The sequence below is a fragment of the Pezoporus flaviventris genome, unplaced genomic scaffold, assembly GCF_033815535.1.
Source record: "Pezoporus flaviventris isolate CSIRO_AGI_PZ_B2104156 unplaced genomic scaffold, CSIRO_AGI_Pfla_v1 ptg000031l, whole genome shotgun sequence".
Classification (NCBI taxonomy): domain Eukaryota; kingdom Metazoa; phylum Chordata; class Aves; order Psittaciformes; family Psittacidae; genus Pezoporus; species Pezoporus flaviventris.
This window is the reverse complement of record NW_026892579.1, coordinates 24,803,965-25,092,322: the sequence shown is the minus strand read 5'-3', so window position 1 is coordinate 25,092,322 and position 288,358 is coordinate 24,803,965. Positions and strand designations below refer to the sequence as shown.

Below are 288,358 nucleotides of genomic sequence, written 5' to 3'. Positions count from 1 at the left end.
TTAATTTGAAAAGGTTGTGCCCTGATTATTCTTTCCAAGATGAGGTGTAAAGACCTGATCTGCAGGGTGGATAACATGTTCTGGATTCCAGAGGCAGGGAGGAAACTTCCTGAAGCCTTGAGTGAGGTACTTGGGCTCTAGGTAAGGATTTTAAACATGCCCCTGTACCTACCATTACCTGTGGGTTCCCCATTTTTAAGGAGTAGGCTTCAAGGTATGCCTACCTATCTCTATGCACTGTGTAGGAAGTGTAGGTGACTAATTGTATGACCTGTATTACTTTCAAGGAGGAGAGCCCTAAAATGAAAATGTTGGGTATACCTGCATTTAAAATGTCTTGTTTAGTTTACTTCAAACTTCTCCTTAAAAACTTGTTGGGCATTTCAGTCCTTACATTATCCTGGCATTTACTTTGGGAATTGCCTAGGAGAGCTATCCTCTTCTACATTTCGTACAAACACATTAAAATGGTGTGAAATAAAGAAAACACACTCAGGTGGGCTTGGTGGAACACACGAGTCAGGTGAGAGAGCCTCTAGAGTTTCCTGGTGCTGCCTGTCGAGTTAATCCTAAAAAAACTTATTCAACCAGCTATTGCAAGTAGTAAAAAAGCCAAAGAAAATAATTAATTGACTGGCATCATCCATTACTGACCACATTTTCCCTTTTGCAACTGAGGTTAACCAATTGCAGCTTTAACAGGTTTTTTGATTTGTGGGTGTTCTCTTTAACCGGGTATATTGATCTGGATAGAAGCCAAAGGTAGAAATGTCTGTAAATTATCACATGTTCTTGAGCAGTAATAATTGAGGATTCTCTCTGACATTCAGAAGAAGAAAATACTACTTGGCTAGAAATCTGTATCTCATAGCAAAGAAGCCAAGAAAATACAGTAAATGCTCCAGGTGTAAGAAAATAAATATGTATATTCCATGCTGTATGCACTTTCAAATGCTATAGTTTGGCATGTTGTTGCAAGTAGTAAAAAGGAGGTAGAATTAGGCTTTCTTCACTAAATTATAGCAGCATTTATGAATATTTATATAATTTCTCAAAACTAAAAGTTAGGGTTATTTAGATGCTTACGTACTGAGTGAAAAAAACATGTTGATAACTGAAGGATGTCCAGCATCCTGAAATGGTATTTCAAAGAACACACAATACTATATGATTCAGCTGAGATTTCCATTTATCTGGGTACACTTCCGGAGGTGAAGTGAAACTACTGTTTTAAATGCTGGACAGTGAGCTTGGACTGCAGTGCTCAGCCCAGAGCACTGAGTGCCAGTCACAGATGGGAGGACTGTGGTCTCCAGAGACAGAGCAGTGGCCTCCCTTGAAAGAATCTTCTCATCTCTGTACCAGCAAGAATGCAGAAAGTCATATCTTATTCTTTAAACACTCAAGGCTAGAATAAATTTTATACTTACCATTTAGGCTAAGTGCTTTTTAGAAACCACATAAAATGCAACTCCTTTTCCCAAAGGCTAAGATGAAAAAAAGAAGAAAAGGATTGATGGTTCTGAGTGTTTAATGGATTACAACTTAAGAAATCTGAATTGGAGAGGACAGTCACTTGACACTGTTTAGGGAGCATGGTCTTCAAAGGAGTCTGTCTGGAGTAGCAGGGGCAGGCAGCTCCCTGGAGGTCCTCTGGATCAGCAGAGCAGGGTCTGGCACTGCTGTGGCATCACCAGGGCAGGGACCAATGTCTCACAGGTTCTAACATGGGTCCTGGGGCACAGCAGGGTGGGAGTAGACCAGGCAGGGACAGTATGACCCCGATTAGAGCCCTCAGATTTTCACATTCTATATCCCCAGCCAACAGATCTCCCTTGAAAAGAACAGTACCAAAACCTGTCTGACAGTTGTATCTTGCAAAGGAATCTACTCTACCTACAGGGAACAGCATGTCTAGGAGGTACTTTAGCTGTGGCTATACTGACTCAGTATGTGATACATCATGAGAGTAGAGTCTGCAGACTTTTCTGTTTAAAGCCTGGAAAACGAGGAGATTTAAGGCAACATGCAGCTCAATAAGCAGCCATAAAGACCTCCAAAAGTGACTGGTGTTCTCAATGCAAAACATGCAGCTTCAACATCTGGGACAGGTGGTGATGAGAGGGGTAAATTTCAGTATCAAAAAGATTAGAAGATTGAAACAGTAGCATCACAAGAATGGTCAGATCAAAAGATGGTAGAGTTAAAAAAACAAACAAACAAAACTTTTTTTTCTAGACAGAAAAAAATAAATATTTCTGTCAGAGCACAAATACGAGAGAAGTAAGAGAAAGAGAAATTATTTATGATCCCCAGGACATGATTCAGGCCAGGGGAAAGAGCCCTGGGATATGGATATTTGCTCTGCGTGGGACACTTTGAGTTTAAGGAATTTGTGTGCTATCTAGACTATAATGGAGACTTCCCCTCTATATCTTTTACGATCACTGCCTTAGAATAGCATCTTGGGCAGTACACTGATGTCCATGAGTTGCCTACAAAACAAGGGACAAAAATGAAGTGCTGAGGGGTGCTAAGAAAGGTTGAAAGAATAGCTGGGGGTAGCGAGAGACCATGTGAAGGCAAAACATCCAGGAGCAGAAAGTATTAAAGTCAACGATTACGAGAGGAAGACAGTATAAAGCACTGCAAAAGCCCAGCCAGGAAGATATGTATTCAGACTTTGCACTGCTTCTGCTGCAGCTATCTGGTGAATAAATACCAGTTTCTGGCAAAACCAGTCCATTTTATAGACATTTATACAGATTTATACATTTTGAAGAATACAGCTGGACATTTCACTACTGCTCTCTTTTTCTCTTCCTTAGTTAGTCCCCGTGACATCCATAGAAATCAGTGGAAGTATTCCTGATTTTCAAAAATGGAGACAAGGCTGGGATCTGCCCAGGTACATATATTTCAGAATAGCTGATTAACACTAGCTATGAAAGCCTTCTGAATAAGTAATGGACTCTTTCAGTGTGCCTGCTTGGTCCTAGTACTGCTGCACAGCAGACATTATAAGAGCTGCTAGAGGAAAGACAGAAACAGTAGGCAATGAGGTTGAACATAAGCAGTGATACTAACAGGGCTTGGGAAGCACCTATTCAGTGAGCCTGTTAAGGCAAGCTCATGCCTACCCAATTTTTTTTCTCACTGAATACAGAGATATTTTAGAATTTATTATATTGTTCCCATGGAAACATTCCCTATGTCACACACGTTTTCCTTGCTACAGGTCACATCTCATTTCATCTCAGTCATTATTATTACTATTAATGTAGACAGCATCTGCTTCATAACTGCCTTGCAGCTCTATAGCTTACATACTTTAAGAACACTCTTTAAGATAAAGATTTAATTGTCCTAATTGTTAGGATTTAGTCTGTCATTTGCTTCCTGTATACTATATTGCAAAGAAAAGAGCTTCATGGTCTTTATTTGCCAAAAAAAAAGCAGGCAGTTTAAAGTAAAATGTTCTAAAATAGCATCTGATATGGTTTGCATAGGATATTCCTATTCAATGTCTATAAAGTATAATGTATAATATACAAACCTGAATCCCTAATACAGCTAGTGAAGGGTCATTAATGGTAGCTCCAATAGTTGGGCCTATTATACAGCAGTATCCACAGGACAATTTGCTGTTTAGTGTTGTAATTTGTATTTGGGAAAAAATAGCCAGTTGTGCTTTTCTTCATTTTGACTGGTGACATTCTAGCTGTAAACATTTTCAGTATATGCTGCGGTGCTTCCATTATCATCTTTTTTCCATATATTCCTTCCAGAAATTTTTACCTGTTGGACCCATGTCACTGTAGCCCAAGATAAAGCAAGTTTGGATCTTGACTGAGTAAAGAAACATACATATGTGTATGCATATATATGTATGTATGTATGTACATACACATGCTTTTAAATAACTGCAGTTCTGCAATTGCTTGGCTAGAAAATTGGCTTTTTTAGCAAAATAACCCACAAAAAGGATGATGAAAATCAGTTTCAATCTGGCCAAGTTACAGCTTGCTGAAAATTACAGTTTGTGCAAAAGCAATCTTTTTTTAGAATGAGCACTTAAAATAGGAAAAAATACTGCACGAGTGCACAGCTAATACAATCACATATTTTCTTCAATAACAGCTGTTTCGCAAACAGCTCACTGTAACACACTGCTTTTTGCTGCAGCTCTTTCCAGTTCTTTCTAATAAATAATATTGTGTTTCCAAATGCCATATGTACAACGTAATAGAAAGAGGAAAACACTATACATTTATATTTAAGATACAGAAAAAGCATATCAGTGTGTAGCTGTGCAGTCCTAAAGAGCTAAGGGAGATTTGGTCAGCACTGATGCCCAGTTTTCTCTTGTTTCTACAGGAGGATTTATTCTGGCTCCTTTATACTTTAAGAAGATAGAAAGCTCTGCCTACCCCTATTGTTAATGCACTATTTTTAAGTGTCTGTCTGCTTACAATTCCTTATCACCCACAACAGAGTGTGAGAAACCTCGAGGCAGGGAGGCTGAAGTTAGGCAGCCACTCCAGCAATGCTGCTTTCCCTTCAGTGGGCTGGAAAGGAGCAAATTAATTAGTGACTTGTGTTCTTGTTCTTTCACTGTATTGCAACAAGAGAAGTCCTGGCATGCTTCCCTTTTACATGTGCTTCTAAAATATTTTTTATCATGTACCCTTGCCTTCTTGCTGAAATATTGTAATGCCAGTATTTTCAGTCTCAGTGCAGAGAGACATTGCTGCACCTTTATCATTTTTCACATTCTTTTCTGAGCTTTTACAAGGCACAGTACTCAGAGATAGCTCGGTCTGCATAGTACAGCATATTCAGGTGAAGCTGCACCACTGATTTGACTAATAGCTGCCTTCTCTTCCCATTTGCATCTTTTTCCTCCTGCATCTTAACATGGCTTTGTTTTGCAGTGCCTAATTGATACAGCTTTTGCTACAATATTTTCTTTTATGCTGAGATGTTGGTCTCTTTTGTTAGGTTGATACAAAACAGTAGGCAAGCCTGTGACAATATCCAGCCACAGAAGAAGGCATCCATATTAACAAGCCCCCTTAATTATAGATGGCTTTATTGTCAATTGTATAATTTTAGTGTTCCCTGGATGTATTTTTGAAGCAATACAGAAGCCATCACAGTGGAAGAAAAATAGAGATTCATAGAACTCTACTTTGTTGGAATTCATGCTTTATCGAAATTATCAGTGTAGTAAGACCAGGACTGGAAACATCTCTCCTCCCAGGATTTCATATATCTCCTCCTCTGCAATAATGTCAGCATCTTCAATCAACTAGCTTATTCGGTGAAACAGCATTTTCACTGACAGAAGGGAAGGATGACTTCTCCCACACTGTTTCTGACATGGCCTCAAAAATAAAAAAATAAATTTAAATAAAACGTAGCTCAGATAAAAGCAGGTGATCACACTTAACCAATTCTGTAGCGTTTAATCTCCTGAAGTAATGACCAGACAAAACACAACACCTTTGGTTAGAGCTAAGTCTCTTTCTGACTGCAGTGGAATTAAGATTGTACCTTTTAAAATTTTTTTTTATCTCCTGAATTGTTTTATAGAAACACCCAAATATACTATTTCTGATTTCCTTCAGACATAGTCCTCACAAAACGTGTAACTGCCCTGTGTTAGGATGCACAACCCATCATGCAAGATAAAACAAAGACATATAACTACAAATTATTCTATTCCATAAATATATCTTTACCGTTGTACTATCTTGAAATATTCATCTGTATTGGGGCATAAGACAAACTCAGACACAGATTGAACAAGTTGGCTACAGTGTTAGTCCAATCGCCACAGATCTCACAGTATTGTGAAAGGGATTCGTTAAAACAGGAATATTATCCCCAGACTCCTGCTGTACTGCTGTATTTGTACTCTAAATGGAAACAAACCTATGCCCCTTCAAATGGGGTACACAAACCTATGCCCTCTTTGAGGTCTCTCCTAAATTTACAGTTTTGTGGCTATGGAGTGATTCAACCTACAACAGGCCATGCATGAGAACAGTGTCCAGGCAAGGAAAAGACAGTCAGGAATAAACCAGGATGATTTTAAAACAATTTAACATTATGAAAACAAAAAGGCTCCTGAGTCATTTAACTTCCATTAGCTCCAATTAATCACAATGAAATTTTCCTTATTCTCTAATGTGTTTAAAGGTCAGGTTTTATTTTAAAATTTGTTTTAAATGCCACTCCATTTTTCTTAGATGCCCAAAGTTTGCCAGCAATCTTTATTCACTACAGAGGCACTGTGGCTAAATCCATTGATAACACACCATACATCAGGTTTGGGTTGTAACATCCTCCGCTAAATTTCACAAAACCACTTTGCACACACTGCATAGCCCTGGGCCCTTATCATCTATGCATGACCATCTAAGCTAATTTTAACTTGCAGAGTTTCTTGAACACTCTGCAAACCTCTAGTTGCCATGGGAACCGCTGCACCTCAACACACATGTAGGAAACTTCACGGGGAAATAGTGCCTGTTTTCAGATTAAAGGCTAGTTGGAGTTTACAAATATTGGGGATCTCTAAATCATCAGTATTTATGGATTTCAGAAAAATTAGGTGGCTTCACCCACAACAGAATGTGTGAAATGGTAGTAAGTAAATGTCCCACAAAACAGAAGGGAAGTGTGTTTTGCTATGGTCAGCCCGGACAACGCAAAAACAACTTTGCAAAATTTTCATTTCAAAAAATGACCAGCCCTTGTGCAGAAGTCATCTTTTCTGCCCTTAGCATGCTAAGGGGAAGAATTTAAAAGAATAACGATGTATTTTCTTGTCCTTATAAAAAGTGATTTCTCTCAGGCAAACAGGCAGCTGGAATTTTGAAATGATATCTCAATAGTAAATGCCTCGATAAACTTTATAATATTAATCTGAACAAAAATAATGTTCTGAAATGAACAATGAACATAGAACCACATTAAAACATTAGTCAGTGGCCATAAATGCATGCTATTTTTGGCAATTTTTTTTAACAAGGGCATGCTAGCAATAAGCGAGAGAGACATACCACAGGGAAGAGAACAGAAGGAATATGAGCCAACTGAAAGGCTCTTCCAGATCTAGATTATCATGGGGCATCATTAGCACCCACTTTTAGTTCACGTTTACTCTTTCTGTATTAATGGTATCAAATGCTTTGGTCTGTTCTTTTTTTTTTTTTTTTCTTTTACCTTTGTATTGGAAAGTACAAAAAACATATCCTAAAACACTATAAGCAGGAAAAATCAGTTAACCCATGTGAAGGTCACAAAGGATATCCTATATGCTTCCACTCCACTGGTCATAGCTAATATTGTTTAAATTGTTTTGACTTTTACCACCTCTCTGGACTTTGACATTGTTGCATTGGGTTAAATCTAGATTATAACTGAGACATGCCTGACTTCTATTCCTGCCGCTGACACTTTCTGACCTTTTCAGATGGATCATTTAACCCCTCTCTCTTCAGTTTCCACATTTGTGTAATGGGGGGTCACATTATCTATTTGCAGTGGGTACTTTTGATTTAAATTAATGATATAGCAGTGCAAACAGATAAAACAATGTCTATACTAAGCATTTTGTTACGCATATAAATATTATGCCTAGATTGAAAAATGCAGAAAAGGAATGATATCAAATGAAGAAGCCACATATAATTTATAGTTTGCATGGTTCTGATCCCAATTTACATTACTGTGTAAGCCAACATATGAATTTTAATCAGAATGGTTATAAATTTTTTATATACAATAATGAAAGAAATATCTGTGGTGCAGAACTCATTAAGATCCATTAAGAAATAAAACAAGAGATAATCCTTTCTCAATTTCAGTAGATTAGCTCTTCCTGATAAAATACTTCTTTATTGATTTCTTGCCTATTAAACTCCCCAGGGTCTTTCCAGAAGGGATGCGTACCAGCTTCTAACTAACAGCATTACAACATCACAGCCACCTTCTCTACCAGTAATAAAATGTAACAAAACAAACCATCTGCAAGGGTACAACATGGAATATGAAACTGCTCAATTCACCTTTATGTTAATGGACAAAGGTAATGAAAAATGGAAAACTAATTCAAAGTTTTTATCAGTTTTCACATACATCCCACCTGATTTGAAAATGGGTTCACTGCTCTGAAAGCATTTGGTATCCTTCATATAGGATGTGTTTATACAGCTTTTTCAGTCCATTGGCTGATGATGTTATCAAATACAACAAAAACAGAGCACACCATCAATAGCATCATCAGACTCTTTCTTACAATTAAAGCTATTGTAATTCCACTCTGTACCCCAAACAGAGATGTAAGGAGAGTATTTTTGAGATGCTGAGTATCATATATGTGTTCACTTAGAAGTTAGACTTGGTTAGCCCTTATTCAGGTCAGATGCCCTCTTTACCATAATGCTACATATTCAAACAATCCAGCTGAAAAGACGCAATGTATAACAAATGTATAAACTTTATAAAGGGATTTTTCAAGCAATATCAAACCACAGCAGTATGACAATGTGTCAGGGAGGTGTATTTTATTTTGGTTTTACAGATAGAAAAACTTAGGGAAACTACTGTACTAAAGATCAGATGATGCCTCAACAATAAAACAAATACAGAAGCCCAGAGTCCCATTAACTTGAGTTAAGACAACAGTAAGATGAAAAATTCATAGCTATGGCCATGTAGGCTGTGAATAAGTTGACTTGTTGAATAATGTTATGAAGATGCACATTTCTACTTTCTTAAAACAAAGTGTTAAGGCTCCTGGCCTCTGTGCTGAAGATGTTAACTTCATGAACAGTTTGAAAGATTCCTAAAGTCAAAAAATTACACTGAAAAACATGTGAGGAGTCATCTTAGTAAGTCATGAACATAAAACTATTTTTAATGGATGGGACTATTGTTCTTGTACTTTTCTCATGTGTCTGTGCCTCAGAGAGGATCTGGAGTCATGTTGCAAAAGGAAGGTGACAGGTAAGGAAAAGAAAAATTCTTCAAATGTTTGATCCAGTAGGATGAGCTTGAAAGAGCAAGTGCATACAGTGCTCCTGTCGTGGTTTAAGCCCAGCTGGTAACTCAGAACCACGCAGCCGCTCGCTCACTCCCCACCCCCCTTCCTCCCCGTCATTCCCAGAGGGACAGGGAGGAGAATGGAAAGAATGTAATTCCCACTGGTTGAGATAAGAACAGCCCAGTAACTGAGGTATAACACAAATCACTGCTGCTACCACCAATAATAATAATGATAAGGGAAATAACAAGGGAAGGAGACAATGGGGATGGAGAGAAGGGAGATGTCAACTGAAATCATATTAGCATGTTGTATTGACTGTAGTTGCATTATTGGACACTTTTTTTTGCTGAACAGAGGCCAAAGTGAATCCATTTAGAGGGTATGATCTTTATCTTTTGAGAAGCAGCTATACTGCTGCCAATACCAATTTGAATGTTAGCACACGGTTTTGTGCCTAATGTCTTTAGCTATATACTTAGCTACTTCAGTTCAGATCCATAGACTCTTTTGAGCCCTCAAACATCTGAGCAACTCTCTGGTTCAGAAACAGTCATGCTCCAGGTAGTATTTAATAACTGCAACTACTGGATATGTGTCATGAGGTATCTGAACAACCTCAGCATTTCAGCCTGCAGTGCTTGTGAAGCTCGTCTCAAGCAAAGGCGGGGAAGTTAGGGTGACTGCACCAGGTACGAAGGAGGGTCAAGCTGTACAGTCAGATCGTGACATTCACACCAAATGCAGCAGCTTCCACCTTGTGTGTTAATTGGTGAATGTAGCTGCCTACAGTTTCCATTAGAAGTGTTCCTCCAAACTATTTCATTTCTTTCCTTCTTATTTCAGCTTCTGTAAATGTCAGCGATAAAGAATTACCCATAAATACCAATAAATTAAATAGAACAATAAGAATAGGTGAGAGCTTTCCTTATGTGAACAGATGATCTTCAGAGATTTCAGTGAAAGGAGATATAATACAAGAAATTCAAATCTGTCCCTTTGCTCCAGGGCTGAGCTCAGGTTTGCAGCACAGACGCTTTTTCTCTTCTGTCACTTACACACTGCCTCATGTGGAAAAGAACAGCCATACCCCTGTTGGGTTTCAAATTGCTCAATAGGTACAGATTTGCATAAAAGCAAGGGAAAAAAGCACAGTGACTAAGGGGTGCAGAACACACAGCATAGCTAGAGATGGGTATTTTAAGGGAAATCACAGTGCAAAAGCCAACTGCTGAATGGTGCAGATCATAGAATCATAGAATAGTTAGGGTTGCAAAGGACCTTAAGATCATCTAGTTCCAACCTCCCTGCCATGGGCAGGGACACCTCACACTAAACCATGCCACCCAAGGCTCTGTAACAACCTGGCCTTGGACGCTGCCAGGGATGGAGCATTCACAACTTCCCTGGGAAAACCATTCCGGTGCCTCACCACCCTCACAGTGAAGAACTTCTTCCTTATATCCAATCTAAACTTCCCCTGTTTAAGTTTTAACCCGATACCCCTTCTCCTGTCACTACAGTCCCTAATGAAGAGTCCCTCCCCAGCATCCCTAGAGGCCCCCTTCAGATACTGGAAGGCTGCTATGAGGTCTCCATGCAGCCTTCTCTTCTCCAGCCTGAACAGCCCCAACTTCCTCAGCCTGTCTTCATACGGGAGGTGCTCCAGTCACCTGATCATCCTCGTGGCCCTCCTCTGGACTTGTTCCAACAGTTCCATGTCCTTTTTATGTTGAGGACACCAGAACTGCACACAATACTCCAAGTGAGGTCTCACAAGAGCAGAGTAGAGGGGCAGGATCACCTCCTTCGACCTGCTGGTCACGCTCCTTTTGATGCAGCCCAGGATACGGTTGGCTTTCTGGGCTGCAAGCGCACACTGAAGCCAGCTCATGTTCAGTTTCTCATCGAAATGGCAAAGTCCAGGCCATTGTGGCAGCTGTCACACAATCGTCAGAAGTTTTGCTTTCTACTCCAGCCTCTCGGAATGTCACTGACCCTTTTAAAGACATGCTTGCATAGCCCAGCTGATAAGTGTCTTTAGAATCATGGAAACAAGTCATTGTTTACAGAATACAGTGTGTTTTGAAAGTCTGCACTTGGTTTTGTGGTTAGAAAGTAAGTCTTCATAGCTAAAGAAGAAGTGTTACAAAACAGCCCTATTAAGCAATCATGTCTTCAGATGACTGTACAGAGATACACAAATTCCTGTTTAGATTTAGTTAAGTAGATATGGTGAAAGAATATCATTAGCTTGAGTTTTCATGTTTTTCTTACTCTATTATGTCATAACCTCAGTCCACGGCGAAATGGGTCACTGCTTCTATCATGTCAAGAAAATATATCAAAGAAGTGGTTCATACAATGCTTACTGCTTGTTTCATGAAAAAATTTCATGCTCAGATTTGTGCTGGAGACAGAAATACCTGCTATTACTGACTGCTTGGCTGAAACAGCACACAGTCCTAACCTTCTGGTTTGGGATACTCTAGCATGCTGATGTTCCTCATACACACAACACCAGCATAGTTAGCTATCATCCTTTCCTTTGCACACGCAGCCTTTGGTGTGAAGGTCATGCTAGGATTAAGGGAGGTAAGTGGTGCACTAGAACTCTTAGGTGCTAGTTCCCAGGTTGTCTAGATCAAGGAGCTCATTTGGGAATGCCATTACTCTCTTCTATTGCTTATAGCAGAGTTTCCTCATGAATAATTAGGCTTTCCATGAGAAAATAAGGATCAGGTGAGATGAAGGAAGATGTGGTAAATGACAAGATCCCATTCTGACATGGAGGTGACCCATGAGCAATCGGGGAATGTGGCTGGAGTTACAAGCATGGAAATTTTCCCAAGGCCTCCAGGATAGTATAACCTTGACCTGTTGTTATGAGTTCAGTTCATCCCGGGTCTGGGGGAGGCTGAAATGATTTTGCTCTCAGTACAGTAAAAGTCCTTTAGATGAAATCCTGGCTTTAGTGAAACCTGTTAACTGCTCCAGTCCTCAACAGGACTAGAGTTTTAGCCTTTATTTTATGGGCTTTTCCCCCTAAGTACATATACATATGTATGAAAGAAAGAAATCAGAGATGTTGCTGTTATTGATTCACTGAACACATTTCATAGATTTGCTTCCTCTACTCAAATGAAGAACTGAGGTCAAATAGTCCTTTTCCTTTTTATTTAAACTGAACGTTGTGATTATCAAAGAAGGATCACAGTGTGGGGTTTTTCATAATAAACTGGTACCAAAATTTTTAAAAATATGTTTGACAATCAAAAGTTTTTATTTAGAGTTATTTACAGTTAGGGGTTTCTGGATGGCAATATTTATGCCTCAGCTGGGGAGAAGAATCATCACAGTAGCAAAGAGAGAATAAGGCATGAATACTACTACTGGATATGATGGCAGTATTAGCAATCTTTTCCTGTGAGTGGATGTATAACTGCTTGTTGAGAAGTTCCTCACCATCTGTATGTTGTGTATATTCACTAATTAGGAATGACTAGTACCAGACTTACAAGTACCCATCTGAGTGTTCAACCCCCTTTTTTTCCTACTTTTTTAGTATCCTTTTTACTTTACCTAAATATGAAGGTAAATATACTACTGTTTTCACAGATGTCAACAGTAAAAAATACTTGTTATTTCTCATTCTTTATGTTTACATTAAAAATACTGTCATCTGTCTTAGTAACAAAGCCTAAAGTCAGCATGTATCCTAAGGGAATAACCATAATTTTGAAAGACAAAGAATAAACTTATCATGTGAGAAAGTTGCAAATTAATATCCATTGTTCATACTGTTGATTAGAGACTATGTATGAATCACCAGATCTTGAATTCAGAAGAATAGATTTTATCATTTGTCTAAGATCATATGACACAAATGCACTAGAATTTAAAATAACTCTTATTTCCTAACCAGTACTCCTCTCTTTAACAGGAACAAGAAGAGATAGTAAACCTACTTCAAAATAGTTGATGGTGCTGAAGGCAACAGTTTATATCTGATAGTTTTACTTTTCCCTGGGTGAATACAACTGTGGGAGTGTAAACCCCTGTGTATAATTCTTATTCCTAAAGACTGCCCTTTTAATTAACCACTTAGTTCAGAAATTCTATAAAGCCCTGATTGTTAACTTTATTTTTTTAACTATAAACACAAGTCTATTATGAAAAGCATACTAGAGGCCTTTGAAAGTAATTTCTTTCTGTGTTTAAATAAATGCTGAAGTAATTTTAAATCCTTAAATCATAAATTATAAAAATAAATCAAGCAATGTGTCCCATTTTATCAGTCCTGATTGATTTCTTCCCACCACTTTATATCTAAGAAAATACTGATTTTTAAAAAAGTCAGTATGCATAATAAGGAAATAGGGTATTTATATTGTAGATTCCATATACTGTATTCCTCTGAAAGCAATGTGTATTTGCAGTGCTTGTTTTGCTATGCCAACATGTATATAACACTCTAATGGCAAGAAATATCAACACGATAATAGCTGCAAGTATGTATGTAGAATATATCTGTGTGTATTGCAAAAAATAGCAACAAAAAATCTGATACATCTATCACTTTTAAGATATTAAACAATATATTGGTGGCTATGCTTACTCCGCAGGCTATCTGAAGATCATATTTAATGCTTTTTGCTAGCTCAACTAGAGCTTGATATCTGTTTAATCCAGTTTGCCCTTCAGGCATTTCTAGAGATACTTACGGTCTCTGCACATATATAATGCTTTCAGTTTGAAAACAAAGGCATTATTACAGTGAATTTTCAAAACTGCTGAAGTCTTGGGCATCTGTGCAGCCTGCATTGCTTCGAGGAAAAGTCATACTATAATTGTTCTTTATTTTTGTTTTTATAAGTGTTGTGAACAGTTCAACAGTGTTTTGTGAACACTGAAATACACAAAAGGTACACATCTATAATATTGAAAACATAGAAGTATATGGAATACAGCCTAAAGACCATATGCTATTTTCTCTTTGTTTATATGGTGCAGAACTGTATTTAGGGTTTTCGTTAGCAGCACTGCAGTTAACTTACCAAGTCTTTAAATCAGTGTGACAAAATAACACCGACTTACCCTGCGCTGTAAATGCCCCCACTGGCCTCCTATTCTGTTAGTTTATTGGAGGCGTAAAGGAGCTGACCTTTTAAATTCACATTGTAAAAAAGAAGCTCTTCAGAGTATGTCAGATATCCTGACTTTCATAGTTTTCTAATAGTCAAACCTTAGGATGACCTATCGGTATTGCTGTTCTGTTGTATTATTTCTAAATCACCATAACCATAGTTCTGGTATAAAAACTAACTTTTGCGTTAAGTACAATATTTTTCTAAAGGCATGATGGACATAAATGAGGGGGTTTAGATCAAAGTCTCCTTTTTTTGCATGGTATAATGTTCATACATACAGGATCTGTCCTAAAAATTGCCAGGCAGTCTGCTCTTGCTGGATCCATTTTGAATCTTGCAGTTCAGTTGCACTGTAAAGTTTCCTTTGTCAGACTCTCATTTTACATACACAACTTATGGCACTGATGTTTTTGTCCTTTGCTTTAAGGTGGGCTGTCAGTTTGTGGTGTGATATATATAGCATAGTAGTCATCCATCAGAGCTGTGCTTCCCTTACCCCCTTACCTTTGGAAGAATGTTTCTCCCCATTTTTAAAACTGAGACTTGGTTTGCACTCCAGATCCACATAATATCTTTCAGAAATATTAAGGAAATTACATGACTCATCAGGGAAAACTCACGCAAACACTGCCATACATTACTCATTTCTGACAGACTTATCCTATTATCTGTCAGCTCATTGCACATCCTGAAAGTTCACTACAAAGGAGTAGCCACTGTTGACTGAGGACTTGAACTTTGGAGTCTATATAAAGCATGAAGGGATATATTTGCTTTCACACCAAGAAATTTGAATTCTTCTGCAAATCACACAGTAAACAGAGAAAAATGGAGAAATGACTGGTTTGTTCTGTGAAGCTGGTGTTTATCTTGATGGGGCATTTATATCAGACTGTTAAGTGGTTTGAAAGTTCCATTGTCATATTTGCTCATATTCCAAAATACGCTTTGGACAGATGATTCCTACATGCTTAATCCATTCTTCTCACCCAAAGAAAGGGCAGGATTACTTGCTTGAGCCAGAAAGGATATGCAGCACAAAGATACCGGAAAACAACTGATTTCAGAGCTGATGATCCTGTTAGTATTGCAATGAACTTAACGTCACTGTTTTTACCTAAGCTAAGAGGTAGAGACCGTTTTCTGGGAGAAAATCCACAGCCTATACTTACATTCCAAAAACAGAGACTTTATTCCAAGTTTGCTTTTTAAATATTGTCCTGGGTTACCAAAATAACTATATGATCACTAAGTTCATCTGTAACAACCAGGGATTGGTTAATCTGATTATAAACACCGAGGCAGTGGGTCTTGGAGCTAGATTTATTGAAATTGCTGTCTGAGTTATTACAGAATTCCTAGATGACATATTTGGCATGTCTTTTTCAGTGGTAAATTACCGTTTTGCTTTGCAGTGTATTGAAATTAATCTACTACATACAGAAGCCTGTCTTTTCATTTAGATAATTATTGACCTATTTTTTCTGTCTTTTTTTTTCAGTGAACCTGATGGCAAAAGGTGCATACTTTCTGTTGCTGCAGGAAGTAAGACAGGGTTATCTTTCTGCATAAGATGACTGACTGCATTTTAGGCAGAAATGAAGAGTTCAGACATAAGTGACAAAAATAATGAAACTCAAGAAAAGTCTTACATATGATTAAGAATTGAAAAGTTTAAGTTTGAAAAGAAATGGGTAAGAAGAAACATGAAGAAGGAGACTGTTAATGTTAGGATACTTTCAAGCTTGGGGGATTTGCCCACCTTCCTTACTCTTAATCATCTTCGTGGAAAACCAGAAATGGAATTAAAAACAGCCACTTGCCTAATTCTGCTGTGTCAATCCAATATATGCCTAAGCTCTCCTTAATTTAAAATTCATACACATGCTGCAGAGCCCACAGACCACTTCAAACCCGCCTGACAACTGATGACCAAAGCCTTTGGAAAGGCTCTCCTCACATACATCTCCTACAGCTGGACTTAGAGCTGATCAACTGAGAAAACAGGAGCAGAGAAAGGCAAAAGTGAGCCTCAGCTTGCCCAGTTTTTAAAGAGCACAAGAATCCTTCTTCCTGATGTGTGGGCATGGCCACTGCTCCCTCTGCCAGGAAGAATTCTCCTCTGCCTGTCTCTAAGTGCTGCAGAGTAGTATTACATGGCTAGTAGATACATGGGTAGGCATATTGACCCTTTTGACCCTTCTTCTTATGGGTGTTTCATAGCATATATGGCAAGGGATGACTGAAAATGCATGCAGCTGAGCTAAGGCTTTCTGCATCACGTGTCAAGAATATTGCTCCCCTTAAGAGATAATATGGACATAACCATTATCTGTTTTTTATTGTTACCATGATACTTTCATGCAGTCAGTTTTTGTTTTCTGAAAACTGGTGCACAAATCTTCTTTCACTTGGATTATACAAATGATACTTAAGAACATACTCCATATGAAAAGCTGAGACAATAACACACCAGAACACTGTTTCAATGTACCATAAAAGTAAGAAAATAAGCTTTGTTTTACCAGGAGAAAAGACTTTTCTGTCCTGAGCAGCATGTTCTTTTTAGAACTACTTAAATGTGGATGTTCCTGTTCAGTCATTTCATTGGTGCAAAGGAATCTTTTTATATAAGTATTTTACTTATCTCTTTAAAACACCATGCGCTGCGCAAAAGACTGTTTAAGAAAATGGAACATGGAAAAGCAAGTCTGCAAAGATATGTGTATGAAGGAGGAGACCATAACTCAGTATCCCTATACTGTCAGCATTTACAGTTTTTCCATGGTCTGCATACCTCCTCTGTCCCTATCAGGGACCATGCCTCATCACACCATGCATATGAGTATACGCATGAGTAGGTGTGCCTGCATAGATGTGCAGGAAGCAACAATTATGGGTAGGACAGCTGTGTTGATAGTAATGGCAGGTTTGTGTGGGTGAAGGTAGATATACTGTGTCTTACAAAACTAGGACAACAGCAAAACAATGGCTCATTAAAGCCATATGTAAGAAACAGACAATTCACCTAGTAAGTCACAAATGATTCATGTGCAAAAAAAGCCCTCATATCAAAATTCAGAATAATTACAGTTGAGTCATGCAGGCAATACCTACACCGTGTCATGCACACATAGCATAGGTATTGCCAAGACATGATACAGCAGCAATAACCTTGGGTGGGGAGAAGGGAGGTACCACTTCAAAATCTTGGGCAGGGCCCAGGGCCACATGATGAAATCAAAGTATCAGTGTTTATTTTAGAAGAAAATGTTTCTTGTTCTGTCTGGATATGAAGAGAAGCTTAAAAATGTAACAGGCTACCTGTTGCTTAGTGTACACTCTGAAATACTAGTTTCATTAGGAGTGAGCTGCCCTGCTCTGCCTCTCCCTGGAGCCTGTTGCCAACTAAAGGAGAAGCATGTGCTGGGGAACAAGGAGGAACAAAAGTGAGAAGCAGGTCAGACAGGTCAAAGCTCAGCCCTCCTTCACTCCAGAGGAGCCCTGTCCATCCTGGCTGTGATCGTCTTCATAGAAAAACCTATCCATTCACATTTTCTCTCTCCCCTTTGTATGGTGATTTCATGGAACTGTGAAAAGATGATTTATGCATGAAATACAAGAGAGCTATGAATCATAGTCAAGCTGTACAAGTTCATTCAATGAAGTGTTGCACACTAGACCAGGTATTTGAATGCCCTGTCTTGGCTGAAGATTCCTCTGCTGCTTTGCACAGTAAATAAATAAAGCACATAGTTAACTAAGCTACCTACTGGGAACATAACCATGCGTCTTTAGGACACTTGACCTGACACAGAGAGGGATCAAATAAAGTGCACTCTGGGGAGATGGAAGCCCTCAGAAGAGTTCAAAGTGTCAGTGTTCTGTCAGCACTGCCTAATGAATCAAGTATTTCCAAGCGTCTAGTCCCCGTGCAGTGAAGGTGCAATGCTGATGTAGTTGCAAGGGTGTGAAGTCTCATCCTCAAGCTGCAGAGCACTGCACTTCTTCCCTGGCCTGTTGCCACTCTTGTAATGTCCAAGTATGCCAGGACAGTCTGCCACTGCAGACTGGATTCTTGTGAGTCTCCAGCCTCTGTTCCTTTCTCTCACAGCAGTGTGCCAGTCCTTTTGGCTATTTAAACCCGTATCCATAAACAACCAGGTTTCTCCTGCGTGGAGTTATTGTGGCAGCTGCCCACTTTCTTATTTAAAATGTACAGAAGTTTATAGAAATGCATATGCCTTGACACAATCATTTAAATAAAAACCTCTTCATACTCACATGCATACTTCATATGTAGCACTTTGGAAATACAACAAGTTTAGTAAGATTTTTGTGAAGATCTTGTTTGTGAAAGTGATTAAATGTATCTTTGGGTAATAACTGTAGCAACTCTGACTGTGATCTTTGCTCAGGGAGTATTGATTTCAGATTTTTTAGATTCTGGAAAAGAAAAAAATGCAAAATAAAACAATGCACTGAGAAATGCTGATGATAAGCTTTTCCTTAGTTATCACAAAAAACTGTAAACACAAAAATAGCATTGCTAACAATATCGGTACTGTGTATCATTCTGCGCATGTTGTCTTTGTGGATGTATATGAATACAGGTGTAAAAATCATTGCTGGAAAAATTTCAGCTATATCATTTTGCAGTTGGACTAGAACTAAGTTCACATGCTGGGATGAATGTGAGGGAAACTATGCTAGTTTTGTAGCATAAATTACCTAAAAGTATAGAGTAACAAAAGCAATAGGCCAGATTGGAATAGCTGTTGCCTTTGGAGGCTATCTTGAGCTGAAGAGTGGTTAGATCACATTAGTCCGCTTGTTGGACATAGGAGCTACAGTGACTGCAATCAAGCAAAATAATCGCTGTTACTAATAATGGCTATTTTCTTATTAATTGAAGGAAAGGATAACGCAGGAGGAACAGTAGTGCAAAGAACAAACAGTTCCTTCGTTTCCATTCATCTCTGTAGAAAGGTTGTGCTGCTGCTGCTACTTTTGAGAGTGAGTCTGTTCTTGGCGGGGACAAGCAAATGTTAGTCTCACAGGGAGGGAGAGGGTATAAAAGCTGTAAAGCTGAGAGTGGGACAGAAATTCAGTTACTGGTTACTTTAAAGAGGATGTGTTACCTTAATAAAAAAAAAAGTCCCATATTAACAGATCACAAGTACCTGAAACTATGTCTAAAAGGACTGATACATTCTTCTGTGGATAAATAGATCCTGTTTGCTATATTACAGATAATCTGTGCAGCTTATTACCTGTATATAGTTTATTAACTGTGTAAGTCATCTATGATATTGATAAGTGAGAGAAATCATAAGGATCAACTTTTCAGTAAACATCCTTCATTTCAACTACATTCAAAGGAGCAAGTTTTTATATTTTCAAAGCTGGAGATCTGTTTCAAATAAATCCAAGTAACAATGATTATGCAAATCCTTCATCTCATGAAAGAAATGAGGGGGTTCTGACTTTTCAGTAGCTATTCAAGAATGCATTATCTTGTTTTCATAATCTTTTTTCTCTTGAAAGAGTGGGTGTCATGTGAGTCATTTATTTTTGAGTTTTATAAACCGAAGGCTTGTGTATGACAGCTGGCCAAATTAACTTCCCAATTAATATAAATATTCTAATATAAATAGCTACTTTTCTTAGTAACCAGTGTAGCACCTTGCTAATATGCATTCAGACAATAGGGGTACCAAAAATTTACACCTGTCCCCAGGCAGAGTTCCATACTCTCCAGCCAGTCATTGATGTAAATAGCTACACCCCCTCCCCGTCTGCCTGGCCTGTCTTTTCTAAAGAGTCTATAATATCTATTTAAAACATAAACATGTTAGAAAGCCAGCCTTCTTGAGATACAGAGCATATGCATGCCACAGCTTGAAAGGCCGAGATTTTCCATTCTTCCTCCAGTCAGAAGAAGACCTGATTTTATGGACTGCTTCTTGACCAAATAGCAGGTATCTTCAAAATCTGCTTTTTAAAGTATTTTTTTTACTTCCAACTGAAGACTTCCAGTAAGTCTGTCATATGAAACACAATGTCTAAGGCTTACCTAGAGTGTCTAACACGGATTAGAGAGAATGATATCGAAAGTGAAGCAAGCAAAACCGGTAAAATACAACACACGGTACCCCAGCCTCAGAAGTACTGAGTGGAAGGATCTCTTCCCACAGTCTGCTGTCTGTTCTCCAGCCAATGCAGCACAGTGTGTGGTTGGCCTTCCCCATATGGGTTAAATTCTGACTACTGTTCAACTTCTCTTTGAGGTCCACTTCTGCAAATGTGCTTTATACCCAGTCAGCGCCCAGGCTGCCTGCTTGTTTTCCCATCCCAGGGGCAAAACTATGCAGTTGTCATTGGTGAACTTCATGAAGTTTCTATTCATGAGGATTTATCCAGCCTATCAACATCCCTCTCAAAGACAACCCTGTCCTCCAGCACATTGATTTCTCCTCCCACCTTGATGTTATCTGCAAACTTGCTGAGGCTATGTTCCACCCTATCATTCATGTCATCGATGAACATGTTAAATAGTTTTGACCCCAGTATCAGTCCTTGGGGAACATCATTCATAACTAGACACCAAATGTAGTACAAATCCCTTGAACCCAGTTTTTCATGAATCTTGCAGTCTACCTATCTGGAACAAGCCTCCTCAATTCGGCTGGTAAGACGCCATAGAAAATGTGACAAAAATCTTGCTAGAGTCAAGGTCAATGATATCTGCTGCTCTCCTGTTGTCCACAAGGCCAGTCATTTCATCACAGAAGACAGTCATGCTCATCAGGCATAATTTGCTATTGGTAAATCCATGATGGCCATTCCAATTCCCATTGCTGGCCTTCATGCACTTGGAAATGGTTTTCAAGATAATTTTCTCCGTAACTCTCCAGAAACTGACTTAGGGACAGTTGGCCCTGTAGATAAATCTTTCATGTACTTTTGAAAATGTCTTTTGCTGGTCGCTGGTCACTGGGGATCTCCCCCGACCATCATGGAGTTTCAAAGGCGATAAAGCCTGGTTTCACAATATAGTTGGCCAGTTCCTTCAACATGCTGTCTGCGCCTATGGATAAGTTTATGTCCAATGTGTTTAAGTAGTCCAGAACTACATCCTCTTTTACTACAGGCAGTACTTCTCTCTCTCTCAGGCTCAGCCAGTCAGCACAGAGACCTGCAGATGCCTGAGGAAATAGCTACTCACTAAAGACTGAAGCAAAGAAGGTAATTCTTTGTGCTTGCCATGCTCTTTTTCAACTACCCCATTTAGCAGCTGGCTAAACGATGATTCACTGATTTTCATTTTGCTGACAAGGTATCTATAGAAGACCTTTTTACCTTTTCCATTTCTCACCAGCTTCAAATCCAGCTGAGATCTGGCTTTTCCCTGCATGCCTGGGCAATGCTTCTACACTCCTCCCGGGTAACCTGGCCCCATTTCCACCTTCTGTACACTTCCTCTTCATATTTAGGCTCAGTGATGTACTCACTTTCCAACCAAACTGGCTTCCAGTTGTGCCTTCTGGGTTGCCTGTTTAAACATATTTGGAATTTTCAGAAAAAAAAACTATAAACTTGTTATATACTCCAAGCATCTTGGTTATAAATTGAGTAGGTATCATCAATAACTGTTTTGAATAGCTCTGACGTGCATGAGTCAAGAATATATCTCCTTTGACATTTAATCAATAAAAAGTATTCTAAAAAAAAAAAAGAAAATATCCATCTAAAATTTCTCTTCTTCACAGATTTCTTACACTTATTTCCTACAACAAAGTCTCTAAGATTCTTTCCCGCTTCCCTTCTGTACAGATGTATGGATAAAGTAACATACCATCAGCCTGTTTATCTATTTACAGCCTGTACAAGTGAAAGAACTCAGTAAACCACCCAATAAGTACCACTCCTGTACAGTAGTCATCTTAACTATTTTAGAAATTCAAATGGCTTGTTTTATCATTATCAGTTATCTATTTGATTTTATTCTAATACATCTTTTATTCTGATACATCTTGTATTCTAATACACTTAGTATATTAGCATCTTAATATGTCTAATACATTCTAATAGTTCGTAGTACAGATACAAGAGTTGTGCTCATAAAATCTGATGAATTCGATGAATCACATATTGGTAGAATCATGCACATTTTTTAGTTTCATTACAACTGTTGTAAGTCATATACAAATTGCCTCCTCTCATTTACTGCTTCAAATGCTCTGTAAAATGAGAAAAATAAAAAAAGTTACAGGGAAAAAGGGGGAAATTGCAAAGAATTCACTTACAAGGATTAGAAAATCCCTAGAAATCAAATCATATAAATCATGAGATAATACATCATTACCTTCCAGCGCTGTTACCATCTGTGTTTATGGCATGAGGGTTATTTACCCTATGACCTGTAACACCATGTGTTCTGCCTTCCATTATCTCTTCACATCTCACAGACTGAGCAGGAGGAGGATGTGTCACTGTGCAAGCTACCCAGGTAGTACTTAGGTAAGGACAGCAACTGGGAAGATAATTGTTCATACGTGATGTGTGATGACTCAGTCCCTCCGGTTGGAAGTACTCCCCCTTTGAGATGAGAGAATGACAGAGGAATTGTCTCTCTCATCTGAGTGCCCATAGCACTGTAAATGCTAATGTAAACTATGATAAAGTAAACTGTTTAGTACAAGAATATTAGTAGATCCAGTCTTTCACCCCTGGATGTGCTTTGGTAAAGATCAAAGATGCATAAAATGCAGAGATAGAAATGGATTATCAGCAGACATATTAATGGCTGACTTGTTGAAATGAAAATTTTAAAAATGAACAAAGAAAATGTATTTGTTTGTGAGCTGCAGTGGATATCTGAGACCCACCAATAAGGACAAGTTTTTTCCTTTTAAGAGATTTTGCACTTTTAAGTGATTTATGAAGAAATTATTCCTGGAGTGTTGGTTATGGTTTTGTTATATGTCTGCATTTATGATTATAGCTGAATCACTCTGAAATGTATTCACATATTTTCCAGATCATACATCAGAAAATCATATCTATTAGGATAAACACTGATAGGAAAACAGACAGAGTTATTGAGGACACTGAAAGTGTAGGCTATGTTCACCCACATCTTTCTCTACTTGCTCATAGTGTTGCATCCCAGATCTCATCACCCGCTATGCACACAGCTGGGGTACATCAGCCCAAGATGTGGATTCTCCTGGAGGAATCAAGTACCTGAAGGTTCAATGATGCAATTATTTATTGGAAATCATGATCCTAGGCAGTGCCAAGGTGCATGTAATGTTTTTTTTGGGTAGATGTGCATTCATGTTATGAAGTCTCAGAGAGACTATGCACATATATGCCCTCGAGTATGCATATATTTATGCTATGGCAGGAAACTGGATTTCTTGAAATAGCATGAGGTAGAGCTAAGGCAGATTTTTAGGCAGCCTCCTCCTTGCAGGATTAATACCCTGTTTCTTCTTCCAAGTATTGAAGTAGGATAAATTTTTGACAGCAAAGAAAATTACTAAACTCTTGAGCCCCTTATCAGTGACTGCAAAGGGTTTGATCTGCTGAACTGGTGAAATTCATGGGACATTGGCACCTTGTCTGTGTCACCGGGGATGGCACATGGAGCCCAAATGCCTGGAGCCTCAACCCTCACCAGCACATGCTGTGCATTTGGTCCTGTTGCTACTCTACAGTGGGACAATCCTTGCTTCCCAAAACTGACATCTGATTTCCATCCTGTATTCAGTAGAACTCCGCACTGCTCAGAAAGCCCAACACTTCCGAGGAAGGCTGATCCTGCTGTGTCTGTGCATGACCAAGAGCATGCATGAACAGTAAAGCTGCTGATCCCAGAAAGTACCAGAATGATGATATGTGCACAGTTAGCTCATCCAGTTGAAAGTGTGAAAATGGTGAGAAGTATCTTGGCTGGGATGGTGCTGTGCCCTGTGGCAGTAGGGCCAGAGGCCAAGATTACCTTATAGATCACTTACAAAGTGGCTGAATGCCCCCAGGGACATACTCATGATACTCATCAGGCACTCATCAGGAAATAAATTTATAAAGAATTCCATAAAATTATACTCTTCAGGACACAAGGCAATTATTAAACAAAGGAAGAAAATAAGAATAATCCCTGGTTATTGTGTGTTAGTGTGCTGCATTAAGCTTTTAAAATTCTGCTGCAGTTTTAGTGCATGCCATTTGCTAACACTGTCTGAGGTATAGAGAAGGTAGGGACCAGAGTCAGAACCCTATGCTGGGTGCGAATAGCAGTGTTTTCTAGAATTCACGCTGCTTAAATAAGTTATGGACTCAAAATGTGCTCAAAGTCCATTGCAAGATTTTATTTGTTAGATGTCTTAAATCCCCAGTAGTGGCAGCTTCTCTGTGTTATCTGGATGGACACATTATTCTTAGAGGCCCATTTTCCCTACTCTAGTTTTCTTCTGCAGAAGAGTACTGCTTGAAGCTTCCAAACCAGTTTGTCGTCTCTCTCAATTCTGATACTTAGTTTTAAGGGTAAGTCCTGTGCAAATAAAAATATTTCATTGTAGCAATACAGAAGATAGAAAGTTACTGATAAGGTTCCATCATTTTTGAGAACTTGTCTTTGGTCTGTCCTACTGGACAAGTACCTCTTTAAAGTGTTACTATGCTTATGCTCACCTCTGACACTCCTTGTGCTTTCCTCATGCCTGCGCTGGTTGTTTCTATCTATGCCACTTTCAGAGATGACTGGGTTTTGACTTGACTGTTCAGATCTGATTAATAATGGTAACAGTATGTGGCAACTTCAGAAAGATATCTAAATGGTTCTTGGTGCCTGAGGAGAATAGCTTAGACAGCTCTGGGTTTCCCCAGGTATTCTATGTATTTCTTCCACTGGGCCATGAAAGTCTTCATGACAAATGCAGATATTCTTTTGATGGGTGTTACATGCAGTCTTAAAAAAGCTCAATACATGATTTCTAAGAAGAAAAACTGAACACATCATCTTTGGCGATCAGAATGCAGCTTTTAAGGTGATAAATTAAAAAAAAAATTAGAAAAATAAGGAAAAGGCACAAAAGCACAAGTGGTCTTGAAAACTGCGCCTGAACATTTTTATACATGCTTGTTATAAATGCCCCACAAGATTTCTGACAGTGAAGAAGATGAGAGAAAGAAGCCTCCTGGTTTTTGCATTTGCTTCATGCAGTTGACAGTATTTAACTGGCTGCTTTTCCCTAGTGAGGCCAGATCAAACAGGTACTTGCTTAATTTTACAGACATGAGTAACTAACTCCACTTGCTTCAGCACCACCAGGCATTGCAAAACCAGGGTTCACCCAGCTTGTGGACTATAATGTGGATTGCCTTTGCAGCAGGTCACACATAACACTACGAAGTCAGAGAACTGCTTAAAGCAGACAGCATGTATTTTTCACGGCAGTTTAAGTGACTATCAGCCACTGCTGCTCAAGGCTTTCCTCCCAGCCCATACACCCTCTGCTGCACTGCAAAGCACTCACTGGCCATGGGCAGTTTGGATAAAGAACCAGTTGACAACCTTTTCCGTTCTGATTTTAGTAAGAGCTGTCCCCTAATCATTTGTTCCCTGCAACAAGCCGCGTGGAAGAAGGAGGAGCCAGCACTGTGGATGGTGTGGGGTGAAGGACATTTATGGTTTTGGGAGAGGAGAGTAGGTATGTAACAGCACCACCTGAGGTCAGTTTAAATCACCGTAGCACCACACCTGGCAGGCAAAAACATTGCCTGAAATTACTTTCAACTATTATTAAACTTGATTAACTTTCATACTGATCATTTCTCTAAAATACAAGCTGGCTTCTTTCTTTTTCACTGTCTATAGAAATGACACTGAGATGGTAAGACAATGAAACCAAGCCTGCTGAGGGGAACATTAATGGGCTCATGAATACAAAAAAATAGCTCCTCTTTTAAAAGCTGCAGGCTGTTCTACTGGTAGTGCAGAAGGGGTTTGAGTTTTGGTTTGTTGTTTTTACAAAGCAGACTACAATATTAAAATAAGCAGATCCATCAGAGGACATGTGTCATAATGTATCTCTGGGGTTTAAAGCATGCAAACAAATAAAGCAGTTTCTTGACCTAACAGTGTTCTTTCAATTTTATACTAACTTTGATTTATGAGAACCAGCTGTTCTGGCTTCAAGGCACTGCTAGAAATTATTAAGCAATTTAGCAAAACTTGAAATGATTACATGAAGGGCACAAGGCAGTAAGGGATCAGGGTTTGGGGTATGAATTCCAGAGGAGTTTTAGATGCCTTAAATCAAAACTCAGTCAACAGTACCCTCTGAACCCCTGCTTTGCTTCAGTGTGTTTTCTGCCCAAAAGAATATTTATTCTGCTAGAATACATGGGTGCCTAAATTTCTGTCCTAAAGACATTCATACAATCCCCTGTGCTCCTACACACTTAAAACTTGGTAAGACTTACAGAACAGGCTGTCTGCTACCTGTCTTAATGCATGACCCATCTGAAAGTCACTCTAAAAGCAGTGTCAGTGCTTTTTTCTAACCCTTAATACCTTTGCTGCCTAGCCCAGATGGCCTCTTTCTCAGCTCACTGGGTTCTTTCAATCCTGCTTTTAGGATCTACATAACCACCTACATGCTGGAAGTGGGATTAATGCAGAATTTTGAGTCCTAAGGTAAAGGAGTAGGTAATCCCGGATCTTTCTTTGTCCAAAAGTCTTCGGGCATGTCTGTTTTCACCAAAACAGTTCCTGAGGCACCCAAAGTTGTTACTTTTTGTGGACTAAACTGGGCTTCTCATTACCTAAAACTGTTTGGATCTACCTGCTAGTAGTCTTTCCATGTAAGTCCCAGTCCAATGGGCAGGTACAGAAGATGATTGCTAGAATCACTTTGTCATGGTTTAAACCCTAGCCAGACAGCTTGTTCACTCAACCCCAGTGAGTGGTGCCGGGCTGGAAGCAATCGAGGCCCCCCCCCCACCCCCCCGGGGGCTCTCCCCTTGCCCACTCCCAGGGGAATGGGGAGGAGGATCGAAAGGGTGCAACTCCCACGGGTTGAGACAAGAACAGTCCAGCAACCAATGTACAACACAAATCACCACCGCTACCACCAACGGCAACAATGAGAAGAGAAAATAACAAGGGAAGAGAATACAATACCACCGGCCAAGAAAACGAGTTCCACCCGGAAGCCCCTGTCCTTCCGGGTAACTCCCAGTTACCCCCCACCCCGGGCATGACGTGCTGTGGTATGGAATACCTCCCCGGCTAGCCCGGGTCAGGCGCCCCGTCTCTGCTTCCTCACAGCTTCCCCTCCTCCCTGGCAGAGCATGAGCCTCACAAAGTCCTTGGTCAGGGTAAACATCACTTAGCAACAACTGAAAACATCGGTATCACCAGCACTGTTCCCAGGCTGGAAGTCAAAACACAGCACTGCACCAGCTACCAAGAAGGAGAAAAATTTACTGCTAAACCCAGGACAGTATCCACCCCTTACTCCATACCATTCATGTCATGCTCAGATCCCACATTTTCAATATACCATTGCTCTCCCACATATATACATCTACATACACACAGACCAAGAGAAAGAGATCATTTTCTTAGTGCATGGACCAATCCCTATAATGCTGCCGAGTCCATTTGGTCCATGATGTCAGGTTCCATCTCTTGTAACAATCTTTCAGGGCAGGAAAGGCTGTGTGCAGTATTGGATCGTTGCCTGCTGATGCTGGTCGTTCCTTTACTGCAGAACTCATCCGGTTCTATCAAAGTTCATTCTCTGTTGGGATGATGGCTGGAGGGAAGTCAGGGCCAGTCACTGGTGACCTGGAGACATTTAGTTGATGGGCTATAAAAGTATTACACAGCAGACAACAGCATACAATTAAGTTCATTGGCTGTTTTCCCCTAAAATCAAATCCCCTTGAGGTATACATCGGACTTCCCCATCTTCCCACATTACCCACCAAGTATATCCAGGTACCTGAGCAAAAGCAATCCCACAAGTGGGTTTGCCTTTACCTGAAGCAGGAATAACTCAGACTGTCTTCCCCAGCAAATTCTTCATATGCACCACGGGAACTTTGTCTCCCTCTACAATATGTAAAAGTTCTGACTGGGTTGGGCAAGCCCTGTTGGCAGATCCTCTGGTGTTGACCAACCAGGTGGCCTTTGGTAAGTGTGTATCCCAATGCTTGAAAGTTCCCCCACCCATCGCTCTCAGTGTAGTTTTTAACAGCCCATTGTACCGTTCGATTTTCCCAGAGGCTGGTGCATGGTAGGGGATGTGATATACCCACTCAATGCCATGCTCTTTGGCCCAAGTGTCTATAAGGTTATTCCGGAAATGAGTCCCATTGTCTGACTCAATTCTCTCTGGGGTGCCGTGTCGCCACAAAATCTGTTTCTCAAGGCCCAGGATAGTGTTCCGGGCAGTGGCATGGGGCACAGCGTATGTTTCCAGCCACCCGGTGGTTGCTTCCACCATGGTAAGCACATGGCGCTTGCCTTGGCGGGTTGGTGGCAGTGTGATATAGTCAATCTGCCAGGCCTCCCCATATTTATACTTCAACCATCGTCCTCCATACCAAAGAGGCTTTAACCGCTTGGCTTGTTTAATTGCAGCACATGTTTCACACTCATGAATAACCTGGGCAATAGTGTCCATTGTTAAGTCCACCCCTCGGTCACGGGCCCATCTATATGTTGCATCTCTGCCCTGATGGCCTGAAGTGTCATGGCCCCACCGGGCCAAAAATAGTTCACCTTTGTGTTGCCAATCTAAGTCCATCTGAGCCACTTCAATCTTAGCCGCTTTATCCACTTGTTGGTTGTTCTGGTGTTCCTCAGTGGCCCGACTCTTGGGTACATGGGCATCTACATGACGTACCTTCACCACCAGGTTCTGCACCCTGGCAGCAATATCTTTCCACAGTGCAGCAGCCCAGATGGGTTTACCTCTGCGTTGCCAGTTGCTCTGCTTCCATTGCTGCAACCACCCCCACAGGGCATTTGCCACCATCCATGAGTCAGTATAGAGATAAAGTACTGGCCACTTTTCTCGTTCAGCAATGTCCAGGGCCAGCTGGATGGCTTTCACCTCGGCAAATTGACTCGATTCACCCTCTCCTTCAGCAGTTTCTGCAACTTGTCGTCCAGGACTCCATACAGCTGCCTTCCATCTCCGATGCTTTCCCACAATACGGCAGGACCCATCAGTAAACAAGGCATACTGCTTTTCACTTTCTGACAGTTTATTATATGGTGGGGCCTCTTCAGCACGCACCACCTCCTCCTCTGGTGACATTCCGAAATCTTTGCCCTCTGGCCAGTCCACGATGACTTCTAGAATGCCTGGACGACTGGGATTTCCTATTCGAGTTCGTTGTGTAATTAGTGCAGCCCGTTTACTCCATGTAGCATCAGTTGCATGATGTGTAGAGGAGACCCTGCCTTTGAACATCCACCCCAGCACGGGCAACCGGGGTGCCAGGAGGAGCTGTGCCTCAGTGCCAATCACTTCCGAAGCAGCTCGAACCCCTTCATAGGCTGCCAGTATCTCTTTCTCAGTTGGGGTATAGCTGGCCTCAGATCCTTTATATTCCCGACTCCAAAAGCCGAGGGGTCGACCTCGAGTCTCCCCTGGAGCTTTCTGCCAGAGGCTCCAGGTAGGACCGTTCTCCCCAGCTGCAGTGTACAGCACATTTTTTACATCTGGTCCGGTCCGGACTGCTCCAAGGGCTACTGCATGAACTATCTCACGTTTAATTTGCTCAAAGGCTTGTTGCTGCTCAGGGCCCCATTTAAAATCATTCTTCTTCCGGGTCACATGATAGAGAGGGTTTACAATTGAACTGTAATTTGGGATGTGCATTCTCCAGAACCCCACAGCACCCAAGAAAGCTTGCGTTTCTTTCTTATTAGTTGGTGGAGACATTGATGTTATCTTGTTGATCACATCTGTGGGGATCTGTCTACGTCCATCTTGCCATTTTATTCCCAAAAATTGAATCTCCTGTGCAGGTCCCTTGACCTTACTCCGTTTTATGGCAAAACCGGCTTTCAGCAGGATTTGGATTATTTTCCTCCCTTTCTCAAAGACTTCTTCCGCTGTATCGCCCCACACAATAATGTCATCAATGTATTGCAGGTGTTCTGGAGCTTGCCCCTGTTACAGTGCAGTCTGGATCAGTCCATGGCAAACGGTAGGGCTGTGTTTCCACCCCTGGGGCAGTCGGTTCCAAGTGAACTGGACACCTCTCCAAGTAAAAGCAAACTGTGGCCTACACTCTGCTGCCAAAGGAATTGAGGAATTGAGAAAAATGCATTGGCAATATCAATTGTGGCAATACCACTTGGCTGCCTTTGACTCTAGTTCATACTGAAGTTCTAGCATGTCCGGTACGGCAGCACTCAATGGTGGTGTGACTTCATTCAGGCCACGACAGTCTACTGTTAGTCTCCATTCTCCATTAGACTTTCGCACTGGCCATATGGGGCTATTAAAGGGTGAGCGGGTCCTGCTGATCACTCCCTGACTCTCCAGTCTACGGATCAGCTGATGGATGGGAATTGGGGAATCTCAGTCGGTGTGATATTGCCACTGATGCACTGTTGTGGTCGCGATTGGCACTTGTTGTTCTTCGACTTTTAGCAACCCCACAACAGAAGGATCCTCTGAGAGACCAGGCAAGGTGAACAGCTGCTCAATTTCCTCGGTGTCCAAAGCAGCAATACCAAAAGTCCATCGGTACCCTTTTGGGTCTTTGAAGTACCCTCTCTTGAGGTAGTCTATGCCGAGGATGCATGGAGCCTCTGGACCAGTCACGATAGGGTGCTTTTGCCATTCCCTCCCAGTCAGGCTGATTTCAGCCTCCAGCACAGTCAACTCTTGGGATCCTCCTGTTACTCCAGAAATATGGATGGGTTCCACCCCTTGACAGCTTGATGGCATCAGGGTACATTGTGCACTGGTATCTACTAGAGCCTGATACTTCTGTGGGACTGATGTGCCAGGCCATCTGATCCACACAGTCCAGTAAATCCGATTGTCCCCTACCTCCACCTGGCTGGAGGCAGGGCCCCTCTAATGGTCATCGCAGCGTTGGACACTGAAGTCATGGTAAAAGGGATTACTCTTCGTTATCACAGGAGCTGGAGGAAAATCAGCTCTTCCATTCCATCTGGGAAACTGCTCACCAGAGACTGAAGCCGTAGCTCTCATGGGACGATCAGTCTTGGCCCTTGCTCCCCTCTTCAGTTCACTCACCCGTTCCTCCAAAGCTGAAGTAGGTTTTCCATCCCACTTTGTCATGTCTTCTCCATGATCCTGCAGGTAAAACCACAGGGTACCCCGCGGCGTATACCTCCTGTATCTCCTCTCTCGAACAATAGGACGCCTTTTGTTAATAGCTGAGACGTGTGTTGGTACACGTGAGGAGCTGGATAAATCAGATACATCGTCCCTCAATTTGTCGAGGTCCTGGGACAGTTTTTCCAAGCTGAGATGATGGAAGGGGTGAGATTGTCTTCGAACTCTCGGAGTTTATGAACCATTTCATCCACTGTTAGTGGTACTATGTCATTCCAGGTTATTGTTGCCAGTGAATGGGCATATGATGATGGTGCATTCCGTGTAAGTTTTCGCCACATGGGTCATGTACATTCAACTTCATCTGGATCTATGGGTGTATCCCCGTTATTCGGCTTGATGTGATAGAGCATCTCTACGATAGCTGATTCCCTCAGAGACTGGATGCCTTTGTCTATAGTAGTCCACTTGGACGAACGACTCATAACATCGTCCTTGTACGGAAACCTTTCTTTCACAGCTGCCAAGAGCTGCCTCCAAAGGCTGAGGGACTTTTTCTCTCTTGCAATTGCTTTGTCAATTCCCCCTTCTCTAGCAAGTGATCCCAGCTGCTTGGCTTCTGTACCTTCTAGTTCGTGACCATCGGCCCCTTTGTCTTCTTCTTCTTCTTCTTCTTCTTCTTCTTCTTCTTCTTCTTCTTCTTCTTCTTCTTCTTCTTCTTCTTCTTCTTCTTCTTCTTCTTCTTCTTCTTCTTCTTCTTCTTCTTCTTCTTCTTCTTCTTCTTCTTCTTCTTCTTCTTCTTCTTCTTCTGTAAAAAAGGCAAACAAAAAAGTGGGTTAAGATTATGATATCATCTTATTTTCTATCTTTCCTGAGTTAAAAATACTGGCATTATATTATAATTCTTCCAATGCATGGATTTTATTAGCATTTAATTAACACACACACACACACACAAGAATAATTTATGTGATTATTGTATGATATTCTAGACAACAACTGTTAAAGTATTGTTGAAAGCTATAAGAGGATTTTTTCATATAAATCTTCACATCAGAAGAAAAAGTGTTAGGTAAAAGGTTTTAGTTAACAATTCATTTGTCAAAAAATATTGTTTTGGACAAAAGGAAAGGAAAGAGTGTTTTCCAATGTAAAAAAGGAATAGTTTCAGAAACATGGAAACATTTTGTGTAAACATTTTAAAATTATTTTATATCTTCATTTCCAAAACCATTATTTCTTTGAGAATGTTTTCTGTATTCTTCTGTTTGCAAAGATGAATCATTGATTTGAAGAAAATATTTTTCATTCCATTTAGAAGTGGGCTACTAATTATAATTAATAATTTAAAACAATTATTATTTATTGCATACATAAAGCAAACTTTATTTATGCATTTAGTTCTGGCTTTTTCTAGTAGGTGAATATAGTGAGATATTTCTGTCCAAAGACCACATCTAATCAGAATGTAGAGTCAGAAGAAAGGCTTCCTGCATTCAGTGTACTGAAAATTTAACTCTATCACTGAAGTTCAGTTCCCAGTAAGTGAACAGGTGAATAAACTGGTTTCATATAAAACCAAACCATAATTAATAAAGCAGATTGGGCATCCAGAGAAACCCAGTTGTCCCATATAGGCTGCACCCAATGCCTTTAAAAAGAGTTTTCCCTGAATAAAAGGTGTAGGTCTTGCTTGAACAGATAGAAATCTTAAGTAAAAGACTGAAAAGGATTCACAGTGAAGGAAATTAGAAAGGGTCAGTTTTGTCTTGTTTTGAAGAAAAGTAGATTTATTGAGTTTGCATCATCTGACAGAAGAGATCTGCTTTCTTCTACAATGTTTCAGGCAGTGTACAGAAATGGTAGAGGATATTACACATTGTTCCCACTGCCTGTTTTGTAGGATATGAAGCTAGATCCTTACTCACGAGGACTTTCCCTAGGCTCAGGAGGAAAGTGAGATCTAAAGGTATGATGTCTAACACAGGCTTCAAACTGAACTCCTTACTTGCTGACTGGTTACCATCCAAACCCACCGCTTACACGGGTAATGAAAATGGCATCAAAATATACTCTTACCTATACATACATGTAGTGGTTTTCAAAGTGCAAATTTGCTACAGGGATTGGATTAATAAAATGAGGAAAACTTGCTGTCCTTTACTTACTGTCCTCACTACAGTAAACTCTTTCTCTAATATCCTGTCTTGGATACTAATGTTTTAGAAGAGTCAAAAATGACTAAATGAGAAATGTGAAATTTCTGTGATATGGAAAGGAAAAATAATGGTAAGAATTACTTAAATGTTTATTTATCAACAAAGTCTTCAACTGCTGAGATCATGTTCTCTACTTTCAATTCCATTATATAATCAAGTCAACAAATCTTAAAATACTTGCATGGTCAAGATTAGCAGATGGCCATCTTTCTTTGCTCAGAAAATGCCTTAAAAAGCTAGTCTCTGAATAGCATTTGGCAGGAAAAATATGCATATGGCAGAAATAACTTTAATATACATCCATTATTGATATTAAATTAAATGGGATAGATAATTACACAGCATAATCACTGATGATTAATTGCAAACAACAGTTTATACAGTAGGCTGCTAAGGTAGCTAGGCACTGAATAAAAAGATTAAACCACAAATTAGATATGCTGTTGGCTAAAAAAAAAAAAAAAGGAAAAAAATCCATAACTAGTCAATCATCTGCTCAGTAAAATACGTACCTCTTGCACTGTGCCCTCAAAGTCAGTAGTCTGTGGCTCTGATGGCATGTCAAGAAGAGTGATGTGCTTCAGCTGAAAAGAAGCCTATGTGGTGACAGCATTCAAGCTTAGGAACCATCAGAAGAGTATCTAAACGAATCTGAGTTGCCTTTTCCAGGGCAAATGTTATCAGCACTGAAATACAGCCAATCTGCTTTTTCACTCAGACAAACAGAAGATAATATGTATTCTGTACCTCATGGGCATGATAAAGCACTAGACGATTAAGGACATATCAGACAGCTGAAGTAGCTTAAGTACCCTTGTATCCTTCTCTGTTTGGACTACAAAAGTATGGCAGTGATTCCTAACACCATTCAAAATGGTCACATTGGCCATTAAGTTACATTTTGGGCTGTTGTACTATCAATAGCACTGTGTTTGCACTGCAGAGCAAACAGATCTCCATCCCTTACCTTGAACTACTGGCCTCCACACCAACATCACACACTTCTTTAGGGTCCTCAGTGCCCTCCTCCAGGCTGCTACTAGCAGTCTCAGAGCATGTGTGTCCCTCTGGCCCTTTAATGTGATGGAGTTCATTCCCAGAATTGCCGGATCTACACATAGATCAAACACAGAGTCAGCATCTAGTTGATGCTTCAGCTAAAATAATTCACTGTTCTGATGAGAGGCTCATAAACATGGATGGATGATAGTGAGAACACAGGGGTCACATATGCAAAAGATATTAGAAAGGAAAAAGATGGCTAGTAAAACTACAAGTTAAAAAGACATAGCCTAGTAAAAAGCAGCCATAATTTGTACATTATTGTTAGCAAATTTCCTATACTTCTGATTAACAGTATCATAAATGTATGATGCATATTAATCCTTTTATTTATCATCAGTCCTAAACATTATTGCAGTCTTAATTTCATGCCACATTCTCTACACCATTATTGAAATACATATTCATAGAGAACAAGGGAAAACATAGGCAGAGAAAAACAATGTCTTTTGCTAACCTTTTATTAAGGGAAGGATCAAAACATTATGCTGAACAATGCCATGTTTTATTTTTCTGTAAGGATATTCAGCTTTTCCTTTTACAAGAAAATGTTAACTATGCTCATCAAAAAGGGACCTAATATGTCTTCACAGCTTTATTTATACTATCACATGACTTATCTGTGGCACAGTAATTACTGTAGTATCTGAGCACAGCATAAACAATGGCAGCTTTACCCTAGTGCTATCAACAGCTCATTGATCAGTGATATGTACCTCAACCCAAGTCCATTTCAAATGTTTGCCCATAGCTTCCTGATCACCAGCTTCAATCAATAATTCTGTTGTAGCTACAGCAGTTACATATTGTAGTCCCCAAATATTTATCAACAGATGGTCCTATCCTGGTCCCATAAGAGTCATGAGTATGAGTTCAGTGTTCTTCTTTCAAATAAAACTCTTAAAAAGTCAGAGGTATGGATGAAGATAGTACACACAGGAACTACCAGAAGGAAAAAGATAGTTCAGATACAAAGAGCCACAATATTTAGCTGTCTACTGTCAATGTATTCTCCCTACAGAAAAATCAGGATTCAGTCATAGCAACATTCACAATCAAACCTTTCTAAATAGTAAGAAGGCAAAGACATGACCCTGCTGCAGGTTTAATAATTTTTTGGCTTTGTTTAATTGTAGTTTCTAGGACTACCTATTTTCAAATGATTGCTTTCCAAAACATTTTAAGTACTACTTAAATATTTCACTTTCTGAAATCATTTCTCATAGCCATTTTTTCAATTATTGTTTTCTATTCCCCATCAGTCTACTCAGATTTACAATGAAAGGTTTCCTTGAGAGACTTCACTTCAGAAACATCAGGAAGATTGATTGTAGACAGACTAATCAGGAAAGTAAGATTAAATCATCCCCACAAGGTTGGCAGGACTCTATTTCTGTACCCGCTTGGATTTTCAAAACCAGCTGGCTTATTAAACAATTTTACACTGAAATGCCAGATTAATGAGTTATAGATGTGATTTCAGTGGATTTCAGTTGGACAGGAGGACCTGGAGCTTATAGTAGGACTGCATAAAAGTAATATATGTACATAAATGACATATTTTTCTGGCATACTATTGTAGTATGCTAATTTCTTCAATTGCCAGATGATAGGAAAATAAAACTGGGGATAGGGAGAGGAGAAACAGAAATGGGTATTAAAATCCCTTGGACTATATTATCTTTCTGATCTTTTAAGACAACATATATCTGTGAAATCTGAATTTCATGAAAGTTACAGCAGCCTTGCAATTTAACTTAATCTTTCTGATTGGTGAGGACAAAGCAAGATACCAAACATATTTATTTCTCAAACAGTGGTTTATTGTTTGTGACTCCTCAGCATAAAGGAGAGATACAATTTATGCTTATGGATCTGAAACAAAAATCTGTAAGTTTGTCTTGACAATAAAAGATATTTGAGGGTACTCATATCTAGAATTATTTAAACTGTCTCTACGTATTACCTCTATGACATCTTTATATAATTTTGTATCTGAAATTTATAATACATACAAATTTCCATTAAAAGTTTTATTAATAAGGTAGGACAATCTTTGTGATAACCAGGTTCACTAAAGAGCATTAATGGTTTCCTGCAGAAAGATAGCAGTGATCAAATGTAATTTTAAAAATTATGGATTAAATCATTATGACTTAAGCTCAGCAGCACAGAATTTGATGTAAAAACTCTATTAAGGAAGCACATTGAATTAATTGTACTTTTTTACACTTTTAGTCAAAATGTCAAAGGTATGCTCTAAATTGTGTATCACCTGAGGGCTTGATTACTTGCTTGTTAGTAATTGTATCACTCATCTGGAAAGAAACTCTTCTGACGTTTAGTTTATTCTCTTTGCTTTCTGAAGTGAGACATGACTTAGCTAAGGCAAAGAGCAAGAAGTAGGAAGCATATGGAATTAATTATTTACTGTGTAAAACTACATTTATATTCAATTGTCTCAGACCGTATCAGCTAGAGTTTTTAAATGTTATGGCTGGGGATGATGCCCTTTTTGGAGTCATCTGCCCCAATGTATGAGATTGCTGTGCTCTGCCCAGTGCTCTGCCTGCCCTCTGTGCTTGCTCCCACACTTGCCAATCTGCCAAGACAGCTCCCCACATTTGGTTCAAAAGTTCCAGTTCAGCAAGAACTGTTTGAGTAGTTTAATCTAACACTTTAAGCCACCACATTGTTTGGAGTAATAAAAAGATGCAATGCTAATAATATGTTACTTACACTAATACATGTCACCACAAATTAAACGGATTGAGAAGTCCTCATGTGAGCTATTGCTGCTGAGCACAGCAACTTCTTCTGCACAGAGGTTTTGGAAAGGTTACGTACCCAGAGCTAGGCTTTCATGTCAGCTTCAGGGTTTGGTTGGATAGGTCATACTCTGGCTAAATCACGTCTTTCAGTGATGATGTTCCCATCTAGACATAAAATGCTTTGATCATACAAACCCTGACAACATTGTGCAAGAGTTCAGTCTGAGCTGGCTCCCAAAACGAAGAGCAAAGCACAAATCCTAACATGCTCTGGGTTCCTCTCTCCTGGATGCTTAACCATGCTGAGACCAAGCTAGTTTCTGCTGCTTTGACCTGCCTAGGCTTGTTCAGAAGTTGGAGGATGAATCCAGGGGAAACTTGGCTGAAGGTCTGCTGACAGCACAGATAAAATTTCATCAGCGGATTTGGTTATAACACATACTTTTTTTTTGCGATATCTTCATCATGATCATATAATTCCATTTGGTACTACAGAGTAGACTGTCAGTAGTTATCACTGGGCCTGGATAAACAATTTTCTAGAATAATTCCCGATCAGTCAGGTTACAAACAGACTGTGTTATATTAATTTCACTGTTTATTGGTTAATATTAGCAAATAGTGTCTATTTCCTGGGCAACTAGGGGGAAAAATGTGATTGAGAGACAGCATTTTTCCCGTCACTGTAAGTTGTTCCTGCATTTGTGGACATGATAGAGGGGAAACTTTGCTTGTGTCCTTAAAAATATTACTTCTAGTATTTAGGTAGCAAATTATAAGCATCAATAAATTGTCTGAACTAAGTAAACTGTCTTCTGACCCTTTTAGTCATGCCTCACTTCCCACAAGAGCCCACTCGATTAAAGATCTTCAAGTTTCATTGTGATGCATGCTGTCTAATTCCAAGGTGGAGAATGCCACATGCCTGCTTGCCAGTGCAGAGCTCCTCATTCCAGCACTGTGCCAAGAGATGCCGAACTAAAGAGCTGTTTTCCAGTAATGCTTGGACACATCATAACAAATTATTACAATTTAAATATTGCCTATTGTTACAACTATGGACGTACAGAGTGTCAAACAGACACGGATGTGCTGATTCTCCTGTTCCAAAGTGCTGATTCCACATTCATGCCTCCCAGGGGGAGGCTGGTGCTGCACTACCACAGCCCATTTGAGCACTGTCAGTAATTCAAATGCAGTTGGAGCCCAGATAAGATAAGAGGTAGAGTCATGTTTCCAGTTGCTGCTTTCCAAATCACAAAGCAGAATTGGTATTGAAAAGGGGGAAGGGGACAGGACAAAAATACTCAACAAAGCAATTAAAACAAAAAGAAAAAACTAAAACAGGTATGGCCACGTTCCGGAATTACTGCCTCTGTCTGAGCTCAAGTGCCAAATTTATTACTTGGACATGGTCTCCAAGGTGCTGTATGTCACCCAGCAATTTCTACACTGCTTCCTTCTGCCAGTGCTTATCTTCTCCCGAGACCATATGGATCAAGAGATCAGGCCCAAGGTTTTACTTAAAGAAATACAGGAGGTTGTATATTAGAACAGGCCAATGATACACATTGTTGAATATGGTGCTGGTTTCATGCCTGTATTCAGTGTTTCAAAGTTATCTTTAAAGAACTCGGACTATGCTTATCCAACTTAGCAATATTATGGCATGGTTAAAATTCGTTCCTGATACTGTGAAGTTTGGGGATTTGAAAATATATTCTAGTTGCTGAAAATCCATGCATTTTTAGTATTCATAAAATAGGGCTTTTTCCATGTTGACAGAGACCAACCTCCATAGCAGAAATAATTCAAAATACACTGTGATCATGATCCATAAGAAAACAAATACAATAATTAAAGTCATGAAAAGTGAGAAGAGAAATATAGTGGATATGGTAGTTTCTGTATGTTTTATATAACTGTTTAACATACCCTTCTGTAAGAAATAATACAAAACATTCAAAGTAACTTTATCATGTATTAAAAACAAATTATAGAAGTGGAAAATGCTATCTAATGAGATACGGCCACTGGATCTTAGGCAAGCTGAGAAAAATGCAGTGTATAATGGAAAAGCTTACTATTGCCAATTGTTTGTATTTATCGTTAAGGGTAGTCCAGCAGAGGTGACACTGCCTCAGCCCCACACCCCCAAGGGCTGAGCACATACACCAGGAGGCTCATGGCAGGGCACTAATGAGCCTGACTGTACCTGCCTGATCCCCCTGGCATGACCCACACCTGTCCATGGCCCAGGACCTTATAACAGCCTGGGGAGGTGCCCAATACATGGAGCTGGAGCTGTCCCGGTGCCCCAGGTGCCCTGCTGCTGGCCAGGGTGGTGGGATGGGCCCTGGCTGCCAGGTCCTGCCCTGATGGACCCTGGGGAGCCTCTGCTCCCAAGGGAGAGCCCTCATGGGGAGTCAGGGTGTGCGCTCCATTTTCATGACTAGCTTACACCTGCTGCAGTTCCTCTGTGCCTCACTTTGTTTGTGAAGATGAGCCTATAACCTGGTACTCACAGGCAGTGAACCCCACAAAGCAGGAGAGGCATTGGGGACTGCAGTGAGACATGACCTGCCACAAACACCTCTGTGAGCCTCAGTTTCATTCAGGCAGTGCTGCAACTCCACAAGTATAATGACAAAGCGATTATGGCTTATAAAATATCCTGTTAATTCCAGCTATTTATGGGTCATTCATCTTTCCATAGTACTATTTTGGGGAATATTTGGATTACATAATTTTAAGTATGGTGCTATCTTTCCTTATTCCACTATGCATTAAACTTTGAGCCTTCTACAGTTCAAAGATTTTTTTCAACAGATCACTGAAAACCTTGCTGCATGGTGCATGCACACTTGCAGATGATGATATGGCAGCAGAGGTGAAGAATTAACTGGTACATACTTGTGTGTGTATTTCAGTGACTTGGCTTAGCTAAGTGAAGTGCCAAGGCGCTATAGCTGGCACTGTAGTCAGTGCTCACTTACAGGGATGTTGTGGTACCTTTTCTGATCTTTTTGTCCCACCTTACCTGGTGGTTTTGCTTATGAAGTCATAACAATCTCATCTTCTACTTGCATTGCATTGTGCTTGTGGATTTTGCATTAGCCAGAAACAGTGATTCCTAAAGGTTCAAAACTCAGGCAAAGAGGTTAATGTGACGCACAATATTTAGAACCACAACATTTTTAAAAGCTCAGTATTGGTAATTTAAGGAACTTGTATGTCAGGACACAAACAAGGGGATTCTGCTTCACCTCCTATCCACTTCTGTATATAACAGCCAGTATAGAAGCCAAGATGTGTAGGATCCACTTGGCAAATTTTTCATAGGCATAGTTCCTTCCTACCTTCCTTTCTTCCTCAGAAGACACTCTTGTGCAGTATCTGAATGAGGTTCTGACAACTGGCCTCATCCTCAGAATTTAATTGAAAATGCACACCAAGAGTCATTTAATACTAATTGCAGATTATTTAATGTATGATGGCCTGATCCACTGCAGAAGGATCACATCATTAATGTAAGTGCAGTGATCAATATCAACGCTCTCTCTGCATTTGGCTGTAACAAGCAATTCAGCTAAGAGAGTGCATGTTCTCTAACCTGTGGTATCATCGTTCAGGGCCTTGCTCCGGGTTAACACTTGTGGAGTGCTCTCTGCCAGGGTATCATGAGCATTAAAACATGAAATGCTCTAAGACTTGAAACATTTCCTGGAACAACTCAAGCTGATGTGGTGGGGAAGGCACACTGAAGGTCTGCATTCTTCTCCCTTTCACTCCTTTCTTTTGGAAATATTACAGTGAAAATGGGATACTGCAGCAGTGGGGACCTCAAATTTCTGCACTGATGAAACTTTCAGGGGGTTTAACCATTGTGCCAACCACTGCTCAGAAATACGTTGCTTTCACTCTGTGGAGCCTGGCAAAACAGAATGAAATGAACTGAGTGTTGGCAATTCAGCTGCTGGCTCAGCAGTCACAGATGTTTTCAAGGCAGCTCGTGCTGTGCTGTCCACAAGCATAGTCAAACCCTGAAATATTCCCCAAACAGTTGTCTTTAATTGGGTTTAAATGGATGGGCTATGGACTGATTGCATATGTATCACCAGATATGAAACAAGAAAGCACATTAATAGAAAAAAACATTATTCTGAAACTTGGGGGATACTCTTCTGGGTGAATGGATTAACGGGATACAGGATGCTTTCGTTTTCCAGAGATCTGTTATATTACATGCATGCCAAGATTTTGCTCTCTCTTAGCAGCATCATACATGATGTGTCCATGCCAAACTTGGTTTTAAGTGACCCAAAGAACCATCTGCTGCCTTGATTGCAGATGCCTTGTCCTGACATGTGTCAGCAGGACAAGTGACAGCATAATGGTGCTTGGAGTACCGTGGCAGAATGTGATCCTGGCCGACTGAGAACAAAAGGGGCTGGTTGCTTTATTGTTTGGCTACTGGGCATGTTTTCCTCTTCACAGTACCTTCACAAACAAAGAAACAGCTTTGCAGCCACCAAATATTTAAGGCTGTCAAAGGTGCATTGTCTATCTCAGCAAAGACAATGAATGCCTGCATGTATTTAAATTCTCAGGCTTATCAGTAATGTGTTGAAACTCAGTCAGTGTGAGTACAGTTCACTGGTGTACTTGGTTTGTATTTAAACTCAGCATTTTTGCAGGTGCTCAATGTGAGTGAAATAGCTGTCCTACTGAGGTGAAAAATTATGGAAACATTACATATAACTTTGTCACATCCTGGTTTTCCATTATTTTGACCTCACTCCTTGAAGCATGTCACAAAGAGGACTTGATTCTGTTGCATGTGAACCCGATAGAGCAAAATAGAACTTGGAAAGTTATAATGTAATTCCCTACTCATAGTACAAAGCCATAACTGAGAAGTAATGTTTCTTATTTAAAAAGGAATCCATTGTGCTAGCTGAATCTGAGTAAGTTTCTGCACATAGTGAAACTTTGTAATAGAATTGGTTTTCCCATTAAAGCAACTGGAAAATTAATTATTCATTATCTGTGAATTATCTTTCAAGAAAATAAATTAGCATAATGGTAGGGCTTAGATGGCAGCAGGAAGAGCAGTAACGGTTTAAAACCCTTTTCAATATGCTACAACTTTGTAAATACTGTGCTGTTCAGATATGATCGTAGACAAAAGCTCTTACTTAAGAAAGGAAGCCACCCACTTGTGCAGGCAAAACCTTCCCATGCCTTGTCATATACCTAAATGCTGAGTTGCAGTGATAGTGAGACACTTTCTGTATCAAAGACACTCAGAAATGCATTGGAATTTTTGATGATCCTCTAGTTATATTTTATTAATCTCCAGGAAGAGGACGAGAAAGAGCAGCAGTTAGGGGATAATGTCTTAATACCACAAGTATGGAAACATCTCTAAGGACCGTTACAGTAAGTCATGCTTTGCTGGGGTATGCTTCATGAAGCTTTTTATTTTTTCATTAATGCTTTCCATTAAAAGATACTATTGCATTCAACCACTACCTGCTGCCAGTTTGCAGGAAGGCTTTTCCCATCACCGCTGTAAGCAGAATAATAGCATGAACAAGGAATAAAGGCTGCACAGACCTGGCCTGTAGTATGGGGAAAACATCCTCTGACTACTGCTGCAGCAGCAAGTGATTGTGCAACAAAACCCACCCACAAATTTCACATTCTTTTCTAGAAAATAAATATAGGTGACCCTATCATATCTCATGGTGATGATCACTTCTCCCTTCTCCCTCAAGCTCCCTTACATTCTTCCTTGTCTAAATTGAGTAAGAGGTCATTAGAACCAAGTGATCTGATCAGCCTTTCTGGAGGGCTGCATGGAAGGAGAGGTTGGGACATATATCTTTGCAGACATCCCAGTTTTAAGCATGTGCCCTTCACTAAATGAGGTGTATCAGGTTTCTAAAGGTGTACCTACTAGCAGCAGTCCTGGGGCTGAGACGTTCATGTTAACTCCCTGCAAACCCCAGCAACGTAGTGCTGTCAGTGCTAGCTCACACATCAATAAGTAGTATAGCTGTATCTGTATACTATAATTCTAGTATTTTGCATACTCTTTACCTAATTCTTGGACTCATGCCTAGTTGCCTTGACACCATTAGAATCCCCTGAGTGTGAAGACTTTGAAGAATTAAAACCATGTTTTATTTCTCCCTTTGGTCCAAACTTGTATCTTGGGGTAATTTTCCAGCTAATACCAGCATGGTATCAGTCCTGGGTTGCTATACCAGCACACAGGATGGATGGACAACAATTTGTTAAAAAAACACCATTTTGATCTGATTTTAGCAACAGTTAATTTGATTTAGCAGAGGCAAGATAAGCTTTTTCAGTGTATATACATGTGTACACAATGATAGGGAAGCTTTGCAAGCATTCAGAAAAAGATCTCTTACTTCAGATTATATTATGCAGAAGACTAACTGCATGATGTCTGCAAAGAAATTAACACACCTGGATGTGATGGGCTCTGTGTGTACTTTGAGTTACTATAATTTGCAGAAACCCTGTTGTTCATTTATCTCCTTCTATCTGTCTCTGAGAGGTTAATAGCAGCCTGCTTTGGATCTGGACCAGCAGTAAAGAAAGACACCTGCTGCTGGCCCTGTGGTTCTGCATGGGAAGAGCCAAGGTAATGCCCATTTCAGCTACACCTGCTTTGATAAAAAATATAAACAGACGCTTAGACCCAATGTCTGGGCATCCATAAACAGGCAGAAAACCAATTATTCTTACCTTCTTGTCCTGGCAACAGTAAAAGCCGTGATCTTGCCTGGAACTATTTTGCTTACCTGAAAAAAAAAATATTTTCCACAGTACCACTTAAATTATCCAGAAGATTTGGCAATTTAAATGAACTCATGGATGAATTTCATTTGCTTTGCAGCTTTTTCAGCTTTTGGGGCTCAAGTTTTCCAGACTATTTTTAGAAGTCGAGGAACAGAGACATTTGGTTTACTAAGAACTGACACTACCTAAGACTGTGTGTTTATATTCATATTTCTAGGAAAGGTGGCATTTAAAATCACAGATAATGTGAGACTTGTAATAAAATGAGAAAAAATTACATTTTGTAGCAGACATGGAAAAGGACAAGGACCTTTATTGCATTTTACTAGTTGGTTGCCAAATTAGTTTTGTGTCAGAACTGTCTGAAGCAATACAGTAGCATAAATTTGAACAATAACCTGCAAAACACTTCTTCTTCTGTATTTGTAAGCAGCAGTATTTGTATGGCTTTTGGTTGTGAGTAGAATTTGAGATGTTCTTGCTTATCCTGCTTTATGAGTCTAATAGCTTTCCACTTCAGCAGATACCTGAACCAGCTCATATGTGACATAGCTGAAGAGAAAAATGAATAGAAGTTCTAACAGAGACACAAGGTGATGCACTCCAACACAGCATCATTCATTTTCCCAAACCTTATACTCGCTTTTCTCCAGGGCAATTGAAACCTGTAACACTTTCAGAGTCACAATGGAGATGAGAAGACTTCAACAGTTAGAGAAATTTGAAGGTAGACAATCTGTAGCAATAATGAAAGTATTTTCCCTCAGATGCACTTCCTTTTCACCTTGTAATGACTTTTAAAGGTATCCAAAGGCCAGAGACCTTCAGAATAGTTCTCATCTAGTAAGCGTGAAGAAAACAATATTTTATAGCAAAAGCTCTTTATCTCCACTGAGTCTGCTGAATGCTGCTTATACTAGGAAAAAGAAAAAATATAAAAGGTGTCTCTTTTAACTTAGCTGTTTCAGGATGGCATTTCACCTCTGAATTTCCATTTTCATATCTTTCCAATTGTTTTGATCATTCGGATCTTAAAAAAACAACATCTCAGATGTTCTTATTTAAGCAATTGTTCCTCTCTCAGGACATCATTGATTAATCCAAAATATACGTACAGCTGTGGTAGATGTAAGTAAGCAACCTGACAGTCTTGAAATTGTGCAACATACTTAAATTCTGCATTTTTTTAACAGTTGAGGTTGTAAACGTGACAGCATCTTTGCACAAAAATCAATGAAAGACCATTGGGATGTCTGGGTGAATTTATCATTCTAAGTAAATATAAAATAAGACAAATGAAATAGAAAATATTTCACAGCTATTTGTATATAAAACCTCATATTAAAACAATTTTAAAATCAACAGTATCATAGATTTGAAATTATCTACAATTGTTCTACTCCATGTTTAGAAACTTCATTGTTGACTGAAATACCTTCAGGAAATCAGGTAATTACCAGAGGCATAGGCTTCACTCCACCTTCAAATCTCAATAAAGTCTTGGATTTTTGCTTTTCTTTTTGTGGCCGTAATTCCAATGGTGGGGATCTCTTGTACCAGCCCTACAACAAACCTGTACAGGAGTCATGTCCCTAAAGCCTGTGGCCTCAGGACATACATGACTGTTTAAGTCCTTGACTAACATGAACAACTGAGCAAAACATGATTGGATCCCAACAGGTTTTTCTTCTCTTTTCTTCATGCTTGTTACACCATACCCCTCTCTTCTGTTTTCAAGCTTATTATGAGAGCTGAGAGCTCATTTTAACCGTCAGTCACACGCTGTAGAATAAATCCATATGGATTTATTTTACTGCTGGGCTCCCCAGCTCTCAGAACCATACACTCACATTCTAAAAAGAATAACAGCAAATCTTATGCTACATAATCAGACAAAAGTTTGGGAAACATACTGTACAGAAAAGAAAATGATAAATAGCAACATGGAAAGTTGAGGAAAAGCATCTAGTTGAATATTTTAATCACTGGCTTTAGGTTTGGTCTTAACAATTTTCATTTCTATTTCAGAAGCAAACCCAAACAATACATTAATGAATATTAGAAATTATATCCAAATTAAGAAAAACAATCAGCACAAAGAAACTAGCTATATGGTAGAAATAAACAAACATGGAGTTCAGAAAAATGCAAGCAAATACAAGAGAGAAAATACATAAAGAAGGTCTACAAGAAATCTGGAGAGGAACTTTTTACATGGGCATGTAGTCACAGGACAAGGGGGGATGGCTTTAAACTGAACTAGGGGAGATTTAGATTAGATACTAGAAAAAAAATCTTTACATGGAGAGCAGTGAGGCACTGGAACAGGTTGCCTGGAGAAGCTGTGGCTGCTCCACCCCTCGCAGAGATCAAGATTGGATGCGTCTTTGAGCAACCTGGTGTAGTGGAAGGTGTCCCTGCCTGTAGCAGGGAGGTTGGAACTAGGTGATCTTTAAGGTCTCTTCCAACCCAAACCATTCTGTGATACTCCAAAATATCATGGATTTGGCAAGAGATATAAAGTTGTCCTTGAAGGTCTCATTTGATATTGTCAAAATGCAAATTAAAAAGTTTTGAGGCATTTGACTTGTATACACGGACCAACCCAACAGTACCTACAGTTTCTCTCTCCATCTGGCACCAGCAGGGCTGTATCTTGAACACTATGTTTTCTTCCATATAAATACCACAAAAAAATTGGAAAGAATTCAGAGACTGTCAGTTACCAAATGAAGTGATCTTATGAGAATGGCTGATAGTCCTAAACTTATGCAGCTCAACATACAAAGCAGTGATTTCTGGTGGGAACATCAGTATCAACAGTACTCAACACAGACTGTAACAAGAGAACTGTTAAGGGTTAGGGTTAGGGTGAAGTGAAAAGGGTTAGGGTTAAGTGAAAAGACTCAGTATTAAGGTGGGACCTGTTAGGCTACGAGATGTTCTTCCAACAGCGAGGTCAGTAGGCTCCAAGGCAAAAATCACTGACCTGACTGCAGGCAAGAGTGCTGCCTGCACCGTTGGGTGTTAGCAGGACCTGGTCCCAGAGGACACTGAGACGAGGGGAAAATTTCAGTGTGGGTGCAGCTGGGACAGAGACATGAGAGCCACGTCCCTCCCATGAAAGGACCAGGGAACGACCTGGAGAGAGTAGAGTCCCTCTACTCTGCTCTTGTGATACCTCACTTGGAGTATTGTGTACAGTTCTGATGTCCTCAACATAAAAAGGACATGGAACTGTTGGAACAAGTCCAGAGGAGGGCCACGAGGATGATCAGGGGACTGGAGCACCTCCCAGATGAAGATAGGCTGAGAAAGTTGGGGCTGTTCAGCCTGAAGAGAAGGCTGCGTGGAGACCTCATAGCAGCCTTCCAGTATCTGAAGGGGGCCTACAAGGGTGCTGGAGAGGGACTCTTTATTAGGGACTGTAGCGATAGAAGAAGGGGTAACAGGTTAAAACTTAAACAGGGGAAGTTTAGATTGGATATAAGGAAGAAGTTCTTTACTGTAAGGGTGGTGAGGCACCGGAATGGTTTTCCCAGGGAAGTTGTGCATGCTCCATCCCTGGCAGTGTTCAAGGCCAGGTTGTTACAGAGCCTTGGGTGGCATGGTTTAGTGTGAGGTGTCCCTGCCCATGGCAGGGGAGTTGGAACTAGATGATCTTAAGGTCCTTTCCAACCCTAACTATTCTATGATTCTGTGATTCTAAAACCATTTTCAGAGGCTCCATGGAAGAGCATACCCATACCCTGCAAAAGGGCACTTAGGTATCATCACTGTCTAAGAGAACTTCCTCTGAAAGTACTGCTATAGCACTATGGAAGGTGCAATTATATCCTATTGCTGCTTTCCTACAAAGGACAAGAAATAAAATGGTTAGATTGAGATACTTAGGTTTGGTACATCGTAACTTGCTAAAGAGGAAGTTAATGCAAATGTGTCTTCTGCAGTCTCTCTTGAACTAGTGTTTTTAAATCAAATCTTCAAGCAGATTACTTTTGTAAGTCCTAGCTAAGAGATTCAGAATTATTTTTTTACTCTATTGGCTTTGACTTGATGAACACTAATATACTGTGCCCTTGACTCTTGCAGTTCTGTTTTACTAACTTGTAAACAAAAGCAAAACTAAATGCAGTTCTCTCTGTAGAATCTTTCTTCCCCAGCATTTCTGACTGACTGTAGGCATTTTGTGCCAGTGTCCTATGAATTATATTTCTTCCATATCCTTGTTTCTCCTGTTTTTGAAGGATGTATTCATTAACATGCTGTATTTCAAATCTTTTTCTGCAAGCCTCAGGATGCTGTCTTCTCATGCTTTGTATCCTTCCCTTTTCCCTTTTTGAATGAACTTCCTTTGCATCATTTCCCCTCCCTCCCCAACTTCAACTTCTTATTGTTGATCTCCTTACATTAATTCTGTTCCCATCTTTATTTGCTCATTTCCAACACGTGTGTCCATTCATTTAGTACTGTCCCTAGCCACTCTGACACCTCCTGAAGGCTCCTTATTTAAAGTCAGTGCATCTAAACCTAAAATCCTGTAACTACCTCTGAAACAGCTGACTACAGCAGTGGTGTGAAAGGCTCCCTATATCACTGTTGGAAGGCAGTGTTTTGAAAAGGCAAGTTCCTTATTTCTGCATTAACCTAACAGCATGCAAGCTGAAGGTAGCTGCTGCAGCAAGATCCCCATTTTGAGCAGCCTCCGCTGACAAGTGGAGGTCAACCCTTTAAATCCTGTACCCATCTTTTTATATCTACAGATTGTTCTCTGTACATGATTCATGATTCTTCACCCCTTTTGCTTTGCAATCCCCAAATGATCAAAAAATTCCATTATTTGTCATATGAGGGAACAATCAGGGCTGTTAAAAGGAGCTTTTAACCAATCTTCTGTGAATCTCATAACTATATATATTGCACCCATTTATTATGTAATAAAGTTTAAAAGCTAACTTTAGATTGTACTGATCGAGTTCTTTAAATCAAAAAAAAACCACATTGCAATTGTAATACTTTCTATTTTAGCAGCATACTAGCTTAATTATGATTTTGTAATTATATCTTCCGATGAGAACTCTGCAGTCCCTTGCAGCACACAAAACCATCTTTTCATTCACTGTTTTCAACACAGTTATCAAAATGTTCTCAAGATGTAATTAGTTTCTATGTTTTCTTATGATTAAAGCCATTGCAGAGGATGTTTTTCACAAATCTGTTATCTGAAAATGAACATGCTCAGTGCTGTGTATCCTATATCTGGATATCCATTTGGGGCACACAGCCAAATCTGGCAGTTGTCTAGAATTTTATTCTCATTGAGCAATCAGTTGAACGTTCATTCAGCATTTTTCCATATTTTGACAGCAAAGAAGCATAACCAACAGCTGCTTCTCTGTCAGGAATCGTTCCTTGACTCACGCTAACTCCATTTTAAATCCTAGGCAGATGAACCATGATACAGTGTTGACTCAAAATCTGGCAATGTTTATCACCCTATTCTGTATCAATGTTTTTCTTTCCTGTTAATTTTTCTGAGATTCAACATTTCTCTTTATCCACCTCTGTAGATTTATCAGCAAAACTGTTTTCTCTGTTTATTTACTTCAGACTCTTCTTGAATGACCTCCTGATACACAATCACTCGTGCACACTGTTCCCAAGCTTCCTTGTCAGAAGATCCATTGTGTTTTCTTCTCTCAGGAACCAAGATTAAGCTTCACCCAATTTTCCAAGACTTACAAGGCTACACTCTCCCTCTTCTCTTACAGGGTGCTTGCTATACTATGCACTGGAGTGATGTAGAGAGATCCCCAGGTTATCAACTGCTCAGAGTTGCCCTGAAACTGGAAGCAGTGCAGTTGCTTTCGCATAGTATCACATCTGGGTTCAGTCCTGCTTCTCAGTTCATCTGCTGGTGGCTACACAGCTTTTGTTTCCTAGTCTGTACACGTTTGGTGCTATCTGGAGGATACAGACCAGTATTAGGGATGTATTGAGCCATACACACAGACCCATAAATCTGGGAACTATTGTTTTAAAAAAATCCTGCACTAGTGAAAATACTCAGCAATATGAGCTTAAGATTTAATTTAATTTCCCATAGGAAAGAGAGCTTCAGCAGAACTCAAATATAGCAGAAGTGGGCTTCTAGGGTCTCCTGTATCATACTTAAGCAATGAATAGGGATGCTGGGGAGGGACTCTTCATTAGGGACTGTAGTGATAGGACAAGGGGTAATGGGTTAAAACTTAAATAGGGGAAGTTTAGATTGGATATAAGGAGGAAATTCTGTCCTGTTAGGGTGGTGAGGCACTGGAATAGGTTGCCCAGAGAGGCTGTGAATGCTCCTTCCCTGGCAGTGTTCAAGACTGGGTTGGACGAGGCCTTGGGCGATATGGTTTAGTGTGAGGTGTCCCTGCCTATGGCAGGGGGCTTGGAACTTTGTGATCTTAAGGTCCTTTCCAATCCTAGCTATTCTATGATTCTATGAATTACGTCTCTACGGAGCTTGTTAGTGAGGGTAATCCATAATTTCCCAGTCAGGACCTCTGAACTGTAATGCTTACCAGTGCACCAGTCTTGAGTGGGGTATCCATTTTGTTTTATGTTTTTATATACAGCGCTCAAACTCAGAAACTTCGTTTCTGGAAATGAAGGCAGCTTTGTGCAGAGACTGCTCCAGAAGGTTGTCTTCACTCAGAATGGCTGTCTGACTATCCTTCTTTACATGAACAAACGGGGAGCACCAGAATGCCATGAGGGGTGAAGCGGACCCCATCCCGTAAGACAGTACTCACTGACACATGCAAGAGAAGGGCATGAGCAGTTGGGCTGATTGATGGCAGATCTTCACAAGTGGATTTTGGTGAGGGAGCAAATTAGATTTCTCTAATGGGAGCTCTGCCATTTATGGGAACAAGCTGCCAGTTTTCTGCTCATATCAGAGGAAAAGACTGTTGCCAAGAAATGCTTCCCCCATTTAATGGGAAAGAAGCCTGCAGGATACATTTTCCTAATAGAAGTCCAGGTAAGGCTTAGGAGAGATAAAATAACAAAAATAATGAGTCAGACCAGTATTTATCTGTGCAAATACATAAAGCCCATCCAAACTCTCAGCCTGGCCTTTGGACTACTCAGAAACCAGAATATCTTCAGGAAAATCTGGCTCTTGATCCACAGGCACTATCTGGTGTTGAGCATCCTTTAGTAGTACAAAACTATCACTACTACAAAGCTACTAACTTGAGTTAGTACAAAACTCCTGTATTTCTCAGACAAGTTTGAGGTTTGCCATGGTTAGGCCTGGTGGGGACTTCTGTGAGCCACACACAAACTGCTCCAGTATGTTTTTGGTATGTCAGAACTCACTCTGTGGGACCACAAAGCAGTTACTCAAGCCTATGGGACCACAGAGCAGTTACCCAAGCCTACCCTGAAATAACTCAGGCAAAAAAACGCAAATCAGCAGTCATGTGTTTTCTGGTTCAAGGATCAATACTGATGCTTTCAAAACTGCCTTTTTAACTGGAGGCACCTGTATGGCCCTGATAAATCAGATGCAGGTTTCATCTTAACCATTAACCTCCTGTGAACTGGGATTTCTTTCACAAAAATTAAATTCCCAGATAGCTATGAGTTCAGCCTGCAGTAAACTTCTGGCAGTGATCAGTACAATCTCAACCCGATGTCACAAAAACATACAGGTGCTAAGAGCTCTCATAATGTTTCACAAAGCCAGTCTTGGTACTTCATGGTGGTCAGCTTCTCATCCCTCTATCATTTATCCCAGCATCACTCAGGCTTCCTGCTGTCACACTTAATTATCTGTCTGCATTTTTGGATGCTAAATCACTCAGAGACAAAATTACAGAAAGAACCCTATCCGCAGACTAAGGGATCAAATTCAACATTGCTGGCCACCTGACTGGCCTGAAAGACTCCCTAAACTAAAGCAAGTCTACTGTTTTGTAACCACTCTTTCTGTGAAAACAGCTACAGGCTTATGCTCGGCTTTCAGATAGGAAGCCCACGTTGGAGTCTTAAAAACTATCTTTATCCAAGTTTTCTCCACATCCAAGATTTTTTTTTTTCAGATGAAGGCAAGCTGCTGGAAGTGAAAGAACAGCATTTTTTTTTTTTCTTTTTTCAGGCAGACCATAATTTTGTTTTCGGTAGTTCTCTGAGCCAACTAACTTTGATCTATGCATCACACTTGTTAATGACTGCAGTACCCAGCATGTCTCTCCTTCAAAGACCATCAACTTTATTAGTGCATCTTATAGCCGATTTACTTGTATTTTGCTATCATGTACTGCTAAAACGGTATTGCGGAAACGAGAACTTTTTCCCTGAAGGGCTGAAAAGCAGCTCATTATCCCCACTCCCGCAATCGGTCAGGTGGGCCCGACTTCTACTACACCCTTACCCTCTACACAGCAGCCCGGGGGCTCCATGTCAAGGCCAGGGTACAGGGTCCCGGAGGAGCGCGCTGGGTGCCCAGGAGGAGAGAGGCCTCCTCCGCCTTCCAGTACGCGCCATGAAGAGAGCTCTGGGGGAACGGAGCTACGGTGGAAGAGCAGCCAGGGGCCAGCCCTCTGTGAGTTACGACCCTCCCGGCCATGCCCGGCAGCCACTCCGAGAGCTGCCTGCTTTTCCCCTCCGGGGCGCCCCAGTCCAGCCCCGCGGAGCCGCAGGAGGAGCCCGAGCCGCGGCCCGGTGGGGCAGCAGGGGGAGCACGAGCACGAGGCCGAGCCGGAGGCAGCGGCGCAGCGAGCCGGGGCTCCGGCTGCCAGCACCGGCCGCGGGAGCCGCGCGGGCAACTACTCAGAGCCGCAGGCGGCGCGGAACGCCCGGCGCAGAAGCCGGGGATGCGGCTGCCGCGGGATTCGCCGCCGCTGCCGGCCTCTGCCTAACGTGGAGCGCAGCCCCCCGGCGGCAGCTGCGAAGCTGCAGCACCCGGCAGGCTCCAGCACCCGCCGCCCCTCAGCGCCGGGGAGCAGGAAGCTGCTCGCGGCCGGCGCCTAGCGGCCCCCCCCTCCCCACGCCACTCCCCGCCCAGTGCAGAGCGGGCGCCGGCGGCACGGCCTGCCGCGGGAGCAGCAGGCGCTGGCGTCGGATGCCTGCGCTACGCCATCCCGGTGCTGCCGCGGCCTGGACTCCGAAGGGACCGCGGGCGAGGAGGAGGCGGCGGGCGATCGGCGGCGGCCACTCTTTTGTGTCCCAGGTCGGTGCTGGGGGAGCGGCGAGAAGGCACGGGGGCCCTGAGGGCGAGGGGCAGGGCGGGATGGGACGCTCGGCGGGCGCGCGTCCTGGCCCTTCCCGTGGGGCTGCGTTGGGGGCCGGTGGGCGCCAAACGCACCCCTCCGTGCCCGGCCTGTGCCCGCCGCGGGCATGGCTGTCGGGAGACTTGTTTGTGTCAGGCTGACCCCGCTGCCTGCAGCAAAACTCCGAGAGCTTCTCCGCATCCCAGCCCGGCAAAGGGGGGAGCGGCGAGGCGGAGCGGGGGGCTGGCGGCCGTCCGGGGGCTATACCAGTTCAGCCGTGGGGCAGGGAATAACGCCGCCCCCCGCCTTGTCCCCTCTGGCCCCTCGCCTGCTGAGGCGTCCTCCCGAGCGGGGGGGCAGCATGTGGCCGCCGGGAGTGGCTTGTGTCGGGGGAAGTTTCAGCCCGGGCACCGTGTCGCCGTTGTTGATTGTTTATCGCTGTGAGGCGGAGCCGAAAATAGGTCAGAAATAACGTCCACCCAGTCCCCTCCGTGAAGTGCTGCTCGAGTACCGGCCGCGGTGCTGGGGGCACATGGAGGCGTTGCTGCTTTCTCCCTCCTTGCCTTCCTAAGAAATGCCGGATTCTGCCAGCGTTTGAAACAGTGTTTGCGTGGGTTTCCATTTATTTATATATTTTAATGTCGTTTCTTCGTGCGGTGTGGAAAGTTGCTGGCCGACCTTAGGAATAGCTGCCGGCTATTTCCTGGTGCTTGGAGGGCGGTACTGCCGCCTCTCCTCCCCCCCCCCACCGGCGGCCGCTGCTGCACGCCGTGGCTCTGCGGGCCCACTCCGAACCGAGCCGAGCCAAGGAAAATCCTGTTCCTCCCCTCGGAGCAGCGGCTGTGCGCTGCGGGGTGTGCGGCAGGACAATGTGTGTGTGAGGCTGGGCGCCGCAGCTACGCGGTGCGTGCTCTCAGCAGATGCTCGCGACGACTGTTACCGTCTGTAGGGGTGAAATACCCTCAGGACGCTAACGGCAGAATTTGCGTGATGTGTAAGCGCCCTCGTGGATAAGCTTTTCTTTCTGTTTGGTGTTGCTTTAAGCAAAATAGAACTTACTTGAAAACTTTATTTAATGATTATGTGCTGCAGACATGCCACTTCGAAGAGAAATTTCATAGCATAACGTTAAATTAGAATTGGGGGGAATTTACAGTCATGTTGATACTTTTAAGTAAAGAGGTCGTTGGTGCTGAAGTTTTTAAGCCAACTTCCCGTTTATGTTCTTGCAGTGGGTTCTTCTCATTGAAAGGTAAACAAACTTATTTTTGAAGTCTTCCATTTTGTCATGAAAGTGTCCATAAACGTCTATTTTCTTCTACTAGGGTTTCCTTTGTTTTACAAAGATTTCAGGCAGTTAGCTTACTGTTGTTTTATATATGGGAAAAGCCTGAGCTAAAACCCACGTATACTTTTTTTCTTGTTTGCTGGACTCAAAGCAAGCAGGGAATGCTACTGGGTGTGATCTTTATTACTTTGGAAGGGAATGTGTTACATTTTCATCCCTAAAATATCTCTTACTTAGCATTTTGATTTTGAAGAAAAAGCTGCTTGGCCCTTGCTAAAGGATAACTGTCTCTGGCCAAACCTAGTTCAGTAAAATCGTGTTTTGCTGGCAATTTATGTCTTTTTTCAGGATGTAAGAATGCTGGGTTTGTGGAGGAGCAAATCAGGTACTTCAGCATAGTTTTAATCATTTCAGTCAACAATTCATTGAGCATTAGAATTGAAAATAGTATTTTGTAGCAAATGAACAATAATCCAGGCTCTGGCTGTATCTTTGTGAATACTTTGCGTGAATGAAACACAGAATCATCTTGCTCTCTTTCTTCCATATGACTGTTAGTAGTCACAGTCTGAGTTACCTGGATTTGGTGTGTCAGAGCACAGCTGTAAATCTTAGTCAACGGTTTCCTTGGATGGACCAACTTGTTTTCCTTTCCCTGCCTTTTTCTCTTTTTTTTCTTTGTTTTTTTGTTTTTTTTTTTCCTTGTAAGCAATGTAAATCAATTCCTAATTTTTTCCAGTAATCAATAAAAATCAGATTTTTATGTCATTTGAGCTCATTCTTTGGAAGGCTTTAGATTTCCCTTATGTTAAATACAATCCTACAAACCTGGTAAGAATTGACTGATATAATATGTGAAAGTACTAGTTTTGTTCTTGAATTAACACTTATCAAGAAAATTGATCTGTTAACCTTCACTTCAGATTACAGTTGGTACAACTGGCCCAGTTAGCATTTGGCACGCACAGTAATCAATAATAGTAAAATGCACACAGTAGCTGAAATGTGTTTTCAAAACTTCTTTGGAAAATGTGTCAGACAACACATTTGTTGGTTCAGTTTAATTCCATTGCTATAGAACTTAGTTCAGCAAAACCTCAAAAATAACAGCACTGGTTCTGCTCAGGTTTCAGAAGAGCAGGTGTCTCTTCTGAAAGCCAGTGAATCCCCAGTAATGGATCTGAAACTGTTACCTGGCACTCTCCTTTTTTTTGGTTTTAATGTTTCCCTTGGAAGTACCAGAGTTCCAAAGCCCAGTTCTGGAGTTGGTTTTTGCATTTTTATCCCACACAGTGAACACAGTTCCCAAGCAGGGAGAAATGTGACAATTGAGATCCATTGCTCTCTCTAGCTCTCCCTGTTGATTTTGCTACTCAGCTCTCCACTGAGGAAGACTTTGACAAGTCCTGGTGGACTTCATTGTGATTAGAATGGGATATGTATGCCACAACAATCTGGCTGGCTGTGCAGCTATATAGGAAAGCAAGTTCTGGCAGAAGGATGAGGCAGATTACTGAGTGACAAGGTTTTGAGCTGCTGCAGGTAAAGATACAAGAGTCCTGCCTAAGCTCTGACTCTTGCAGTGTTATTTCTTTCAAGAGAACCTAGCTGTCTGTACCAGCCTAGGAGGCAGCACCTGAATGTTTCTTAATGCAGTGCTGAGTACTGGTGTCTGCGTCCCTTTCTGGGCCTGGGTGCTGTCCTGAACAAATGTGAAAGCTAAACTGGTTTCAAAAATGGACCTCAGTGTGAGAATTATAATAAATGGTTGACAATTCTTGTGCTGTTGACCTTGTTTCAGTGTCTGAAGTTATTGATGTGGACGAGTGCTTCTCACCCCTGCTTTCTTCTTCTTCAAAGCATAATGATGCTTTGTGTTTTCTGTCTTGAAATCCTTTCCTTCTTTCTCAGCCCCCATCCCTGCAGACTGTGGGATAGGCTTGGCAGAATATACCCTCTTGTTAACTAAGGTGGAAGGTTGCACCCTTTTCCTCCATATGGAAAAATACAGTCTCACTAGCACTTTAATTGTTTTCATGACAGGATAGATGAGTAGCATCTGTGCACTGACCAGCAATTCTTCCTGATGGGTATTTGTTTTGCCAGTCTGCTGTTGTATGTCAGGTCCCTCTGCCAAGCCCTGGGCTCAAGGAGCTTGTAGCCAAACTAAGTACCTGTGTGAAGTACCAGCACATTCAATTTCTCTTTTGGCTAAACTATGAGCTTAACTTAAAGAGTTTCTTGAATTACAAATTATTTAATCTTGCATTTATTTTCCCACATGGTGAAGCAGCTTCAAAAATGTGATTTTTAATTTTTTTTCTATTTTTTTTTTTAATTAGAAGTTAGTTTTATAGCAACCTTCAGATGCTTTGTATGTAGGATATAGGATCCTATATAGGAACTTTCAAGTCACAATCTTGCTGTTTTAGATCAGGAGTGAGACACGGCTTGACTGGTTAAATCCACGTAAAAGCCACTGTTTCCTGTCCCTGTGAGCTTGCTCGGACCAGACTGTGTTTCTGAATAAATGCTACTTCTGTGTTTTTCAGCCACAGCTAGGCAAACCACTAAAGTATGTCCTTACATTTTGCCAGCATTCATGCACCGTGTGTTTTCTGTCTGGCAAGACATGTGCCTTTTTGTTAAGCATCTGCTAATTTTGGCTTGCTCTAGTGTTTTACCAGGCACCTTTTGATCACTTTCATTCATAGTATACATCTCCTGAAGTCTTGTGTATGGAAAACTACATAGCTGTAGAAGTATGAACATAGAAGTTAAATATTTATGCATTCATTTCTAGTAAAAGCAGTTGGTATGTTGGTAATGCAGTGTCACTGATATTTGTAGAAGTCTGTTGTACAAATTGTTTTCCTCAAAGAACAATACATGGAACATTTGAAGTAACGAGTATACAACAGAGAGTATACAAGAAAAAAAAAATCTGAAAGGGGGGAAATAAGTTTGATGTAGTCTGGGGTCACTGGGAAGTCAGGTGAGCCAACTGTGTTTACTTCAAGCAGGAAATTGGTGACAGCCCTATTCTTGGAAAGAACAGACAGAGAAATAAGGAACAGAATGAAACCTCACAGTGCAACTTACAAGCGGAACAAAAGTTGCAAATGCTAAAGCAGACTGAAAGGAAATCAGTTCTGGTTTTTGTTAGATGGTTCCAGTGCTATCTTCTTTTTTTTTTTTTTTTTTTTTTTTTAAATGGATTTTTCTGTAGAGGTTTTGGAATTGGAAACATTTTCAGTACTAAGAATCTTGAACTTTGTGTTTTGCAAGCAGTTTTATTGGAAATAAGATAAAAAGTTCCCCTTACCAATATTTCTTACTAAAACCAAATTTTAGATTTCCCCATTTCTGAAGTGCATGGCTTGTATCAGGAAAATTGAAAAGTTACTTTTTACTACTTTTAATTTTCACATGAAAAATTATGAATTTGTTACGTGTAATACTGTATAATTATGTATATATATATATACGTGCTGAATAGTCTCCTGAATCTCATTTATAAAATAAATCACAAACCTGTGCATACCATACCGTCAAATTCTTATAATTAAGAACTCTGCAGCATTCATCTGTTGTGCAGGAAGCCTCTACACTTCACTTCTGACATACTGAAATAATAAACTGGCTTGTTTTTCACATCTAGCTCTGCTTAGTATAGTCACAAGCTTGTTCATGTGCTGTAACTTCGTGAATCTATCACTGTTAGTGATAAAGGTGTAGATCATTCATTACCTATTGGGTACAGGATGTCAAGCTATGATAAGCTTATCATACTTTCTAGCTATAAAATAAACTGACTTCTCTTTATGCTTTAGATGATTTTCTAAAGTTAATAAGTAAGGTTTCTCATTAAATTTTCATATAAAAATGGCTTGCAGTTTATCATTTATCTTTTTTCTATTCAAACTTGCAAGGAAATGTAATAGTATTTGCTCTTCTGCTGGTTTAGGAAGTATTCAGGAAACTGCACTTTCTTCCCAGGCTGTCAGTTCAGTTGTCACCTGACAATTTCTCTGCATAATGATTGTATATTTCCATGTAAAAAAAAAATCCATCTAGTGTTATTAATGTTGCTGTCTTTTAGTAGTAGAGGTATTTGCATATCTAGTGCTTTTTAATTACAGTATATATTGCTTGCCTGCCTATATATGTGGTCCATCTAGTTGTCTACAAATGTTATGTTTCTATAAATATATTTTTTAAAAAAGTTTTTCTGAGTTTTCTGGGCAAACTCCGAGGTTATACCAGCTATTGGATAATTCTAGGGCCAATGGTTTTGTCCACCTCTGACCTTAAACCTTTTATCTCAGTGAAATAATTCAGATCAAAATGTGCCAAGATACTGAGAGTATTTTAAGTGCCAAAACAGTAATGCATAGATAGTAGAAAACTATCTGTATTTTACTGCTTTACAGGTAAAACGGCATTGAGGAAAAAACCTTTTAACATTTAGGGTCAATACTATACCTCAAGAATTGGATTTCCAAGTTCACGTCCATTCTGTCAGGCTGGACTTCTCTTTCTAATGAAAGCCCTTGCTGCTATGGCAGAAGCTCTGAGCTACTGAGTTTCACCTGCTGTTAATTTTACTTAAGAGATGACCTTTTCTGTGGAAAGTACATTTGAATGGCTCTGAAATAAATCTGAATGCCAGCTAATGCTACAGATGTTTGGTCTGGATTTGGGTTGGTGACTACTGGCTCTAAAAGTTATGTACCTGCCTTTTAACTCATAAAAGGTGTAAAAGCTGAGAAGAGTTTAGGTGGAAGGATGAATTTTCATGACTAGCTAGTATGGTCAGCTGTCAGTTTGTCCTTCTAAGGTAGGGAACTAGGACCTGTTTGAAAACAAACCAGCTACACTATTGGCAGGGTACGGAAAAGCCTCTGATGACTTTGGTTCTTGGTTGTTGGGTCTTTTTCCACTGGATGTGTTATGTTGTATTTAATAGGTTTTTTTTTGCTTGTAGCAAGTTTGAAAGTAGCATATAAGGGATTTAATGGTAACCAAACGTTAGTACAAGAATTTCTGACTAAATATGACAAGGAAACGGTAGGAGAAAAGGAGTGAACAAAGCCTGTCCCATATAAAACATTGTCAAAAATTTTTATATATTATTGGTGACAGTTCAAGCTAATTCAGAAATCAGTTTACTGCTCTGTTTTGATGTAACCTTTCAAGTATTCCCATTGAAGCTACTGAAGGTGATCATTAGACTTCTGTTTTGAATGTGTAGTTTCAGAAACAGAGCTATGCCATTTTAGGTTTGTGTCAGTTACTCAGTGGTTTCTCATGCAGCAGCCTTGTTCTGCCAGTTAAATGCCACACAGAGTTTATCTGACAGAGGGGCACAAAGCCTTCAAGCCACAGAATAAACAAAAGCAAAACTTGAATTTGATAAGGCTATTATACCTGTCTAATGGCGTCTCTAAGCAACTTCTGTTTTGGCACCATAGTGAGAGGGAAAGCAGCACCAGCCCTGTGTCTCTCTTCCTCCACGACAGGGAGTGGAAGAGCCCTCCTTTAGGAAAAATAATTCCTGTCCCCCAACACCGATCTGTCGGTTGGTAACTGTGAGAAGAGCATGTTTCTGGGCCTGTTGGGGCAGAGAGCTGCTGGAAGCCACTTGGCTTTCCAGCCTCCCATGCCTCCTTCAGGAAAGAAACATCCCTGACCGGGTTGCCAGGGCGGGTTCCCAGGTGAGCGGTTGCATCCCTGGGAAGCTGAGCTGTAAGGAGGGGACAGGACAAGCCCTGCTGAACAGGGGAAAGGTTAGACTGGGCTGGCACTTGGGCTCTGGGACTATGCCCTTCCCTGAGGGGGAGGAGTACTGTCTCCTTCCCCTTTCAACTTGCAAAAGTAAATATAAGGAAGAAATGGAGGGTATTTTAACTGAGGAAAGTCTGTGAGAAGGGGAGTTTCTCTCACCCTGCCACTTAAACTGCTTTGCTGCACCGAAGCCATGGGCTAAGGAGATGGGCATGCTTGGGGGATGGCTGATCAGACGATCCACTGTGTTGTGCTGCTGCTCACCTTCCCTTCCCCATTGCTGTGTTGTGCTGCTGTTTGTGGAACTGTGCTCTGAAACAGGATAAGGAAGTGATCTGATCAAGCCCTGCAAAAATAGAGTATTCTAAAATGGTAACGAATTCATTTTAATATGCTGCCCCACGAGAACTGTGTTGGCAGTGTTGCAGGGGCGATGAGCTGGTGCTGTGAAGATGGGAATGAGCATCTGGGGAAGGAACTTCTGAAGCTGTTGATGGTGTGGAAGACTGTGTAGTTTCATGGCTAAAGCTGGCTGAAATTCTTGCTATGCCTTTGCTCACTTCTTCAGAGTTAGATATTAATATTGGCTTAGTCTTTCAGAGGTATCAGTGAAGCTGTTTGTGGAGGCTGTACTGCTTTAAATCAGTGAAATGTTGCGGTTTAAATTTAAAACAAACAAACCAACCCCAAAAGTTCACAGGGTAACCTCCAAAATACCCGTAAAGGTTTCTTGTGATGGTGGCAGGCTTTTTGCCTGCCCCAGCTGCCAGCACAGTTATAGAGATGACTGTTCGTGGGGTGGGTGGGAGCAAGTCTCCAAGGGTGGCAGAGGGAAATCCTTTGAAGACTTTGCTGCTAATAATATATAATGTGCTTACTGACATCCATTCTTCATATAGCATATATGCTGAGCTGTGCTCAGTTTGTTCAAGCTGCCATCACAGTTGTCAACTGCTACTGGTCAGCCTTCTTTACTTGACTCTTGTTTCTTCAGAAACTTCTTTTGCTGATCATTTGTCCATCAAAAAGCACAAAAGCACATAAAGTACTGTGTTTAGTCCCTTCTCTTCTAAAGCAATGAAGGAAAGCAGAGAGTGATTTAATTTTATTTTTGGGTTGGGGGTGTGTGTTCTTGGTTGGTTGGTTTTGTTGTAGTGTTTGTTTTTCCTAGTAGCTGTTGGGTCAGATCTGGTTTGCTCTGGGCTCCAAGGGTAGAAAAGAAGGTGAGGGACATCAAGGATAGAGCACTAAAATCTGGTGCTTGACTGGTTTTGGTAATAGCAAAGTAAACTTATAAAGCTAGAAATTTTTCAACTTGATGCTTTTAGATTTGGAGATGAGCAGGGAATAATTTGCTGGAGGTGCTGCCTGAGGTTGACAGAGAAAAGTGTAGCTCTTTCTCACCTGGTCAGTATGAAGATAAGCAAGCAGCAAGAGCTTCAAGTCTTGCACCAAACTGACATGTAGGTATTTGATACAATATGTTCTTGAAAAGCTTTAATGCGCATTCTGAAATACTTTCCTGTGTCCGTGTTAGGTCATTGCTTGCAATGGCAGTCTGCTTAAATGTCCTTCAGCTTTATGCTTGTATCATACAACCATAACTAAGTTGTGCTTTGTACTAGACTAATACAGATTTGACTTTAATGCATGCTTTGCGGACAAGAAGAGTTGCAGGGAGGGTCTTAGAAGACCTGTGGTCAGAAAATCATGAACAAAGGAAGAAAAAAATAATCTGTGACATTTCTCTGGGGAGTGGCAGTGGACAGAAATTATGAGAAAGTGAAATCAGTGTTCTATATTTTCATAGGTTTTAGATTTTTTCTTTTGCACTGAAAATCAAAGAATCAAACTTTTAACCTAAATTTATTTGCTATAATGCTTGTCTTGAATTGTTTTGTGAAAATGGTAGGAAACTGGAAGCCAAACCACAGGGAAAAGCATGAAATAAAGGATTATGTTTCTAAAGATGTTGTACTGTAAAGCCAACCCCAAATCAGCTGACTTTGTATTAGGTTTGTAACATTAGGTGTTGTAAAATAAAATAGGCTTTGATACAGGACTCCCATGGGTTTCTAAATTAACTTTAATCTGCATAGAAGTCCTAAGGGAGTCACTATTTTTCCATCTTGGCCCATCCAGCCTATCCCCACAGGTGATACTAGTGTAGGAACTACTAAAGAAGTGGTTTTGTGACTGCTGATGCTGCATCAGATTTACTATCAGGGTATCTCCTAATGTAACTTTGATGAGGTGGGCAAACTATCATGTTTCTTAATAAGAGTACACTATATATCATTTGTGCTGACTTAATGCCTACTGTAGGAGGAAAGACAGTAACTATTTGGCATAAAGACAAAATCAACCTGTCAAGTCTGAACTGTTTTTACTGTCTTGTCAAATCATAACCTCGGAGCAGGTATTGGAACTCAACTCTGTAAATTGTGCTGTTCTATTTACAGAGGACAATAATATAGAATTATTATATATTAAAAATAATCTGAGTGTACAGTTATATTTATTTTTTATTTCTGTTGAAATTAGACTATTTATTTTGCAGTAATTTCGCTTGAGGCGGGAGAGAAGTTGTAACAATTTTCTTTTGGACACTGTTCTGATTCACAGAATATGGCACTTTAATGACAGTCATTGCAGACGTTTTAATGCCAAGTTCATCCATCCATTTGAGAGTTATTTTTCATTTGATGTCATTGCTTGGGACATGGAATTCAAAGAGATACTGCATTCTTACTTTGTATAAGTAGAAAAATGAAGTATATTTAAGTATACTAAGAGTCTTAATATTTTATGAAGAACCTATTCAGTTGGGCAGAATTAAAATTATTTTAGTAAGCTTTCCTTTCCTACTTTACTAATTCTTACATAGCACACCTTTCATAAATTGCTGAGATTATGAGGTGAATGTATTACGCTATGCAATTTGTTCTTTAAGCCAACATACTGCACCTTGAAATTTATTTTCTTTTTAGTTTACTAAAGATCATTACATTTTTTAATGTAAATTCAGAAGACTTTTCAGAATAGATCATTAGGAAAAGATAGTTTGATTACATAAATTGAAAATTATAAGCAAAATGTAAGCAATTAGTTGATTTGCAGATGTATTTCTAGTTACATCACTTCTGCTTTAGTTACAGGTGTTTTATCTTTCATCACTGTTGTTAAGGTGGCTTGGTAGTGAATGGACAGCTTAACTGCTGATTTACACTGTCCACTCTCCTTGGTAGTAGTGCATTTGCTTTTCATCAAAGGGCTGCATTTTTGTGGTTTTCACTCAAAGGCAGTCACATTTGTGCCAGTTATTACATTACCTTCTAATCATAGCTTTTAAAATGTGGGTTTTCTTTTTAGGGGAAGGCTTTGTAGAAGGCAAATAAAGCATGCAGTTTGGTTTGGTCATTTTCTGTTTCCTCTTGCTTCGCAACTTGCTGTTGAAACCGTTGCCCAATTCAGGCTAATGTGGAAGAGGAGGTGGGATCTTGAAGATGATGGGGTTTTTGTCTAGTGTAAATTGGTGGCTGAAGAGAGAAAACACAGAACTTAGTGCCCATACTGGGGGTTAAAATACACAGGTCAGCTAATATGAGGTCTGTTTTGCAGCAGCTGGCCAGCTGCTGTGGATATAGCTTCATCATACCTGCAGGATGAGTGTTTTTTTTTTGCCTGGTCATGGGCCCATGAAAGGTAGGGGATTATTGTGGCCAAGGGTGAATGACACATGAGGAAGAAAGCAAGCTTTTAACTGTGCTGCTCACGGAACTTTTCATGTTAAACTTTTTAATGAAGAAACTTAGAAGTAACATGTCGTTTGTCAGACAGACAAAGACCAGTGCTAGGGTAGAAGGGAATAAGGCTAATAAATGTTCAAGATGAATTATTGAATGACATACAGGATCTATTAATAGGGGAGAAAAAAAGAAATAAATGCAACATATTAATGACACTCATGCTCAGTGGGAATAATCAAGTTATCAGCTTAAAGTAGTGAGTGTGTTGTTTTTACCAGCATACTGCATAGACGACCAGTTATTGGTGCTAAATTTAAAGCAAAAGTAGGAAAATTTGAGTTTTAATGCTTTATTAAGCTGGTTGTTTATCTAGCCCATTAAAATGTCATAGATGCCTTGCATTAGGTTAGTTAGAAATGGTGAATCGAATCTTGTAGTGGCTGTCTGGGAAGTAATACAAGGCTTAGAGAACCCGGCAAGAAGAAAATTATAATAGTTGAGTTTTGCCCTGAGCCCATGAAATTAGGTTCATTGTTTAACCATATTTAAGTAACTGTGGTTATTTACATGCATATAATTATTTATAACTGTGAAGGTTTAAAAAGAATGTAATTAATAATTCCAGATATAAAGTAGTCTGTTCTTTTGTCTTTTTCTGGGTTGTGGTCACGTTGCTTTTTAAAATTGGGATAATCAATTGAAGAAGGTATTCTGGGTATTCCAATTTAAGTTTGTTTGTTTGTTTCCTTGTTTTACAACACTGTTTTTGCAATCCAAAATTTAATTAGTATTTCTTTTCTACCCCTTAACCTTTTTAATTATGGAGAACCAGGGTTTATTTGTAATGCTGGAGAGCTCTACAACCAGAATGCTGTGATACCTGGTGCTGCACAGCTGTGAAAGGATTTCAAAGGAGAGCAAGACAGTTATGCTTGATGCAGTAGTCCAGGCTGTCTCTGCAGGGGATGCAGAGATAGAGGTGAAATGATCAAAATAACAGGCTCGTTCTTTGCCAGCACCATGCTGAACTAATGCATGCAGTGAATTATGCTTTTTCAGCCGCACAGTAACTTAAACAAAAGACGATACTAGCTTGGGTGAGTTTTAGCTATATGGATAGGTGGAATATATTTCTAATCACATGCAAAAAACTTGGCAGGTCTTGGGTATAGTCTTGCCAAAGTCTGTGAGAACCCAGAGAAAACTAAATGAAAAATACTGTCTAGGTTTACAGTCAGATAGTGCCATTGTGAGTGCTCAGAAAGTAGCTGTTAGCCTTGCAGGTCAGGTCAAGAACTCTGTTTTGGCCTGACACTGAGTTTCAACTGAAGGCTGTGTCCAAGAAACAGCTAAAATTGGAAGTGAAGACAGTTCTCAGGTGGAGGGACAAACCTATGAGTCATTGGCACAGAGGTGGATGGTGGCTGAATTTGTGTTGGTAGGTGCCGGGTCTCTGGGTGTAAAGAAGAGGACAGCAACCTACAAGAAAAAATGGTCTGAAGACTGTGTTAAATGAGCAGCTAGAAGAAGACTGAGGGAAAACAAACATTCTGTATTTTCATTTATAGGATTCTATATTTTTGCTTTTGACTTCTACTAAATATAAAATATTAAAACTAAGGCTGGAACAAGTTCAAATACTCAGAATTTTGCATGCTTTCTCTATTTTTCTTTTAAAAAGGTACTTAGTCTTTTTTAAAAGAGAACTGGTGTGACGCAGACTGTATTGCATTGTTAAACAAATGGAATCAATGTCGGTGCCATTTTGATACCGCATTATGGTATCAGGATATTACTAGGGCGTTATTGATAATTTGTGGTACCAAAGATGCAGTATCACACATCACATGCACTAGTGGCTTCTATTTTTAAAAATCCCAGATAATGTATTTTTTTATGCTCCACTTGCTCTGTCACCTTCTCTCTGAAGCTAAGGCAAAGCCAGTTCAGTTTCGTGGCTTGCCTGCACAAGCTGTGATAGATTTTGTGTTTGTAATTCTCTGAAACTTACAGAAAAGGATGCAAAATTTCTCTAAGAAGGGCTAACTAAGCATTCTCTTTTCTTTCTGTCCAACATCTGAGGGTCATCAGGGAAAAAAAAGGGAGACTTTGGTTGTTTTTCAGGGTATTTTTTAAATACCCTAATGGTTTAAGAATACTGGGGAGATAGACTGATTCTTAACAAATGGTTCTAAGGTAGTGGTTTAGCAGGAGTTTCAAGGAGAGTTTCAGAACGTTAGGTGGTGTTGGTCTACCTGTAATGTTTGCTCTGAGAAAGTGAGTTCTTGGTCTTAGAGCTCTCCCCCTTGTCTCTTGAATTTCATCGCCTGAGTAGAAAGGAAATTAGATTTTACCAGCAGAATTTCACCTGACCTACTGTAATTTGTCTCCTCCCTGGCAGCTATATAGACTGCGTGGGGGCATGAGTTGTGTTTAAATACTCAGGCCAGAATATCCTCCTACCTCCTCATCACTACGTTGCTGCTGGTGAGCTGAGAGGCACTCTGGAGGTCATAGAATCTACTAGGTTGGAAAAGACTTTTAAGATCGTCGGGTCCAACTGTAGCACCAGGACTGCCAAGACTGCCACTAAACCATGTCAGTAAGAGCCTCATCTACACAGTTTTTGAACATTTCCAGGAGTGGTGATTCCACCACTTTCCTGGGGAGCCTGTTCCAATGCCTGATCACCCTCTCTCTGAAGATTTTTTTCCTAATATCCAGTCTAAACCTCCCCTGGTGCAGTTTGAGGCCATTACCTCTTGTCCTATCACTTGTTACTTGAGAGAAGAGACCGACACCCACCTCACTACAACCTCCTTTCAGGTAGTTGTAGAGATCAGTAAGGTCCCCCATGAGCCTTCTCTTTCCCAGACTAAACACCTCGGTTCCCTCAGCCATTCTTCACAAGGCACATTCTCCAGACCCTTCACCAGCTTTGTTGCCCTTCTCTGGACCCTCTCCCTCAATGTCTCTCTTGTAGTGAGGGGCCCAAAATTGAACACTGGATTCGAAGCGTGGCCTCACCATTGCTGAGTACAGGGGGATGATCACTGCCCTGGTCCTGCTGGCCACACTATTGCTGATACAGGCCAGGATGCCATTGGCCTTCTTTGCTGCCTGGGCACAAGCTGGTCCATGTTCAGCAGCCATCAGTCAGCACCCCCAGGTCCTTTTCCTCTGAGCAGCTTTCCAGCCACTCTTCCCTAAGCCTGTAGCGTTGCATGTGTGTTGTGAGCCAAGTGCAGGACCCAGTGCTTTGCCTTGTTGAACCTCATACCGTTGACCACAGCTCATCAATCCAGCCTGGCCAGATTCCTCTGCAGAGCCTTCCTGTCCTTCAGCACTCCCAGACAACTTGTCAAATGCTTTACTTGAGTCCAAATACACAATGTCCACAGCCTTTCCCTCATCAACCAGGTGGGTCGCCATATCATAGAAGGAGGTCAAGTTGGTCAGGCAGGACCTGCCCTTCACAAATCTGTGCTGACTGGGCCTGATCCCCTGGTTTTCCTGCATGTGCTGTGTGATCACACTCAGGATGATCTGCTTCATGATCTTCCCTGGCACGGGGGTCAGGCTGACAGGCCTGTAGTTTCCAGGCTCCTCCTCCCTGCCCTTTCTGTAGAAAGGTGTCATATTGGCCAACCTCTAATCCTCTGGGACCTGCCCATTAGACCAGGACTGCTGATAGATGATGGAGAGTAGCTTGTTGAGCTCCTCTACCAGCTCCTTCAGTGCTCTTGGATGTAACCCATCCAGCCACATAGACTTGTATGGGTGGCTCAGGGTATGGGTGACTGGGGGAGTACGAGTCCTCTGGGAGCTGTATTTTAGAATTCCTTGGTGGAGATGAGGGTAGTTCGTCTGAGCATGGCAGTGTCAGCTTTGCCAGAGCATTGGCTGCACAAGAAGTTGTATTTTTTTTCACTTTATTTTGAAAAAATAGGTGTCAGACTGCTACATATGCAGAAAGCTGAGAACTACAGTGCAGGAACTGAGGGCAGATTGGAGAATGGTGGTAGGTGCTATACATGTATAGTAACTCCTTTATACCTGTATAGTTACTGGAGAGGACATGATAGGCCTGCTACCAGGATGCAGGAAAAGAGAATGAAGAGCATGAGTACTGAAAAGCTCTAGAGATACTGCTCTTAGTAAAATGTTCTGTTTGTTTGTTTTTTAGTTCAAGCAGTATGTTTTTGACAGCAGTAGCGAAGAACTGGAAGACGGGTTAATTAACATACTGAAATGGAGCATTTACCAGTGGAGGTAAGAGATTCTTTGAATGTACTGTGGGTTTGTTTCTTTGCATTGTCTGGCAGTTCCCAACAGGTCAATGGCACTGTTACACAAGTATTTCTCTGAGAACAAAGCTGGTTTAGGAGGTTTCTGTAAACTTACATCCGTCTTTTCATTGCACTTTTAGCTGCTCTGATGCAGCTGCTGTGAAGTATCACTAAAATTATCAAATAAAAAAAAACAGAATCAAGAAACATTTTTTCCTTCTGATAGTCTTTTAAAATCTGATATCCTCTGATCCATTTTGTATTGTTGTCTTAGAAGAGGTTAGTTTGGATAACTAAAGAAGTGGTGAGCTAGTGTAGGGACAACATGACCTGGCTTGGATATGTAAGAGGTTTTCCAAGTTAAGAAAATAAATAAACCCCCAGAAGTGTACAGGAAAGCAGAGTTTTTGGCCCTCAGTATAGAATCAGGTGGCTTTAACTGACATTTGAACTATTGGAGATGTTCAGTCTCAGTGATTAAATATTTCTGAGTATTGAAATGCTGTTAATTTTATATGTTAAGTAACTGCCAAAAGTTATCACACACACACACACACCCTTGTTCTAACTTGTATATTAGGATTTTCTTCTCATTTTCATCTTCTGATACATGTTTATGTGCTGCATTAACCTCTGTTGCTCATATGTAGAGATCTGCTGAAGGAGTCTTCTGCTTCTTACATGCAGACAGGACAAATGTGCAGTTCAGTAGCTTGGTTTCTGAATGCTAATTATATGCTTTAAAATACAACGGTAAGCTCATTAAGTATTAAAATGAGTCGTGAGGATTTAATGTCATTGAAGTTTAACTAAATTTTAATGAATCTATACAAATCAATACTTCTCCATGTGTTTAACTTTTTTGTTTGCTTTCAGTTTCTCCTTAAAAATGTTTAATCATCGTGTAACACTTTCTATTATATACTTCAGAGAACACTGTTCTCCTTTGCATTGATATGAAAGACCGTGACAGAAAAGTACTGATCTGGTTTATGTTAGCCCAGGGCAGTAAATGCTCCCCTTCACCCAGTTTAAGATGCATGTGGAACAGGTTCATGCTTGGTGAAGAAAAAGCCATCCTCAAAGGTCAGCTGATGGACTGCAGTCCTGGGTACCTGCAGTGGCATGCAGCATTGCTTCTGGATGCACTGTCTGAACTGTTGCTCAGTATTTCTTACTAGTTCTGCAGTTGATACTGGAGCAAGGCATGGGTGATGGTTTTCCCAGTACTGCTGGTAGTTGAGCAGGGGCTGTGTTCCTGGATTAAAACACACAGTGCTGTGTTCTGCAGGCCTGTGTTTGCTGGAACATGTGTTTGGTATGCAGGAGTTGCCTGCCCAGGCAGTGTTTTTGGTGGACTGGCTGGGGATGCCAAGTCAGCTTGACAGAGGGAGGGAGTGGTCCCAGCTAGAACAGTGTTAGACCGGAAATACCACAAGGTCACTCGACAGCCCTTTAGCAGTAATGCAAGATGTGGCTCTCTCCTAGGGTTTTTTTCTGGTTAACTCATTCATGAAGTGGACCTTTGAACTTGTCTAACAGGACTAGTTCTGGGTTGTTCTGAGTTTTCCTACTGGGGGCTTGTGGGACCCTGAAGCATTTGGAGGAGCGATTGCTTGGCCCATCCACTCCTTCAGGAACAGTTTTTCCTTCTGTTAGTGAAGGCAGGCTGATCAGGGACATTGTGCCACTCATTGTGCTGGGGAGTCAGAGGCATGCGATGTCTTCCTCCCTTGAAAATAGTTTCATCAAAATGTAAGCCGGTTGAGACTACCCCATAGCATCCTGTGTTTAAGTCCTTCTGCTTTTTCCTGACTGTTATAAAGTGGGCTCTTTTCTGAGGCAGTGGACAGTTTATCACAGGTTTTTATGCGCAAGGTTTGTTGCCCAGCCAGTGAGCCAAGGGTCATGGCAGGTCTAGGATCTCTGCATCTCTGCTCAGTGTCAGGTCAGTGTTCCATTTGAAGCAGATACATATGTATTTGGTAGGTGATCCACATGTGAAAATCCATTATGATAATCCCAGAAAATTAGAAAGGTGAATCTTACCTTGAGTTGTATGCCAAGATAATTTAGTTGGTAGGCTAGAGGTAACTTTGCTTTCAGGTGACTGCTAACTGCTGTGGTGCTGACTTTTTTGCCAGCTACTCTTGTTTCAGTCTCAGTAGTACTGCCTGCTGCTTCACAAACACCCAAATGTTCAGAATTTTAGAAACTAAAAACCCCGTAATCCACTCAAGCTCCAGGTTAAGTTTTTGTTTGCTGTTTCTGCATTAGACCCAGAAGATGGACTTATGTGCGTGGAGCATAGTCTGGTTTAGGTCTTCTGGTTAGCTTATTCTTCAATCCAGATGGTGCTTGCGGGGACTGCGAAGTTTGAAGGCAAGTGTTTGCAGAAAGTATAACCTATTTTATTAATCTAGTTGGTAGTGTTGAAGGAAAAACAGCAGAACTTGGTAAAGTCTGTAGAATTTTAATTTAAGCATCAGCAGGCAGTTGTAAATTAGCAGGAAGGTGCCAGTCTGTGACTGTGAAGAAGGCAGCAAGAATTAGCACTTTACTACTGACGAAGACTGACTGAAAATGAGCATGTTGACCTCCCTAGATCCTGCCTGGATCTAGAGATCTTCCCTGTAGAACCTCTCTATCTAAAGCACTACATGACCTGGTTATGCACTTCCTCTGTACTGTTTGGTCATGCTGTAATTCAGCTGTTCCTGTCCTCACATCAGAGTTGAGGCACTGCTGCCTGCATAGTCATTCTGCTCCCGCAAGGGCTGGAAGGAGACTGTGCTCTTTTTCTCCTTGTCAGAAGTAATTTTCCCTTTCCAGCCAAGTGCTAGAGCAAATCTGCAGTGTAGAGGTACCGGCAAGTGCCAGGATTGTATTATGCTGATGGTGTGTTGTGATACTCTCTGATAGCATTTGATTCCTTTGCAACAAAAACAGAAATTACTGTGGGCAAGATTTAGTACACCCTATATTCTTGTTTATCCCCAGGCCTGTGTTTTTAAGGAAGCTGTGCAAAATTGTGTATAGCGTTGTCCTTTTTTAAGGACCAAACAGGCATTATCCACAGCTTGCGTTCTAAAAAGTTTGGTTTCTGTTTGTTTTCAGTAACTAAGGTGCTGACAAGTTTTGACTTCTTCATCCTCCTAAACATGAGTGAAGTTCAGGCTATGGTAGAATTCTCCGTGGAGCTCCACAAATTCTTCAATGTGGATTTGTTTCAAAGAGGGTAGGTAGTATGTTCTTTTGAACTTTGGTGGATGGCTGATGCTGGAAAGACCTTAATGGATATTGTCATGTAGCATTGCTTCATGTGTTACTGACTTGTTATAGTAATTGGAGAAATTTTTAGTCCTTACTGGAAAGGCAAATACTTTCTAGGAATTAAATGCTCAAATAATTTGTCCTAAAATTTAAGTTGTAACAGAACATTTTGTTTTGTCTAATTGAAGAAGGAAGCTTTTACCCTTTCATATCTTCATTTCTGTGATCCCTTTTGTTTGAAATCTGACAGGTGTCTCTCTTGAATCTTTAAAAAGTGTTGCTGCCCCCAATAACTTATTTATCAATTTGGCAGTGGAGAACTTTACCAGCTTCTCTTTTCCGCACCCTATGCTGTGCATCCACAGTTATAGCTGCATACTACCTTAGACTCTCCTGACCTCCTCTTAGTCCACCTGGTCTCTATAGAAGGCTTTTTCACATTATTTGATATTACCTGATTGTTGCCAGATTACTTTCTAAAGTTATCCTTTTCCATGGCCACATAGGAAATAATTCTTTTTAGTTTATTTTTGAATTATTAAAGATTATTGGTCAGCCGGTATCGTGGTACATTGCCCTTCTGTCAGTCTTCTAACAGACTACAGTAAAAATACCTGTCAGTGTTGTAGTTCTTAGGATGTTTGTTTTAGATAAATCTGGTTGAGGCTGTGTCAGTATTTACAGGCAGGAGACAGTATATATCAGTGTTGATTTATGATAGCTCCTTTTTCCAGAGCATCATAGAATAACTTTGCTTAGGAACACTTTAGTAATAAGAAAATTCATTCTTGGTTTTAGCCTTGTTCTAATTTGAGGTGTGTGTGGGGGTATTGGTTTTGGTAGGGTTGGGTTATTTGTTTGAGCTTGTTTTGTTGTTTGGGTTTTTTTTTTTGACAGAGTGAATTGATGAAGGTAAAGTAACTGAAAAATTTCATTGCTTTGGTATGTACCTAGTTCCCCCATCTAGTACTAACCCTCTGAGGTGGGTCTTGGGGAAAAGTGATATAAATGGTAGGATTGGGAAGTTACTCAGGAGAAAGAGGCATAAAATACTGTTTTAAAACATAGCTAGCTGGCCTCTATTTTTGCCATGTTACTGTTAGTTTTTATCTATATTTTGTTAAAGCTAGCTTCTCTCTGAATTTGACCTGAAGCTGGTACTGACAGAAGTGATTACCTGTTACGCTTGCCACCATTTGCAGTCAAAGTATATGCAACAGCCTGTGTCCCATCTTCAGGGAAAATTGTAATTTCTCTCTTCATTGGAAAAGGAGGGTTAAGGAAGTGTTAAGATGACTGGGAAAACACTGAAAATTCTTATTACTTCAAGAAAAAGCACAGTCTGTTAAACTGTAGTCTTTTTTAATCTCTGAAATCAGTGGGGAAGGAGAGGGTAGAATGTTAACATGGCAGCATGTTAACTCTAATAGAGAACAGCTTGAAGAGAAGAAAGTGGTTTTGGTTGTCTTAACTTTACAGTTCAAATGATTCCCCAGAAATGTAGTTGAGAAGCAAAGCACAGGAGTATAATTACCAGTGTTCTATTTGACATGTTTCTTTTTAGCTTACTCTTTAAAAGGCAGCAAATTCACAGGGCAACTTCAGAGAGGTAGAATGCTGACATAGTGAGAAAAATGACATCAGTAGATACTACCTCTGCTTTCAAGCTAAACCTTTAACTCTGGGCAAGATCCCTTAGAAAGCAATGTTGGGAAGCAGAGGGGGCTCGCAGAATAATTTAAAAGAGTGAATAATGTGACTAGTTTGATAATTTCTGTCTATTTGGGCAAGTTCTAGTATTTTTCTAGGGAACTGTCTTTGTTTCTATTGGAGACAGGATGTATTATTTACATTGCCGGAGGAGCTCTTGGGTGAAGGATTGAATTAGCAGAACAGGAAATCTTTAGCTTTATTGTTAGCCTCCTATTTTTGAGATACTGTAGTGTTTAGCATGGTTTCTCTCTCCAAAAGTCAGGTATAGAACTGATTGTATTCTGGGTTTGTTTGGGATTGTGTGCATTCAAGCCTGCCCATTTTAGCATGCCTGTCTCATGGTGTTAGAAGCATTCTGAATTGTGTAAAATAAAATGGCAGCTATTGCAAGTAATCACATCAAGCTGATCAAGCTCCTTTTTAAAACTTAGTTGATTTTTATACAAACTAGTTGGTTAGAGAGTACATCCAGATTCTCACTCATGTGATTATCTGAGACATCATAATTTCCAGCCAAAATTCCCTTCTGATCAGTGTTGGTTTTCTTAACAGCTTTGCCTTATGCTTTCAATGGCTCTGTCAGTGCTTACCCTGATCTATTTTTAAATGTCAGTCTTGTGAATCTTTTATTAAATATGAACTGAATCAGTTTGGTCATTTGAATTTGTGACACATTCCGAAGCCCTTTCTGTGAAGCCCGCATATGCCAATCAATATCCAGTCATCTTTTCCTTGGTTTATAACTAGTTAAAGAAATCTGCCAGCTATTGCATCTCACTGTAGCACGTTTTCTTAAATCTGTATCTTTATTGACACTATTGCCAGAAGCAGTTCTGACAGTGTTTACACTAACCATTAATTTGGTACTAACTAGAAGCAGTGTTGATGTCCATCGGTGTGGTTCCAGGGTTACTTCAGGCTAAATTGAATCTCATCCTCTGGACCAGATGTTTGGCTTCATGAGTATATTTTGAAATTGTTAATACCATAGTTGGTCGAGATCTTTTTGTTCTGCCCCTCCCCCCCCCCCCCCCCAGGGCTGAAGTGCATTTTGTGACATGTAGATTAGAGCCTGTGGTTTAGCTTTCTCCAGGATACTTCTAGGTTATATGCATGGAAAGCTTTCAGTGAATTGAACCAGTGTGCAGCAAAACAGGATCACTGGGGAAAGTGCCTCAAAACCACTCTGCTGAGCTAAGCCCATCAGTAGTGCAGACTCAGTTCCACTCAATATCAAATTTACCTGAAGGGTCCTCTGACAGACCCACTGTTACAACCATATTATTCTCATAACTGACCCTTTAAAGCAGACTCTTGTTTTCTTTGTATTTGATAACTTACTATTGTAAGCAAAAGAGAAAGACACTTCATTCTAATACATGAGACTTGTCTGTATGTGTGGCTTCCTCCTTCTCATCTAGGTCAAGAAAGGTTGTTCCTGTGTGTCGTGATTCTGGTGGTTAGCGTCTTCTGAAAGTTGCACTGTGGCTGTAATCACAGGGCTATGAAGTATAGTAAAACAATAGTTAAGTAGAATTCTTATCTAACGCAGATACTTCCTTGTATTTTCTTGCAACTCTGTGCCAATTGCTTAGAACCCAACTTGCTCCAGGTAGTTGGGCTGATTTATTTTAATCTCTTGTTACATTCAAATAAGGCTTCACGTATTTTCACTTTTTGAACTAGTGGGCTGTGATGATGGGAATTTTTGCCCTAATGGATTCATATGTGAGTACTGTGTGACAAAATAAATAAAAGAAATGTAATTGCTTGGGACCTGTGAGAATGACGCTCTTGAGATAGCAAGGCTTCAGGCTATTTTGTCATCTTAGCTCATTAAATCTCCAGTTAGATTTGGGCTTTGTAGTGCTAACCTTTTATAAATACAAAGGGAAATATAACAAAGCTTGAGTGAAATGTGGACTGCAGTAGTGGTGAATGAGTTGAGTGGAAAACTGGCTAGATGATTGGGCTTAAAGAGTTTTCATCAGTTGTGTGAAGTCCGACTTAAGGTGATGACTGGTGGCACCTCTCATGGTCAATAGTTTAGTGTTTTGATTAGCAACCTAGGCAGGGTGCCTTCTCAGCAAGTTTCTGAATGATAACAGGTTGCAGGGAATGGTTGGATACCCTGGAGAGCTGCTTTTTTGGAGGGTCTAGCCAAACTGGAGAACTAGGCTTACAGGAATCTCAAGGGTGAATGCAAAGTACTCCAGATGGGATTGAATAACCCCATATGTGAGTGCACCTTGGGGGACAGCTGGCTAGAAAGCACCTTTGCAAAAAAAGCATGTGAGGGTCCTGGTGGAATACAGATTAAACATGAGCCAGCAGGGCACTGTGGCCTGTTGCATACCCAGCTGTAACAGCCAGAGAGTAGCAGGAAGCATAGTTTGGAAAAGCAAGGTCTGCATCCTTCCTGTGTTATGCTGCCTGACTCCCACCAGCAGCTGAGCAGTGCTGTCAGGGTTGCTCAGTTTTGAAGCCAGGATGCTCATCTCTCCGTACTGATTTTCCTCTTTGGAAAAGTCTGCAGAATAGATGGTTAGCGCATATATATTTTTTTGCAAAAATATTGTCTTGCACAATTGAGAGCTATGAGCGATAAAGGGTTTCTCTGATAAGAGTTACTGACCAGAGTGTGGGATTTCTGGGCATGTACAGTTTATTATCACTTTCTGTGCTGGAGATGGGGAAGAATGTTTTCTCTTTTTTTTCCTGTTTGTCCTGTATCTTTGGACAAAATCTGTTTCCTGAAATCTTTTTTTTGCCACACTGACAAATATTGTGTCTCTGTCAGTGTGCTTTCCCTATTTATAGCTCCATTCACATGTTGTCTCTAAGTCCTTTAGCATAAGGACTCTTCTCTGTTTGTACAACAGACAGCTAGTTAATTTACTAGATTTGTTAATGAAAGGCCTATTCTGCCCACTCACAATAATCGTTAATAAGAATAACCTTTTAATACTTTGTGACAGGCTTGTTCCAGGAAGCTGAAATGCAAATCAGTTGATGTAGAACAGATGACAATGTTCTCTTGAAACATTTTCATACGCTCTTGGAGTAGTGCATGATGTTAGCAGCTTTAGATAGACAGAATATATGATGTCCTGGTAATGTGATTTTGGTCTGTCTTTTCTTGATGTTTAAAAATTTGTGCTGGTAGGAGGCTGGGGGACACCGGTGGCAACTTTATTGCTGGTTGTAACAGAAGTTTCTTATAACAGCTTTCTGCTCTACCTCCTGCCACTGCCTTCTGATGATTATAGATGTTATTTACAATGTTCTGAAAAGACACTACTGGAAGAGCAAGTTGTCTCTTACCCATTTTTCTGCTGTGGACTGTGGATGCTTATCCTCCACGTTTACATACGTGTTTTGTATGAGTCAGCATCCTGAACTGAGATACAGATGTATTGAGCATTTCTGAATTCAAACAGCTGGTTATTGAAGGTGTAGTAGCGTTGTAGTGTTCCGGTTAAGATGCAGTGTTCCACCACCAGGTGATAAATTGTTATGTCTAACTTAGAATAGTTATGTCTTTCCTTTGAGTAGCGAGAGAAATTTCCTGGTAACCTCAGTTGTGAGAAAATGAGATTTTCATTGTTTTAGACCTCTCTATTGCTTTTTCACCTGTGAAATGTCAAATTAAGCTAAAGAAACAGGTGATGGTTTGTAGTTTAGCACAGCACACGCATTGCTGTGCAAGCTCTGCTTTGAAAACAGCTTTAGTTTATGTTTTTCCCTGTCTCTGTGCATTCTTGTAATCCCAATGCTAACTTCTTACTTTTCCACTAATCATTTGTTATTGTATCAGTAATAGCCATGCACACACATGGCCAAAGCTGGATTTACATGATTTTTAATAGTAATGTTTCTATGTGGTTTTCAGAAACGGAACTTGGTAATGGTTGTTTCAGCTAAGTATAAATTCTTTGTTAACCCAGGCAGACTGTGAATGGTGAAAGTAAAATAAAGTATTAACCATAGCTTGCTATTATAGCTGCAAGTTTACATTTGTATTCAATGCATCTAGTTATCTGCTATTTGACTTTGGTTTGGGTTAAAGAGTTCTTTCAAAAGCATATCAAGAGTTTACATCAGTAATGTAAGTCTATCACACTTTTTTAATGTGGTTTTGCTTTATAAATACTGGTTAACAGGTGGAAAAATAATATTAAATAGCTTCCACAGAAGAGGCTTTTGCAGATTCTAACATAGACCACCTTTTTTGAGGTGTATCCTATCTGAAGTTAGGTTACTGATAGGATTTCAGTAGCACTAAGTTGCCTGCGAACCTAAGTCCTATTGAAAGTTGAAGGAATTTTAAGCATCAGAGACTACTGGAAATTCAGCCTTACGGTGTTCTTTGTTCCATAGATTTATGTTTTTTCCATATGCAGATACTTACTGATGTATCTCAGCAACTGAATCAGAGTGTGAATTTTAATGAATCTTGCTATGATTACACAGTAATTTAATGAGAAATAATGCGATATATGAAAAGTAGTCTCTTTTTTCTTTTCCTGGACCCAGTGGGTTGTCTACATTAGTTTTATAATTTATTAACCAGAAATTAAAATTTGAAGAGTACACTTTCAGTAGGACTACTTTTCTTTCTCCTGGCTATATCAAGAGTCCTTAAATAAAGAAGTAGCCTCTGCTGATGTTTTATGTTGTTAGCATATAATCAAGTAACAAACTCTTAATCACAGAATCATTAGGGTTGGAAGGAATCTCTGGAGATCATCTAGTCCAACCCCCCTGCCAAGGCAGGGCCACCTAGAGCAGGTTACACAGGAATGTGTCCAGGCAGGTTCTGAATGTCTCCAGAGAGGGAGACTCCTCAGGCTCACCTGTTTCATTTTCTTTTTAATTCTTACAGCCCAGTTGTACTTCTGCTTTCCACCTACATTTCTGTATGATGCAGCTTTCTGGAAATAAGTGTGGTGAATTGCCTTCTGAACATGTAGCTTATCTTCTGAAGTGTCGGTACTGTGATCTTTACTTAACGTAATATGGCCTTTGCAAGAGGAGAAGAAAGCTGTCAGATTTGTCTAACAGTTGCAGATAAGCTCTGTTCTTCAGAGTTTTACAATATGGTTCTTACAGTTTGCAATAATAGAAATAGCAGAGATATGAGTGTAAGGTTTGGGGCTGATCTGTAAACTCAGCCCCAAATAGGGGGGATTAAATCTATCTAGGGAAGAAAAACCAAACACTTTTTGTTTTATTTTTCTTTTTTAAAAGTGGACCAGTTTCTGGTTCTAGCTCAACAGCAGAGGCACACACACAGGTCCTAGTTGCTCTGAGGCAAGAATGGGTAAGACTGGGAATGAGTAGTGGGGAAGCCATGTTTTAAGTTGGTATTGCTTCAGAAGTTGAAAGTATCATCAGATAGTTCATTAGCCCTTCTGATGCAGGATGTCAGAGAATCAATGACATAGTCTGGTCCCGAAGGGCACTGACAGTTTGAAGTACCTTACGATGGTACTTCAGAATCTTTTCTTTTTGAAATAAAAAGCCTTGTATTTGCTAAGTGGAAAACTGAACACTGCTTCTTTTGAGTTAGCTGGGAAATTAAGGCTTTTGAAGTATTCTGCCTTAGCTGTGAGTGGAACTGAAGACACGTACAGGAGTTGTACTGCATGCCTTCAGATATCCAAGTACAATGCCTGTATTAGACTTCTAGACACCCAGGGAAGCTTATCTGGGGGTCAGCTGGAGCCATGGTAAATTGGGCTTCTAGTCTGAAGCCTAGAGAATCCTGCCTCCCCACCCCATGTTAATTCTTAGAAGAGTAGCCTCCAATTCAAGAAACTAAATCAGATCCTGGTTTAGGTACTGGTTCAGAGAAAACTCCAGGAACAAATTTGCCAACAAAGTTTTCAAGCTGACAAGCAGGTATTCTTTATTGCGGCGCCAGGAGACACGGGGGATAGCTCCTCCTAACGTGTGTCTCCCCATTGCCACACAAGGTGTCCTTTTATAGCCACTGGGCATACATACATATTCATGAGGCTATGTATGGATTACATAATTTTCCAGAAAGTTCCCCACATGCGTACAGAATTGTGGTGGTGGTCTCTGAGGGTCGTTTACTTCTTCCAACAATCTTCATCACTTCTGGCAGCCTTTGAAGCATGCACAGTAGATGCTCATACCAGTTTAATTGGTTTGTTAGCACCAGAGACGTAATAATCCTCCTATCCTCCTACTTATCAGCTAGTTTAACTGTAGCCCATCCTGGACACCTGCGGTTCCCAGATACTCCTTATCCCTGTGTCCTGTTCTTCTAGACTGTTTTTCTTAAACTATGTCAACTATAACGATTTATCTTGTGAGAATTCTCAGTATGTTCCCTAGCTGTACTCTATTTTTTTCTCTATGTATCATGCACCTCAGTAATTTTCCATTGCTACTGTTACAAAGCCATCAAACTTAACATTACTTAAATCTAATTCTAAAGGTTTCTATATTCCATTTTGTGATTTTTGTGCCCCCTTGTTTCAAATTCCCTCCTTTTTCTGTCCTTTTGCAAATTCTTTTGCAACATTTCGTATATTACCATATTAATCAAAATTCTTTTTGAAATAATTTCCCATTTCTACTTGGTGCTTAATTTCATTTCTTTTCCAATCATAGACCGTTTACAACACCAGAGGGAACATTGTATCATACCACAAGTAATCAGTATTAAAATAATTAACATCAATATTCCTGCAACCAGTTGCCTCAACCAGGAGAGATTGGGTAACCATGAAGTTAACTTTTTCCATATTTCTTCAAAACCCCAGGAGGTGTCATCCATGGCCATTTCATGAAATAGCTTGGTTTGTTTCCAAATTTCCTCCAGAGCTGTTTCAATTCTGCCACTTTGGTCTATATAGGAACAACAGCTTTCACTGATTATGGAACAAACCCCTCCTTGTGATGCCTATAACATGTCTAGAGCCATTTGGTTTTGTAATACCACTTTAGACAGGCTGGTTAAAATTGGGTATTATAGCATCTAAGGTGCATGCCCCCTTCCAGTTGGGGGGGGGGTAGAGTCTTATAAGCATTTTTTCCACATAACCAATACCATCCTTTCCCTTTAGGAATGGGCCATCACTGAATTATGATACCATCTGTATTAATAGTATGATTGCAATTTGACTGGTGACCTACATCTGTGGCATTTAAGCAAGATTACCTACCCTGGTTCCTGGTGTAATACACCTTTGTGCACAGGTGTAATATTTATTACCTGGATTAGGATTAACTATTCCAAATTCTAACCTTTCCTTCGAATACAGATTGGTAGTGTTCACCCACAAATTTGTCCATGAGACAGTGTTAGGAATTGGAACTCCAGTTAATGGGAGATCCAGGCTTTCTCCTGATTTAGGCAACTGTGCACACACCCAATAATCACTACGGTTAAAAACATTAGTAGCATTCTGCACTAATTTCAGGTATAAGTTCTGGCCCCAAGTTGTGTGCCAGTTATCATATGAGTCCAAATTATGACAGACGCAATTTCATACATAAGGGTCTTGAAGGTTCGATCCGCCATGTCTTCTCTGGCTCTGGTGCTTTCTTAATTCTTGAATAATATATCCAAGCAAATTGTTCCTTTTATCTTCACTGCTGTAAAGGTGGTCAGTAATATCTGGTACGGTCCGCTCCATTTCTCATGTAGAGGATCTCCTGAAAAATTCTCAACATAAACCCAGTCTCCAGATCTGAAAGGGTGAATCAGATAATCCAAACCTCTTGCTCTTGTCCCTATTCTCTTATGTATCTCCTCCAATTGTTTTCCCAGATTGATCGGAAACTGTCGGAGATAGCCTTCTCCCACTTCCTGAAGACTTTCTCCTTTAAACTGGGACTGATATGGTCTTCCATACAAAATCTCAAATGGACTGACCTCTTCTTTCGACCGAGGTTTAGTTCGAATTCTTAATAGAGTCAGTGGTAACGCCTGGTACCAATAGAAATTTGTTTCCTGACGTATTTTACTAATCTGTTGTTTAATCAGATGGTTCATCTTTCGTACTTGCCCACTGGCCTGAGTCCCATATGGAACATGTAGTTGCCAATCAATTTCTAATTTTTTGCTAATGTCTTGTGACAATTTTGCACTAAAGTGTGAACCCTGGTCGGAAGAAATTGCCGCTGGTAGTCCAAAACGAGGTATTACTTCATTTAATAATGTTTTAATCACCTGTCTTGCATTATTTATCCTACAAGGGACTGCTACTGGCCAGCCTGAAAAAGTATCTGTTAACACCAACAAATATCAATGACCTGCTTTTCTTGGTAATTCAGAAAAATCTGTTTGCCACTGCTGTCCCGGAAAACTTTTTCTCCCAATTTTCCCAATTTGATTTCTATTTTCAGTTTTAGGATTATTCCTAAAACATAACTGACATTGTTTTGTCACTGATTGAACTGTGATGTATAGATTCCTTCCTACAATTTGTTTGTCTAAATATTTATACAAAGAGTTGCTACCCCAATGAGTTTTACTATGTTCTTCCTGAACTAACTTCCAGAGTTGGTTATAGGGGATTACAATTCGCCCATCAGGTATTTGAGCCCAATCCTCTTTATTTTCCTGTCCCTTTAGTTCCTCAATCAGTTTTCTATCCTCTTTTAAATACCTAGGTTTAGATTTTTCAATTGTTAGTTTGCCATCAGGGGTTAAGGACATGATTTGAGATTGTTCAGGTTCTCGTTTGGCTTCAAAATCAGCCAAATTATTTCCAATTTCCTGATCAAAGTCTCCTTGTTGATGTCCTTTACAGTACATAATAGCTACTTCTTCAGGTAGCTGAACAGCTTCCAGTAATCGTAGAATTTCTGTAGCACGTTTAATCTGTTTCCCTTGTGTGTTCAAAAGTCCTCATTCTTTCCAGATAGCACCATGTGCATGTACCACACCAAATGCATATTTAGAATCAGTCCAAATATTTATCCTTTTATCTTTAGCCAATTCCAGGGTTCTCATTAATGCTATTATTTCTGCCTTCTGGGCAAAGGTGTTCGCAGGTAAAGCTTTAGCTTCTGTTACCTGTGAAGTGATGGTAATGGCATATCCTGCCTTTCGTTTACCATTTTTCATGAAGCTACTACCATCAGTAAACCAAGAATCAGCATCTTCCAGAGGTTTTTCTTTCAAATCTGGTCGGCTCGAATATACAGTCTCTATGGTGGTCAAGCAGTCGTGTGTTAGTGGTTCTGTTGATTGTTCCTGCAAAAAGGATGCTGGATTCACAACGTTAATGACCACAATTTCTATATCATCCTGTTCTACAATGGTGGCCTGGTATTTTAAAAAACGTGAAGGAGATAACCGGTGGGCTCCTTTCTGTTCCAGGACTGCTGATACCACATGGGACACTAGCACAGTAATCTTTTGTCCCAAGGTGAATTTGCGAGCCTTCGCAGACAATTTATCTTGTGAGAATTCTCAGTATGTTCCCTAGCTGTACTCTATTTTTTTCTCTATGTATCAGGCACCTCAGTAATTTTCCATTGCTACTGTTACAAAGCCATCAAACTTAACATTACTTAAATCTAATTCTAAAGGTTTCTGTATTCCATTTTGTGGTTTTGTGCCGCCTTGTTTCAGTACATATTCTGTTATTTAAAGATGATGGTACAGGTGCTTATTTCTTCAGTCGTTATTCATAGAGGTATAGCTAACAGTTGGTTATTGCAGTTGTCCTGAAAATATGTTTTATAAAAACTCAGGTGTGTTGGGGTTTCTTCCTTCATCATCTTTGTACTGTTTCAAAAAATATACATTCATGTTTATGGGTACTCATTACATATTACAGACTTCTCAGATACTGGGTAGAAATTTCACATCACCTGGATTTTGTTCAGATGTTAGCTCTTAGACCCATGTAGTACTTTCGGAAATTTTAACACATCATAACTTTTGCAATTGAAATTGTGACTTTGCAATTGAAAATATTTTGTCAGCTCAGAAGTTAAGCTGTCTAACGGCATCCTATACCCTCCAGGCATAGAATTTGGCAAAATTCCTTTTTTTAAAGAATAAAAAAACAAAGACCTGAGATGTGTACTTACTCTTAACAACTTGATGGAGACTGACAGCACTGTGATAGGTGCAGCTGTTTTGTGTGACAGTGAGGTTATATGTAACTGTAATACAGCTTTATGTCATTTGCCCTCCTTTGAGGACTGCTGTATTTGGTGGGGTCTGTGTAATTCCTTCTTTCTTCATTGTAACAAAGAAAGATGTGTCTTGTGTATGCAAGATGATACCCATTTCACATTGTAAAATAAAGATTGTTTATCAGCATGCCTTGCCATGAAGACTTAGCAGAAGCATGACCAGCAAGTTCTGTTTAGTGAGGTGGTACTAAATGACAGTGTAAGACAATATTGACTATAAAAGGAGTTTCTTTGGAGAAGGCCCATTCTTTTAAGCTGTAGGCAGCTAGTTTCTGTGTGTCGTATTGAAAGTGGAATGGGAGTAGCACGAGTTAAGACATCAGGATAATGGTTTCTTGAGTATGTACCTTCTAAATCTGAGTTTTACTGAGTTCAGTATTCTGGAATGGTATGTAACATCAATAGCAGTTTTAACTTTGTATTAAATAGATTTTCAGTCATTAAAGTTGCTTACTTTGAGTGTTTTTAATAGGTTAGCACTCTTCTAAGTTAGTTTTCAGTCTGCTGCTCTCTGAAGGAAGGGAAAGTCCTCATTCTGTGTTCTAAAGTCTTGACTGCCTCGTGATACAGGCAGAAATTCCTGGTATGGTGTCTTTCTGCTGCACTTTTGTCTGATCATATCCATATGTATACCTGTATCTGTAGTCACAAACAGCAGTTTACTGGATAATCATATACTCCAGAGAGCATGTTGCTGTGCCTGAATATAGAACCAGGCTCGGTTCCACCGCCAAACTCAGACATGCTGCCTCTGGTTTAGTCAGGTTTCCTCTCCAGAATAACGTCCTCTTTCACTCCTTAAACCTCTTGTTGTACTCCACATAAAGTAACTTCTCAGATTTTTGAATTATTTTTAAACCTTATTTATAACCTTATAAATGCTGATGCATGTTTTAGTGCAAGAAGTAGCTTCCAAGCTATTGGAGGAGATCAGACTAGGGAGTAAAAAAAAAAGGCATGTTATTCAGTTGTGCCAATTTCTTTGCTGTGGATGGTTGTGTAACTGTGTGGGCACTGATTTTGTTGCAGAGAGAGGGTGAGAAAGTGCACCCAGTGACCCAGTGTGGCCCACTGTTAGCACCATGAACCTGAATGTGTTGTGAAACAGCATTCTCATCCATGGATCTGTAGTTGGCTTAAGCCAGTACCGCTGTACTTCTGGCATATATCTGCCAAAAAGTGTGATATGCGTGGTCTTCTGTTTTGTTTGCTCTTGAAGTCACCTTCTGTGGTCAGTGAGACAGGCTTGCTTTTGGCAGCTGTGTAGTCAGAAAATGTGTTAAGCTGGCAGGAACACTGTGCCTAAGTGTCTAGATGCTACAGGTAGGGAGATAAGATAGTTGGATAGCAGCTGCCTGAACAGCGTAGTCCTCCTTCACATGTGCCCAGGGTTGCCTACAGTGGTGTTGTTCTTCTACCTTACAGCTGGTCAGTTCAGAATGGTAAGCCAGCAGAAAACAGATTTAGATTTATCTCCCTGGCCCACATCAGAATCAGATATTCTGTCAGTGCTGGTACAGAAGTATAAATTACACAAGAAGAATGGGATCCTGCTGTAGTTTAAGCCCAGCTGGCAACTCAGAACCATGCAGCTGCTCACTTCCCCCTTTCCTGCCCTCGCTCCCAGGGGGATGGGGAGGAGAATTGAAAGAATGTAACTCCCACGGGTTGAGATCAGAACAGTCCAGTAACTAAGGTATAACACAGACCACTACTGCTACCACCAATAATAATAATAATGATAAGGGAAATAACAAGGGAAGAACACCCAGGACAGATCCCTACTTCTGTCAACTTCAGGTTGGTTTAACTGTAATGCTGGACCTTGTCCTGAGAGAAATATCTGTAAAGGTTACAGCTTCCATGTTAGAAAGGTACCTCTTGCTCAGGAGAGGCCATTATGTCAGTATGATCTACTGAGTGAGAGCAGCCCACAGATAAGCATGGTTTGAAACAAAACCTCTGTTTAACCTTCTGCATTCATCTCAGCTGGCATCCCTGCCCCTAGGATACAGATAGACACTAGATATGTCAATTCTGATTTCCCTAAGCTCTCCTGTAGAGATACAGAGCTTGCTTGGCAGTGCCTGTTTGCAGAGCTTCTGTGTTCATCGCTGCTGTTTGCTTCATGCCACTGCCCTCTCAGTTGTGCGGGCTGAGCGGCTGTGGCTGCCTGCTCTCAGTTGAGCTGCTGTGTCGGGCCAGTTTGCACAACTGCTCTGCAAGTACCATGTTGGTGTCACTGAGAAAGGTTCAGTGTATTGTAGGAGATGAGTCAGAGGAAGAGCAGAAAACAGAACCCTTTAAACTTGATTTCTTGCAAAAATTCTTACATTGTAAAAGTGAAGTCTCATTTTCAAAACATTGTTCTTGGTATTTCCTTATTATGGGAAGGGGCAGGATTTCCCGGTTGCCAGCCTGCATGAGTGACAAAGAGAAGGACTCAAGACAACTGCAGAAGACAGAGGGACCCACCCCTGATACGTGCTGGGAAAAGGACCCTAATCACCCCCAGAATGCTAAGGCACTTTTGTAGGTCAGCTCTGAAAGGAGATGTTGTTAGAAAGGCAAGTCTGTAGCAGCAGAGACCCTCAGTTTCCAATTCCCTGCGGAGAACTTGGATTCTTCTACAGTGAGTTTTGTAGAACCCAGCTTTTAGGGAGCAGTAGTGGGAGGTCAGCCTCATAAGGGGAACACAAGGTTTCAGATACCGATGCCCATGGAAAAATTTAGGCTCCTCAGTGTACATGTATACATGCAACTGTCAACTTGGTGATCACTGTCACCTAGATTAGACACTAGGAAGAAGTTCTTCACTGTGAGGGGGTGAGACACAGGCACAGGTTGCCCATAGAAGCTGTGGCTGCCCCATCCCTGGCAGTGTTCAAGGCCAGGTTGGATAGGGCTTGGAGGAACCTGGTCTAATGGAAGCTGCCCCTTCCTGTGCTGGGGGTGGGAACTAGATTATCTTTAAAGTACCTTCCAACCCAAACCATTCTGTGATTCTGTGATGATCATCTCCACAGTTCAATCCTATTACTATGGTTAGTGCTTCTTGTATGGACTTTTTCCCTTTTCCCCATCGTACTGTTCTGCCCGTCTCAGTATTTTTGCATACCTTCCCTTCAGCAATTTGTTTCCTACGTTTCCTGAATATGTGCCTGCATAAAATTATTTCAGATTATTTTGGATACCCTCTAAAGTTTTCTGCAGTGCTCATTAGGGTTTTGTGAAGGCAAAAGCCTTTGACAAAATGTAGGCTTTAGAAAATTGATTGTTTGTTTAGTTTTTTAGACTTGTTAAATGGGTTCAATGGGCACTGTGTGTCTTCAGGGTATACCGCTTGTGGAACCTGGCAGGAGAAAAAGGGGTTTGGCCAATTTGTTTGTGCCGATGTAATTTATTTAAACTGGGATCAGAAGGTTAACTCTTCTGAGTTTGGATTTGTAACTTTGGTCTCCCAACACGTACCCCATGTAGTACATGGCAGCAAATACACCCTTAAAAGAACAAAGATATTTTTGCTGTAGGAGGTGGCTCTACTGCAACAAAAGTAAAAAGTATATTCAAGAACAGCAACCTTGAATGTTAACCTTACTCTTTGACATTCATCAGCTTTCAAGATCATCTTAATAAGAATTTGAATTTTGGAATTTAGAGAAACAGGTCTTGACTTCTGCTAACTTTTTATACTTGCTTGCAATGTTACTCTGGTAATATTGTCTGAGATTGTTCCTTATGAGTTATGTTAATAATAAATGCATAAATACAGTACACAGTGAGCAGGTCTGCTTCTCTCAAGTCTTTTTGGAGTTGAAGCAATTAAATTGAGATAAAAAATATTTTTCAGGAATTGGCAGTGTAATTTCACATGATTTCTGAGCGTGGAGGCCCACCAGTAACTCAGCTGGACCTGAGTCCCTGTCATGTCACGGACCGGAATGGTCCTGCTGTCTCCTGCGCTTGTGTAGTCCTGCCTTCTGTAATAGCCCCTACTGCAGCTGCCATCCAGGTGAATGAACATGTTGATCTGATTTACCATCCAGTTGGTGGAACATCAAAATTTGTTTGAGGAGGGGCAAAAACATGTAAAAGGGGTTTTGGTCTGCAAATTGCTCTTGCTGGTGGCAGCACTATCTTGGGCTAACTTAAATGAATCATGAAGCTGTGCCTTTCTTGAAGGAAAATAGAGGCTTCAGATTCTGAAAGACTGCTTTTCTTTCTTAGTGACCTAATAACATTTCAGAGCCGTATGTCATATTTGAAACTATGGTGATTCAATTTAAAATATTGAACTGGAGGAGCTAATGTGACTTCCTTGAATGACGTAGTTGGTAAAGTGGTGAAGTGACGACCTTTATTTGATGTATCTTGCATCAGACACAACAGTAGACATGGGCTTTTTTGTCATTATTTTTTGCAAGAGGTTTCTTCGTGGTACCTGAATTTCCATCTCTGGTTAAATGTATGATTTATCTGCTATTTAAACAGAGATTGCCTTTCATTAAACTGCAAACAAACTGAATTGTAAGGCTTGAGTACTTGCTTACTGACAGATGAGAGGAACAGAATTGCACAGCTGCAAAACTTAAAAAATCTGAAAGACCAGTAAATGACAGAAAATGATTTGTCAGACTCATCTTCTGGTCTCCTATCTGCTGTGTTTGCTAATCCTTTGTTTCAAAATGTGTATATTATGTGTCTGGATAAAAACTACTGCCTGTTTGCAAGGAGGGGGGAACTTTGAAAAATTGTGATCCTGCTTACCAGGAAAACCCAGTGCCCCATATATGTGTCCCCAGAAAATGGATATGTTCAAGCCACTTGGTTGGAAATAGATGATCTTAAGGTCCTTTCGAATCCTAACCATTCTATGATTGTGTGATTAAATACTTGCAATGTGTCATTTACAAGGCTAGTGCTGAATCAGAAAGTCAAATGAAGAATATTTTCAAGCTAAATAAAAAGTTGTCATTCAGGAGAACATGGGGGAAAAGTAACCCTGAAGATGAGCTTCACGGAGCTGTTATAATTTAAAGATGCAAGGTCATTTAGTATTATTTCTGTCCTGTTCCCTTCAGTAATAACAGGAAATAAAAGAGCAGCTAAAATTATAAACATAGACTAATACAAGTTAAGATATATTTGATTAAATAAGAGATAATGTAGTACTATGTGTTTTTATGGCTCTTTAAAAAAGCCATACTTATTTGAGATTGTTCCCATTTCAAGTTTTTAAATAAATATTCATAACCCCAGCAGAATTCTGCCCGAGTGTACCTGTGGTAAGAACATGGAGAAAAGACTTTTGTAGTAATAAGGCAAAATACCCAGCTGCATTTGCTTTCTCTTCTCTCCTGTCTTATGCACTTGATTGTCTTAATAACAAGCTGCTGTGACTTACTTGAGGTATTGGTCTTCCCAATAGTTACAGTATCACAGTATCACAGTATGCTAGAGATTGGAAGGGACCTCGAAAGATCATCTAGTCCAATCCCCCTGCCGGAGCAGGAACACCTAGATAATGTTACACAGGAATGTGTCCAGGCGGGTTTTGAATGTCTCCAGGGAAGGAGACTCCACAACCTCCCTGGGCAGCCTGTTCCAGTGTTCCGTCACCCTCACTGAGAAGAAGTTGCTTCTCAAGTTTAAGTGGAACCTCTTGTGTTCCAGTTTGTACCCATTACCCCTTGTCCTATCATTGTTTGCCACTGAGTAGAGCCTGGCTCCATCCTCGTGACACTCCCCCTTTATATATTTATATACACTAATAAGGTCACCCCTCAGTCTCCTCTTCTCTAAACTACAGAGACCCAGCTCCCTCAGTCTTTCCTCATAAGGGAGATGTTCCACTCCCTTAATCATCTTCGTTGCCCTGTGCTAGACTCTCTCCAGCAGCTCCCTGTCCTTCTTGAACTGAGGGGCCCAGAACTGGACACAATATTCCATATGCGGTCTCACCAGGGCAGAGTAGAGGGGAAGGAGGACCTCTCTCGACCTACTAACCACCCCCCTTCTAATACACCCCAGGATGCCATTGGCCTTTTTGGCCACAAGGGCACAGTGTTGGCTCATGGGCATCCTGTCGTCCACTAGAACCCCCAGGTCCCTCTCCCCTACACTGCTCTCTAACAGGTCGTTCCCCAACCTATACTGGAACCTGGGGTTGTTCCTGCCCAGATGCAGGACTCTACATTTTCCCTTGTTATATTTCAAGTTATTCCCTGCCCAACTCTCCAGCCTGTCCAGGTCTCGCTGGATGGCAGCACAGCCTTCTGGCGTGTCAGCCACTCCTCCCAGCTTAGTGTCATCAGCAAACTTGCTGATAGTACACTCAATTCCCTCATCTAAATCGTTGATGAATATATTAAATAATACTGGTCCCAGTACTGACCCTTGAGGCACTCCACTAGTTACAGGCCTCCAACTAGACTCCGCCCCATAGACTACAACTCTCTGGCTTCTCTCCTTCAGCCAGCTCGCAGTCCACCTCACTACCTGATCATCCAGACCACACTTCCTCAATTTAGCTGTGAGGATGCTATGAGAGACTGTGTCAAATGCTTTGCTGAAGTCAAGGTAGACCACATCCACCGCTCTGCCATCATCCATCCACCGTGTTATTTCCTCATAAAAGGCTAAGAGATTGGTCAAGCATGACTTCCCCTTGGCAAAGCCATGTTGACTGCCCCTCATAACCCTCTTATCCTTGATATGCCTTAAGATGGCACCAAGGATAAGGTGTTCCATCACTTTCCCAGGGATGGAGGTGAGGCTGACCGGTCTATAGTTACCCGGGTCCTCCTTCTTGCCCTTTTTGAAGACTGGAGTGACATTTGCTTTCCTCCAGTCCTCAGGCACCTCTCCCATTTCCCAAGACTTGGTAAAGATGATGGAGAGTGGTCTAGCAATGACTTCCGCCAGTTCCCTCAGCACCTGCGGGTGCATCGCATCTGGACCCATGGATTTATGGATGTCCAGATTGCTCAACTGGTCTCTAACCCATTCCTCATCGACTAAGGCAAACCGCTCCATTGACCTGACTTCATCTGAGGTCTCAGGGGTACAGGGCTCTTCAGGACTGCCTGCAGCAGAGTAGACAGAGACAAAGAAGGCATTCAGTAACTCTGCCATCTCTGTATCTTCTGTCACCAGGGCACCCATCCCGTTCATCAGTGGGCCTACATTGCCTCTGGTGTTAGTTTTATCTGCCATGTATTTGAAAAAGCTCTTTTTGCTGTCCTTGACCCTTCTCGCCAGGTTTAATTCTAAGGAGGCCTTAGTCATCCTAGCTGCCTTCCTACATCCTCTAGCAGCAGCCTTATATTCCTCCCAAGTGGCCAGCCCCTCCTTCCACGACCTGTAAACTCTCCTCTTCCACTTGAGCATGCCCAGCAATTCCCTATTTAGCCACGCAGGTCTCCTGGCCCTCTTCCTTGACTTCCTACGTGTCGGGATGCTCCGATCTTGAGCTCGGAAAAAGCAATCCTTGAATGTCAACCAACTATCTTGGGCCCCTTTACCTTCAAGCAGCCTTGGCCATGGGATTTCCCCTAGCAATTGCTTGAAAAGTCCAAAGTTTACCCTGCTAAAGTCCAGGGTTGCAATTCTACTTGCTATTCTACTAGTCCTACCACACAAGATCCTGAATTCCACCATCTCGTGGTCGCTGCAACCAAGGCAGCTCTCAACCCTTACTGCTTCGACCAGATCCTCCTTGTTAGTGAGGATGAGATCCAGCAGCGCTCCTCTCCTGGTTGGCTCATCCACCATTTGCAGGGGGAAGTTATCATCCATACACTGGAGGAGCCTCCTGGACTGTGGCTGGGTTGCTGAGTGGTCCTTCCAGCAAACATCAGGGAAGTTAAAATCCCCCACGACGACCACGGCCTGTGACTGTGAGGCTGCTCTCAGCTGCCTGTAGAAGGCCTCGTCAACTTCCTCACCCTGATCTGGTGGTCTGTAACAGACACCCACAACAGTATCCCCCCTGCCAGCCTGCCCCTTAATTCTCACCCACAGACTCTCAACTCGCTCATCATCTGTCCCTGGACAGAACTCGGTGCATTGTAGTTGCTCCCGTACATAAAGAGCAACCCCACCACCCCTCCTGGCTGGCCTGTCTTTCCTGAAAAGGACATAGCCCTCCATGACTATATTCCAGTCATGTGAGCTGTCCCACCACGTCTCTGTAACTGCCACCAGATCATAGTCTCCTGACTTAACACAGGTTTCCAACTCCTCCTGCTTATTTCCCACTCTGCGCGCATTGGTGTACAGACATTCCAGGGAGCGAGCTGAGCACACCGATTTCACCCTAGGATTATAGGAGGCCTCCCAGTCTTCATCAATTCTGGAGTGCTGCCCCACTGGGGCAAGCCCAGCTACAACCCCATCCCCCTTCGAATCTAGTTTAAAGCTCTCTAAATGAGCCCTGCTAATTCATGCCCCAGCATCCTTTTGCCTCTGTGAGATAAGTTCTCTCAAACTTTTGGTCCAATAACTGTTTTGTTTATATCTTTAATTGTTAGACATAATGTGTGCCATAGACATGTGAGGTACTGTTAAATTAAAAGTAATTTGCTTTCAAGGAAGCTTGTTCTCGAATAAACAGGAACTTTTAATCTGTTTCCTGTAAACTTGCCCTTTGTTTTATTTGTCTTAATAAAAATATGTTAGCAGTTGGGAAACTCCTGGGTTGTTCATAGAAGGGATTGATAAAAGATTTTAAACAAAGTCTTCTGAGCATGGTAATTTTCCTGCTTCTCAAGTATCCGAATTAGGATTTGTTAAATGAGGTAAACCCCACAATTACAGCAGATGTGTTGGTCCATACGAGAAGTACGTATTAAAAAGTGTTTGCAAGATAAGAATCTTTCTGTGTTTTCTGTACCTGTTCTGTACCCTCTCTAGATAATCCCTGTAACTAGTTTGGTGGCCATGTGGTAGTCTGTGGGTCCCAGCTGGGTTTGGTAGGATTAAACTTTTATAGATGACTGTGCGTGTGTCCTGGTGGGAAAATTAAGGAACAAGTCTATCCAAAGCTCTTTCCTTTTTACATTTGTAAATTCCAGATACAGCATTTCATTGCCTGTGCTTTATTCAGTGCCTTTTTCTATTATTTCTGTTCCCTTACACCTTATTTTATTCCCTTATTTGTGCCTTTGCCTGGATTGCCTTTGTGCAGAATACCTACAAGGTTAACAGAAAAATTCTGACGAATTTGTGGTAATGTTTAGAATAGACTATTTGTGTTCCATGACCATTTGAAATGCATTACGCATCAGAAGCATACTCAGATTGCCTTGAAAAGTGCATATATGCTGGCATTTGTCAGTATAGGCTTGTGACACAGGTTGTGTGAGATGCTAAATACCTTTACTGGTTTTAAGATGGATTTTTATAAATCTGTGAAAGAATTAATAATGTGGGGTCTCTGTAGTAGGAAGGGGCTTATCTTATAGAGCAGAGGGATGTTGAACAAAAATACAGTGTTCTCTCGTGTTGGGTCCTTTCAATGTTTTGCTGACTCAACCTCTCACCACAGCAGGAGTTTCTGTTAGTGGGGGTTGCTTCTGTGGGAAGAGGTCTGATCTGAAGAGCTCTGCCAGGGTCAGTCTGACACAGCTATTACAGCAACATTGCTGCTTCCAGAGCTGCCTGTTCCTCAAGAGACTCTCTTCTCTGTCCAGTTTTCTCACAGTTCCTCACTTAAGTGCCGCATTCCATATTTATAGAGCACTGCTGTATCTACAGCTCTGTTTCTCCATGCACCAAATGAAGCATGCTTGCCTGAGCCACTGCTCACCTTGGGAAAAGGAGAAGTCTTAGTGGTGGTCTGCAGTAGAGGATGCCTTTTCAACGGGGCTTTGCATTCAGTAGATCCCAAGAGCTCCGTGGAGGTTTTGCCTATGCTGTGCCACAGCTGTTGCTTCTTTTGGTGAACTGATAAATTTAGAAGCTGTCCTGCAGGTGACCCGATGTGCATGTGAATTTTGCAGTCCACAATGTTCAGTGCTTTCTTGTCTTCCTGTGGCTGAGCACATTTAAGCATGCAGTGAGTGCACTCAGATTCAGGGAAGAGGAAAGGTTGGACTCTGGCATGTGTGCTTCTGCCTTTTGTCTGTCTGGCAAGAGAAACTGCCAAGAAAGTTTCACCTCAGGGATGAATTAATTGTATTATGAAACTTTTTCAGGACGTATGTTTCCCTTGGAATGAACTTTAACTGGCAAAGCAAGTGTGTTTTCAAGTAAAAGCTTGCAGCTATCTCTGTAAAAGCATGTGTGCTTTTTTACTGCCTGAGATTTATTAATTTTTTAATAATGGTTATCCTTTAAGACTGCATTTGCACACATTACTGCCTGTGACTCCATGTGACGGCATTAAAAAGTCAAATAACTGTCACTTCCTACATTTCCTTTTTTGTTAGTATCAAGTTACATTCCAGTTATCAATAAACCTACTTCTTGCTCAGATCATAAATTTCATTTTTCAATAAATGTGATGGAAAAAACTTACTTATGCCCATATAAATGATGATTCTAGTGAAAAAAGAAACCTGTTCGCTTTCCTGTGTGGGGAAATAATTTTATGGCACATGTCAGATTTTGAATCTTTGAGATTTTAATGCAACTCATTGGAAAAGATTTAATTCTTCATGCAGTATGGACAGTAGTGGTCTCCTCTGCCTAGAGGAGAGCAGTAATTCTAACCACCTTTTTCAGAAGACCCTTCTATGAAGTCTGTAGTAAGGACACTAAGCTTCAGATATCCTTGAACCTTTTCATAGTGTGTTTGTGGATTTGCAGGATTATATTGACAACCAAATGAGATAAATGGACATCAACAGGTACATTTATTTACTGAAGAAAGACTGCATAGGCTGGGGTTGTCAGAAATCTTCTGGGTATTTATAAGCTCTACACTGGTGACTTTGGCTTTGGCTTCGCTTACATGTGCTGTTTCAATAAACATCTCAAACATTTAGACTGTCTTACACATTGTCAAGCAAATGTGAAGGTATGCCTTGGGGGATGGATGTGGAACTGTTTCCAGGCAAAGCCCTTAAGCAGTGGAAACAGGGCAGGAGATCTGTGTTCATCCTCAACATCATGTCTGCAGATAAGTAAAGGTAAATGCTGGAAGCATGTAGGGAAGGAGAGGTTGGTGGATTTTCAGAGGTACTGTTGTAAATTGTCTTCTTTTTTTCCTCAAGTCTGTGATATTGGAAACTTAAAAGGAACTGGAAGATGCTGCGTTTCAGAGAAGCAAGCACATCAGCTGTGGAGAAGTATTTTGACTGTACATGCAGGAATGTCTTCCTGAGTTTAGACGTGGGAAAGACAGGAGCTGGAGTATGTTCTGTTTGCAGGTGTGTCTCAAGCTTGTTGTGTGTACCAGCTCCCAACCTTATACACTTCTTGCTGTTACCATGTTGAAAATTGGTGAACCCTGTTTTATAGGTTTCCTTTAACCTCTGAGATCATAGACTGATTGATTCAGGGTTGAAGGGATAGCAGTATGTCATATAGTCTTCCTTCATGCTGAAAGAAGGGTGAGCACTCAGTCCAAACCATGTTGCTTGGAACTCTGTCCGCTCAGGTCTTGAAAGTTTTCATGGGTGAAGATTCCACAGCTTATCTGGAACAGCTCATGTGGACGACCTGTTCCAATGCATAAGTATCCTTAAGACTATTTCAAGTCTCAGTTTACTCAGTCTTTCTTGGGAGACTGTCCTTCAAATCATTCTTACCTTAGCAACATGAAGGTCAGGCAATTGCAACCTGCTCATTGTCTAGATAAAATGGTGTTAAAGACTCCCTTGGAATCTTTTCTTTGTGTGGTGTCAGACCTTCATCCAGCTGTCAGTCTGCTGTTCATCCCAAAGCTTTTCCTTGCACTTCCCATACTGCAGTGCACTTCATTAGCTGCTGTTGTAGGCAAAGCTTTTAAAATGCGGAGCTGTAGTTGTATCATCAGAGATGATCCAAACGCATCCTGCCGAATTATTAGGTGGTGACTGTAAACAACACAGCATACTCTTATCAGGGTAATTTAGTAACTACTGTATGTCACGTTCGTTCTTCTGTTGCATTTTTAGTGCATTTTTCATCGTATATTTAAATTGGTTCTTGGTGGTATTTCTGTTGGCTTATTCTGTTTAGTGAAGTACTTATCTATCCTGCTTCAGCTAATGTAGGAAAAGATAACAAAAGGTCCTTACACTGATGAATGCTGCTGTTTCCATGCATAATTAATGTGTGTTTTTACAGTATACCACGTTCTGAATACTGTTGTTTATTTTCTTCAAAACAGGTAGCTTTAAAGCATCTTTGCCAAAATATTCCTAATTTCTTTGTTATCTGAAAGTTGCAAGCCTCGATAATCTGAAAATGGTGTTTCCCCATTTAATGCAGTCAAAAGAGAGATTGAGGGATAGGTAACACAGATTTTTATTTATTTGTGCTTCAAAAATCTGCACAAAAAATCACTACTAGTGTAAGCTTTAAACTCCAGCCCTCTTCTGGAATCTTACTGCCAACTGCAGAGCTTCATCTATTTCCTGTCTTAATATTTCTGCTCTGGAAAACAGTTTCACATTAATCTTGAAGTGAACATAGAACCCTTGTCTCTGTTATCAGCGGGGCATTTTTCAGGTTGCTGTCAGTCAGGACTTGGGAAGGACCACACTGCTGCAGGGTCAGTTTGGTATTATTCTGTCACTTTCCTGGGACCTACAGTGGCACGTAAGACAACATGTGCTGGAGCAAGGTTGGGCACGTGAATCTTAATGACTTGTGCTTTAGCACAGGCCATGCCACTGAAGTGGTTTTACCATGTTCTTCATTCCTGTGGCCTTCAGGAAGGCATTTTAGTGTATACATATCAATAGACCCAAACTGTTACATCCTCTGAAAAGTTGTGGTACTTGGCCTGCAACTGCCTGGTTACGTCTGCGCATGCTACTTCTTGGGAGACACTGGGCTGGGGCTTGAAAGTAAGTGTTGGTAGACCCAAGCTGCTTTAGCTGTTTGGATACATCTGTTGTACCACTGGGGGCATGTTCTGTAGCATTGTTACTGTCTGGGATTTTCCACTACCCAGGATACCTTCATTCTCTCATTATATAGGGTAATGGAGAGTTGATTGTATTTAGATCTTATTTATGGAACATTCTAAGGATGTTTGGGATAGGTGAATGTGATAGGTGAGTAGCAAGTCCTTGATACTGATTTGTTATGTAGAGGCCCAAGCAAGTACAATACAGTAGATAAAGTTTAGGGGTCAGTTGTGTATATGAGAACTAAAGAGTGTTTATGGTACAGCTGGGAGATAGGTGAAGGTGACTTGGGGTTGTTGTTGTTTTTTGTTTGGTTTCGGTTTTTTGAATAGAAAAAGAAGCATTGCAACACCAGTTGATTGAGTTGAAGAGGAAGATGAGGAATCCAGGGCTTGGGGGCAAGAGAAAAAAAAAAAATTGCTGTCATCTAAACTTCAGAAAGCATTCCCTTATTTTATGTATTACAAATGTAATTCCTTTGTGAATAAAGTACCCTGTTTCTGTATCATAGCTTTTCATTTGCAGATAGATCCTTAATATATATGGCATTTAAAGATGAGTGACAGTGAATAATTTGACGAAATACTTTGTAGGAGGTTGTTTGTTCATTTAAATGTCTTAATGCAGTTCAATGATTGTTTCAGAGATCTTGGCACAAGATTTTGAATTAATGTTTACATATTTGCCCTGAGCTGAACTGTGAGGGGCTTTTATTACTGAGATTAACAGGTGAATGTTTTGTTATAAACTGCTTAAAGTGTAAATCTGCTGAAAGTCAAAGCCACCTGTCTCAAACAAGCAAACAATATACTTTTATTTACCCATTAACCCAAATTAAAATAGATCAGGCAGGTAAAGGGTTTACTGGATGAAGAGTAGAATAGTGTGCTGTTAATTGCTAGCAAGTAATAATAGGAAAAGAAGGATGTCCTAACAGCCTTCTGATTTCACAAATTACATTGTAAGCATGAACAGTTCTGTTGATTGCTTTCTTTGAGGCCCAGATTGTAAATAGTCACTTAATAGAATCTTTAGGGTAGATGAGTCTTACTACGTTAAGTATCGGAATATCACATTGCACTTCTTTTCTGTTAGATCCTCAGGTTTTATTTTGCCTTTCATTTTACCTTGTTACAGTCCTAATTCATTAATCTGTCTGCAACTGTTAAGCATTAGTTATTAAGCATTAGTTAAATTTATGCTCTGCAGAGCTGTCATGTGGTTCTAAGCAAGAAATGAGAATGATGCAGATGTTGGATATTTTGAAGACAAAGTTTGGTAGGTTAGGAGGAGATGAAGTAAAATATCTGGCATAGTCTCTAAACTACAGAGGCATAATATTTAATATAAACCATACCAGTGATTTTGCATTCATAATACTTGAAGTAACAAGCAGTATTCTCTGCCATGACAGGCATTTGCATCATGGGAGAATGCAGGTTATAATGGTAGGGTGTCAAGCTCTTGATAAATGTTTACTGTTGATGCAGAAATGACACTATGAAGTTGGGGCTGGTGGAAAGTACCTCCATGCTGAGGCTATTACACGTTATAATGTTTCATGTATCATATGACCTCAGTAAAGGTGAAAAGAGTAACTAACTGAATGATGAATGTCACATCTGACCCAGAGAAAAGGAGTACATCAGTGTACTTGGTTGCATCCTCATGGGTTAATAGTTGAGAGGACTCTCTTAATTTCCTCAATTCCTTACACCTGAAAGCTCATTTTGTTTGTTTGGGTTTTTTTAATCCAATAAAAAATGAATTCATTTACTGTTTATGAATCAGCTAAGTGGTATGGAATTGTGTTTGACATGTGGGTTTCTAAAAACAAAATACTTTATTGCTGTTTAGCAATGGGTTGTTTTATTTGATATTTGAAAGGGTAGGAATAATTTTCCTGTCATCTCTTGCCTCTAGCAATATAGTTCATTAAGTTCACTGGTTCATTAATTATCTTCTATTCTAAAACATTCTTTGATATATAGTTCTGACCAGACTAATGTTGACTTTTTAATTTTGTGGAAGGATTAGATTAAGAATTTTTTTGTTGATTGATTGTTAGGCTAGTACACAGTTGCATCAGTTGCTAGCAAAGTTCGGGATGGTCAGCTTTAGTTGGTGTGTTAGAAGTCAAAATCAGAAAACCATCAGAAAATGGATTAGAGTAGTTTGCATTTGGATAATGGCAATGATGATGAACTGTAAGACTATGAGTGGGTGTACACATACTCACAAGGGTATTTAACAGTCTGTATTGAATTCACATGGTCCATTCACTTAAGATCATGTGTTTGCCTAAAAAGGTGTTTTAGTCTTCCTGGTCTCTACTTGTGAATGTTGTTGCTTCTTCCCTTTCGTTGGTGTGTTTGTGGAGCGTGTGGTAGGTCACTTCAGCTCACTGAGGAGCTAAAGCTAACGCCTTCAAACAAAAATAAATGGTCCGAAAGGGGATGAGATGGATGGAATGTGTCCTCTAAGTGTATTTATGGGTACTTGTGTTATGTAAAGACTACCATAAAATCAATGTGGGGGGCAATTAGGGTTTTCATAGATGAAAATCAAAGTTAGAAACAGTATGGAGCTGAATAAAATTGGAAACTGTTTAAAGATGGGGGCTGAGACCCAAAATACTTTTGTGTTTGTTTTTTGATCTTAGGCTTTAAGTATGCAGTTTGTGCCTTTGGTAGCAAGTATTGTCACATTTTGCATAGCGTTAACCTTTATTTGCACTTTTTAGTACCCAGTGGCCGCAAGCAATGTAGAGAGTGTCTGGTAAGTGGTGTCTGTTGTACGGATCCTGGAGGGGTAAATGGGGGTATGTTGCAGTTTCACAAATAGATCCTCCAGCAGCAGAACTGACTATAGCAGCCCTGTAGATGTGCTATGTGATAGATCCTTCTGAGATGGTTGTGGTGTAGCTGACAATCCTGATTTTTCATTCATATCAGTTCTTCAGTGTAGTTTACCATGTGTCTTATCAGTTATTTGCCCCAACAATGCGGGAAGTGGTCAGACTAGCCCTGTGTGGAGGTTTCCTTCTTTTATTCATATGTTTGGCTGCTGCTCTGGTTAAGGGTTAACAAAAAACCCAACAGGATGAAGAGTCAAAATAAGACAGTTTTAAGTGTGGTAGACTTCCTTGCCTTGTTCTTCCTTTGCACTCCCTGATCCTGCCTTTGTCATTCTGTGTATCTGTATGTGGTTAATGAGATGTCTGTGCCACATGTGTTACAAATCAGTGTCTTTTGCTTTAGTTTTTACCAGATTCGTTCATCTATGAAAATTCCTCCAAGAATTCCACACAAATTAGAAGCTAGCTTGTTACATGCAGCTGGTAAGTGCAAAGTCTTCTAGTAAATGATGTCATTGTTTTGCCTTGCTAATTAAGAGAGTGCTTTTTGTCTTACATTGTGGTAATATAAAAGTGGTTTGGTTTAGTTTTTTTTTTTTTTATTAACACAGTAGAAAGATAAATTGTTTTATGATGTCCTGCTGAAAAGCTAGCCTGTGCTTAGCAGTGAGACTTAAATGTTCATTACAGAATTTGTATTACTGTTTTTCCTCTGTCAATTCTCTTTGCTGGTAGCAAAACATGTTAATTCCTTTATATTAGTGTCTTGTGACTCACACTGATCTGCTCAGCCTTTTCCATGTTTCAGGATAAGATGATGAAGGGCAGATCTCATTTAAGTAGCTATCTCAGAGTAATGGAGACCTTCAGGTACAGACTCTTATGCAGGTTTCCAAGCCCATTCTTTCTGAAAAGAAGACTGAAAGGATCCATTGTTGCTGTTTTGAGACTTGCTCTGTTGGTTTCTGGTGTCAAAGCTGAAAAATGGTTTAACCTCCTGAACAGAATTACCCACTCCTTCTTCTGTTTCCTTTTTTAACCTGGCACTCACTTTTGGTTTCTTTGTCCCGGCAAACTGAGCCCAGAGGAACCTGTTAATGCTCTCCTAATTCTGTGAAGCCCATACCTCAGCCTGGTGCAAAAAAAAAAACCAAACTGAATTTTCAAATGTTAGGCAAAATTCTTGGAATTTCAAGGAAGAAAAACCTACTGCAGTCTGAGAAAATGTGATAAGAGATTGTAATTGATTGGAGGCTGTTTTAAAAGTAAATCTGAGTTGAGCACCAAGGTAGATAGGAGTTCTAGTCAAGCTTCCCGAGTATTTCTTGGATTTTTGTGAAATAAATAATTCTTATGAACCAGGATTACTCCAAAAACGAAGTTTAGTGTGGTTTAGGGAATTTAGCTCTGCTAAACTGATCCTTTAGTAAAACACACCTTTTTTTTTTATTAATGATTCTTAATGATATGTCTAATATTTCATGGTATATTTTAGAATGGACTTCAGGTTTAGCTTTTTGGGATTTTGGTTTTGGTTTGTTTTGTTTTTTTTTTATTCAGAAAGCTTCAGTCTTGTTAGTAAATTGTGGCATGTGTTAGCCTTTCTGTCTCTTACTAGGCATAAAGGATGTAAACATTAAGACTGCAGTTTGATGTGAGTTTAGGTCAGCAGTGCTGTCAAAAACTAAATCAGGCTGTGACTCCCCCTGCCCATTTCTTACCTTCATACAGCTCTGTGACTTCAAAAAGTAGTTCAGCCTTGTTGACTTCACATTTGTGAGGCCTTGCTCCCCACACAGATGTGGCTGAGCCTGTTCCTGGTGTCAGCATTTCCTCTTTAACTCCTCTCTCACTTCTGAGGATGCTGTTTCACGTTACACTAAAGTCAGCAGAACTGAGGGCTGTAATTCAGAGTTGGATGCTGCATAGGAAGTGGGACCCCAGCCATATGTTTCCATTACTTCTTTTGTATCAGACTGGAGTGGCAGATCCCTTCTGCTGATGCTGTGCGGCTATATCAGGTTACGTATCATGTGAAACCATACCCGCTCTGCCCTTCACCTGTAACAGATTACATGGATGGATACAAGCTAAAAGTGGCATTATATAGAGAGGAATTACACATCAGTGATTAAGCCTTTGTAAGCATTTTGTCCAGAACACCTAAATTGATGATATGTGTGGAAGTACTTAAACAAAACCCCGTATTTTACTTGTTTCTAGTTTCTGAAGGGAAGTTGAACTAAGTTATTGTAAAGATTAATTATAGGCTGAGAATGTTTGCCAGGTGCAGTGATTTTATATCAGAGACCTCTAGGTCCCAAATCTGTAAAGGACAAACTTTGCAGGTTTTTATTTTCTTTTGTGGATTCCTTTGGAATAATTTATTAAGTAGAATCAAAAGAATCGATTCTACCCCCACAAAACACCCCCACCACCACCCCACCACCCCCCCCCCCAAAAAAAAACAACAAAACAACAAATCACAAAACCAAAAAAAAACCGGGGGAAAAAAAAACAAAACAAAAAAAGACTTTGGGTTCTGTAAGAGGTTGATGTTATTGAGCCTGCTTGTAGATGAGTAATAAGAATGTGTCAGTATTTCTGTTACTTCTGTTCTATCCTCTTTATGTGTTGTTTCAAAGGAATAGTGCCCATCATTTAATTTCCTGTCTGATAACCCGTTGCTATTAAGCTAAATACTTCCTCAGTAACTGTTTTAAACCATTCCCTTTCTTATTTCTTCTACAAGTCTTTTAACCTTTTCTTGGCATAGGATTCCCTAACAATTTATCACACTTTTGTGAACTCTTTGTGATGAGCAGCCCCTGGACTGAAAGCAGAAGTGTCAAATTGAATGAGAAATGTTAAGGTGATACACTTAGAACTGGTCTGGCTAGAGTAGTATCCAAAGATCTGGAAGGAAAGAACAAACCACCTTTGTTCTTCATAATTCAGTGGAGTGATATGTCATTTAACCTCTCTGCCTCATCTGTAGGTAATTAAGAGTTCTCAGTGAGGTTAAACTTTTCAAAATCAACGTGAATACTGGATGAAACAAGACAGATTTCAAGATTTTTATTACAATTTTTGATGCCTAGAATGTTTTACTCCAACTTGGAGTAAAGATGAAATTCTTCAGAACTTATATTAAAATCGAATTATGTTAAAAATATCAATACAGTGTTTGTTTGAAACAAAATGCACTCCTTCAAACTCCAGCAGTAGCTGACCAAGATGGAAACTACTGATATTGTGGGTGTTAAACAGTAGTCATGAAACTGGTAGGAATGATATTTCAACTTATTAGCCTCTCTGGGTTTCCAGATTCTAGTCCAGTTATATTAATACTTGTTTCTCTTCTTTTCAGGCACAGATCTTGCCTTTCCTGCTTCAGTCCATGAAAATATAGTTTGCAGTAAAACATTTCAGATTCTTTACAAAAATGAGGAAGTTTCTGTGAATGATGTGATGATTTTCAAAGTAAAAATGCTGTTAGATGAGAGGAAGGTAATCTGCTGTTCAACTTTACTATATTCAGCTCATTAAGTCTTCGTTATGTACAGTTTGGTCTAGTATAAATAAGGCATCTGAAAACATTTCATGCTTCTACAATTTCTTTTTAGATTGAGGAGTCTCTTAATGAGATGAATTTTCTACTAACATTAGATCTGCACTTCACAGATACAGACTATTCGTAAGTTTAAATATAGAAGATTTCATTAAATCAACAGTATATGTAAACTTGTTAAACTGATTAAATCTGTATTACATGTAGATATAGTATGTTCATATTAGACATACATGAGGGTAAAAAAGAAACCCAGTACTGAAGTCTGTTAAGATTTCATAACTGATGTGTCTCTTTCTGATTTTTTATTTTAATTTGCTTTTCCTGGGGGTGATATCATTGCATTCCAAAGTATAGACCTGTGCTGAATTGCTGTCTGCATCAGATATTAAGGACTTGCTCTTTAAATATGATCATTCTGATTGTATGTTGTTCTGTTTGAATTTCTCTTTAGACCAGATGACCTGAGCACACTACAACCAATTAGTAGCCGAACTTTAAAGTTGCACTTTAACTTGCACCGGGGCCTTCATCATTACATCAATGTTATGTTTGATTACTTCCACCTTTCTGTCATATCGGTTATAGTCCATGCTTCTTTGGTTGCCCTGCATCAGCCATTGATAAGGTAATCTATTATTAATAAAATGCAGATAAATTATTAAATGTCCAAATAGAAATGTTACAAAATTAGAATATAAGGAGTTAAATTCATGGCAAATACGGTTTTCTTAATGATGATTTTGGAGCTCAGGGCCCAGACAGATGAGAAACTTCTTGTTTTCATGGACAAATTTTGAGTTTGCTTTTGTTAGGAATTAGAGTATATAGTGCAGAAGAGAGATACCCAAGACCAGGGAAGAGGAGGAATGTGCAAGTATATGTATTTCTACATGTATATTTGTAGGTCTAAATATTTAACATTTTCTTAAGCAGGAAGATCTGTTGCTCTCTCTAGTTAGTAACTGAAATAGGTGCCATTTAATACAAATAGGGTGGTTTCTGTTAGCTGTCTTCACAGTTTTCAGTTACTATTGTAATGGCAGCTATGTTGGCAAATGCTGCGTTTACTGCTTCCTAAAGGAAAGGGGAGAATTTCATTTTCGTTTTAAAAAAGCTCTTGCCTAATTTTTACTGAAGCCTGTTTATTTCATTGACTTTTGTCACCCTTCGCAATCTCTGTTCACTTCTCTGTCTCAAAAGTGTGAAAAAGGGCCATGCAGTCAGCCACACATAGGAAGTGTTCTTGGAACAGCTTTTTCTTTAACATATCTATCTTTGTCTTCTTTCACAGCCTTCAAATACTACATGTTACTCCCCTCAAGTTTCTTCCTATTCAAATTCTGTTTGTGCCGTAAATGTCCAAACTTTTAGCTTAAAGTATTCCTGCTGCTTATCCCTGTCTTTGCATCGTGGAAAGCTGTGTCTTTATGTGCGTTAGACAGTTGGCCTGTGCAATAGGACTGTGCTGGTTTGGAGGATGCAACTGGAATTTTTTCTTGTTTGACTATTTTTCCCCCTCCAAGTTGGATTGTTGTGGTAATGGGTTTTAGGAACGGTTATATGAGAACTGAACTGGCACATCTGAAGGGATGGTGTGGCATTATTTGGGAGAGGAACAGTTAATGAGGTGGGAATTATCTTAAGCTAGTATTGTCGCTGAACATGTCCATCTAATAAAATAATGCACTTAAAGTAGCAGCATGTGTGTAAAGTAAAAATTTTCACACTGTACCACAAGTAAAATTCAGGCATTTCACTTGTATTCGTCCTATAGCTGTGGAGTCGATCTTTACTACATTGTTAGAAAGCAAAAACCAGGTTTCATTACTGATTCTCAGTCAGAAATGTATTTGTCCCTCCTGATGTTTTAAAAGGTTGCAGAAAATCAAAGCATTTTCATACATTTTTCTCCTCTGTTTCTGGCTTTTCAAGTTACGATACAATTACGCCATTTAATTTTAAACCTGAACTTGATGCAACTTGTGTAGGGAGATAATGGAACAAAACAGCAACTTTCATGCTGTTTTTGTTATCTTTAGGGCAGAATGTTACTGCTGGCCACAAAATTATTTTAAGGATCTGAGTTGTCCTTAAAATCTGTCTGGAGGGGGAGAGGAAGAAACCTTCAAATTTAGTGTTTTATTTCAGCTGGGCTACCCCATATCCAGCTCACTTTTCTGGAGCAATTCTTTTTGAAAAACCTGAACATAGCAGACTTCACTCTCTTTCATCCTTTGGGCTTTTCTGGGGTGACAGTTTGCTCTTCTGTTTGGGTCACACATTACTGGCACCCCTTCCTTTTATAGGGGTTCATTTTTTGAGTATTTTCTTTTTCAGGGTACCATCCACATTCACCTCATCCTGGCAACAACCAGTATTACACTTTTGTTGAAAAAGAGGCAATAATTCCATTTAGTTACAGCCCTGGAGTCCTGTACAATCTGCTCTTTTTATTAAGCTATCATTGCTTATCTCTTTCTGCCCATTATCTAAAAGTCTGCACTTTTCTGTGTTCATTCATCTTTCAGTCATTTTCCCTAGTTCTTTGTTCCTGCAAGGCAGCTTTGTTGCAGGAGGCTCTGTTCTCCCAGGGCTCAGGATGGGCTCTTCTCCTCAGTAGGCAAAGGTCAGGTATCCTGTAGGAAAACAGCAGTGGTAGTTTGTGTGACAGCTTTCCAGCTGCTTGCTACTGCTTCAATTTTATCGTTTCAATTAGATGAAGTTTGCATTGGAAATGATGAGGAAGAACTGGCACAGAGTCTCCTGACACAAAGTCTGCTGACCTTCATGGTGAGAGATGGCAACGGAACAGTTGAGGGTAATAATTTCTTACATTTCTCCAACTAGCTGGAGACTTGCTTTGAAGAAAACTCTTTCAAAAGCGCTGCTCCCCTAATGCAAGCACCAGAAACTTAACTGAGGTATCTGGGCCATCCTGAGGACTTTTAAACGGGCAGCCAACCATGCTAGGAGCTTCCAGGATTATACTGAAGGTCCTTGTTTATACTACCTTTCAAGAAAAGTCAAGAATGTGTTTAAGTATGATAGTTTTGTGACATATAGTATGTTGAAATTACTGGTTCATTTGTGCTTTTTTGCAGTTTTCCTCGCCCAGTGAAGAATACATGGTTGAACAGGAATGCACCAGCACAAAACAGGGACTCTGTGATTCCTTCTCTTGAAAGTGTGGTCTTCGGCAATAACTACGCAAAACAGTTATCAGCAGATGTAAGAGTATATCAGTTTAATATTTTCTTTGTATGGGCAGTGTGAGTTTTCTATTCTGCAGAAATATTACTTGGTAAAGAATGAACTTTCTTGGAGTTACTCTGGTTTGCCATTTGATATCGGAAATGACAGTTGTTCCAAAAGCCAGTGTTACATGCTCAGAAACACGCAGATGAAAGCTTACCATATTAAGTGTTTAACCTGTTCTTTAACATATTGCAGTCCATTGAAAATCACAAAAATATGGATGAGGTTTGTGAAAAGAGGCAATTTGCTTATCTGTCTCTTTAGTTATTCTGTTAACACTTCATGTATTATACAAAATTAATGTGAGCCTTATCTATCTTCTTTTTTTAGGGTTGCAGTTTTGTTGTTTCAGAATCTTTTCTCAACCATGCTTATAATTTCCACTACACGCTTTGTGCCAGTTTGCTGCTTGCTTTCAAAGGATTACATAGCTATTTTGTTATGATAACAAAGGAGCTCCCCTCTTCTCATCGCATTGAACTGGGTATGTAGAACGTAATAAAATGCATCACTTTCTGTCAATGTTTATTAAAAATACCACTCTTCTAGATTAAACTGGCATTGATTTCATACATCTTGTAGATCTAAAATCTCTTTGCTTGAGCTGAGCTGGAATTAATAACTTTTTAAAAAAAAAAGAAGCAAGTACTGTCAACATTACTAATAAAATGAGGAGATAGCAGCCTGATTTTATGCAAATATTTTCTTGTTGGTCTTGATTTACCCTGTTATTGCAAATCACTGTGGTTAGTGGTGAGAAAGAGAAATTTTTAATCTGAGTAGCATGCTGTACTTGTTTGGTTTTTATATGGAAACATTGTACATCTGTATAAAAATTGTAACTCTGTAAGCTTTGATTTGAAAAGAATATTGTAATGGAAACTTACCTTAAAAAAGACCTACAAGAAAAAATTGCTGCTGGCTCAGTTTTTAATGTAACTTTGAGGCAGCCTTAGTTACCTAAGAATTAGGAAAATATTTGAATAGACAAGAACTGTTTCTATAAAACTGAGTAGTTAAAATACAGTTTCAGAGAAGCTATTTCTTCAGTGAAGTTAAAATTAAACTCTTACAGGGCAGTCTCATAGAAAAAAACAAGTTCTGTGGCAAATAAGACTTCCAGTAACTACATTTCTTAGAAGTAACTGTAAAATTGCTACATTAAATGTATAGAAATGTACATTACATTTCTGTAGAGTGCAGGTATATTAGAGAGCTTAGCCTCAACTTGTGAACTAAGAGAGGAGTGGAAGTCAAAAGGAAAAAAATGTTAGCATTATAAAGGATGATTTAGACTTTCTCCTCATCAAGCTTACATATTTTTAGTCATGTAAAGTTCTATTTAAATCTGAAAAATAGGTCTTTTGGACTTTACATTGATTTCAGACAGCATTTATTGAATAGGGGTGTGGGTTTTTTTTGGTATTGGTTAATTTTACCAATGTCAAAACTAAGCATTATGAAGCAATAATGTTGGAAATTGAGATATGAAAGCTATTTTAAAAATATGATGCAGTCAGTTAGTGATTCAAACAAAAAAAAATGTTTCACTTGTATATTACAAAACACAAAGCTATTACCAAAAAAATGAGGGAGGGAGTGCATTACAAATCTGAGCATAGAAAAATACCAAAAGCTGAGGCTTTTTCTTTATAGAAGCAAAAATACTGCTACAGTTACAGTGCAAAAAGTATTTCTGTGTCAGTTATCTTAATCTAGATATGGAGAGGAGCACCCTGTTAAAGGAATGACTCAACTCTTAAACTTCCTTTTAGGGATAAAATGTGTTTTTTCCGAAATAGAGTCTAGTGGCACTGTTGTTGTAAGGCTAGGCGTGCACTAAATCTTGATACTTTGGTGTTTCAGATAGGACCTTCAATTCCCCTAAAACGTTCCTGCAAAATCTGTCTATAACAGAAAAAAGCCAGCCATTGATTTTCATAGTTGGATTGTATCTTTCAAACCTCATTGAAGTCACCAAAAACATTTTTGTACGCTTCAGTGAACTTGAGTCACACCTTTTGTCATTTCTGTGGGTAATTTAGCTTACCTTTAGAAATGTAAGCTTGAACAGCAATTCTCAAAATAAATACATGAGGAGAAAATTATTACTGACATTTAACATTCATTGTACGTATTTTGCTGACGGTTTGTTTCTTGTGGAATTTTTATTTCTTTTTAAGTCTCTGCTAGAACTACTTTGTTTTCTTATTTGTAAATCTGTTTAATTTATTTCAGTTAATTTTTATATACATTGATTGGGACAATTGATAGAACAAAAAGGACTAATAATGTAAAAATTAAGCTACTTTTCATTAAAAATAACTAATGCCTTCCATTAATGCTAATTTTTCTAAAATTCATCAACATTAAAATGTAAAAGCTGTGTTTCTGTGATGTCTGCAAAGAAACTGAAGATCTTCGCACTTCACAAAGTACACAGTTGTCATTTGCATTTATTTTTTATTTTTAAAATAAATGAATGTTTTATAGTGGAGATCTATGTCTGAAGTTTAAATGCGCTTTGCAGAAAAAATGTTTGAAGTCCTGTTTAAATCCCAGAATCATCACTTTTTCTTTTAAATTAAATTATTACCTCTTTAATTTTGTTTCTTCTATTTGCTTTGCTGTTGCTCTGTTATATAATTTTAACACAACACAGTGATTTTGCAGAAGCATGTGCAGACAACTGTGGGACTTCATAAGTGTAATTGAGCATTTAAGTATTATTGGTTTCAGGAAATAAAATATGCTAGCTCAATGTATATCACAAGTGTTCTAATCTAGAAACTACACTAAAATTATATGCTTTCATGTACTGATCTAACTGCACTAATTGCTAGGCTAGCAATAAGCTTTTTTACTAACTTTAAGGCAAATAATAAATCTCAGATGAAAAAAGGAGTGTAGTAACTAGCCATGTGTGTGCAATCCCTATAACTAGCCAAGGCCAGCATGCAGGTCCTTTATGAACGCCTTCTCAGAAGAAAATATCCACGAACCCAGAGAGACGCCTACCTAGGTATGTTTTCAAAGCAGGTGATATAACCCCTCAGCTTTTATTAATACTATAAAATACTATATTCTTATAATATAAAATATTACATTATTTTCTAAACAGGAGCACTATTTCACTATTTGGCCAGAGTGAACATATATTGAACTCTTATGAAGTCTGCAGAATTGAGCTGCTTATTTCTAGGCTGAATATAGATAATAAAAATGAGAAATTATTACTGGTGTTTGATTTAGTGTTGTCCTAAACAAAAATGATTAAAGAGGTCAGTCAGTTGTTACCATTTAAATAAAATAGCTAATTATTAAAGTTTTACATCACACGCAGATTTTTTAGATTATTAAAGACTAATACCTTTTCTTCCTGAGAATTCTTTCGAGTTGCTTCTGGTATCTCAAGGCTTGATTCTTCCAAACACTACACAAGACATTTTCAAAGTTTAACATGAATTTGTCTGTATCTAAATTGCCAATTTTCCCTTTGGAGAGTGTCAGTGTCGGCCTGGACAAAAGATGACAGTGTTGTTTTTAAGCACAAGGAAGTTTGTGATGGGAAAAGAATAAAATGGCAGTACAGTCTCATATTAGATCACCAGCTTAATAATTTATAACTATATTTTGGTTTTGTTTTTAAAAAAAAGATAAAACTAGTCTGTAGCAGAACCAGCAATATTGCATCAGATATTTGCTGCATAAACATTATTGCTGTAGAATGTTATGGTTAATTTCCTTTTGTCTTGTATTCCCTCTATTATTTTATTATTATTTTTTTATATATGACATGATAGTTTGGGATTTTTCCATAATAATTTTAGACTTAAGTTTTAAAGGTTTGTCACAATGCAACTGAGGATAGGCTTTGAACAAGATAAGTAATCAGCATTGTGTCTCATAAGTAAACATTTACTTTCACTAATGTAAACCATAAAGCAAATGATATTTTCACTAATGTTAAAATTCATGTGGCCACAAACTCACCAAAAGTAGTATCATATCAAACTGTTTTCATATATTTTCAGAATATTTATAAATACATATCTTTCAGAAAAGTTAGTACATGATGTACTGTTCAGCTAACAGAGGTGTACGTAGTTTCTTTCAAAAACAGTTCTAAAATTGTCTCTGAGAACTTAATGCATTTCTTCAGTTTGCATATTTTCTCAGAACTTTGAGTTGTGTGAATTAGATTTAAACTTAATGCCAAACAAATTAAGTGTAACGGATACAATTAGTTGAAAATCAACATATACTTACCAAATCTAGGTGGTATCATTGGAAGACAAGTTGAGTAACCAATCACCCTGTTGCCATTCTGTAAGCCCATGTTTATTATCTGTATCCTAGATTTATTGTTGTGGATTTCAAGGCATGTTTTGTTCATGTATGTTTTCAAGAAATATTGTAGGGTTTTTTTCCTTAATACTGTCCTTCAGAAATGAATTTAAATATAAATAGTTGTTTCAGACAATTTTAGGGTTTATAAAGTGTTCCCTTCATATAGAAGGAAATTAAAACATAGGACTAAATTTTTTGATTAATTAGATTCCCTTAAGTAGACTAGGAATGATTAACAAGGAAAAACATCTTGCATGAAAGAAGAAATCTGTTTTCTTTATATATAAGTCATTTGAGCTTCATACTGAGTTTAAGCTGCCATATCATGGAAGATTGATTTGTTCTTAACATTGACCTGTTGAGAGAAAGGTCAATTAAAGAACAGTTTCATTTGACTAAAACATGATTCCTCAAACAATTAAAGAATTGTATTAATATTAATGTAGCTATCGAATCAGGTAAATAATACACCTGTAGAAAAATGGTTTTGGCATAGGGTATCTCTGGAAAATCAGAGGTAGATGAGGAATTGCATTATCTTGGTTGTGAACAATGACATTGCTGCTGCATAGCTGAGCAGCTGTCAATGCATAATCTGCAAACTGTATCATCTAAATAAGAGTATTTTCAGGTATAATTTTGAATGAAAAATTGGTGTTCTTGACAACGGATCATGAGTAATACTCAATTGCAGCCCTTTTTTTTAATCAATTCTATCCTCAATCTCAGAAATTGCTAAGAAATTATTTTAATGGGAGTTTATAATTTACTTGATTTAAAGTTGACTGTAGCATTTATTGCAGCTTCGAGTTTTATTTGATGGGTTCATTTTCCTGTTTTAAAACTATTTTGTGGGATAATTGGTTTTACTCTGCAAATTGGAAAATACATGTTTCATGGATATGTCTTCTCATCTTTCCAGAAAACATAGATGTAGAAGTTCGTCTTACAGAATTGTGTGAAGAAGTAAAGGTACAGGGTTTTTTCATGTATTAACTAAGTGAAATAAGTATAGAGTATGCTCATTTCATGTGCTACTTGGAAGTAAACTGTTTGTTTCAGTAATTACAATCTATATGGGTTTTGCCAACACATTTCAACGTTTTCTTATTCAAAGAGAAATGGCTCAACTTGACTCTGAAGCTTAACTATTGATCTGGTGGCTTGGTGTGTCAGTAGTAGCCATGGTAGCCTTTGTATATCATGAAACTGAAGCTTATAGAAAGGTGGATTACTTATATTAAAATAAAATTTTTAATTTTCTACATTTAGAATTCGAATTCTTTGGTTTTGATGGTATTAAATAACAATGTTAGAAGATCAAGCAGTAGTAGTAAGTTGTACAAAAGCAGATTCTTCAAGTGATCCCCTCACCCGGAAGCACTTGTCCTGATGCTGTCTCGTTCTGTTTTCATCATTTGCAAGGAAAAACTGTCTGTTTCCAATTCCAATGGAGAATCTCCCCAGCTCTCTCCTTAGTCAGAACTAGCCCCAGCGAATAGCTAATTTCCTTGTCACAGCAGAGTTTAAACCACAGGTTTTAAAACTTTTTTGAAAGATTGTCCCTGCTTTGCTGGCTAGTGGGCCATCTGCCTGGCTGTTGAACATCAGGCTTAATTTTCATTACTGTAGTAGTAGTATAACTTCAAGGAAATGTAGTGCTGTCTTTAAAAGGATATCATTAGTATCTGCAGACAAAGCCAGCAGTTAGCTCTCTCTATGGCCAGCTAATAATCTTACTTTATGTATTAGTTTTTTTATATGTACATTCTTCTGTTACTCCCTTAGCTTGGTAAAGTATGTTCATATTGTTTCCCTTTTCTCCATTCTCTTCTTTTGTGCAGTTCTCATCAAAAATTCCTTTTATTTCCTCTGTCATCTGCTAAGTTGGTATTTCAATGTTTGCAGTCCTTTTCCTACTTGCTCTTAATATTGCCAGGTATTCAGTCTTTGCTGTCTTTACTTTTTAAACCCTTTGCCTCAATGCCTTATATGCCAGCAGTATGTTTCTGAAAAATGGTGGTTTTTTGTAATCGCAGGGAACATACGCCTGTCAGGCTACGATTGACTGCTGTGGGACCATAGCAAAGTATTACAGTACGTTGTTAATAAGGAAAACCTTGTTTCAGTGTTTCACACTGAGTTTGTCTTGGTGTGATCTGTTTCTAGGAAGCCGGTACTATAACACTGATTATGCTTAAAGTATATGTAGATATATAGCACCATATAAATGTTATTGTGAGTTGGGACTGTTGGAGATATGCCTTTTAAACTTCTACTATTGTATCAAAGTTGTACTAGCACAGTGAGTATAGATTTTCTGTTTACTGATTCCTTTTCTTTTCAGGCACACTGTGTGTTAGAAAACGCAACTGTTGTAACTCAGTTACTGTTGCACAATTGAATTGTGCATTAATTTAAGGTCAAGAGTCCTAATTCTAAAAGACAACTGGATAATACTTAACACAACTTAAAATAATCTACTAGTGTTGTATCATAGGTTAATTCAATTCTGATACTTGGGCAAAGCAGTTCTCATTTGAAAGTTATTTTTTAAATTGAAATTCTCACTGAGATAAAGTAACCTTTTTATGATTCTTGTCAGTACATTATGGTCTCATCTGTTAGTGATGTAAATATTTTTTCCTGACTTTAGAAAATGGAAAATCCTGATGAACTGGCAGAACTTATAAATATGAATCTTGCTCAGCTTTGCTCACTTCTGATGGCTCTCTGGGGGCAATTTCTGGAGGTCATTACCTTACAAGAGGAGGTCACAGTATTACTAGCACAAGAGCATCACACTTTAAGAGTAAGTATTGACTCTGTCTTTAAGACCTCTGGGATACTCATACTCTTACTGTGACCCATTGTGTGGAAATGTATATCAAAATGAGACTCCAGATTCTAATATTTCTAGTTTTATTTGGGAGAGCTAGTTGGAATCATAAAGGGAGCTGTCGTTATTGCATATGTTGCTTGTGTATCATGTTGTTAGAGCTTATTCTTGAAATACAATGCATAAAATACATTATTTATGTTTACAAACCAACTAATTCAGTCATCTTTTGAATAAGAAATGCAATTCAGAAGGCAAATTGCAGTCTGTGGAGTAAGATGTAATGTGCAGAATGATGTATTTTTCTGTAGGAGGTATGCCTTGCGTGGCTCCCACCCTACATTTTACTGCCCTGCTGTATTTAGGCTACCTGCTTCCATCATAAAACAAAGCGTACTTTCCTTCTGAATTAAGAATTTATAATGTTCATAAGCTCTGAAAAGTCTCTCAAGTGGGATTTTTAAAAAAGAAGATATGTATTAGAAATTATCTGGCATGTAAGTATGTATATATATGTATAAAAGCATACATATAGTGTGTACCTGCACACACAGTTGATCTGTGTATATGCATATACAGTTGCTGTGGGCCTTTTACATGCAAAAACACAGCAATGCTTGTTCCAGTAGTGAAATATTTTCAGATATGAGCTAAAGTGTTACTCTTACTTTCCAGTGAATGTGTTTTCTGTCCATTCTTCTGTGGGCAAGGAGTTGAAGAAACCTGACATTCTAAAGTTTTCAGAGAGGACGATTCAATAAAATAAAAAGAGATAAACGATGACACCCACCACCCCTATTCATCAGACGTACAGCCTGATCTTTGGCTGGTCTGGCATTGTTACTGTCTGACTTCACAACCTGTGCCTTTGTATCACGTTACAGAATAGGTGATTTTATGAGATTATCTGAAGGTGCTTCATGTACAGCCTTTTACAGAGAGCTTGTTAGAAGGTCTGGTTAATAAAAATAGACATTATCAGTGCTTCATAATAGTCTCAATCCAGAACAAAGTCTGTCTTAAGGCCTTAGCTCTCAAAGATTTGATTTGTCTCATCAGCATTTCTGTCACTTCCATCAAAACCGTTTCTCTTCTTGTTCTGGAGGGAAGCGTATGAAGGATACTTTGTGGTCTTATGTGGTCTTATGTGCAGACTTGATAAATCACATTTAATTAGGGAATCATGGTTGTGGAAATGTCCTGTTTTGGAGAATAGATGGAATCTCTCAGGAAGAGCACAAGGCTTATTTGTTAGATGTGCTAACCGGAAGGAGGCATAATCATTGTACTGGCTATCTATGAAGCTCACCTTTCTTTGCTTTTCATGTGAATTCTGGAACCTTTTCACTTAACTGGTGGAAGCTGTATGGACCAAGAATTCTGTTTCACTTAGCCTGAACTTGCATTCAACTGCTTGCATGTTAGTGTTTGCTCAAGTATTTATTTAGTAAAACCAAAAGAAGTATTAATATTTTTATTTCTACTGCTTCAGTATTGGTGTTTTTATGATGTATTTAGCTTCTTAAATGTGGTTCCTTTTAAAATCTGTGTTGGAATAATTCTCTCTAGCTCTAAAATACCTTATTTATTGAATTTTACTACCGTTGGTTTTATTTTAGGGAGTATAAATCAAAATAGTTGGTTATACTGTGTGAATTGGGATGTTGCACGTATTCAAAGTATTTCAGTGATGCTTTTCAGTTTGCACAAAATTCGAATAACGGTTCGCTTCCTCCTTCTTAAATAAATTTAAAAAAAAAAAGGTAGAATTCAATTTCATGCCTGCATTTTTTTCCCTTTCAAGTTTCTATTATGCCCACTTCTTTTGTTATCTGTCACTATGCATAAATAAACTTTCCTAACTTGAGCTCAGGGGTAATCTCTCTTATAACTGAAAAACTTTTTTACTTTTTCAAAGAAGTGCCTGATTGCTATTTCTTACTGAGTTCTGCAGTTACTGGATACTTCATTATCTACCCAAACATCAGAGAGTGAAAAGGAGATGCAGGACATGGGAAATCTTACAATTAACTTTTTATTTAGGGCTGATAGCAAAGAGCAAACAGGCTGACTCTTTAAGAACTGAAGAAGATGGCATTGGGAAGGAAATTTTACCTGAGCTAACTTAGAACCAGCAATGTGACAGTACTTAATTTTACAAACAATTAGTAAAATTGTTTAACAAATGTGACACTTGTTTTCTGTTCTCCAAGATGTGAAGAGCTTGTGTAAATACTTTGCAAATATATGTAAATAAATTCATATAATAAACCATAGCTCCACTGGACTTGCTACATGGCAGTAGAGCAGGAGCCAGCAGTCCATAAACTTCAGTAAACCTTGAAGTTAAAGAGATGATAAATTTGAGCCTGGACTCTTCTAAGAGCATGCTCAGTTGTTGACTGTGGATTCTGTTTTGCAGTGCTTAGCTTAATTGTAATTTGTATTAATAATCTCTTGAGAATTTATATTCCGAGAGTTTGTATGAACTTCTTTTGGGAAACCTACAATGATCATGTTTCACCAGAGGCATTATCTGCACATATCAAATGACGCCTGCTTTCTGGTTACTGAATGTAGTTGAGATTTGAGAGGTGACCTACTAATTCTCCCCTTGAGAAAGTATCTGTCCTTTGTAGAATAAGAGTTTGGTACTATACAAAACTGTTATAAATAATCCTTTTTATTTTGGAAACTAATATTCTGATGTGTTTGCCACTGGATGCTAAATCTCTTTTTTATTTTACCTTTTCATCTTGCAGTATTTGAGACTACACTCTCCACTGTAAATTTATCTCCAGGGAAGTATTAATCTAAGATAAATGAACCCTTTTAGAAAGTCATTAATCTGACTGGTTTAGGTATTTGTGTTGAAGGACCCCTAGAAATGTCTGTCATCTCTATTTGGTAAATTGCTTTCACCCTCTTTGTATGGATGCTTATAAATCAAGTATTTCTGCTGAAGTATTGTTAGAAAATAGAGTTATAATGGAATAACATGTGTAAGTATTTAAAATTACTATTTTAAACACTTATTTTTACTTGTTTACTTAAGTATTTAAACTATTTTCAAATACTATGAATATTGAGCACTGCATTAAAAAAACAATAACATTTTAGGTATCCTAGAACATCTGTCGACCACATTATCGCACCAACAAGGTTTTAAAGCTGTGTTTTACTGAAAAAAAAAAAATACCTAAGAGTATGGTTTTTTATATTACAGAAAGTTTGCACACTAACGCTAGTTCACCTCTTTGTTCTATAGTGACATCTTCTGGTAGGTCTGAACATGATCTTCCAAAATGATTTCTTTCAGTTGGATTAGTCATAAAATAGGAGAACTGAGAAATAAGATCTCAGACTGTTACACATAAATGTGCAGGGACTCAATATATTCCATGGCAGGTTTTCTGTAAAAATTTTTCTCTTATTTACACTGGAAGGACCATAAAAAACATAATTTGGGTAAGTCTGTAGGGACTAGGATAGTGGATACAATTTCCTCCTGCAGAGTAACTCAGGAGTCATCCCAAATTGGTAGTGCCTCAGTCAATGTCACCCAGCTGGTAGTCATTCTGGTTCTGCAGTGCCTGTTTACCATTGTGCCAGCAAATGCCTTGGTCCTTCCATTAGTTAAGCACTGATTAAATGTAATAAACTACTGTTGGTTTGGTGGTTTTTTGTCTCCTTAATATTGATTTATGGGGCTTTCAGAGTTTGTTTTTGGCTAGTTTTATACCATTGCTGTTGTAATAAGAGCTGTCTGGAGCTGGTAATCAGATTTTCTTCAAAAACACTGGAATTACTTAAGCAATTATGAACAGGATTTACTGCAAACAAGAAAAAAAGCATCTTCCTTTTTCTGTTTGAGAGAGTAGCAGAATTCTAAAGATCTAGTCTCCATATAACTCCATTTGCTTTCTGTGGTAAAGTGATTGCTCGCATCTAAAGTCAAAACTACCTGGCTTGAATCCTGGGAAACGACTTTATGCTCTTCTCTGGACTTAAGCCAAGTACAGCTACTAATCAGGCAATATTCCTGTTACTGTTTACTTCCTGTTACCTGATTGATTATGATCTTTAATTCATTTTAAAGTTGCTTAGTTTAGAATGATAACCAGTCCACTCTCCATGATCAGTTGTTCTTAAATCTAGATTTTAACCTGTAAAATTTTCTCCAAGTCTATTGTGCAACAGTCCTCTCTTGCTGGGAGAAAGATTGGGGATTAGTTCTGACAAAATAATGTATTTGGAAGAGAAACGTCTGTTCAGGAAAGTCAGCTGGGAAAATGTAGAGGAATGCATAGGAGCACCAGTTCTGACACCATATCTGTATGCATGAACCCCATTGTGATTTCTGAAGGAAAGCAGACACATCTTTGTGTCTGCTCACTGCTGAGTGGAAGTTGCATTTTCAAGAAAGTATCATATTTGTAGTGTTTTTACTTCAAAATATTTTCCATAACTAGTCAGAGATGATGTTATGACTGAGATTAGCTTCATACAATACAGTAAATTGAATTCTGGGAGGTTGGGACAGGGCTTTCAGTTTCTATTGCAGGTTAGAGATTGGAGAATTAATGTTTGTGATTTGGGCTTGGTTTTTTTTCTTACGCACTGTGGAGCATTTTTTTTTCTGGGTTTTTCTTCTACCAAGATAAAAAATAGGAAAAAGTGGAAGCTACAGAACATAAATCTTCATCCAATCCAAACAGTACCCTTTAAATGTATACTGGGCAGTGTATCAGGAGGGAAAACTAACTCCCCTGCAAGTGCTTATCTGTGAACAGAAGTTAATGTGGTCCTGAAGGACTGCTGTTCGGCAGGTAAACCACAGGATTTTTCTAGTGCCATGTCTGTGCTCAGGGTGGATGGGGATGCTGGCTGCAGCTCTGAGTGAAGTGAAAGAGCTGGGGGAGCTGAACTGAGTCTGCCAGGTACACTGCAAACTCATGATCTGTTTGGGAATAGGTAACTTAAGAGGAAGACCAAGAGTATAATGGAGAAATAAAGGAGTAGGGGGCCAGTAAGTTGTTGGTACACAAATTAAGTAGATTAGCTACATATATGGTATCCAAGTGGGATAGAAATTTTGATATAATGAATATAAACAAATTGATGTTTATGCCAAAGTTAGTGCACAAGCAGTTGCCAGCAGCCATTGTACAGCACATTGTTTTTTTTTTTTATGCATGTAATTGGGCAGTTGCAAAAATAAAAATTCTAAAAATGCATCTAGATTTGAATTAATTTTTTTATGTAACATCAGGTATGTGAGAAATCTCATCTTGCAAAACTAATTTTTATGTTTCTAGATGCTGCGTTTTCAATACTTTCATTATGTTTTTATTTGTAGTAAATTGCTGTATAATTCACACTATTTGCTGATTAAAAAATACATTCCCCTATGTTACAAAATACTATTTCAGTATTGTATGGTTTATTGACTTCAGGCGTACAATTAAGTCTTGACTACAGTGCTTGTAAGTAGCATACATTTTGTTACTGTCTTTGAAATGTGCATGTGAAATCTTTAGAAACAAAAGATTTTTTTTGCACAGTAGTTTACTGTGAGAAGTTTGAAACACATACCTCTGTATCTGAGACTGCAGAATACCTAATGGGTTTCTACTTCTAAAGGTAATCCTCAAACACATTCAGAAGTGCACATCAGTCTTTTCCTTCTTACAGAAATTTAATATTCTTGTGTGTTATTGTTTCAGATGATCCTGATTTGGATAATTGATTTCTTGGTAGTCAAGCTGTCAGTAAGCAGCTGAATCTAATACAATTCCCCTCAGTCCCAGTGTACAAAATACACATCTCAGTCACTAGTCTAGTCTGTGGCATCCTCTTCCCTCCCACTCAGGCTGAATGTTTTTTTGAAAAGTAACTGTCTATACATACAAGTTAATAACGTGTAGGAATGCTGCTGGGGTTTCAGAAATTGTGTGTAACATAAAACAAGCTCTGACTTTATTTGGATCTTACAGGTGCGCAGATTTGCAGAAGCATTCTTTTGTCTTGAGCATCCTAGGCAAGCTGCCCTTGCTTATCAAGAACTACAGTGAGTAGCCTTTGAAGTGCACAGTATGTAGCATTATTCTATAGCTGTTGTTGTGTAGAAGTACTGTCTTGCAAAAATTCTTACATAACAATGTCAAGAGAAACTTACGTTCTAAATTGAGATCTGAAATTTTTAATGAAAGTTACATAAGAAGCTGTTAAAGAACTATTATAGCTATCAGATAATTAATTAGTAGAAAAGCTTCCACTAAAGTGAACGAAACTACTGCTAATTTCTCTTAATGTAAAACCAAATAGTTCTGTTTTTTTCATGTAGGACTACTTCCTTTTTTTCAGTGCTCAGAGTCATCTACAGATGTGTGCAGCTATCAAAAACACTTCCTTCTGCAGTTCTCTTCCACCCCTCCCTATTGAATGCAGTGAACTAGATGGAGATATGAACTCCTTGCCTATAATATTTGAAGATCGATATTTAGATTCAATTACCGAAGGTAAACATACCTCACAGTGTGTTTCTTTTTGAAGAAACAAACAAAAAAAAAAGTAAAACCTGAGTATTTTTCTTTGCATTTCTTGTTGGCTTTAAAGCTTTTTATTTGCTAGGAAAATTTTCTTTAGTTTGAGTTTTAAGGATGTGTAGAGTTCTGTAATGACTAGTGTCTTATAGCTTCAGTTACCTGCATAATCTTGTTATAAACAGTCCTTTTTCTTTTTTTTTCTTCTTTTCCCCCCTTCCTTTTTTTTGGTGAAAGATCTGGATGTGCCCTGGTTGGTAGTTCAGAGTCTTCCAAGGTCAGAGTCCAATAAACTGGATAAATTTGAAGCTGAAGAAGGTTTTGTAGCTGGTTTTACTAGCCCGGAACTGAAAATAAGAGGTGCCTCCAACATTTGGCATTCAGAAAGTGAAAAGATGCTAACAAAAACTTTGAAAGGGAAAAATGAAGATGCAAATAAATCCAGAGTTAAGGTTACTAAGCTCATGAAAACAATGAAACCAGAAAACACAAAAAAAGTTGTGAAACAGAACTCTAAGGACTCTGTGGTCTTAGTAGGCTACAAATGTTTGAAAAGTGCAGCACTGGAAGATGCCTCTAGAAGCTCAGAAGGCAGGCCTTCATACAATGCTAATGAAGGGCTGGACCCTACATTAGGTAGATTTCCTTGTGATACAAAGACATGCACCAGACAAATAAGTCAAGGAGAGCTTCCATTTTTGCCATCTGGAACTGAGGAAAAGACGGCCAAGAGTGAAGGTGTCCAACGAGGTCCAGGTAGCCCTGTGCACTGTGAAAATGTGCCTGGTTTTGATAGACTTAGTATCTCCCAGATGGGCTCTGGAACTGCACAAACAGATAGTGCTCTACAACCCATAGGTGCACTTGAAGGTTGTCATGGAGGACAACCAGCTTCCTCAGGAGTCAGGACAATTGAGGTTAAACCAAGTAATAAGAATCCCTATGAAGGGGGGAAAGTAACTGTTCACATTGGATCATGGGCAGAGTTTCCACAAGATGGAGTGCAAGGAGAGAATTTGCAGACACTCAATATTCAGTGTTCAGAATCTGGAAATAAAATGAATTTGGGAGAACAGGAACCAGTGCTTGAAAAGGAAGATGTCCATGAAAGAAACTTCCAACATACCAGTGACATCTTGACAAAAAGTAAAAGTAATCAGCCTGCCCTTTCTACAAAAGAAAGTCAACTTTCTGCAGGTGGAGACATGACTAAATTGCTAGAAGTTAGCGTGACATATGCCTCTTCTAGGTTTTCAGATTCAGGTATAGAAAGCGAACCAAGTTCTTTTGCAACCCACCCCAACCCTGATCAGGTTTTTGAAAACGTTCAAGGGCAAAGTGCATACAATGGTGACAGAGCATTTCCTCAGCTTTTACTAAAACCAGACTGTGCTATAAAAAACACAATAGAAAGCCATTGCACTGAGAGTACCAGTGCTGTAAGTGAAATACAGTCATCCCTGACATCCATAAATTCTCTGCCTTCAGATGATGATGAGCTGTCACCTGATGAAAATTCAAAGATATCTATTGTACCTGAGCTCCAGTTAAGCGACAGTAAAACAGCATTAGATCTTGGAGCCACTCACTTGCCAAAATCAAACACCAGTTTGCAGCAGCAACAGTGTGTTGTATTTTCAGGGCCCTTGGATAACAAAACTCTATCTATACATTCCTCACTCTCAGGAACAGCAGATCTTTTACACTTAGTTGTTTCAGATGAAGATGCATCTACTCATGTGAAAAGTTACAGCCCACAGGCAGACCTTGGCACAGCCTGCAAGGACTCTCAGGACATTGAAAGGCATCTTAACATTAAAGAAGAAACAGTTAAATTGCATTTGGAAATTACTTGTATGGGTGAGCCATCTGTTTCAGGTTCTTCATCTGTAAATGCAGTGAACGAGGTTGAAAAAAGAAATGAAGGAAAGCATAATGAGCCTTTAGAGCTAAAGGAGAGCACTGAAGAACTGTCAGTAGCTCATACAGATAATCCTTCTCCAGCCAGTAGTACTGACATGGTAAAGCAAGGGCTTGTTGAAAACTATTTTGGGTCTCGAAGCAGCACAGATATTTCAGATATTTGGCCTGTGGACAGCAGCAATCCTGTTAGCCCTCAAAAGGAAACATATGAGAAACAAATAATTTGCTCTTCCCAACAAGATGAAGAAGAAGAGGATGATCAGGAAATGATTGAAAACGGATATTACGAAGAAACAGACTATAGTGTATTAGATGGAGCTTCCAGTGCTGACCAGGGTCATGGCTCAGCAGAAGAGAGACGCCTGAGGTCTGAAAGGATTGATAGTGGGCTTCTGCGAGACGCAATGAGCATGCCTCCTGTCTGTACTCCTGGTTGTCTGTCTTTTCCTTCTTCTCTGAGAGACTCTCCTTGCAATGTTATCTGTTCCTCAAGGAATAAATCTGATGCAATTACACAACAGCCAGGCAGCACATCCTACAGCTCAGCTTCAGCTGTATCCTGGTATGAAAGCTCCCCAAAGCCTCAAATGTTAGCGTAAGTGATTGTTTTAAACCAGTTTTTTACTTTTAGAAATTGTGTTAGTATGGCATAAAAAAGAGGAAAATAAGGGTTGTTAGGCTCTTAGAGTGCCCCCAGGACTGTGCTTGTGGATTCTGCATGCTCAGTAATACCACATTTTAGATGGTCAGATAGAAAGTGTATTAGCACTGAATTCCTTCTAACGTTATCTTGTCATTTCATGTGGTTTGACAAACTTAAACCAAAACAATTTTTTCTTTCATTTCACTGATATGTTGCTTTTTAAAAAAATAATTGTATCACTGAAAAGTGATGTTGTAATAGCTATTGAGCATAAAGATGGTGTTTTATGAAATGGAAGCTGTTATAAAGAGGACTGGAGCACCTCTTCTATGAAGACAGGTAGAGCTGGGCTTGTTTGGCCTGCAGAAGAAAAGAAGGCTTTGGGGAGACTTTAGAGCAGTACCTAAAGGAGGGCTATAAAAAATCTAGAGAGGGACTTTTTACAAGGGCATGGAGGGAATGGCTTTAAACTGAAATAGGTTAGATTCAGATTAGACATTAGGAAAAAATTCTTTACTGTGAAGGTGATGAGACACTGGCACAGGTTGCCCAGAGAAGCTGTGACTGCACCATCTCTGGCAGTGTTCAAGGACAGGTTGGACGGGGCTTGGAGCAACCTGGTCTACTGGAAGGTGTCCCTGCTCATGGCAGGGGAGTTGGAACTGGATGATCTTTAAGGTCCTTTCCAACCCAGACCATTCTGTGACTCTATGATGATTCTGTGAAAATAGCAAGCATAGGAAAATACACTTTGAGTTTAAAGGCATAAAACCAAAACCAGTCTGTAACTAGTTTTCCATCTACCTAGTGAAGTGAAGCAAATGTGCAATGCAAGCCAAGGTAATGGCCTTATTTTTAAATCTTAACCCAAAACGTAACACCTCAAAGCCCATGGTGCTCTAAATTACACTGCAATTTGGATACCAGAAAAGCCAAATTTAGAGGAACATCAGGGATCCCAGATTTCACCTCTTCTTGCTGATACTCCCTGCTGATAACTGAACATGGGAAGCAGCAGTTTAATGTCTTGTATAGGAAGTAAAACATTGCTATTGAAGAGAAGAAAGCTTAAGAAGAGAGGTACAAAAAAGAATGCTGAGCAGATAGAAGAGATAAAAGACCAGATAGTTTGTGGTAGGCAGCTGAGAACGGGAGGGAAGGTTTTTAGCAGTAAAAGAAAACAGTTTAGAAGTGGTCGGAAAAATAGTATCTGAAATACTGGAGGGTAGGTACTGGCATAGAATGGAAGTATTAAAAGCAGAGGCTATTTCATGTGTTCTGTAAAAATAAAGGAAAGGGGCAGCTTGGAGTAAAATCAAGGACTTGACCCTGTGGAAAGCAGAGACTCCTGGAGCATGGGATAACTGGGATTTCTAGAGGGCGTGATCTGCTCCACAGAGAATCAGCCTTTGTACGTTCAGTTCAGAAAAGATGCCTGGAGTGCAGACTCAAGTAACTTCTGTTGCAGAGTGATAAGACCAGCTGCCTGTAGTGGTTTCTCTTTAGGCTGACTTCTTTGAGGCATGCTCCTGCCAGTTAATGGGGAATGAGCTAAAGATAAAGCTGGGAAAACAGAACAAAAATTAGAATGGGAGGAAAACAGTGAGCAAGCAGAAAAGGATAGCATACAGCATGATGCTGGGAAGGGATCATGTGGAACAGACAGATTAAGGAGGGAAAGAAGCGTAAGGAAGCATAAAGCCTGAAGTGCTGCAGAGAAACTGATATGCAGTTAATTATGTAGGGAGGTCATACAACAAAAAAAAAAAGAACAACGAAGGGAAGAAGAAGAAAGGGAGGAATGCAAGGAACTCCCAGCATGTCACAATTCCTGTAATTTTGTTACTACATTTAAACAAAGCTGTTGCTCACTGAAGACGAGAGCTAAGCCAGAATCTTCAGTGGTTCCAGAAGTACCTCATAGTTCGCAGAGGTGTTGAAAAGAGAGAGCAGAGTAAAACTTGGGGTATGGATTTTGTTACAGAAGAAAAGGGGCTGTAGGAAGCTGCAGTAAAAAATATTTAGAAGGAATTGGTTTGTTTTGTGAAGATACTAGTTTGATAAATATATTTTCCTTCATATCAATTACATAGAAAAGAAAGTAAAAAACCACTATAAAACAGTGTTCTAGGAGACCTTACATTTGTCTGTCAATAGTAAATGTTACTTTATCATAAATACGGTTTTGTTCCAGTTTCCTACAGGCTAAAGAAGAATTGAGGCAACTTAAACTTCCTGGATTTATGTATAGTGATGTTTTCAAACTGGCTTCTTCAATACCTTATTTCAGTATGGAAGAGGATGACTGCTCAGAAGAAGGAATACATCTTATAGTCTGTGTCCATGGCCTAGATGGTAGGCTGGGAAATGTGATACTGAATGAGATAGCAGTTCGATTAACGGTCAGGTTTAGTGTTTGTCATTCGAACCCTGAACTGAATGCTTCTGAAATAGGTTTGCTGGAAGGAAATAGGAATCTGACATTGTATGGCTGTATTTGACAATATGTTCCATAGGTTCTTTTAAATTAAGTATCTTATATAACATTTGTCTTCCACAAAACCTTTATGCAATTAAACCCATTTTATGCAATAATATCTGTCCATATCATGGGAATAGAATGAAGTTACTAACAAACCACTTTTGATTAAAATTTGTAATACTGCAGTGTCAGGGAAAATAAAACGTATGTATGTTGTTAGGAAAAAAATAGTATATGTAAAATGCAGTCAAGTGTTTATAAAGTTTTAAAAAGTTGGCTTTATTTAATCACAGAATGGTTGAGGTTGAAAGCCATCTCTGGAAACTCTCTAGTCCAACTCCCCTGCTCAAAGCAGGGTCACCTGCCGAAGACCCAACCCAGCTGGGGTTTGAGTATTTCCAACGGCATAAAGCAGCTTTTATTAAGCGCTTTTAAAACAGAAGTACTCCTTCTTACTGCTGTAGTTGTTCAAGTGCTGTTGCATGCCTAGAAAGGACACTAAATTTATGTTGGCCAAAAAACGTGGTGTTAAAAAAAAACATGTATTTTAAGCCTTAGAAAACCCCATATGGTTAGAATTTTCTGATTAAATGGTGGGTTCATACAAGTTCTTTCCTATTAATAATAGGTTTAAATAAAAATCTTGTGCTCTAATTAGGGCAGAAAGGGTACTCTTAAGAGCATTACAGGATCACTGATGTAGAGAAATCTTCAGGATGCCAGTGAAACTAGCATTTGTTAACTTAGGTACCAGTCTAAATGTACCTTTATCTGCTAACAGTCCTCTCTGCCTTTTTATTCCATGAAAATGTTCATAACTTGCCCTTATTCCTTGCTCCTTGATGGAATTATTTAAGCTCTTTAGCTGACTGTTATCAAAATTAATTAGGTTTTCCAGAATATAATGTTCACAGTGCTATGTATATGTTGGATGCTAGGACGGAATCAAACACAACTTCCTAAATCCTTTATTTTTAAAAACAGTGTCTGCACTGAATGCCATTTTTATACACCATTTTGGCATTGCATTTGGCATTGCAGTTTATCTGTCGAGTCTTACTGAATTTTAATTAGGGCTGAGAATATCATTAGCTGTGCTTAAATAAAAAAATCATTTTGGTATTCTAAGTGCTTTTATTGCAAGTTAACTTCACAAGTTAACTTGTGAAGTATTGCAAGTCTAACTCTTGTTTTTTTTTCCTTTTAAGGTAACAGCGCAGATCTAAGATTAGTGAAGACTTACATTGAGCTAGGGCTTCCTGGAGGGAGAATAGATTTTCTTATGTCCGAAAGGAATCAGGTATTTGCCAACAAAACAAGAATTTTTGTAAAGCAATAAGCAGTGCACATCTTCAGATGTGTTTATTTAATGGCACGATCATGTGGCAGTTTACCACATTCTCTGTGTTTTTATTGTGTTCTCACGGAATCCATGATTTGATCTGTGGCTTGAGTTAAAGTAATTACAAAACATACTATGATACTGAAGGTAAATACGTAAGGAATAACATTTATTGCAGCCATTTTGTTGTGTGTACTGATATCTCCTAAGTTCTCAGCGTAATCAGTTGGGATTGTAGATAAACAACCTCAATGGTAAAAGTAGCGATAGTGAAAACTGGTGTGGCAAGAAGGGAGATGTGTAATTTCAGAGGATCTGGGAAATACAACATACCTGTCTCTTGGTCTTTTATCAGTGTACTACTGTAGGACCCACATCATGACACTGAACCAATATCAAATTGCCTCTTGTGTTAAACTTTTATGAATTTTATTATTTTCAGCTGAAGTAAACTTGCCAAAACACAGAAGACCAGTTTTTACTTTTTGTGCATGTGTTACGTATTGTATTAGACATACATCAGAGATGAATTAGAACAAAGAGTCTCTCCAATGGCTCAAACGAAAGGTTCATTTAGTGCAGTAGTGTTTTTCTGGCAGTAGCTGCTGGGACAGGCTGGGCAGGCACCAAGCCATGCTCCCTCTTCTCTAGCCCTACAGTTTTTGGCAGTCTGCATTTCTGAAACTTTCTGATGTGGGAATTCCATTGAGACCACTGAGCCTAATAGATACTGACAGATGTTCCTCCTTAATGCTAACTGATTCTTTATGAATGTTTTTACTTGCAGTTTCCACGGCATATAGTTGAGATGGCTTCTGTGGTACATACATATGAGTAATTCAGTAGCAAACAAGGATATTTAAACAAATCCCCTTACAGCCTGTTTTGGAAAAATAATAGTTAATAATCATTCACCATTTTCCACTTCAGTTAATTAAGTATTTTATAAACAAGTACAATTTCTCCCTCTGGAGGCAGCGGAAGAGACTTAGTCCATTCAGTATTTCTCAGGATCACATGAGAAACAGTTTCTGGTCATCTGTAATATCCTTCCCTGCCCCTTTTCAAGCTTCTTGTCATTTAAAATAAGACGATCCAGCCAGACAGGGCATTTAAGATGCTTTTTTTCTGTACTACCCTTACTTTCCTAATGTAGCTGATTATATAGAACACAGATGTATAGCTTATTGTTTGCATATATGTTTAGGACTGTTTCCCTATGTAACATTGTTTTGCATTTCTTGCCATTTAATCACCCAGGCATTTTCTGAAACTGTTCAGTTCTAGATTTGACTATCCTGGACATTTGCTTTTGTCTGCAAACTCTCACCTATCATCTCCTCATTTTCTTTCCCAGATCATTTATCAGTATGTTGAACACTACAAATTTTAGCACAGATCCTTTGGAACTTGCGTTGAAAAGTTTTAGGCAGCCTTTGCCTATCTCTTTTAATTCCTTACTGTTAATCACTGTAGAGAATCAGCTGTGAACTGGCAATAAGACTTCAGGGATTTTGGTTTGTTTTGAATAACCAGTACTAATGAAGACTCTTTCTGCTGTTGCAGTAATTGTCTCATTTCTGTTTCATGGGCAGTGTGATTTAGTTCTGAATATGCAGTTTGGTCTTCTGTTTCACTACAGATAAGATTATGTGTATGGGAAGGCTTAAAAGTAAGTCTGGCTGTGTAATGTTAAGATTTGTTTTGGTATATTGGAAGAAAGTAGTGTTACAGTAAATTGTGTATCACTTTATTCCATGTTACAAGAAAAAAAACCCTTGAATTATAATTACTAGCTGTAGTGTTTGTATTCAAAGTTAATATGGATGCTTTGTGTGCTGTTGATCAAAACACTGGGGAATAAGAATTCAGACTGAATGCAGAATGTATATTGCTGCATTAGAAAATACAGTTATTATTTTTTATTTCTTTTATTTTACAGAATGATACCTTTGCTGATTTTGATTCCATGACAGATCGCCTTTTAGATGAGATTATACAGTATATACAAATTTATAATCTAACCCTTTCAAAAATCAGGTAATATCTGTTCTATACTATTTACAGAAATAAAACTAGAGCCCTGTGTTGTTCTGAACTGTGATGCTCAGGAGCAAGCTAAAAGAGAGATGGTAAAGTGAAATTCAGGGAGGGGGAGGAATAGGGGAAAAGAGGACAAGGAAAAGAAAGGGACTTCCCAGCTGAAGGAAAACTGCAGTGTTGTAAGCTCACCTAGTCCTGTTGGTAGTTTTAAAGCAGACCTAAGCATTACATTTAAGGAACTGCTGTCCTGTGCTTCCTCAGATCCTGCTTGGTAGGGTTCTGCAGAAAAAGAGGTATTTTGAGGAAGTCAGAGGAAACCGTAATAGTGCTCTATTGAAATGCAGTTAGCTTTCTTCTGATTTTATAGTCTCTTCACCAAGTATGACATAGCAGACTGTCTATTTTGTCATTCCTGCAGGGAAATTCCATCTTATCAGTGATGCTGAAGGGCAGCTGCATGGAAAAAAAAAAAAGAAAAATCATCATTCTGATGTTTTCTGATTGTTTCATCTGCTAGAAAGCATGTTTTACATCTTAGTAGAAGGCTCACCCCAGTCTGTGCACAGGGAATACCTGTTCCATTTATTTTCTTAAAATACAGTACACCATTTGGGCAGACTGCCTTACTAACTCATCTGTGCTGCTGGAGATAGCTCATTGATGGATGAAAGGGGGAAAATCAAGCCTGACTTCATACATTTGTTTAGACATCTTCGAGTTGTACATCTGGAAGTTTTGTGACATGCAATCACATGAATTTACTACAAGTTTCTGAGTACTCGTGCTTTTGGTAGGCCCTATTCAGCTAGAGAAAGCATCTAACATGTTTAAACATAATCTTGCTTTTTAAACAAATATTTCTATTTTGAGAAAGGCAAGATTTAACATGGTGAATTTTGTCTAAATTTATTTCTTTATTTCTTTATTTTAAATCACTCTGTGGTCGTATTTGTGTCAAGAGGACTGCATGTTAGCAGCCTCAGTACAGGAGAGGAGAGTTCTGTAGCCCACCAGGCCATGCTGATACCTTCTCTCCCATGCTGTGGTCTGAAGGCTGTAATGAGCGCACTCACACTATGACCTTCTTGTTGTTCAAACCTGACAACTGAATTCTCTTTTGCTTCTTTCATAATATTTTAAATTTGTAAATATTTTTTCAGACTCATCTATTATTTGTCACTTGAAAGAAAAAAGAAATTGTCAATTTTTTAGTTTCTTTTTCAAGGTGTATACTTGTCTTTGGCCCTTCCAAAGCAGAATCTCCATCTCTCACTGATAGCTTGTCTTGTGAGAAATTTAAACCTATCAGCTAATCCTGCAGCTGTTTCCTGGTAGCTGCATGAGAGAGCTTTCAGAAAGGTGTGTTCATATGCAAGTCCCAGAAAGCCCAGGAAAGTACTGTTGAGAAATCCTCTGCTCAAGTATCCAGTGTTTTCCTATTTCCTTTTTTACTGTCCCACTGTAAAGAAAACAGACTTTGTGCTAGTTATCCATGGTCCCCTGAATGATGCTAGTTTCTTCTAACAAAATTTCCATGTCAACTAAAGGAAGTGTTCCCTATACAAATGCTGCTCAATAGCTGAGTCAAATGATAATCTATACTGGTTTTGTATGACAAGAAAGCTGACAGCTTTGTGTGTCAGAAATACCTGTTCAGCCCCTCTTTTAATCTCCAAGACTTGTTAAGGGGAAAAAGAAACACACTTCATGTGCAGAGCTAAGAGTTTATTGCTAGTACAGTTAGTGCTCTCATAATCTCATTAAGAGTGCAGCAAAAAATTACTGCTAGTCTAGTTACAGTACTACTAAAATTCATAGCCTGAATTAATGCAGAAAAGTCCTGTTAGTGATATAGCTGAAGTTGTTATGAAGAAACTTCATAGTATCTTTCTCAGGTGATAGGCTCCCCTTCCAGCAGCCATCTGGGTCCTCAGACTGGTGGTTTCTGTCTTCCTTAAGCAGTGGGACATCAGCATCTTGGGGCTTCAGTGGAAGGAGAATGATGTTCACGGTGGGTGGTTCTACCTCCTTGGCCTTGGGTCTGACTGGATTTATTTTCATACCTTCATATTTTCAGTCTTCCCACATGCTCTTTCTTTTGTTTCCAGTGTATTCTTCTTTCCCCCATTCTTTGTTATCTCTAATATTGCCTTCCTTTTGTGAGCTGTAAGACTGTGCTTCTGCAGTGACCATTAACAAACAGTTGGGGACCTCTGGTAAACCTCTGTTGGTACTCTCCCACACCACACTTTCTTCTAGTGATACACAGTTCAAGCCACACAGAATAGCTGATTGTTATTAATTATTATTATTGTTATTAACTATATTGAAACTAAAGCAGTTTCAGGCCTGATTTGTTACTTCACTGTACCATGATTGTTGTCATGGCTAAAACAAACTGCAGTCAGCACAAGGCCAAGACGAGAGAAGTTCTGAGATTTTGCACTGTCAGGTCAATGCAAAGTCTCATGCCTTCAGGTAATGGCAAAATCCTGTTTATTGTGCTATATTCTTTTACTGAGAAAAGGTGCTCCCTGTACCATCAGGACGGAGTCCTACGGTAGTGTCAGCTTCAGTGAACAAACTGATTTTGCCAAAGCTACCATCAGTTATTGCACCAGGACACTACCCAACATGCGACTTGATCTCTCCTCTGAACAAAACCTTTGCGCTCACTACAAGTGTGTAGCAAGCATGAACTGGAAACTTGATTCAAATCAGCTGTCTTATAAAACAGCTATTTGGTAAAGAATCATGGAATACTTTAGGTTCAGGGGACCCTTGGAGTTCATCTGGACCAGTTAATGCAACTGAAGCAAGTCAAATTTCTGTCATACCCATTCACGTTTTGAGTACCTGTGAGGATGGAAGCCTTTCCAGGTCAGCAATAGCTAGGAAATAAACCACCTGCTCTTGCAGTATAGTTTCAGAAACCATTTTCCTCAGGTCTTACATAAATTTCTGATGAGCTGTGTTGAACTTTAACCTCAGTTGGATTAATCAGCTCATCGTCCTTTCCTCTAAGTAACACTGGCTTACAAGAAAAAGAAGGGAGATTTTAATGCTATGCATATATTAAAACATCTGTTCATTGTTTTAGCACCTTCTGATGATGGCTTTTGATGGATTTTTTTTTTTTTCTTTCATGAATTCTTATAGTTGAATAGGATTTTTCATGTGTTAGGCTAAAATAATGAGGTTTTGCTATGTCTAATTTCCAGTATTATCTGAATTGGCAGATATATGCCATAAAGCACATACAAATACTGCAGTATAATTCTGTTACTTCAGCGTGTTAATATCTTGTATTCTAAAGGTGGCAATATTGCCACCTACTGTTAAGAAATGCATTGGTTTTTGCAGCGCATCCCAGTTGCAGGTGTCTGAAGCAATGAGTAGGATGGGTTGTGCTTATGTCTTACACAATCAAAACCCTTTTTGATGGGTTTTCCTTTTCCTCTGCTTTTCTTTCTGATTTGAGCAAATCCTTAAGCCTTTCTCTTATTAGAAAATAATATTAAAGGCATACTACATTTTCACCTAAACATCTGAACTTGGAACACAATACATTACTGTAACCTTTGTTATTTTTCTGAGTCTTTCCAAATTAAGGAGTGTTTAATCTTTGAGCTCTAATTCACTCATTTAATTGTGACCACCCTTTTTTCCTCAAATGGATCTTCCCTGTTTCTGAAGTTGTGGTTCAGGTGTGCCCATATTCTTGAGGATGGTGAGATTGCTGGATCAGTGTTTTTTTTTCCAGTGATGAAATTGTCCTTTGTTGTGGTACAAAATAAGAGTTTCTCGTTCCTTTATGGTATTTAGTAAATAGTGGATAGATTGTCATGAGAACATCTCTGGTAGTGTTCAGATCTTCTTGAGAAAATAATCTCTTTTACTCAAGAGTAATCATGTCATGCAGACCATCTTCAGGATAAACTCAGTTTCTATGGACATTTTCTTATTCCTAAAGAAATCTACAAGTTTGTTTTTCTTGTGCAGACTTTATGATGTACTCTGAGGAAATGGTTTAAATTTTATTATTCAAGAGAGTCAGCAGCTCAGTACTTTGTTTTGCAAATGCAGTGCTGTTGTGCTGACAGCAGAGTGGATACATGTCTTTCATTTCTAAATTAGTTAGGCAAACATAGCAAGCTGCAGCAAAAAATTTCTGATGTTGCAGCAATTTTGAAAATCTAGTAGTACAAGTGAATGGGAATCATACACACATACACTTCAACTGTGTATTGGTAAGAACAGATAGCCTGCTCTGTCATACAAATGTATGGTTGTGTCAGAGTATAGGGTCCCAGGGATGGTTCTGTCATTCTGTAACCTAATGCTTGAATTTTTTCATTTGGCTTTAAATTGGAATTTTCAGAGTCAGTAATTCTTGCTTGGGAAGCCATTGAACAGTCAAGTAATTTTTTAGCACTGTGTTTTAAACTTGGAGCTTTGTTTTAGTTGTCTTTGTTGATGGATATAGTGGTACAGAGCAAACAGGAAGGACAATCTTATGGGTTTAATGTTGTGGCACATATATGATCCAGCCATGATAGTTCTGCTGTGTATTTTTGAATGGTTGTCCATTCTCTCCATGGCCTGAGATTACATTTTAAAACAGGAAGGTGCTTTTTCCTTTTAATTTTGTGAGTCTTGTCTCTGTAATATCCTCTGAAAGTCAGTGAATAGGATGGTGTAGTCCTTAACCTCAGCAGGGGTCTGTAAGCATAACTGCAGAGTAACTAGAATTGTTTGATCTTGTAGTGGCCTCTCTGAAGAAGTGCTTTACACAGACTTGTGAATATGACTGCACCTCAGATTGAGTAATAATTATTCTTAGATATGTGAAGCTGAAGAGTCCCATCCATCTTCCTCCTAACATGCTTAACCAGGGAAACAACTGCATGTACCATTCTCTTGGCAGACAGATACTCTTCAATTGCCTTGCTCAAGCTGATAATCGCTTCTTTTGGTTTAACTGCTAAGCAGGTTTGAGGTGTCACTTAAAATAACCAAATTCAGTTAAATAATGGGTTTTTCCCCTTATAGGAATACTTTTGGAATTCTTCTCCAATAGGTTTTCACACATTTACCATATCAAACACCATCACATGCCAAAGTAGTGATTTATTCAGTCATGCACAGTTCATAAAGATATGAATACTTGGTGCTAAGAGAAATACACCCAGAAATAATCTTGGGTTTGGGTGGGGGATGCTGGTGGAAAGATAGTTTGTTTTGACTAGCTTTTCAAAAACCATGTATGAAATAATTCTGGCGGAGCTCAGAACATGGTTGTAATGACGTTGTGCAGCTTGGGAGATCTGGACAAGCTCTGCTTTCTGTGTGATCTAAAGTACAGGCTTCGGAATGGAAACTTTACATTAATATTTTCCCTATGCTCTTTCAGCATTGTATGACATCAGTTTTATTTTTCTCTTGTTTAATGGAAAAATAGATTGCCATCAAATTCTGTGTTATACTGTTTCTGTCTTTTTAAACAGCTTTATTGGACACTCACTGGGTAATTTAATAATCCGTTCAGTGCTCACAAGACCTCGATTTAAATATTACCTCAACAAACTTCACACCTTCCTATCTCTGTCTGGACCCCATCTTGGTACCCTCTACAACAGCAGTGCTCTTGTTAATACAGGTAAAGTAGTATTTTCAGTTGTACAAGTTTAGATTTTCTTTTTGAAATGCACTTAGCAGTTTCAGGTGGGGTACACATTTCTGCAGTACTTTGATTATGAGAAAGTGCATGTTTCACTGTCATGTGAAGAGTTACAAAAATATAAGTATCAATATAGGAATGTGCAAAAGATGGTTGACATAAGTGTTTTCAGTGTGTTTGATTCAGGTTTTCTATTATACCATAAACTCCAGTTTAGTGTGTTGAGCTCAATTTATTTAAAAACTGAATTTTAATATACTTAATCTGCAAAACCAATAGGTAAAATTCATTAAAATAATTCTGAACTACTGGTAGTGTCTTACAACCTCATCACCTGCAGTGTGTTTCTGCAGATGTGTTTATACCTTATGAATGTCTGTTTCCTAAAGAGTAAATGTAGCTCTCGGAGAACTTGTCGAAACTGCTGACTTTTGAAATAAACATTAGAAAATATTTTCAGGTAGCATCAAATTTTAAAGTGAAAACTTGTTTCAGAGATTAGCACCTTGGAGAGCCCAAACCCCCAGTGCGTAACACTTACTTTCACTAAAGAGGAACATGCTCATTAAACTTTTTAAATACTTTGTTTAGTGCCAGTTTATTTATTAGTTTATTATCTGGTTTCATACAAAAATGAGGAGGCAAAAAACTTGTCTTGAGCTTAAGAGAAATCAATAGGCATTGTGGGCTAGCTGGAATTACTGTTGGAGTTTATAGAAGCAGGGGGAACATGAGAACTCTTTGAATTTGGTTGAAATGGTACCATTTATAGCCTTCAGTATGCTACCTGTGAGGTTCACTTCAGGTTTAAGACATCTATAGTATTATGCATTATAGGCGTCTACTGGGTGTTTAACATAGTGTATCATTGGATAGCTTCTTTGAAGTGTTTTAATCTGTAACTGAATCACTTAGCATTACTTTGCTTTTAGAAATGGCAGTTTTCCATGAGACAAAGAGGTAGGGCTGTTTGCTCGTTTATATAGTCACCAGCACATGGCTTTCAGTTAATTTACGATTAAAACTATCAAATTCTAATCCAGAATATAATCATGTACATTAGTTGAAATAACAGCCTTCATGCTTTGTTATATATATAAACAGGAAATAATGATGAACAAAAAACTTCAGTGTTTCTGGGCTTAACAGTGCTGGTATGAAAAATAAAATTAGTATCTGAGAGGCTAAATATACAGACTTTACATATTTACTTAAATTAGTTTTCATATTTTACTCTGATGTGTACTCATGTTGTACGTAACAATGCAGGACTGTGGTTTATGCAGAAATGGAAGAAGTCTGGTTCTTTATTGCAATTGACATGTCGAGACCATTCGGATCCACGACAAACATTCTTATACAAACTCAGTAAAAAAGCAGGTAAGCTTTGTTAACACTTCCTATCTTTTAAAGGCCACTGTACATAAAAGTGAATAGGAAACTTAAAAGAAATTGCTTCAGACAAGCTCCTGATTCAGTTTATTTAAGAGTTACTTTCACTTCAGTCTCATGCTCTTCAAGTAAAGTAAACAGTAACCATTTTCGTTGCAGAGGTGCATCATTACTGTGTGACTTTCTTTCCTAGCTACGAGCAGAAGTTCCAAGTGCAGCTGCTAGACTGCTGTAGATGCATCAGCTTGCTCTTGGGCCACTGAAACTGGTAATTTCACTGTGATGAGTCAAGTACATCCATTACCTCTTTCTGTCTGCCTTTCTTATCTGTTCTATAAACATAAAAATCTGCCTTATAGTTTTTGCTAACTAGTTGTTTATTACCTCATTGAGATTGTTAGGTAAAATAAAAACTAATTTTGTTGAAGGAGGAGTTGTAGTTGCTATAATAGCTAAAAAAAAACCCAGGCTAGATTATTCATATGATGTCATTCATTCCATTTTCTCTGGTTTGACGATTCTTATTTCAGCTGTTGGCTAAGAGGAAGTTTTGAGAAGTGGATAATGTGCCAGTTGTGGGGTAGTTTCTATTAAGCATTATAAAATTAGTGAGGATTCATCCCACAGGTGTTTCTCAGTATGTGTCAGCCAAGCAGTTGTGGAGCTAGAGATGCTCATGGAGTTCTGTGAAAAATCCATGCGTGGTTCTCCCTCAGAATATTCGCAGGTTGTCACAGGTGATACTGTGTTGAAAGGAAAGCAGTACAAAGATGCAGGAAAAGACTGACATCTAGCTCTTGAGATGTTTGAATATAAAACTGGGGTGTTGAAAGAAGCAGAAAAGAATAAGGAACAAAAGAAATGTCATGGATTAAGATATGAATGTTGATCAAAAACTGATTTTGGAAAAAACATGGGATTTTTTTTCCCCTTCTGTTCAAAACCTTCTATCACAAGGTAATTTTGTTGCCAGTTAAGTAAAACTTAAGGCTGAACTAGTATTTAAAGATTTTGAAAATAGATGTTTCATCCTGAACCAAAGTTACCAGCTGATGAGAAGTTACACAGTGGATGTTGGGTATGGCTGTGGGACCTGTGTTGGAGAGATAATCAGATGAATTAATCAGTTGGCTTTAAGGAATTTGATATTCCTTGCTTTTATGTGTATACCTCCCAACATGACTAGAGACACTGTTATTTGAGTATTGTTGTCTATTCTAGAAATATACATTTCTTACAGCAAACCCCTATATGACAGGCTTTTTGAAAGACATGGTGTCCTGGGTTCAGCAGTAGCAGTCATTTTTCTCCTTCTTGGTAGCTGGTGCAGTGCTGTGTTTTGACTTTCTGCTTGGGAACAGAGCTGATAACAAGGATGTTTTGGTTTGGCCAAGGACTTTGTGAGGCTCATGCTCTGCCAGGGAGGAGGGGAAGCCAGGAGGAAGCAGAGGCAGGACACCTGACCCAAGCTAGCCAAAGAGGTATTCCATACCACAGCACGTCATGCCCAGGATGTAACTGGGAGTTAGCCGGAAGGGCTGGGAGACTGCAGGGTTGGAGGAGGTATCGGTTGGTGCTTGGTCGGGGGCAAGTTATCGGTTGGCTGGTGCTGAGGTGTTGTATTCTCTTCCCTTGTTATTTCCTTTATCATTATTATCATTGGTGGTAGCAGTAGTGATTTGTGTTATACCTTAGTTACTAAACTGTTCTTATCTCAACCCGTGGGAGTTGCATTCTTTTCCATTCTCCTCTCTGTCCCTCCGGGAGTATGGGGAGGGCAAGAAGGGGGGGAAGTGAGTGAACAAGCTGTCTCTCTGGTTTTAAACCACGACACATGGATAACATCATCTTAAGAGTCACAACATGCATTTCAGACTTCATTCCCCATAAACTGTAGAAGGAGCCTAAAACTCTTAGGGCTCAGTCTCTGATTTCTACCTTCTTACTGAAGAGGTGGAAAGAGCTGTACCTCAGGCCACAGCCTCATACAGAGTCTTGTTTCCAGGTCCTTCAGTGGGGTTGGTTTGAGGGAGAAGAAAAGGCTGGGGGAGAAGGAGAAAGAAATGTGGAAGTTTGATAATTTTATTTCAGGAGAAAAAGCAGGCTTTATGCTTCCCTGAAAGAGAAGGAAGAAAGCTTTCCTTTGAGGGGTGAGTTAATATGCTGTATGTACACTATAGGTGTTGCTGCCTTTTAACTCTTCATACCTGTACAATGCATGCATCAGTCCTGTCATAAATTTTTTTCATTCAGTGGACATACAGTATTGGCCATGCTTGACTCTGAAAACACCAGGAGAGAGGAGTTTGGGATTCCCCTAACTGTACCATTCCTCTTCACAGATTTTCAGTGCATAATTTGCATATTGTTCCCTGTGGGGATTTTAAGCATAGGTGTTTACAGAAATCACTTTACCCCAGGCTCCATTCAAGAGATGAACAACACTATTGAGAAGTATAACCCTGATTTTACAGCATCTGTTGATTTTTCTCAATCCTGTAGGAAAATAGGAGTATAAGATGCTGAAACATCTGTTGCTGCTGCTTTATGTGGTGTCTTCTTCAGATGTTGGCTTTGCAGCTGGGAAAGTCCCTAGGGCAGCAAAACTTGCTGCTGTTTCAACTCTGTTATGGTCTAGCTGATTTTCAGATCATCCCTAAAGCTGGCTGTGGATCCAGTAGGTTATGTTTCAAGGGCCAAGGTCTCAGCCACATTGTTGTAGGGTGCTTTGTGGCTCTAGTTCTCAAATTTGCCAGAGAACATACTGTTAAATGTATCATCTTGTTGCTTAGATTTGTGCTCATTTCTGTTCTCTGTTCTGAATTCTGGAGTACCAGTTGACAGCAGAAATTTTGCACTCTTGAACACATTTCCAATAAATCCTTTTCAGAGCTGCTTCTATCACAGTAGCACATCTAGGAGGATCTATGACAAATATTTTTGCCAAACTTGCTGTTTTCTCAAAGTTTGGGGCCAGGTTGTGCTTCATGGCTGAAGGTCAGTCACCTCAAGACTCTTGGATCTCATCGTCAGAAGACGCACCAGTTAGCTTCCCTGCCACTCCCAAATTTTTTGGACTCTTTCTCTTCCCAGATCTCTCTCAAAGAACCCGTTCTGGAAGCAGTTTTAATGCTTTAATGCTGAGGGCTTGCAAAATGAGCTTCTCCTGTTAAAAGTGTTTGTGACAAGAGAAAAAGAACTGTGAGTCTTCTGCACATGTACAGCATTCTCACTTAGTAGTAGTTTAGGACTTTAAAAGAACCTTTGCAACTGAAAAATGAAACTTAAAAATGATAAATATACCATTAATAAATCTCTCTTATCTATCTAATCATGCAGCTCTTCCTTTGTATAGTGTAAGTCATTCTGTCATTACTGGTTGAAGGAACAGGTACCCAGAACTTGCTCTTTGCAGCTTCTTTTGAGTTCTCTACCTCAGTTTTCCTGTACTCCAAAAAGCTTTTGATAGTTTTTTTTTTTAAAGCGGCCCATAAGAAATAAACAGGTTTTCCTACAGTTAAAATTGTTACAGTGCTGCCATTTGTTTGTTGTAGTTCATCCTTTGATATGAGTGAATGATAGTTACCCAGTTCTGAGATAAAAGCTGAAAGTGTGACATGTGTGAGGTTCAAACTCAAGCAGTAGATGCTTATTATTGTTAGTCTTGATCACATTAATTTTTGGTTCAAAAATAGCTGGTACCACCTCGAGTTTGTTATTCACACCAGAAAACTTGGTGTGAATTGGTTGACATGTTCTGTTGCACCTCATAAATATAACTACATGCTATAATAGTGATTGATCTACGTGACAAAACCTAAGTTACAAAGTTGTTGATGTCATTAATGTTGTTAGTGTCCTTAAATTAAAAGGGAATGCATTCACTGCAACATAACTATCTGTGGTTTAGAAGGGGCTCACTAGAGTGTTCTCTCAGAAGTATATACAGGTACGTTTTGTTTGCAGAATTTCCTCAGATGTTGTACTGGAGATACCCCTAGCTTTCATTTACAAGTGAACTCTGGGAACATTTCAGTTTCAATTAATCTGTCAAGGCAGAATGACAGATAACTTATTTTAACAATTCTCTTTATCCGTTTCTGGTGTATAAGTAGGAATTGATTCTTAAAATGTAAATGCCTTTTAAGGTGATGGGTAGAGCACAGCAAATGACAGGTGATGATGGCGGTTAACTGTCTGCTTTTGTGTAGCATTGTATGCGGTTTGTCTGTCAACTCATTTTGCTTTTATGCACTAATAGTGTTACACTTGTAGAATATTTTTAAAAGTCAGGTACAGCTCTTTCATTGCCTAGCTGTCAAGTTTGTTAAAGCAGAAAGAGTGACCGTGTTAACTTGTTACAGCAGCCTTAAAAGCCTACATTATGTGTCATCTTCAAGTGTAAGTTATGACGTAATATTTTTTTCAGGCCATGTAGTAGTGTATCCTAGGAATGTAAATCTTTATTTCAGAGAATGATACCAGGTAGCAGTGAGAGAACAGTTTCATTGATATGTAGGCTAGTTTTGGTGTTCTGATAGTCTAAAAGAAATGTCAGTGACATGTAACATTTGGCTTTACTGTGGTTTCAGACAAGACTTTTTTGTGTGAATACCTTGTTCAGGATGCCAGTACACTGGTCAGAACATGTACTAAAAACAAAGAGTCCAGTTCCATCAATTGGTCTTTGCCAGCAGAAACTTGAGCTTATCAGTCCCTTGAAAAATATTAAGTGAAAACTCAGGAGGTAGATCCCAGTTTGATACAAAGTATGATTGATCATTTGCAATTAAGGACTTGGCAAGTAGACTGACTCCAAAGCTTTGTACAGAACTTGTTCTCCTATAATGCATAAAGATGTGTGTCAGAAGCATGGTTTGCTGATACTGGCTTCCATAAAGCAAACCTCAAAATGCTGTTTTCTGTCCAAGTTATAACTGTTTGCTCCTTGGTGGAAGTGCTTCCTGCAACAATCTTTGGACCAAAAAACCTTCAGCAAGTTTTTTTACCTCAGCTTTAATTCTGAGCTTTTTTTAAGTCCCATTTCTCAGACTTAGAATATACCCACATTAGCACTCAGGAATGCATCCAGAAGCAAATCTCTTCATGATCCCTGTTTACATCAGAACACAATGAATGGGCATTAGGAGCATGTTACAATCACAGGATCAGACTAGACCTAGTCATAGAATCATAGAATGAATCAAAGAATAGTTTGGGTTGGAAGGGACCTTAAAGATCATCTACAGGGAGTTTACAACCTCCCTGCCATGGGCAAGGACACCTTCCACTAGACACGATTGCTCCTAGACCCTGTGCAACCTGGCCTTGAATACTGCCTGGGATGGGGCTGCCACAGCTTCTCTGGGCAACCTGTGCCAGTGTATTCTTAATATCTAGTCTGAATCTACCCTCTTTCAGTTTAAAAAGTCCAAAGTAAACTCTTCTGAAAATGGGTATTATGATGGATGAGGGATTTTTAATACCAGGAGGTTTGCTCTACAGCCCTGATACTCTTGTGCCTCGGAGTTCTCAAATGTGAATGTACAGCCATAGTCTCTTCCAGGATATGTTTGTACTTCATAGAATCATAGAATAGTTAGGGTTGGAAAGGACCTTAAGATCATCTAGTTCCAACCCCCCTGCCATGGGCAGGGACACCTCCCACTAAACCGTGTCACCCAAGGCTCTGTCCAACCTGGCCTTGAAAAAGGTCAAAGTAGGTGGGTTTAGATTCGTATGTCTTAGTACTTCCAGAGGTCTCAGTTAGAGTGGAGTTCTGATGTGCTTGTTTATTGCCTTATCTTTCCCCTTTAAAATGAGCATTTTCCTGATCTGTGAAAGGAGGAAAAGATGTTTGGTTTGTTTTTTGTTTGCATCCATGTTAACAACAGATCAGCTTCAGTGATAAAGTGTGATTGACATGTTTTCTTAAGATGTCTGTTCTCTACAGGATGTCAGCTTAGCTTATTTGGTGCTGTTGAGCTTTGCGGAGGCGAAAAGGCATTTCAGCTCTTAACTTGACATAGTGCCTGTTTGTAACTCATGATGAGGATAAGACTAGAATTGAAATAGCATCCCTATTGGTAGCATGGCATGGAGACTAACCTAATCAGTTCTGCAAAGAGGAAGGACCTCCCAGCCCTCCATAGCTCTCTTCCAAGAATTCATTATGGTCAAGAACTCTGTGGCACCCCACACTGAATACTCTCCATTTCAAATACCTTGTTTTGGATTAGTTAAAGGGCAGTGGTATGGAATTTTGTCATCCTTTTTGTCACACAAGTCGCAAGAGATAATCAGCAGCCCATTGTACAGTGGCTCAATCTCCCATCACTGCTTGGATTTTGGCTACAGCTAGAGGACAGACTGATCATCCAATTCTGGTGCCTGAACATATAAATAGATTTATTCTTCTGTGATTGCAGTTAGTTGTGAGTTACCAGGTCTCTAAACCACCTGTTCCAGACAAATTTTTCCACTTGGCCTATTAGTTGGAAAAATTGTAAATGAATTTATCATTAATTCATTTAAGTAATGACTAATGCAGTTATTCAGAATTCACTGCTGGACATGAATGGCACGGTGGTGGTACTCTCTGTGTATGCTTAAATTCACTTTGGCTGAGACTGAGATTCCATTAGGTTATAGGGATCACCGTAAACATTTGGAAAGCCAATTAAAGGTTCATTACTACAGGAAAGAACATTCTGTTACATAGGACAAAGGTTGTTACTTCAGCAGTGATCTTTCCCTTGGGTTGTTCTTTTACAGGCTATCTCAAATCCTGTTAAAAATTTTAGTCAGCACTTTCTATTTAATGACAACCTCAGTGTTCTTTATAGTACTCTGTGAAAATGTGTGATCTGTTCAGTAGGTGATGAGTCCAAATGTATGTGTTCTGACAGAGTTAGGTTTTAGTCTTCCAGCATTTCTGCCTAACAACAACCTGAAAGTATTGGCCTCATGAGATTTTGGGACTGAATTAACTTAATTCAGTGGCTGAAAATTTTGCTGCACAAGAAAAACTGGTTCATTAATTACTCAGAATAATTTTAATATGGGATTTTTTTTTTTTAATTCTTACAGTACACATGACAGTATTATGTGTGGTGTGGGAAAATAAAGCTGTGGATGATACGAATTAACTGAGCTATATTCTTGTTCAGAATGTATTTAATGTCTAGGCAGTAAGTGAAAAAAGAATATGTAATGATGATTGGTGGTCCAGTGTTTACTGCTGCATAAATGAAAGATTGTAATACGTTGCTTCTTTCTCCACATGTACATTTAAGTACAGTTTAGCACTGCATGCTTCCAAATTAGAGATTGTTCTATGCCTGTGTCCTAAGTAGTCCCATAGCTTGCCTAGAGAGCAGGAGGGATGCTGCGGAACACCATGCAGTTACTTCTCCTTGGCAAATGGCTTGAGTTATCTCACGTTGTAGAAATCCATGGAACTGCTAGCCTCTATACATTTATATACACCATGTTGACTCTTCCCTCTCCCATCCATGTAATCATAATGCAGTCTATATATATCACATGAACCTGGTCATAATAAACAACTTCAAAATAAAATACTTGGACTTTTTTCTTCACAATAGGCACAAAATGCTGCTCAAATATTTAACAATAAAACTTGTGTACGAAATACCTTCCTGGCTCCTACTGAAGAGTTCCCTCAAGCACTTTTTCATAATGAAGGATTCCTGGTAGGGAAGCGCAGGGCATTATTTTTATGAACCAGAATGAGTCACTGTGACCAAAAGGGGATGCCTAATTTATTAGTCTGTGATGTCCTAAGCCTAGTTTTTGTTTTGTTGTTATATCTGTGTTATATCACAGTGATGAAGACAGTCTGTTTCAATATTGATTGATGTAAACTGATGTTCCTCTAAAGATTCCCCAGGATATCTCTTCCTCCTTCAGGTCGATTAAAAGATCTAGGCAGTCCACTTAGAATCAGACAGAAGTTTGGGTTGGAAGGGACCTTTTAAGGATCACCTGGTCTTCTTTCTACCTCTATGTGAATGCTGATGGATATTTCCCTAGGGAAAGTGCATATCAAAAAATCTTAATACAAGATATACAGCCTCCCAAAGAATTTACAAAGCTATTACAGATAAGCCTGCGGAGAATTCCTATTGTTCTTTTCAACTTGGTACACGGTTTTGGAACTGACATCTGTGTCTTTGTGTGATTTGCTGCAGTCATTTTTCATCAGATGTCAGATAAAAAACTCCCATTGATGTAGCTAATCTTCCGAGAACATTGGTTCTTCAGTGAGCACAGGGAAAAAGCAAACAAAAAGCCCCAAACAAGCAAAACAAAACAAACACAAAGAAACCAAAAGGATGCTGGGGAGGGACTCTTCATTAGGGACTGTAGTGACAGCACAGGGGGGTAATGGGTTAAAACATAAACAGGGGAAGTTTAGATTGGATGTAAGGAAGAAGTTCTTTAAGGGTGGTGAGGCAGTGGAATGGGTTGCCCAGGGAGGTTGTGAATGCTCCATCCCTGGTGGTGTTCAAGGCCAGGTTGGATAGAGCCTTGGGTGACATGGTTTAGTGTGTTTTGTCCCTGCCCATGGCAGGGGGGTTGGAACTAGATGATCTTAAGGTTCTTTCCAACCCTAACTATTCTATGATTCTGTGATTCTGTGAAACAAAACACAAGCAAAACCCCAAACAAAACCAAAAAAAGCCACCTAAACAGACTTCCTATTTGAAGACAACTGGAACCAGGATCTAGTTTGGACGCATCTTCTGTATACTTTTATAGATTTGATAGATTTTGTTGTTGTTTTTTGGTTTTCAATTTTCTGTGAAATCCTGGAAGATGTATTTAGGTTTTCACATACTGAAGTTGTTCTGAAGTTGTTGTTTCTGTAACTGACCTGGTTTGGAGATGTAGCCTTCATCCCATGCAGTGTACAAAATACTGAAAACTAGGAAATAACCTCTGAAAAAAAGTTTTTTTTTTCACTTTTGTCTCTATCAGCAGCTTCAGGAACTTGTACCTTGTAATAAATGGGTGCTGAATTTCAGTCGTAAATTATTCTGTAGTAATCGTCAAGGGATTTGTTATAACAGATCCCTTTTTCTCTTTTCCTGTAGGTCTTCATTACTTCAAAAACATTGTGTTGGTAGGATCTCTGCAGGATCGTTACGTTCCTTATCACTCTGCTCGTATTGAGATGTGTAAAACAGCTTTAAAGGATAAACAATCAGGTAATAAATATCCTGCAAAATAAGCAGACCATGGAGGTTAAACCCCATAGTTTCAGATTCATCCCACTTAATTTTGGGTGCTTAACTGAGGCACCTCTATTATGTGTCTAGACACTCTGGGCTTACTTTGTAGTTCTGGAGAGAGAAAATCCAAGTGAGAGCTGAACTGCTTTCTGGATCTGTCCTGTTCTGTTACATGTAAAAAGATATGAGACTGAATAAATTTCGAGCTTACAGAGTTCATTGAAAATTAGGTGGGATGAACATAGCCCCTGTGTGTTCCCTGAATAGGGAGGACAAATAGCTTTGACTTCTGAGGATGTCAAGTTACAGTATTGAGCACATGGCCTGTATTTAGTTGAGGCTTAATATTAGCGCTGAAAGAAAAGATGGTTTTCCCATTTCCAGTGATGGTTGGTTGTTGTATTTACTGTTGAGACATCCTAGCACAACCAGATTCTATCATTACAGATTGACACATAAATACCTTTTACAGTGTAATAAATTAATACTGATGAGCTCATTCTCTCTATACATGCACAAAATTAAAATGCATAGCTTAAAATTATTTTTCCAACATTTCTGGTAAAACTAAGCTTCCTGTGTATTCTAACAGAACACCAGCATAACACGTATCATTGCCCCTCTTACTCTGGAATGTATTCACTTTTGAGCTCAAGGTCAAAGAACTGTATTTGTTTCTGGTGATTCACTCAGTACAACTTTTCTGTTCCTCTGCAGGACCAATTTATGCTGAAATGATACAGAACCTGCTTCTGCCAGTTCTCCAGAATAAGGAATGTAATTTGGTTCGTTATAATGTAATTAATGCATTACCCAATACAGCAGATTCTCTCATAGGAAGAGCTGCACACATAGCTGTTCTTGATTCAGAAATATTTTTAGAAAAATTCTTTCTTGTTGCTGCCCTAAAATATTTTCAGTAGAGAATAGCATTCTAAGAGACTTGGTTATTACCTCATTAACAGATGAATCAAATAGTGTGTGGTATTGAAGTATAGCTGCAGCTGTATTTTAAGAGATATTTATACTTTTTATATGGAAGATAATTTATATCATCCACACTTAAGGCTTTTTAACATCAACTTTACTTTCTAGGTAATGTGGCTGTGCAATATTTTTTTATTTTGTTCTTTTTACTTTTCTATTACTTTTTCTTAATTTGGGGTACCTAATTATTTGGACATTAAAGCACGGTGTGTACTTCCAGTTGGTTTATTATTGGCTCTCAGATGACAGAAGTCAGTGTCACTTGGCTACCTTTTACAACAGGCTTTGGATGCCAAAATAAATTGGGGTTTAAGATCCTGATAAGGTCGTACATGTTCAGTTGTCGTATTTTAGCACTGTAGGAAGTTTAACTGGAAACACAATGAGCTGCTAAAATACTGGATATTTGAAAACGACTCTACCCATGGGTCTGGCAAAGACCACTGCCACGTTGTTTGTCCAGATATCACTACAGCGTAACAGTGTTCTACAAAATCATTATCATCGTTGTTAAATATGTTCTGCCTGTGGGAATATATTTTCTGCTGATCTCAAAAACATGTTAGTTTACATACTTGATTACTGGAACTTTAGTTTTCAGAAGCAAATGGCAACTAAGGATTTTTGAATGTTTCATGATAGCTGCCTTCAAATAATTGGAGTTCTGCAAACTGTGTTAAAATTGCTCCTTACTCTGTAAGTTCTTCAGATGAATATGGACAGTTTTACATGGACTTCCTTGTATGTACGTAAAATAAGTACATGTTAAAAATTTCTGCAATACTTTTATGAATTTAAGCAATTTTTAAATATTGTTAAAATGTTTTATTGACTACAAAGTATTGTAAATATAAATCGATCCATCTTCAAATGGGACAATATTGTAAACTTTGCCTGTTTAGTGATACAGATAAAATGTTTTTGATATACAGGAATGTTAAAGGTCTACTGACTTTCTACTGGTGCTGAATAGCATTAAGTTTGGTTTCTCCTCCCTTCCCTTTTCTCTCTTTCAAACAATAATTCACTAAAGGTGGGGGGAGAAAGAGTTACCTGTGCATTCACTAATTGTACACTAATCGTAATGAACATTTTTTGAAAAATATACATTTGTTGTATAATGCATGTTTATTTTTAGCGTTGTGTTATTGCATCTGGTGTTAATAAAATGAACAAATTACTCTAATGGAGGCAATTAAAGAAACTGAAATGTTCTGCTAATAACCAAAATTTGTAGGCTTTTTTGTATATAAGTACTGACTTTGTATTATTTGAAATGAATATAGCAATAATAGTTTATAATGAAGTGATTTGGCATTTGATATGGTTTGTTGTACAATACAATCTTTGTAGTAATTTTTTTTCTCTCTATGGCTCACAAGGTGCTAGATAAGCATCTACAGTTCAGTGACATGCACATTTGAGAGGGTATTTTATTAGAGCTGTGTTGGGCAAGTCCTTATGACACAAAGATATCTGAAATGCATTCCCACTATAACAGTGTCTACCTTAATAACTTTTCTGATGGTGCTACTAAGTTTTAAATACTTAAATTACGTTCTGACATCTCAACTGTCTTTTATTTAACAGTAGTATAGTAGTCAGCTAGTGGCTAAATTGTGAATATCAGTTGAGGAAGGGAGATATATAGAATTTCCCTTGGTTCACAATGAGGAAGGTCAGCTGCTCTTAGTGTATACGCATTTGGATGTTTCTGTCACTAGTGAAAAACACCTGTCTTGCTGCATCTGTCCGAAAATCCTGAAGTGTAAAGTGTGCTTTTGTGATGAGCAAAGCAGAAATATCCTGGCAGAAATAACCACTTTATTTATTTTTATAGTAGAACCTGACTATTTAAGGAGGTTTGAATTTGCTTTGTTCTTTGAGGAAAACAGGTGGCGCAGGAATGAAATCCTGTGGTATTTGCATCTAAGTTTATCAAGCAACAGGGAAAATTAAGAGAACATTAAATTAATTTCTCTCCCCTAATTTGTATTGCCCACCGCAGCCCACATGTGGTCTGGTACCCCTCTCAGAACTGCAGCTGTTTGACATCTCCAAGTCCCAAAGGAATGTGTTGTAAGAAAATAATGACCCAGACATGTCCTGGAAGCATATGAAGTTCATATTTGCACTTGCAGACCTTCACAGTTGCAGTTGCTCTCTGAACAACACATGTAGTCTTGGATGTTTTGGACAACTGCATGTGTGTTGCATAGCACAGTCCCCCTACTCCCGCATATTTCTATTTACTGGATGGGAATATGGACTCATATACATAATTCAGTGTCATTTGATGCAGTAGCAGCTACAGTGTTCCATCTCGCCCCTCTTCTGTTTGAATGAAGGCTTCATCTTCCTGTAGTGATGGTGACCTCTGCTTTATGCAGGTATCCGACAGCAGCTTGAAAGAGAATTATACTGCTTACAGAATGAGAGATAAAAATTAAGGTCTTAACATTCCTTTAGATAGCTTCCAGTCTCATACTCCCTGCAGGCAGTAGCTGCTGCTGTTACTTCACAAAGTTCTCAGCAATATTATTAGGAGGTCACTGCATAAAATGAGCATCAGAACTCTTGTTTGCATGTAGTGTATATAAAGAAATTCTGTGGTTTGTGTTTGGATCTTCCATCAAAATCAAGCTTTCTGATCCCACAAATCTAGCAGTGGCTGCTACTTGCAAGAACTCACATTTTACTGTGGAAATCACCGGGCTTTGCTGCAGAGCCAAGAGATTCACTGTGGAAAACAAAACACCCTTCATTCCAAGTCAGTCTTCTTTGCACAGTCCTGACCAGGTGTGGTGTTTTGATAACCAAGCTTCTTGAGTTGGTCAAGGGGAATAGGAATCATTTAGGCAGAGTCAGCACACTTGCTGCCTGGCTAGCCTACCTTCTGCTCAGCTGAACTGACCTGCTGCAGAGTTTGTGCTAGCACCAAGTCTTTTATTTTTGGCTTTTTAGAACAGCAAAGCAAAATACAGTATCGTTTGGGTCTTCCTGGCAAGGCAAGCTGCAGTGTAAGAGAGAAATGATAAGTAAACAGAGGCAGGGAAACAGAAAACATAGCATTGAATCACGAAGTAAAAAATTCCTGGGGCATGTGCTATGTTTGTGTTTACCAGTGTTCACACTTACTGTCTTTCAACCACAAGATCTAGAAATACGTAATTCAGGAGCAAGAAGTGAATTTTGCATTTTTACAGCAATACAATAAATGTAGACTAGAAAAAACTATCTTGAAGACCTCAGCTTATTTTTAGACTCACAGAATGGTTTGGGTCGGAAAGGACCTTAAAGATCACTTAGATCCAACCCCCTGCCATTGAGAGGCACACCTTCCACTACACCAGGTTGCTCTAAGCCCTATCGCGCATGGCCTTGAACACTGCCAGGTCTGGGGCATCCACAACTTCTCTGGGCAACCTGTTCCAGTGTTTCACCACCCTCATGGCAAAGAATTTCTTCCTAATGTCTAATCTGAATCTACCCTATTTAATTTTAAAGCCATTCTCCCTTGTCCTGTGACTACATGCCCTTGAAAAAAGTCCCTTTGCAGCTTTCTTGTAGGCAAGGTACTGGAAGGGGGCTATAAGGTCTCCCCGGAGCCTTCTCTTTTCCAGGCTAAACAGCCCCAGCTCTCAGTATGTCTTCGTAGGAGAGGTGCTCCAGCCCTCTGATCATCTTCATGGCCCTCTGGACTTGCTTGAGTAGGTCCGTGTCCTTCCTATGATGGGGACACCAGAGCTGAATGGATTTCTCCAGGTGGGGTCTCATGAGAGCAGAGTAGAGGGGTGGAATCGCCTTTCAACCTGCTGATCATGCTCCTTTTTGATGCAGCCCAGGACATGGGTTTCCAGGCTGTGAGCACACACTGCTGGCTCATGTTGAGCTTCTCATCAATTAACATGCCCAAGGCCTTCTCTTAGGGCTGTTCTCAGTCAGTCTCTCCAACCTGTAGCTGTGCCTGGGATTGCTCTGACCCAGGTGTAGGACCTTGCACTTGTCATGTTTAAACTTCATAATGTTGGCATCAGCCCACCTCACAAGCGTGTCAAGTCCCTCTGGATGGCATTCCTTCCCTCCAGTGTATCAACCGAACCGCACAGCTTGGTGTCATTGGCAAACTTGCTGAGGGCGCACTCAATCCCACTGTCCATGTCACCATCAAGGATGTTGAACAAGACTGGTCCCAACACCGATCCCTGAGGGACACCACTCGTTACTGGTCTCCAGCCGGACATTGAGCCATTGACCACAATTCTTTGTGTGCCGCCATCCAGCCAGTTCTTTATCCACTGAGTGGTCCACCTATCAAATTGATGTCTCTCCAATTTAGAGACAAAGATGTCATGCAGGATGGTGTGGAACAGTTCCTAGTTAATCTTACATTGCTATTTCATAACATTTGAGAGTATATGTAAGCATTATCTTTTGGACTGTGTTAAGCTGTTTAGGAACAGCTTAGTATTACTTGGTATCTGCAGACAGCTTGAATGCGTGTTTTTAAGGTAAGGATTTCAGGACGGTTTTTAGTGTATTGAGCACATAAGTTCTTGAAGTTGGCACAGATGTTTGTTTTTTTCTTGCTGCTTTTGGCAGGGGATGTATTTTTTCTGCATGAACCACCAAAATTCCTCTTTCTTCTTTCTGAAACAGAGGCACAGTATCTTGCTGTCAGAATTAAGAAAGGGGTTTTCTATTGTTTCTGGTCTCTAATGTCCAATTAACCATGCTATAAAAAGCTGATTGAGAAAATGTTATACGTAAAGCAGGGAGTTAAATTCAATCCCTTTCGGTGTGGAGGCAGTGCCAGATGTAGTGCAATAAACTCAAGGGAGTGTTGCTGCTGTTAATTTACCAAGGACGTTCGCTTTCTTAAACTCTAGATGTGAACACAAAATGCTGTTTTAGACTCCAAGAAGGGCGGAATGAAAGCCACCTTCTGCAGCTTAGTATCTGTGGACAGAGTGTTTTAAATCCTGTTTTATGGAAGAACAAGCTTAGCTGGGGAAGTCAGAAGTGACAAAAAGCAAATGTTTCCGTATTAAAAACAGTAACTGGAGAAAATTAACTGCAGCTCCAGCCCATGATCACTGGTGTTACTTTTTCCAGGGGCAACTGGGAAGACTTGGTCTAATTGTTCTGGGTCAGCTTTTGGGTTTGGTTGCTGCTTTCTTCCTGAGAGGGTGATGATGCCTGTTGGAGTGCAGAAAAGCCACTAGCTGGGGCATAGGACAGAAAGTTTATTATTAAGTTACTGCTATTCAAGTGATTTTCTGGTAACTTTGATTATATTGAAATAATTACAGTATGTAAATAATTCTCTGGTAACTTTGAATGTATTTAAATGATTACAGTATTTATTTCCTCGTAACTTTTTTCAACAAGGATTTTAATTTTCATTTTATATATCTATATGCACACGTTTGGGCAAAAAAAAAAGGTGCTTTCAGCCATAAACTATTGCACGGAAGAGACGAAGACGCCTTTGTTGCGGGTTTTGGGGGTGGCGGGAGTGGGGAGGGAGAGTTACAGCTTATTTCTCGAGCACTTCCAGGAGCCAGGAACTGCTTCTATCAAGCACTTGGATCCACAGGCTCCGTTCCGTTCCGTTCCGTTCCGCTCCGTTCATAAGAGACGGAGCGCGGCGCGGGGGTGACTGGTGTCCCATGCTGCTAGAAACCATACTGCCCATAAGCCGCCGCCATCACCTCAACCGCCTTTCCCCCCACCGCTCCCTCAGGCGGGCGAGCCCCGCCTCCTGCTTCCGCATGCGCATCGCGCCTGCGCCGTGCCCTCGTCGTCCCCCTGCCCCGGGTGTCTTGTGTCGGCGGGGCTATGGCTCTGCGAATGGTGCGCGGAGTGCCCCGGGTAGCGAGTAAGAGGCGGGCGGAGGTCGGGAGGGAGGGAGGGAGGGGACGGCCTTTGCCGTTGACGGGGTACTCAGCCTCTCCTTGCCTTCGTCACGCAGGGAGTTAGAGCGAGAGACTGGGGGGTGGTTACCGGCAGCGACTGTTGTCGCTGGGGCTGCTGAAGGGTGCCTAAGATGGCGGCGGGTGAGGGGGGGACGTGCCCGACCCCCGCTTCTTCAGCCCACAGCTCCTTCCCCCTCTTACTGTTTTTTTTCTACAGGATTCCTGTTTGGGGGTGGGGTTTTTTTGGTAATTCCAGATACTGATATTCTCCCCGATACTGCAAATCTGCTGCTCTCCGCCCTCGTTCTGAAGGGTTTTTTCGCCTATCGTTGCTACAAACTTAAACGCTAGTAAAATACTAACGCGTGATATAGTATTTGTAGACTAGCTGGAGGGAACTTAACTGAGGCTTTGGAAGTTGGTCTGTGTCCTTTATGTGAGGAAATAGGTGATTGTTTATGGAGAAACCCAGGCTGGAGGGCAAATAAGATAGCCTGTAGCCTGCCTAACAGTGAATGTCCCACATGCACACACATCTTAGGCTGTTCCAGAGGGCTACGGGTCAGACCACTTCTCCATCAGAAGCTGAAACTTCTGTGATCTCTACCGATGCAGTATTCCTGAAGTAGGCAGGAGGGGTGTGCAGAATGTTAGATGTCTTTATAGGCTCTTTGGCCATCAGGTTCATGGCAGGATTTGGCTGGTGCACCTCACTTCATCCCGAGCATGCCCCGAGTGCCCAGCTCCTGCCACAGGGATGGCTTTGTTTTGATAAATTGTGGTCTGAGGACCACTTGGAAAAACTGGATATTACAGGTGTTGGTTGTGCAGCAGCTTTAAAGACCCGTGGTTTTCAACTTCCTTTTAAATTCAGGCATATAATTAATAAATTGGTTGAGTTTGTGATAGCTCATAAAGGATGAAGGAGTCAACGATCTGCTTATAGAATGCTGTTTACTGACAGAGTTGATTGTTCCTCTCGTCTTTTTCAGAGGTACTTAATGCTGAACTTCTGTCACCTCTGTCAAGAAAAATTATTTTGGTCACCAATATCAAGCATTACAAATAGGAAAACGGTTTTTGCTGCTTCTCTGTTGACTGAGATAATCAGTTTCATATCAGTACCTTAATCTGACTTTTATTTGAATTTGTGCTAGAATATCAGCTATAGTTTAATTTTGTAGCTAGCTTCTCTTTCAGCTTGCTTGGCAAGAGTAGAAAGATCCCATGTTTGTGGAAGGAGTAGGTTCCTCACTGTTGATAGTCCATTATGTCATGCTTAAGGCAAGAAAAAAAAGTTACTCCTTCTGGGGATTGGCAGCAGTTGGCAGCATAGTACTGTTTATGTGACTGTAGGGTTTAACCTTAAAGCTGTGGTGTCTTGAGATGAATGAGTATGCTGATTGTGGGAATACAAGTGGATTGTTAGTGGGTGTGTATATAGAGGTGAGTCAGATCCACACTGCTTGAGAAGGTTTCCTGATACGATCTCTTCAGCAAGGTAGAATAATAGTTCTTGCAAGTGCTTTGTGCCAAGGCTGGTACAGGGAGCATTTCTGTTTAAGTCTTCCTTCTTAAGTCAGACCTCCTTTAGGCACTTATGCGTAGCCGAAATACTTTCAGAGGGTAGTTTATGCTCACTGCGGACATTTGGCTTTTTAACCAAATGGAGAAACAGAAGTCATTTTGAGTGATCTTTGTAAGTACTTGTTGGCTTGTTTATGACTCCTGAATTGTTTCTTGAATTTATTGGAATTACATTATTATGAGAGTGGTGAGACACTGGCACAGGTTGCCCAGAGAAGTTGTAGCTGCCCCATCCCTGGCAGTGTTCAAGGCCAGGTTGGATGGGGCTTTGAGCAACCTGGTCTAGTGGAAGGGGTCCCTGCCCATGGCAGGGGAATTGGAACTAGATGATCTTTAATGTCGCTCCCAAACTGTCGTGGTTTAAACCCAGTCAGGCAACTCTTTCACTCACTCCCCCCACTTCTTTCCCTCCCCCTACTCCTGTGATTTATGACTTGCAATAGTTGTGCATCTCCATTTTTATTCTACTTGTGAGAACTTTAGGTATGGATATTAATAAGTTTTCTCCTCCATTTATGTTAAAAAAGTAGGGTTTTAAAGGAAAGATATTTATATTTTTAATTAAAGCTTTTGCATGCAGTTATGTAATTTAACTTAAATGTGCTGGAAGTTTGTCCTGCTTTTGACTACCAGCTGCACTCTTTTACCATCGTAAGCGAAGCCCAGCTATTATCTACCAGCGTTCTGGAAAAGCTCTTACTGAGGGAACAGCGTTTTTTATTTTTTAAAACTTTCTTTTGGGAAAGCAGAAGCTTTTTATGACTCCAGAGCTGCTGGAAATGAGCCAAGACCTGGAAATCGGCAGGTTTCTTGGGGGAGGTTAGGACTTTTCCAGGAAAACAGAATGTACTGGCCTGTGCTAGCATAATTACTATTTAGAGTCTAAAATACAAGAAGATAACAGTGAAGATAAATTCAAGCACTTTAAAATACACTGTTTATGTGAACTGAGTTACACAACTAACACAGTTTTGCCTACGTATGTTTCTAGGGCCAGAAATAATTATCGGTGCCGATTGCTTAGGTGTTTGTGAGTTGAATGTCAAACTAATATTTGGAGTTTATTTTCCTTCCCTCTGCTCCCTGGTTTCTGAAGTTTTCTGAGTTTTTCAGAGGTGCTCTGAACAGTATGACCCTCACGCTGATGGTACACATGTCCTTTTGTTTGATAGAGTTATCACTGTTGTGCAGCTCTCAGAGGAGCACCAGCTGTAAGACAGGAGGAAGATCTGAACCTGCTAAGCAGCCACTCAGGAAACCAAAGTTACCAGTAGGTCGATTTGATGAACCGGAGGAATTCAGTGTAGAGAAGGAACCCTTGGAAAGTAAGTCATGTTTTACAAACCGCAAGGCGTGTTTTAAAAGCAGGACCTGAGGTGCAGTGCTGATGTTGGTTTAAGAAGAGGGATAGGCTTGCATCACACTTCATATTCACTTGCTAAGCTTAATGGCTCTGAAAAAAAGAGGCAGGGCAGTGGGGACAAGCTGCAGTAAATGGTGTATAAAGGAAAAAGTCTTCAGGACAAGGGTGGTAGAGCACTGTGACAAGCCACCGAGAAAAACTATGATCCCTCTCGTTGCTACTCAGCTTTGCCTGGATGCCCTGACCTTTGAGCAAGGCTGGAGCCAGATGTCTGCCAAAGGTGCTTTCCACCATGAACCATGGCATGATTCCAAGTAATGTAGCTGCTATTGGTCTGTTACAGTATAGCTGTACATTGTGGTGCTAGACTGATGAGGGCACCAGCTACTTTTTGTCATCCAAAAAGCCTGTTCTGTTTCTTAGTCCACAAAAGATTTCTGATTCATGCTGTATTTTATGGACAGCCATTCTCCTAGGTAGTGTTTTGGAAGGCAGAAACAGGTACTGAGTTGATTGAGCCACCAAGAGTGTCACGGGAGACCTAATGAACTGCTGCTGTTTGTGTTGTGTTCCAGTTAACTTAGTGGGGCTGCGCTTAGAGAACCTGACAAGATTGAAGTACACGTACATTGCTGCTGAAGTCACTGGAGACAATACTCTATTTTCATCAGACAGGAGAAGAAAGAATCTCTTTCTTCCTTGTTTGTAATTAGCCATATTCCCATATTTGTTGGGTTGACCCTGACCCAATGCACCTTAACTAAAAGTGCTGTCATGATTTGTCTTATTCACCACAATCTGATGTTCTGCTGCTGTTTGCCAGGAGTGATAACATGTTTATCTATTTCGAGCCTCTAGGACAAGCTTTTTTAATACATCAGTAGATTACTGTGAATTTCCAGATGACAAAATGACTGAAAAATTATAGTATCATCTCCAAAATAGTTGCAGTTTCAGATTGTGACTCACTACAGAACTGACTCAGAGTTGGAGTTACTGTGCAAGCAGCTATTTAATTTCTTGTCCTTTTATTACCAAGAAGAAAAATGTTGCCACTGCTTCATTTAAAACAAATGCATAATCATTATATTTTGCTTTTTGCTTTGTTCTAGGTTTAGTACAAGACTCAAGGTTTATTTTGGCTTTAAATTTAGTTGTACCTGTATATTTTCCACATGTAATGCCAGCGATGGTTTGTTATAATGACTTCCCATTGTGTTCTTAGGGAAAAGTGTAAGAGTTTCAGCTGGTGATTTGAATTCCCAGTGCTGTGCAACTATCATAGAGAAATCTTTTGAGCTTCTGCATCTGCTGTCAGCACATCAGTAGTAGTGCATATTGGTATGATGACATCTAAAAATATTATTGGATGCATTTGCAGTTCTTGTACTGCCAGAGGAGCTCACACACTGACATTTCCTGTCCTGGTCCACATGAATTTTTAAACAGGCATCCCAGGATATCATTCTGTACAGCCTGTAGCTACATGAGTTTCCCTCCATCACTGTCCTTTTTCTCTGCTCTCTAGGATTTCTGCTGTTTTTTCTCATTTTCAACTGTGCTTCTCATTACTTGTGTTGCCCACGAGGGCTGAGTGAGGGATACAGCTGAGGGAGCCCCAAGTTAGGCATGTGTACGGGAGGGTCTGGGGAATCAGTGGGCCAGGGAGGTTGTGGGATACCGAAGCTTTGGGGAGCCCTGCCGTCTAATGCAGAATGAGAAAACACTCAGCCTAGGATGGTGCTGTGCTAGAAACTACTGCATGACTAGGTGTCGTGGTTTAAACCCAGTCAGGTAACTTGTTCACTCACTCCCAGTGAGTGGTGCCTAGCTGACAACAATTGAGGTCTGTGTCCCCTGTCGTCCCCCCCCCCCTGCACCGGGGCTCTCCCCTTCCCCGCTCCCAGAGGAACGGGGAGGAGGATCGAGAGAGTGCAACTCCTACGGGTTGAGACAAGAACAGTCCAGCAACAAATCACTGCCGCTACTATCAACTACAACAATAATAAGGGAAAATAACAAGGGAAGAGAATACGATACCACCGGCCAAGAAAACGAGTTCCACCCGGAAGCCCCTGTCCTTCCGGGTAACTCCCAGTTACCCCCCACCCCGGGCATGACGTGCTGTGGTATGGAATACCTCCCTGGCTAGCCCGGGTCAGGCGCCCCGTCCGTGCTTCCTCCCAGCTTCCCCTCCTCCCTGGCAGAGCATGAGCCTCACAAAGTCCTTGGTCAGGGTAAACATCACTTAGCAACAACCGACAACATCGGCTTCACCAACACTGTTCTCAGGCTGGAAGTCAAAACACAGCACTGCACCAGCTACCACAAAGGAAAAAACATGACTGCTACTGCTGAACCCAGGACACTTGGTGATGCCTAGTGGGATGGCCACTGTGCAGCACAGGTGTCGTGAATTTACTACTCTTAAGAGAGAGCCCTGAGTAAAGGAGCACTGAGTAGCATAAGGATATTGAATGTGAGGTGTCCATGGTGTTGGAGTAGGTGGCATGAGCTAGGAGGGTACTGGGAATAGAAGCAGCACTGCTCATATGCAAGCTTAGCATACCAGAGAGATCTGAGAGCCCCATTCATACCCCACTTACAAAGAGTCACCCTCTCCTGAACGCGCATCAGAGGAACTTATGGAACTTGAGCTGCGTTTTAGAAGGTGAAAAGTCTAATTTTAGCCATTTAGGATTTCATAGTGCCTCCTGTGAGTGAGGTGTCTAGTCTGGTGGTGATGAACAAATTGACAACTGTGAAAATACAGTGCTTTAGGGACAAGAATAATAAAATCTTGACTAAAATTCAAACTAAAAATAATGGAGTGCTTAAAATTAGGACCTAAGCAAACACAGAAAGTGAGCTGGTGTTTGGATGTAGTGAGCATAGGTACAGTGTACCTGAAGGGCATGAGTTCTCTCTAGCAGTTAATGAGAAACTGTGGTGCTTCAGTGCCTTTGGACAGTGAGTTGGTTTTTATTTGCATAGCTGACTATGATCACATGTATTGCTGATTGGAGTCAAAAAACTCTTTGACGTTACTTTTATATGACTTGGAAATGTTTAGCTCAGGATTGCCTTTAAAACAAGAGAATTTATTTTGTATTTGAAAATGAAAAAGAGAAGGCAAACATTGTAGGTGATGGCATTTTATATTTGTCAACATTATAGGTGTTTTAACAAACTTCCCCTGTCGTTTTAGAATTCCCTGATGGAATCAATCCTGTCACAAAAGAGAGAGGTGGACCGAAAGGCCCTGAACCTACACGTTTTGGAGACTGGGAGCGAAAAGGACGTTGTATAGATTTTTAATGTATAAATGTGTCTGTATAGCTAATAAAACATTTCTAGTTGTTGAAAAATATAATGTACAGAAAAATCTTACCTGGGTTTATTGTGAAGCTGCTTGTTTCTGTCATGTTTGTGGTTAATTTTCTGAGAGGTGTTATGTAAATAAACATGGTATTGCAACTCAAATCTTGCAGCCATTATTTGCTCAAGATACACCTGATCTTTAATGCTGTTTATTTACATTATGCAGATGTAAATAGTGATGTGAAATTGTTAGTCGGGAGCGGACTGAGGTGTCTAAGGGCTTGGATTTCTTTATGTATTTCAACATCTACATAATGTCTCAAAAGTGCTGGCAGAGTTTTGCAGTTCGTGACTTTAGGTGCTGTGTATCAAGTTCACCCACCTCCAAAGAGATCAGAATGTGGTTGATCTAAGCCTTTTGCACAGTGGTTCATTGGTAAAAGTGACCTTAGGCAAGAACTGTCCCCTCTGTCTCTGTGAGAACAAGTTGGGGTTCCTCTTGTTTGTGGAGAGGGGATGGAAATTTAGTTTTATCTCATCTGACTGATGGCTGTGAATGGCAGCATGGAAATGGAGGCTTAATTCTGAGAGGATCAGCTTCTGATGTTGAGTAGTGTAGGGGTGCTCTGTGCTGCTTTAAAGTACAGTGGCTTTTTGTCAGTGCTATTTGCAGTATCTTTTCCTTGATGAATGGAGATGCCAGCTTGAAAACAGGCTAAATACTGCTTGGGGAAGGATACCATTGCTTTCTGACACCACCTGGTCAAAGAGGACTGAATACATTAGAAGATCTGATATCGCAGGTCTTAAAACTAAGTTATCCGGCATTGAGCTAAGTATCTTTCAGTCATTCTGTGATCAGTTTTTAAATCAAGACTTTGCCCAGTTGAAAGTGGTGTAGCATAGTGCAAATTTTCCACTTGTGTGGGTACTTACTAATATGATCAAGCTGTCATTATTAAAATGTGTGAACATACGCCCAATTTGTTTCTGTGCTAGTTCTTTTTGATAGCCTAAACAAATGGATCTTCTCCAGTCTTTAGCTGTAAATGTTTTCTTCATCCCTTTGTCTTTCCTTCCTAGTGTTTTGCAGATTTTTCAACCTCTGTTACTGTACATGCTCCAGCTGATATATTCACAGTTCCATTAGCTGGTTTTGCCACAGTACCACAGTAGGCATTAAAGCTGCATATGTTTCCTGGAGAGCACAGGACCACTTCCTGTCCTATGACCCATGTTTCTTTTCCCTGTACATTTTTGCCTTTTGCTGTGCCAAAGCAAGTTGTGTCTGAATTGAAAGACAGCTTTACTTCATGGTGTTTGCTGTTCTGCATTGCTCTGGCTATGTGTAGGCAGGCATGGTTTTGTTCTGCTTTGCCTTTTGCATTATTTTATTAGAGCATTAGGGTATGTTAGTCCTGTCACAAATGTGTACAAACTCCCTAGAACTTGCTCAACTTGCAGCCGGTGGGGGAGCTCCCCACTAAAATCTACCTTGTTTGTATACCTGATATGTGTTTTATCAACATAGTATTGTCTTAGTTGCCAGTCAAGATGTTTGTCTCACTGCAGCGATGCCCTACTAAAGTATTAAGACTGTTCAGTAAGGTTTATCAACCAAGTACCTCGCTGAAGAGCAAAATGAGGTTTACTAAAGCCGGTTTTTCAAATGAGATGGTAACTGGTGCTAATTACATTTTGAACCTTTAATCTTCTACAAATTTAAATTCTGCAGCATGGTTTGGATGGTGTGTTTATTTGACCAGAGTTGGTCTGTTTTCCTACCAAAGCCATTTTAGTTCCTCTTCGGTAGTGTGATAGTTACAATTTCCCAAAATCTGTTGACATTTTCAGTTACCTTAGTATGTGCTGGGTCGGCTGTCTTTAAACCTTAATATATACAGTTCATTAAAATACTTGTAGTAATGCTTTGCCTGTTCACTTGCTGGTGGGTTGGAAAATGCTTCATCACACAATGTGCCATGTTTTCAAACAGGAAGCAGAACTTTTAATTGGAAACTTCTGCCTTTTCTGCATCATTATTAACAGGCAGAACATCTTAACTGGGGAAGAGGCAGTAATGCTAACACAGCTGTAGTATTTTTGAATTCTGAATCTTACTCTCCTCATCTATGGATGGTTGCATGTGTTCTTGCCAGGTTCTCACCTTCCAAGCACACACTGTGAACCTTTACCTACCTCAACTTCTTCGCATTCCTGGTTTTCAATTCTAGTTGCTTCCTTCAGCACAGACAGCAGCTGCAGAATTGCACCTGTTTGAATTAGCACATAAAGGACCAGCCTCGCTTTTCCATGCTTTCCTTTATGTTCCAGTTAGTTCCCTCCCATCTCCTCCTGCTTTGTGATTAAGGAAAGACCTGAGTGCCGTTCAGGCCCCTCCGTATCTGCAGATGCCTGCCTCTCAGCACTCCTGGCCCACCCTCCCATCTGAGGAGGACGTGGGATTTGGAAGTTACTTCTCAGTGCTGTCCATACCAACAAGAGTGCCTCAGAAATGCAGGGGTCTTGCTTTCTTTCTCAGAGTAAGAAGGCCCTTGCTATCAGTGTTGTGAATAGCTGTCAGGGAGTCTGTGCTCAGGAGATGGAGGATACTGCTTCAGTCTTGAGGAGCTTCAGGCCCTCCTCCCTGGCCAGTGCCAGTAACCACCAAGTATTTGTTTTGTTTGTTTAGGGAATGTGTCAGGGAGAGATAAGGAACTGAGCTTTTGGGCAAAATAACACGTAACCACCCAAGAGGGGAAGCCAGGGGGCCTTTCTATGTGCTCTGTCAGTCCAGCATTACCAAACAGAGCAGCCCTAGGCTCTGGTCATGATTAAGTCTAAAATAACATCCCACAAAATCACTTGTCCTACCTGTCAAAGCCAGTCATGGTTTGAAGGTTTGAATGCAACAGCCAACACGAGGATATTTTACATAGGGCATAAATAGTTGTTGCTGCAGCGTCTGCCACTGCAAAAGCACTCCAGCATGTTTTAAGTGCTGCCTTCCTCCTCTTCCCAGGTGATTAATGTTAGTGATTCAGTGGGATACAGCATTAGGGTACGGCAATGGCTTATGGCACTAGCCATTAGATTGGCCATAGCTATGTTTTTATCATAAACACTGATTGAATCTATTTTTGTAGCTCTCTGTTGGTATAAACAGTGCAAAGCAGCAGGGGTTGTATCCGCTTGCTGTTAGATTTCTGGGAGACAAAGGAAAGTTGTTCTGCCAGCATGAGCAGACTCTGGGAGTACTGGAGGATGCTTTTGCTGCTCCCTTCTGGTTTCTTTACTGAAAGCTGCATTTCTGCAGGAGGTTTTCTCTTTTAAAGTTTAACTTGTTTCTGCTAGTTTGCATAGATACATCTGGCACATTATTAAAATGACAAAGCCTTTATTGTTTGAAGGAATTGCTCTGTGATTACCTTATTATAAAATACATAAAGTTACACTCTACAGGTTAATGTTTGCTTTATATTGCCTTGTTTGGAAAGTACGTATTTCAGTGCTGATTTTACTGAGTTATAGCGCAGGGTTTATTGTCTAGTGAATCAGTAAAATTACCCTTTATGGCAGCAGATGTTTGTAAAGAGCTGTAGAATGTTGTTATAAAACTTTACTGCTTTTTCAGTTGACTGCAAGAAATGATCACAGATTTGAGCGATCTGTGGTGATGGCTGTTACATGCCTTGTCATGACACTTGGTTTGGTATAGTCATTTAAAAAGGACCACAACAGTTTGTTCTGTAGTCAGGAAAATAGCAAACCTGTATTCATTCATAAGAGAGGAGGATTTGGAAGTCCTGTGGGTTTTGTCATTGTTCATTAGTCACTAACATTGCATCAAACATATCAAAGCGTAAGGAAATGATTTGAGGTGTGTTTCTGTGTGCTAATGGTGATCAAAACCATCAAAACTCGTGGCTGCTTTCATGCTGTTGTAACATGCAATATGACCATACCTCTGTGTAGCTGGTAGTTGGTGTTTCATGTCAGATCAGCTGGGATATGCAGTCTACATTGTAATGTGGGCATGGCATCTCTCACTCTTACATTGTGGTAGTGTGTAAGCTTCCCAAGGACTTCTGCTGCAGAAAGGGTGGCACAGTAGAAACTGGATCATCATTATAAAATCAGGTTTTGGCAAATCCTGAGAAAAGATCTCTAAAACAAGTGCTGTGAAGAGCAGAACTAAAGAAGTCTTGTTGCTTGTGAATGTCCTACATCTCCTGTAGCTCCAGTGTCTTCCTCCATGTATCCCTGTTGATTGACATTGTCCCCACCAGGCAGGAGCATCTTTCTGCCTGTCCTTCCCTGCCTGGGGCATTACTTGTTCCTCATTCACAGCTATGGTAACTTAATTACCTTGGAAACTACTCTCTTCTTGACACCTTTTCAGAACAGTTGAAATTACTGGCTTCTGGAATCATGCGGCAGTGCAGATATTGGCTTCCCGTCCTCTGGAAACCAAGCTGATGAATAACTTTGACCATATGTATTTTCTTCAGAAATATTCAGCATCTCTCTGCATTTTTCTACTGCGAGCAGAGCTTCTTTTTTCCCTTCAGAGAACATCCAGAATGCCAGTTAAAGCTTAGAGCAGTAAGACTTTGACATCATTTTCCAGGCATTAAATCTCCCAGTCAGCTGTGGTCTCCGGCCTGTAAAATACCACATATTTTAGTGTTGCCATTTCTAGGATGGGAGTGTTCAAATAAGTTCTTTAAGGTCCATACTTAACAAATAAATTTGTAATAAACTGACATACCTGGCCATCAAAACGTCATTATAATTTTCAAATGTTAGTCTCTGACAGAATTAGGTGAGCTATGAAGTGAACTGGTGTTCAGGTTAATTCTAATAATGAGCTCTTGTTTATACTGGGACTCTCTCCTAATCAGCTCTTTTAAACCGCAGTGACTTATGTAGCCATCTGTGCTTGCTTCATAATTAGTTGCAGTGGAGCCTCTGCAGAGTAGTCCATCTTAACAAGGGAGATGAATTCTTCATTACAGATGGTGGATGTGAGGAAGTTTTAAGTGCATCCCCTCCGTTAAACTTCAGAGGCTGCCTAAACAGCTGTCCTAAGCAAGATGCCATTGGAGAGCTGTCAGCTTTGTGGTGGGGACAGCAGAGAAACTGGGGTGTTCGTCACTCCGAGGTGTGAATTGCCCACTGCCTTTTCCAAGGGAGGGTTGCAGCGAGGCAGCGGAGCTGCAGTTCTGCTGCTGCCTGTGCCCATCCCCAGCACTGCTGGCAGGAAAGGGGGCTCTCAGGGCCAGCTCTTGATCACCTTCCCTTAAAACGAGAGGAAGAACACTGAAGCAGGGACTTTAAATGCCTTCTGCCTGTCTACCTCCCAAACAAGTGTCTACTGTGTGATACAGCCAGGAGGGTAACACTGAATATATTTATACTGGGTGACAGCAAGTATCTCAGACCTAGAAATTGATGGGGACTTTTTTCCCCAATAGGGAGGGGATGAGGTGTCAACCTAAAAACTAAGCTGCCTTCATCCTCTGTGCTGCTGAAAGAGGGGGAGCTAAGATCAAGATAAAACTGGCAGACTAGGAAGAAAAATACATATTTGCTCAGCAAAGCCTTGGTCTGTGTGACTTTCTTGTGAGAGGTCAAAGAACAAAGGGTGGTGTGTTTCCAGTTTGAAAGCTGGCGAAAAATTTACCATCACCCGGAAGATACTTAAGCAAATGCTGCTTGGCTAAAGGAACATCCTGCTTTTAGCCTACTCTTTACCTCAGGGCTTTCACTTGCAAGTTCTACAGTATGTCTGTGATCTTCAGACAGGTTTTTTTTGCAGATGGTTTCCTTGCGATAGGACTGCAGTATAATGAGAGGTGAGTGTTTGGTCTGGCAGGCCTGTCATGTCATCCTCCCTTTATATGGTTAAGTAATTTTTTCTGCCTGGTAATGACAGCTACAGCTCTTTTATTATGAAATTGCATTTTATTTAATCCTGCTTTTGATTTTTGCCATCCTTGCAGACATTTCTGTATAGGTACCCGTAGTTCTTCTGGAGTAGTAACAGGATACTTCATAAAATTAATCCCACATTGCAGGTGCTTCTCCCTTTCCCTCCTTTCTCTAAAGGAAATCTTTTGATAATTTATATTTTGTATGTGAAGATCTTGTTGACAGTCAAAGAAAAGGATAAGCCCCATGGACTGGAACTCCTCCAGTTGCTTGTGACTCTCAAATACAAATTCCTTATTAAAATGTAGCTTTTGTGGGAAGTCAAGGATGCAAAGAGAGAGAGAGAGATGCCCCTGAGAAGTAGCACCAGTCTTCCCGAAAGTTTTACACATAAACACAAGCTCATGTTAAGGTCTTCTTGCACTGGCCATTGGTGAAGGTCCCAAACAAGCTGGGACAAGGGCAGTCCCAAAACAAGTCACTTGGCTGGATTTACAGGTTGATGGCTCTGTTTGCAGAGAAATCCCGTGCTAAGGTAGGACAGACTTGGCTGGCAGTACATTGTAGGGTCACCTGTGAATGACTACTGTGGGCAAAACCATCTCTTAAAAGGCACAGTTTTGAGTAAATGGGCTTCACAGAACAAAGTGATATAATTAGTGATGCACATGGCTGCTGTGTGTGATGTCAGCTCAGACGCTGGGCCTGACCCATCTGAGTACCAACACAGTTGTTTGTAATAGTGCAAGGTCACTCTCTGAGCCAGGCAGCTATCTTCTGGTCCTGTCTCCATTTTGAAGATAAGCTGGGCTTTATTCCTTCTTAAGAACAGGGGTCTCAAAGAGGTCCCTCTACCTGCTGCTGTTTTGGGGGTGCTGCGTCCTCTTGTCTCCTCACCCAGGAAGACATCTGGTGGGAGAGCACTTGGCAGGGAGAGGCTGAATGATGCACAGAAAAGGAGCAGGGGACAAGCAAATGCACGTTGGGCAGCTGATGACCAGATGGTCCTTCCTGTAAAGCCATTTGTGGTGAAGTGTGGATAATACCGGCTGTACTGCAGCAGCTGCTGCACACTGCAAGCCCTGTGCAAGGAGGAAAACCAGAATGCTCTGAGCAGGATTCGCACAGCTTTTGTGGTGCTTTGTAGGAAGCCAGAAAGCGCAACAGTGCAGAGATGCAAGGGAAGAACAAGTATTTCATTTCCCCATATTACTGAAAATAAGGGGAGGAGAATGAGATGACCAGAGCATTAAGTTAGCATGCTGTGTCATCATACCTATCTGAGGTAACCCTCTGTGTGGGTATACTAATCACTTGTTACATGCTGCATTGTATCTTAAAATACCTCATTGTTTGATTTCTACCCCACAGCCTCATACACTTTAGAGCTGAAGAGAAAATAAATGTTTTGATTGTTGCCACCAAAGGCAGGTGAGTTGTGCCAGGGCAGGAGAAGTGGATGCTGGAGAAGGGATCACAACCATTCATCTATGGAGTGTTGTGGGAGCACCTCTGCTGCCTGCCCTGTGTGTGTACTGGGTAGAGTCCACAAGCACTTCCAGCAGTGCTGGGCTGATCTTTGCCAGCAGGTGCTGGCTGAAGGCATGGCAAGCAGAGGAGGGGAGGGAGGCAGGAGCAGGCATCCCTGCCTCAAGTGGCACCAGGCCTGGGCTGAACTGCTGCAGGGGCTGTACCCTGAACCCCAGCAAACAGGTCCTTGTTTCTGGAGTCCTTCCTTCCATTGCTGAATGCCAAGGTCACTGTAACATCTGTTAGAGAGTTTCCCCTAGCCAGTCAACTTAGTTCCCTGTGAACAATAAGATGTGTACAATATGACCTAGCATACCACTAAATGTCACAGCTCCCTCTGTGCTGCATCCAATTCCCAGTACATCATCCTTTCCCACCACCTCACTCCCAGGACTTTCAGCTCTCTTCCCCCATTCTTTGGCTGTGGGCTAGGCAAACCCAAGCAGCTGCAGACAGGATGACTCACTGATCTTTCCTGCTATCCCATGTGGGTGCAGGATAGCTGAGTCTTGCTTAGCTGCACCCCCACATTGTCCTCTCCAGGGGCAGGCAACCTGCAAAGCCCAGGTTGTCCCTGGAACTACTCGAGCACTCCTGGCTACCCTACAGACAGTGGGCTGGACTCCTGCATCTCTGGTACTCTGGACAAGTCTCAGGCATGCAGTTCTCCTCTCTGGTTGTCTCTGGCAAAAGAAAATGTGTATGTTGTTCCTCTCTGTGGAAGGAAATTCTTTCAATAACAGCCTCCCACACAGAGCTGAAACTGAAACTGTAACCATTTCTAGAACATGAATATCTACATACATTTGCATATCCTTATTCACATATATATACACACCTAATACAGAAGTGTTGGCAGATTTCATCCCTGTGTGGGAGGTTCGCACTTCATGAAACCATTTCACAATGTATCAAAGCTCGATAGCTAACAATTATAATAAAATATTTTAGGCAGTAAAACTAAAGCTAATGGTGTTTCTTCTGCAGTTTGTTTATCTATAAATATTTGATACCATTTTAAAAACTAAAAAAGTTACAGGCAGATCAAGACTGGTGTAAAAGGTAAATACTGATGTCTCATCTCCACTGCTGAGGAGTTGTTTAGCCAGCTCGTATTTTTGTGGTCATGAGAGAGGAAACCTGACGGCAAACACCAAACTGTAACAGAACAACATCTGCTGGAACTATACCCCAAATCCAGCTCAGCCGGTACCCTTCACCTGACAGAGGTATCCCCCAGTGCTCTGGGAGAGGTCCCTCCATGGCAGGCATTGTAGAGCAGTGATGGAACCATTTTCTGTTTCAGTCTTCCATTATCTCTTACCATAGTCTTATAGTTCAGCTATTTTGCATGTGTAGTTTTCAGTACAATTCTTTCAGGTCCCATGTTGCTCAAGCAGTCCCGTGTCTGGTACACAAAATCAACTGCCAAGCAACAGAGCTAATATACAAAAGTATAAATCGCCTTTGGAAACAATTTAAGGAGCATTTGATCAGCTTCTCCTTTGAAATTGCTTCTTACAGTTTATTTTTTAATGCTTTAGTTAGTCAAGAGGACTTGTAGTGTTTCTTGAGTGGAAAAACATAGTTAATAAAAAGATAAACATCATTAAGTGAAAGTAGTATAGAGAACAAATTTCAGATACCAGAGACCTGAGTAACTGTAACATTTCTACTGACTTTAATGTACGTGAGACTGGATCCAATGTGAATGAAGAGTTTGTTTTTTTCCTTATTGTAAATACTCAACTGAAGCCACAAGAAGGCATGTCAGGTATTTCTTATTTGCAATAACAGCATCATTCTCTGCCTCTGCTCCTCTCTGGTGGCACCCCACCTGGAATTCTGCATTCAGCTCTGGGGCTTCCAGCACAAGAGGGACATGGACCTTTTGGAGCAAGTCCAGAGGAGGGCCATGAAGATGGTCAGAGAACTGGAGCACCTCTTCTACGGAGACATGCTGAGGGAGTTGGGCTTGTTCAACCTGGAGAAGAGAAGGCTCTGGGGAGATCTTAGAGCAGCTTCCAGTACTTAAAGGGGGGCTACAGTAAGTCTGGGGAGAGACTTTTTACGAAGACATGTAGGAAATGGCTTTAAATTGGAAGAGAGGAGATTTAGATTAGACATTGGGAAAAAAATCTTCCCTGTGAGGGTGGTGAGACAGTGACACAGGTTGTCCAGAGAAGCTGTGGCTGCCGCATTCCTGGAAGTGTTCAAGGCCAGGTTGGATGGGGCTTTGAGCAACCTGGTCTAGTGGAAGGTGTCCCTGCCTGTGGCAAGGGGTTGGAACTGGGTGACCTTGAAGGGCCCTCCCAACCCAGACCATTCTGTGATTATGCTTCAGAATAATGACAGAATAAAATTTGAAATGCTGTCAGATGCAGTTTTACTTCTTAGTGGAGAAATCTGATTATTTCAGTCTTTTGTTTAGTTCTGTTTTAAAAATTTACATTCATAGGTGAATCCTCACTTTTAGATATTCATACAGCATTCAATCCCACTCATATATGTTACTTAATTACTTTTATTTCCACCTGAAATTCTAACATGAACAGCATCTTATTTCCATGATCTTTATCCTGCCTTTTAATTGCATGTGCCAAAACAGGAGGTTGGAGGACTATGTCATTCTCAGTTTCTCCCCAGGTACGCACAGTCTGCTGTATCCCTGACATTAAAAAAACAATTCCTGGCCAAATATAGCCCATACCTTAATCTTCTTATCCAGCTGTGGCTTGTGCAGCTTCTGCACCTCGTGGTGTTTGCTCTTCTACTTACAGGCTGCGCTGCTGTTCTGCAATGGTCACAGAAACAGAACTGCCACAAAACACTTCCTTTGCATCATCAGGAAACAATGGGAAGAATTTGGAAAATACATAGAGCTTAATGCTCAGTAATCAGTGTTCTCTCTGTTAATAAATGGTCAGCAGTGCTCTGAGGGCTGGGTCATGTGAACTCAACCACGTCAGTTGTGGCTGAAGTGTGTTTAAGAGCAAGAAAAACAAGAAGAGTGCAAGAACAATGAAGATTGTGTGAATGAATTTATTCAGGCTGGCTGATGGTGGGGAATGCCAGTTACTGCATGTGGTAAGGAATGAGGGTCTGCAGAGGACGGGAGTAATTAAAACTTTCTTTGGAAATATACCTGTACATATACCCCTTGCTTACTACTTGAATAAGAATCAACTCAAATGTGATATATTCACATCTCTCTAAAAAGTGCTCAGATGTTAGTACTCTTGGATATTTTTAAAGGCAAAGAACCATGGATACTGTGTACAGCCTGAGAAAGCAGCAGAGCAAAGACTAAGTCCCACTCTGCTCTACAGGCTGCTGACACTGTTGCTTGGGGGTTCATTGTTGCATTAACATGTGTTTGCCCACTCCCTCAAAGAAGAAATAGGTATCAACAGAATTCTGGATAAATTATTGATCTAAAACCTTACAGTAAGAAGATAGGATTATTTTCACTGCACATACAAGACAATGCAAGCTGAAATACATGAGGAGAATCAATGCTGAATACAAGCATCCTGACCAGGGTGACACATAACATCATAATGTGGAGGCATCTGAACAACATCTGAGGTAAGGCTGTTCAGAAAGGTGCGAATCAACTCATTTGTGAAGGAAAGAGTTTGTTTCTCAGACTCCCTAACAGTCAACATCTACAGGCTGCTTCATATAGTACAGGGGCATGCCTCAGCTAAAGCTGTGTAACGGGGCTCCACTAAAGGCCACACCAGGGGAGAGAGAAAGAGAAGATTGATAGGCTGCATCTACCAGTTAGACTGAGGTGAAAATAAGCACAGCACCCTCAGGCACATCAACTTGGAAAACATCAACTAAACCCCTGATTTTGACACACTGAACCACGGTGTCACATTCACAGACTGTCTACAGTTCTATGTGTCTTCCTCAGACCAAGTATGTCTGTGACCAAAATAAAACTTGGAAGGAGCAATCTCATCAGTGCTTGTGCAACACCTTAGGCTCTGTTAACCACTTAAAAGCAGTTCTTTTCTGTAACATGCAGTATTATTTCTCAGATTTTACCCTTCCTGGAGTTTTTTTGGGTTTTTGGTTTTTTTTTTGTAAGGGTTTCATTAACATTAAAATCAGGTTAGTTGCAGGAGGAGAAATCCCATTTCTTCTTAACTTCAATTGACTGTCGAGTTCTTCACTTTTCTAATAAAAGCCAGTATTTTTTCATAGTGTTTATGATAAAAGTATAGTTTAAACGAGTTGCAGCTATGGAAGTTGTTTATCTTCAAATGTTTAAAGGAAAAGAGTAGGACTCCTCACAGCAATCATTCCCTAATAACAAAGCACATACAGATTTCACCTGATATATTTGAAAATATTCTCCTTCATCCACATTTGTATTAATAAAAGTAAAAATGCTTTAAAAAAAAAAATTGTTCTCTCTTTTTAGTTGACCAACAAGGGGCTTTTCCATAAAAAAACAGTAGGACCTTTTGATTCTGACCATAGATGAAAGATGGTAGCTTTAGGACTAAACCAGAAGGCTCTCCTCCACACATATAAGCACCACAGCCAAAGCAAGACATAGAGAACCCCGCATGCATTTTCAAGCCCAACTAGCACCCACTGACTGGGTACCTCAGCTGGAGACCAGCTCTGCAGGCTCTGCACCTTTCACCCCGCTTTTTTTTGACTGCAAGAACTTCTCAAGCATCATGAAATACTGCTGGCTGCAAGCTGGCTGTAGCTATAGCTCAGGGTCCTGCAGCCTCCTCCCAAGTACTCACCTCAGAACGCTGGGGATTCACGAAGTGTCTTTCCATAGATCCCCTGCCTAAGCCGGCCAAACTGTTCACACATCATCAGGCAGCAGCAGCATTTTTCTGTCATCTGCTGTTTCTCATGCTGATGGCTCTTGTAGTATTTCTCACAAAGTAATCTGGAAATATGTGCCAGGCTATTTCCTAATGCCCCCAAACTGATTTGTGAATTATGTACATCAAGGGTACCAGTCTTCAGCCTAGGCTGTATGGAATACAAGTCACATGGGATATTTTAGTTTCAGCCAGAAATAGGATCAGAAGTGGGAAAACCTGCTTACCTTCCAGTTCTGCTCTCCTGATTCTTGGGAGCTTCAATTCTAGGATGAGTCACTGAGTCAGTCATTCCAGAAACACTCCTATATCTGAGACAGGTTGATGCCATAAAGGGTCAACAAAGGAAGACAGAGGCTCTCAAGTGCAAGAAGCATTTCCTTGAACCTCAAAATTCATGCTGTCTTCTAAAAATAAATACAAAGCAGATAGGTGTTTCAGGAAGAACAAACGAGCACAAGGCAAATGCTTTCAACTTAATCCAAGCTCCAAGGATGCAGAACTTGATAATAAAGTGTTCTTTAGCAGCACTTCACCTCTGTAAATCTGGTAACACTTTAAAAGGAGGTCAGTACATCATCTTCATTATACAGATGGGAAAACTAAGCTGTTGGAGGTGGAATGACTTGGCCAAAAGCAGACTTGGTCCGCCTGTATTGGATTAGAATCATAGAATCATAGAATAGTTAGGGTTGGAAAGGACCTTAAGACCATCTAGTTCCAACCCCCCCTGCCATGGGCAGGGACACCTCACACTAAACCATCTCACAAAAGGCTTCGTGCAACCTGGCCTTGAACCACTGCCAGGGAGATTAGACCCATTTCATCCAGACAAAGATGCTGTCTCTGAGTACACCCCCCAGACACATCACAGGGAAGTACAAGAAAACCTACATTACATGTGTTGACAAAGCTGCCTGTTTACAATATTGTGCAGAGCAGAAGTGAGGTAAATTAAATCTTCAGTCAAAAAAGAAAGCCATAGGAAATTATTTTTTCTTTTCTTTTAAATGATACTAGTAGGTTTTGGAAATGCGTGCTATGAAAATGAGGAAAAAGCTCAGAATTGTATTTTTAATTACACCATCAATGTCAAGCAAACTACCCTAAAATTAGGGAGCCATTTAAACAGCTTAGTTAATCTGTCATGTCTCTGAACATTGCAACTCAAAGGACATGAAACCTTGTCTTTAACTATGAGAATGCAAAGCAAGTAAGTCATGGAGAATATAAAGAACTCTCATAACACTGACATGGATAAACTTCAGTACTGGTGTGACACCCAGGGCCATTTGCTGCTTGGTTATCTGAGGCACAGCTAAAACCAGAGGAAGCTATGAATTGCTTGCAGTTTTTTGACTTACAGGGGACTTCAGAATAATCTGGGAGACAGAAAAACTTACTGTTGATCTTGTGAGATTTCATGGAAAACAGACCCAAACTAGAAATGAAACTAAATATTTGTTAACATCCAAGTCTAATCAAACTGGAAGGCACCACCTCCCATGGAAACAGCAGAGGAAGACACCTGTCCAACAACAGCTTTCCATCAGATACAATCTTAATCCATTTCTATTCTGTCTTTTTCCAATGGTTAAAAGTCACACAATGATCATAAGTCTCCCCTGAGTGAGTTGAAACGATTCAGCAGTACAGTTTATCACTCCAATTAGGATTTCTACTGAATAGTGTGTCAAAAGGATGACAGTTTACATGTCTGCATGATTATCAGAATTTAAGAACTGTTTCACTTGGGTAAAATCTCTGATTTGTTAGAACTATAAATTTGTATTAATTGACATCACTTAAAAGTGTATTATTTTATATACTTTTGTATATTATATTTTATGTATTTATTAAAAAATAGATACTATTTACTTTTATATTTATATATTAATATATATCATTTTATGCTCATTTTATTTTAATCTTAACTATTGTTAATTTGCTTGTTAAGAGTCTTCTGCTAAGGCTGACCACTAATAAAGAGAACACCAAAAGTCTTACCTGGCACTGAACAGCTGTCATGGACACAAATACTCTATGCATGGATATTAAAGACAATTCCCATCAGGCTAAAAGACAGCACATGATAGTCTACCAGACTGTACTGTGAGTCTTATCAGACTATATGTATAGAATACAGTGAGATAACAGCTGGCCTTGAGTGTGGCATTTAAACTGAAGGTTCAGGGATGATCTCAAATCATCAAAGTTGTAAGGACAACATTGCTCATTTCAAATTATCCTCCAGAGGGCAAGCAATTATGTCCTGCCTAGCACTAGGCTGTTATTAAAGGTGCTGTATTAACATAACAATATTCAAATAGAGCTTTTAGTCTAAATTATCCTAACACAAAATATCTTCAAGTGTTGCACTGACGCCTTATTTCAATAGTCTGCATGTCCCAGGTCATTCCTAAAACTGGCCCAGTTAAGAAAGGCCCTTTCTGCACAGTATCCAAGAACATGAGGAGGGTCTAAGCAATGCACTAAAGCTGTTATTATGAAGGAGCAGTTATTCTATCATGACAACAAATTTTATTACCTTTCCTGCCATAGGAAAGGTAGAAACCACTCCATATGATAGGATCTGACCTGCACTTTGTGAGGAACAGAAACGGTGAGTTCTGTTGCTCCACAACCTTAATCTGCCTTCACAGAAACATGTACTGAAATGAAAAAAACCCAGTGTTCATTAAACAATGGTCCTCTTTAGTAGACAACATCACATAGAAGACACACTTCTTTTTTTTTACATTCTTTTCTTTTAGCCTAGAATCTCTCTGCTTTCTTTTTTATTCAGTATTTTAGACTACTCAATAACATGCTTCATATATTTCAGGAGACAAATCCCTCCCCCAAAGACCTGCAGCACATACTGGAACTCTGCATGGGAGTAAAGCCTGAAAATAGATCATCTTTCTGCACTTCAAAGGCCCTAGAATAGTCTGGTAGATAAGTGACGTTAAAGAACACAAGATGAAGATTCAAAAGCAAGCAATGAGTTACGGAAAATAGATCGTGATCTTGCAGTCAAACAAATGGACATTGTGTAGATCGCTTTTAGAAATAAGACACGGGACTTGTCTTGGAGGCTCTAACAGTCTTTTTTATTACTAAAAACTGCCTTTAAATCTGCCCTGTGATTTTTATATGCTGAATCTTTTCCTTTTTATCTCTGTAACTTCTGCACCCGTTATCTAGCTGGATTTTTTGTTCTATAACTTCCTCCTTTCACTTACTAAATAAAAAGATCATTTTATATTCAGTAAATTAAACATATGGCTTTCAATGTACTTGGAACAGTACACTTTTCTCCAAGAAAAAGAAATATGGTTTCTAGATAAAACATCAGAATGAAATAAACATGGAAACAATGTGCCTTTGGGGAATAAGAAAACACTCCATGGCTGATTGTGTTTGCCAGAATGTTGAACATAGACTCATCAGATTGATTAAGTCTGTCATAACAACAAATCATTAAGCCATAAAAGAGAAAATTCAATGTAGTTTCTAGAGATAGAAGTCTATTTTTAAACAATCAAAATAGCATTGCTTTTAGAAAATCCCTGTTGCAAAATACTGTACTAGTATTTTGAGCAGGACTTTGATGTCAAAGATGCTGTAGTGATATAAGCAAAGACATTGCAGCATTATTTTTTCTTTTTTACTGTATATCTCTCTAGGCCTGTGTCAGTAAAGACAACATGCCAGGTAAGTGAGGCAGTAAAAAGGTGAAGCAAGTTAAGGAGCTGGAGGGAATCCTAGTCAGATGCCTGTGCAAAGACCCCACTCTTGCACACACTGTGTAGGGACATGCTGCTCTTCAAGAGCTGCAAATTCTTGGAGTCAGAGCTCAGATTCTCCTGAAATCACACTTTCTGTGTAGTGTAACTGCACGTTTTGTACACAAAACAAGGAAAACATCACAGTAACCATCATTGACTCCATGATGCAAGGGGCAGTCACCCAGATTTCTTCAGTTGCCAGATGTAGCCACTGCCCTGTGAACACATCCAAGTATGCTTCTCCTTAAGTGGTGGATCGCAGTAGGGCTGAAGGAAGAGATTACTCTTTTTCTTTCTCACAGCAAATCACTTTTCTCAGTTTTTTGTGTATCCAGTGGCTGAGGCAAAACATGTTTTCCTGCAGATAGGAGCTCAGCTCGTGAGTGCTATGGACATACTTTTATTGATAAAAGACTCGCTGCTCACTAAAAATATCCAGCTTTTGAAGTAGAAATGATCCTTCTTCAGCATCTCTGGACTTCAGAGAAACTCAGAAGCCAGTATGATTTGCTACGACCCACCCCCTCTGTCTGCCCCAGTATGAAATTATCTTAAAGGAGAAAAAGTAAAATGAAAGTATTGAAAATGTTTCTCCAACATTTCCTCTTCCCTGAGGAAGATTCTAAGACAAAAACAGGTAGCATTGGCAGGACCACTGCAGACTTTCAAACAGGTAGGATCTAACATGCAATTATTAATTGCTTCTCATCATAAGGGGCATAGAAAAGATACACACTGATTTATTTACACTGGTATTTTGTAGAATCATAGAACGGTTTGGATTGGAAGGGAACTTAAAGATCATACAGTTCCAAGCCCCAGGCCATGGGCAGGGACACCTTCCACTAGACCAGGTTGCTCAAAGCCCCGTTCAGGCTGGCCTTGAGCACTGCCACGGATGGGGCAGCCACAGCTTCTCTGGGCAACTTGTGCCAGTGCATCACCACCCTCACAGTAAAGAATTTCTTCCTAATATCTAATCTAAATCTACCCTCTTTCAGCTTAAAACCATTGCCTCTTGTCCTGTCACTACATGCCCTTGTAAAAAGTCCCTATCCAGATTTCTTGTAGGCTCCTTTGGGTACTGAAAGCTGCAATAACGTCTCACCAGAGTCTTGTCTTCTCCAGGCTGAACAACTCCAACTCTCTCAGCCTGTCTTCATAGGAGAAGCTCCTATGCTCCAGCTCTCTGATCATCGTTGTGGCCTCCTCTGGACTTGCTCCAACATGTCCACATCCCTCTTCTGTTGGGGGCCCTAGAACTGAATGCAGTACTGCAGGTAGGGTGTCACAAGAGTGGAGTAGAGGAGGAAAACCAGCTTCCTTGACCGGCTGATCACAGAACAGTACCATAGAAAAGAGAAGGAAAGACATACTGTTACAGAGGAAAAACCATTTCAAAAGCCATGTATATAGAGATTCTCTTTTGTCCACCACAGCCTGAAGCTTGCAATTCATGAGCTAGTCTTTAACCTGCACTCTCTGCAAGTTCATGATTTCACTGGGGTGAAAAACTGGGCTGCATGTATAACAGTTCCTATTGTAGAAGAGCTAAAATTAAGATTTGTTGAATGTGAAGCCAAGATCAAAAACTGTCCTCGGCTTTAGTGTCTCTCCTGTCGTTTACCCCATCAACAAAACACTTTTAAGCTTCAAAGACTATTTTTTTGAATCAGTAATAACAATGGAGCTCAGCTGAACCTCTTTATATTTTCTCTTCATATTTCTCTCTAACCTTTCAAATTTATTATTTTCAACTGATTTTATATCTTATTATTGCTCTTCTTCTTGGCTAGATGTTAAGGACTACTGATACCTAAGGCTGGTATTCCTATCCTCAGGGCCTGAGGGAGCTAAATGCATGACTCACAATGTTCCATCTAACAGGCACTCTGTTCAAAATGCCCAAACTTAGACTGAGATAAACTGAAATGAAAAGACTCAGGCTGAACCATACACATAGCCTTAAATAGCTGAAAATACACAGTGAGCTTGGAAAATGCAAAGCATTTAATTTTTAAGATCTCTTCCATGCTTCCATCAGACCCATATGGAGCTTCCATTTCCTTATATTCTACACCTACACTATCCCACACTGTAATCCATACTAGATAATAGTGGCCAAATACATGCAGTGATTTCAAACATAATTGTATATGTGCATATTAGCTCTACAGTATGGAATTTTTTTTTCAGAGCTTACACAATTAAGACTGACAGCAAAGCTCATTGAAATGTATTTAGTCCTTTGTATCCATCTATTTAATTAATGGCTACTTCCCAGGTACTCATTTGTATTTACAATTACAATGCAGATTTACTAATAACTCTCAAGAAAACAAGATTGCTGGTAAAGCAGCATCATGTGCTGGGATGTCCCTCGATGATGCCACTTCAGAAAAGATGGAGATCCCCTTCTAGTCTGAAGAATTTGTTGTTATTTTCAGACGTGCAAGCACACCACAGCTTTCCAATTTCAGTGTATGTCAAATGCTCAGCACCTACAGAAATTAGACTGCATTATCATTGATGCCATAATGTTGATAATTCATCCAATACCAGGTGCTCAATCTCTGTGTAGAAGTAAAGGAAAACCCAAGAAACTGGAAGAAAAAAATTACTACCTCTAATATCTCTCTGGTCAAGTTGCTGTACAGAAACCAGCAGCCATTGAAAATGCAGCCTCGCCTATAAATCTTGCTCCTTTTATATGTTATAACCATCTCAGGGGTGACACTAGGAGTGTTTGCTTCATGGGCCAGGCAGTGAGTGCTCAAGCTGTAAGAACACAACTCATGCCACTCCTGCAGCAAGCCCACAATGGTTGTTGATCAAACTTCCAATAGCAGCGACCCTACAAGGCTGTTAAACATTTAATAGCCATTCTGGGGATTATGAGGTATAATTGTGTTACTCCTATGTACATTGCATTTTCAGCTATCATTTAGACAGTCTTGTCCCCAGCAAGTTTTCTATTGCATAAGGATTCTTTTTATGGTATCAGCACATTCTGTCCTGTACAGTTGAAGTTTTGTAAAGCATTGATTAATACAAGTATTATGTTCAAATATACATATAGTATGCATATTAACATTATAAAGGTTTATCAAAGAATTAAAATTGAGCTCTGAAAACTAAACTTTTTCATTTTCAAAGGCTGGGGCTTGTTTTGTTTTGTTTGTTTTTAAAAATACTGCATTTTTTTTTAGCACTGTTGGATTTGTTTGTGGGGCTGTATTTTCTTTTTAAACAAAAAAGAAGAATATGAGGAATCCCTTGGTATTGTAGATTCCCTGACATAGATGTTATATTGTATAACATGAAGTCATTATGGCTTCCTCTCTTTCTATTTTTTTTTTTTACTGAAAGTATCAGAACTTGAAACCTTTAGTATTGAGGAGCAGGAGATCCCCCACAGAGGAGGAGCTTCCCCACAGAAAGTACATTGCTGAAAAATTCTCATTAAAAACAATACTGAGAAGTCATTTCTTAAACGTCTGAGTTTTGTACACTCCAGTATGAGACATTCACCTCTCTAACGTTTACAGTCAATGAGGAGACACAGAAGATCAAGAAAGTGATTCACCTCCTTCTAGAACAGCCCCTTGCAGACAGGAATTCAGCTCACCCCAGTCAGACACCTGTCTCAGAACAAGACAAACCATCTTCAGGAATACCCGTTTCTCTCCACTGGTTATCAAGGTAGGCCGGGTGACTGGCGCATAGCTCAAGCTTTTTAGTCTGCGATAGAAATTCCATCTAAAGTGTTCGCTAAAACAGTTGTTAAGATTGACTTTGCACATTCTGCCATTCACTGCCTGCCAAGGACTGCATGTACCATGTTGCCTAACACCATGGGCTGCCCAGACTCTGCAGCCTGGGGAGCCAACTTCTAAGAGTTGTGTTTCAGAAACGTTATTGAAATGGCCATTTCCCACAAAGATATACATCATAGAGCCATAGAGTGGTTTGGGTTCAAAGGGACTTTAAAGATCATCCCGTTCCACCCCCCTGCCACAGGCAAGGACCCCTTCCACTAGACCAGGTTTCTCCAAGCCCCATCTGACTTGGCCTTGAACACTTCCAGGGATGTGGCAGCCACAGCTTCTCTGGGCAACCTGTGCCAGTTTCTCACCACCCTCATAGAGAAGAATTTATTTCTAATATCTCCCCTCTTTCAGTTTAAAGTCATTCCCTCTTTGTCCTATCAGTAGATGTTCTTGTAAAAAGGACATGCAGTGTATATATATATATATATATTATTTTTTTTTTCCTTAAAAGCATGAAGACATCTGAAGCACTGAGGTTTCTTAGGAATCAGAAATCCTCAAACTCAACAACTCCAACTGGAACCCAGTTTATTTCTGGACTTTGGTATTTGAAGATGAGGCATGAGAAAAACAGAGCTATTTTAACACCTGGTTTCAATCCGGTTAATAACTTTGCACCTGATACATTCTCTGCCATCAAGTCAAATTTATGCTAATACTGTCCTGATTAGCAAATACTATTTAAAGCGGGTTTATGGGATGATTTCTGAGTAAGGTAACTGTCTAGATTCAGTGAATTTCAGCCAGGGAGCTTATATCCAGTGAATTTCAGATATCAGAATATAAAACAATGTGGATTTCACAAGTTATCTATAGATATCACTGCAAACAGTTGAATAGCCTACAGGATGACAAGTAGTGACAGCTTAGAAAGAGGTCTTTTTCATGCTGGGTAAATCTGCTTTTGCTGAACACAATGCAGTCTCTCGCATTGGAAACTGCAGAAGTTCAGTTAGCCATGTGAAACTCGCTCAGTTCTGAAGATATGTCTTGATACAAGTAGGTCCTTAAGCAGTTCCAAAACTGGATTGCACAGGCTGTGTTCTGCAGAGTTTAATGAAAGGTGAAGCAAAGGGCACCGAGCTGACAGGCTCAGCACCAAAACTGTGTATCTCCTTCTGAAAGAGCCTTAGGTGGTGACATCTCTGGCCTCTGCACTTGTGTGTCACAGCATGGTGTGGGCAGACCTTAACTCATTTGATAAATCATATTGTATCCTGAAAGACATCTTTTCTTCCTTTTTTTTGCTTGTGGCAATAATTTCACATCTACAACACTCTGCTTCCCTTCAGCATCTAGAAAAAACAGCAGAGGCACACAAAGGATACATTTTTGTCCTCCTTAGATTAATTTCAGCTCTCAGGGAAATACCTAGTAATGCATTTACAACATGCTGTTTTCAAAGCACTACCTATTGAAAAATTAATAACCTGTGCATGTCAGCCCCATAGTGAAGCAGGTGATTCCATATCTCTACTAGTTCAGAGAAGCATGGGTAAATACTTTGAAGGAAAGGATAATTTTCAGTGCTGAACACAAGTAGCACATCTTCCTGCTCAACAGAAAAGGACATCCCACATTAATTGACCCAAGCATGCACACAAAGTGGGAGTTAGACCAGGAAATGTGCAATCAGGTCACCCAGTTTAAAGGCACTAAGGGCCAAAGCACACACCAAACTGTACACTTACTCTGCACTTGGGGAGGTTTTTCCAAGCAAGGGAAGTGGATCAGTAGCTACTTTTCATGGCAAGTACCACTGTATTCATTTTAGAATCAGAGAGACTACATGTAATTTACAGGCCAAGTCTGTCACAACATACAAAAGCAGATACTATTTTCTTCCAAAATGACAGTGCTGCTGCTTACCTAGTAGATGAGAGGCAAGACTATCTCTTTTTCTCTCTCAGGGAATTCTTATCCACAGCTCCTGACTTTCTGAAAATCATTTTGTTCCTCAGAGCGCCCAGATGATGATGAGGATTAGAGGTATTCACTGCCTTTCTAGTTGAAGCTGTTTTTTCTCTACAGAAGACCCAATTAATTAAAGACATCTTAGGCTAGAACACTATCATATTGATACGCAGATAGACTCCACAAGTCGTTAAAGTTGTAAAGTAGGTATGCTTTTTATTCAGCACTGAGACGCATGGGGATAATTCCTCAAAGTCATGCGTACCTCAGGGTTGTTTCCCTCTACATTTATTCTCTAAAGTTATATATATTCATAAGGTTGCACAATACGCCTATACATATTCATGTCCTATCCCTGTTTCGTATTATAATGAGTTACAAGGTCCTTTGCGCCTCTGGTCATGGACAGGGGTCTCAAGATGAAGTAAATGAGTCTTCCTCCTGTGGGTAGGGGTCTTCAAGATGAAGTAAATGAGTCTTCCTCTTCTTGAACTTTTCACCTTTTAGTCTTCACGTATGGCCTTAGGGTTTGGTCAGTGTCCCAGCCATAAACCATCTGCTTCTTCCCCTTCAGGGGTCTGCTTTTCCTTATCAATAGCTGCTTATCAGTAGAATCAGTCTGTATTTTGTCAATAGAACCAGGTGTCTGCTTTTCCTTATCAATGGTTAGTGCCTTTGTTCTGCTTAGTAGGCATGATAGGTATAGACAATACTTTTGTTTAAGCAAGCTAATTCCTCTAACCCCCTTGTACAACCCCCTTGTACAACCCCCCTGTACATTGGTTAACCCTGTATCAGTATGTATGCTTGTTGGTAATGTATTCAACTAGAAGTCAGTCCTGTTCAATGTCGTGTTTAAGCTGGCACTACAGCACCCTAATAACTGAGTCTCCAGCCAAGTATGGCTAATATCAGGCTGAATTAATGCTTGTTTTATGCTCCTTCTGGTGCAGTAAGTCCTTGGATTCAAGCACTGTGGTAAGGCAAATGGAGCTCAGCCTCATTTTGCCATTCTGTATTTTTAGTTCTAACCCCTAATGCCTGCCTCCAAGTAGGATGCTAAGCCATCTCTTGGACTTAAGCATCAATACCACATCCTCATTTTGCAACCTCATGCACAATAGCTCAATGGCCAGGACACTCTGCCAGTCTATGGGCAGATCTTAACTCTCCATTTGAGGGAGATCTAAACACATTCTCCCATGTTAGGTGCTAGCTTAAGTACTCATTAACTTGATGTGCAGTATTCTTGGTTCTTTCTGTTGTAACTCTTCCAAACTTAGGGGATAATTAGTTCGCCATTGGATCTGAGAAAAAGAAAGATTCGGAGAATGATTCAGTAATTTAATGGTTGGGAGAGAAAAGACCTGAATTTCCATCTGCCTCACTTAAGTATTTTATGGGCTATATATAGGCTTCAGCTCTTTCCAGAAGGGTTGCATTAGAGAGAAAAAATAAAGCCAGCTAAAATTGAGCTAACAAAAAGGATGTTATTTGTGAACAGACTCAACAAAGTACCCAGCAGAGGAAAAGGGACCTGATATAGTATTACAGAATCATAGAAGGGTTTGGGTTGGAAGGGACCTTCAAACATCACCTAGTCCAACCCCCCTGCCATGGGCAGGGACATCTGGCAGAGGGGCTGTTAACTAGAGGGCTGGAACTAGATGATTTTAAGGTCCTTTCCAACCCAAACCATTCTATGATTCTATGATTCTATGTCAGGTTGCTCAGAACCACATCCAGCCAGGCCTTGAATGTCTCCAGGGATGGTACATCTATGGATAAAAGGACACTACAGACATGTAGGGGGGAAAGTGTAGATGCGTGTAGCCTTGGTCATGGAAAGTCAGCCTGGGCTACAACTTCTGCAGCTACTTTGGGTCCAACCAACAGAGCAGCCTCTGCATGCCGCAGAGCCTCTCCCCACCTAAGCACTGTAAGGTGTCTGCTGCCCATAACGCTATTTACAGACAGAAACACATACTCTTGGAGAGGGTTTGGAGGGCAAATTAATGCTTGATGACAGTGCCCATCCAATCAAGAGGCTGTGATAGCATTTTTCCCCCCCCAGCACTGGCCTGGAGAAAGACGCCTGCCCCAAGGACAGAGGACTACAGACCACCACCGAGCCTGGCAGACCACTGGGCTGGGTGTTTTGGGGTACTTCTCACACGCGGGTTGCCACCTGGCGAGGCACAGGCTACCGGATACCGCATAGGGCATCCAAGGATAAAATAAGTGCTTTGACCTGCAGAAGGTGCAGATCCACCTCCCCACAGGCACATCCCTGAGTCCAGGCGGGCTACATCGTGTGCTACCGCCGCCACGTTCTGTGGGGCCCAACCCGGGCAGGGCTTCCCGACTGGGGTTCCCCAGCGGGGCGAGGAGAAGACAGGCGGGTTAGAGATCTGCAGGGCCCGAGAGCCCTCACAGCGAGCACCGGGGATACCACAAGAGCCGGGACGTCCAAGCCGCCGCGCAGGGCACAGTCAGGAACAGCGCGGCTGCCTGAGGAGGTACCGGGGGAGCACCCGGAGCCAGGCGCTGTCCTCAGCTCCGGGTCGCTCCACCAGGCCGGGCCGCCTCACGGGCCAGCCCGGCAGCGGGGCAGGGCGGGGCGGGGCTGGGCGGGGCACACCGTTCCTTAGGCCGCCCTGCTCCGCCCGTACAGGTGTGGCAGCTGGCGCTACCTGCGGGGCGGGGTCCTCCGACGGCATAGGGATATCACCACCTGCTGTAGCGAACTGATCCTTACTACCGTGCCCAAGACAAGACGCGACTGAGCCGCATCGCTGCCGCCCTTTGGGAAGCCCGCGAGGAGCGGCGGCGTGCCGGTGCGGCACTAGGACCTGGGGGACTATTTTTTCACACCGTCCCCCCGCTTCCTTCACTCCCGGAGCAGAGCTGCTGTGTGTGTGTGTGAGCGCTCGAGAGAAAGGGGAAACGGCCGGGGAGGGAGGCGGATGCGTCTGCAGCCGTAAGTAGTTCCGGTTGAGGAAGTCGTCGGTCGCGGCAGCCGGGTTCCCGTGGCTGCGGCAGGGCCGGAGCGCCGCGTCCCGAGCGGTTACGAGCCCGGCCCCGGTACAGCCGCGCCGACCGCCGCCATGGCCACCCGCTCCTGCCGGGAGAAGGCGCAGAAGCAGAACGAGCAGCACCAGGCCATCCTGGCCAAGCTGCTGCGGGAGGAGGACAACAAGTACTGCGCGGACTGCGAGGCCAAGGGTACGGCGGGGCGGGCAGGGGAGGAGGGCGGGCAGGCGCAGGTGCGGCGAGCCCGGTGTGTGCCGGGGCGGGGTGGGAGGCCGGCAGCCGGTAGCGCTGCCGCCACCCCACCCTGCTCCACGTCCGCTGGGGCGGTAGGGCGCTGCCGGCAGCCGGCCCCCTCCAGGCGCAGTGGGAGGCATATAACCTCCGATGTCGTTGTGAAGCGTTTTCCGCCCCTCCATCAGCTGAGTGGTGGCAGCTGCGTTACCCCAGAGTGAGGACCCCCGGCTGAGGCTGTGGGCAGCGGCTGGCCCAGCCCTTTCCTGAACTTTCAGTGCCGCGTCCTCTTCCTGCGCCGGCAGGTATCGATCAAGAGCGGCTGTCAGCGCGCCTTCGGGAAGTTGCTGGCCGAGGGTCGGGATAGGTGCCAGATGAGCTGAATATTGAGCGTCTAAACCCATGCCCTTGAATATAGACTCAGTCACGTAAATGGCAGGCTCTTTGAGTTTGGGTGTCTGTGTCTGGCTAAATATGGCACAGGTTTAGCTTTGGTGGTGAATGAAAATTCTAAAGACTTACACTACTGACAGATCATTAGTCTAATAGTTTTATTCTCCAGCAAAGTAGATACTTATTTATGTTTGTGTCTACCTTGGGTTCTGTGGCCTTGAAATGGAAGAATGTACACATTTCTCATCTGGAGTTGATTCATTAAGATGCTATCCTAAATAAGATAATTGCACAGTAAGTTATTAAGTATCATACTTCCTGAATAACAGCCAGGTGTTTGAACTGTATGGTTAGCTCCAGAATTACCTTGTTTGGTCCTTTTCCACCTCAACTGGAGGTTAAGTACAGCAAGCTAGTTTGAGCAACCAGAATTGACCCTATGTTTGTAATTTCCCTTTTTTTCCTTACTGTTTTCCACCACGGATGTAAATCATGTAGTGCCTTGCACAGTGCTGTTGTTTAATACATCAGAAATAAGACTTTATTTTCCTCGTATGTAACCCAAAGTAGTATGTAATATGGATTACACCAAAAATGATAGGTTTTTATATTTTGCAGGTAACTTTTGTTAATCATTTTATGGCACAGCTATTCTTGCCCCCAGGCTTGCAGTTACTGTGTAAAAGACTTGTCGTCACCAGTCATTTTCTGGAAGAATCATGCTTGTACGTTTTGTGCATTACTGGCACTTGAGATTTCTATGCTGAATGCTGCTCTGAGTGGCTTGCTGATGGAATTCCATATGTGTGTTTTTCCTTACCATATGCCTCAGAGCTGGGGTTGCTCTGGGCTGTTCCAGAGCCTGGAATTCTCCAACTAATTTTTGTTGTGTCTTCCGAGTTCCCTCTTCCTAACCATCACTTGGTCAAAGGATCATTTGTAAGCCTCTATGGTCTTTTGCTACTTCAGCAATGCTGACACTGCCACCTTCCTCCCTCTTGTATTTGTGTTAAGGAATCTCTTTATCCACTGTTCTGATCTTTTTGATGCTCTCTCATGTCACAAGAGCATTCTTTCATAAGTTCAAGCTTTGATGTATCTTGAGTTTAGTTTTTGTCTCTCAGGTTCTGGAGGATGTACCCGTCTCATGACCAGGCTGCCTTCTGCTAGTATCTGTAACTCAGTTGCCACCTTTCTACCTTTCTAAAAATCTGACAGCACTTCTGAAAGCTTCTGTTTTCTCTTCTGCTCAACCCCACTTCACTCATGCTGTGTCTCTGTATGCCAGAGGTGTGGTTTGCTTTCGCCCTGTCCCTCAGGAAAGCTGACATGAAAATACTGTGTGATGCAATGTCAGCTTACAATATTGAGGGAATTGGTTTTCTTATTATCTTTCTTCTGTCAAGTTTAATTTCCACTTGCCTTCTGGCAATTCTTATTTTAAGTCTTGTATCATATTAGCTTCATAGGGCCATCTGCCTTTGCCTGTGCTGCTGTTGTTAAGTGTATGGTTTTCTTACAGTTGGAGGGGAGACTGTGGAATGATAAACCTATTTTAGCTTCAGCTGTTCTAAAGACACTTGACTTTGTCTGAGAGATGGTCTTATATGGACAATCCATGTAGCTTTCTTAAGTTTAGGAAACTTTCTTGTAGGCATGAGAGTTGCGTGAACAATGTTGAGATGTCTCTTCTGTACCTTGAAGCCTAGGTTTCTTTATACTTCCAGAAGACATGTGGCACAGAAGAAAAAACATGATCAGTTTAGCTGAAAATCAGGGTTTCCATGCCATGAACACATAATGCCATTGTTGAGCTCTTCCTTGTTGAAACTTCTTCGCTTTTCCTCCTCTTTTGATCAAGAAGGATGCTTCTTGCAGTTGCAGCCAGCTGTTTTATCCTAATGTTTCACACTTAATCTGCGTTGGCTGAGTGCTCATGACATACTGGTGTCTGGCAAAGCTATAGTTTTGCTAGTCCTGGTATGCAGTGATGTCTGAGGCAGCAATTTTTAACATGGCTCTATTAGCTAACCAGACTGTGTCAGCTGTTTGCATGGCTTTCCTCAGACTGGCAGTGTCCTTCATCTCTTGCATCACTAACAACATCCCTTTCATCTCTGGTCATGTTTGTTATTAGTCTGGAGTTCGCTGAGTGCCCCTAGAGATTCTCTTCAGCCATGAGCATGAAGCTGTTCACGACAAAGTATCTAGGACTTCTGTGGTGTCAGTCCTAGGCTGGAACATATGTTTTTACTTTTGTGAATCTAGTTGGTTCTTTTTTCTTTGAAATGCTGTCTGCTTCAGTTTTTTTTACTTTCCTCTCTTGTGTGAGCTTTGCTCCTTTGTCATTCTCTTTTTTTGCTCAGTGGGATCCCCTGAGTTCTGTTTTTTTTTTTGTTTTGTTTTTTTTTGTTTTGTTTTTTTTGTTTTGTTTTTTTTGTTTTGTTTTTTTTTTTTTTTTGTTTTTTTTTTGTTCTCTTCTGGTTCACCTGATTTTGGGGTAGCAGTATCTTTGTGATTAACTGGTTAATTGAGTTGCAGTTGTATTATTCTGGCAATACTTAAACCCCTTGTTTTGAGTATGGTCATTCAGATAGGTGGCAGTTCAGCATGGGTTCTTAACCAAAGCTGAGAGACTGTCATCACTAATTCTTTCCTCTCGCTGTATATGTTATAGTCTCTGTTAAACCTTGGGTATTAAGTTTAATTATTATATAAGTGTTCAGATAGTCACATCCAAGGGATGCTGAAATTTTGCAGAGTGTACTGGTGTGTCTGTTTTAATTGTTTTGTTTTGGTGTGTTTTTTGTTTTTTGTTATTTTGAGGCTTTAGGTAGCCAGATATCACTTAAAATCTTATAAATATCCTTTGGCCTTAAAAAATTTAATGTGGTCTTATTTGCGTATTTATCATTCATTGCTTTCACTTTATCTACTGTAATGCCACTTTTGAACTTTTCCTTCATATTGTTAAGGCTTCCCTATTGGCTTTTTACTTCTAACATCAAAAAGATAATCTGAATTTACTTCTGTCCTATTGCTCTTTCACTCTCCTAAATTAGTGAGTTAGCTCTCCTTGCTCTTAGTATGAGACTACCACCAGCACTGCTTGTGAGGAAGTTTTAAGCATACATCTCTTCTGTATTATCACATGCTTGCTCTGTGTAAGTATTAAAAAAACCTACCTCTTAATCTTCCTCAGAATAATCTTGCTGTCTTTAATAATGTTCTTGTATCAAGAACAAACCCATCCTTTGTTTTCTGGCCAATTTTTTTCAAGTGTGAGGTATGCAAATAACATTAGACAGCTTTGTTCTGCAAGTCTTGTAGAAGGTGGAGAATACAGCTGAGGACACATCTGCCAGAGTAAGCATTAAGTAATAATTAGGATTGCTGACTCTGGCAGTAGTTTCTGGAAATGCTTTTAATGCTGTATTTCCCTTTTTAACTGTTAAAATAAAATAGCTGCTATGGATCTGACTGTCCCTGCTAAAATTTGTTGGAAGCTACCTGCTGTAGGGCCATACTGTAGTCGCCATATGTCGCCTTCAAACTGTAAGTCTTTACAGCTGCCAGAAAGACTGGATGACACCTCTGTGGGGAAGAAGCCTAAAAAAATCAAAGGTTCTGGAAGAGTCTGTGCAATCACTGAGATTTTTGGATGAGTGAGGAGGCTGGGATGTCATTTGACAAGGCAGTGTTTGTCTGTGTACTGACTCTTCTTTACATCCCTGTCTGAAAGCAGTCTATATAAGGCAGTAGATGCCTTCCCAGTGTTATACTACTGGAAAGTAGTTACACTACTGTTCCTAATACTTGTAGGAAATAGTAAGGCATGTTGTCAGTAACATAAGTCATCCTGAATTTTTGGAAGAGATAAGCAATTGAAATTCTTTTTGTGTTCCTTTTGTGTGTATAACTAGGTAAAGCTAGCAGGAATTGGAAGGATCTAGGAGAAAGAAATAGCTATAGATCTGTCTTGTGTGTAGATTATGCTAAAGCTGTTATCAAGCATGTGGCTTTTTCCCCCCCCCTCTTTCACTGTAGAGAGAGATTAAATGCATTTTTATTATTGTTGCAGTTCTGGTATTTGAATCTTTTAAGCAAGAGCACCTCTTACAGATCTGTCAAATGAAGCCAAATGAAAAACCTGTTAATTTTAACTGGCAACCCTTTACTCTAGGAGCTATAATTTGCTATTTCCATATACTTAGTTCCTAGTTATTACATGCTAAGAAGTCTCCTAGACTTGTGCTACTGCTTGGCAGCAAGGCTGGTATTATTTGGGCACTGATACTAAACAATGCTGAATCAAGTACTTGGAAGTTGAAGCGTGTTATGAAGCTCAAAAGGAGATGTTTTTTTCTTAGAAGGGGACAAGACATTCAAGTATCAAAGGATCAGCCATCTAAGCAAGTAGATCAGTCAACTGAAGGCTGTCAGTCTAGTTCTGGTGTGTCTGTCTCTGCAAATGTGGACCATAAGGCTCCTATTACTGTTCCTAATGATGTTTCAACAAAAGTTATGATTGAAACCAGTGTGAGTGCTTTCTAGAGTACCTTTTCTTTGTATGCTTGCATGTGGATGTTGGCTCATTAGGAACGGATTGACTGTTGAAGTCTGCTTGTAAATTAACCGCTGTCAAGAAGGCAATTACCTGAGATATCAACTGCTGTAAAATTTTAACTGTAACAAAGTTAACATAATTGAAAGCTTGCATGTCTTTGTATAAACAGTTTCAGATGTCTTGAACCTTCAGAAAAGGTCAGTAAATTTCTGTATCTGTGGAGGTGTTTTGTTTTTGCTTGTTTTAATGTTTACTTCATGCCTGGTAGTGCTTGAAGCCTGTTTAAATGATCTCTTACCAGAATCCTAGAACAAAGAGTCACATTGACACTGTTGCTTGTTCAGCCAGATTAAAATTGGTTTACTTTGTTTATAATATTAATGAAAACAATTTTCAGTGTTTATAGTACTGTACGATTGGATATCTGTATATGACTGAAGACTTGGTCTTTTCTGTCTGAAGAGTGGCAGATACAGGCTCTTAGGAGCGCAGGGAAGATTATGGTACTGAAATTTGTGTGGCCAGAACCAGTTATTGCAGTTTTGGTTTCAAGTAAACCTAACTTAACTCCCCCAAGAACTTGCCAATCTCAAATAAAAGTCTCTTAGCAGTAGGGGAGGAAAAAAAAAAGCTTAAACTGAAACGGGCAGAGTAGTTTGCATATGATCTCTTCTGTGTCTGGAAGACCAGCTTGAATGTGTATAAGCACCACTTCCGTGAAGCTGGTTTTGCTATTTACTTGTTTTTATGGCTGGTGTTCTCACTGTGTTAATCTTGCTTGTATACTTAGAGTCATAGAATAGTTAGGGTTGGAAAGGACCTCAAGATCATCTAGTTCCAACCCCCCTGCCATGAGCAGGGACACCTCACACTAAACCATCTCACCCAAGGCCTCGTCCAACCTGGTCTTGAGCGCTGCCAGGCATGGAGCATTCACAACCTCCCTGGGCAACCTATTCCAGTGCCTCGCCATCCTAACAGGAACGAATTTCCTCCTTACATCCAATCTAAACTTCCCCTGTTTAAGTTTGAACCTGTTACCCCTTGTCCTATCACTACAGTCCCTAACGAAGAGTCCCTCCCCAGCATCCCTGTAGCCCCCCTTCAGATACTGGAAGGCTGCTATGAGGTCTCCACGCAGCCTTCTCTTCTCCAGGCTGAACAGCCCCAACTTTCTCAGGCCGTGTTCATACGGGAGGTGCTCCAGTGCCCTGATCATCCTCGTGGCCCTCCTCTGGACTTGTTCCAACAGTTCCATGTCCTTTTTATGTTGAGGACACCAGAACTTTATTTTATACTTGAGTGTACTTCATCAAGAATTAACCTAAAGTAAATGGGTAACTCTTACAGCCCACTGCCTGTGCAAGGCTTTAGCTCTTCCCTCTGGCTGTCACTGTAAGAAAGCTTTGGGGCAGCTCATGTACAGTATTGGGTTGCTCTAGGATCAGGCACTGGCTGCTGTACCTCCCCAGGTGAAGACCTTCCCTGTCTTCCTCCTAAGGTGGAGAAGCTGTTGAACACCAAGGGAGAGGGAGCACATACGGATTAGGTTGGAGGTCAGTTCCACACACTGCTGAAGTGCAGCTTCTAGCCCTATACTGGTGTTTAGAGACGGTAGCGACCAAAAAGTCCCTGATTACTGCTCTATGGATATCTTGTGCCAGTGAACATAATTGCAGATACCGGCTATGACTAGGTTACTTAGATCAAGTGATACTGTTGCAAGGTTGATACTTCTACTGTGAGATCAGTTTGGTAAAGATCACACAAGCATAACAGACTGAAATATGAGTAGACAGATTCAACAACTGGAGGCTTCTAGCTGTCCAATTAGGCTTTGCAATATCCTTCCACAAGGAATAATGAAGGTAAACTGCTTTGGGTCAAGGTGGGTCTTGTTTAATCTTGGCAACTGGAATAATGTATCTTTGCCTTTAATAATAGCAAGGAACTGTGTATCACGAGAAATCCTAGTAATCATCCAGTACTTACACTGTTGTTTTTCTTGCCTCTTTGTGAAAGATAATGCTTTCAAAGACCGTAAGGGACTAGAAACTCTCTTCAGCCTCTCCTGACATTGCATCACCAGGGCTGTGGGTTTTTTGTTTGTTTGGGGTTTTTGTTTGTTTTGCTTGTTTGGTTGGTTTTTTGGTTGGTTTGTTGTTTGTTTTTTTTTTTTTTTTTTTTTGCATCAGTTCCCTGATTCTAAATAAAATTAACCCAGTGATCTGGTTTTATTCTGTACCCTTTTAACTACTGCTAACACTGGTTCTATGAGACTGAAACTAGGATTTAGTTACTGTTGCAGCTCTGAGAGCTACAATTAATTGTCTCACCCAAGAAAATAACCCTTCAGAAGATCCCTCTCTTGCTGGGAGGAGCGGAATGTGGGTGGCAGCTTTAGTTTAAAACTTGTAAGTCACTGGGGTGTTGCAGTATTGGGTCACTCTAGTGGTGTGTTTTCTGCCTGTAAGGAAGGGATTTATTTCTATGTCCTGACTCTTACACTGCAGAAAAATATTTTGAAATAAGTCACAGGAAATCTGTTTAGCTTGTAATAGAATAGGGTTATTTGCAAATACAGGCTCCTGCTGTTGAAACTGTGTGCACAGCCTGAAGGCTTTCAAACAAAGCCCTTAAATTGGTATTGTGGGTGCAGTCTCCATTTTTCAGGACTTAACTGAACTTGATGGGATGAGACCCAAAGTGGCCTGATGTAGCTTTGAAGTTAGCATTGCTTTGACAGGAGGCTGGGCTACATGACTTCTGGAGGTCCCTTTCAACCTACATTTTTCTGTGACTACTAATAAAAATATTTGTAGGACTTAAGGGCTTTTTAATTATTTTGCAATTTTTTGGATTCTTGGGTTGATTATAGAGATGCAGAAATCCTTACATGCTTAGTTTGCTGTCCTACATTCAGAAGTTTAGACTTTGGCAATTTAAGCTGTTTCCTTTCTGTTAACCATAAAGGTAGGACAGTTCCTGAAAAGTGATTATGAGTATTTCTTACCTTTTGGAGTGCAGCACACCCTAGTTCATCTGGTCAGGGGCTACTGGTGTGTCTTCTAATGGTATCTAACCTGTGGTTCAGCCACTCCATAATGGCATGGAAAGGATGCTACTGCAGGATGCTGTTGATACAAGCTGTTGACTTCTGCTTTTTTTTCTTTCATAAATCTTCTATTTGTGGAACTGAAACTGATCCTGTCTTGCAGATCTGCTCTCTTCAGTCTGAATGCTGTATAGAAAGAGCAACTGTGCTGCTGCTTTAAGAAGTTCTTGTCAACAGTACAGAGGAAGCAATTAGATATATATGTGATAATAGACTTTTAGGGAGGTACCTTTTCCTAGAGGAGTGACTCCCTCTTTAATCCATGCTTCCTACAGGACTTAGAGTCAATTACCAGCCATTACTCAAGGAGTAGTTGGCAGTTAATTTAGCTCACGTGTCACATTGTCCTAGGGTGGCTCACTAAGGTTAATTTGAGTATGATTCAGCTTTATGTTGGGAACTTAGATGCTTTGTATTCTCCTGTGGCCACAACTAAATTCCCCAAGATTTAATGACTTTGCCTTATGAACAGGTAAAGTTGTCTAGTGGTACCTTACCCTCATGTTGAGGGTCTCAAAGAGCAATACAGTTGAACCCATGACTGATTGAATCCATTTGCACTGTACTGTCAACAACAAGTAATTTTCAGATATGACGGAAGACTCAACAGGAGTTAAGACTAATGGGATGCACTTATGAGTGCAGACGGAGCTGACCAATGTCATTTTGAGGCCACTGTAGGTCATAGTGTGTGTAGGGGAAGGTCTTGAGGACTGGAAGATAGCAAATGTCATTCTGATCTCTGAAAAGGGAAAAAAATGAACATCTAGAGAACTACAGGCCAGCCAGCCTTGCCTTACTCCCTGGGAAGATGACAGAGCAAATAATCCTGAAAACATGAAGGAAAAAAAATGATGGGGAATTGCCAGTGTGGATTAGCGAAGGTGCTGTCATGCCTAACCAACCGATAGCCTTCTGCAACGACCAGGCCAGATGACTGGCTTGGTGGATGAGGAGAACAATGGATATTTTTAATTTTTAGTGAGGCTTTTGAAACTGTCATGTAACTTCCTCACTGGTAATGTGATGAAGCGCAGTCTGGATGAAAAGACAGTGAGGTGCATTGAAAAATGGCTGAAATATCAGGCTTAGAGTTGTGATCAGCTTAAAGCTGAGCTGGAGGCCAGTTACTGTTGGCGTATGGCAGGGGCTGATACTGAGGCTAACACTTGTTAACATCTTCATTAATGATCTGTGTGATAGGACAGACTGCACCCTTAGCAAACTTGATGTGATGCAGAACTGGCAGGAGTGGTTGATGAGCTAGGTGCATATGCTGCTGCTCAGAACAGAAAAATGGTCAGACTGAAGAAATGGGCCAGCAGGACCCACATGAAGTTCAACAAAGGGAAATGTGAAGCCCCACCCTTAGGGAAGGAGTGCTGGAGATGCAAAGGAATGCTGGTAGTCCTGTGGATCACACATTCATCATGAACCAGTAACGCACCCTTGCCACAAAGGACAGCAGCATCTTGGACTGAATTTCAGGAAGAGCATTGTCAGTGGCTGGAAGAAGGTAATACTTCTTTCCTCAGCACTGGTGAGACTACATCTGTAGTGCTGCGTGCAGTTCTGGGCTCCACGTTACAAAGAAACATGGACAGGCTGGAGCAAGTCTAGCCAAGGGGTACAAAGATGAAGAGGTTGGTCTCCTGACATAAAAGGAGAGGCTGAAAGAGCTGGGATTGTTTAGCCTGGAGGAGAGAAGGCTACTGGGGAGATTTTATACACGTGTGTAAATATCTGGTGACAGAGCAAAGACGACAGAGATACACTTGTTTGTAGTATCTGGTGATAGGACCAAGAGGTAATGAACACAAATGGAAACAAAGGAATTTCCACTGAAATGAAAGTATTTTATTTTATTTTTTTTTTTAATTTTATTTTTTAATTCTGTGAGAGCTTGAACATGGGAGCAGGTTACCCAGAGAAGCTATGGAGTCTTCATCCTTGGAAATACTCAAAACTCAATTGGGAACAGCCCTAGGCAACTTGCTGTAGTTTGCTCTGTTCTGAGCAGGGGGTTGGACTAGATAGTCTCCAGGGTTCCCTTCCAATCTCAGCTACTTCAGACTCGGTTCAGCTGCTGCATCACTTGTAAGCCTGTATGGAGACCTGCTGCAGATACCATGTAAGTTTTTTTTCTATTTTTCTTTGCAGTGCAAGCATCTGCCATACGTAGATTGAAAGTAGGTTCTTTGTTTAATGTTAAGGTTCTTTATGAGAAAGGAAAATGATTGTACAGCAGTAAATACAGACTGTAGTACAGTCTGCACTTTTCCTGAAATAGCTGATAGAGAAATCTTGCTGTAGTTTGTACATGCAAAGGTAAAAAGGACCAAACCCAGCCATTTAGAGTAAGTGGGAATTGGGAGTCTACGCAAAAAGGATAATGATTTTTTGTATTTGAAATGCTGTTTAAGTCTTGCTAGAAGAGTGCCTTCACAACTTAACCACTTCCTAGAGCTGGTAGGAAGTTGCTCAGAACTAGAGTCTTATGTCAGAAATCTCCCTGGATCTTAAAACTGCTGGTTGGAAGTTGGTATTATGACTAAAAGTGATGTGGCCTGGAAGACTGGGGCAGAACAGAAACTACTGCAGATTCCTGTTCTTCATTTTAGCCTCTTACCTGATTGTTTACTGAAAGCTTGAGCAATATTACTGTTTAAATTTTTCTCTTGAATGGCTTCACAGAAAGACATTTACATAAACCAGCTTTATTTCTTTTTGTGAAGACTTGGCAATCTTAGATTTGGATGGATAGCTATTTCACATTGGTCTCTGTTTACAGTAGACTGATTATATGGTATAATGCTAACCCTTACTTAGCTTCCACTCCCTTGTCTTACCACGTGTTGCTTTCCAGTAGATGATGAACTTGTATGTCTTAAGTACATACTGTCAAGGAGCTCCTGCTTGGTGCTATCAAACTTGACCCAGTCAACAAAATCTGAGTTCTTGCTTTGTTTGCAGCTTATCCAAAATACTTATGAGTAGATCTGTGTTCTAGAGTCACTCTCTGGTTTGGAGAGCACCCTACTGCTGCAAGACTGTGGTGGATGTGGATAGGGAGAGCACTAATTCTGTAGCTAACAGAGATGGTGACAAGTTTTATGGGGGAAGGGAAAACCACACAGGTCAATGTCTGTCTCGATAAACCTAGACTGTCTGTTGCCCCCTCTGCCTTGAGAAAAAGTATTTACTTCCAGTAGACCATGGAGGAAGAAGAGGTAGAGACTAGCTCAGCCCCTGTCAGAATGGAGCTGTGGACAGCCATGTGTTATACTTAGTTGCTTGGCAACACTGCCTCTAACTTTGCAGCTGTGGTTTAGTAAAAAAGCAATTTTGTTTCTCAAAGCTATGCCTGGCTCTGATTTTGTGTAAGAAAATGCATGTACTGATGAGGAGTAGGGAACTGTCCCTCTTGTATGGATGAGAAGGAATGTGGTACTTCATGTTTGGTTATCAATTGCAATACTCTTGTGTAATACCTCCTTTTTAAGGAGGGAACAAGAATCTTATGCAATTTTACTGAAATGTTTGAGTGAAAATGAATAAATCTTAATAGTACAGGACTTCATTAGTAGTATTAAAGGCAGCAGTAGTCCTACAGGAATTTCTGAAAAAGAAGATGAAAGTGATTCATTGTGTGTAACTTACTATTCTTGAATGCAATTGAACTTGCAAGTGGATTGAAAACACTGTAGTATGTGGCAACTGGGACTGAGTAATTACTTTGAATAAGATCCTTGTAATGTGCACTCAAGTCTTTTGGGTTTAAATTTGTCATTCATAATTTCTAGAAACAACCAGTGTATTGGTAAGTAATGATGTTTTTAAGTATAGAGACTTTTTTTTTTCCTATTAGGGTATGTACCTGTGGAATGTTTTTTTCAGTTGCCTGTAGATGATCGCAAAAACATCCCTTCAAACATGGCAAATGCCATACTTAATGTTCACCTTTTACATCTTCAACAGAAACATGCATTTAATCTCCCCTTCTCAGCAGTAGTTAAACCAAAGGGACATGCCAGTAACATATGGAGTGTAGGCTTTTTGGTTGGTGTTCTCATTGACAAGTGATACATAGGTGGGTTATTCTCAACTTTAAATGTGTTTAAACTGCTGCACTGGATATGGATGGGATGGTGGTAACTTTCCCCATAGCAGCCCTCATAGTGCTGTGCTTTTTAACTAGAAGAGTGTTGGTAACACAACCAGTGTTCGGGCTGTTGCTGAGCAGTGCTAGGGCAGCATCAAAGCTGGGTCTCCAGCCTTCCCCCAAAGGCCACTAAGTGGGGGGTGGGCAAGAGGCTGGGAGGGAAAGTAGCCAGGATGACTGACCAAAGGGATATTCCATACCATTTGATGTTGTGCTTAGCAATACAGACTGAAAGAAGGAGGGGGGAAGGAGGGCATTCACTGTTGAAGTGTTTGTCTTCCAGAGCAACAGCTATGCATACTGAAGCCTTGAGGAAGGGGGCATTGCCTGCTGGTAGGAAGTAGAGAATAGATCTGCTTGGTTTCCTTCTGTGCGTGGCTTTTTCTTTATTAAACTGCCTTTATCTTGACCCATGAGTTTCTCCATCTTATTTTCTTCCCCTTGGTGGGCCTGTGGCAGCCAGCCAAGGTTAACCCACCTTACTTGTGTGTTCTAAGTAAAAAAGTAACTATCATTCCCCTTAATAAAGGTTGTGAGGCCTTGGTTCACTCTTCTGGGTGTTCTGTAGCCCATAGCAAGCAGCCTCTGAAAGAAGTGATACTAAATGCCCCTTGACACTTTTCTTGTTCACTGCTATTTCCATGAAGTTTGGGTGTTCATGGAGTGCTTGCTTAAAAAGGCTACTCCAGTAATGTTATACAGCAAAAGGACTGTCAAGTGTTTGGACAGTTTGGAAAGCTTGAGACTTTAACAAACACAAGAGATTCAAGATCACATGCTAGAGAATCCTCCAGAGTATTTTAAGAATTGGTATTTGTCAAGCAGCCTTAATTCCACTCTGAACACTTGTAATTCTAGATTTCAGACTAAATGCAGCTGAGTTCTTTGGTATTGTATTCAATTTCTTTTCCTGGCTTTTGACAAAGGTGGTACTTTGAGGCATAGTATTTTACAGCAACATCTTCGACTGCAGGAGGTAGTAATCTTTTGTTTGTGTTTTCTTAAAAGTAAATTTGGTTCTTCCTTTCCCAGTCGTATGTAGTTGATGTATGATGGCTGAGTGTTGATGATTGTCTGTTTTGCTGGAATGCTTAACTGTTAATTGAGTTTTATTTTAGTATTATCTCTGAGGACACTGCCATAATTTTAGAAAACAAGAAGATGACTTTAGAAAAATGCAAAGTGCATTTCAGCATTGTCTGGCATAATACATTCTGATTGAATATAAACTACTTTTTTTTTAAATGATAAAGTTGTCAAATCCTGGACCAAGTTTTCTTCAGAGAGGTGGTGGAACATACCTTAAAGGTGTTTCAGACAACAGAACAAAATTCTGGTCTAATTAGATCTGATTGGGGCATCTTATTAGCCTAAATGACCTTGGGAAGTACATTCACAACTAACCAACAGCTTTTATTCACTGACTGAGGAAATACAGTAGCTGCGTCTTTTAAAGAGCAGGTGTTAACCATCTCCCAGGGCTTGCATCTTGTGGATTGGCCCAAATCTGGCTATGAGGATGGGTACTGAAGCTGTCCAAGGTCTGAGCCATTTGCTAAGACTTTGGCAGAGTATAGTACTGGGGTATAGCTGGGCTAGCATACAAGTCCTGGGGATTTGTGGAAAGGATTTGTGTCCATGTCACTTCTGGCTGTGTTCCCTCACACCCTGCTTGCTGGCAGGGCAGTTGGAGAAGCAGAAAAGTCCTTAATGCAGTGCTAGAACACTGATGTGTTACCAACACTGTCTTGGTCACAGACCCAAAACACAGTGCCATATGGGCTGCTGTGAAGGAAATAAACTTCATCCCAACACAAACCAGTACAGAAGGAGAAGACTGATACAGGAAGCTAACTGGCCAGTCTTTACAGATGGCTTTAGTGTACTTCTACAGTCCAGAGCCTGAAATTTGGTACTTCTTGTCTAAAGACTTGGATCTCTGGCTTCTTTCTGCATCTTTTTCAAACACAAGTTTATGTGGGAGAGGTCATCATAGGATAGTTAGGGTTGGAAAGGACCTTAAGATCATCTAGGTCCAACCCCCCTGCCAAGGGCAGGGACATCTCACACTAAACCATCTCACCCAAGGTGTTGTCCAACCTGGCCTTGAACACTGCCAGGGATGGAGCATTCATAACCTCCCTGGGCAACCTATTCCAGTGCCTCACCACCCTAATGGGAAAGAATTTCTTCCTTATATCCAATCTAAATTTCCCCTGTTTAAGTTTTAACCCATTACCCCTTGTCCTGTCACTACAGTCCCTAATGAAGAGTCCCTCCCCAGCATCCCTATAGGACCCCTTCAGATACTGGAAGGCTGCTATGAGGTCTCTACCCAGCCTTCTCTTCTCCAGGCTGAACAGCCCCGACTTTCTCAGGCCGTGTTCATACGGGAGGTGCTCCAGTGCCCTGATCATCCTCATGGCCCTCCTCTGGACTTATTCCAACAGTTCTATGTCCTTTTTATGCTAAGGACACCAGAACTGCACACAGTACTCCAGGTGAGGTCTCACAACAGCAGAGTAGAGGGGTAGGATCACCTCCTTTGACCTGCTGGTCATGTTCCTTTTGATGCAGCCCAGGATACGGTTGGCTTTCTGGGCTGCAAGTGCACACTAAAGCCAGCTCATGTTCATTTTCTCATCAACCAGCACCCCCAAGTCCTTCTCCACAGGGCTGCTCTGAATCTCTTCTTTGCCCAACCTGTAGCTGTGCCTGGGATTGCTCCGACCCAGGTGTAGGACCTTGCACTTGGCATGGTTCAACTTCATGAGGTTGGCATCAGCCCACCTCAGAAGCGTGTTGAGGTCCTTCTGGATGGCATTCCTTCCCTCCAGGGTATCAACCGAACCACACAGGTTGGTGTCATCAGCAAACTTGCTGAGGGCACACTCAATCCCACTGTCCATGTCAGTGACAAAGATGTTAAACAAGACCGGTGCCAACAGTGATCGCCGAGGGGCACCGCTCGTTACTGGTCTCCAGCCGGACATTGAGCCATTGACTACAACTCTTTGCGTGCGGCCATCCAGCCAATTTTTTATCCACCGAGTGGTCCATCCATCAAATTGATGTCTCCCCAAATTGGAGACAAGGATGTCATGTGGGACAATGTCGAATGCTTTGCACAAGTCAAGGTAGATGACATCAGCTGCTCTACCCCTGTCCATCACTTCTGTAGCCCCATCATAGAAGGCCACCAAATTGGTCAGGCAGGATTTCCCCTTAGGGAAGCCATGCTGGCTGTCACTCAGCACCTTGTTGCTTTTCGTGTGCCTTAGCATGCCTTCCAGGAGAATCTGCTCCAAGATTTTGCCAGGCACAGAGGTGAGACTGACTGGTCTGTAATTCCCTGGGTCATCCATTTTCCCCTTCTTGAAAATGGGGGTTATATTTCCTTTTTTCCAGTCGTTGGGAACTTCACCTGACTGCTGTGATTTTTCAAATATGATGGCCAGTGGCTTAGCAACTTCATTTGCCAGCTCCTTCAGGACAAGCATATGGATTTCATCAGGTCCCATGGACTTGTGCACTTTCAGGTTTTTAAGATGATCTCGAACCTGATCCTCTCCTACAATGGGCCCAAGGTCTTCATTCTCACAGTCCCTGTGTCTACCTTCCAAGACTTGGGTGGTGCAGTCAGAGCCTTTGCCAGTGAAGACCAAGGCAAAGAAGTCATTCAGAATCTCAGCCTTCTCCAAATCCTGTGTGGCCAGTTCTCCCGATAGCTTCCAGAGGGGGCCTACGTTGTCCCTAGTCTGTTTTTTATTTGCTGTGTACCTATAGAACCCCTTCCTGTTATCCTTAATATCCCTAGCCAAGTTTAATTCTAACTGGGCCTTAGCTTTCCTAAGCTGGTCCCTAGCTTCCTGGACAACATCCCTGTACTCTTCCCAGGCTGCGTGTCCTTGCTTCCACCTTTTATAAGCCTCTTTTTTTCATTTGAATTTTCCTCAGGAGCTCCTTATCCATCCAAGGAGGTCTCCTGGCCCTCCTGCTGCACTTCCTTCTAGCTGGGATGCAACACTCCTGAGCTTGTAGTAGGTGATCCTTGAATATCAACCAACAGTCTTGGGCCCCCCTGCCCTCTAGGGCTTATATCCCATGGAACCTCACTAAGCAGGTTCCTGAAGAGGCTAAAGTCTGCTCTTTTGAAGTCCAGGGCAGTGAGCTTGCTGCATGCTCTTTTCACTGTCCTGAGGATCTCAAATTTGAGCATCTCGTGATCGCTGCATCCAAGGCTGCCCTGGAGAGTCACATTTCCAATGAGCCCCTCCCTGTTGGTGAGCATGAGGTCAAGCATGGCACCTCTCCTTGTCGGCTCCTCTATTACTTGCAGGAGGAAGTTGTCTTCCACACAATTGAGGAACCTCCTGGATTGCTTGTGCCAGGCCATACCGTCCTTCCAACAGATGTCAGGGTGGTTGAAGTCACCCATGAGAATAAGGGCCTGTGAGCGTGAGGCTTTTCCTATCTGTCTATGGAGTGCTTCATCTGCAGGTTCCTCTTGACCAGGTGATCTGTAACAGATCCCCACAGTAATGTCTCCCATAGTTGTTTTCCCTTTAACCCTGACCCACAAACTCTCTTAACTGATCACCTGTCCCCAGACACAGTTCCATACTCTCCAGCCTATCCCTAACATAAAGGGCAACTCCCTGTCCCCGCCTGCCGGGCCTGTCTTTTCTAAAGAGCCTGTAACCTTCTATTCCAACACTCCAGTCGTAGGAGCCATCCCACCATGTTTCTGTGATGCCTATTATATCATACCCCTGTAGATGTGCACACATCTCTAATTCCTCTTGTTTGTTCCCCGTGCTACGGGCGTTTGTATAGAGGCATGTGAGCCGAGCTCCAAATGAAGTCGGCTCCTTGGCTGGAGTGGCTGGAATATATCTACATTGCTCCGAGCATTTATTATAGGTGCTGGCAACTGACTGTGTGTGTTGGGATGGAATGATGCCCCCCTCCCCCAACACATCTAGTTTAAAGCATCCTTGACCAGTCTGGCAAGCCTCCTACCAAAACCACAGACCAGCTCTACCAGCCCCCGCTAGACCTGGCCTACAAACTTGGGTCCCGTGTTCAAGACACCCAAGCCCCTGACTATGACACCACCCTTTTAACCATTTATTAACCTGGCCAATCCTCCTAGCTTTTTTTAGGTCCTCACCTGCATCCTGGAGAATTGATGAAAAGACTACCTGAGCTCCAGAGCCCCTAACCACCTCCCCCAGGGCTCTGTAGTCCTTCTTTATGTTCCCCAGGCTACTGCTATCTGTATCACTAGCGCCCGCATGGACAACTAGAAGTGGGTAATAGTCCATGGGACTTACTAGAGCAGGCAGCCTCTCTGCAACATCCCTGATCGGTGCCCCTGGTAGGCAGCACACCTCCCTTGAGACTGGGTCAGGCTGACAGATGAGTGCTTTTGTCCCTTTCAGAGTAGAGTTCCCTACTACTATGACCTGCTGCTTTTTCCTGGCAGCACCAGTAGAGATCTTCTTTACCAGTGCATCAGCCGGCTGTTTCTGGCTCGAGTGCATTTCCTCATCAGCCCCCTGCAGGACAGCAGAGCGGTTCTGCGTGGGGACAACAGATTTAGGAGGAAGCCCCTTGCTTTTAATTGTCCTTTTCCTCATTTTTTTTGGTTTTTTTTTTGTTGTTGTTGTTGTTGTTTTTTGTTACTAATTCCCAGCTTTTCAGCTTAACGGCCTCCTTCTTTCCTCCATGAGCTAGAGGGGAAGCTTGAGGCCCCTGCTCACTTTGCGCCTGGAGCAAGCATTCCTGCTTCCTCTCAGCTTCCCTGACACCTCGCAGTTTATTAACAGCATCCCGCAGCTCAGCCCCTGCTGCAGGAGGACCTCCACCAGGGAGCACCGAGTGCAGCCCTGCCTATCGTGCACCCTACCCTCACCAGACCAGTGCAGGCACTCTCTACACCCCGAGCTCTGCACTGCAGCCTCCCCTCTCACCGGCTCTGTCTGGGTGCCTACGCTGGCCACCGCCGGGGCAGCCAGAGCAGAGCTCCCGGACCGGGCCCTGGTCATGAGGCGAGTGCTCACCATCCCGCTCGCCTGCCTGCACGAACTGCCGAACCACGCCCTGTTCGCCCGCGCTCCCTGGGGCAGGTTTTTAGCCAGTCATGGCTGGTGCCGCTGCTTCAGGCTCCGCCCCCTGTGAGTCAGCTGCTCGCTCTCGTCAGCTGAGCTGCCGGCTCCTGGGCAGGTCCTGTCGAGGACTTGAGGCTCCCTCGGTGGCTCTCGCAGCTCTGATTTGAGGCTCCTGGACGCTGAGCTTCCCCCCGCTCAGGTGTTGAAGGCATCTTCTCTCGAGCTACTCACCTCAGCAATTGGAGGTGCGTTTACTGGCTTTGTAACACAGAATGTGTAAGGGAAACCATCTCCAGAGTCCCTGAGGGCTGCGCAGCGGTTGTATAATTTGATGAGTGTTTAGTTTGAGATGTGTTTATTGAAGAGTGTCTGTAGTTATATTTGAGTAGAAATTCTAAAGGGAAGCTGATTAATGCGATTACCAGACAACTTCTCTAGTAGAGAAAGGTATTTTTTTTTTTATCAGCAGATAGGTTATATTATAAGCCTATGTTGTAAGCAAATCTTATTTCTGAGGTATTTTTGTCATCACTAAAAGAAGAACTTAAATTGCTGGCTGAAGGTGTTTTTTTCTTTGCAGCAGCAGATGCTTACATAGCCTTTACCCTTTGCCTGGCTATGCAGGGGGGCTTTTGCTACTTCCCAACAAAGTAGTGTAGATTTACACCTTTTTCTTAGCATTGGTGCTTTTAGTTGATGCTCAGCTATCAGATTATGAAAGCATTTTGTAAGAGCTCGTTGTTTCCCAATTTTCTTTTTATTTCTGCATATAAAAGGACTATACATTGTACAGTTAAAGCAGTAGGCCTTTTAGCAGTTTCGTGCTGACAGGGGAAAAATAGCAATCAAGACCAGCTCCAGAAGCTTCCTACTAATATTTTAACATGCCTATGTAATCTTGTCTTTTTTTTTGGTAAGTACCAAATGCTGCTGACAGGAAACGACAGCTCACACACCTTCTAGAAGCTTGAACTCTGACACAAGCAGTCTTTCTCTTTACAAGTGAAGAGGCAGAATAAAATTAGATTGCTATTCCTTAGCCAAACTGAAGCTGTTGGCTTACTGAATGTGCCAGGGTTGGCATCTCTCTTATTTCTCATTCTTAGGGCAGTGGCTTTACTTTCTGAAGGGTGTGCTGTAGCAAGCCAATATCCCAAGGCTAAGCAGGAGTGCTGTGGCCATGTGCAATGTACTCTACGTATACATGCACAGTAACCAAGCATGAGCATGGTAGTCATGGCTACCGGCTAAGGGTCAGGAGCTGCTCTCTGATTGTTTAGTAGCTGGTTATGGTGGTGCTTGCCTAGGCAGTGTTAGGCTGGTTGGGGAAACCTGCCGTTTGAAATACTTCCAAATCAGGGATACAAACTTTGGAAAATTGTTTTAAAGGAAGCTTCAGTACAAAACCCTGAATTAAACTTTTTTTTTTTTTTTAAAATCCTGCCATCTTAGAAATAAAATGGAGGAGGCCTTGGTGATGTTTTGGGGAACAATTCCCCAAAAGCTATTTGTGATCTCCTTTTTCTCTGAATATTACTTTATACAAAGAGTGATCAACTATGCATGTATATAATGTCACAGTGAACTCAAAATACACTGAACAAATACAGTGAACAAGTACTGTATTTGTTTAACAAATTAACATTTGCATTTTATTATCATCACCTAATGTTTGGTAATTTTATTTCTGATTTTGAAAAACAAATGTCTTCTCACAATTGTATTCAGTCAAAACTCAGTTTTTTAATAACTGGCTGTTTGTTAATAAGGCCAAAAATCTTCAGTTCTTTCACTTTGTCACCTTACAGGGTTGCTTGTGCCAAATGACTATTGGAAAAGAAAAAGGCTGTTCATCTGAAGTAGCTGTAACTTGCCAGTCTTCTGATTGAAAAACTATGCTGGTTTTGGTGTGGGTTTTTTTTTTCCGTATTCCTAACTTAATTTCCTGTATGAAGCTTTTTGAGATGTTATATGACTTAGCTACTTAAATTCTGGAAAATATTTGTCAAGCCAGCCACTTCGTTTTGTGGCTTAAATATAGAAATGAAAGAATATTCACTTTGCTCTACTCCTTTACTAGTTCAGGCTTTATACAGCCTTTGAAATAGAGACACTGTATTTATTTATTTATTTATTTAAACACTTTTACAATTATCGATACTGTTGAAGCAAATGGATCCATGAGCTGAAGCAATAATTGAAACCTGTTGATAGTGTTTCTCTCTGACTTTCTGAGTTGGGCCAGGTTGTGAAGGGGAGGAGTTTCTTTCAGAGTACTTTGACACAGCCTCTTCAGAGTTATGAATAGGACTGAATTTCATTAATTAGTTGATGACTTTCATGAAAAGTAGTTACCTGGGTAGAAAAAAACAAACTTGGAGGTGTTCTGTCCCTGAAAATTCATGCCACTTACCAGACACTGGCTAAAACCAGACAGCTGATGCTTTGAAGGCTTGTCTTCCCACTGTTCTTGCAATACACCTTGAATCACACTGTTATCAAGCAGGGCTCTGGAGCAGTGTGTTTGGTTGCTTGAATTGTCTGCCTGCAGTGCAACTTTAGGCTGTTGAGTTTTAGTGGTTCTAAATAAAATCAACCTCTCTTGTTTGATTTCCCCCTCCCTCCCCCCCCCCCCTTTTTTTTAATGTGGCTATTTTAAACTCTGGTGTTGACTATCAAAACACAGGCTTACTAAGCCTGCTATGAGACCTCTAAAGACTAGAGCTATGTTTGAGCTACACCCTTTTATTGCTTTTGTTTATATAAAACAGTATTTTGCTGCATACTTAGACTTTGACATCTGAGAAACACATAAAGGCCGTGTTTACATGGTTTTCCTAATCTTTGGGTATGGAGGTAAAGCAGGGAAGCCTCTTACACTGTACAGAAGAAGAAATCAAGTTTAATGTAAGGAAGAGATGTGACACACAAATGTGCTTCATGCTGTTTGTTCTGCTTAATCAGAAACTAATTCTGTGGATCAAGTGATGGGTAAATAGTCCTATATCAGTAGTCTCATAAGGCAAAAGTTCCAAGGACCTTGAAAAACATTTTATTTGAGAAAAGAGATTCTTGTACTATGGTTCTTGCACTGTTTCCTTTGCTTTCAGCATACTTATGCAAGATCTTCTGTTCTTTTGAAGATTTTTTCCTTAGTTCGCAAATCTTGATTCAGTGGACATGATTAACATTGCAGTTAAGCTTTTTGTGGGGTTGGGCTGGGGGTGTTGTTGGCTTTTTCCCCTCTCTCTGCCCCCTCTTCCCATTTTTTTTCCTCCTCTGATAGTCCGTGATTCAAAAATGCTTGGAGATGGTGAATATGATTCTACCTTTTTGGGGGAAAACTAAGCAGCTTCCAATGAAGTTAGTAAGAGATGGTCTTTGAAGCAGCAGGTTTAAACTGAAAATGGATGATAGTAAATGTATTGGGTTTTAAGCATTTTAGTATCACCTTGAGTTAATCCCTGTCTGTAGTATGTTATATTTTGAGGAGAGAAATTCAAAAGGATTACTACAATTCTGCCATTTTCCTTTGTTCCTTACTGGGTAGCCACTAGAGGAGGAACTGTTTGTGTCACTTGGCTCTTCTTGTATTGGATTACATAATATACAGTTGCTGCTTATTAGTTTAACTTCATTTCTCTATATCTGATATGTAAGAGTGCTTGTCTTCTGTTTGCAATCTTTATCTGTATCTCAGCTTGAAGAAATCACAGATTTTCCTGGAAAATATTCATTGTTAACCTGCCTGAAATCTTGAGTAGAACAGCACTTGTGCAGTATGAATTTCGTGGGGAATTAGTGCAGAGAGAGCAAGCACTGTGCGGGTATGCTTGTACTGATACAAGTGCTGAGGCTTTCTGGTAAGTCTTCTGCCGAAAAGTGATAGTTTTTAGGAGCTGGCTAGCAATCTTTAGGCCGAGACACGCTAGATATTCTTGCAGTTAATTCTCTATTCCACAAGATGGAGCCAGTTATTTGACAAAGTCTCTCAGCCAGCAGAAGAATTTGGAGAAACAGAAAAGAATTGAAGTAACTTCGCTGTGCTTTACGGTCAAAGGACAGGCAGGGTGCAGTTGAGTGAAAGGAAGAATTGTAGTCTGTAAGAAACCTTTGAAGATGTTGGCCCAAGATAAGTTTATTGCAGGCTAATAAGATGCAAAGCTGTTAGTGGTGTTATATGTAGTACTTGCCTGCCTTCCTTGTAGAGCTGCTAATTGGTAACTGCAAGAATGTAGAGTGAAAACTGACTTTGTTTTTATATGCCTCTGTAATACACACCTTATTTAAACATAGTCTTTGGCAAGTCCTCTTCATTTAAAACTTTGTCTCTTAACTTTTTAGTCTCCTGGCAAGCTGGTCTTATGCACATAGCGTAAAGGGTTCAGAGTAGTTTGTGATGTAAGGCAGTCACCTTTACCTTTGACAGCAAATATAAGATTGAAAGGCTGTGTGCTTGCTCTTTTTACCCCAATTCTGCTTAGTAAGAGTGGGCAGCACCTGGAGCTTCAGTAAGCTGAACAGGTGGTAGTGGACTGATGGAGAGAAGGAAACTGAATTATTGTGGTAAGGAAGGCAACCATCATCATTCTCATACCTTATAGTCATATATGGAGTAATCTCACACTTGTTCCTTTGTGGACATTAGCTATGTCTGTCATATCCCTGTACTTCTGTTTCCTTCTGTGTGTTTTTATTTCATTCTGGTCCCTACTACCTGTTTGTTTGTTTTTAAACTTGTTTGTGTGATGGGTAGTCCTACTTCTGCCTGGTTTTGTTAGGTAGTGTATAAGCTTTCTCACTAATTGCTTACTGCAGGTAGAATCTCAGTACAGGATAGAGTGGTGACTGACATGTTTAAAGCAGTTAAAAAGATTTTTATAGAAACTAATCAGATAGAGAGCTAAAACAGTGTTTCACACTGTATTAACCAGTTGGTTTCACATACAGTTACAGAAGTTTATGAGGCTTCCATGTTTTTTGTAAGGCAGATACAAGTACTTTTTTCTTAACATTTTAAATGAGCAGTATCATGTAAGCCTTGTCTTGTACCTGATATGGTATTATGCATCAGCTGATGCAAAATGGAGCTCGAGCAGTTTGTAGTAAAACTTAAGCCTTGGACTTATAAAAACAAATGTGCTTTGTCTTTTGTTTGGAAATGCACCAGCTTTCACATTACCATTCCTGTTATTATTCTTGCCTAAAGATCTGTATCAGATGTACCCTCAAAAAGTTGGTTGTATCAGCTATAATTACATTAGCAGCATGTGTCAGCAGTGCTGTGAATGTTGATTGCAGCTTCCTCAGTCAGCTTTATAATATAATGGAGTAGAACATATGGTCCTAAGTGGCTGAGTTACTGGGATAGTGAAGAAAGGGATATATGGGAGTATATGCACACATATTCAGCATGTGCAAGGTACTAGTGCAGTTTAAATAATACAGAGGGGAAATCATCTCAAAAATCTCAAAAATAGGTATTCTGAAGATGAGAGAGTATGAAAAAAAAATTTGAAATATGTTGGGAGAAAAGCTTTCACCTCATGAAGAATACATAAAACCAGTGCCTTTTCCTCCAAATTCACACTTTAAAGTGCATTTTAGAATAAAAGAATGCCTTGTGAAGATGGATAACTTTTTCAGCAATTTAAAAAATGTCTTGAAATCGACTTACATGGAGACTTGTATCTAAAATTATGTAAATTACTTTCAAACTCCATATTGCTTAAGTGTTAAACAGCTGAAGCCAGCGTTAGAAGTGTTCTCAGTTTTTTAGTGGCTGTAGATATTTCTGCAAGTCATGAGGGTGTTGGTTTTGTACAATAACTATACTGGCATAGAAGTCTACTGCAACTGGAAAAAGCTCTCTTCAGTTGTTTCTTAATTTGCAAGTTATTTAGCAATTCTAAAAAATTTAAGCATACCAGGAAATGTTGTCTGGTGGCTATGTATGTCCTTCATTCTTAAAGAGTCTAGATGGTCTCTAATAAAGGACTTCTTAAATACTCAAAATACGTCACAAATTAGTGCTGCTTCTCTGCATCTAACTGAATCCTAGTTTTTGTTAGAAATTTGATACACATTTCCTGAACACAGACTAATGTATTAGCTGGCATGGACTCTGCAAAGCAGCTGAAGACTCACCCCAGTTCTTATGTGCTCCCCCTCTCCTGTGGAATGATAAAAAAGCAGAAGGAAAGAGGAAAGACTTACGGCTCGAGATCATGACAGTTTAAGCAAAGCAAAAGATACTCAAGTGAAGCAAAAGGAGAATTTCAATCAGTACTTCCCATCAGCAGTCAGATGTCCAATGGTTTGGAATGTCCCTATGATCAGTAGGCACCCCCTGCCTACTGAGTGGGGGTGAGAAGGAAAGCCTTGCTGCCGTGGAAGCATGGACCAGCTGCAGCCAAAGCATTAGTGTTACTGGCACTGTTTTAGTCACAAATCCAAAGCACAGCTCCATACGGACTCCTAGGAGGCATGTTACCTCCATCCCAGCCAGGACCAGTGCAGCAGGAAATGTTGCTTGGTATTCTCCATTTAACATGTAATAGCCTAAATTATAGCCTAAAAACTCTAAACTAATTTGTGTGAAGCCGTGTGATAGCTCAAACCCATCTTTCTGTTTAGCTCTTACAGGAAGTTTGCACTTGTGCTCTGTTTAAACTTCAAAGCGAAACTTAATCGCCAGTTTTTATGAAGCTAACTGAATTACAGTTGCCAGTCAGAGTAAAAATGTACAATAAGCCTTGAAGGTCTGTCGTGGTTTAACCCAGGACAGGATCTTTATTTGGTATTAGTTATTTTAAGGGTTACTTAAATCGTTAATGTCAGGCCATCCTAAGGAAGGTTGTCAGGTTTTCACCAAAATGACCCAATGCATTCAAAATCCGGTCTTGGTAATTTCCCTGGAAAAGTGTACGCGCCTTCACAGCTGACCTTACCTAACGGCCTGTTTAGAGCTGAAAAGGAAATCTAAGTCTAATCAGTAGACACATATAGAAAATAAAGTTTAGGTTGAAGGAAAAAGAAAAGATACTCATCTTGAAAGCAGTAATCTGTTTAGGATAGCTGAAGCTTTTTCCTTGGTTCAGCCAGGCAGTGTTTCAGGGACTTCACAGTATCTTAGCACATAGTCTAGTATAAGCTGTCACTTTCAGTCTTACAGCTTTTTGCCTTGAAGATGAAAGATACTGAAAATGTTTTAAAGTGGTTATCTGTTTTTTAAATGACTAAAAAATTACTTTCAGTGTATTTTTACATCTAATGGGTACACTGATTCTGGTGCAGCAAGCTGCTGAAGTGCAGCTCTGTTCTCCTAGTAAAAACCTTGTATTCAAATGGCTTTCAAAAGAATAACATTACAATTGTATTAAAACTGATGTCAAACAGTATTTCATGTTAATATTGGCTGATTGGAATTTCATTGTATAATGCATTTCTTTATAGGTAAGATAGCATCACTACTGATGTGGAAAGGTGTCCTAAATAGTATAAAAATGGTTGTCATCTGGGTTCTTGGTGTTCAGTCTTCATTTGTGAAGCCAAATGTCATCTTAACTGTCTAGCAGAATACAGACAGAGATACACTAGGCTACACTAGTAGAAAGTTATATCTGTCTTTAAGGACATGAAGAGAAGAAACCTGTGAGTATTTAAGTGAAAAATACTTCCTGAAATAAATAAGGATCTTGACTTCATACAAAATTGAGATAACTATAAATTGTTTATTGAATCAATCCAAATTACTGTTGAACATTTCTCACTCAGGAAGGTTTACAGCTTTAGTTGACTGGTTATGTCAAGCCCAGCTGGTTTGATGCCCACACAGAAAACATTATTTCATAACTTCTTTTGCCTGCTACTTAACTGTGGATGTAATTGATTTGTAGTAATTAAAACATTTTTTATTTAAAGTGTTTAATATTGCATATTTTCATTAGTCTGAAACTTGGAGATTACATGTGAACATTTTTGTCTGGCCTCAGGTTTGTCTGTTACTTCACTTTTAAATTTGCTACTTTATCGCTTAAATATATTTGATTTCCCTAAGCTGTTTCAGAAACAAGTACAAATTAATGAAATCTGAGCTTCTGGGAAAATACAAAATTGTTCCATTCCAGAAGAAAACTAGCTAATTCACGAGTTGTGTTATGATCTTTCTTTTTATTAACAAAATTTGAAGTTAATGTTAAACTAGAAAGGAAATGATCTTCCTGTTCATTTATTAAGATAGACTTCAGTCATGTCAAACCCTCATTCCGGTTTGTCTCAAAATAAATATAGGACTTGCCAATCTGGGATATTATAGTTGAGGAAGAACCTGAAGAGTAGGAAACTCATGTAATATGTAGTTGTACAATCTCTGTTGTGGTGAAAAGCTTTTAGTGTTAAAGCTCTTTACCCTATAGGATAAAAATACAGACATCATATAGACACTACAGATGAACACCTCTTGTCCTTGTAAGTAACCTGATCAAAACTGCCTTCCCTCTTTTGAAGGCACATTCCTGGGTTATAGTTTTAGAGAAAAGCTGGATAAGCTGTTGGGCACATAAGACCATGCCTCTACCTTTTTGTTTCTAAAATGTCATGGCTACATGAAGCAATTGCATAAGTTGAGGTGCTTTGTCTGATGGTGTATAAACTGTAGTTGAAACTTGATTAAGTTGTAGAGGCAAATGGCATGAAAACCTCTATCCTGGAGCGCCGAAGTGTAAAGTAGTTTAAATTGTAAGTGGGATCTTCCTGCAATACAGATCTACACTGTCTGTAAGGACAAGGTGAGTACTGCATGTCTGTATTTTACAGGGGAAAAATAAAAAGGCAGGTCAACAGGCTGCTAGTTGTTGAACTATATGACACACATCGCAGACAGTTTGACTGTTCTTACTTGACAAATAGCGGTTTTGACATAGAAGTGCCATGTGGGAAACTGTTAGTTTTGGTGAGCAACTGTTAGATCCCTTGACTTCTGAAATGGAGCACTTACTCTAAAAACTGCCAGTCATCTTAATCATTTGGTCTTGAAGGTCAAGCAGTGGACACTACACACTAGAGGAGGGCTTCTTGCAACAAGTCTGTGGAGCTGTGAATGTGTCTTAGAATTTTTGAGTACTAATTCAAAAGAGTGAAGTCTAGCTGAAAGGAATAATGCCACTTCCTTGTTTGGCATTTGCTGAACAGTGCTTGCACACTATGTTCTGCCTCACCACAGATAAGTATGCTAGGGGTGGCTGGGCAAGAACCTGGGAGGAGACACAGCTGGGACAGCTGCTGACTCTAGTTGACCATTCTATATCAAGTGATGATGTGCTTAGCAATAAATGCTCAAGGAAAAGAGAAAGAAGAAAGGACATTCTTGGCTATGGTCTTCCAAAGCAAGTGTTGCATGTCCGGAGGCCCATCCTTCTAGAGAGTGGCTGGACACCTGTCTGCTGATGGGAAGTAATAAATCCTTCTTCCCCCGCCTTGTCTGCAGTGTGTGCTTCCCTTATTAAAACTGTTGCTGTCTCAGTCTGCAGGTCATCTCGCCAACACAGTCTTAAGCTAAAGATCAGGAGACCTAGGCATGAAATTCTTTTCTATGCCCCAGGACAGTGTTTGAATGATATATTGGAATGCAAGCTGCTGCATTTGCATGAGCAGTCTATGTGTGCATCAATTGTACAAAGGCAGAAAATATTTGCTTGACATGTTTTCCAGCTCCTCAGTGCTTTTTCTTGCTTTTGAATTGTTACTTGATCTCTGAACTTCTTAGAACTCAGAACTAGATGGACATTAAAGCAGTGCCTATAATAGTGGTGTAGAGAGCTCAATAAAATGATATACATGTGTTTAGTTTGAGACTGTGTAGTGAATTCAAGTCAAACATCCCAAGTTTCACTGGGAGTTCAGGCCAGCATACTGTAGGTCTGTTTCAGCGTGCCAGCACAGCTGAGAAACAGTAGTGAGGCTCTGTGAGGAAACTTTATTGGGCTGTGAATGGCAACTCGTACTATAGTTTAGGAATCAACTGAACATACTCAGTTTTCCACCATTCTTAGGGCATTTTCGTTGGTTGGTTTTGCAAATTGTTCCCAAAGAACTTGCATGCTGCTGTTGTAAAGTCTGTGCTGGATGCGGTGTTAAAGGATTCGTTGCATTAATGTAAGATTGCCCTGCATTTAATTCCAAGTTAATTAAAGATGCATGTCTTGGGAAGCTTTTAATTGAAGATGTAGGGGCAACTTCTACTGATTTCTGCTGATGCTTGCACCTGATGCACAGCCCTAAGGATTATTCAAGATGTTAACAAAATCTTGTAGCTACTAGTAAGACAACTTTCTAAATTTTTTGTTTCAGGTTTGTTTTGTTTTTTTTTTTTGGCGGGGGGGAGGCTGGTTGTAACCTGACTAACTCAGATGTTATGTGACATCACTTAGAAGCAGAAAGCCATAAATAAAACTGCTGACAGTGGAGATTGTTAGAAGTAATAGAAATCTCAGAGAAACAGTTGTGAGTCTTATTCAGGCATGTTTATTCCTGTTGTCAGTATAGAATTATGTCAAATAACATCTTCACAGGATATGCGATTTTGAAAATAACTAATTTATTTCTCCATTCACTTTAGGTCCAAGATGGGCCTCTTGGAACACCGGTGTTTTTATTTGCATCAGATGTGCTGGAATACATCGAAATCTTGGGGTCCATATATCAAGGGTCAAGTCTGTCAACTTGGATCAATGGACACCAGAGCAAATACAGGTAAAATACCTTAAATATATATTTTCAATTTGGATGGAATGCCAGGGCTCCTTTGGAAAGGATTTGAGTTTATCATGATGTCTCTGCTTAAATGTTTTACAGAGTAATTCTTAATGTGTTTCTGCTGTAATGAGTTTAAGTTCTGAAAACTCACTTCAGAAACTGGTTGAGTTGTCTCTTCTGGATCATTTTAGATCCAGAAGTCCCTTGCCACTGGGACTCTGAAAGATGCTTCCTCATTGTATCTGTAGAAAGTGTGTTGTAAGCCTTTTCCTTTTCAGGAGGGCACAATAAAGTAGCATTCACACATCTGTGTGATTCTTGAATTACGTTCTTTTTGGTGTTCCAAGTACTTTTTCCAGGTATGTTCCAGTCTGAAGCATTTTTCTGTTGCAAGACAATTTTTCTTATTCCTTTTCCTCCTGGTCTGAGGAGCATCCTGAGAGATGAAAGCTTATCTTTCACTGGATGGGTTAGTTTACACTGTTAAACAGCATCTGTGTTGTTAGCTCTTGTCCAGCAAGTATTGGCAGGTAGCCCTCCTGTGCAATGGGAGCATCTCCCAGGACATATGGCAGCAGAGAGGTCTCCAAGTTAAAAACTTGCAGTGTTATTTAAGCACACGAATAGCATTCTGGCTATTTCAGGATTTAAAGTATTAGTGGACCTGAACTAACTGTTTCTTCTCACTTTTTCTTAGTGCATGCAAGAAATGGGAAATACTAAAGCAAGACTACTCTATGAAGCTAATCTACCAGAGAACTTCCGAAGACCTCAAACAGATCAGTATCCTTTTTGATTTAGCGTTCACATTGAAATGACTTTTAATGCAATTTAAATGTTATAAGGAACTGCTACGTTTGGCAACTCACCTTATTTATTTCATTGATGTTGTATAAAAAATGACAGTGGAATTTGGGAACAGTTCAGAAAAGGTTTAAATTACTTCAGTTATAGCAAATCTACTTTGTAATGAGATTTGGCAAGCCCCATTTATTTTTGCTTTCAGAAAAGGTGACTTCATAAATTCCTTGTATGTTGGAAGTTAGAGTGATACTGGAGAGCTCTTGAATATTCTGTCTTTGTCTTGAGTAACTGCCAGCTGAAGTTAGAAGTATTTGAACAGGAAATAATGAGCTGAATGCTAAAATAAAATAAGCCATTGGATCTTACTCAAGTGAAATATGGATTTCTTCATCTAGATAAAGTACTCTAATTTTTTGGAGTTGAAACATATACAATTCTGTGAACTCTGCAAGGACAGAGGGGAATATCTAAATAAATGAAACCTCTCTGAGAGCTACCACTTGTGTTGGTATGTGGTTATCACCATGTAACTGGAAGGGGAAGGTTGGAGGAAAAATTGTCAACCACCAATAAGTATCTTTCCTCAAAAGATATATTTTCCAAATGTAATGAGTCATTAGAATAATGTATAATGGCATTAATTTAGATTTGTATTCACTTCTGACTTAGTGAGTTACTCTGCAGGTAGGATTTGCTTCATCTAGTCTTAATGGAACTCTGTAATAAGAGCCTAAACAGCTACTATTAAGTGAGTTGAATGTATCCCCAGTTCTCTTGGCCTGATGATGGTACAACCTATGGAGGCTGGTAAATGCACTTAACCATAACTGGATCTGAATTTCCTCTTTCAGTATCCCAAATTTATTTTGATTCTCCTGTTTGTTAGATACTATGTGTGATATTCTATGCGCAGAAGATTTTTTTTTTATGAGTTAGGTTCCTCATTATAAAATGCACTTGAGCAAAACAGATATGTATTTTCATGTTCCAGTAGCTTTAAAATTAAACATACATATGTATAAGAAAAATGTAATTGGAACCAGATAGCACTGTAGTGTTCCAGCTGTAATATTCTAGAACTCTGTTTCAGCCCTAAGATTGAAATACTTTGACTAAAACTTACTCAGAAGTGGCTCTTGAAGATGTATGTTTTGTTCTTGCTGCAGCTAACTCGAATTCACTGGTGCTATTCTGGGAGAAGCAATAATGCTTTGCTCTAAGCTTTTCTTGTCAGATCAGACCACAGGTCTCACTTTTAGATTCTCAAGATAATTCTTTTTTTTTGATACTGTATGCCTTGAAATAAATATCCTTTTGAAGAGCTGACAGTTTCTAAGAGGTGGACTTGGTCAACTGAATATATTTCATTGTGTGTATTTTCTTTATTAAAAATACAGGGCCAGGAGAGAGGATGCCAGCATTTTCTGTTTGATTTCTCAGCTTCCCCATAAGTTTGTCAGCTATTTACCTACTTGGCATTTGTGATAAGCTGTTTTTTTGCCTTTCCTCTGTGCCCTTTGTATCCCTGCAAAATCGGCATTGTATCTAATCAGTATTCTGGTTATGAATATTCTCAATATTCTGAATAATCTTTTGGAGGTATTATGGAAACTCTGCATATAATGACCACTTTTGTATATGTTCTCCTATATGATATTTAACTGTAGCACTATAATATTCTTATTTTTATTTTTTATGTAGTAGAATGGAGGCATAGGAAAAACATGTATGTGGAATCCTCCTAAAATCTCCCACTAAAGGTCCCCCATCAGTTCTGCCGCTTAGTCACAAGACTGACCTGTCTGGGCGTTGGTTTATTTTTATGCTTCCATTGTACTTGGCAGGGATGCTCTGGTATAGAAGCTGGTTTTGAGGATCATTTTGATGAGTTTTTTGTATGAGAGCTTTAGCTTCCTGTTTGAAAGTGTTTTTTTTTTTCGCAAGAGTAGAGTGAATCAATTTGTCTCTTCATTTTACTCACTTCTTAAAACAGTTTTGGCAACTGTTAATGTTGCTTTAAATTCTTTTGTTAACAAGAGCACAGTAGGTTACTAATCTAAACAAATATAGACATGCCCCAAAAATTCACACATATTGAAGTTCCAAAATAATAATACCCCAGTTTAATAGCATCCCAAGAAATTAAACTGTGTCAAATTTAAATGCTTATGATCCTCTGAAATAATTTTCAAATTAAAACTTTCTGAGGACTGAAATATCAGGTGAGCATCCTGGGAAACTGCTAAAAATACGGAAATCTTTATGCAAAAGAACTAAAATGCCTAACACCAAAATTTGGGCAACTAAAACTTAGAACACTTAGTATAAATGTGCCATCTGAAAATGTTAATTTCGGCAAATAACTAAGACTGTACAGGAAGGATAGGTTGTTTTAAGGTATTTTATAACAATCAAGTTTTAAATCTTTTCTGTTTACTTCTAAATTAGTTATAAATTAATATAGCTATCCAGTTACAAAAGCATGGAAAAAATCAAATAGCCTTTCTATATCTCCTTCCCCACTGAGATTATATGATGCAGTAATTTGTGCTACAAGTTGGAAATTTTTAGGGGAATCCTATTTAGTCTTAGGTAAATTTGCAAGGTTGTGGAAGTAGCATATTATACAACTTCTATTCATCTGTAATTTAATACGCTTTGATTTTTTTGGGGGGCAAAGTGACAGTTCTTTGGTATGTGTAAAGAACAGTGCAGTGTTAGTGCTAAGATAGTTGTGCATTCAGAGTACTCCAGATGCCCTTTAGAATGTAGATATATTTGAAAAGAGGTAGAAAAGAATGTTTTGGTCTCTGCAACTTTTAGGAAGTATCTTCAGGTGACACGTTCAATTTGAAACTGAATATGGTTGTTGACAATACAGACTGAAGGAACAGATTGCTGTGACCTCAGAGTTAATCTTGAGAGATAGTATGGAGCTAAGGTATCTTTCCATTCATTGAGGAAGAATTGCTATGGAGAGGCAGTGAATCAGCTTCCACAGTTGCAATTTTGATTTTTAAATGAATAATCACATTGCTCAACTAGTCAGTTAAAACTTATTCACAGATACCAGAGAATCAGCTTTACTAAAGTACCCACATTGCTTTGGATGAGCTGCTTTATGAAGCTGAGAGAATAACTGAGGAAAACAACTACTTGTCCTTTTTGTGTTTGAGCTGTCACATCTGGTCTTCTGCATCAATATGCTTGCTGCTATTTCCACCTTTGCGTTTTATCACTAGTGTTTTGGTTTTCTTTCCCTTCCACAGAGATGCTTCTTGTAGTAGGAGATTCTTGTGGAGGATTTAGTGATCTCAGAGAATGGTTCATGACCAGCTTTTGTAGCGTGATACAATTTATGCAAACCAGAGAATGGGTTTACGTACATTTCACCTTTTATGCAAAGTATTTTTTTGCAAGTTATGATGGTAAACTATAATTATTGTATATGAGTACCTTTGTTCAAGTATTTGGAGTATTACAACCCTGTAGCTTATAAATACTAGGTGAAAATGTCCTAACTGTGGAACACTGAGTTAATCCTAGTATATCTTTCTCGTATTGCTTCATTAAGAGATTAAACTGATGAATTCTCCATAGTAAAAAGAAGCTTTTTTTTTTTTTTTGGATGCTGCAATAGGAATTATTATGTAGAACAGTTTACTCTGTTGTTTTAAAGTGAGAAGGAGCAAGAATCTGGTGCAATTCTTTGACTAGCCCATCAGCTTTGTAGGTTAATGTTGCTATTTATCTGGATACGTATTTTCCTTAAACTAGCTACTTCCAGAGCTGTGGAATTTTTCATCAGGGATAAGTACGAAAAGAAGAAATATTACGATAAAAATGCAGTTAATGCCTTCAATGTAAGTAAACAGTTTCACCAAGAATTCCATCACTTTTGTTTTTTGAAAGCTACATTAGACAAATGCAGAAAACATTACATGTTAAAATGTGTTCACAGTCAAAACCTTTTTGATTCGGTGCTAAGTGTTTTCTTTTGTGCCTCTTGAAAGGTATTCCTAGCTTCTGTAAGGTCAACATATTATCTGTTATATCTGTAACAGCAAATTGTTATGATCCAACAAATAGCTTGCTTCTGTTTCTTTATGTTGTGTTTTTCGCTTTTGCTGATGAGGAGTTCTTCAACAGCATATTTTGAGTCCTTTCTGAGCATCTTTTTCATGTGAGAGGGATAAGATAGGATTACTGTTTCTGGTGACTTTGTCTTCCCTCATTCTCTCTAATACCTTGATGAGAAATCCTACAGTGTTTTGGGTTCCTTCTTGAGGGTCTTAGTGCTCTGCTGAATTCCAGACTGTTGCATGCAGTGAGATGCATTGAAATAGCAAACACAGGCAGTACAGCAAACCAGGTGTTTAATCATGTAGTTGTCTGTTCACTACTGTAAGTTCATGTGTGCTTTGCTGGCAAAGCAGTTTTGAGAATGTCCACATTTACTGAAGTTGTTCCTTGTACCCTTGTTTGGTTTTTTGGACGTTGCTGTTTCTGGGCCATACAGTCTAGTTTTAGCATAAATAAATACAACTATATAAATAAAAATATATTAACATGCACTCCTCTATACATACATTATTTAATTATAGCCTAACATGTAATTTACTGCTGCATCTTACTAGTCAGTGAACTTTGACAGGGAAACCAGTGCATGGGTGGTTGTAAAGAGTGGGATTTATGCTGCCTTTCCCACTTGAGAAAATGGATCTTTGAATGATAGTTTCATTCTAGGAGGAAAAAATCACCTGAAAACTAGAGAAGTGTATTTCATTAAACATGGTTGAAGTAGAAAGAAAATTGCTTCACTTGTAAAATACAATGTAAAATACAGTTGTGGTTTGAATTGCACTGTTAATTATCCTTCTTTCCTTTTATTCTGAAGTAGTAAATTGGAAGAATTGCTTAAAATGACACTTCTTTAAAAAGTTCAAAAGAGTCCCAAGATCCTTCTAAACTGAAAACCTAGGTGCCTAATCTAGTAGTCCACTGCTTCCTTTGAGGGAGTAATCAGATTTTGCTTTATTGTATTGTAGACTAATATGAATTGCTTACCTGACACAGCAGCAAAGATAGAATCCAGACAAGCTGAAGAGAGGCATGTTACTGCTGAGTAGGAAACACCATTTAATTTCTTCCTACTTGGGCTTTTCATTCACTGACTAATGTAAATGGCATAATCTCTCCAAGATAGAAATAGAATCTAATTATGAAATAATTTAGCTATAGATAACTCCTGCATATTGACATTCATTTAAGTGTCCTAAAGTTGCGTGGAGGTTCAGGAAGTCAACTTTGAAGCAATCATATTTTCCAGATTTTTAAAAAAGATTTGGCTCCTCCTCTTTGGCTTAAAATAAAAACTGTAAAAAGACAATCTTTCTTAAACTGTTTATTTTTGTATCTAATACAATGACCCTTTCACCATACAAGTGTTGAGTGTGGGTAAAGATTAGCTATATAGGTATTATCACATGCAATCTCTGCAGCTTTTAATAAAAACAGATAGGAGAAGAAAGAGCACTAATTCTCAGAATGCATATGGAAAATACTTTATTCAGAGTGAATCAACTTAAGCAGATTCCAGAAACTTGAAGTTTCCAAAATTACAAACTGGCACAGTCTATTTCACTACATGAAGTAGGAATATATTATCACATCTTGACAATGTTTAGAGAATAGTAAACAAAGTTTCTGTATTTAAGAAAATGTGTGAATTATGTATGGAGCAGAAGATTCATACAACTCTTAAGTTGACTGAAGGAAAAAAATGATGGGTCTACATTTTCCATGCTTTCTTAAGACATTGTGTATAATGTAAGTATGAACTTAGGCAACTGGATAAAATGTGATGTAAATTTAGGGATTGTGATGGTACATTTTCCAGAAAATTATCTTAAAGGAGATTAAATCCATAATATATTTGCCACACTTGGGCCCCTTAAGATGGATAAATTGTGGGGTATGATAGGTACATGAGCAGTAAGTTTGTATTAGACAGCGTTCAGAAGCATTCAGTCATTGGCTTGGAAAGAGGTTACCAGGTACCCCTCACAATACTGCAAGAACCATAGTGGGTTTTTTTGACATCTATGAAGAGTTCGTGAATCAAATTCTATGAAGTATTTTTTAAATATGCTAATGAAGTGTTGTGATAGGCATCAGTAGGAAGCACTGAAATATAATTATGACTTGAGGGCAGGAATAGTGAAAGTGGGATAATTATTTTGCAAGATCATGCTGTTAGAATGAGTTGAATTATAGGATCACAGAATAGTTCAGGCTGCTGGAAGGAAGCCTTGGAGATCATCCAGTTCTTCCAGCTCAAAGTGAGGTCAACTAGAGGTTTGCTTAGAGCTGTGTCCAGTTGGGTTTTGAGTGTCTCCTGGGCTGGAGACTCCACAGGCCCCCTGGGTAACCTGTTCCAGTAATTAGTGACCCCTGTGGTAAAAATAAAGTTATTCTTACATTTCACTGGAATTTCCTGTATTTCAAGTTGTGTTCAGTGCTGCTTGGTCCTGTTTCTGGATACCATAGGCAGCAGTCTTTGCGCCCTGCCACCAGGTATTTATACACATCGATAAGACTTCTCTGTCTCCCCATCCTTAGCTTTCTCTTCTGCAGGCTAAACAGTCTCAGCTCACTGAGTGAGTCTCTTACTGTCTGAAAGGTGCTCCAGTCCTTTAAACATCTTAGTGTCCCTTTGCTGGACTTGCTCCAGTCTGGCCATGTCTTTCTTGTACTTGTGAGCCCAGAACTAGCCACATTTCTAGCTCATATTCAACTCCACCAGGACCTTCAGGTCCTCTTCTGGACATTTGCTTTCCAGCCAGTTAATGCCAGCCTGTACGGATGCATGGGGTTATTCTTCTCCAGGTGCAGGACTTGGCACTTCCCTTTGAACTTCATGTGGTTCCTGTTGGCCCATCCTGTCAACAGAGCTCTGAATGGCAGCACACTGATCTAGGGTATCAACCACTCCTTATTTTGTGTCATCTGCAGACTTGATGTTCTTCGTCTCAATCGTGGTTCATTAATAAGGTTCAGTAGTGTTTACTCCAGTATCAGTGCCTGAGTGTACCACTAGTGACTGCCCTTGAGTGGGAGTTTGCTCAGCAGTAGTTAAATGGATGAGTTAGAGAAGCCTGGGTGTGGATTTTCAGTATGCAGGCTGCATTCCCATGTGCAGGAGCTTGCTTTCCTCACTTCCATAAGCTCTTTCATTTGAGGAGTAGTTCACACTGCTTAGCTACAATTTACTATGTCTAAGTAAACAGAACTTCTGCCAAAGCTGAAATCTATAGTGACTGCATTGCCAGTTTAGCATGGATCGTGAAAATGTAAATGATCCTGCTTGCAGCAGGGCAAACCACTTAGGAGAAAAAAAGGTGTTGTGCTGAAGTTTTGGGAAGCTCTCAACTAAAGACAGTTTTCCCTGGAACAAATACAGAAAACATTGGTTAGGGTGGACAGGGAGAATGGAGGGCTCTCCAGTAAGAGATTAAAAGCATCCTTTTTGTTTATCCTGTGTCAGCCTTCAATTAAACCATGGTATTTCAAGAGGTAGTTATCTGAAGGAGAAGCTTAATCATCTAAATAATAAATCTAATGTGGGTAAGGAAAGGTATGGGTGCTTTAGGTTAGAATTAGAAAAATGTTGCACTCGAGTCTAATACTGTTCAATATATCTGTATTTCCTAGAACATCAAGTAGTTGCATCTCTGTGTGATGTAAATTTTATGAACATCTGTAATTCTGCACACATTCAGGACTACAGCTAGCTTGTGCACAGGCTTCACTGTATTCCTCTAACAGGATATGGGCACTCAAGGGATGGAGGATTGGTGAGCATTTGCAGAATATTGACACAAGAGCAGTGCTGGCTTCTTTAAAAAGCCATCTACTGCTGTGTTTTGTGAAATGTGGGACACTCACCTTTTATTTGTGGTGCCCGGTGGTTACAGCAGTGAATAGAAGAGACATTTTAGTAGCTTTAGAAAAAGCCTTGCAAGTTAGCCTAAATAATTTCCACAGAAATTCATAGACAAGTGTTATTAATAGTACCTTAGTATTCTTACACTCCTTTCAGTATTTATTTTGAGAATAGGCCTTCTTAAAAAATGGCAAGCTATTGGTTGTGTTTATATTATATGCAGCTAATAGTCTGTAATTGCTGCTGCTTTAAAATAAAATATTAATTTTAGTGTTGTCAGCATTCATTGGAGAGGTACAGTAATAAAGTCAAAAGTCTGCTGATACAAGAAAAGCATATGTAGTAGCTGAACTTAAAGCCTGTCAAATCAGTGTAGAGTACTCTTCATTTGGGTTATTTCTCTGTATATTGTGCACACGTAAAATGGCCACTCGAGGGCACTTTTGTATTTGGTTCAGCTGCTAATTTCCTGAATATATTGAGGTGGTTTGATAACTCATCTTTTAATCTCTTGAATCTTCTGAGTGATAGCACCCTACATTTCATATTTAAATGGAAGCTTAGTATAGGTTTCTAAAGCTTTAACTTGAATCCTTTTTAATAAAAGGCTAAATTACAGTATGCCATGCATCAAGAACAGGACTTTTTTAAAAAACATAAAGTTGGTGGGAACTTTATTTAGTACATTGACCTTAATGGCCAGCAGTGTTTCTATGACTGTTATCTACAAAGTCATTCTGAGATTTTGTATGTTATATTCTGTGATAGCTTCATTTAATGCTTCCTTTAAGCTTACGTTTCTCACTTGAAACAGTAGTCTAGTCTGATGCACAGACTACATCAGTCATTGGGCCACATACTGGTTGCATTGATGCTTGTATGTGATCTATTACCATAGCATGTGTTTTGATAGTTCCACTACTAAGTGATGACTTAAATACTACAGAAGTTTTTAATGGAGGAAATGGGGACAGGTGACACACTGACAGGCAAGAGGGGCAGGGAATTGTAATACTGTGAACCTGCAGATTCTTTTTTTGCCCTTCTCACGTTTTCTGTGAACCAGACAGTCTCTCACAGAGATAGGTGAAAATGAAATCACAGTACTCATGTGTTTGTATGTATTTTCTTGCTCAGCACTGAATGCACATGGTACTTCAAAGACAGTATTGACTTTCATTATGCAAAATGTTTGGGTTTTTTTTTACTTTATTTGCTTTCTAAAAAGAAGTCCCAAAGCACGAACAATGGAGAGAGATTGCTAAAAATTAAATGACTACAAGTCTTTTGTTCTGAAATGCATTTGAAATATTGTGAACATGAGTATAAATGTGGAAACTTAAGAAACAGCTCCTTGCCTTCATTCCCTCCTTTAGGCAGTTCTGAATTTGCTTAATCAAAAGACCCAACTACTTATAAGTTGAAAACTAAAATGAAATATTCAGATATTGGTTGTCAGTTTGCAGTGTGTTTTTAATGCACACAAGCATGTCAAATTCATTCTTTTTCTAGCGGCATGTATGACCAGTTGCAGGGGTTGCCATTGGTTTTATCTGGTACTTTAAAGTGCCAGTAATCAAGGACATCTTACTTGACAGCTTTCCAGAGCATAGTGTTAACATATATTATCTGAGTCTATTAGTGTGTGCGTCTTTATATGAATTCTGAAAGATGGCTGATAATTGCTTTTCAGATTTTGTTGTGGAAATTTAGATGAATTTATTGTGCTACACATGTGGCCAAAAGTGAAGGAGGTTTTGGTCACTTGTCTTTAGTGGTTTTGATGACAAATCTTACTCTTAATACCTTCTCGCTGGAATATCTTTTGCATTGGATCTAAATAAACAAAGATATTTTCTACCTTTCCTGCTGTCTGCAATTCAGACTTCAGTATTGGTCAGTTTATCTAGAAACTGATTCTTTAGCTTTTTTCCTCTTTATTTCCACTGGAATATACTAATTGGATTAAAATGGACAAGTTAGAAAAGTGGTAACAGCAATTATTGCTGTGAAATACTGTACTTTTGCAAGCCAGATTGCCCCCACACACACAATAAAGAGGGGTTGTCTGCTTCTAAATGACAATATTTTCAAATACTTGGACTTGGATCCAAGCATGGAATGATCTTCCTTTACTGATGCTTCTGATCAAGTTTATAAAAACAAATCACTCTTAATAAAGGCTGATGAATACTAAATAGAACCCTGTATATTACTTTGTGGGATTACATAGTACTGTTTTTCAGTGATCTCAGTCTCCTTAAAAACAGTTTTAAAATTATTATTAAAACCTTGCTTGGCAGTCCTGAGTGATAAGGGTTCTGCTATAAATATTTAAAGTGCATTTGTGGCTTTCAACTAATTAAAGGCAGTTTCACCAGGACTGAGTGCAGCACTTACTCTAGGACAGTTGGATGCATATACCTGTCATGGGTGAGTGGTTTGGTACGTGGGTTACCTCAGCACTCCCACTGCTGACCACGAATGCAGAAATAGGTCAGTGAGCAGATGCTTTCTCATTTGCTATTTGTTGACAAGCTAATGAATCTCTTTTGACTACAGACAGAAAAGGTTCTGTGAGCCAATTTATCACTGCAGTAGTTTTAAGAACAAAGATTTACTGGAAATGCAACCAGCAGCGCACAAGTTCTTGTCAACCACTGTTCCTTATTGGTGTTTCATCTAACATGAAACGTCCCCCATAGCTAATGGTATGTCTGCAGTGCAAACAGGATGTAGAAGGCATTAATGCAGACTTTGAGTGGTCTAACCTGGGTTGTGGCAATGAAGTCAACAGAATAGCCTGGAGGTTGTTTAGGGTTGACTTAATGCTAGTGAGGGATTTGCTACACAGTACACCTATAAAGTGTGCTGCAGCTTGGAAATATGAACATATCACAACCTTTCAAAGTAAGAATTTGGAGACAGTACAAGGGCAAACAAAACCTCTGAAGTGCTGTTGACATATCAAGCAGGAGATGTAGCAGGGGCTACAGAACTGATGGACAGGGGTAGAGCAGCTGATGTCATCTACCTGGACTTGTGCAAAGCATTCGACATTGTCCCACACGACATCCTTGTCTCCAATTTGGGGAGACATCAATTTGATGGATGGACCACTCGGTGGATAAAGAACTGGCTGGATGGCCGCACGCAAAGAGTTGTGGTCAATGGCTCAATGTCCGGCTGGAGGCCAGTAATGAGTGGCGTCCCTCAGGGATGGGTGTTGGCACCAGTCTTGTTTAACATCTTTGTCAGTGACATGGACAGTGGGATTGTGTGCCCTCAGCAAGTTTGCTGATGACACCAAGCTGTGTGGTTCGGTTGATACCCTGGAGGGAAGGAATGCCATCCAGAGGGACCTCAACACGCTTCTGAGGTGGGCTGATGCCAACCTCATGAAGTTTAACCATGACAAGTGCAAGGTCCTACACCTGGGTCGGAGCAATCCCAGGCACAGTTACAGATTGGGCAAAGAAGAGATTCAGAGCAGCCCTGCAGAGAAGGTCTTGGGGGTGCTGGTTGATGAGAAAATGAACATAAGATGGCTTCAGTGTGCGCTTGCAGCCCAGAAAGCCAACCGTATCCTGGGCTGCATCAAGAGGAGCGTGACCAGCAGGTTGAAGGAGGTGATCCTGCCCCTCTACTCTGCTGTTGTGAGACCTCACCTGGAGTACTGTGTGCAGTTCTGGTGTCCTTAGCATAAAAAGGACATGGAACTGTTGGAACAAGTCCAGAGGAGGGCCATGAGGATGATCAGGGCACTGGAGCACCTCCCGTATGAACACAGCCTGAGAAAGTTGGGGCTGTTCAGCCTGGAGAAGAGAAGGCTGCATAGAGACCTCATAGCAGCCTTCCAGTATCTGAAGGGGTTCTATAGGGATGCTGGGGAGGCACTCTTCAATAGGGACTGTAGTGACAGGACAAGGGGTAATGGGTTAAAACTTAAACAGGGGAAGTTTAGATTGGATATAAGGAGGAAATTCGTTCCTGTTAGGATGGCGAGGCACTGGAATAGGTTGCCCAGGGAGGTTGTGAATGCTCCATCCCTGGCAGTGTTCAGGACTAGGTTGGACGAAGCCTTGGGTGAGATGGTTTAGTGTGAGGTGTCCCTGCCCTTGGCAGGGGGGTTGGAACTTGATGATCTTAAGGTCCTTTCCAACCCTAATTATTCTATGATTCTATGACCACACCTATTTGTATTTTAAATACCTCCAGGGATGGTGACTCCACCACTTCCTTGGGCAGCCTGTTCCAATGATTGACAACTCTTTTGGTGAAGAAATTTTTCCTGCTATCCAGTCTAAACCTCCCCTGGTGCAACTTGAGGACATTTCTTTTTGTCCTGTCGCTTGTTATCTGGGAGAGGAGACTGAGGCCCACCTCACTACAACCTCCTTTCAGGTAGTTGTAGAGACTGATAAGGTCTTTCTTCCCTGACCTCCTGAACAGCCCCAGTTTCCTCAGCTGCTCCTCCTAAGACATTTGTGCGCCAGACCTTTCACCAGCTTCATTGCCTTTCTCTGCACCTGCTCCAGCATCACAGTGTCTGTTTTGTAGTGAGAGGCCCAGAACTAAACACAGGATTGGAGGTGCAGCCTCATCAGTGCTGAGCACTGGGGGATAATCACTGCCCTGGCCCTGCTGGCCAATTCCTGATACAGGCCAGGATGCCATTGGCCTTCTTGGCCACAAGATAGCTCATGTTCAGTGGCCGTCGACCAACGCTCCCAGGTCCTTTTCCTCTGAGCAGCTTTCCAGCCACTCTTCCCTAAGCCTGTAGCATTGCATGGGGCTGTTGTGGCCCAAACGTAGGACCCTGCACTTTATCTTGTTGATCCTCATACCGTTGGCCATATCCCTTCGATCCAGCCTGTCCAGAGCCTCCCTATCCACCAGCAGATCAACACTCCCACCCCACTTGGTGTTGCCTGCAGACTGAGAGTGCACTTGATCCCCTCCTCCAGATCTCTGATAAAGATACTGAACAAGACTGGCTGCAGTACTGAGCCCTGGGGAGCACCTCTTGTTACTGGCCACCAGCAGGATTTAATTCCATTCACAACTCTTCAGGTCCAGCCAGCCAGCCAGTTTTTTACCCAGTGAATGGCACACCCACCCAAGCCATGAGCAGCCAATTTCTTCAGGAGGATGCTGTGGGAAATGGTATCAAGGGCTTTAAAAAAGTCCAGGTAGACAACAACATCCACAAGTTTAGTTTTATCTAGCTGCGCCTTTTCATTTGATTGGATTTTTTTCATCCGTGTTTCCTTATCTGCTGCAGCTTCATAACAAATTTAACATGATACAGTAGTGATAAAGCTGTTCAGCAGCAGAAACTCATGCTGTTGCTTTCCTTATATAAACTTAATCAGTTCTTTATACATTGTAATGTGTCTTCTCTTAAAGATTATCTTCAGTAATGTGCCTTTATACTCAGTTGAATATTTGCATAGGTGAAGTGTGCTTTCAAGTGCTGCTTTTTAGCCTGAAGTGAATGTAGTGCTGCTGTTTGTCTTTAAACATTGTTTGGGCATTTCTCAACTTGTACATCCTGTTCTCTATCCCAGGCTAGATGGCAACTGCTTTTTACTCTTGTCTCCTGCTTGAAGCCTGCATGACACTTCTCCATAGAATCTGTGGTTCTATGATTCCATTACTTGATTGGCAAAACTATAATAATTATTTTCAGGCCTTTATAGGATTAATTTATCGTAGGTTAGCTAATCCCTTAATTAATGAAGCTGATAGGCAGATTTAGAACTGTTATGTGAGGATGAAACTGTGATACAAACATCTATAGTGCTGATATCTCCCCAAACGAAATTTTGCTTACCTGGTTCTGTGTGGTGAGTAGCTGTCACCTGCTGTTCACCTGTGAGAGCTATCAAGCTTGAATTTTCTTAAAATCTGAAGCATACAGAAGAACATAAACCCCAAACAAAAATTTCACTTTAGAAACTTGAAAGTAAACCTAAGATGTTCCATTATGAGAATTTCACACATTTGCAGTTAATTGAAGTCTTAGTAAGGAACATGGTGGTAGAGCTCATAGTTTAATATATGTAGTTACCTGATCATTTTTCTGACATCTTTATTTGGTTACAATGTGATGTAATTGGAATAAACAGGGTCACTGTGTTCCTATAGCAACAGGATGCTACAGTTCAACAAACTGCTTCATTGCAGCAGATATATCCATAACTCTGCTAATAACCTGAGGATTTTGAAACAGTAAATTTAAAAATGAGGATTCTGTTTCATATTTCTGCAGGCAAAATTCAGTTTAAAATTTAAGCCTTATAAATATCTTTCCTGAAGCCCTCCACCACCTTCCAGTATAGGCATAGTTTCAGAGTTTGTAAAAATATTGAATATATATATTCTATGAATATTCCACCTATATAAGCTGTGGTACTAGTAGGATTTTCTATAAGAAATATGGGCTATTTAGACGTGAGGTAAGGGGTCTTTTTCAGCTTTCAGTGCAAGCTGTTTTTTTTCTTTAAACAAGCAGGCCATGTAAATTGGTTATTTTGATCCAACATATTGACCTGCTCTGTAATAGCTTCATTTATTTTTAAATGGATAGTAGAGGTGATACAAGACAGTGTAGAAGTGTCAGCTCTGAAGATCTTCTACATGTTTGGTAAATGTGATTCATTTGCTTTTTTTGCAGTAAGGGGAATAGAAATACAATGTTTCCATTAAAGTGATCAATTATGCATAAAGAAACAGGATATGAAGTTGTATGAAAATGCATTTGGAGAAATCGGATTTTCTTGAGCAAACTGCATCTGTTGCATATGTAAGATACCTTTCAGATAATTCTGGAAGTCTAGTGGTGCTAATAGCAGTTTTACATACTGATTTCCAGAAAAGAAGTATCACCTATCTGGAAGATCTGGCATCCTCTTGTTAGGATGCAGCTTTGTATTAACCCTAAGCTCTTTACTCATTTGGAATGCTCTTAGAGAAGAGTTAATTAGAACTTTAATTAATGTATAACTCTTAGAGTTATTTTGTATTCCTCTTAATAAAAATACTCTTACAGTGAACAAAAGCAAAGACACTCTCCTCTCCCCCTCCTCTGGGACAGTGTGCCTTCATGCTTCAGGACATTAATATTTCAATAGTCACACTAGATAAAACTGAACAATGGATGAAACCTAATTATTTTTCTTAGGCCTGTGATACGATCTTATCCAGGCTCATTTTCTTACGTTCTATTCTAGTGAATTTCATTATAAGTCAGTCATTCCTATATGACAGATTTGCTTTAAAAATTGTACTGATAAAAATTAAAAAGAACCTAAAAAGGAAATACTTTGTCTCCTCTGTTTCTTCTGTGCTGTGTTATCCCTCACCCCAAAATTAGTGGGGGAAAAAAATGAAAAGAAAATCCTGTCTCAACTGATGCTGCCCCCTCCCTTCCTACCTGTTCTTGCTTATTTTCTTTCTCATTTCTTTCCTCTGTTTTATACAGATATCCTCTTCTGATGCTGCTCAGCCTTTGGCATCCTCTCCTCTGCAAGCTGCTGCTGAGAAGAGCAAAGCAGAGGTATATTGTTTTCAGGTGTAACTGTTGTTGGGTTACTGCTTTGCACAAATGTTTTCTGTAGAGTAATTTCAATGAGCTAAGTAGAGAATATAAACTGCTGATAATACTTCAGTCACATAAATACTTCTTTCCTTGCTTCCTGCACTAGATAAATGAAAAGGGCCAGTACAGTGGGATGAAGTACACACGTGATCGTTATCTCTTTGTTTATATATGTTAAACTTCTGGTTCTGCTCTGGTTTAGTGTCGCAAAACTGAAACTGCCATTTCATTCTCAGATAATGGGCTTAGTGGCATTGTCCTGTCTCCTCAGGAATAATTTTTGGTTTCCTTTTTTTGGTTACTTGCTTGTTTCAGAATTTAAATTATCAGTACTCTTCCAGCCATTTAGTTCAATCTCCTTGGAGATAAATATATAATTAATTTGGCAACACTCCTGTTAACTCACAGTAGTTTTAATATCCCTTCTAGCTGGGATACATGTGTATGTGCTGACATTACATTTACTGTTTAGAAAAGTCTTCAAAAATCTGAATACAAATATGTAGTAGATGAAGCATCACTTGTATGAACTTTCAATAAATGTCACAATTTGCAACAATACTGAAATACTTATTTTTAGAATGTGAATGCTAGGCTCTTTTGGATACTTCAGTCTAAATGGGGATTGCATACAGTATATGAAATAACTTATGATCTTAACTCATGTTTTTTCTTCTAAATACATAAAATCTGGACAGATGTTATAAATTATTTTAGTTCAGCTATATTTAAACATTAGTTAAAATTCAAATGACAGCGTTATGGACTAGTCCGTGTGCCTTTGTGAATCTGATGTGTTTTTCAAGTTGTACTAGGAATAGCACCAGCCACTTAGAACAAAATTTGCCTTTTCTTTCTTACCCGCCTCTCTTGATGTATTCAAATTTGAAAGTTCCTCTGTGTAACCAGTATGCCATGCTGTTAGAAATGAATCCTGGGGGGAGGGGAAAACCCAACAAATAATTTTTGCTTAGAAATTTAGACCAGTATAAAGCCAATTTCATTTCATTGTCTTTGTTGTGCTTTTTGACTGCTTGTGCAAGTAATGAAACACTTGAGTTAAAGTTCCGACATGAATACAGCATCTGAGAAATGTTTTCAATTAGTTTGAATTCATTTTTATCTAATGGAGCTGAAGCAGAAAGCTTGCATATTGAAATTGTGAAGTGTGAAGATGAAGGACTTGGACATTTTGAAGTCCACAATGAAACTGAAATGAATGAAAATAAAAGTCACTGGGAATCAAGAGAGCTCCTGTAGGCTTTGTGCAGTGTGGAGGCAGAAGCACTGGTGAACAGTTTAAGTCTTTATATATTCACTATGAATGAGGAACTGAAGATCTCTTTATATTGTATATGACTGTGGACATTCAGTATTTGCAAATGCACTGTTATTGAGTACTAGCAAAATCTATTTTTTTTTTCCAGAAGGAAAAAGAAAAAAAGAAAGAAGAGAAAAAGAGAGAGAGAGAATCTGAAAAACCATCAAAGCAATTAGCAGTTGAAAAGGTAAGAATAGTTCATTTTGTCCAGTTACTTAAAAAATAAACACAGTATTAGACATGTAAAAAGCTTTGTAATACATGTCTTTGTGTATATGTGTGTGTTTATATGAGTGTATATGAATAATAATTGGAATAATCCTCATGAATGGTTTATTTGTGCTGTTGCTTGTGTCCAGAGGTAGGTTGACCATACAGTGAAGAATATGTTTTGTGATGTTTTGTGGAAGAGGGATCTCAGTTAAGCTTTGTTAAGATTGAAGCTCAGATTAAAAACCTAATTAAGGTTTTTAAGATGTACCATTGCAATTCTTGCACAGAAAATTTTCAGTTTTAGTCAGTGCTCTACCTAATTCTGTCCTTCATAAATCGTCCATTTTAAACATGAGTGCATAATTTACAGAATTTCATTAATAACTCTTTGAAAATATTCAACTAGATCATGTCACAAAACATGACAGGTAAACGAGTTAAGGTACTTCTGTGCGCAACTGTAGTAAAGCATTCTGAGTAGCCTTGGCGATATAGGTACAATTAAAATTTCATGTACAGCTCTGTATAAAGTTAAGCAAAAATGGAATGGGTAATTTAAGTATTAAGTACAATAATTTCTTCTAAAACAGATGTCCTCTCTCAGATGATGTGAATCCATTAGTATGTTTTGATCTGCAGTGCAGTCCACAGAATGCATTGAAGTCTCCATCTGTCAGTTTATTCCCCAGTAGTGCTGTGTTACAATTATGAAAAATGTTATGTATTCATGCATAATGATTGCTGACTTATTTCTAGTTCAGCTTGCAATAGAAGTTTTTTATTTTGCATAGTAAAACAAGATACAAAAATATGTGCACACCTGGCGGAGAAAAAAGTCCCTACCCAATACCAGTATATTTTTTTGTGGAATTAGAAAATCAGATTAGCACTTCTGAATTAAGTTAGTGTAGAAGCAAACTTTGTTGTGACAATTTGTGTAGCTTCACTGAGCTAGTGGAAAAGGGTATCCTCACTCACCTTGTAGGAGGTTAAAGCGTATTTATGGGTGACAAAAATATTAAAATCGTTCGTTATTGGAATTTTACAAGGGCATCTAGCCAAATTAAATGCTTTATTCTAGTCCTTAGAAAAATATACTTTAGTTATGAAGGCTGAAAACATTGCTTTGGTTTAGAAATCTTAACTTTATAAAGCCAAAAGGTCTAGTTTTGGTCTGGGGAAGAGAGGGTTTCCCTTTGTGAGGGTGCCTGAACCTTGTCCCTTGCCTGGGAAAATTTGGTTAGGTGAAGAGAAAACATGATGGTGCATAGTTACAGCTGAGGCACTACCCTAATATTTGAAATAAAAACCAATTCAAACGCCACTGATTAGATTTACATTAATTTATCATTAGATTACCAGTTAATGATTAAGCAAGTAAAAACAAGTATTTTGATTTTAAATGCTTGTTCTACAATATGTGGAATTTGGTAAATGTATCTGCATTAGATAATAGTGCTGTTGTAACAGATGCAAAATGTTTGAAATACTGCAGCATATTTTATTTCATTATTAATGTGTCAGCAGTGGTTGCTCAGATGGTACTCATCTGCGGGTTATTTTTCTAATTTAAAAGATTCTTTAAGCTCGAGCTTTTTGAGGTATTTAAAGATGGCTCAAAATTATTTTTAGATGCAGCCTGTAAACTTGACATATTTTAAAATCACAGTCACGTTCTAGAATCCAAAGGAAAGAGAGCTCTATGAGATGCTTGTGCGTCCATCGGGAAGTACTGGTGAGATAAGAGAACCAAAAAGTTTTATTTCTGTATATGGAATTGCTGCTTTTGTGGTGTGATTCTGCTTCAGGGAGTTGATAAACATTAATAGTCTTCTTAGTTTGACTGATAATGATACACTTCCCATCCAGTTAGAGACTGTCTATGGGATACTTTAAATATTTCACGTTGATTTATTCAAGGCCAGGTTGAACAGAGCTTTGAGCAACCTGGTCTAGTGGGAGGTGTCCCTGCCCATGGCACTGGGGTGGAACTAGATAACCTTTAAGGTCCCTTCCAACCCAAATGATTCTGTGATTATAATCTGTGAATCAGTAGAGGAATGCTGGCATCTTGACCATAGTATCATGTTTTCAGCAACCACATCGTGCACCCCGTTCACCTTGTGCCTGTTTTCCACTGAAAGGAAGCACAGAAGGGAAGGAGGTGGGATGCAGTCTGGTCATTTGGGCTGAGGGGTCATGGCCAGTGTGTGTGAACTGGGGAGATTGTGTGTCCCAAGGATAAAGAATTGACTGAGGAAGTGTTTGCAAACAGTCAGTCTAAGGAATAACACTTCATTTCGCAAAAACCCTTTACAAAACCACACTTGACTGCGCTTTCTAGAACAGAGAGCTTGGACTGAGCTGTATGAATGACTCCTTGAATTTCAGAGCAACTAGGGCAATTCCGGTCTTTTTCAAGACATGCCTTTTTATGTCCATCTGCAGTACAAAGACAAAAAGGCATAACGACTTATGACGTCTTGAGGCTTTGGAGTGTTCCCAAAGTAAAGGGGGAGAAATTTCATATGCCTAAATGTTGAGATTTTTGTTGGGTTCAACTTTTTATGTAGTCTAATTTTAAATGAAGAAAACAATGTGTGTCAGTCCTAGCAATCCAGGATTAAGCCAGAAGTGATTTAGAAAGCCGTCTGTGGAAAACTTAGCAAGTATTTCTGACTCGGAATCAGAAAGTTCAGCTGAGTCCATGGTACTGAAGGGTTTGGATGTGTTTGGACACTTAGTATCTTTCTGTGCTGTTTGTGTTTTAGAGGTTTCCCATCAGTTGAAAACTTCAATGAAAATACTGTGATGGTTTCACAGTAAAATATTGCATATTGAGGGTACCATGAAACCATATTAATTTATGGAAAGTAAGCCCTTTAAAGAGGAGATTGTGTTGTAATTGGGACAGTAAAGTTAAATGTTTGCAATGTAAAGAACAAACTTTGGTTTTTTTCTAAAACTACTTGTGCTTTTGCAAACTAATATTGACATTCAAAGTTAAGTTTTTTTCATTCTGCTGAACGTATTGGGATGATGAATGTTTCTGAAGGATTGCAGCAGTTAAACTTGATTAACTGAAGTACTATTTGGCCCTGTGAGTTTAGTTTTATTATATTGCATTTGAGTTTGAAATTGGCTCTTGTTTGTGTATAGAGTTGATTTAAGTGACAGAGGTTATTTTTCAATGGTAGTATTCAAATACTGCTTTTCTTCGCCAAACTGGAGACTAAATTGCCAGCTAAAACTCAGCAGTAACAGTGAGCTGCTACCTCTCAGATGGCCTGCATTATGGAGGAGGCACTGACATAACTTTATTAGCACTTAAAAAGTACTAGAGAACCCCTCAAATAAAAGTGAAGACAAATCATATTAGCAGCTTTTTCCCTTAATGTAGGAAAAACAATATGTCAAACATTCATTTAACCAAATAAGAAGAAGTTAATGTATCTTATTAGGGCAGTGTTTTCATTCGTTTTCCCCCAAAGACAGCTAAAACTTCCACAAAAATCAGCCTTTTGAGTTGCAAGTGAGAGGAGGAACTATTAGTCCCCAGTTAGTTCTCTGATATGTTTTTACTTAACCAAAGTATTCCAAATAATCATCCTAATAATTTTGTTCAGGGAGAAATGAGTTGGAGCAAATAGTGCTCTAGTGTTCTTCACTTCTTTAGAATTCAGTAGCATTGTAAGAAATCATGGAAGAATGAAAGCCTGCAACATTTTTAATGTCCACCTAAACATCAGTGAGGTGTTTGGTTTTAAGTTGTGGGAATAAGTTGACTCACAAATATTGACCTGAATAATAATGTAAATACAGAATTACATTATAAATATTCCAAATGCTTTCTTTATTTTTACAGTATATTGATGATATATTTGCTAAATCACTTGACTAATAATAAGTTTTTTAGACTTTTAAACATTATTTGCTTTTCTGAGTGATGTTATTTTTAAATGGTTCTTCTTCGTATTTTTATATAAAATGTAATATAAACTTAAATTATAATACATAAGCAATCAAGTGTTTATCACAGGAGCAGAAAAGCAGAAACATGCTTTGCCCTGTGGTGGAATACATAGTCTTAGTTATACTTTTAGTCTTTGTTTTCACAAATTCAGACTAAGTAGATAAGAGTTAATCATGAGTATAGGATAAAACGTAGGAAAACCTGTTTCCCTGCCTTCTACCCCCACAGAGGGTGAAGGGTTTTAAATGTTCTCTCAGTCTGCATTTCCTGGACCTGTCCCAGCCTGGTTTTACATTTCTAATCGTACCCTTTCAGTTTTATGGAAGAGATCAGATTAATTTGGTTTCTTTGGTTGCTTCTAATGCTAATCTGAAGAAAGGCAAATAAAACTGGAATCTTCCCGAAACTGTGCAATTCATTCTTTTTGCAGGTAACAAAGGACTCTTTATGTTTGAGGATTGCCTTGAAAAATAGTCTTAGTTAATGAAATTAATCTGTCATGGCTCTTATTACATATTGGGAGTTGTAGACAAAGAAATTAAGAAATCGATATTGCAGGTAGAAGCAATTGAAAGGAAACCCTTTTTTTGTCAGATGGGAAGAAGGGTATTTGTCTTTTTAGTATTATAAAAGGAGTCAGTCTACAGGAAGACTATCACGGGTTTTTTTTTATCCTCAGCCCAGTGTGTGTTTTCTGTATCAGCTTGATAAGTCTGATCTCCAGAGAAACAGTATTTTAATGTAATTTATTTATTTCTTTATTTAAATTCTGTAGAAATGGAATCTTAAAAACTGCAAGAGCAAGCTTGGGCTTGGGCTGCTTTGGTTAAAGTGGCCTTTGTTTTACTTGCCAAACTATTTTTAACAAAAAGGTATTGTTAACTGTGCTTAGTTTTAATTGATCCTCAGTTACATTTTGCTCCATGCAGGGTCAAAACCTAGAATTGCCCTGGGTTTTCAGTTGGTAATACTTATTAACAAATGGCATTTTCAGGTTTCTTCTGCTTCCTTGTGATAAGCTTCACCCTTTTTCCTAGTGACTTTGAGACAGTTAGGAAGGCACATACACTTACATGCATATTAAACAACAAAAGAGAATGGGCACATTTTAATAAGTGTGAACTAAGCCTTATTCATGGATGAATAATAAGCTGAGATAAAAATACCTATATGACCAAGACTTACTAATTCTGAGACATATGAAACCATACGAGCATGCATGATTGAAAATGCAAATATACAATCTCATCTAAAAGTTTTAGAAAACTATAGTACTACTTAGGAGATTGTGTACCATCCACCAAATGTGAAAGAACAAAAAGCAGGACATTTTTACAGAAGTGGTACTGATACACCCAACTGAATGTAAAGAAGGGTAAGGATTGGATGAGATTGATAACAGGAAAAAGACATTTAATTTAAGTAATGTCACTCAAATAATGATCTTATCTTGGTTTGAATAATAGGCTTCCTTTGTTTTCCTAAAATAATGCAAGAATTGGAGCATGAGCAAGGTAATCGAGTGTCTTTGTGTGTTCTGTTTCATGTTACTGTGCTGAAGCTAGAACATGCTTAAACTCCTCAGGGGAGAGATCTTGCTCCAGTGTGTGACCATCATGATAGGGCAATGAGGTAGTGGGAGGCACTGTCAGATGTGCAGATATTAAGAATAAAGATAGTAACTCTGTTTTGTGTTAAAAAAATATTTTTAGATGCCACTGACAATGCTAAAAGCTCCAACATTCACTTAAGCTTTAAATTATTTAAAAAAGAAAATAATAAAATGCCAGAAGAGGTTTCACTAAAGCTTCCAAACACCGTCCTGCAACTGTCAGTGTCTTCCATTTTAAATTCAGACTTGACAAACGTATTGATTGTGTGGCTTTTTACTAAAAGGAATAAGAGTATTTATTTGGACTGTTGAATTTATTATGTTTTGATAGTTGCTCAGGGCACTAGAACAGTTGCACTGAAAACTTTATGGCTCTCACATTCATCCTGTTAATAATCAATGTCTTCACAAAATTAACTCAGAGGTATTTGGAAAATAGCACTGTAGCCGGGGAAGAAATAAAAGCAAGATAAGGTATAAAAAGGTTCTTTTAATGTGATTTGAAGGAAATGGACAAGTTTCTCACTCTAGGTAATTCTGTGAGATGAGAGGTATGGTACAAAATGAAGTCACCAGTTACATAGCTTTCAAATAAGTAGCATCTCTTTAATACTAAATTTCTTATGTATCAATCAACACTGCTAACCCACCTGTGATCAGTTTTCTCTTGTCTTTGTCGAAAAAAGGGTTGCAGCTGGATGAGCTTGTCTTTCAGTTTTACTTGAAATTTTTGTTTTATAAAATTGGAGCCTGCAGTCCTGAGGTTGGTCCTCACGCATGTCAGTGTGCTGCTGAAAAGTAGATCTGTCCACTTCTCTGCTCAGCAAGTTTGGTCTCTCGACTTGAGGATATTGTACTTAATCTCAGAGTAAGGTACTGCAGGTCTGTCAACTAGGCAGATAGTGTATTTTACGCTTCATAGCAACATGGGTAGCTTCTGCTCAAGATAACCCACAGGTATTTTTGTTTTTTATACTTAATCCTCAGTTTACACTGTAAGTGGATATCAAAATTTTTCCTTTGTTTAAAGACAGACTATTTTAGTTGTGTAAAAGAAATATCAGCATAAATGTTGAAATGGGTGCCTGAACAAGCAAGTCAGAGCCTTTTTACTATCACTTTGAAGGCAGTCATAAAATTTCAGAATCTTTGAACTGTGAATCTAAAAAGCTTTACCAAGCCTTATATTTTATAAGGGTGATTTAAATATTCATTTTCAGAATACCCAGATATTTTATGTAGATTCGTATTATTTAAACTCGGAGAATAAAAGCAGGAAGATGTTTGGCTCATTTCCAGTTGAGATTTAGACTGCTGGATTAGACTGTGGCTAAAATTCTTCTTGATAGTTGGTGTTAAAGTTTATGATGATATGGAGGGTGAAGACAAAGAAAATGGGGTTTACTCAAGTAAAGGGAAATCCATTTTGGAATTGCATGTGGTGGGTTGAAATTAATTAACTTCTGAAGTAATTGTTTCAAAGTGGTTAACTTTGAAATGAGAAGAAAACTGAGGGGAAAAACCCTGACTAGCAGAAGAAAATACAGCTAATGGTCATTGACATGAGCTAGTGATGCGTGTTTATTAAACATTCTCTCTGTAAGTTCTGAATTTGTGAAACAGAGTTGTGTACTTGTATATGGTAAAGTTCTCCTCAGTTCACTCCTAACTTCTATAGCAGCAAAAGGAAAGCAACAAGCTGATACAGAAGTAAGAAAAACTAACCTCTGGGGTTAATTCTGGTTATTTCAGTGTGATTAGCTGCAGTGACAGGATTGAATTTCCGTGGAGCTTATTGAGAGGCTTCTTTTTAAACGCATCTCTATAGGCATGGTATGCTTAGACTTCATAAAGTGTTCGTATTGTACTGCTTGCCAAAATGATAGAACAGATGCCAGTATAGACTATCAGTTCAACACTCTAAGAAACAAAACTCTATTAGAAAAAGTCCTAATTTATAGGTGGTTTACGTGAAACAATGTTCAATGCAATGCTGTAAGGAGTATGTGATTAAAACACAAAGACTGAAAGTGTCAGAGGAGAACTGGAGCAATCTAATGAGTAAAGACATAGCGCAGAGATCTGCTTCTAGGTCTGTCAAAGGAGAGCAGTGAGGTGGGTCAAGGAGAGAGATTCTCTCCCAAGAGCCCCAGGCAAGTAAGGGTTAATTGCATACTAGCTATAGCACTTGTTATGGGATGCAGAGAGAAGAGAATTTGGGGATGGGGCAGAGAATATTATATGAAGCTTATTATAGGATGTTTAGGTGACAGACCAGAAGAAGGGAAATAGAGGAATCAAGATGGTTTGGGGTTAACAAGCAAGAAGCAGCAGGGGGAAGAGGATAAAAAGGAGCAGTCACATCCCTGCAGGTTACTGATAAGTATGCTTGTTTGAGCCCTGAACTTGATCAGTGCAGGCTGTCCAACATTCTTACAAATTCTGTTTGCAACCATGTTGTGTGTGAATGTGTTGGATTATCAGACAAGTAGGATTTAAAAGATTGTTGTTGGCAACTAAAAAGAGACTTGTAGGGGTGGGAAACTTAAGGGTCAGCAACTGCAGACAAGCATCTAGCAGCCAGCTGTGGCAAAGGCAGTATTCCTAAAAACACCTACTGGAGATACCCACGTGTGTCTGACATGTCGCAAATCTGACTGGACTAGCCAGTGAGTAGGATGTCAGCATTTGGAAAGATCCCTGGGCTGAGCTGACTGGCTAAGGGTGTAGGGTCTTGATACTGGGTGAACTTAAGTTTCATGCAAAAAGCATGTTTCCAGCAAAAAAAGCACTTTTGTTATACTTAAGGAAAAGATTGCAAAGCATACCTTCATGAATAGCAGTGGAAAGCAATGCTTGGGTTGGACTGTTTTTTCACTATGAGGTCAGTCAGTTGCCATGTTTGAAATGACTCGTTTTCATCTGGAGGTATATGAAGAAGGAATTATAAATACATACCTCTTAGTTCTGATGTATACACTGATATTGTATTATGTATTGGAAGGGTTTTAGAAGGAAAGTTATAAAAGAAAACAGTTTAATGAGGAACTGGAACTAATATAGCTGTATTATTGTAATCTTGCCCAGACTAATGAGATCAATAGAAATGGAGGAAAAATGTGTAAGCTGAGTTCATATAACTGTAATATAGGGTTCTAAAACTGAAGATGTATTTAAAACAGCTTATGAAAGTACAACCCATGTGTACTCTATTTCACAGCTTGCAAACTGAGACACATTAAAACACTTTGACCTTAATCTGATGTCATAATGGGACGATGGATCAGCTACAGCTTTAAGATGGATCTGTCTAGATTTTCTATTTCATAATGATTTCTTCTAAAAGATGTAAACCCCAGGTTTTATTGGATTAAAAGTAGCATACTTGAGTTTTATCTAAATTGAATTCCATGACAACACAAAATAGGAAAAAGGTTGACAAACAGTTTTTCCCTCTGCTTTTGTGTCCTTGTAAACAGGTCCTTACTTCTGCGCTGATCATTTCAAAGATTTAGAGCTGCAGCAAACTCTGCTCAAATTCTTGCCCCCCAGAATCCCTAGGAAAAAATTGGTTCCTTTGCACTCAGACTGTTTGCCTGTCCTTCTCTGCAATTTTGCCATCTGTAGCGCATCTTCAGGTTCCTACTTCTTATTGTGACTGTTACCTAGCAATCATCTCACAGTCTTCTGGTACTTTTCTTCAAGTACCAAACTTAGGAGAAGGACCTTGCCTTCTTTTTTCAGACCCTATTCTGAACTTGTCAGCTTTAAGAACATAACATATTTGAAAATGAATGCATACAACTAGTATTTCATATATGGTTGTTATTATATAAATTTAGTACATGAATATAAGACTTTAAAGAGAAGGATTTAATCTTTGATATTTTGCCATAGTCCCAGCAGTAAATATAAAGACAACTTCGTTTTAAGAAACTGGGCTTCTACAGTCGCATGCCTTCTTTTGCGCAAGGTAAAAGGGCCTCCGAGATTGCCTGATGCATTAGAAAGGAGCTAAACTGCTCCTTTCAGCTACTTACGAGACATGAAATGTTTAAGGCTTCTTGGAATACATTGCTTAAAGTAAATGAGATCTGAGCTAGCGTTTTAAATTATGTTAAAATAAAATGGTAGTACAGGGTGGTCAATAACTAGTAATAAAGGAATAGTCTTAATCCACTTTATACATAATTTATTAGCATATTGGCCTAGACCCAGATAAAACCATATGAATGGCATAAGATTACGGTGCAGCTGTCTGTTAGTCCTACTGTGAAGTTTTTAATTTGCATGATTAGAGATGCAACACATTTTATGTAATCTTATACAAGTATCCTGTCCTAACTGCAAAACTGCAATGAAATCCATATACTCAGGGTTTTAAAGTGGAAATGGAGATCAGGAACACTTAAAAATGTTTTCCTTCGAGCATGTGTTTCACCTAAATGACCTTCATGTGTACAGAATCCTTTTTAAAAACAACAACATTTAAACAAAAAAATAAGGCAGTTCAGGTTTGTTGGTTTGCTTGGTATAAATGGTTTAAATTAGCTTGCCTACATCAGCATGAGTCGTTCAGTGTCCAAGAGCAGTTCATTGTAATAATGGCCATGCACTTTAATAATAAACTTTTCCCCTTGGGTTAGATGTTTGTTTGAGGTAATTCTAGTTTTATAAATAAGTAATAATTCTATATTATAACTATTTCATAACTAAGTGGCAGGTTTGGGGTTTTTTAATTGACTGACATACATTTTTTTCTGGATTAGGGATCCATCGGAATATGCTTGCAGAGTCACTGTAGTCTGTACAACTTCATGATACCACTGTAGTATCTTCTGATTCAATATAGTATATTTGTTGCTTGACTTTTTTGCTAGCTGGACGGAATAAAAGTTCATCACTTGCTAAAAGTATCCTAAATTTTGAACAGTTAGTTTGATTCCAAAGTTTCTTAAAAAAAAATGCTGGTATCTTATATGAGGGTAAACGGAATATCACATTTCATCTTTATAGTGATTTAAATTCAATATTATGAAAAGATTAGTTTTTATTTTTTTACTTATTTACATGTCAGATACAAAATCTGTAAAAGCATTCTTTAAAATCTCTAGGATACCCACATGAACAGTGCTTTAAATAGATACAGATTAAACTAACTTGTGTAGTAGAAGTATATGAGCTGTCAGGAAAAATTGTTTTTATAAACCTATTGCAATCTTATAGTGAATTACTAACATTATTTTCTCTTACGGGAATTCTCAAATGTTTATGCTGTCTTGCAAGTTTTATTGCAAGCAGGTAATGAAGAGGGAAGGAATCCAATTACTTTATGCACAAACCATGCAATTCCTATCTAGTAAGAGCAAAGGAAGGCTTTTGTTCAGTAACCATAGAAGCATCTGTGAGCTTTAGTGAGTAAACTGGAAATTGCTTTAAGTTAGAAGTGCATTTTACTAAATTATTTGATGGATCTTCAGCTTTCATATGGTTTCTTGTAGTTAAGATTGGGTATAGAAATAAGGAATGCATGGGTAGTCAGCTGTGTATGAAACAGACTGAATTCCAGATTCATATTAATTTTTCATTGAAGTAGAAAATGGAGGAAAATATGCAGAGAAATATTTTTTGTGTGTAATAGTAAAGCATGAAAGAAAATAGGAGCAGATAACTGGACTGGAGAGCTGATAAATCAGATTTTTGACAGTGGCTGATATCTTGCTTCAGAATAGATGCTTCCTGTAAACTTATGATTGCTCTGACTGGAGAGTTTTTGTCCTTCAGAGCTGTTAGTCCTGTGGCTTACAAGTTGCACCATGCATGCTACCTCTTGTAATGTTCTCGAATATTGTGAATGAGAATAATGCCAATGTTAATCCTAAATGCTGGTGATGAAACCTTGTGAATTATTTATATTAATATCTTGTACTAGTGAATTCAGCAAAAGTTATACTTGTTTTTAAAGTACTGGGTGTGTGTGTTACATTTCTATTGGGTGTCATATCTCTTTTAGAACTGTTAAACCCTTAAATATTGTACATGTGAAGATAATTGCCATAAGGTTACAGAAGCAGAAAATGGAAACTTAAATTACCTAATGTTATTCTTTTTTCCCCAAAGTCACTCATTCACAGTGAAAAATAAACACAGTATTTTCATTGTGTGCTGGCACTTTCAAACCAAGTTTGTTTAACCTTTCCCAATTCCAGTGCAAAATGCCTTCAGCTGCCTCTGTCAGAGGAATGTCATCTGGTAAATAGGCATGTGCAGAAGAGTAGCTCACAAATGCAGAATTTAGACTGATCATATGCTCTGGAATGTATGGTCGTATTAAAAAAATGTTTTTAAAGGCTTGTAGTGTCCATAATAATTTTGCAGATTTAGTTTGTTTTCCTATTTTACTATAATAAAAAAAGAGCAGTGTAGTTGCTACTAGATACTGCTGCTGAATATTCTTATTTTTTTCTCCTTCAAACTCTTAACACTTCTGAGACCTCATGTTGTTGTCTATTCTGTCAACCAAGCAAGCTCGTGTAAAGCTTTCCACTTCCCTCTTGTCTTCCCCTACCCACTGTTCTACACCAGTATAATTAGCCAGACATGCTACTTCATGGACATGGTGCTGAGAGTTGGGAAAGGAGAAGCTGCTGTTTCACAGAAAGGGACCATTGGTAGCATTAGCAATAGACCTCATAGCATTATGCTGTGTATATGAATTTAATTGGTGAGTGACTGTCAGTCATAGTGGTACTGACCCTCCTTTTTGTCTTCCTCATGAGATAACCATATCCCTTGTTGACAACATTGCATGTGCTGTACTGTAATCATTGCCCAGAGGAAGAAGGAGTGCTTTCATTATTTTTTTTCTCTCAGGCAGAATGAATTACTCATTTAACAGTTATCTCCAAAAATAGCTGGCTGAACAAAATCTTATGAAATGCCAGACTGAGACACTGGACTTCCTGCAGTATGCGGCTTACGTTTCAGGGGTTACTTAATGTTCTTCACTATCCCTTCTGTTGCAGACTTGCCGTCTGCGAGAAAACATAGTTGCCCGTTCCAGGGAATGGGAGTTTACCTTTGGATGAGTTGACTGCAAAACTGTAATACTCAGATTCAGGGCTTTGAGACTTGTGCACACTAGGCTTCAGTGGGAAAAGAGAACATGGGAATTCACTGTGGTTTGTAGGGCAAGTTCCATATATAGGTTGATTCACTTGACTAATGTCCCCCTTCTATCTGCTTGGCAAAATCTGTAGAACACTAGAGAAAGGGAAGAGAAGGTGGCTATGAAAAAAACAGACCAACAGTGGTGGAAGTATTGCTGTATGTGTATATATATATATGTTTGTGCATATACAGTCCTTGAATTTATTAAACGAGGTGCTTAGAGGTTGACTTGCTTTAATTAGCAAAAAAGCAATATGGTTGTGCAAAACTCAAAAAGCTAAAACGATACAGTTATCAAATGCATTACATCAGTATGGCATCTGTTCATGGGGAAAGTTCAGAGGGCACAATATCATATGGTATTGAACAACCTTTTGGTCAGTTCAGATCAGCTGCCTCAGCTGTGTATCCTCCCAACTTCATACTCACGTCCAGCCTACCTGCTGCAATGGCAGAGCAGGGAAAACAAAAAGGCCTTGATGCTATGTAAGCACCACTCAGCAATAGCCAAAACCCTGGTGTGTTACCTTTCATGATGGAATTGAAGACTTTCTCGTTTTATGTAAACTGGGAAGCTTTCTACAATAACGTTCTTTTGATCTTTAAGGAATTAGTCAGAATTTAAGCAAAATAAAACTCAAAACATCAGTATGATTCTTTTAACTTTTCTTCCAAAACCTAATGGACTAGAAATTTAAAAGAGATTAAAGGGTAGGAAAATGAACAAGATTGATTAAATCATAACCAGTATCTCTGTGAATTGGAAGCACGCTGGTAGTGCAGCTCTCACAAATGAAGGCATCAGCTCAATGTGAGTCTAAGAAACATTACTTAAAAATATGCTTTAGAAGGCTTATGCACTGGTTTGCTTTAAACTCGCAGTAAATTACAGGTGGCCTAATCACAGTTGTCTGCTTCTGAATTGTGTTTGTGATGGTGGAAATGTGTGGAAATTAAGTGAAGAACGAAATATTAATTTCTGTATCTTTTATTTGGATAGGAAAGAGATGCTGCTCCTTATCTGTAGACATGATTTCTCAACCATTCATTTTATTAGAGGCAAAGTTATGGAAAGTTCCTAACTGTTTTAAAATATTTGCTCTTCAGATATTTAAAGATGTTTAATATTGTTACGTAAGGACGACTTATGGATAAGGTATTAGTACCATGCAGTCACTAACATTTTATTGTATTGTAGATGTACAGCATGAAGGAATTAGATGTAATCATCTATGTGATTGCAGAAATTTATGATGCCCATGCTGGATCTGAATAATGAGTGGGTCCCTGCTCCTCTACTTAAGACATGTGCTTCATCAGTGAAAGTATTTATGAGAGGTTGCAAGGTTAATTCTTTATTTGCCTCCTTAAGTTGGAGGAAGTACCTAATACATGCTGAACAAGGAATAACTTAAATGGGTTATTGTGTCTTTTCTCAAAACAGGGGCTCAGTTTTACTTAAGGCAGAAAATTCCAAGTCATGCTACATAATAAGCTGATCATGTGGAGGATGCAAAAGAATCAAATCCCTGGAAGCTTGTTCTGGCTCAGTCTCTTTCAGTGATATTTGCAAATAAACTGTTTTTCAGTAATCTCAGAGTATTTTAAGGCAGAGGACATTGCTTGCTTTCACTAGGTATTCCAACATGAGAATAACCTTGAAGAACAGTGTAGTGAACATTTGTGTGACAAAATGGAAATGTAAGGCCTGCATATCAAAAATATTTTGATGCTCTGCTGCTTGCGAGGACAGTCTCTCAGAGGCATGTGCTAGTACCATAATGATTTTCAATGAGAAGCTCTTAATGTATGACCCGAAGTAAATATATCTAGGAATTGCTATAACTATGTACTTCACTTAATAAAACCACATATGTTGCCGAGTCAAACTTGAATGATGTAAAAAAATAGTAGTCCCAAGTAACCTTGAAAGCTTCACTTAAAAATAATTGCACAAAATTGTGTACCTGTTTCCTCCTACTTGTTTTCTCATCGCAGATTTTTTATGCTATTTTCAGGTTATTTAATACTGCTTAGTCTCCTATTCTTATGCAGCCTTTTTCCAAAGGACTTGACAAAGAATGGTTTATCTAGTACTGGTGTCAGTACTTAAAAATAATTGCTGTGGGAGTCAAGCAGACCTAGTAATAGAAACTGAGATGAGTTTTAGTGCTGCTGAATTCCTAAGCATTTGTCATGCTATATTGTACCTCTACAAAATGCATTAATTTTTAGATAAAGCACAAAACTAAATTAAACATTAAGAAATGTTACTATCTTGTTACATGGGGTTTTTTTTTTTCCTGTTGCACGCTTCTGTGCTCACTCTGCGCAGTATTTAGCTTTAACGTTTCAAAAGACCACTCTACAGAAAGCTTAGTCATGTATGAGTCCTGCTGGAGCAAAACTACCAGAAAAGAAATTAAACATCAAATTTCTCAATATGATTTGGAATAAAATTTTCCAGTGGCTCCAGGGTGACTTCCCTTTCTGTTCTTTTTGGAAAGTTTCAACACCTTGTTTGTGCCAAAATTATATGGGCTGGAAGGGACCACTGGAGGTCATCTGCTCCAGACCCAGAAAGATGGCATGATCTCTACTACAGAATGCTTTATTTAGTAAGGCATTGGTTTCCTTATACCGTCTTCAGCTGGACCATTTTCTGCAGTAATAAATACTAAATAAAAGAAAGGGCTGTTTGAATTCTTTGTTTACTTAGTAATATATGCAGAAGTGTTTTGGTTGCTATGAAAAGTTTGCATTCTAAACCAACCCTGTCAAACTTTAATTTATTCCAAGCTTGTGCTTTTGGGTACTTATCATAAATTTAATCTGGAGGGATGAAAATTTGCACATTTAATATAGTTCCAACAGTTCTGCTTTTTAGTTTAAAGAAGTTGTTCTATATTCAGAACTGTTAAGCTGTTTAAGCAAAAATGTCAGTTTCATGGAATCAAGAAACACGTCAGAAATGCTTCTTTTTACAGCTTCTGTGACCAGGGGTGTTCCTTACAGAGTTGGAGAAGAACAAAATGTGCAAATTCTTACAATAAATTCTGTTCTGAAATACTCGCTGTTAATTCTGATGTTAATAATAATTTAAGTTTTATGGCATATTTACTGAGGTATGGTAAGTTGTAGAAAACTTCATTTTGAATGGTCACTTTAAAAAAATCCTTGATATGCAAAAATCTACTTTCAAAACCCATACATTTTTTCTCATGCCAAATAGGAGGGTTTTTTCCTCTGCAGTATTAGGTGGCACTTGGAATTAGCGTGCTATTGTTCTGATCACATACTTTTAAGATGAAAGTTGTAATGCAATATAGAGTCAGGGAATCCATGGAATAGTTTTCCAGCACACGGTTTCCCAAACAGTTTTGGTCTTGTATAAGGTATGTAACGTCAACATAACTATTTTTGGAAGAGGAAGCAAGTATTTCTCCGAGAGATTGGTGAGGATCAGTTTGAGTGTGAAAATACCTGTTCCCTAGAAAAATGGAGCTCAGTTCATTGCAGCTCTTTGAGGTTTTTGGTGAGGTTTGCTCCTGTAACAAGAGTGTTACTACTGTGACAGGCTTCTGTTCACTTAGGCCATCTTTGAATACTCTTGAGTTTCCTGACTGCTCTTTACAAACACCATGCTCATTACTCATTATGACCAGTTTGCAAGAGAGGAAAGGAAAGGGCTACCTAAATAAGAACTACTTTATACCCATGTGTTGAGCTGTAAAGTTCTTCTAGTAAATCATTTAGTAAATGATGATTTAATGACTTCAGCAACCTTGGGAGCCTCTGTGACTCTGTCAAAGCCACATTATGGGAGTGATAAAGGTGAGGGTGAAGCAGGTTAATGTCAGGCCAACACCCAGCCTGACAGTGCTCTACCACCGACATTCAGTAATCAATCCTAGTTAAAGGCCGTACTCATTGATCAACCAATCCACCTCATGCTTTTATGATAAGTGTAGAGTAAATGCATATTAAATGCATATTAAATGCATGCAAAGAATGCATTTGTCATTTCACTACTATAAACCAGATTGTATTAATTTTAAAAATTGATATTTTGATGGGCATGGGTGATCAGCTTGATATTGGTATGAGAACAACCGTAAACATATTTATGCAGTCATTTTTGTAATCAAATTTCACGTCAATGCCATTCTGTGTTTTGAAGTATCCAGGCAAGAAACGACTATGAGTTCCCTTTTCTAAAGGAGAATGCTGTTATTTGCCTTCAGGTTTACAAAGGAAAAGAGATTGTGAACACAGATTGTGTCCGTTGGTGCTTAGCACCTAAAACGTCTGCATGTTCTGCAGGTGCTCTTTTCAGGAAGGCTAAATGTCATCAGTCTGATTCTGATTTTTACATTTAAGGTTTTTCAGCCCTGCAGAACTGTATAATTTGGATGCTGAAATTAGTCAATAAATCAAATTATAGACAGCTTTTTGCCTAGTGCATGGTATGCAGTGGTTCAGTTTAAGATTTCAACTTATTTTTAACCTATCCTGGAACTTAGATTTATTTTAAAATGGATTAAGTACCAGTGAAGGTATAAGGTTAATATTTTTCCAGTCATCTGCCATGTCCCATATGACCATAACTGTAACTTCATTACAAATCAAAGTCATTATGATAAACAAATATGTAAAGAGATTTAACTTCTGATACTGATAAAGGAGCAGCGTCTTTAACGAGATTTTTTTAAGTCCTCTCTTTTTCAGAAAGGTTACTTGTGTTTGTTTTGTTTCTTTTAAAGCCACAGAAGAAAGAGGAACAGCAATCAGAAGCTAAAGCAAGTCCAAAAAAGACATCAGAACCCACTATTGACCTTTTAGGACTTGGTAAGCAATACATAATTAGCTGTTCTTAAATCAAACACAGATACATCATTTTATATCTAACAGGTATACTTTTATTTTCCCTGTGCTTACTGATAGATGAATTTGAAAACCGTAAGATTGAGTCTATGAATTTGAAACTATAAAGGAAATGCCATAGGGGTCTGAGTATATCAATAGTTGTGTTTTTGCTAAGGAGAGTAATGAGCTCCTGTGGGAAGGGAAAGTTATCAAAGTGATTTTCAAAGGGCTTATGGGTTGTGGTATTTCAATATTTACGGTACAAGTGTACTTTTTCTTGAAAATGCTGAGGCCATCTGAATTGTGTATCTAAAATACCTTATATCATAAAATTCCTGTATTAGTTAGAACAACAGTAAACTGGCTGCAGCTGACTAGTACCTTGTAAAACTTAATGCATTGGGCATTTCAGTATTGTGTTCTGACTGTGGCCATCTCATTTTTATCCAATATACCTTTTGTTTTCTGACTGACAGGTAACTGTCTATTTGCCTTGTAAATGAATTTGTTTGGACCTGAATCATTTAAATTGCACTATCTAGCTATACTTTTGGGCTTTTTATGCCTTTTCTTTGCTTGTTGAAGGCCATAGTTATAAACTCTACCTTTTATTTATCTAGTGTTACTGTAAGTGTGGGTTTTTTTTCCATTTGATAGAATCTTAAAATGGAACTGGAAGAATGAAATATTACAGTCTTTTTATTTCAGTGTTAGGAAAATTTTCTGCCAGTTGTGAGTGGATATTAGGGAGTATTCCATTTATAGGAATCTGATGTTGGAGATTTTTAAAATTTCTACATAATTTCTACAGGATATTAGAACAGGCTGATGAGTCTTTAAAATGTAATTATTTTAAAAACTTGACTTTGTAAAAAAAAAAAGTGTTTTTTAAGGTATGAATAATGTTGCAACAAAACAATAAATGTTTTCTCTGTTTTAGAATTCACGCTATCATTCAAAACGCATATTGTTTTCCTAGAGTAGCTGTAAAATACTGGTTTTGTACCAGCTAAGCACATGTTGTGGTCTGTATCTCCTTCCGAGTAATCTGCTACCATTGGCAAGCAAATCTTAGTTAACACAGTACAAATTAGATTATGGATGTAGAATGAATCTGTTTTTAAAAAAGGTAATTTAGACTTGATTAAAAGCTGATTCTCCTTTATTTTCCTTTAGCAGGCCAGCAAACTAATTAAGACCTAAAATTTAATCAATATGTGGGTTTGAGATTGCTAGGCTTCTGTACCCTTTTAGTCACAATTTGAAAAGAATCTTGGTAACAATTTTATGATATGATAATGAACATGGATTGCATAGCCTAACTTGAGATGTAATGTGCAACAGAAAGAGTTTTATAATTGGTGTTCAACAGCTGTGCTTCTTCCATGAGATATACAAAGGGCAAAGTTTATAATTTGTATGTTAAAACCCTATAATTTTAGAGGAGGGAGTGTTTAAAGATCTTTTAAATAACAAATTGAAAAGCAGTGTAATAAGTTAGTAGCACTTGAATTCCACTGAGTTCCAAATGAGAAATGTGTATAATGAGAGCAGACCTGCATATTTCATTTGGAGAGTTGTCTTTCAATTAATGTTTGCAGTAGACTGCTTTAGACAGTATTAAAAGAAAGATCATTTTAACCCAATGTATCAGAAACCATAGAGTAGCCCAGGTTGGAAGGGACCTCGAAAGACCATCTAGCCTGACTTTTGGGAAAGGGAGTCTGTCTGCATGTGAATATCTAGCATCCAGTTGCATCTTGGAAACCTCCAGAGATGGAGACTCTACCACATCCATGAGGAGGTTGTTCAGGTAGTTGATCTTGCTGTAAATTATTTTTTTGATGTCGAGATGAAACTTCTTCTGGGGCAACTTGTACCTGTGCCCTTGTCTTCTCCATGTGGCTCCTTGTGAAGAGAGCCTCTGTCCCCTTTGTAGCTGCCCTTCATAGTGTAGTGCTGGCATACCAGGGTGAGATCCACCCTTAGCCTTCTCTTCTTCAGGGAGAAAAGACCTAATTTCTTCAGTCTCTTCTCATAGGGCAGGTTGTCCACCCCTTTGACCATCTTCACAGCCTTCCTTTGGACCCTCTCGAGTCTGTCTGTCTATCTATCTATCTGTCTATCTATCTATCTGTCTATCTATCTATCTGTCTATCTATCTATCTATCTATCTATCTATCTATCTATCTATCTATCTATCTATCTATCTATCTATCAGTCTAGAAATCGATCTAGATGTCTATTAAGAAATCTTTCTTAAATTGTGGGGACCAGAACTGCACACAGATTCCAGGCTTGTGCCTGACAAGTGCTGAGGAGAGTGGGATGATCACATCTGATCTGTTAGTAATGCTCCTGCTGGTGGCAGCCCAGAATCCCTTTTGCCTTTTTGCTGCAGCAGCACACTGCCAATTAAGATTTTTGATATGTCATATCAAACAATATTAAAATGGATATGATTGCATAGCTCACTCTTACTGAGTTGACATGTTTCTAATGAGGATTCATTCTCTTACAACTTCATTTCTGCAAATGAAGAGCAGCAGTAGCTTTTACTAAGGCAGGTCAGAATTGCTTGTGATGGCAAATTAAGTAATTTTAATGGATGACAATTCATGCTAGAATAATTTTGGCTTTCAAAACAGCCCAGCTTCATGCAAAGTATTTTCTTGAGTAAGCCTCGGTGCTGGCTTTGGATACGGGGTTAACCTTTGGATCATTGCTTATTATGTCTCAGTTGGGTTTTTAATAGTAACCTTAGCAGAAGGTAAACATGCTGTGAGATAGGACTTACTCAGTGAAAACAGTAGTTAGACTATGTAAATTGTTCTTTTTCTTTACAATTTTCAAATTTTTCAAGATAGTGTGCTTAGGCAAATTGTATCTTTAAATCTTGTAATAGCAGAAGTGGCATAATATCCTCAGTGACTCTACTGTTACGTTTGTGTTTCATCTGAGATTTTTTACATAGATTCATGTGGTTCCTTGGAGTTTCTGTTCAGTGGGTTTATTATTTAGATGCTGTTTGGATGTTCTCTTTCTGATGATCCAACAGGATTCGTGGCTTTTGGCCTTTTGATTCAGAGTAGATTTTAGTTCAGTACTCCAGACATAGAAAGGTGGGGAAATGGACATGTACAAGCTAAATATTCTTACGCTCTCCACAAGCACTACTGTCAGTGTTCTTGCTGTGCAACTCCAAATTCCTTCTGTCTCTTCTCACGCCGTGAGAAATCACAGCCTATTTCTGTCGGCTAAAACTGAAGCTGCTTTTTTAGTACCTCTTCAATTATTTGGTTCTTGTCCACAGTGAAATTGTGCACTACTGAAAATGTGGGGACTTAAAATTGATTCTTAAATCAATAGTATGGGATTTTATAACATTGATTTTTAATAGGAGAATTATAGGAAACATTTTTCAGTTTGAAAGTCACAGTGCATAAATCATGGTTCTTCAGCACTTAGCCCATTACCAGGGCTGTATTTTAATCTCTCTGGTGTTAACCTTGTGCTCTCTGCTACTTTGTGGGTTTTGTCTTTCAAGGTAGCTTTCTTCACTTAGGCCAGGTAGATGTAAATAGATTTCTTAAATACTTGTAAAAAACTGTATGATAGCTATATGTGATAGTGGGAATCTTTCTCTGAAGATTTTTGATCATTCTGATCATTTTTGAAGGCAATTTTTGATCATTCTGTTTGTCAAGGTGCAACATACAGAAAAAAATGAAAAATTGGTATTTTTTAAACTATTACCTTACAGAATTATCAGAAAGAAAGAATGTACATTTTACATATTCTACATACTTTACCATGTTGTCCCTAGACAATAAGAGCAGATGTGCCCTTCATAAAATAGACAATTTTACATTCTGGAATAACCATTGTTAGTAAGTTACAGTGATTGAGCAGAAGATAAGAAATTTACTAGGCTGTTACTGTTAACTGAATATGATGTATGGGGCATTCATTCAGCGTAGTTGGAGGGGAAATGCAATATGCTGAAAGCTGCTTATCTGCTCATGTTTGGGAAATATTCGCTGAAGGAATCCTGTGAGATTTTGAGAGCTTAATCATGATATGAAATGCAGCTGGATGTTGCATAAGTCAGAAATGTATGTTTGTTGGTATTATTTGGTAAGTGCCAAAGCAGCATGGTTGGTCGTAAGTTGGAAAGCTGCATTTAAGAAATTATAAAGATTTTTTAGAAGTACATAAATATCATGTATGCATTTATAGATCACAGACTCGTAGAATCAAAGAATAGTTTGGGTTTTAAGAGACCTTGAAAGGTCATCTAGTCCAACCCTGCTGCAGTAAGCAGGGATATCTTCAACTAGACTGGGTTGCTCAGGGTCCTGTCCAACCTCACCTGACCTAGAATGTTGCTAGGGATGGGCTATCCACAACTTCTTTGGGCAACCTGTTCTAGCACTTCACAACCTTCAATGTGAAAAATTTCTTCCTTATACCTAGTCTGAATCTACCGTCTTTTCTCTTAATACCGTTGCCCTTTGTTCTTTTGTTACAGGTCCTGCTGCAAAGTTTGTCCCCATATTTCTTATAAGCCCACTTAAGATACTGGAAAGCTGCTATAAGGTCTCCCCGAGCCTTCTCCAGGCTGAACAAGCCAAACTCTCTCAGCCTGTCTTCATAGGAGAGGTGCTCCAGCCCTCTCCTTGTCTTCATTGCCCTCCTCTGGACTTGCTCCAACAGGTTCAAATCCATCTTATGCTGGTGGACCCAGAGCTGGACACAGTACTCCAACTGGGGTCTCATCAGAGCAGAGTAGAGGTGAAAAATGACCTCCCTTGACGTGCTGGTCACGCTTCTTTTGATACATGTCCAGTCATGTCCAGCTTTACATCTACCAATATCCTGAGTCCTTTCCAGGGTTGCTTTCAGTCCCTCATCCCCCACCTATTACTGATACTGAGGGCTGCCCTGTCCCATCTGCAGGACCTTACACTTTTCCCTGTTGAACCTCTCCAGGTTTGCATGGAATCATTTCTTGAGCTTGTAAACACGTTAACGTTTGTAGTATTGCTGCTATGTTAGGATTATGCTTAAGTAAGCAATGTATCTACCCAAAATGAAAACCTTTACAACCATTTAAGGCATACAGTATTGTTAGCTTTATGGCTTTCCACATTCTATTTTTAAAAGTATTATATAGCCTCCCTGTGAATGCTTTTTCACTTCTGCAAAGGTTTTATCAGTAAACAAAATTTTATTAATGCAATAAATAGCTCTACAATAATTTCAGACAGGCAAACATTGTTTTGTATCTTTGCCCCAGTATTGAACCTTTTCTCTCAGTTCTATCTTCCTAGCAATTTGGTATAATAAATAATCATATGCATATTCTCTCTCTATTGCAAGTCTTGGTATGGCTGCCATAAATGGTTGTATATATAAAAATACATGGCAGCTTAGTAACAAACTTCTTGTAAATAGTTTGCCCCATAGAAAATGAGTTTCAGAAGCACAATGCAAAGCTCAAGAGCAGACTTTCTTTCTTGTGTTCCCTTCTTGTGCCTTTGAAGCTCTTCTTATGGTCATTCTCACTGTTAGTGCAGATAAATATAGCAAGGATTAATGGTGTATATGAAAGGTTTCATAACTAAGCCAGCACTGAATTGGAAATTGTCATGTCAGGCATTAGTAAAATGTATACAGAAAAGCACTGTAAAGGTATACTTTACTGAAACCTTTCACTCACTAAATATCCCAGTAAATAGCTTTTGTTTCTCCTATCAAATTTAAACAATACTTCCTGATCTGAATTCAGAGGCAGCATCTGCTGTTGCACAGTATGGCAGACAGCAGTTGGATGTTTTCTGTCATATTGTCATAACTTGTAAGAAGAGAAGTGTTGGGACCACAGCTAAGAGTTTGAAATGAAGGACAGCATCTATTGACGTTCCATGTTACCTTCTCTGACTGAGTGTGGAAGTTCTGCCTTGCCTGTGCTCTCATTGCAATGGCTTCTGCCACATCTAAAACTTCATTCCTAGCTATGGATGTATTTTCCAGAAAAGCAGTGGAAGTACTGTTGATAAGAAATTAGTTGATTCAGAGCAATTCTGTGATGGTTGAAACTGCAAACTTCTCAAGATATTCATACAGGCCTGTATAACTTAATCTGATTTTCACCTGTTCCCTGGAAAGACTACAGCCATGTCTCCTTCTGTCAAATACACGCCACTTCTTCTAATCAGTTTTTAATGGTAGGCAGCAGAAGTTGAATGAAAAGTAATTTACTTAGAATGATTTAGAACTCAGAACTCTGCTGGAGTATCTTTCTTATAGTAAGGAAATACTTCAAAATGAGAAGGGAAAGGAGAAAGTGCTTCCTAATCCATGACCTGGTGCATTGAAATTGCAAATACCAGTAATTATAGAATCACAGAATAGTTAGGGTTGGAAAGGACCTTAAGATCATCTAGTTCCAACCCCCCTGCCATGGGCAGGGACACCTCACACTAAACCATGCCACCCAAGGCTCTGTCTGACCTGACCTTGAAACACCGCCAGGGGTGGAGCATTCACAGTTTCTCTGGGCTTCCCATTCCAGCGATCTCTGTATAAGAAGTGTGAACTATTATGTTGACGTAAAAGTCTGTGATTGCCTGCATGCATGTGTGTATTTAAAGATACTAATATTGATACAGGTAATAAACTGAAGTGAAAACACTCTTAGGTTTCTTCTGTATTCTTAAATATAGTTCTTTATGGAATCTTTTTGTTTCAGGGGAGGAGTGAATGTTTTCAGAGTTGCTTTTTAATAGGTATAAATATTCTATCTAATACATTTTTTGAGAAATCAGTAAGACAGGATCATCTGTTAATACTACTCATTCAGGCTTAAAATTGTGATGTAAACAGTAATTCAAAATGTCTGTTTTCTGTACTCATAGAGACTGTGCATTTATTTTGTAGCATAAAATTCAGTAAGAGATAAAAGGTATGTACATTACCAAATAACACTCTTACAGAAGCAGTCTAGCAAAACCCTGGGTTTTCATAGTTTTAATTTATAAGTAGCATTTTAAATACTTGAAAAATACTTTGTTCTTGCAAATGTGTTTTCCTGTGAATACTCTAAATGCATGGTTTAGTAAATGATTACATTTAAATTTTCAGTTAAACTTTATGTTCAGTGAAACTGAACCACTTTGGAATATGACGAGAGACTTTTTTTTTAATACATATACCTTACTGAGAAAATTAGAACATTAAATTATTAATTCCAGACAATCATTTTGCATTAATACTATGCACAGTTCATTCCTGAATTTATCTGAAACAGTGAGCCTTTGGGGAGATCTTTTTATAACTGCCTGTCTGCAGAATGACTTCAAAAGAAGCTTGTTACTTAAATTGCCAGTACATTTACACACATCTGAAAACACTGGTGTGGATGAAATGGTGGAGCAGATTATACGTATGGTCATTTTTCTGTCCACTAACTTCCATTTGTCAGAACAGAAATAAGAGAAGGAGAAGACCTTTGTGCTAAGATGCAAGTAGCTTTGTCATAATCATAGAATCGTAGAATCATAGAACAGTTGGGGTTGGAAAGGACCTTAAGATCATCTAGTTCCAACCCCCCTGCCATGGCCAGGGACACCTCGCATTAAACCATGCCACCCAAACTCATAGATGAGTTTGTAACTTCAGTTTGCAGAATTGTTGGAAAGGCAGTCCTTCCAGCAAAGTCAAATCACGACAGGATAGTGAAATGCGCTTAGGTAGGTACTTTACCCCATGGTCATTGTTCAAGCTGCTCACTGTTTACTCAGCATTGAAGATCAAATATTGCCAAGCTATTCCCATGCTTGTTTTGCCTTTGTTTGATCTTTCTTAATTCTTGCAGACAGTTAATCCTCATGAACTTGGCACAAGTTTGGGTAATAAATACACTTGCTAAGATTCAGTTTCTTGTGAAGGCCATTCACTTTGTGCTTCTCATATCCCTGTCTTTAGTGTATTTTGGTCTTTGTCATTGGGCCTGCTTGGCATTGCTAGCATGCGCAATTTGGTTTAAAGTTCCCTTTGACATGAAGTGGATTTGAGAATTGGCAAACACCAAGCTATTAATGTTCATGTTTGATACTAAATTAGACTGTAAAATAATTTGTGTATCTGTAGTAGTCACCAAAGCAAGCATATAGCTCTGAAGGAATTGCAGACCAGCACCCTTACGCTTGGTTGTTTCATAATTCCCTGTATGAGAGAGATAGAGTAAGTGTTTAAGAAATAGGCTGGGGATTTTACATATGCTGAAGTCAGTTTGAAGTTGTGGCTGCTGTAGCTGCCCTACATTTCCTATACATACTAAAACACAAGTTCAGTATGTGTACTGTAAGACCTGGATACAGATACGCATGGATGGTGGTAACTCCTGACGTGTTCCATATTGCCAGATTTTGATGTTCATGACTTCTGTGTCAAGTTTTCAAATACATGGCAGTCACAGTCTTTACTTTGAAAATAAACAAACGCTTTCATGCAAGGCAGCTAAAGGGTGGCCAACTTCCACTGGAGTTGGAAAGCAGACAAATGAGAAGGCATCCCTGAGCGTGATCTTCTCAACAGATTGTCTCAGAATGCAGTGCCATCCCATATGAGTTAACAGCCAAAAATCTTGTTGGTCTTCTGTGATATTTTCCCAGTCAAGTGATTTCCAGACTAGTGAAGTGACTGGTGCTTCTTACTGTTTCTGCTATGTTGTTCCAACTTGTGAGTATCCTGGGCTACTGGGGAGGATAGTCTCCAACTGCAGTGTGCAGAACAAAGTAATGAAAAATTACAGTATTTGACATGCAGGGAGAAAAATCTTACTATAGGCTGCCAGTTATTTGTGTCCTTTAAAAAAATAGAGAAGAGCAAAGAGAAACCCTCTTTCTAAGTAATAAACTTACTCTATTGTTCTATTCGGTGTTTTTTTCTTTATTTTTTTAAATTGGGAAAGAATGTTGTGGTTACATGAGAGACGGCATTGTATTATTTTAAATAAGTGTTGGAAGCTTCCTATAACTTTAATTAAGTACTGCATCTTAACTATGCTTTTTAGTAATCGGACTCCACAGTAGAATTCTAGAAACATTAAAGTGCCTAAGCCTCACATCTGCCTTCGGCCTTACGTGTTTCTATGGTGTAGTAAGACATATGTTTCATGTGTTATCACCAAATTGTTAATGCTGGTATTCCAGTGATTGACCTCTGCTCTTGAAATTGATCTTTTCACTCAAGTAGATAACTGTTGTGGGTGTAAGACACTGGAAAATAACTTTTTATTGTTTAGTAAAAGGAGAAAGTGACTTTTTCTGAAATATGTATCGACTATTTTTTAACGTTCTTGATTCTTTTTAAAATTAAAGGGTGGCAATCTGTATTTTGTTGTGTTGAAAATTTGGAATGTATTGCCATGTTAGTTTGTCAGTGTATGTCTGAAGCTTTAATTATTCTCATACTTTTAAAATATTAACTATTTTCGCTTTAAATGTGATTCTCTTGTCTGTTTAAGATGGTCCAGCTGAAGCATCTGTTACAAATGGAGGCACTGCTGCTGTCACAACGCTGAATGATGACCTGGATATCTTTGGTCCAATGATCTCTAATCCTTTACCAGCAGCTGCTGCACCTCCTGCTCAGGTAAAATTTATTTAATTACATGTGTGTGTAAATCTGTGCACTCATGTGCATATTTTCCTTCAGGGAATTGTTCATTCACACAGAAAGGATTCATATTTCTCACACTTATGGCTGGAAACCCTTTAAGCAGTAATGGCTAGATTTTTTTCAGCCCTTCAGATGTCTATACTGCTTGGCTATATTATAGCATTAGGAGGCAGTGTGGTCTTCCCTTCTGATTCTCCCTGGTTATTCAGCTAAATTGGATTCTGTCTTACCCTGGTGATGGTAGTCATGTTTTCTTTTCATTTATATTGTTTTGTCTTGTTCTTTTTTAATAGGTATTGCTTGGATATACTTTATGTTCTTAGGTTATTTGGCTCTAAGTCATATTTTTCAAGACCTCTTACTGCTTTATGATGCTGATATTTAGGAGAGGCTACAGCAGATGCTTCTGTCTTAGAGATGCTAAAGATTTGGGGTCTCAAGTTTCTCAAAATCAAGAATGGATATCAAGAGCAACTAATACAGCTACCTGTGCTGATCTTTTGTCTCATCTTGGAACTTGTATGCCTGTCTTTCCTCAAGGAAGGGTAGCATAACCCCTGCGCCTGGCGTGTTCCCTCTCTTATAGCTATAACAGTTTGGAAGCAACCCCATTGCCTGCAGTAGCTGAGAAATGCAGCTTTGGGACACAAAGGAACTCCTTAAAGCTGCAGCTGTCTTAAAGTACCTGTCAGCCTCAAAGAATGTTGGTGTTGAACAGGGCTGGTACAGATCAGAATGTGCATGTGCAGGCTTCCTTACCCAGAGTGGCTTCTGAGAGGGAGGCTTTGGAGGAGTACTCAGCTCATCTCCCCATCTCTGAGGCCCTTTTAAGGTAATTTATAAGCTTAATTTTGCAGAAGGCTTTGTGTTTCACTCTGCTGAACTGGAAAGAACTGTTTGTGTTCTTGATTTCATGGTTTGGGACCTGTGATATGTACTTGTTTATCCAGTAGTTTTCATAATACATGAAATGGAAGGGATGATGATGGAAAGGAATTCTGATTGAACTGGCATATTGTAATTTCATTTCCAAATTTTATGTTTAATCATTTTTGTCAAAGGATATCCATGTTGTTCAGCAGATTTGATTGTAATTTTTATTCCTTAACCTTTACTCTTCCTTCCCCTACTTGTTGCTGAGGGCTGTCTTTGTGCAATGTGCTAGATAGGATTTTAGAGACTTAAACCACGTTTCTTTTTAATCATGAAGCTATGGTTAGAGCAAGCTTCCCACCATGCCTTAAGCCACCCAGGTGGTTCAGCCACCTGGGGACTTCTGCAGTTGAGCACCCAAACAGTGAGTTCCTGTCTTTGGAATTGGAAAATTTAGAGTAGATATCTATGGCAAATTCTTAAGTTGAGATGAGTAGCACTTGTTTCAATATCTATTAACAGAATGCATTAAAATAGAAGAAGGGACCAAATGTGGGGTAGTGTGGCTTGCTTTCTTACTCAGGAGATACTTACCATGATGTTCTACAGAGTGTAGGTGCTTCTGAGATGCCACAGTGGGATTTCTGAACATAGAAAAAGAAGAGAATTTAATGCTGTTCCTCAGACTGATTTGTAGAAGCAATGTATGACTTGATTTTTCACAGGATTGCTTGTCTTTTCTAGCTTAACCTGAAAGGCAGCATTTAGTGCTAAATGCACATGGTTTTATGGCACTCTGGAGCACAGAAATGTCTGTTTGAATGTTTTATTATGAGAGTGAAACAATGTGATGTCTGCAAACCTGAGGATTTATAACTACTGACATAGCCAAGACATGATTTTAAGATGAAAACAGACCTGCTTGTTTTTGCTTTTTCAAATGTCACTTGAGCATTCAGAATCATGTGCACTTTGACTCTGCTGTCAGATATGTGTCTTTATTACAGGTTTCAAAACCGCTTAGAATATTACTTCCTGCTCTTCCCTATAGCTGGATGCTAGTAAAAGCTGTTGAATTTATAAAGGACTGGTAAAGAGCAACATGTGAAGGAATAACTTTTTTCCTAGAATTTTGCCCATTAGTAAACACAAGGGGGTTTAAAAAGAGTTGATTTAACCAGCTCCTACTATAAAACTAGATAAAAGGCATATGCTATAGATTTATCTGCTATGCAGTATTCATGGAGAGAAATGGTATAGATTTATCCACTATGCAGTATTCTTGGACAGAAAAAAGGATGAAAGACGTATGTTTAGTGATGTGTATGTTGTATGTACAATGTGTGTTTAGTATGTAAAGTACGCATAGCTAAATTATATACAACAGGGTTTTTGTTGCCAAACATTGTACAGGAACTGTGTGAAGGTCTGTCATTCTTAGCTAGGATGGTGTGTCTACCATCTCTCTGGGCAACCTGTTCCAGTGTCTCACCACCCTCACAGTGAAGATACTCCTTTCTCATGTCCAGCCTGAAATCTGCCCTTTTTAAAAACTATTACACCTCATCCTATCGCAAGAGGCCCTGCTAAAAAGTCTCTCCCCATCTTTCTTATAGGCCCCTGTTAAGAACTGAAAGGCTGCTCTGAGATCTCCCCAGAACCTTTTCTTCTCCAGGCTGAACAACCCCAGCTCTCTCAACCTTTCCTCATAGGAACGGTGCTCCAGCTCTCTAATTTTTGTGGCCCTGCTCTGGACTTCTCCAACAGGCCCATGTCTTTCCTGTACTGAAGACTCCAGATAATTAGGCCTTCTCAATAAATGCAATGTGCTTAAGGAACTTTAAGCCAATTATAAATTATGTATTTTAGAAATTTTATTACTTTAAGTAAATCAACCAAAACTTTACTTTTGCCCTTTCTCCAAAAATAGTTTTTCTTGTTGTAGTAGTTTATTTCAGACCACTCCATCTTTTGTTTTAGCTCTTCTTTAATCTATTCTGCCTACATGAGGATTAATGAGATGTTAATTGCAATCTCCTTGTGATTTCCTAATTATTTTTCATAATCTAACTACAGCTCATGATTTATGCTTCTCACTGATGAAAAACATCGGAGCAACAGGAATTAATAATCTGTATGTGTACACACTGGAGCTGGTTGGGGATTTAGTTTTCCTTGTAACCTCCATTCAGTGTGGTGGTTCTTCTGTATCATATGTCTTGCATTTCCATCTTTGGTCATACCATTTACTTTTAAATCCTTATTTACTTAAAGTTAACTTCTGTAGATGAACTGGGGTTAACCTGGTTCAGGAGTGAGGCTGTGTAGTAAATATTTAACGTCCCACCTGCAGCAGGTTTCATTCAGTAGTCTGTCTTGACCTTTATTTCCCAGAGCACTTCCACTAAACCAGCAGCTGCCACCTTGTCTGCGGCACCCGGGGACCTTGATCTGTTCACTGAGCAAACAACAAAATCCGAAGAGTCAGCCAAGAAACAGCTCTCCAAAGACTCCATCTTGTCACTGTATGGCACAGGAACCATGCAGCAGCAAAATGCTCCTGGTAAATAATTTTGCAAAGCTTTCTACATGGTCCTATTGTAAGCTTTACCTACAATAGTTATCTACTACAAGTGTAAAACTACAGTTGGCTACCTGCTGCCTATATTAAAATGGAGATTTTTATCAGTTATAAAAATGAGAAAGGTACTGAAATGTAATACAGAAGCTAAAGAAAAACAAAGCAGTGTGTGATTTTATTTATAGCTGTTCAAATTATCAAGTACACAGTTTACTGAAAGGCTTGTGAATGCAGCTTCTGCTCTCTAATTCATTGCTTGAGGAGTGAGTCTCCACTGTGCAAAGAGACTGCCAGGATCAGGACAGAGGTCATATCTTGATTTCAGCTCCATTGGTAGGAAAGCAAAGATCTCCAATACTGCCATTAAAAGCTTCTGGTTGACCAGAGGAATTTGCTAGACTCTTTTTGGTAGTTAACCTATGGTGACAAGTCACCTTTGAGAGTTTTTAAGCAGTTTTTTGCTTTTACCAGGAACTAAATTTACAGCTTTGATGTACAACCTGACAAAGTTATCCTTTGAAATTAGTGTGGTACACTTCGGACTTAGGTGATGAGGGAGAACATCACAAAACACTTTTGCTGAAATCTTCCCTTCTCTACTGCAGGTATGTTCATGGGGTCATCTTCTATACCATTTACCACACAACCACCAACTCATTTTCAAGGCTTTCCAGCCATGGGAGTCCCTGTGCCTGCAGCAACTGGGATGATGGGAAACATGATGGGACAATCAGTGCCAGTCATGGGACAGAGCACAGGCGTGATGGTAGGAATGGGAATGCCCAATGGATTTACTGGTACTACGCAAACTGGTGTGATGGGACTTCCTCAAAATGTTGTTGGACCTCAAGGTGGAATGGTGGGACAGATGGCCACGCCACAAAATAAGTATGGATTGCAGCAAAGCCAGCAAGCTCAATGGAACCTCTCTCAGGTAAAGACTTGCTGTTCCCAGACAAGAGTGCTTTAGAGACGACGCTGCTTTGCAGATACACAATGTAGGCTGTAGGAGGAAGGCAGCGGTGTGGCCAAGTTACAGACTGCTAGGAACTGCTCAGAGGACCGTGTTAAAAAATCAGTGGATAATTCAATTGAAGATAACTGATAGTTAAGCAGAGAATAAATGTTGCCAAAGTAGAGCAGAGTCAGCCCAGGTTCTGTAGCTGCTCTCACCCTGGCATCTGAACTAGACAGGTACAAAACTAGCTTAGCTGTAGTTACAAAATACTGAAATATAATCACTGCCTTGTAAATAAAAGCAAAATTTAATTGCTTGAGAACAGCCATTAACAGTCAGTACTTTCATTTGCAGGCTTCAAGATAAATTTCAGGGGAATGTGGAGTGCTGGGCTCTCTAACCTTCTCCTGTAAATAATTTGCTTAGGCTAATCTATTATTTATCTGTAGCATTTCTGTGCTATGTTCTTAAATTTCTTAAACATGTTTAAGAGGTTCTCTAGAAGTGTTAGTGTACTCTTACTCATATGCTAGTGTTAGTTAGTATACTATATTTGTACATTATCCAATGAAACATCTTGAAATCGGGTATTTGAGAGTTTATTGGGGAAGAGGGGAACAAACCTAAACGATTCCTTCAGAGTTCAGTGTGGATGATAGCAACTATTTTTGTCATACTATCGTTTGAATTATGAGAACAATATAATAATTCCATGCTGCTTACTCTGGTAATTCAGGGAGTGAACCTTAGTGACTTACTCGGACTGGTTTATGTTAATTTTTACTGTTCTGCTCAGTCCTGTGGTGTGAACATTTATGAAGGTGAGCAGGATTTCTTACATGGATAAACCAGGCTGTCATTCTGCTTTGAAAAGTAGTTTGTAAAAGGTGAGAATTTCAAAATGTCAAACTGAAAAAAAAAAAGCTGTGGATTTACTGCTAAGTCTTTTTTGAGGTATGTAGCTTTAAAAAGACCTGCATCAGCTTTGAAATGAAAATCATGCTTCTTATTAAGTACATAGTAAAGGTTGGCTCAGAGAACAAGCTCTTACATGTTTCCGTACTCCTGGCGCATCAGGTGTTACCAGCATGCTGACATCCTCCAGTCTGTAGGGGAACTGTGATCTAAGCTCTAGCTCAGTTGAAAGGGGGAGAGCTTGCTTTGCCAATTAGCATAGTGTGCTTTATAGAGTCTGCTTCCTAAGAATTGTGCTCCAGAAGAGATTAACAACTAGCTAAAGCATGCTTTCATCAGCTTTTTTAAAATGTCCATGTTCAATAATGGATTGTTTTTGCAGGTACACGTGTAGAACCACACAGGGATGAGCTTTACCCTGAAACATTAGTTTGCATTTACTTAATTTTTTTCCACCAGTTTCCTTTTGGAACCCAGTATTGTTTGCTTATGTTTACAGAAACTCTGTTTTTTACCTAATGCTATCTCTAATTTGAATCTAGTGTTGCTTATCCAAACCATCGACTCTGGTCATTAGTTGCTCCAAATGCCTTTTTGCTGAACATCTCTTCTGTCTATACAGCTGGGTTCTGGCTTGTCTGTAGGCATTAATTTTTCAGAAGGCAAGGGAGATTAACCTGAAGAATACTTTTACATTAAGCACTGAAAACTACAGTGACTAGATAATATTTGTAGAGAGTAGAAAAACTTTTGCACCGTTCCTGAAGTGAGTTGGTTGAATTTTGAACTCTTTCCAACCTTTAACTAGGTGTTGTCTTTAATTTGATGTTAACGATTTCACTTGTTTTGAAAAATGATGGTATCTTGAGTAGATTCTTTAGCAAGAATGGTTAAATTTAGGTAATATTCAAGTTTATAAATCCACCTCAGTCTTTGTTGGTTGCCACCTAAATGGACATTTCTGTAAAGACTCATGCAGTCAAGATTATGAGGTCTCCAAAGAAATATTGCTAGAACAAAAAACATCTGGAGTTGCAGATGTAGACAAGGCTGTATTACTTACTTTGGTGTTTCTTTATCACAGTTTTGTTGGTTAGCTTTGAAAACTGGAAAGCAAGATCTTCTCAGCTGGGACACATCAAACTCCTTCCTGTGTCACACACTCTGTAAATTTGCTAGTGGAGTGTTTATTCAGACTTGATGTCAGACATCAAGTGCTACAGCCAGTCAGCTGATGTGTAATGGTGACTGAGAAAAAGCTGCTATATTGAAAAATGCTGAGAAACTTGCATTGAGTCAATGTTTTATGAATTTTAGGAAAACATACTTTAGCAGGGTTGCTAGTTGGAGGAATGACTGACTGCTTTGTGGCTCACAGCGTGTCATGTTTCAGCACCAGCACTAACTGTACTTGTGTGTGTCTGTGTGCTTCCCAGATGAATCAGCAAATGGCTGGAATGAACCTCAGCAGTTCCAGCAATGTGATGGGCTTTGGCCAGCCCCCCAGCACAGCAGCAGGATGGACTGGAAGCTCCTCTGGTCAGACTCTCAGCACACAACTGTGGAAATGAAAGTTGCAACAGAAGTCTCACCGAGAACAGCCACCTAACATTCCTTGTTCAAATGCATTTACTTTCACTGTTCCTTCCATATACATACTCTTTTTCTTTTCCCCCCAGCTGTTCAGATTAAGAATATAACTGACTGACCGTGTTGTGGTCTATATTGATTTAAATTTGATGTAGTGAAAAGCAGATCAAGAATACATTTATACATCATTGGCAGCATTTTCATACAATGCATATGATTTCATAGACCATGTATTTAAGAAGCTGCTTAACCACATACTGTTTTTTTTCCCCTCCAAGTTCTAGATCAAATGTTTGCATATAAGGGACGTAGCTATCATGTTAGTAATATCCAAAAATACAAACCCTGACCCCAACCCCCCCAAAAATTACCCAGTAATCCTGTAGAAGGTACTGTATGAACAAATGTTTAATCATATATAAATAGAATGTAAATGTATCACTGAGCAATGTTTTCTAGTGTATCAAACAAATTTTGTTTCATCTTACATTTCACTGTGATGTTCCTATGGTGTGCATAACAGGGAATATGCTTATGGAAAGGAAGGTAAACCTGGATGTTACTGTAGTTCTACAAATCAATAGTTTATTCTTTTAAAAATGAGCTGTGACAAAGTTTCCAATCTGGCTCACGAGGCATGTACACAGTATTAATGCAGAGAACTGACAGCACAGTATGTGCACAAGGTACCTCGGCGTGAGCACATACATTTTTCCTTGCAGAGATATCCAGGTTTATGACAGTGATTTGTGTTTACATTTTATGGTGCCTCGTAATGATAAAATGTTATTTCCCAATATTAAAAGGATAAATCCATAAATGGTTGTGCATTTTTATTTCATTGTTGTGTCACCTACTTGACAGCTATTTCTTCAAGAAGTCTACTTTTAATGAAGGAAAACATGTTCAGTTTGGAGGAGGATCCATTTATGCAGATATTTAAATCAGCAGTTCGTGAGTTAAAATCAGTTTATAATTACACCATTAAGCTGGATAAATACAAAAAGTATATACATAAATGGTGATTTTGAAAATACTCCAGTGCAGCCAGATTTCTCTTAGATTCTTTTTACTATGTGGAAACAGCCTTAAAACAAAGGTAAGTGTCAGTCTATTTAGACAAGAGTTCAGAAATGCATGCAAACAAGTTAGAATGAAGCACACCCACTTGATTTGCTTATTAGAGTATCTGACAGCTTCCTTTTGCTTCCACAGGAGTCCATCAGACATAGAAGCAGACTGTTTTAACTGGATGAATTGAAACACCTTCTGACACATCCACTGTACTGTACTTCTCTGTAACTGTATCTCTGCATCATACCTCAATGGTGACTGTGTCCAGGTGGTATTTTGGCTCATTAGCTAGATTTACTTTTTCTGTTCGCGTGTGCCATACAAGAACCTATAAAATAACACTTGTGTTAGTACAGGCATCTACAGAGATGATCCAAAAGCTCTTCAGTAAGTGTGAAAATCAGTACCTTTGTGCAGTTGTTTGCTTTTGGCTCCAGTTCCTCCACTGTCGTTATCTGTTTCAGGAAATCAGATTCTTGCATTCCCGGTTGAGAACCGCGCCGCTTGAATACGGCTTTCGGATGTGACAGAATCACTTGAAGACTCACAGCAAATCCTTGGTGGAGAAAAAGGATAAGAAAAACCTTTAGGCTTTGCATTTTTGTGCAGGCTGTGCTTCAGCCTAGACCTCTCCCATATCCTTTTTTAACATGACTAAATTTGATTATAGGGATAGATAGTATTTGGTAGGTTTTGTACATCCTACATTGTTTTGTTTTGCCCTGAAGGTGCAATCGGATTTTTTTAATTGCACCATATTTTCAACATGTTTAATCAATGTCCTGTCATGTGGAGAATATATGCTTTTTTGCTTGAAAAGTCAGGTATTGCTAAGATCTTGGAATGTCCTTCCTCTCTACTTCTGAATAAGAAATAAACCCAAATTTTAAGTAAAATAAAATGTATGAAATACATACTGTACTAGCCCTCCTGCATTTGAAGGTGAGAGTTGGAAAAAGAGGTTAGAATGTTACTTATAACAGCTCTAGCCTTTAGGGAATTTGTCTTTAGAGTTCTAATACTATCACTGATGAAAGACAAACCATATTAATCTTGTGCCTTGCACACTGTGTAGTTACTGTAGACTTGTGAATCATTTTCATCGGTGGTCTGCAAGACAATCAACTGATAACGTGCACTGCACAGCACGACTGGAAGGACTTCATCAGCACACATGCATTTCTGCCATGCATTCCACTAGTAACATACATTAGGGCCCTTTGGGGGGACATTACAAATTGGGAAATGACTAGTTTGAGCAAACTTGCCCCCTCTGAGGCAGCTCCCATCAATCTCCAGTTTGCCATTATTTATAGTACTCTCCAGTTTTCATTCAGCAATGCTCAGTCACGTGTACACTTCTTCAGGTATGACTCAAAACTTGAGTGATACACTTGTAAAGAAAAAATAGATTTGGAACTAACTCCTTATGTCTAATTGTCAAGCCTACCAACAAAATCCTTTGTGAGTCAGTTCAGTGTTGTTCCAGCTGTCTCTTTATGACAAAAGTAGTAACAATTTTGACATCTGTTCTGGAAAACTGTAAGAATATTCAATTCGAAAGCCAGTATTAAAATTTTCTCAATTTACACATAAGCATAACTTTCTGTAATGGAATATAAATCTGCCCCCTTTTTTACTAGAATTATCTTGTTACTGTATTTTCAGTGGCTTTTATGGGAACCTTTTAAAGAGGAAAATATGAGGGAGTACTTACTACATCACATGTAAAGAAGGCATAGGGAAACCACTTTAATCATGTGCTTGCTTGTAACAAAGCACAGGAAGACACCAGAAAATGCTTTTTTTAACATTTTTTAAAGATCTGGAGACAGCAGATGAAGACTAGCAGAAGGCTGGATGTAAACTGAGGTCCCAGTTCACTGATGGACATAGTTGCAAAAAATATGTTTAACCTTAGGAAGGATATAACCTATAAGATAAAGAAGAGCAGGTGTCTAGAAGGAAGGGGCTTACCCACGGCTCATAGAGTCCTCTGGTGAATAAAAGACTTGCAGAAGGTACAAGGCTTGGCGGCAGCCTGTCCTTGCCCCCTGTGGTTAAGCTCTGCAGACTGCCCCACCCGCCAGCAGCAGTGCTGGGATCCAGCTGTTCCCTGCTGCAGCTGCTGGGTTGAGCTAAGTGGTGTCAGGCAGAAGAACAGCACTTTGGGCTTTGCTTCCCAGGTAAGCATTTCTCCTCAGCAGGCTGTAGGCCTTTCTTGCCTCCTACAATGTGTATAGCCTGGCTATGATGGAGCAGAGGGTGCACTCTGTCCCAGCGCTCTTTGTAGCCAAGTGTAATTGCTTGTGAAGAGCTGAGGCTGAGAGTTTAAATTCCCTCAGCAAGAGACAGCTGCAGAGCAAAGCCAGCTGTCTACACCTTGAGAGATGACTCTGTAGGCTTATGACTGATGAACAAATTGGCCTGGTTCAGTCTTTCTGTTTAGGGTTTGGGTTTGTTTTTTTCCCTCAATTAGAACAAGTTATAAATTTTGCAACTGGGCTTTAGTGTCGTTGGTATTTTGGGCACAAAAACCTTAATGTCTGCTTTGGACGGGAAGGCATTGTTGTAGCCCAGATCAGTTGTGTGAGCTGCCATTTCTTTTTAAAAATACCTAAAGTTTAAGATTTAAGCTGGTCATCTCTCCTGATTTAAGCTGAGCCTGGGACATCATCCAATAAGAAGAAAATTAAGTAAGCACCAAAATTAATGTAGAGTCCTAGTTTTTAGAGTGGTGAAGGAATTCCAGTCTAAGCAAAAGAGACATGCAGATTTTCTGCTGCTTATCTTTGCTGTCTCAGCATGGCTCCCTGGTCCCTATAGCCCATACTTATCCATACATTAATTTCTCCTACACTTGGTACTTGCAAAGCCTCTGTTGAGAAAACTGGGTTCTGTTCCAAGGGTGGATTTCTACTATGCAGAGATCTTCAGCTGCACCATTCTCCCTGCATGTAACGTGCCCTTGCTGCAATGCTATTGCAAACCAACATTTTAGGGTGCTGTCAAAAGTCTCCCATGTTTTCAGGCATCAAATAGAAGTCAAATTATTAAACTGTGTATTGCATGTGGCGAGGACATGGACTACTGTGCACTGGCTGGACTGTGGCCTGAGGTTTGGTTCCTTGATCAGTGGTCATGCAGTCTTTGTTTCTTAAAAGAATCTAATAAAGCAGCAACCTGGAGAGAGAATATAACTCAAGGAAACTCACTGTCTCTGGTTCTTCAGCTCTGCTTTATCACTGCTTTAATTTCACATGTATGATATTTTTATTGTTGACAGACTTCAGATGGACTTGAGGGAAAACCATTTTCCAGGGACAACTTTCAGTTGACTTTTTATCAAAGACCGATAATTTTAGCATCAAAAAAAGAGGAGACGGCTCAGGTTTTGACAGTCTGGCACTAATTTCTCTCAGTAGATAATGATCCTGGTAACAGATGAAAAGATGCTTATTTTGAATTCTATCCCCAAACAGCTTAATCTGGGATTACTGCCTCCAGTGTAGCATAACTGAGCAGTGCTACACACGTGTAATTCTTTCACTTGATCATTATCCCTAACAAGGTCATATTGGGCTTAAGTTTACACAAAATGCCATAGGAAAATTTCATAGCTGTAGTGTGAGGAAGTGTTTTAGGGTTTTTGTGGTTTATGCAAGGCTGTAAATTAAATCTAATTGGCTGACGAGCCACCTAGGTAAGAATTAATTTGTTGGAGGACAAGATACCTGGGAGACAGGGCAAAGATTACATCTGTGCTTCTTTCTACAGAAGCTGTTTCTGTTAATTCACACCTTGGCTTGTGTTAGATCAATGGCATCTGTTAAAAGGCAGAACCATTCTTCTTTATCCGGTTAGACTGAGCTGGTTTTTAAAGATTTTGTTGCTGTGATTAATGTCTTTGCTTCCCGAATGCTCTAGATAGGATAGTAGCTGAAGGCAAGCTAGGAACAGAGTGTTTATCATGTCCAGAGTGTATAAATGCTAATGCTTAGTGCGGATGCTGAAACCTATATACTGGTTTCTACACAGTTCAAAGTACTACCCTTGGTGTGCTGAACATGCCACGGGTTGGGGTGTGCTTCTTTCAAGTTACCTGCTCCCTGTGACATACTTTTTGGGTTGCAGTAAGGCAAAGAGGCTCAACCAGAATGAAAGCGTTTGCTGACATTCACCACGGAAGAGGCTCTGGATTTGAAACTCAGCATTTAAAATAGTTGTTACCCTTTGATGGAGGGATGGTTGGGAGGGGGTTTTGAGTGTAATGTCTGCCATAGACACTCAAATTTGTTGTTTGTACTTGTGACCTCCAGCAGTGGCTCTTCTAGATTCAGATAAAATATGCCATGTTTTACAGTGTCATTAATAGACCAAGCTTTTTTCTCAGGGAACTGTAAGAAAGATGATGTACTAAAGATCTTGTAAATATAGCAAAATCTCCAGAAAAAGGCTCAGATCCTAGCACAGGAACTTAAGGCACAGGGGATGGGCTCTGGACCATAAGTCCAAAATCTGATCAGCCGGTAGTTCACAGGCATGGGTTAATCTCTACGACTGAAGTAGCTCCTGAATGCTAATGCAAAGCATGCATCTGTTTTCCTTGAACCATCTTGGCATTAGGAGAATCACGATCTAACTTCTCATGGGTGGCCAAAAGCTCCAGCACTTGGGAACAAGCCGTAAGTAAATCACTAACAGCATCATTTAATATGGAAGATTTAAAATCAGATCCATAATAAACAACAGCCTACCTCAGAATCAGTGTTACTGTTTGCTTCCAACACTCAACTCTCTCTCACTTTTCTTCCCTGAAGGTAAGGAAGTCTGTGTCAAACTTCAGAACCCACCTACAGTTAAAACTGAAGCAGAACTTACATAAAAAAACACCTGAGCTAATTCATCTGGTGTGTTGGCTGCCAGACAAGAAGCTACACAGGAAACAACTACTTCGCTTTCAGAATGAAGTTCAGCACTGGAGAACAGCAGTGTCAACCAGTTTTTACTAAACTGATCTAGTGTGATTGCTCTGTGAGAGTGTATTTCAGAGAATCATCTAGGGAAGTTGGCCAGCTAGGTTCTTTGAGCTGGTCCCAGTGAAATCAGCAGGACCTGGTTCCACTTGCAGTAGAGTTGAATTTGGCTCTCTATTTTGAAGTCTAGAAGAAGAAGTTTATGTGCTTAAAAGCAAGGATGCACTTCCTCTGAACAGCCACAAGTTAAATCAGTGCTTCCAAACCTTCTAAGCAGTTCTTTTCACACCCAGCCCAATGATCAAATCCCCGTAAAAATCACTATGAAAAGATAGTTCTGTAAACCAAAGGGAGCCTCCTTACCAGTGCCTTGGGCATCAGAACATTCATGGTAAACAGCTGTAGGCAGCTCAGCAGTTTCATATATGCACCTATTTTGTTTTTTCATGGTAATAATTTCAAAACTGATCCTTAATCTTCCCTATGCACAGCATATGGCATAACCTAAGTTGCTTGTCTATTTGATTCTAACAGATGAAGAAACGCCAGTGATGTACCACAGCATGGACTCATGTTTGCTAGCAAGTCCTTCAAGTCCCCGGGAGTATGTTGGGGATTCAGGCAGGGAGGGCAGAGATAGAAAACCAAGTGTGAACACACATTCTGTACACTGCACCTGTTCCGACACGGATGCAGTTCTGGATTTACAGGTTCTGTTTGTCTTCTGCCATGTTCCTGGGGGGAATGAAGGTGTGAACTTATTTAACATAGCTTTTTGCCAGCCTACACAGTATCCCCTGCTCTCCTTGCTGAAATTAAAAATGTCATTTCATTCCTTCAGTTATTTTTCTGAAGACTAATACAGGTTCCCTCACAAAGCCGTAATTCATTGTTTGTGGATCTGCAACACTTTCCTGTACTCTCCAGGCTGTATCCTTGTCTCTGTAACCCTCCTGTCTGTGACTTGGGTAAAAGTATGAGCAGGCAATTCTCTGACGGACCTGCATTTCCCTCACACCAGTGTTCCAGCCAGCAACTGCACACTGTAAACAACAGCTTAAGAACTTCCCATGCATATTTCCATGTCTGGGTTAGAGTCCCTTGGCCAATGTTGTGTAATGGGTTTTTGCCTGCTGCTAATGAATTATGAACCATGCTATCATCTTTACAATGCCCATAAGTAACCACTTCTACAGCATAGTAGCAATATGTACATAAATCCACAGGCAGAGACTGTTCAAATACACAGCTGCAGTCCTCGAAAGGCTGCACAGGTTTGGGGACTGACATACCTACTCCCCTGAGGAATGCCTCTGAACACTCAAATACTTATTTTCACGCCAGGTGATACTATTAACTTGAAATGTTTCTACAGTGCAGGAAAAATCCCCTGTTGATGTTTCTGTCTTTGAAGTGTTAACAGCTATTAGTTCTCCTTTACTCTTTTTAACCAATTGTACTGTAAATACTGTATGTATTTTTAATCAAACATTTCAATCCATATAAAAATATTCTGTCGAAACGAGAAAGCACTGTCTTTTTCCCTCTCCCAAAACATAAAAGGATCAGAAAAAAAAGAAAATAGCTATTGCAAACCCATTCTTGCCCTTGTATTCCTACCTTTCCCCCCTTCCCTCTCCATCCTGAATGGTGCATTTAGAAGATACCTAAGTGCAAATACTGTATCATTTGCTGGGAAACCAGCTGCTGCTACATCAGGAATCGGACTTCTGTACAGTTGTGATACGTATGGCAGATATGAATATATGCAAAAGGTTGTCTAAGCATGGAGAGCCAGGCAGCTATGTGGTACACTAACTTCACAACAGAAGATTGATTAGATCCATTTTGAAGCTTTTCCACCTTCATCTACTAGACTGTAGCTGTAGTGATGTTTTTCCCCTAAGCCCAGTGTTTCAAACTCTGTCTATCTACAGTTATCACTGTCATTCCAAATAACCGATAAAAGCAAATAATTTCATGATAAAGTAGCATTTTACAACATCAGGTCCAAGAAGGGCCTGCATTCATACTGCCTGGTGTTGATTGATGACACAATGAAAAGGCAGGAGCTCCTTGCACAAATTAATTGGATTAATTAATTTACAATTAATTTGTTTAAGACAAAAAAATGTAGACAACATAAAAACCAAGTTGGTGTATAAAATTAAAAACAAGTGAAAGTTCAGACATTACCAAACAGCAACTGGATTAGATGAGGTGTGCAAGCTGAGAAATCCCAGATGCGTAGTGCTGAAAGGCACAACAACTACAGAGGTCTTAAAAGCTGCTTACACTGAGTAATCAAACTTAAGAGAAACATGAATATTTCTCTCATGTTTATTGTATACAATACATTGTGTCATGAGACTTGGTACATAGAATCACAGAATGGTTTGGGTTGGCAGGGACCTTAAAGATCATCCAGTTCCACCCCCAACTGCCACTGGCAGGGGCACCTTCCACTAGACCAGGTTGCTCCAACCCCTCCAGCCTGGCCTTGAACACTGCTAGGGATGGGGCAGCCACAGCTCCTCTGGGCAACCTGTGCCAGTGTCTCACCACCCTAACAGGAAAGAACTTCTTCCTAGAGTCTAACCTAAATCTCCCCTCTTTCAGTTTGAAGCCATTCCCCCTTGCCCTATCACTACATGCCCTTGTCAAAAGTCCTCCTCCAGATTTCCTGTAGGCCCCCTTTAGGTGCTGGAAGACTCACCTGCCATGTCAATAGCAAAGGGCCTGTCAGCTCTCCAGCCCGTGTACCAGCCGACCACTTTGCCGTTCTCCACGACCGGGCGCTCGTACCTTCGTCCTCCTACCAATCCCACGGGCCACACCGATACTTTGCGGGTCGTCCGCATCTGCAAGAGGCAGGCACAGAGTCACTGCAGGCACGGTTTCCTAGCAGGCCTTTTCTGTCCGTGTGGGTGGAAAGCCTATACATTAATCATCAAAACTAGGTATCTAAAAGCAAATCTAGCTTACAGATTTCAGCCCAAGAGAGTAAGTACTTGAAAGCAGTATGTGCCCACTCATTTTCTCTGTAATCTCCAGCTCTCTAGCCCACAGGCACCTGAATTCTACTGAAATTACTCTATTCTTATTATTTTTACACCAACAATTTTTAAAACCATGAAAAAGCCCCAGTATTTTTTCCTTGTTTGTTTGGATTTTCAAAGGTGTAGTACATCTTTTTTATCTGCAAGACTACAGCATTCTGGCAGTAGGCATATTTCTATAGATTGCTGAGGTTCTGTACAAGCCCATCAAGACAGGAGATTAACAAATACACACCTCATTAAGACACATACAATTAGTTTGAGGCTGGTAAAAAACCCACCGAGTACGGGAAACAGCAACACACACAGCTCTTCCCCAACCTGCAATGTATCAGATTTGTACAACAGATGCTGCTCAGATCTCTTAAAGGCTCACAAAAAAAGATGTGGTTTGGGCTAAGTCTTTTTAACTTCTACATTTTCTCTTGAAAAGCTCTGCTAAGTTTCCAAGCAGGACAGCAAGCCGCTCAGGCTTGTTTGCCATCAGTAATGGGAACTATTCCCAGTGGTATAAATGTAACTAAAGGCAATTCTGGAAACATGATCCTCATCTAACCTGGAGGAATCTACAGCTACTAAAAAATTACTCCAGCAAAAAGCATGCATGACTGGGAGCCAGTGAATTCACTTCACTGGTTAGTAGACCATTTTTATCAGTAAACAGGAGGTAACATGACAGCACCCCTGACATGCTGCTCCTCATGGGAAAAATCACTGACAGCCTGGCGTGAGAACCTGACAAAAGAAGTGCATGGACACAGCAAATCGCACAATTTACCCACACTGATTCAAAAGTCACTGCTTTAACTACTGAGCTTAAGTGTGATCCTATTTAAGCAAGGACTACTCTATTTCACTGTAACCTGTGCTGAACTTGATCAATTTTTAAAACAGTCTTTTGTCTTCTGTTGCAGTTGAGGCCTATTCCTTCCGGAAATACTATGCCTTTCTCTTTCCAAGCACTCCTCTTAGCAAAAACACAGTTTTACAAGTTTGTAACTGCAGTCCCCTATTCCTAGATGCTGAAGTAAAAGACAACCTTGGTTAACTATTAAACACTTCTGCCAAGGTGAAAGATGTATCATGCGTATCATCTAGACTCCCAGGAAATGCACCAGAAATAAACAGATACCACATCACTCTGGTTCACATTTCTAAGCTAGAAACATCAGCATATTTCAGGGAGAACTTCTACATAGAGGAGGTATAAAATGAGTACGTAAAAATCCACAAATAAGTATGTACACACAGAAGAGAGGCATGTGCCTCCTCTCCCTCCAGTTCCTTGTGTATATGAGAGAACAGCAGAATTTTCCCACTTCCACCCTAATAACTGTTGCAGCAAGTGAGACCATCTCACTCCACAGCCTCAGTCCATACTGCGTAAGAACAGGGTATGCGTACACTTAGCAATACAGGCATTTCTCGTGATAGGGATTCTGTCCAAACCACTATTTAATTTCCAGTGACAGACTGTCACGAATCTCCCTACAGGTTATTGTTGAACATTTTTGTCTGTAGCTGATCTCCCTGCTTAATATTATTTTTCCAGTCTCTCCCATTTGGGAAATGCAGAGTTAGCGATTAACTATTTGGATATGGAAATCAGTCAGATCTTCTCATGAAGATCTGTTAGCTCTGGTTTTGATGGTACATGCATTTCACAAGTTTTTCTAACAGTGTACTTATATTAACATCCAAACACATCAGACATGGACACAGAGTATCATCCTGTTGGTCTTGCCTACAGAGGCAAGTTTCCAACAGGATTCCAGTCAAGCCACAATACACCCAACGCTACTACACCAGTATTAACCACAGGATGAACACAGATGCCCACTAACCTTTTTGTGTTGCCATTAACACCTCTGCAGGGTGTGGATACCTGAATAAATCACTAGCAGTAGCGTACTGCTTTACAGCATTTAGCTATCCTGTGCCAACTACCTGTACCCACGGTAAACATAAAATGCTGCAAGACAAGGGCAGGCATGGCTCGAACTACAGGAGAGTAGCTGATGCATGGTAAGCTCATGCACTGCCTTTTCTCACAGTAAGTGTTTGGGCAGCTGCACTGCAGAGTGAGCCAGATCACACGAGACTCCTGAATTGGGTCAACTGCAGCCACAGCATTTACGCTAGCAGAACCAGGCTGATTTACATTAATATGTTACCACACACAAAGCGTAGTAAAATCTCATCAGTGAAAAGTGTCTCACTGACCTCATGAAACCAGCATGAAATGACCCAGGAAGTTTTAATTACTACAGCCTTGTGTCCATCTCAGTGCCTATGAGTTAAGTCAGTAAAGCCACTACACACCAGAAGGAAGTAACCAACCCTTTACAGAGCTCTTTATTTTGTCCTTGGGTTGCTTTCTTTATTCTCACAGGTGACATTTTTAGAGAATGAAATAAGCAGGTGTCAAGAATACAGCAATCCTTTACAGTAAAAATGGAGAAAGCGCAGCTAGACCCACATTTATGCTAACACTGAAATACTTGACAGCCTCAGGATATGCTAGGCAGATGAGAGTAGGAACGTTTCTTTTAATCTTCTGAAAACAGCATTACTGAGTTAACGTACTGAGTTAACGTAACACTGTATTTATGGATGATGGGGAGAAAGCTATTATTTGGATTAAAAGGCCAGCTTGTGTCTGGAATTTGATGTTGCTAATCACAGGGACACACAAAGGTGATCCAAAACCATGTTAATTCTAAGTAGCTTTATTGCTGTGGGTTAAATAACTGCCAAAATCCTAGAACTTACAAACAGCTTCCTGAACTATTCTTCTATCTGTCATTTTAATGCGTGGTAGCACATGTTGTCTTAATACTCAGCTTTTGAAGTCCTGGCAGCTTACATGAATGGTATTCCTCTTACTTACACTTAACTCTCTAAGTCACCCATCTGGTCTATCCTAGCTGGACTTTTACAGTTAACAGTGGGTGACAGGAACCTACTGACATGACACATCCTGCCTAGCCTAGACAGCTATCTTAAGGTAGGATGAATCTCCCTCTGGATATGTTTTTGCTCTCTATTTTTTTGTTTATTTGAAAGGAGTCTTAGGCAAATGAGGAGAGTGACATAGCAGGAAGATGAGAAAGGAGGAAGATGAGAAAAGGACTCTAAAAAATGGTAGAACAAACCTGAATAAAGGGGGGAAGAGAGCAAATGTCACACACCCATGTATGTGAAGGAGTGGGCTAAGAAACGACAGGAGAAAGCAGTAACAACTGATGAAAGAAATCCCAGTGAGGTGATGGCCATGTAACAGCAAATACAGTAGCAATAGAGGAACCACTAAAGAATAACAAACAAAAATGCAGAAAATGTAGCTCAGCAATAAAAGGCAGTGATAAAAACATTGCCAAAAATAGCATCTCATTAGTCAATCAAGAAAAGTTGCTTAATGAGATGCACCAGACTGATGGATAGGGAAGATACCAAGCTAGTAATAAAATATAAAAGCCCAAGAGAAATGAAAGCAAATGACAGAGGGAAACACGGCCATACTCCTACACTGAAACGGCTTCCAGACTGGAATAACCATCCTAGTGTTTCTGCAGCATGATGTCAGTGCCCTTCAATTTGGGATTCAAAGCTCTCGGCAAACACAAACTTGGCTGCCACACACAGTAAGGTTTTTTCCTCCCCCTCTACGATTTCAACCCCTGTGTAATCTGTGATCTATACTGGTCAGGCCACAGCTTACCGTCGAGTCTTGCCCCAGAGAGACTCAAGCAGATTTCTGTACAAAATTCTAATTTATTATTACCAAAGATATGATCTCAAGCTCCTTCACTACAACTCTTTTGCAGGGGAAGATGATATGGGTTAAAGCAGAAGCACAGCCAGGTTCCCTATCAGTTCTCACACAGGCATCCTGCACCACTCACAGGTCATTTAAAGCCAAATTCTGCTTCAACAAAACTCATGTACTTGCACAAGTCAGAGCAGCTCAGCTGCAGCAATGCTACTCAGGCATTAAATGGAGCTTCTGCCCCTACTTACCATCTCTTCAAAGGAAGCACTGAGTCATAGAAAATCTGCACCAGTGGTTTTTGTGGTTCAGGGACTGTAACGCTCAGGGGATAGTAACTTCAAAAAGCAAGTCTGTTGTTGGTCTTCCTGACGGTAAAGGGCATGCCCTCATGGCAAACTCATAGAAAGGGTCTACAACTCAAAAAAAGTAGAAGTCACTCACTGATGCAGCCTGCTCCACAACCATCACGGGTCATTGGGTTTAGTGCTTCACCATCCAAACATCTGCCTTAAACCTCATCTGCTGATTTGAACCCAACCTACACTGCAGAGGGAGGATAGATTAATTTCCCTGTCTCTCAAGCAATATTTTACATATCAAATACAATGATTAATGCTTCTAAATTACACCAGCACCGTGTTTCTAAATTGTACCGGCATCTGCGGGCACAAGTGTCAACACTGTTCCCCTACAGGAGAAAACTATACTAAATGTAGCTAAAGCAGTTTGGAGCGAATTTCCCTGGAACAGTAAGACTTCCAAAACATTTGCTGTTCATGCTTCCTTTGACCCTTCTACTTCTTAATTCTTTTTTGCGTCCCTCTTTCTGTTCCTCTGCTAGGTTGTGCTCACTGTACCTCTGAAGAGCTGCTGACCATTCACAATTAATTTCATAGTATCAGTTTCACAGGTAAGAAAAAGACTGCTGCCAAAGTGCAAAAACTGACAGTGCTTGGTATTCTGCCACCCAGAGTCACTCACTTGGGTAAATCCAAGCTTATTCTGTCATTCTTTCCTCTCCTTTTTAAGCTATTTCATTTTTTACCAGTCTTTTCTAATCCAGACTCTTCTGCATAGGTATTACATGTCTACGTGCAAGGAGAACGTCAGTGCACATTTAAAATCTGTCATGTCTCCTTAAATCATTTATACACTAGAAAGGTATTTAAGGCACTGCTAACTCATATTTAGAGCCTTTATTATGAAGAAAATAACTAATGACTGCCAGCTAATACTGAATTCTGTCTAGACTACTGAATGCTATTTTAAGACTACAGCAAAATACCGACTTTTCCAACCAGCTCCAAGAGATACAAAAGATCTCCAGGTTTTCAAAGAGAAGCAGATTCACTTATGCTACTTTTAAATCCTTTGCATAAATATACCCATTAAAAATACACAGAATTTAACTTAATGCAGTGTATAAAGATTCAGACAGTTACATAAAAGTTACCGAAGGAGCACAAATCCTTCCCCAGTCAAAGCTGGAATAAACAGTGAATATTCACCTCTTCTGCAGTGTCTTTTGTGAGTCGGTCTCAAAATGTTTTATGAAGATGATCATGGGAGAACCGAAGCCCGAGAGACATGCAATGCCTGCAAGCATTTCTGTTCTATTTTTGTTTACAAGGATTTATTTTTTCAGGCTACAAACTCTTAAGAGCCTTTAGAACACCTGCTACCTCTATACACACCTTTTGGGAGAGTAAAGGGCAGGGGCATAAGAAAATGTTTTCCGTCTGAATCACTCACAGAAATTGCTCTCTGCTCTATGGGGGCCACCATGAAAATTACCAGTCACACAGCCCTAGCCTTCAGTGAGAAGGTCACATCCATTAGCCGAGACAAATTGTTTCCTGTTTTCCTTCTGTTCTTCGTGAATCTTTGTTCCCATCTGGCTGATTTGAAGTTGATCCTACCTGGGCAATTTAGGCCACTACATAAGCAACAGCATACATTCAAAATACTAGGGAATTTTGTTTAATTTGATGTTTAAGTTACTCCTGCAAAAAGCAATCCAGCCAACTATCCTCTTCCCTGATCACACTCTCACCTTCTCCGTGGCTCCATGAATCCTGAGTTAACTGCAAAGATCTCCTCAGCTTCAGAAGAAGGGGTTGAGGTCTCTCCTCCTACCTCCTTTCCAACTTCAACTCTGCAGTCACAGTGAGGGCATTCTTGTGCAGGCAACAGCTACAGCAGACTGAATTCTGATCCCCAATTCAGAGGGCTGCAAGGCTAACTGCTAAGCTGTTGAATAAAAGTTTGCTGGGTTTTGATTTGTGTCTTTTTTGGCTTTTTTTCCCCATCTTCAAAATGACAGTTAATGCTGTGATTTACTTTGAACTCCATGCTGCAAGGCTGTATTCAGATCATACTTTATAGTGTGGGGTTCTCTAAGGAGACCCATTCTGCAAATCCTCAGTTCACATTCGGACAAGACAGTGGTATGAACCATACCTGCCCGTTCCAGGCACCTACCAGATCTGGCTATGAAATTCCAGACACCAGTGACCGAAGGGCTGGGTGACAGTGAGGGAGATCATAGTTTAGGTACGGGCATTTCCATTTCATATGCATCTCAGTTTAGGTGTCTGAGCAAATTACAAGCAAACCTTACAGATACAACCTAGACAGGAATATCTAAACATCAGTGTGCTTCTGAATGCAGCAAGCTCACTTTCTCACATACTCCTGTTCTTTGTACTCCTTAAGCAGCTCATCCCTCACCCTCAAAGATTTCAGGGGAGTCTGCACAATCAACAGTTGAATGAACCTCCACCACTAATTGCTCCATCTTGCATACAAATTCTATACACATAGACCAAGGAAGTGGCAGCCTTTGGACAACTGCCTGAACTACAGAACATGGAAAGGGCAGAGAAAATGCCTGAGATGCAGAAAAACATGAATGATGTGAAGAGTTAAGAGAAGTGGAAGTTAGCCAATTCTATCACTGGTTTCCAGTGCTTAGGCTAACCTTGTTTTTAAAACCTCTTTATGAAGGTGGAATACCAGCTTTGTCTAAGGTTTTCTTTGTGGAAGTTTAAAAATATTAAATTGGCAGTTGCTAGGCATTAGTCACAATATTACAATAACTGGCATTCAGGAAAAAGATGAAGCACAAATGCAACAGAAACTAACAGAGTCACTCCAAAAAGAACAGCCTATAGTAAAACAGAAAGGGAAGTTATGATGATTCATGTAGAAACATCTGTAAAGTATATCAAATACAGGAGTTTGGATTTCAGGGCTCTCAATGGCTTTGTTATGAACACAGGCTGATATTCAACTGATAAAAGACACTTTCAGAGAGCAGACTGGTGTTTCTGATGAAGGGATGCAGATGGGCACCTCCAGGTGAACAGGTCACACCTGAACAGGAAAAACAAATTATTCTGGAGGTCTGATCCCAAAACAGTAAACGACAAAACACAACACGACAGAACCACCAGCATTAAAGTAAAAGCAAAATTTTTTTCACCTGACCACCGCTATACTCTCAAGCAGAAAGAGTTGGGAATAATTTAAAGGCCACATTTCCATTCCTGAAAATACTTCATCATTGCTGCAGCACTTCACAACACTGAACAAACCAGTCCTTTCCCTGAAGCCTTTCCAGGGAAGCTGAGGCTTTCCTAACAAAATGTTCAGCAGATCCAGTGCTGAATATAAAGACAAACCAGGATCTCCACCCTGTTCTAGAAAGGACAACTAAGCCTGCTCAGACCCTGCCCATCTGACTTTGAGGATACAGGTTTGCCAGTCAAAAGCTAAGCTATATACCCATATGCCACTGAACATCTTAGGAAAAAAGACAATTATAAACAGCACCAGAGGGTTCCAGATTTACTACAGATGGTGACATTTTCCAGCAAAACAGTACTGTGAGCCGTTGTTTGGGGGTTTGTTTGTTTGGGTTGTGTTTTTTTCCTAATTTCCATCAAACACATTTTGCCCAGGTCTATTGGGCCCAGTTCATTCCATATCAAATACATGGTACCCACTACTATAAGTAGTACTTACAGTACTTATAAGTAGACAGAAGTACTTTGGACAGAGATTAGAATTCCCTCATCAAAAGCTCTCAGAAGTTTCTTATGGCATTTCACGTCAAAGCACGCTCCTTTTTTGATCATGCCCTCATGGTTTATACACCTCAACTGTCAGTAAAGCCTTTGTTGATTTTGTTTTGTTTAAAAGGCTCCATCTTCTGTCATGGCACAAGGGAAACTCACAGCAAAGGAGATGCTTTAAACATGATCCTTCATTGAGTGCAGTTCTGAAAGAAGCACAACCCTAACACCAGTGTTTCTTTTATGTTGGTTCTACAGTCCTAACCAGCCTTGGTTCCCCCCCCCCCCCCCCCCCCCCAAGCTGACTGCTGTTACTGAAACCAGCTTTGACTCAGAAGAAAGCCATTATAAATAAGACAGAACTACTGTTTCATAAGCCAGCAAACGTACATAACTGCTTGCAGGCAGATGCTAGCAGACATTGCTGCAGGCAGGTTGGGACCCACATGTCCCAGGGCTGCATCACTGACATGCTGAACATCACCTAGCCAGCACAGGATAGTGGTAGCACCAGAATTCAGAGTTCCTCTCATCCCTCTACATTTACACTACCCTCCCTATTGAGCAGACTACAGTTTACCAGACCTCCTTTGAGATACGTGGCCGAAGGTCTGGAAATTGTTGCTGGCAGGGTAGCACGCCGAATAAAATTCCCTCTCAGGTATCCCTACCACCCCTTTCATGACAGGAATTACTACCAAATTTCATCTTCACACATTGCATTCAGAAGCTGTTCTCCTCATGCTTGGAGAAGACAAGCATAGTTCACCCTCGTAAATCAATCAATTCCTGAAGGAGAGACTGGGATTTACCACAGAGCTGTCAAGCTAGAATCCATAAAGACGGAGGGCTGATGGGTTTTTTTTTTTTAGCAGGAAACATAAAACCCCCACCCTCAAGCAGTGACCTGACCGAAAACAAGAGTACTGGCTCTCTCCAGTCTCCCACTCGCCGTAAAGACACATTCCATTGGCAAAGCTGCCAAGGGACTTCCGTTCACTTTGCCAGGTCGACACAGCATTCCCCGTGTTACTAGCAGCGTGTCCCAGAGACCCTGCACGCAGCCCGTTACTGACCCCAGAAAACGGTCATGGGAACTTGCAGTGGTCACTGAAGTAAAAACTCCTTTCCCACTCCTGTAACAGAGCTTTCCAACCACCGCACTTCACAGGGAAAACTCACTCGTGAGTGTTTGCCTGTGAACGCAGGGCTCCAAATAGCCTCCTCTTCCTCAGCAGCTGAACCCTGCCTGGTGAAAGAGAAGCCTTAGGGCTGTGGAGCGGGAGGTCTCCATTCCCGTTAGCAAAAAGAAACACAGACTGCTTGTTGTGCTTGCAATTTTCAAGGTTAACCCTTCAGACAGATTTATCCCCTTGCTTTTCTGCACTGCCTATTTGATCAGAGAAGTGATTTATACCTTTTTGTTTCATCATTCACAGCAATCAGAAGAATAATATAAAAGGATAAGAGAATAAATGGGACTGGACCCCTTTTCAGTAGCTGTGGGTCACTCAAGTGATACATCTACCCAATACTGTTTAGCCTGCCCCTAAGGTTGGTACAAAAAAAAACCAACAAAATAAAAAGTAGAGATTCATCTCAAAATCTCTTTCATCCTACACTACTCATTGTGGCAAAGTGTATTCTCGGTATCAATTTACAGACTCCTTAAGATTGAACCAGGTTAGTGTTATATCCCCAACAGAGGTGGGCACTCCCATCACGAATTACTCTGCATTACAATGCACTAAGCACAGCCACAAGGTTTTAAGAAAATCAATTACAACAAAGGTTTAGCCTCCAGGCAAAGGTCTGCAAATCGGCAGCTTCAGTGCTGAATGCCAAATGGGCAAAGTAAGTAGAGCATCCCTGCTGAAAGGGGACCTTGCGCCTGCCCCCATGCTGGAAATGGAGAGGGATGCATCACAGACCTAAACGCTAATTAAATGTAAGCATTGCTACACCTTGCTCTCGGGAGTTTCACGTGCTTCACTTTCCAGCGTATCGCGATCATTCAAACCTACTGACTGTGAAGCATGTGAGAAAGCGCAATGCTTCCAAACTGCAGAAGATGGGTAATGCACTACCATCTGCCAGCGGAAAAAACGTCCAGGACCACAGCTCGTCTGAAGTCCTGTACGTTCCCTATTTGCTGCTCATCTACTTTTCCGTTTCTCTTCCTCATTTTCCTGCCAAGTTTACTCTTCTAACTGTCACAGAAGATGTACACGATCTTTCTTCTGCTGTTTTACGCCAATTTACTACACACCCCTCCTTCCTGCCAGGAGGAACCCAGAAAGCAAGCTGGATACTCTCTCCCCCGAGCACTAGCCAATTCCCACAGAAAAGGAAACAAAGCCCTTCACCAAGGAGCTGCAATAAAGACAGAAATAGGTCCCTTCACAAAAGAGGCTCCTGAAAGGGTGTTTGGCCACTACACAGACGATTTGCTGCTTTGAAAAGCGTCAGGTTTCAAAAAGGCAACCCCGTGCGAAGGAGCCGGCTCCGGGCTGATTCATTCGCGCCAAGAGAAAGCTGCAAAGGATGGCGAGTGCGGGTTTACCCTACGGGGGGAGGAATGCGGCCCGAAGACAATAAACATCAGAGAGCGCTTCTCATCCCACCTTTAACACAAGCACAGGGTCCCTTGTATAAACCCTAAACTTGCCTCGCTCTGCAGGAAAAGGAGCAGGCGGCAGTAAAAAGTTTTGAAGAGCGTGGGAGAGAGGGACAAGAAACTTAAAGTCACGGCGTGGAGGGGCGGCCACACACCGGCAGCGCTGCCGAGACCGGGAGCAAGCGGGCTCCGCTCTTCGATGCCCGGGTTTCGGGCACCGGGCGGGGCGACGAGGGGCAGGAACGGCGAGTGCCCGAGGGGAGGCCGGCGCTGCACCGTCGCCCGCGCGCCCCGCCCGGAGCCGCACGCACCTCCTGGAACAGCTCCAGACTGTAGGTGTTGTCGTCGTCGGCGAAGAAGAGCACGCCGGGCTGGGGGGGCGGCAGGTGCTGGTGCCGCTGCCGCAGCCAGGCCAGGCCGGCGTTGCGCTGCTCGGTGGCGCGGGGCAGCCCCGGCCGCTTGTAGCGGCGCGGCGTGGGGACGTGCAGGTGCGTGCAGGGCAGCCCGGCGGCCGCCACGAACCGGGTCACCAGCTCGCTGCGCGCCGCCGCGTCCTCCACCAGGATCCAGTGCAGCCGCGCCACCTGCCGGAAGGTGTTGGCCAGGCGGGTGAGCTCGGCCTTCTGCACCGGGCGGCTGTAGGTGGGCGTGATGGCATAGATGGTGGGGAGCGCCGCCTCGGGGCGCCGCTGCGGAGGGGGCCGCGCCGCCGCCGCCGAACGGGGCTCTCCGCTACCGGCCCCGCCGCCGCGGGGGGCTCGGGCGGGCAGCGGCGCCCGGCTGCTGTCGATGTCCAGCACGATGATGACGATGAGCACCCAGGGCAGCAGCAGGAGGAAGCGGCTGAAGAACAGGGACTTCATCCTGCCCCCCGCGCCGAGCCGAGCCGTCCCTCAGCGCCGCCCCATGGACGGGCGCGGCGGCGCTCAGCGCATGGCCGCGGCGGGCGGCGGGGATGCCCTCGGCCCGACCGCGCTCCTCCGCGGGGCGGGAAGCGCTTCCTCCTGCGGGTCGGGGCACCCCGCAGAGCCCTGCGGCAGCCCGGCGGGGCAGGTGCCCGGCCCCGCTCCTGCTCCTCCTCTATTCCGTGAGCGGCCGCCCGTGCTCCGCCGCCTCCTCCGCCCTCAGCATGGCCGGGCCGGGGGCGCCGCGCCGTCGCGGCCGGGGCTCCGGGGAAAGGCTGCTTCGCCGCCGCTTCCCCGGGCGGCTCTGGCGGTGCGCAGAGGCGGGGAGGGGAAAGCGGGAGGGAGGGAGGGAGGGTTCCCGCGGGCGGGGGCCGGGGGGGCTCCAGCCCCGCCCCGCTCCGGCTGCCGCCCCGGGCGCCGACGGGCGGGGGAAGCGGCTGCTCGCGGGGCTCTGCCATCGGTGCCCTCGGGTGCGGCGGCGCGGGCTCCTACCCCCGGTGGCGGACGCCAACTTTACCGGCGGCCGGGACACCTCCTGCGGGACAGCGCCGGCAGCCCGACAGGCAGGGCCGGGCTGGGCTGGGCTGGGGCGGAGGGGTACGAGCCCGAGTACTTACCCCTCGCAGCCGCTCGCTTCATGTTTGTGTCGGGTTCTTTAAAGGAGGAGCATTTCTGCGCTCCGCAGAAGTTGTACATAAGCGGCCGCTTAGTGCGGTTCCCCTCGGTTTTCTGCTGTGTCCGTCAGTCGGGGCCGCCCGCCCGTCCGCTGCCCCCGACGGAGGCACGGGGGACCCCAGCCGGTGTCCTGCGCGCCCGCTGTCGCCTGAACTGCAACCCCCTTCTTTTCCTGTTGTGCTGCTTCCCTGTAAATCAGGTGGCCTTGCGAGCACCTTCTTAAAAAACACTCTGAGAATTTTGTATTTCCACCAGTCTGTATTTTGAGACAAAGCCATGCATCAGGTGCCGCGACACACGTGAAATGCACCATCTACAACCTCTGACGAATCCCTCCCTAGCAAGAGAAGTTTCCGATGCATTTTTCAACACTCCCTGCTGTCATAACTAAACACATACAGCTTAAATACGCTTTTAAAACTTCACGTTGCATAAAACCACAGAGGCACAGGATCAGTCTTCACACATTACCAAATTCTCCGTAATCCTCTGATTAAAACGTTTACCCTTAAATCAAATCATGGGCTCATCGACTTGTGGACTATTTGAGGTAAGAAACAGTGATTCATGGCTGATGCATTGATTTATTGGTAGGAATAGTGTGGGGTAGAGAAATCAGTCACGTCTTCACACCAGCCTTCTTGGCTTAAAACTACTGCTTCTTTTTTTTCTGGTTTATATGCATCCTTCACGTTTGCATGTGTGTAACAAACGCAGATAATGTGGACACCATGTATATTTACCATCTATATCTATCTGCGATCAATTTGTTATTCAAAAGGACATATTAACCCAGAGGGCTCGCACACAGAGAGGACACTGGAGTGATGCAATGTAAGCTGAAATGCGTGTCAAAGTGAGGGTGACACCGGACCAGGCACTGAACGTCCAAATGAAGGGACATCCGTGTGGCAGAGAGCTAATTAGAGTTAGCAGGTTTCTTGAAGGAGTGGAAGGGTTCTTACATGATTAATGAAATAATACGGAGGAATGCAGCGGGCATAAGTAGTTCAATATATCCAAATCAGAAACATCTCACACATGAAATTACTGTTGCCTGGTTTGTGCTGATGCAGTTTATCTAGAGGACAATCATCTCACCACCGTCTTTCTCCAGTGACTGAATTTACTACTGTTTTCTCATTTACAGTACAATCCTATTTACAGAGATAATTTGTTCAAATAATGTGAACATATGTATTAAAGCAACATACCACAAAGCTGTTGTTCACTCTTGTTTGAAAGTTAGTAGTCATTTGGAACAGTCAATTCAAAGCTAGTCACTTCCAGGTACTCTAGGATACCATGTCAGGACCCTAAAAATCTTTCTGGGCAGAACCTAGAAACTAAGGGTTACAAATGGATGTGTTTACTTGACATTCTTTATAGCCAGAAATACTATAATATTGAAAAATGCTTTTTTTAATCTTTGATATTTTTCATTCAAAATTATTATCTCTAGTGGACTTGTGTGTTGTATTCAGAACTTAGCCCAGGGAGAATACTTAATAGTTTACGACTGTAAGACCTTAATGAAGGCAGCAAGAGGCACAGCTGACTGCCATTGCAGCAGTTTAGGAAGGAGCACAAACACTAACTCAGTAGCAGGGAGGTGTCTCAATGCACTGTTTGGTGTTCTTCAGTCTCTTTAATTGTGTTCCTGAAAGCTGGTGACTGTTTCTGCACACTTGCTAATGTAGCAGTTACTGCTTCTAACTGTACACAAGAGCTGTAATGTCTAACATAGGAGACACTCGACAGTTTCATCATGGAATCACAATGGCTTGGGTTGGAAGGGACATTAAAGATCCTGTAGTTCCAACCTCCCTGCCATGGGCAGGGATACCTTCCACTAGACCAGGTTGCTCAAAGCCCCATCCAACCTGGTCTTGAACAACATCCAGGGATGGGGCATCCGTAGCTTTCCTTGACAACCTGTGCCAGTGTCTCACCACCCTCACAATGAAGAATTTCTTTCTAATATAAGTCTCCCCTCTTTCAGTTTAAAGCCACTCCCACTTGTCCTATCACTACATGCCCTTGTAAAAAAGTCCCTCTCCAGCATTCTTGTAGGCCCCCTTTAGGTACTGGAAGGCTACTCTAAGGTCTCCCCACAGAGCCTTCTCTTCTCCAGGCTGAACAATGACAACAAATTTGATGACAAATCACAATAACTGTTTTTTTTGTCCCAGAGCCACCGTAACACGTTTTCACATGCTACAGAGCAGGCTCGGGGTTTGTACATCACGTGCAATACCAAATAATGCAGGGGCATTTTCTGTCATCTTTAGGTACAGATGATCTCAGATGGAAAGGTGAAAGATAATGAAGGCACTACATGCAAGCCAAATGCTATTTATTAAAATGTTGCTTCTTGATAAGCAAAGCAAAATGTTCTTTCTTTGGAAATTGGAGTAACCCAGTCAAATAACGACTCCATTTGTGGGGACAA

At 40.1% G+C, this 288,358-nt stretch overlaps 4 protein-coding genes across 12 annotated transcripts; 3 read left to right on the top strand and 1 right to left on the bottom strand.

The window, feature by feature from the left end:
- The first annotated feature begins 53,649 nt into the window (after positions 1-53,649).
- On the top strand, positions 53,650-147,531 carry FAM135A (family with sequence similarity 135 member A). 7 transcript variants are annotated; one of them, XM_061460512.1, is made up of 22 exons: positions 53,650-53,665; positions 68,716-68,801; positions 71,936-72,056; positions 100,317-100,396; positions 103,284-103,423; positions 103,540-103,610; positions 103,939-104,112; positions 106,589-106,715; positions 107,073-107,226; positions 109,687-109,764; positions 112,015-112,064; positions 113,749-113,904; positions 119,928-120,001; positions 120,298-120,452; positions 120,714-122,994; positions 125,237-125,397; positions 126,733-126,824; positions 128,809-128,906; positions 134,417-134,568; positions 135,859-135,969; positions 145,101-145,214; positions 145,956-147,531. In XM_061460512.1, exons 3-22 carry the CDS (start codon positions 71,980-71,982, stop codon positions 146,159-146,161), a joined length of 4,551 nt encoding a protein of 1,516 aa, XP_061316496.1. In that variant the 5' UTR covers positions 53,650-53,665; positions 68,716-68,801; positions 71,936-71,979; the 3' UTR covers positions 146,162-147,531. The 7 variants fall into 7 exon arrangements, with proteins under 7 accessions (XP_061316496.1, XP_061316495.1, XP_061316501.1 ...); XM_061460511.1 differs by lacking the exon at positions 53,650-53,665 and adding an exon at positions 54,220-54,315; XM_061460513.1 differs by lacking the exons at positions 53,650-53,665; positions 109,687-109,764 and having other exon boundaries at positions 68,670-68,801.
- A 4,440-nt stretch (positions 147,532-151,971) lies between these two features.
- On the top strand, positions 151,972-158,576 carry SDHAF4 (succinate dehydrogenase complex assembly factor 4). Its single transcript, XM_061460526.1, has 3 exons — positions 151,972-152,106; positions 154,903-155,055; positions 158,302-158,576. The coding sequence occupies exons 1-3, from the start codon at positions 152,067-152,069 to the stop codon at positions 158,409-158,411; spliced, it is 303 nt and encodes a 100-aa protein (XP_061316510.1). The 5' UTR covers positions 151,972-152,066; the 3' UTR covers positions 158,412-158,576.
- Positions 158,577-183,069: 24,493 nt separating this feature from the next.
- Positions 183,070-265,572, top strand: SMAP1 (small ArfGAP 1). Of its 3 annotated transcripts, none has more exons than XM_061460523.1 (11): positions 183,070-183,497; positions 212,505-212,638; positions 213,339-213,424; positions 217,233-217,308; positions 228,877-228,951; positions 230,421-230,501; positions 248,046-248,130; positions 257,681-257,808; positions 261,103-261,271; positions 261,895-262,223; positions 263,044-263,362. In XM_061460523.1, the coding sequence occupies exons 1-11, from the start codon at positions 183,380-183,382 to the stop codon at positions 263,092-263,094; spliced, it is 1,332 nt and encodes a 443-aa protein (XP_061316507.1). In that variant the 5' UTR covers positions 183,070-183,379; the 3' UTR covers positions 263,095-263,362. The 3 variants fall into 3 exon arrangements, with proteins under 3 accessions (XP_061316507.1, XP_061316505.1, XP_061316506.1); XM_061460521.1 differs by lacking the exon at positions 263,044-263,362 and adding an exon at positions 264,599-265,572 and having other exon boundaries at positions 183,078-183,497; XM_061460522.1 differs by lacking the exons at positions 228,877-228,951; positions 263,044-263,362 and adding an exon at positions 264,599-265,572 and having other exon boundaries at positions 183,080-183,497.
- Positions 265,318-285,553, bottom strand: B3GAT2 (beta-1,3-glucuronyltransferase 2). The gene is made up of 4 exons (XM_061460524.1): positions 284,638-285,553; positions 273,519-273,663; positions 266,234-266,382; positions 265,318-266,154 (listed from the first exon to the last, which is right to left on the bottom strand). The coding sequence occupies exons 1-4, from the start codon at positions 285,187-285,189 to the stop codon at positions 266,068-266,070; spliced, it is 933 nt and encodes a 310-aa protein (XP_061316508.1). The 5' UTR covers positions 285,190-285,553; the 3' UTR covers positions 265,318-266,067.
- Between the last annotated feature and the right edge of the window lie 2,805 nt (positions 285,554-288,358).

Excerpts from the sequence above, each read along its gene's own strand:
- SMAP1 (XM_061460521.1), top strand. The coding sequence starts at position 183,380 with ATGGCCACCCGCTCCTGCCGGGAGAAGGCGCAGAAGCAGAACGAGCAG. Across the intron at positions 212,639-213,338 it reads GGACACCAGAGCAAATACAG|TGCATGCAAGAAATGGGAAA; the intron begins GTAAAATACCTT and ends ACTTTTTCTTAG. Across the intron at positions 213,425-217,232 it reads CGAAGACCTCAAACAGATCA|AGCTGTGGAATTTTTCATCA; the intron begins GTATCCTTTTTG and ends AGCTACTTCCAG.
- FAM135A (XM_061460512.1), top strand. The coding sequence starts at position 71,980 with ATGAGTGAAGTTCAGGCTATGGTAGAATTCTCCGTGGAGCTCCACAAA. Across the intron at positions 100,397-103,283 it reads TAGCTTGTTACATGCAGCTG|GCACAGATCTTGCCTTTCCT; the intron begins GTAAGTGCAAAG and ends TCTTCTTTTCAG. Across the intron at positions 109,765-112,014 it reads CCAGAGAGACGCCTACCTAG|AAAACATAGATGTAGAAGTT; the intron begins GTATGTTTTCAA and ends TCATCTTTCCAG.
- SDHAF4 (XM_061460526.1), top strand. The coding sequence starts at position 152,067 with ATGGCTCTGCGAATGGTGCGCGGAGTGCCCCGGGTAGCGA. Across the intron at positions 152,107-154,902 it reads CGGAGTGCCCCGGGTAGCGA|AGTTATCACTGTTGTGCAGC; the intron begins GTAAGAGGCGGG and ends TTTGTTTGATAG. Across the intron at positions 155,056-158,301 it reads AGAGAAGGAACCCTTGGAAA|AATTCCCTGATGGAATCAAT; the intron begins GTAAGTCATGTT and ends CTGTCGTTTTAG.
- B3GAT2 (XM_061460524.1), bottom strand. The coding sequence starts at position 285,189 with ATGAAGTCCCTGTTCTTCAGCCGCTTCCTCCTGCTGCTGCCCTGGGTG. Across the intron at positions 273,664-284,637 it reads GTCTGGAGCTGTTCCAGGAG|ATGCGGACGACCCGCAAAGT; the intron begins GTGCGTGCGGCT and ends TGCCTCTTGCAG. Across the intron at positions 266,383-273,518 it reads CTTTGCTATTGACATGGCAG|GATTTGCTGTGAGTCTTCAA; the intron begins GTGAGTCTTCCA and ends TTCTCCACCAAG.